Genomic DNA, 234,853 nt, shown 5'->3' with positions numbered 1-234,853 from the left:
ATGGCTGCAGCTGTGTATGTGCTTCACAGTAGGAGCTATTTGTTGCTTTTGAGCCTGATCACACACCTTCTTATCTCTTATACAATCGTGGGCTTCCCCTTAATATCTCTGCAAAGATCTCTATGTATTTGCTTTGTGTGCAAATACAGCACTCTTATGTTGAACTAAATTGGAGATAGCTTGAATTCGGTAAGCAGTGCACTCATTCCCGAGAAGAAGGCAAAAAAAAAAACCCAGGTGCTGCCGCAAAAAATATCAGCATAAATAACACAGAACACTGCACAGACCTTTATCAAGACGTCACAAAGGCTAAAGGTCCTCTGTGCAGGACCAAAATGTTAACTCCCATGAGTGCTCCATGTTCTTTATGCTAATATATATCTATATATCTACAGTGAAATCTCAATTTTACATCCCCTGGTTTTAAGTTTTCCCTCATTTTACATTGTTATTTTATGGTCCCACCCATATATTATGCGTCATACATTTCCCCGATTTTAAATTTTCCTGGATTTACACCATTTATTTCTGGTCACTTGAAAAACGGGGCGTTTGCAACCGCAAGTTGTGTTGGATCAATGCTGCAACACCATGCGTCAATTCTATCTCTTACCTTATTTTTGTCGCATGCGTTTTGTCGCTGCGCGTCGGATCGTGACAAAATCGTTTGTGGAGTCCTACCCTTAGGAACATGAATTACATTCCAGGTCTGGCTTAATGGACAAGGAAAGTTAAACTAAAGAAGTAGCTAGAAATGTGGTACATTATGTTTTGGCCTTCTGTACCAGCCCAAGGCAACCATAGCCCTTTAGCAGTATCTGTGTCTCCAAAGATGCCCCAGTAGCTCCCCATCTTCTTTTCTGCTGATTCACTGCACATGCTCTGTGCTGCTGTCACTTATTGAGCTTAGGGACCCACTCACAATATACAGTACACATAGAATAGAAATATCACAGTATAAGGCTGATTAGTAATTAATACAGATAATTACTACATGGCAGCACAGAAACCAGTGCAACTAGCATCAGAATTTAATAATCAGCCCTGTAGCATCAGCTTATATTACAGACCAACCTCATTTTCTGCTTGTAGATTTTTGATGACCCCTAAACTTAGCTTCTCAACAGCTGCTTAGAGCCCACTGAGCAGTGTCACAGACACTTTCCAAGATGGTGACCCCCTGTGACAAGTTTGAAGTCCTGGATCATTGCTGCTATTGACAAGCTGAAACTTTAGGCTGGTGCAATAAGTTCAGTATATAAAACATAGCATTTTTATCCCTTTTCATTTTTTTGGGTTTAGTTCTCCTTTAAGGTAATTGAATGCCATTTGGGGTTGCCGAGGATGATGGGCCGAGAGTCTTTTCCAGCAGAATCATCAATATCTGTGATTTTCTCAAAAATAAGGTCCTGGAGTTCTACAGGTTCAGGAGTCATTATGTGGCGGATGATAAGACAATGGGGCAAAATTAGCCTGGATTTACAACCCTTTTCCAATGTTTTTTCCTTAATCAAAATACAATACAAAATAACTCACAGTAAGCGGTGGGACTACTAGTTCTACTTCTGCAGCAGAAGACGAGGCTATTGATTTGTTTTCAAGTGCAATTGATGGAGGTAGCTATGATAAAGACATCAAAATCCAGTAGAATAATGTGTCCCCCTTACTAACTGATAATGGAATTTGAGAAATTTTGTTTCAATTTAATATCCATCCTTATTATGTACATGGCCCCACTCGCTTTCCTATGTAACTAAAGCTGACCATACATTGAACAGTATTCTAGGGTGTGAGCAGTGAATAACGAGGAGACAGGGCCTGTAAGACCTTTGGGTTTATTGGTTGTTTTTGCATGTATCCTTGTATGTTAAATTGATGCACCTATTTATTATTCAACGCTGTAATACATGTTATAAAAATGTGTTAATCATAACCCTGTATATAGTGTTGCCACCTCACCCCTTAAACTGAACACATATGGAATCCACAGCCTACATGGCTAATTAGCAATTCATTTAGATCAGGTGTGTGAAACTCAGATACACATTGGGCCAAAATTTAAAAAATGCTCCAAGTTGAGCGCCGGACAGGTTCAGTGTTTATTGAAAACAAATTGAAATGACCTTATTGTATATATTGAACCTGGAACTAACACAGCTCAGAAGTTATTTCCTATAAATCAACATAACTCTTAATGCAGTGTTACACAGAGTAATTTAAACTTTACAGTTTTAAAGAATTTCCTGGAGGAACCTTTAAGAGGGCTTAATAAAGCACTATTAATGTAATACAAGTCAGTAACAGAAAAAATATTCGCAATGCGAAAAGTTATGCCTCTGTGCGAACAAATTTGCCTTTGAGCGAATTTAATATAGCTTTTGCCAACCCAGAAACTGTTTAGCGACCAAGTTCATCTATGTCTGGGGTCAGGCTATGAGCTTTCAGGGAGAGGGGTAACGTTAGCTCCACAGATAAGCTGCTGATACACAGAACAGGGACTCGCATGCCTTTGATTGACGTTGCGTCGCACTAGCAGTGCATTGTGGGACTTGCAGTTCTAATAGTGTGGACTTCTTGTTCTGCTTGTCACAAGCAGCTTGTGTATCAGCAGCTTACACTGTGAGGCAAAATACCGGCGGGCCAGATCTAGTAATAATTATAAATTATCATGCAGACCAAAAATAATCCCTTTGTGGGCCGGTCCTGGCCCTTGGGCCTTGAGTTTGACACGTGATTTAGATGCATAATGCATGTCGGCACATAAATCCGTTCAGTCTGCAGCATGCATCTGAATGAATTGCTAATTAGCCATGCTGGCTGTGGATTCCATATGTGTTCAGTTTTAAAGGGGTGAGGTGGCAACCCTAGCTGTAAACTATAACCCCCAGTAACATCCATCAGCCAGTTTGCTATGAATTGCAGTTTCACACCAGCAGGAGGCAGCAGGCTGGACAGATCTAATGTAAAGTAAAATATCGTATGATGATTAGCCGTTTACGATTTGTACTTTTACCTGGGCTGTTTCTTTCCAGTGCCGGGCTGGACCGGCAGGACACTGGGAATAAAAAACCAATGACCCAGGTCCCCTCCCATGATGAAGAATTGTGCCTGATGTGAGGCTGAATGGGAATGCTTAGTTATATTTCCATAAGGAGCACGCTAAGCAGCCGTGTCATCATACAATGCAATGATCAGCTTGTCCACTGGATGATACACTTGCACAAAGAATATTCCCCGGCAGATTCAAGAGCACTGAAATCCAATGTGAAATCTAAATTTATATTTCCATGTTAGGACATTGTCATAAGCAAAGTATACATGCTCTCAGCTGATCTGTGGCACATTTATTTACAAACAAACAATATAAATAAATATATATATATATATATTCACCAGGTATAGGCTGTCACATTCTCATCAGTGCTCCGTATTGTTCTTGTGCACTCACACAGTTGTAGTACAGTTGGTCCATGAACCTGCTGAGCTGTTAACATTAAAATGCAAATATGCACCTATATTAAACACGAGCCATATAACTAATGATAATATAGTGAATAAAGTACCCCCTTTTGTAAAATATGTAGTGAATAAAGTACCCCCTCTTGTAAAACATAAGGATATTGTAAGTTACCGAGGAGTTTCATGACCATTTGTTTTTATAGAGGTCACAAGTTTCAGTGAGTCATGTGACAGAAATTACATCAGAACTCACAGTTTATAACTGATGACATCAGAACTCACCGTTTATCCTATATAATAAAGTTGAAGTGTCTCTGCGTCCAGTCCCTGTGTCCGTGGGATTGCGCTACTGCGCATGTGCCCCACGGACCGTCTCTGACGGCCTATGTTCTAGCGCCCGTTAATTTAATGGGCTTAATGTCTAGTAAGGATATAATTTACAAGATAATCGTAGCTTATGTGTATTATAAGGATATTATAAGTTACTGAAGTGTTCCATGACCATTTAAAAGCACGAGGCCGAAGGTCATGGAACTCCGAGGTGACTTCTAATATCCTCATATTTTCCAACAAGGGGTACTTTATTATAACACACACGTTTCAGTGAGTCATGTGACAGAAATTACATCAGAACTCACCGTTTATAACTGATGACATCAGAACTCACCGTTTATCCTATATAATAAAGTTGAAGTGTCTCTGCGTCCAGTCCCTGTGTCCGTGGGATTGCGCTACTGCGCATGTGCCCCACGGACCGTCTCTGACGGCCTATGTTCTAGCGCCCGTTAATTTAACGGGCTTAATGTCTAGTAAGGATATAATTTACAAGATAATCGTAGCTTATGTGTATTATAAGGATATTATAAGTTACTGAAGTGTTCCATCACCATTTAAAAGCACGAGGCCGAAGGTCATGGAACTCCGAGGTGACTTCTAATATCCTCATATTTTCCAACAAGGGGTACTTTATTATAACACACACGTTTCAGTGAGTCATGTGACAGAAATTACATCAGAACTCACCGTTTATAACTGATGACATCAGAACTCACCGTTTATAGGGATATAATTGACAAGATAATCATAGCTTTTGTGTATTATATAGTGAATAAAGTATCCCCTGTTGTAAAATATAAGGATATTGTAAGTTACCAAGGAGTTTCATGACCATATAAAAACACGAGGCCGAAGGCCGAGTGTTTTTATACAGGTCATGGAACTCCGAGGTAAGTTCTAATATCCTCATATTTTACTACTTGGGGTACTTTATTTATTATAATACACACATTTTAATGAGTCATGTGACTGAAATGACATCAGAACTCACTGTTTATAACTGATGACATCAGAACTCACCATTTATAAGGATATAATTTACAAGATATTCATGGCTTTTGTGTATTATAAGGATATTATAAGTTACTGAAGTGTTCCATGACCATATAAAAGCACAAGACCTAAGGTCATGGAACTCCGAGGTGACTTCTAATATCTTCATATTTTCCAACAAGGGGTACTTTATTTATTATAATACACAAGTTTCAGTGAGTCATGTGACAGAAATGACATCAGAACTCACAGTTTATAACTGATGACATCAGAACTCACCATTTATAAGGATATCATTTACAAGATAATCGTAGCTTTTGTGTATTATAAGGATATTATAAGTTACTGAAGTGTTCCATGACCATATAAAAGCACAAGACCGAAGGTCATGGAACTCCGAGGTGACTTCTAATGTCCTCATTTTTTCCAACAAGGGGTACTTTAGTATAATAAACAAGTTTCAGTGAGTCATGTGACAGAAATGACATCACTAAGCTCTGATTATAACTGATGACATCACTAAACACCATTTATAAGGATATAATTTACAGGATATTCATGGCTCTTGTAAATTATACCATTATAGTCTAGTTATTTCCATTTGTATTGAATATGCAGAGAAATAATGAACTCACACTGCGTGTATAATGAGTCGCCTGCAAGTCTTATGGTTAGCTATGGGACCTGGGGTTTTCAGGATAACTGATCTTTCCGTAATGTGGATCTTCATACCTTAAATCTACTAGAAATGTATGTAAACATTAAATAAACCCAATAGGCTGGTTTTGTTTCCTATAAGGATTGGATCAAGTACAAACCACTGTTTTATTATTAAAGAGAAAAAGGAAATAGTTTTTTTTTTTTTAAAAAAAATTGGATTATGTGGATAAAGTGGAGTCTATGGGAGACAAACTTTCTGTAATTCAGAGCTTTCTGTATAACGGGTTTCCGGGAAATAGGGCATTTGAAAAGTTGATTAGAATTAGCCAATCTATAACATACTAAAAGGTAACATAAAGGTGAACCACCCCTTTAAATAGCTTTTAGTTCTCTCATAAGGCTGATGGTACTTTGACTGTTGCTCAAGTGAGCAGATGGACCTGTCCAAGGAACTGTTGGTTTGCTTTACTGCACTGCTGTGCTCAGCCGAATGACTTCTGTCTGGCATGCCAGGGAACAAGATGATGCACAGTATAAACAAGCCCATGTAGTTATAATTATAGGTACTGTATACTTATATATCTTATTATTAACAAGACTTATAAAAAAGTCCAGTATTTCTGTGCTTCCACGGTGCTGTATATTAATGCAGAGTACATCACATCCCACTCACTGGCAGCTGCCAGATACGAGGTGAGATAAGTTAAGCACCGCATTCTAAAGAAGCAGAAAATGTTCCCTAAGTACAGTGGCAGCATTTTACTAGCGATATAAAAGTAATACTTGTCAAATATGATTTATAACATGGTTGCCTGATCTAAAAATAAGAGAGGCAAGTGCTCACACATAAAGGGAAAGTATCGCTGCAAAGCTCTCTTTTTTGGGCATTTTCCTTGCAAAGTTCTGTAGTGCCAGCCCATTGTGAGCAAATGCCCTTCTCCACCACTATTACCCCATACTGGAAATCCCTTTGTGGCTGCCAAATACACGTTTGATGCTTTTACAGTATAATCTCTGTGACAATATTCATATCTAAATGCACCATGCACCTTCTGAGCTATTAACATTAATACAAATATGCGTTTATATTAGGGATGCACCGAATCCAGGATTCGGTTCGGTATTCAGCCAGGATTCAGCCTTTTTCAGCAGGATTCGGATTCAGCCGAATCCTTCTGCCTGGCCGAACCGAATCAGAACCTTAATTTACATTTGCAAATTATGGCGGGAGAGAAATCGCTTGACTTTTTGTCACAAAACAAGTAAAAATGTTTTCCCCTTCCCACCCCTAATTTACATATGCAAATTAGGGTTCGGATTCGGTTTGGTATTCCGCTGAATCCTTTGCCAAGGATTCGGCCGAATCCAAAATAGTGGATTCGATGCATCCCTAGTTTATATTGAGGTGTTTTCCCTATTAAAGAGTTGTTCAACTTTGAGTTTACTTTTAGTATGAAGTAGAGAGTGATATTCTGAGACAATTTGCAATTGGTTTTTTTTTATTATATGAGGTTTTTGAGTTATTTGGCTTTTTATTCAGCAGCTCTGCAGTATGCATATTACAAAATCTTTTTGCTAGGGACCAAATTACCCCAGCAGCCATGCATTGATTGGAATAAGAGACTGGAATATGAATAGCAAAGAATAGAATAGAAAGATGAGTAATAAAAAGTAGCAATAAAAATAAATGTGTAGCCTTACAAAGCCTTTGTTTTGAGATGAAGACCAATTGAAAAGTTGATTAGAATGGGCCATTCTATGACTTATTAAAAGTTAAAGTAAAGGTGAACCACCCCTTTAATAACATTGACATGAAGCAACATTTTTTCTGGCCAGGGAGGTAAAATTCCAGGCAGGTGGCAAGAGATGCTTCTATGTAACTCCTGCCCTGATCAAGACTTTCCTGCCTTGTGTATCCTGAATGATGTGGATGCCAGGGGATGCCATACCCATATACTGCATAGAGCTGCAAGCGCCAGGCCTAACTCAGAGCTGGCAGGGTGTATAGTGTGCAAATAACATGAAACTTTGCAACCATATTTTTCATTTGTACATTGCCACTCCTTAGCATATGGGCCCTCCTCAATTTCTAACATTGTTATACTTAGCAGTATGGCTTTAATATAGATATAGGCCAGCACACAGCTGCTTCTAAGACCCAACACTGCCTATTTGTGTGGCTGCTTGGCACACAACACTCTCCTGGTCTGCTGCCTTCAGATTAACTTTCACTGCAACAAACGATAAATTCAGGGTTTTTTTTTTTTTTTTTTTTACACAAAGAAGAACTGAAGCATTATATATTTCATTGTCCAGTTGTGATAGCGGGACAGGGAACTAACAAGCCGTCCTTCACCACAGCACAAAAATGTCAAGGTTTGGAAATCTCTGTGTAAATAACGGTTCATTGTCACTGGCAGCTCTGATGCAACAAGCTCTGTCTTCTAGTAGTAAAACCCTTAAAGCGAACATGATGTACCTACACAAATGACTGCACAATTGATCCGACTGCTCTTCTGAGTACCTTTGCAATTGACATTATTTTTTTCCAGACATTTCCAAGATGTATATCACAAGAGCCCCCTGCTGTCTGTCGAGGCAGAAGCTTCAGTTACAGATGTAGGAAGTGTCTCCTGACGTTTCTCTACTCCAGTCTATTGCTTGATGACATAGCTGTGATAGAGCTGAGCAGAAAACTGTCAGGAGATGCTTCCTACATCTGACCTTTACCTGGACAGAACAGCAGGGGGCACTCATGATAAACATTTAGGATATTAGGTAATTATATTATATATAGCTAATGTTGGATTGTATGATGGTATGATTCTTGTAAATTGCAAAAGTGCTCAGAAGAGCAATCTTAGCAATTTTACATGAGGTTGTGCCATAGCTATGGTGCTGTTTTTCTACATATATGCAAATGTCACCTATAGAAACGTATAAGCAATTATATTTGAATAGTCATCACAAAAATGATGGTTGCTATGGATTACTGCACTGGGGACTTTAAGCACATAAGTGGGCTGTAATTCTTGAGGAAAACAACAAGTATTGTTGTTGAATTGTTTTTCTTGCTCTTGATGCCTAAAAGAAGCTTTAATTAACTAACAGCAATGGTAGCATAGGCATCTCACTCATGCGATATCAACACAGGCAGTGCTGGAAGGTCCAAATGGAGATTTGTTCAGAAAGTACACAGAGGCCTAAACAATAAATAGTGACTGTTTATGGTATCTTTTAGCAGCCCCTCTGGCATTTACTAGAATCCAGACAGGGGTGTAACTATAGAGGAACCAGGCCCTGTGGCTGCAGGGAGGACCAGGAGCAGGCCTGGACTGGGAGTCAAAATAGGCCCTGTCATTCCAAGTACACAGAGGCCCAAACTGCCTCCTACCAGCCCAAACAGCCTCCTACCAGCCCACTATATGGTAACTTTTATGGAGCCGTACAGCAGCCCCTCTGGCATTTGCCAGAACCCACAGATTGCCAGTCCGGGCCTGACCAGGAGGTACTCATACCACCCAACATTTTGGAAATAAAAAGAGGGACAAAAAAGTTGGTGCATGTAGCAGTGCAAATTTTTGACCAAGCCCATTTTTGTGACCACATCCCCTAATTATCATGTTCATTTTAAAAAATTTGGCAGGTTATGAAACTTTGAACATATTTCTGTGTTTTGTTTTTTTTTTAGTTATTACAGTTTTACTAATGAAGGTGAATTGCACTTTAAGCTGTGAGTCTAACTTTTCCCAAGGGACCTGTTATCTTATATTGTTACAATTACTTATTTGCTTATCTCAAAATTGTTACAAAAGTATCTTATCTGCAGCTGTGGCTTTTCTGGGCTCTCTGCCAAAGGCCAATTAAGTTAGAAACATTGTTTCTTTTTCTGTCTGTTCAGTGTTGTAGAGAAAAACGGGACTTTCCAGTTCAAATGAGGGACTGCCGGTTGAGCTGTCAAAAGAGGAACTGTCCCTCTAAAAATGGGACAGTTGGGAGGTATGGGTACTGGGGTTCCCATGATGCCCTAATTTATGAGCACTTTCAACATATATTGGTAAAACAGGTCAACCTCTAGGGGTCCTAAAATGTATTTGCTAATTTTCATCTAGTTACACCACTGAATCCACAGATTCTAGTGAACTGCCCGTTTACACTTTGATAAACTTCCAAATGAGCCTATTGTTAAAGGGCATTACCACCTAAAATGCCCATTCCATAGGTGTGGGCTAAAAGTGCTCGCACTCCAGATGGAGTAAAGCCCCCTCCCTACCATGAGGACATGCGTGTGATGCAGATTCTAGGGCACTTGCTCATTATGCGCATGCGTGTGCCCCAACATGACTGACCATACTGCAAACCTTTTTGGTATGGGGGACCAGAGCACTCTGTAGGAGGCTTTTCTTTTCTTAAATACTGTTGTTGTGGAGTGTGGGAAACAATTTTTAGGCAATTGGCACCCAATAATAAATTAGATATTGATCAATTACTGATCAACCACTAACGCAGTGGTTCCCAAACCGTGGGGCTGTCCCACCTTGGGGGTTCAGCCTTGTGAAAAGGTCCACCGCCAATCAGGGTGAGATTTATAGGTGAGAGCATGGCCGAGGGTGATTTTTATGTTTAGGAAAGCTAATTAAAGACATTTCTGCACAGATCCCTTTATGGTATCCCAGGGCCATTGCCATGTATAATACCCTAGAACACATCTCAGGACAAATATATAGCCATCTTTATGTGTATTAAGCAAATCGCTTCTTCTTTGGTCGACTAATCTCCCTGAACTGCCTTCCCCTCCACTCGGATCGATTTGGGTTTTCAAAGTTTCCTTGTTTACATTCTAGCTGGCGGGAAGGCAGTACGAGGAGCAGGGTCTGACTGGGGGGCCCAGGGCCCACCGGGACTAATATCCAGGGCCCCCTCTGATCCCCTGCCCCCCTACTATGACGCGCCGAGTGCGCATGGATGAAGGCGCCGCTCGGCCGCGGCACTCCGAAATCCATAGGTGCCTCGCGCATGCGAAATGGTGCGGTGCCTGAAAAAACTTATATCCCCCCAGAATCTGATTGGGAGAGGGGACTGGCCCAACGGGGGCCCATTTAGGGTCGGGCCCACTGGGTTTTTTCCCGGTGTCCCACTGGGCCAGTCCGACACTGACTGGGAGATTAGTCGCCCGAAGTAGAAGCAATTTGTTGCTGGGCGACTAATCTCCCGAAATAGCAGCGTGTCTCTGCCCTTAATAAGGAAAAACCATAAAAATATAGGATGGCCAGTTTTTTTTTCCAGAAAAGGTAACTTTAGCAACCCTAGTCACTCTCACTTCCTGTCACTGTAAAGTTGCTGTGAATAAAATTGTGAGGAAAGAATGGGGATACGACACTGGGCACAGCTTTAGGATATAACAGGTGGACAAACAGGAACATTTTGGTTGCCCATGGTACTGAGTTTACAAATGGGCGGGGATATGAGTCTAGCGGTGATTCCAGGCCTAGCAGACGGGTACGTATTTTTGGGATTAGTGGGTGGGGCCAAGTCTGGGAGTGCCATTTAGTGGGCGGGACATGTAAACCCTTGGAGAAGCATACGCTGCGCGTTGATGCGAAAATGGGCGTGACACGCAGAGGGCGGGGACGTGAAGCTGGGCGTGGCAAAGTGGTGGGTGTGGAGGTGAGCCACTGTGTATGTGTGAGATTTGTGTGCTGCGAGAGAGAGCTGTGTGCACGGAGAGAAGTCAGAGGCAGCGATCATGGACAGCGGCGATCAAGGTGAGAACTTGTACAGCTGCCTAAGGCGTTTTCCCAGCTCGCTGCTGCTTGTCAGTACAACTCGCTATCTGCGTGACTTGTGTGGTATTTATGTACCTACCATTCTCCTCTGGGGCGGGGGGGGACTACCCCTGGGGTATAAACCATTTGTTTAGGGCTGACAGACAGTAGCACCCCCTCTCTTTTAGTTTGTTCTCGTTCAATTGCATTTGCTGCCATAATAAATGCGCAGAAGTTAAGGCTTAACTAACAGTAATTTGGGTAAATACCGTGTCTGGTCTCCCCCCCCCCCACATGTGGTTTGTTTGTGTGAGTGGGGTTAGGGTAGGGCAGAGAGGGAGCTGCCCCTGTGTATCACTACATACATGTCCATTGGGGGTCCCAGTTGTCCTGGGCTATTTATTGGTAATTCCAACACTGAAGCCAAAAGCAGGAGATGCACTTGGTCACTTTTTATTCATTGTGTAGGACCATCATCTCCCAGCCTGGGACAGAGGCTAATTCACCGCCTGCGAGACAATGGCATATCCCTCCGCTGCTGTCAGAATAAATCGCAGGTTCTGCTTGCCCTTTCCTACTTATCTGACTTCATTCTCAGGACCAATTCTTGTCCCTCTCTAGAATGTGTGCAGTACATACATAGCTGACTCTGTTGTGTGTGTGTGATTGTTATTGGAAAATAGATTGTAAGCTCCACCAGACACTCATCTAACAGTCCCGGTGCTGTGCAAGATGTGGTGCCCTAGAAAGAGTGTAGAGCAGCAATGCTTTTCTTATGAAATACCAACACCCATCAAACTGTGTTCTTATGGAGAGTTTGTACACGGTTCTGGTAATTCTTGTTCTTTGAGGAGGAATGCAGTTTCTTTCAAACAGGATGTAGTTTAAAGGGGTTGCTCAACGCCTTTAAGTTAACTTTTAGTATGTTACAGAATGGCCAATTCTAAGCAACTTTTCAATTAGTCTTCATTATTTATTGTTTATAGTATTTGAATTATTAGCCTTCTTCTTCTATTAGCCTGCTGTTTGAGACAATCTATGCAGTATATGGGTATGGCATCCACATCATTCAGGATACACAAGGCAGGAGAGTCCTGATCAGGACAGGTGTTACATAGAAGCGTCTCTTGACACCTCCCTGGCCAGAAAAAATGTTGCTTCATGTCAATGTTATTAAAGGGTTGGTTCACCTTTAATTTAACTTGTAATAAGTTATAGAATGGCCCATTCTAATCAATTTTCATTTGGTCTTCATTATTTATAGTTTTTAGAAATAACGCCTTGCCTTCATCTACTGTAACTCTTTCCAGCTTTCAAATGGGGGTCACTGACCCCTTCTGTAGGGCTAAACATCTATTGTTATTGCTACTTTTTATTACTCATCTTTCTATTCAAACCCTCTCCTATTCATATTCCAGTCTCATATTTAAAACATGGTTGCTAGGGTAATTTGTACCCTAGCAACCAGATTGCTGAAATTTCTAACTGGAGAGCTGCTGAATAAAAAGCTAAAAATAATAAACCATGAAAAACAATTGCGAATTGTCTCAGAATATCACTCTCTAAATCATTCAGTTAACTGAAAAGGGAGCAACCCATTTAAGACACTTTTAGGTAACTTGTTGTTTAACCCATCGTGTCCTGGTTCACAATGTGTTACATAAATCGTCAGCATATCTGGGGGATGCAGCAGGTGGCTCACATCTACATTTGTGTACTCGTTTAAGGTAGGATTACAGTTTAAAGTAGTGAAATCATGGCTTCCACTTTGTTGTGATCGGAAATGTCAATTTTGCAGATTATCAGGGTGCACTCCTTTCTAGATCTGAATACATGCTCAGTGTGTGGGCTGTGCTTGTGCCATCCTGCTAGAAATAAGCATTCTGCACTCCAAAAGAATTTAAAAACAAGAAAAATCTGTAGACCGTGGAATTGGGGTGTATATATATATATATATATATATATATATATATATATATATATATATATATATATATATATACGAACCAAACAGATCCGCACTCCGTCAGTAAAAATAATGCAATGACCCGGGTGCTGCTCCAAAGGGAAAATTGTACAAAAACGTGAGATAGGATATAGCACTCCTGGGATTTATTGATAAAGGCTTCAGACAGTAGCCGAAACGTTGATTCATTTTATAAGCATGGAATAAAACTTAAAATTTTTTAAAATAAATCCCAGGAGTGCTATATCCTATCTCACGTTTTTATATATATATATATATATAAATTCGGTTTGGTATTCGGTCATTTTCAGCAGGATTCGGATTCAGCCGAATCCTTGTGCCTGGCCAAATCGAATCCGAATCCTTAAAATCATGAAATCATGTGACTTTTCGTCACAAAACAAGGAAGGATTTTTTGTGGCTCTCTTTTTTCCCTCCCCCTCACTGATTTGCATATGCAGATTAGGGTTTGGATTCGGTTTGGTATTCAGCCGAATCTTTCACATAGGATTTTTGAGTTCGGCCGAATCCAAAAAAGTGGATTCGGTGCATCCCTAATATGTATGTATGTGTGTGTGTGTATGTATGTATATGTATGTGTATGTGTGTGTGTGTGTGTGTGTGTGTGTGTGTGTGTATATATATATATATATATATATATATATAATATCAAAACAGGGGGGTTGTGGGAGCACTCTAAAGGCTTTAAAGTATATATATATATATATAAGTATAAGAACCGCCATTCTGGGTTTACCTTGATGTGGTATGGTGGCTTATCAATTTTATGATCATAACTTTGTAACAAAATAACCCCTGTTTTGGGTACATATGCAATAGCATTTATTATACTTATATATATACTTTAAAGCCTTTAGAGTGCTCCCACAACCCCCCTGTTTTGATATTATATATATATATATATATATATATATATATATATATATATATATATATATATATATATATATATATATATATATATATATATATATATATATATATATACATATATATATACACACACACACATATATATTATATATAATGAATGATGTAATAATAAAGATTGTTCTTGTTTTTAAATTAAAAAAAAAAATTGAATTGCATACTTATTTGTAGTTGGTCTAGTATCCCCTTGATCCTGGGTTTTTTTTTCCTGCACCCTAGTGCTTATTCATTAAGGCAAATTATCCCTCAGTCTTTTTTGTAAATTGGCTTCTTGTGCCACCCTGCTCTTACATCACACAATGAATGCCAGTCATTTGTTATTGTTCCATCTCTCAGCACATTGTTCTGATGCTGTTTGCTTGCCTTTTTCATTAATGGATTCATGTTTCCATTGTGTATGCAATGTAAGCTGCAACTGACAGATTATTTCAGCAGTGGCCAAATACACCGTTCTACTGAGTACTGGAAGATTTTAGAAGACGACCGTCCCAGTACCTCGAAATCAGATTTTGTGAGCTAAAGTGGACTTTAGCTGCCTGATAAAGCTGGTCGTTGTAGTCCATGGCACCAAAAAGGCTTCATATTTGCTATCCCTGCAACTAGGTTTTCTGGATCTGTCAATCTGTCAAGTTTTGGATACAAATTGGAGCAAATAGTCTCCCAAAAAGAACTTTCCCTTGCTCAGAGTCCTGCTGGTACACCTTGAAACATGGCTAGAAGCTAAATGTTCATGCTCAGATACAGTGCTGGGAAACTGATTACATTTGTTTTATCTGTGTGCCTGTTACAACTTAATTGTTAGTCTTGGACATTTATTAGATTGGGGAAGCCTTGGGAATAAAGCAGAACTCTATATGCTGTAAAGTCAGTTACTCTAATATCTTGTGTAACCTGTAGCCCTCCACATGCAGTTGTACTACAACTCCCAGTGTAATTCAGTAATAATTCATTATCTGTACAGCCAGACTTTGCTAGTTCATTATTCTGTTTCCGTAAATAAATGCTAACCTTGACAATGTTTCCCCTTGCAATTATAGCAGATTTTCCATGTTATAGTTCAATGTGGATCTTGGCAGATGGAGTATAAACTCTCCCCAGTGAAATAACTCAACTTGATGAAGAAAACACCAGTCATCGTGCCAGTTCCCTTCAAGTTTCAGATAAAACATGTTTCTTACATGGCACTTCATGCAACAAACTGATTATGCCCGCTAGAAATTTGGCTACCTTAATGATATTGTGATTTCACAATCACAAAGTATTCTGGTATTTATATTCTAATAGTGTACTGGATGTCACGTCAGAATACCAGAGAGATATCTGGTTGAAAAGTCTGATGAGAGAGAGCTGCCGGGGCTGTTGGTTAAGGCAAGTGGATGGGTGAAGTTAGTGCTTCACTGGGTTAGCAGGTGAGAATAGGGCTAGGTTAGTGTGCAAGGCTTGCCAGGAGAGTGGTGGATGGGAGAGCTTGCAGAGAAGTGATTTTGCCCTGGTTATTGGATGAGGAGAGGTATTGTCTGGGTGAAAGACCTTGCACAAAAGGTGCGGAGAGTGTAGTCTGAACAATTCCAGGGCTAGGAGTATGGGCAATGAAACCAGAGTTTTAGAGGACGGGGAGAATGTGGAGAGAGTTTGACTACATATGTGACAGAGGGAGTAGTTTACTCTCCAAAACCTTGTTTGCGTTTAGTATGGCACAAAAAAGCTAACACGGCAGGTGAGTACTGGGACCCCTTTATCTACATCAGTGATCCCCAACCAGTAGCTCGTAAGCAACATGTTGCTCTCAAACCCCTTGGATGTTGCTCCCAATGGCCTCAAAGCAGGAGCTTATTTTTGAATTCCAGGCTCGAAGGCAAGTTTTGGTTGTATAAAAACCAGGTGCACTGCCAAACAGAGCCTCAATGTAGGTTGACAATCCACAAAGGGGCTACTAAATGGCCAATCACAGCACTTATTTGGCACCCCAGGAATATTTTTCATGCTTGTGTTGCTCCCCAATTCCTTTTACTTCTGAATGTTGCTCACGGGTTTAAAAGTTGGGGATCCCTGATCCACATGAACTACATTGATTGATGTGGCCCTACATCAGGGAGTCGCACCACCAGAAGTTAAAGCAATTTGTAGACATGGGGTGTGCTCTCAATTACAGTCTTGTTGCATGTATATGGATAAGTAACTATTGCACAAGGACATAGCAAATTGGTGGGTAGGGAAATAGCTAGTTGTGGAAGGAACTTGTCCAGAGTGGACAAGGGTGTGGGAAATTAAACTAGTCGATTAGTGGGAAGAAAGGACTTGCCAGGTTAGTGGTAGAATGGAGCGGTGAGGAGGGTACATGCCCAGGTTATTAAACGGGAACTATGGCAAAAATGAACATTTGATACAAGCTTCACCATACTGAAATAAGAAACTTTCTACATACAATCAATTAAAAATCCTGTACCCTTTCTGAAATAATCAAGTTTATCTTCACTATCCCCAATAACATCTGTTTCTCTTTATTCTTTCTTCTCGCAGGAGTTGGGAGTCTTCTTTTCATAGACAATTAGATCCAATAGATCTTATGGGGGGTTCCCTTTTCTAGCAAATTTATTAGTGCTCACTCAAACGACTGATTCCAGTACAAACAGAATAACTGACTTTGGCACAAATCCTGCATGTAGAGAGACAGGATGTCTGGTGATTTTAATAGAGTGAGTGCTAATACATCTTCTAGGCAAAAGATGTATTGGATCAGATTCCCAACTCCTGCAGGAGGAGAGGCAGATGCTGAGAGGGGGATAATATAGAGTAACTTGATTATTTCAGAAATGTTTCAAAATGTTTAATTTAGAAAATATCCTATTTCAGTATGAGAACGCTTATATTAAAGTTTTATTTCTGCAATTGTTCCCCCTTTAAGGGGATAGAGTGCTTGCCTAGGTAAGTTGTGGATAGTAGATATTGCCCAGAGGAGATGGAAACTGCATTCGGGGAGAGGGGATCATGGTACCGGGGACTCAAGTTGGTTGTGTGATGCTTGTCAAGATGTGGTGCTGTGTGTGTTTGTGTGCGTGCATACATTGCCTTGGTTACTAAGTAATGAGGAGTACTAGGGGAAGTGAGATGAGTAGTGGATGTGCTACTCAGGCAAAACTAAGGGGTAGATTTATCAAGGGTCGATTTGAAAATTCGCAATTCTAATGTTCGAGTTTTTGTATGATCAAAACTGTCAAATTGACTGGGGAGTTATTAAGATTTGATTCAAGTTTTTCAAAATATTGAGATTTTCGAGATTTAACAGACATACTGGCCCTTTAAGAACTCAAATTCGACTATTTGCCCCCTAAAATCTGCCCATTGCTATTTAAGTCAATGGGAGACATCCAGGGATGAATTTGGAGTTGTTTGCAGCCTTCCTGACATTCAAGGTTTTTTTGTAGAAAAAAAAAAACAAATCGCGTTTTTAAATTTCAAATCGAATTTGATTGGAGTTTTCGAGCCAATCCTATTCACCAGAGTTTCAAAAATCACATTTTTATAATAAGTTTCGATTGGTCGGATTTCGAGTTCATGGGAGTTTAAAAAACAAAACAAAAAAAAACTCACATGAATTTGAAATTCAACCCTTGATAAATGTGCCTCTAACTGTGTGTGTTTCGGGCCTATAGGCTTTGTTTCAGGGGCTGATATGAGAGATTGTCCTGCCAGGGACTGGTTATTCAGTTTGAGTGACTTACTCTTTGATATGGATGAATGTATGCATAGAGAGCTGTGTTTTGCACTTTAGGGGGCAACTAGAGTTACACATGGGTGCATGCTTTGCTGGGGTTTTTTATTTAAGAAATCAAAGCTAATGTAGGAGGGCACAGCTTAGGTTTGAGTCAGTGCAGCTTGAAGTGGTTGCATGAGTAACAATATGGAGATTGCCTGCATGCTGATCATGTGAGTCAGCAGACGTGTACTAAGGAGAGCTGATAAGGCTGGCTGGGTGTGGAAGCCAGAAGGGTGTTTGCCTTCTGCCAACTGCAAAGTATGTGAGCCGTTTTTGGCTTCTTTGCAGACTGTTCATTTCACCCACCTAGTTCTTTTTTTCAGACTTGAGCATGAGTTTGTGGGTGCTTCTGCCTCAACGGCCTGTTTATAATAAGGCTCTTTTTTTTTAAATAAAAGCAGCTATTGATGGCACTAAAGGGTTAAAGCTACACAGGTTAACCCATTGTTTGTACGGTACATAATGCAAGAACAATAAGTACAGCTGTAAGTATGGAGCCTGCAAGCACCATCCTAGCCCAACAGCTTGCGTAAATCCAGACCCTGCTCTGGACAGGGATGGGAAAATTTGACTACAGGTATGGGACCTGTTATCCAGAATGCTCGGGACCTGGGGTTTTCCGGATTACGGATCTTTCCGTAATTTGGGTCTTCATGCCTTAAATCTACTAGAAATTAATTTAAACATTAAATAACCCCAGTAGGCTGGTTTTGCTTCCAATAAGGATTAATAATATCTTAGTTGGGATCAAGTACAAGCTACTGTTTTATTATTACAGAGAAAAAGGAAATCATTTTTAAAAATTTGGATTATTTGGATAAAATGGAGTCTATGGGAGACAGCCATTCAGTAATTCGGAGCTTTCTGGATATTGGGTTTCTGGATAAGGGATTGTTTTTTTGGTGTGACATCCACACAAATTCTTTTGTACTGGTTTTACAGTTCTATTTATTGTTCTACAAATGCTCTAAGGGAAAATGGAGTACGTAAACAGTTTCTGGTGATAGTTCTGGGCCCAGAGGAAGCAGTTGTGCTTTCTGTGTATGTCAGAGAATACGGGTATCTGTATACCCTGAATTAAACTCTTTGCCACTGCCCTCAGAGCTAAATTAGACAAAGCCCTCAGGCAGCAGCAGTGTAGTAAATTCGTCTTATGCTCCAGTATACTGCATTGTGTACTGAGAATCTGTGCTATAAAACTAAAGAAGTTGTGTTTTTTTACCAGAAAGGAAGTCGGTCACATCAGTACCAGGAAGTAGACTTCCTCACACGTGTGCACCAAGTGATAACATTTGTCCCCAAAACCATACCAATTGACATAATATTACACATTGTTTTTAGCTATTAGTAAGCACTTTAATACTTATTAAAGATCTTTCTTGTGGTTCCCAACCTGTTGGTTGCAGACAGTGGGTGTTCAGCTGGGCTTTTATAGGAAGGTTTCTACAACAAAAAGGAACCAAATAAGCTATTAATGCAGGTCTTGACCTTGTGCTTATATAGGTGTTTGCTTGCCGATTCTGTGTAGCAGCTTTACTTGTATTCCTTGTGTTTGGGCAAAGTAAGGTGCTTAGACGTTACACTACTCAACCCCTCTAGACTTCCACCACCCTCCCTCCACACTGCCCAGTCTCTCCTATGCTCCTTCACCCCTGTCACTGATGAGGAAGTCTCAAAGCTTCTGGCCTCTTCTCACCTTACCACCTGCCCGCTTGATCCAATTCCCTCAAAACTTCTCCGCAATACCAATTCTTGTCTAATCAAAGCCTTAACTCACCTATTTAATCTTTCGCTCTCAACTGGACTGTTTCCTTCTCAACTAAAACATGCTCTTGTCACCCCCATTCTGTAAAAACCCTCTCTTGATCCCTCCAATCTTGACAACCTCCGACCTATCTCTCTGCTACCTTTCATCTCTAAACTACTTGAGCGCCTAGTCTACAACCGACTTACCTCATTCCTCTCTGACAATAACCTGCTGGACCCCCTACAATCTGGTTTTAAGCCACAACACTCCACGGAAACTGCCCTGACTCGACTAACTAATGACCTTTTAACCGCTAAAGCCAACAATCATTTCTCACTACTAATACTGCTTGACCTCTCAGCCGCATTTGACACTGTAGATCACCCTCTCCTCCTCCAGTCCCTCCAGTCGCTTGGCCTTCGTGACACAGCCCTGTCCTGGTTCTCTTCTTACATCACCAATCGTTCCTTCAGTGTCTCCTACAATGGAGTATCATCTTCTCCCCTACCTCTTTCTGTTGGAGTTCCTCAAGGCTCTGTCCTGGGACCATTACTATTCTCCCTCTATACTTCCTCCCTTGGCAAATTAATAAATTCATATGGTTTCCACTACCACCTCTATGCTGACAATACTCAGATCTATCTCTCATCTCCTGATCTCAACCCAGAACTCCTAACTCGCGTCTCCTCCGGCCTGTCCGCTATCTCTACCTGGATGTCGCAACGCTACCTTAAATTAAACCTCTCTAAAACTGAAATGGTTCTCTTTCCTCCAACTAACACCAGTAGCATCCCCGAAGTATCCATCATAGTTAACATTACATTATAACGTTACATTAATGGCATCAGTTATGTTGAGTCCGTCATTTACGTGTCACCTTTAAATCTGACCAACCTGTTTAGCAAGTTTGGGCACTGCATTATACAGGATACTTTGTTAATCTGATAAATACAATTAGGAATGAAAGGGTGGAGAGACATTGTTGCTAATTACAGAATGTGTATTTCTTTCCTTTTCTTGTTGCACAGCTTATAAAAGGGAACCTGGAGATGGTCTGTGACAAAAATAATGAAGAAATACCCTTGGGCAATAGTAAATGGCATAATCACTATGCACACAAAGTAAAATATGATGTAATAATTGCAAAAGACATTTTTATACTTTCTTTTTAATTGTTATTGTCAGCTAACATCGATACGCATGTCTGGGCTGCAGATTGTCTCTTTGCTTTATTGCTTATTACATGGGGGAGGTTCTTTTTCAGTAAAAATGTCTGGTACGGTCTGGTACACTATTGTTGGCAGTGCATAAGAGAAGTCACTGGTGCATAGTAAAGCTAAGTTAACTCCTGTATAAGCCATGGCCGAAAAATTAAAGAGATTCTGTCATGATTTTTGTGATGTAGTTTTTATTTTTAAATTACACTGTTTACACTGCAAATAATTCACTTTACCATATACAATTTCATTCCTGAACCAGCAAGTTTATTTTTTAGTTGTCATATTGATGTGTATGCAGCCATCTCAGGTCATTTTACCTGACCCTGTGCTTTCAGAAAGAGCCAGCACTTTTAGGATGGAACTGCTTTCTGGCAGGCTGTTTCTCCTCTTCAATGTAACTGAATGTGTCACAGTGAGACCTGGATTTTACTATTGAGTGCTGTTCTAAGATCTACCAGGCAGCTGTTATCTTGTGTTAGGAGGGGGGTGATATCACTGCAGTAAAGAGTGACTGAAGTTTATCAGAGCACAAGTCACATGACTAGAGATAGCTGGGGAACAGACAATATGTCTAACCTCATGTCAGATTTCAAAATTAAATATAAACTGCTCATTTGAAAATCAGATTTCAGTGCAGAATTCTCCTGGAGCAGCACTATTAACTGATGCTTTTTTTCCCCATGACAGTATCCCTTTAAAAATTAGTAAGAAGGGAATACAAAGTTTTCCCTTGATAAGCGAAGAATGTAAGCAAAGCAGGGCTTTTATTATATTTATTTTATCCTTAAAATAGTGAGGTCTGCCCATTCCTGTGCAATCCTAATAGTGTAAAGATATGTACATAGATGCATAGTCCTCTTCTGTTAGGTTGTCCAGTAGCTGTATGGTTTTTCACAGGACAGCCCCGCTTTTGAAAGCTCAGCCCCCAGTCCCAGATTATTACTGAAATGTCCCCAGTTTCTCTTTGATCTTTGGCACTGATCAGCCCGAAAATGATACAATGTTTCTAAAATGTAATTAAATAAGAGGCTTTTGGTAGAGATCCAAGAATACTTGGCAGCTGCACTTAGACAATCTAAGAAGCATAAATACAATTATAACTATTTAAGATAAGCATGTCTCTTGGGAGAACTGATACTTACAGCTTAAAGGGTAAGTCACCTTCATTAGCAAAACTGTAATAACACATAAAACCTGATCCTAAAACCCCCAAAAATGTGTTTAAACTTTCCATAACCTGCCAAATGGATCTGGTGTTTAGGGGCTGTGGCCATTAAGTGGGCATGGTCGATAATTTCCACCACTCTACGGGCGGCAAATATTTTGGTCCCCCTTTCTATTTTTGAAATTTTGGGCGGTATGGTATCTGACTGATTGGACAGGTAACATGCCACTTGCATCTGATACCGCTGGTGCATGAAGATTTCAACCTAAAACTTGGGATCTTCTGGAGTGCTACAAAATCTGGTAGCCAGGTTTTCTGAAGGCCTCATAACCCTAGTAACTGTATCAGAATGTCAAATCACAATAGACCAAATTTTATTACCTCTGCCTGTATTGTACTCAAAATTCATTTTAAGGTGAATGGCCCCTTTAAACTGGAGCACAGAGACTGAAATTCCTTTGTGCAGCACCGAGAGAGAATGGGGTTGGGTTGCTGTCTTCATATTTCAATGTGCTGACATCAAGCTGCTTGCCCCAGGATACACAAGGCAAGGAGCTGCATTCATGTACCTACCTGTCTTCTACAACAGGATTTGTTAAACTTTTGTATAACAAATATGATAGATCCACAGATAAACACTGTAATGCTGTCTGGAGCAGTCACTGTATCTAAGTATTTCACCTACAATTCTGTCTGGAGCAGGCAGTATACATGAATACAGTATGAGTATTTCACCTACAATGCTGTCTGAAGCAGGCAGTATATATGAGTATTTCACATGCAATGCTGTCTGGAGCAGGCAATATACATGAGTATTTCACCTACAATGCTATCTGGAGCAGGCAGTATATATGAGTATATTACCTGCAATGCTGTCTGGAGCAGGCAGTATATATGAGTATTTCACCTGCAATGTTGTCTGGAGCAGGCAGTATACATGAATACAGTATGAATATTTCACCTACAATGCTGTCTGGAGCAGGCAGTATACATGAGTATTTCACATGCAATGCTGTCTGGAGCAGGCAATATACATCATACCTCCCAACTGTCCCTTTTTCGGAGGGACAGTCCCTCTTTTGACAGCTCAACCTGCAGTCCCTCATTTGTACTGGATTTGTCCCTCTTTTCTCTGCACTGAACAGCCAGAAAAAGAAACAAAGTTTCTCACTTAATTGGCTTTTAGCAGAGAGCCCAGAACAGTAACAGGTGTAAATAAGATACTTTGTAACAATTTTGAGACACAAAAACACAGTTTAGATAAGGAAAAATATTTTCAAACTTTCATAACCTGCCAAATTTTGTAAAATAAACATGGTAATTAGGGGGTGTGGCCACATAAAGGGGTGTGGTCAAAAAATTGCTGCGCTACATGCGGGAAAAAAAAATTTGTCCCTCTTTTTACTTCCAAAATGTTGGGAGGTATGATACATGAGTATTTCACATACAATGCTGTCTGGAGCAGGCAGTATATATGAGCATATTACGTGCAATGCTGTCTGGAGCAGGGAATGTGCATCAGTTTATCAGATGTGATGCTGCCTGGGACAAGCAAAGTACACATGGCTGTTTTCCCTGTGGGTCTGTCTGCAGCAGGCAATTTACACATGGGCCCTATACCTTTCCTGTAGAACAAGTTGCAACTGCAAGATCAGACTGAAGGTCATGTGATTGACTGGCTTTAGCATTACAAGGGAAATTCTAAAGTGTTGGCTGGAAGCCCCCAGTTAGGGAATTGACTACGTTGTGGCCCTATTACATGTATATAGTACACCACACTAGCATTGCCTTTACTTGTGTATCATATGCAAAATAGGTCTAATAAAACCTATGTTAACGGCTTAATGGGGTGGTTCACCTTGGTTAACTTTTAGTATGTTACAGAATGGCTAATTCTAAGCAACTCTCATTTTTTGTTTTTTAGTTATTAGCCTTCTTCTTCTGAATTTATAGTTATTGCTATTTTTTTTTAACTCATCTTTCTACTCAGGCCTCTCCTATTCATATTCCAGTCTTTTACTGAAACCAGCGCATAGTTGCTAGGGTAATTTGGCCCCTAACAACCAGATTGCTGAAATTGCGAACTGGAGAGCAGCTGAATAAAAAGCGAAATAACTCAAAAAACACACATAATAAAAAATTAAAACCAATTTCAAATTGTCTCAGAAATCACTCTCTACATCATACTAAAAGTCAATTTAAAGGCGTACAACAGCTTTAAAGGGCACATGTACTAAAGGAATACAAAGGGCTAAATATTGTTGAAATTCACCATGTATATTATTTTGCAATGCGACGTATTTTTCCACCCACTGCAATCATGTCCCAAATTTTGTGCTTGATACCACAGGTGCAGAGAGCAGCTATAGGCACAAATCTCAGGTAGTGTTCTGTATGTACTGCCTGGTTAAAGGAGATCTAAAGCCTAGAAATGAATATGGCTAGAAATGCCATATTTTATATAATGAACTTATTGCACCATCCTAAAGTTTTAGCTTCTCAATAGCAGCAATGATCCAGGACTTCAAACTTGTCACAGGGGGTCACCATCTTGGAAAGTGTCTGTGACACTCACATGCTCAGTGGGCTCTGAGCAGCTGTTGAGAAGCTAAGCTTATGGGTTGTCGTTAATTATCAAGCAGAAAATGAGGTTGACCTGTAATATACGCTGATGCTACAGGGCTGATTATTAAATTTGGATGCTAATTGCACTGGTTTCTGTGCTTCCATGTAGTAATTATCTGTATTAATTACTAATGAGCCTTATATTGTGACACTTATATTCTATGTGTACTGTATATTGTGAGTGGGTCCCTAAGCTCAGTAAGTGACAGCAGCACAGAGCATGTGCAGTGAATCAGCAGAAAAGAAGATGGGGAGCTACTGGGGCATCTTTGGAGACACAGATCTTTACTGCTAAAGGGCTGTGGTTGCCTTGGGCTGGTACAGAAGCCCAAAACATAATGTACAACATTTTTAGCTACTTCTTTATTTAAGCTTCAGTTCTTCTTTAAGGCATTTGTTCAGTATATGGCTTCCAAAAAAAGGGGCAAATACATTGTGTAAAGCTGCATCCAATTTGATGCCGAATTTGAAGTAAGAATCTCCCTCCCATCAATGTGCCCTGTCATTTATCAATTTCAATGCTGTGTACTTGAATAAAAAATAAATAAAAGGGACAAATTTCAGCCAAAAATCAATATTCCAAATAGGCTGGGCAGTTTTGTTTCTGTCAAATGCAGCCTCATTATTTTTCAGTTCCTAAATCCAAAATTAACGTATTTAATGCTAAAAAAAAAGGTTTGACTCCTGTGTTAGGCATGATGTCTGTGCCCTGTAATTTTGACTGTTACAGGTTGTTTTTCCGGTTGCTTTCCCATGGACTGCGAGTATTAATTTAGTTTCAGGTCTCAGATGCCCCGAGGGCACATTAACTGGATGGAAGTGCAGTGACAAATCTCATTGTTGAAAAGGAGGGAGGATGGCACAGGGCAGCTTATCTGGCTGACGCTCTCTTTTTGTGCAAGGCTAGAATTCTCCCTTCTACCGTACACTAAAGAAAACCGTTTCTGTGTTGGCACCCACTGCCTTGTGACATATTTGTATATAATACAGTAGGGCTTAAAGGGATTCTGTCATGATTTTTATGATGTCATTTTTATTTCTAAATTACACTGTTTACACTGCAAAAAATTCACTCCGCCATATAAAATTTCATTCCTAAACCAGCAAGTCAGTGTAATGGTGTTTAGGCTCCATCTCAGGTCATTGTGCCTGGTCATGTGCTTTCAGGAAGAGCCAGCACTTTAGGATGGAACTGCTTTCTGGCAGGCTGTTGTTTCTCCTACTCAATGTAACTGAATGTGTCTCAGTGGGACCTGAATTTTACTACTTAGATCTACTAGGCAGCTGTTATCTTTTGTTAGGAGGGGGTGATATCACTCCAACTTGTGTTAGGGAGCTGCTATCTGGTTATCTTCCCATTGTTCTGTTTTTGGGCTGCTTGGGAGGGGGAAAGGGTGATATCACTCTAACTTGCAGTAAAGAGTGACTGAAGTTTATCAGAGCAGAAGTAACATGGCTTGGGGCAGCTGGGAAACTTTACAGTATGTCTAACCCCATGTCAGATTTCAAGATTAAATATAAAAAAATCTTTATGCTCTTTTGAGAAATTCATTTCAGCACAGAATTCTGCTATTAACTGATGTTTTGAATTTTTTTTCCATGACTGTATCCTTTTAGATTTAGCAGAGCAGCCAGACATTCCCACTGGGATCTAATGGTGTCTGGGAGCAGAGGAAAATTGGTGCCAACAGAATGCCTCGGAGTAGTTTGTTCTTTTTGGGGTTTTTATAGAAGAGGTGCACTGGCCTGCGGTTAAAAGATTAGAGATTTTGCTCAATGGGTGGTGTTTTTAAACTTCCCTTTAGGTATCTACACATTTCGTTATTAATGTGGTTTGAACTGGGGGTTGCATGGAAATGGCTGCAGAGTCATTGGTTGTTGTGAACTGAATTTTCCAGCAGACAGGTACTTGTGTATACAAGTATGGGACCTTTTATCCGGAAACCCATTATCCATAAATCTTGAAATTATGGAAAGTCCGTCTTCCATAGATTATAAGCAAATAATCCAAATTTAAAAAAAATATTTCATTCTCTGTAATGATAAACCAGTAACTAAGATATAATGAATAGTGATGGGTGAATTTGTCCTGTGAAATTCGATAAACGGTGAAAAATTTGCAAAACACAAATTTTGTCGACTGCGGCAATTCTGACAATCAGGTCAACTTTGACGCTGGCGTTAAAAGTCAATGGGCAAAAATTGTTGATGCTGACGAATTTTCGTTTGCAAATTTTCGAGCCAGTTTCGCAAATTTATTCGCCAGCAGCGAAACGTGGAAATTTGCCACCATCACTAATAATGAATCCTTATTAGAAGCAAAACCGGTTGCAATTGTTTTTTCTTTTTTTTTAAATGTTTAAATGATTTTCTAATAGACTAAAGGTAATCTAAATTATGGAAAGATCCATTATCTGGTAAAACACCAGGTTCTGAGCATTCTGGATAACAGGTCTCATACCTGTATAAGAGCCTTGTGTAGTCATAGCAGGAACCTCAAGGCAAATAAGCAGGAACCTCCAGACAGATGAATGTCTCATCTAACATTGTGTTTCATAAGCTGGATGTACATGGGAAGTCAGGTTGCCATTTGGGCCACCCACATGCTAGGGCAAATAGGGCTGATCCGATTAATGGCCCCTTGCTAATGACTGGATCATTTTGCTGGCCTATGGAGATAATTTAAGAGAGGACCACTTCTGTTCACTATAGCCGTCAACATTGGACCCGAGTAGCATGCAAATCACCAGTACACTAACAAATCCAGGCACATATTTTTTAAAAAAAACTTCAAATAAGATTCCTTTAATTCCTTCAGTTTGTTATTACATTTAACATTTGTTATTACATTACATTTGCCACGTGGTGGTAAGGGCAATACAATAGGATTAGTGTTTGTTATCATTTGCCAAACATTAAAGGAATGCAAGCGATTTCCTCTTTATTCTCATATGAAGGAAATGAAGCTCTGCGGGGATCCTGTCAATTGGGTTGATCCATTTCTTATCTTTGTCCCTGCTGAGCAGAATCTCTCTGGGTTTAATTACAGGCGGCTGTTAGAATTGATACAATAGTTGTTAATATTCCAGAGAGGAATATTTATCAAGGTTCAAATTTGAATTCATGTGACTTTTTTTAAACTCTAATAAATTCGATTTACCTCGAAATTCGATTGGGGGGTTATTTATTAGATCAAATATCTAAAAGAATTTCACCAACCCGAAAACTTTAATCCAATTCAGTTAGATCAAACTCGAAAAAATGAGCTACTAACATCTTTAAAATGGTCACTGGATCTCTCCCATTGACTTGTACATGAATTCGGTAGATTTCAGGTGGCGAATAGTCGAATTTGAATTCTTAAAGGGCCAGAGTTTGATCAGAGTTTGGATAATTTACTAGTTGAATTTGGCAGTTTTGACAATAGAGAAAATTAGCATTCTCAATTCGATATGCCCCTGAATATTGCAAAATTGTAACAGTTCAGAATCTGCACTTGAATTACAGAGTTCACAGACTGAAACAGGGACAGGGACATTCAATTTTAGACTTAGATTTTGGAAAAATGGTAAAAAAAACCCCAAAAAACTGGAAATAAACTGGAAAAAGTCTTTATTTCTGGAGAACAATCTGAAAACAACTGAACTGAAAAAAGTGTTTGGAAAGTGAGCAACCTCTTTAAAGGAGAACTAAACCTGCCTTTCAGCAAAAGTCCCCACTGGCCCCCCTCCCTAACTCCCCCTGCAAAGTGTTACAGCAGATTACGTGTCCCCTGTAGGAATAATGACCTGCACCTGCAGAAGAGCGCAGCGGAGCACACGGGGGCCATCTTTGTTGCTTCGATAATCTTTGTGAAACGAACGGCTTATCGGCATATCATGTTGCTGTATTCAATTTTATTATGACATTGATATTCTGAGACAATTTGCTATTGGTTTTCAATTTGTGTTTTTTTTCAGTTATTTAGCTTTTTTGTTCAGCACCTCTCCAGTTTAGAATTTCAGCAGTTGCTAGGGTTTACCTTAGCAACCTAACAGAGGTTGAATGAGAGACTAGCATATGACTAGAAGAGGGACTGAATATAAAGATAAGAAATAAAAAGTAACCCGTAGATTCAGAGTGCAGTAGCTTTTTGGCTGCCGGTGTCCGTGACCCCCATTTCAAAGATGTAACAGGGGAAGGAAAAGAATGAAATAAAAAAAACTATTAAAAAAAAAATGAAGACCAACTGCAAAGTGAGTTGTTTGCAGAAGCTGTTGCCTTTGTTCTTCTTTGTGTCTGTTGCAGAGGAATGCTCAGCGCATACCAGGCACTCCCATACAGCTCCTACTCCTAGGCCTGGCTGCGGGGGCTGCTCAGCTGCCCAAATCACTTTGCCCAGAAGGATTTGAAATTGTGGGTATTGGGTGGTGTAGATATTTTAGCTGAACAGGTGCTGGAGAGCTGTAGGTTGAAGTATGACTACATTACAGACAATGTGGGCTTAGTGAGGACACTTGTTATTGCTCAGATCTGTCAGTAAAAGGGACAGAGGGGCTGAGCGTTGCTTAGGTGACCTGGGTCTTTCTTAAAGAAAACTATACCCCCAAACAATGTAGGTCTCTATAAAAAGATATTGCATAAAACAGCTCATGTGTAAAACCCTGCTTCATGTAAACAAACCATTTACATAATAATATACTTTTCTAGTAGTATGTGCCATTGGGTAATCATAAATAGAAAATTGCCATTTTAAAAATTAAGGGCCGCCCCCTGGGATCGTACGATTCACTGTGCCCACAAACAAACCAACAAACCATACATGTTAGGTCACATGAGCCAATTAACAGACAGAGTTCTGTCTTTTGCTTCCACACTTCTTACTGTTACAGTTAGAGCTGCAGTATTTCTGGTCAGGTGATTTCTGAGGCAGCACACAGACCATCATTAAATGGTAGTTCAAGGCAAGAGATGTAAAAGGGCAATATTTACGTAAATATATATTCCAGTTTCCTAAGATTCTTTAATATTCTTTTATATGATGTAAACTATCTGTTGCTTAAGTGTTCATTTTGGGGGTATAGTTTTACTTGTATAGGACTCTTGGCCTGCAGCCTTGTAGTGATGTGAGTGTCTTAGCCCAATTCCCACGGGACCCGCAGTCGGGCGGGTTCGGGCCGGCCCAGCCCCACCATACCACTTGCGGTGCGTGTCGTGGGCAGGTTGAGCTCTTCTTCCGGCTCTTGCTTCCACCGTGACCTTACACTGCCTCCTTCTGGCTTTATAGTCACGCGCCTGCCCCTTTTGTGACATCATCAGTTGAGCGGATCTATAAATAGAGGGGAGAAGGCGGATGCGGGCGGGTTCAGGTCCCGAACTGCACTACAGCCTTGCACAGTGACTTGTAATACTTATCATTCACATTCATTTGCATTTTTACAATATTAGAATATTACTCAAACCAGAATATTTGTAAAATAGAAAAGCACACAAATCTATGTATGTGTTAAAATCTGATTTTCTAAAACTAAAATGATTTAATTTTATTAAAAAAAACAGGCAAAAAATTGCTCTTTATAGCAGCAACTGCAATTATTTTTCAACTTTTAGAACTATTGACTTTTCTAATTGACTGAACGATCCCCTCAGTTTCTTTCTATATTGGGCCTTTTCCGTTCCCTACTCCAGGCTGTAACATGATTTGATAGGGTAATAGCCCAAATTAGCCAAACTCTGTGTATTGTGTATGTAATGCTAGGGGCTCCGGGGCACAGCAGATAAATAAGAAGCACGAGACCCGGGGTCAGCTGTTCCATGGGATGTGGCCGCAGATATCCAGGGAGGAAATGAGTGTAATTGAATTTAAGAGGAAAAATAGATCAGTCAGTTCTCAGTTTTGCGTTTAGGTGTGGAGAAATGTCCCTTGCACTCTGCTGCAGAATGGTGGGTTTATTAAAGATACATTTAACATACAGATCTCATGTCTTGTGCCAGCCTCTGGGTTTAGCATTTTGAAGGGTAAGGCATTATAGACATTTGGAGACTCTCATAAGCAGTGGTGTTATTCTTTTTACTTATTTTTTTATTTTTTATTTTTTTGATCATAGATTTACAAATGGGTGTGGCCCTCCAGAGTGCCTTGTAATGGGTTGACAGTAGTGAGGCTGGTTTTGCTTCCAATAAAGATTAATTATATATTTGTTTGGATCAAGTGCAAGCTACTGTTTTATTACTACGGAGAAAAAAGAAATAATTGTTTGAGTAAAATGGAGTGTGAGAGATGGTCTTCCCTTAATTTTGATCTTTCTGGATAATAATCCCATACCTGTATGTTAAAAATCCTAATCATAGCCTGCTTTATAAAAGTGCATTATATCAAGTGTAATTTGTGTATTATTCTGTAATAGTGATGTGCAGGACGGCCCCATACCCGCGGGTCGGGCAGATTCTTAAGGGCCGACCTTAAAGGACATATAAAGCCTACATTTCCCTACCATGAAAATAAGTTGGGTATATCTTCCCCACCCAAGCCACGTCATTTGCACTGCATATACCCCTCCATTTGCCAGCACCATCACATTTTCCTAAAACAAATAGCGGCTTTCGCCCGGCAGCCATTTTTCCCCTCTGACACATCATCAGTAACATTGACATCTGCAAGCAGGACATGTATGCTGGAAAGTTTATGCAATGCAGAATGCAGGTTTACACAGGCAAAACATACTTTGATAAAAAAAAATTATGCTGAGGTTGAGTACTGTAATGGTTAAACTGAGCTCAGGACAGGTGGTTAGGAGAAAACAATAGGATCAGACAGCTATAGTTTCTATGCAAACCAGCAATGCTATCTCTTCATTGGCTGTTAGATTGGAGGGTGTGTTTAGTAATCTGAGCTGAGAAGAACTGAGCATACTAATGAGTCAACAGAGTAAGCAAATTCCTGAGGAAGGGGGCAGAATGGGTTAGAGGAGGGGAAGGATTTCTAAGTGATTAAGGGGATGCTGCAACCTTACAGTTAATCTTTTAACAACCAGAGTGGCAGTTGTCTAAAGATTTCAAAGAGGCTGTTCACTGTTTACATTTTTGTGGGGATGGTTTACATGTCCTTTAATGCACCGTTTGCTGTCGGACGGTTTGGGGTTTAGCTCTTCTGCCTGCTCTACCTGCCTGCGACTGTAGCTTATGGTTTTATAGGCGTGTTTGTGCCCCACTCCTTTTGTTACATCATCGGTGGTATGGGTCAGTGCGGTTCTATAAATGGAGGGGTGAAGCCAGGTGCTGGCAGGTTCGGGTCGAGTGTGGGTTGAGTTTTTCTCTATCCGCACATCACTATTGTGTAAAATAAGGTTCTTGTTTTATTTCCTTCCTCAAATTTTTTAGAAATTGCAGTAAAAACTAGATTATGTTTTATTTTGATAGTACAGGTATAGGACCTGTTATCCCAAATGCTCATGGGACATGGGATTTTCCGGATAATGGATCTTTCAATAATTTGGATCTCCATACCTTAAAGGGGACCTGTCACCCTAAGAAATAATTTCAAATTCTTTTCTATCATGTTTCATGTTAGTTGAGCAAAATAAACTTTACTTCACTGTATTTATTATTTAAATTTTGTTTCTTTCTGTTTTTGAATTATACAATCACAGCAAGCAGGCAGCTGCCATTTTGTGGACATGGTTATTAAGGGAAATTGTTTATCCCCCCAAAATCTTGTGTATGAACCTGAATGAGGGACCTAATGTCCATGTGCAGTGCCGTACACAATTATAGAGCCTGAGGAGGGAAGGGGTAATATTTGATTGACAGCTTAGCTATTTAAACACCTTTAGAACAGGTATGGATGTTTTAATGAAAAAAATTTTTGGGGTTCCATATTTAATTTGGAAAGGACTTTCATTATGCAGTTTTTTATGTGTAGGTGACAGGTCCACTTTAAGTCTACTAGAAAATCATGTAAACATTAAATAAACCCAATAGGCTGGTGTTGCTTCCAATGAGGATTAATTATATCTCAGTTGGGATCAAGTACAAGGTTTTATTATTACAGAGAATGGAAATGGAATGGGAATTTGGATAAAATGTGAGGCAGTCTTTCAGTAATTCAGAGCATTCTGAATAGTGGGTTTCTGTATAAAGGATCCAATACCTGTACAAATAAAGAGGCTAGGCAAGCCTAACACAGAGTCGTTATTGTTAAAGTGAATATATGGGCAGAGATAATAGGAGCACTACAGGAACACAATGATATCAATCTATACCCAAAAGCATCCAGTGGCATTTCTGTTTCTGAGATGCCATTGGGGAAGCAGTATTCTAAAGGAATACAAGACTGTGTATTATCATTATATACAAAGTAATTATTTTGACCTGTCAGATGACTTATTTGACTGTTAGACCTTGCAGAGGAATTGCTTGGGAATACCAGGGGCATCTGTATACTTAAACTTCTCTAGCTTGTGAAGCAACATGGATGCATAGGTCAGTCACATGAAGGATTATGCAGCTCATCAGGCTTACAAAGCTCCTGGAGAGAGAAAACGTGTGATGAACCAGTAAGAGCATTTACAGCTGGTAAATAGGCTAGAGCTAGACAGTGATGCCAATAGAGAAATGCCTCAAACTCTCCCTACAACTTGCCATTGACCAGTGTACCAGTGGTGATCGGCAGTTCCAATGATCCCACTGAGAGGGGGCACAGGTAGGGATGCCAATGTTATTAAAGGACTGGTTTGCCTTTAAGATAACTTTTAGTGTGCTATACAATGGCTAATTCTAAGCAACTTTTCAATAGGTTTCAATCATTTTTAAATTATTTGCCTTCTTATTCTGACTCTTATTTATTCCAGCTTTTTTTAAAATGGGAGTCACTGACCCCATCTAAAAAAGCAGTGCTCTGTAAGGCTATTTACTCATTTGTCTATTCAGGGCCTCTCCTATTCCAGTCTCTTATTCAAATCAAGGCATGGTTGCTAGGGTAATTTGGACTGTAGCAACCAGATTGCTGAAATTGCAAACTGAGGAGCTGCTGAATAAAAAGCGAAATAACTCAAAAAACACAAATAATAAATGGAAACCAATTGCAGATATCACTCTCCACATCACACTACAAGTTAATTTAAAGGTGAACAACGGCTTTAATATCGAAATGAAATTAAAAATATGGAAAAGCTGGTATTTCTGGGCATTTCTCCACTGGTGGAAAAAGCTTCCTGGTCTGATATTCTGTTCTGTCCTATGAGTTTAGTGGGTAATCCATTGTAACCAATAGCATATTTTCTTTGAAACCACAGTAATGGGCACCTACTAGGGATGGGGAAATTTGACCCGTTTAGATTCGCCATCGACGCGTGACGCCATTCAAGTTTCCGCGGCGAAACAGGCAAAAAATTAGCCCATCCCTAATACCTACTGATTGGTGGCTATGGTTTACTAGAACTCTGGAAAAGGCTATGCCCCATTTATAATGCTACACGCTTGTGGCATTAAACCATAAAAGTGGTTGTTAGAATTGATACAATAGTTGCTAATACTCCAGAGATGAGAAATGTATCAACTCAATGTTGCAAAATTATAACAGTTCAGAGTCTGCACCTGAATTACTGAGCTGCCAGACTCAAACACCAGAGCAACTTAAACATCACTTCCTGTTTGAGACGAACATTCAACTTTAATCTTAGATTTTTGAAAAACTGTAAAAAAATAAAAAAAAGGAAAGCAATTGAAAAAAAGTCTTGAAAAATCTGAAAACAATTGAACTGAAAAAAGTAAACAAACCCTTTAATAGTATTAGAATCGTTTTAACCTGATTCTAATAGGTAACACTGAGTGGAGCCCTACATGTACATAGCCAACTATGCTATGTGTCATTTCATATAAGCACAGGCCAAATTATATTGAAATCATGTGTGACAAAGATATCTTATTGGGCACACTGGGTCTATGCTACATCAGCCCTAGAGTCCAGCAGGCAGTTTTATAAATAAGAAACTAAATCGGTGCTGTTGTAGCTTGTTCTTTAGCATACTGCCCAGTGTTGCTTTTCTAATGTGTCTGCATTTGCTTGAGATTTAACTCCATGACCTCCTAGAGGAATTATGGATATAGAAGGCAAGACCTGTGCCAGGTCTACAGAGCAGCCAGTGCCATTGATTAAAGTATGAAACAGCAGACGTGCAGAATGAATAACCCATGGTAGCTTGTATCCCAGACATTTACAGTCATCAATTTTTGTTAATTCAATAGACTGTCTGCCCTTATTATATGATATACCTTCCACAGGTCATTGGGGCCCATACTGTGAGTTTGAAGCCTCATTATATAATATATATCATCATATATAATATATTATAATAATAATTTAATATATATCACATATATATTATAATATAGTTATGTGGAATGTGTAGGTAGCCTAATCCATTTATTACTTTGATGCCCCTCTCTTTAGAATTTTCTCTGTTAGACTCCATATTTAGCTTGCTGCCACAGTGACCTTCAGTTTCTGCAGGTTACCTGCAAAAAAAGTGGGCAACCTGCGCAATGAGGGGAGGATTTTCAGGTGCGGATATAGATGCAGGTCATGAGTCTGGTTGCGGGTCTCCTCTAAATTTCTTATCTTATATACTATTGTCCATATTTTACTCCTTTTAAAGTTTTACAAAACTTGTTTCTGTCCCCACCCACTTTTGATGATGTCACGTCCGATTTGCAGCAACATCACTTCCTGTTTGATGGTGGTCGGCGGGTTGTGGGTCAGGTTGTGGATTAGGCAGTTGCTGGTCCGGGTTGGGTAGCGGATCAAAGTGGGTAAATATGTGGGTTACGTTTAGGGTCGCGGGCTGCAGGTTCAGGTCGAGTCTGGGTCTGCGCAGGACTCTAAATCATAGCTTTCAGCTAGAGTTTCTCTTGACCTGCACCTGGCGCTAACCTGCCCCCTCCCAACTTAGCCTGCTCCGTCCCCTCTATTTATAGACCTGCACTGCCCTACGGTAATGTTACAAAATGGGCGTGGCAGGTGCAGGGTATGGAAGCCGGTAGTGTGAGGTTGTGGGTGGGGAGAGTGGAAGGGAGTGCTCAACCCGAACCCGCTGGCGACCCTAAAATTGTTTGAGGTAGTCGGCCTGAGCCTGCGGTACAGTGGGTTTTGGACCAGCCCGCACATCACTACTGTTAACCCCTCATATTTTGGGCTCTGCCCCCATGTCTCCATTCCCCCAATTTCTAGCAATTTTCCAGTTTCAGACAAATTGTGGGCAAAAAAATATAGCAATAGTCACTATTTAGTGGGCTGGTGGGGCAGTTTTGCCTCATTGTACTTGGAATGCCAAGGCCTAATTTGAATCCCAGACCTGTGTAACACATCAGGGTACCTGTGAGATTCCAAATACAGGGGCGTCAGTGTTTCCAAATCCTGCAGCCATCTGACATTCAGTCTCAGTCCAATCTTCTGTGCCTTACGTACAAATGCACCCAAACATACTGGTGAAGACTCTGAGTATTATGGCCTTGCTTCATACCGCTGTGTTAGTGGATTAACTGGGGAAATAACATCTTATGTTGTGCATGTATTATTCATGAGACAGGGAGCCTAATAAAATCATCCTCTCATTTCCACTTGGTGCTCTTAATGCATCGTATCCTAAACCGCCTCTCTCTCTTCAATTATTAATAAGGGGCCTTCTCTTTTCCTCTGTGGAAGACCATTCAGCAGTTTCCTCATTTTTATATGTCCACGAGTATGGCCCCAACGCTGTACTTAACCATCACTGAGAAGAGATGCACCAAGCCGCTGCACTGCATTTAGCCAACATTCTAAAGCTTTAATGTACTGTACAGGGAACCATAACTAGGAAAAGGGAATATTTTATTTATAGGAATCGCTTAGCATGCCCTCATTTCCTTTTTGTTAGACAGTAAAGTGTGACGGCCGGGTGTATTATGTACATAGAACTTTCCGTTTCTACGTTTGGTGTTGAGTAGAAGCTGCCACATTGCTGGTGACGCCGATGGCAAAGACTTCGCACATGAATCCCTGGTAGTTGTCATTGTTGCCTGGATAATATTATTTCACATGTTTCAATTCAATAATGTTCCCAAAATGATTTAATTCACACAGCTATACTGTTTCATCTTGCTTTGAGGGAAATAAATGGAATATATGTCCAACTTACAAAGTATACTCTGTACAACTCCACTTGTATATTCAGCCCAGAGCATTCCTTTTTTTTTTGTATTTGCATATTTGTCTTCAGCCATGTAAGCAGTGGCTGACATAGACAATATAACATGAGATAAGAAATATAGATGAGACCAGCAACCTGCAGATCTGCATCTATACCCGCACCCAAAAATCCTACCCTCATCCTGCAGTGTACCTGTGTTTTTTGTGGGTAATCCACAGGTACCCGACCCACTGCAGGAATGGTAACTTCCATTTCTACTCATTTGTGTAGTGCCACAGCAGAATGTTATAGAATGGTTGCAACTGTTTAAATCCCCAGATTCTAAAAAGGAAAATATTCCAGACATGATTAGACACACACTTTTATACATGAAATGGAACAAATATGTCAGACAAGTCATATCACGAAAGCGCAGGAATTTCTGGCCAAGCTATAAATAGAGCCTGCTTTGTGCAATACAGGTTCTTAGGTAGGTACAGGTCTCCGTATACATGGAATATAACGGCACATGTGTGCACCTTGTGTTAGGCATGATCCCTCTACCAGTCCCCTGGTGTCCGTGTGTACTCATTGAACTTGCCAATCAAAGAGCCCAGTGTGTATGACTGATCCAGTTTGCAGGGTTATCCGGAGATTGGGGCACGTGATACCCTTGTGCTGCTAGTGCTGTTGCAGCTTATGTTCTATCATCACTGAGAGCCCCAAGGTAATATTTTATTTTACAGTCAAGGTGAGAAAACTCCATGTAATCTTATTCTGACTGGGAGGCTGTTATATAGGAAGTAGTCTGTGTAAGGGAAATTGCTTCCCCAGTTAATATACATGCATGTCTTCTCACCCACACAGATTGTTAAATGGGTGGCTCCTTTAAGTTAGCTTTTAGTATGTTTTTTTGGCTAAACTTTTCAATTGGTCTTCACTTTTCCTCCCTTTTAACTCTTTCTAGCATTCAAATGGGGGCCACTGACCCATTTAAAAATAAAATGCTCTGTAAGGCTACACATTTATAGTTATTGCTACTTTTTTTTTACTCCTCTTTCTATTAAGGCCCTCTCCAATTCATATTCCAGTTTCTTATTCAAACTAATGCATGGATGCCAGAGTAATATGGACCCTAGCAACCAGATTGTTGAAATTGCAAACTGGAGAGCTGCTAAATAACTAAGAAAACAGAAATAGTAATACTTTCAAACCAATTGCAATTTGTCTTAGAATATCACTCTCAACGTCATACTGAAAGTCAATTTAAAGGCGAACAACCTCTTTAAGGAGATCTCCACCCAAATATATATATATTTTTTTTGCACAGTACATCATTTTCTGTGGTTTTAAATATAATTGCATTTAAAAGCCTTATTTGTTTATCCAGGGAGCCAGGGACTTTATTTAAGAGGTATCATCTTGGATTTTTTTTATTTATGGCACACCAGACCTTTTGTGAATGGTATTTTCTTCTCTTTATAACCATAAATACATATCTCTGTTGTTGGGTTCTGTACTTTTCTATATCATGCCTTTGTCAGCTGATTTACACATCCCTGTGCCTCAAGCAATAATGCAATGATTAAGTGATAATGCCTATTTCTTCAATTCTTGCAATAAGCCAATGTAGTGATGAAACAACATACAAGTCTGCCCCTGGCTGCCCTTATGTGAGGTCAGAATACTTGTGTTACCCTTGGCTCGGGTGCTCCAGGTGCTTTTGCCTAGAGCCCACCCACCTTTCAAATCATTCAGGCAATATCTGTTAGTTAACATTATTTCTCGCCCCTGCAACATCAGGGGCCCAAGTTTAAAGGGGTTATTCACCTTTGAGTTAACTTTTAGTATGATGTAGAGAGTGATATTCTGAGACAATTTGCAACTGGTTTTAATTTTTTATTGTATTTGTAGTTTAGTTTTTGAGTTATTTAGCTTTTTATTCAGCAGCTCTCCAGTTTGCAGTTTCAGCAATCGGGTCCAAATTACCCTAGAAACCATGCACTGATTTCAGTAAGAGACTGGAATATGAATAGGAGAGGCCTGAATAGAAGGATGAGTAATAAAAAGTAACAATAACAATAAATGTGTAGCCTTACAGAACCGTTGTTTTTAGATGGGGTCAGTGACCCCCATTTGACAGCTGGAAAGAGTCAGAAGAAGAAGGCAAATAAAAAAAAAACTAGAAAAAGAAAAAATGAAGACCATTTAGGACGAGAGTACCTGGCCAAACATGTTGGGCATTTCTACTGATCTGTGTCTGTGTCTTACAACCAGCGACCATCCAGAAGTTGTTGAACTATACCAAGTAGTTACATACTTAAATCGGGTTGAAAAAAGACCAAAGTCCAAATCAAGTTCAACCCCTCCAAATGAAACGCAGCACCCATACATACACACACACTGACCCCTCCATACCTCACATAAATTCTTTATACACATATTTATATTATCAATATAGTTTACATACAGCAATAGTGCTGGCTGCCCACACAATGCAACAGTTGCGCCAAAATCGTTTACAGATGTAACAGGATATTTCTTAATATTGTAAGTCCCTTTATACATGTTTCTGTGGTGCCAGTAAATACTAGTCAGTCCCCTGTTTATAAATAGTGTAGTGTGACAGCTGAGCAGCCCATGATGTGTATGCCGAGTGCTGGCACAATGGAGCACAGAGATGCTGAGTGCTGGGCAGCACCGTGTAGCACAATGGGAGGATTATGTAGTCAGGGCAGGGGGCCCAGCATAACTGTGAAATTAACATTTGCTGCTCTGCTGATGCTGACAGTAAAAAAAAAAAATTAAATTCCCCCTACCTTGGGGGGGGGGGTGGGGGCGGAGGGGTTGTGCGACAATAGAGAAATATATCATGTATAAAACTGTTGTTTGACACGAAACCAAAGTACACACAATATAACACCAGTTCAGCAGGCTGTCTGATGAAACCTCATTTCCATTAGGGTCAGGGCATACAGGCAAATTCGGAGAGATTAGTTGCCCGGCGACAAATCTCCTCTTCTTCGGGGCGACTAATCTCCCCCAATTGCCTTCCCGCTGGCAATTTACATGTTAGCCGACGGGAAGGCAGGGGAGGCAGTTGGGGGAGATTAGTCGCCCCGAAGAACAGGAGATTTGTCGCTGGGTGACTAATGTCCCCGAATCTGCCTGTGTGCCTTGATCCTTAAAGGAACAGTAACACCAAAAACTGAAAGTGGTTTAAAGTGATAAAAATATAATGCAGTGTTGCCCTGCACTGGTAAAACTGCTTTGTTTGCTTAAGAGTTTAAAGGGCATGTAAAGGCAAAAAAACAAAATGCCATTTTTACTTTCTTTAATGAAAAAGAAAACTATCTCCAATATACTTTAATTAAAAAATGTGTACTGTTTTTATAAGAAACCTGACTGTATGCAGTGAAATTCTCCCTTCATTTACTGCTTACTTATGAGCAGCAGGGGGAGCCCTCGCCCTACTTCCCAGCCATGATTTATTTGTTTCCATGTAGAGCAGTCGGCGACTGTGTAGAGATTTGTATTGGGCTTTATTTTTGCCTTTACATCCTGTTTACTGTTTCCAACTCCAGCTGCAGGAACAAAGATCATGGGGCCAGATTTAAACAGATAAACTGGGATTCAATTTGGAGGATAGCCACTGGTTCTGCAGAGTTGAAGAAAGTTTGTATTAAACAATACAAAAACTATGAAATCCACATTAGACATGACAATACAGGACCCAGTGCAGTCTGCATATTCTGATTATTAATCAGTCTTGCTGTATCGGCTTCTGGCAGATATTATTTGACTTGTGCTGTTTTAATATTTTATGACAATCCCTAAGCAGCCCAGACCACACTGAGCATGTGCACAGTCTTGGTCTTGCAAAGATGTTTAACAAAGTTACAAGATGGTTGACCCCCTGTGATCAACTTTAAAGCATAAATCATTTGTTTGGTTAGGCTTGTGGTGGAGTAAGTTCATGTTTATGTTTAGTATACAGAATACAGCATTTCTAGCCTTATTCTATTTTAGACTTAACTTCCCCTTTAAGCACACAGGCAGATTCAGGGAAATTTTGTGACTAATCGACTTTTCTGCGGGGCGACAATCTCCCTGGACTGCCTTTCCCCTGCCTGCCGCCTGCTATAATGACAAAACGCCAGCTCCAATGCACTCGCTGTGCTTCGATTTCCGAAGTTGCCCGAAGTTTCCTCGTGAGGCAACTTCGGAAATCAATGTGCCGTTCGTGCATTAGCGCTGGTGTTTTGTCATTATAGCAGGCAACTAAATCTCCCCGAATCTGCCCATGTGCTTGAAACCCTTAGAAACACTACTATTGTTTAAATAAATAAGCTGCTGTGTAGAAATGGGGGCAGCCATTCAAAGGAGAAAAGGCTCAGGTTACACAGAAGATAGCAGATAAGCTCTATATAACATAATGGTGTTATCTGTTATCCACTATATAACCTGTGCCATAAAGCCTTTTTTTTTTTTTAGTTTACACCATTGCTATACAACAGCTTGTTTATATGAACTATAGTAATGTTTCTGAAGCAAACAAAGCAGCTCCTTTAAAGGGGACCCGTCACTCAAACAAAATTATTCCAAATCCTATTTTATCATGTTAGTCAAGCAAAATGAACTTTAATTGGACTGTATAAATTATCTGAATATTGTTTCCTTCAGTCTGGGAATTCATAATTATAGTAACCAGGAAGGAGCCATTTTGTGGACACTGTTATTAAGGAAAGCCTTGTATCATCTCAGAATCTTGTTTGTGCACCAGGAGACAGGGACCCAATGTCCATCCCCATGCGCTGGTTACACAATTAAATTGTTAAAAGAGCTGGGGGAATGTGGAGAGAGCAGATGACATCTAGGAAGTGCTGAATGGAAAGTGAAAGTAATTGTTTGCCCCGCCTCTATGCCTAGGCATAGAGGCGGGGTAGGCAATATTTGATTGACAGCTGATATATTTAAAAGAGTTTACAACAGCTATGAATGCTTTAATAAAAAAAAGAAATTGGCTTTCATGTTTAATTTAAAAAGGACTTTTATTATACAGATTTTTATGTCCGGGTGACGGGTCCACTTTAAGCAGCTTATGCCAGTGGCTCTGTGTTTGAATAGCTGTACTTGGCCTTTACGTCTCAACTTGTCATTTGATTGCTCAATGCTTCCATGTGGGACAAGGTTACATCACGCAGGGCTGTGGCTAGGAAGGGCCCACAGGCTAAATAAACAAAGTTAGCTCCCAGGGAAACGTGTTCTTCAGACTTAGATCCTGGAGCTGAGACTGCCCAGATCCTGCTTCCTAATCACACGTGTACCTACTGCCCCTCCTATCCCTCCTGCCTTCAGGCCTATACACATTTGCTCCTGTAATATGTCATTACCATTTCAACTCAGTGCTGCCCAGAATATATAAAATACATCTAGCAAAATTGTTTGATTTATAAATTGATTGATATATAAATTATTACTAGAAAAATGTATATACTGCACAAAGATTCTTCTGTATAAGCAAAGATGTGCCTAATCTGAAGAACAGGTGCTTTCATACTGGTTGGCCTGACTAGTATAGGTATGGGACCTATTATCCAGAATGTTCAGGACCTGGGGTTTCTGGATAACAGATATTTCTGTAATTTGGATCTTCATACCTTAAGTCTACTAGAAAATCATGTAAACATTAAATAAACCCAAATAGGCTGGTTTTGCTTCCAATAAGGATTAATTATATCTTAGTTTGGATCAAGTACAAGCTACTGTTTTATTATTACAGAAAAAAAGAAATAATATTTAAAAGTTGGGATTATTTGGATAAAATATAGTCTATGGGAGTCTACGCGGCCTTCCCATAATTCGGAGCTTTCTGAATAATGGGTTTCTGAATAACAGATCCCATACCTGTAATTTGATTATATCACAACCACAGCAATTTTCCCTAATTCAGAGACAAAATTTATTACAGGTATGGGACCTGTTATCCAGAATGCTCTTTCTGGATAACAGGTTTCTGGATAACTGATCCCATACCTGTACTATATATTGCAAATCTCATCCAGTTAATGCCCCTGGTCTTCATCTCGTGATTTAGCCATTAGGGGTGCATTTATCACAGAATTGGCCTACAAATACGATTATACAGCTGTATGGATCTGTTGTGGCTTCAGAAAAATGCATGTGGGATATATGGCTGCATAGTTTTATTTGTATTACAAATAAAACTATACAGCCATATGTCTGACGATGTACAGCCATACTGTATATCCCACTATACAGCCATATATCCCACTATACAGCCATATATCCCACTATACAGCCATATATCCCACTATACAGCCATATATCCCACTATACAGCCATATACCCCACTATACAGCCATATACCCCACAATACAGCCATATATCCCACTATACAGCCATATATCCCACTATACAGCCATACATCCTATTATACAGCCATATATCCCACTATACAGCCATATATCCCACTATACAGCCATATATCCCACTATACAGCCATATATCCCACTATACAGCCATATACCCCACTATACAGCCATATACCCCACTATACAGCCATATACCCCACTATACAGCCATATACCCCACTATACAGCCATATACCCCACTATACAGCCATTATATCCCATTATACAGCCATAATCCAATACCCAACCCCACTATAGCCAACTACCAAGCCATCCTTATACCCACACCTTATACAGCCCATAATCACCCCACAATAACAGCCATATACCCCACTTATACAGCCATATATCCCACCCATACACGCCATATATCCCACCATACAAGACCATATATCCCATTATATACAGCGCATATATCCCACCTAAACAGCCATATACCCCCCCCCCCCCCACAATACAGCCATATACCCCACAAGTACCAGCGCAAGGTCACCCCGACGTGATACAGGCCTACACCCCACTATACAGCCATCATACCCCACTATACCAGCCAATATACCCCACTATTACAGCCAATATACCCCACTAATACAGCCATTATATACCCCACAATACAGCCATATACCCCACATACAGTCATATTCCTACTGTACAGCCATATATCCCACATATCAGCCAATATCCCACTATACAGCCATCCCATTATACAGCCATATATCCCACCATACAGCACATAATATCCCACCTATCACAGCCCATATATCCCACTATTACAGCCCATCATATCCCACTATACACCATATACCCCACTATCAGCCATATACGTATACAGCCATAACCCCACTATACAGCCCATATACCCCACTATTACAGCCATACACCCCACGTATACAGCCATATACCCCACTATTACAGCCATATACCCCACTAACAAGCCATATACCCCACTATACAGCATTATACCCCACTATACAGCCATTATACCCCAGCTATCGCCGATATACCCCAGCAATTACGAGCCATATACCCCACAATACAGTCTATTATCCTTACTGTACAGCCATATATCCCACTTATACAGCCAGTAGTATCCCACTACAGCCATACATCCCATTAATACAGCCATATATCCCACTATACAGCCATATATCCCACTATAACAGCATATATCCCACTATACAGCATATATCCCACTATTACAGCCATATTACCCCACTATACAGCCATATACCCACTATACAGCCATATACCCCACTTATACACCATATACCCATATACAGCCAATATACCCCACTTATAAGCCATTACCCCACTTATACAGCATAATACCCCACTATTACAGCCATATACCCCACTTATTACCCATACACCCCACTATACAGCCATATATCCCATTATACAGCCATACATCCCACTATAACAGCAATATACCCCACTATACAGCCATTTAACCCACCATACAGCCATATTATCCCACCATACACCATATACCCCACTATACAGCCATATTATCCCATTATACAGCCATATATCCCACTATACAGCCATAATCCCACTATACAGCCATGACATCCCATTATAACACCATATATCCACTAGTACAGCCATACACCCCACGTATACAGCCTATACCCACTATACAGCCATATACCCCACTATACAGCCATATACCCACTTATCAGCCATATACCCCACTATACAGCCAATATACCCACCTATCAGCCATATACCCACATACACCATTACCCCACAATACAGTCATATATCCTACTACAGCCATATATCCCACTATACAGCCATATATCCCACTATACAGCCATACCATCCCATATATTACAGCCATATTCCCCACTATACAGCCTATATCCCACTAACAGCATTATCCCACTATTACAGCCATATATCCACTATACAACCATATACCCACTAACAGCCATATACCCCACTATAAGCCATATACCCCACTATACAGCCATATACCCCCAACTATACAGCCACCCCCACTTACAGCCATATACCCCACTATACAGCCATATACCCCACTATACAGCCATACACCCCACTATACAGCCATACATCCCATTATACAGCCATACATCCCACTATACAGCAATATACCCCACTATACAGCCATATACCCCACCATACAGCCATATATCCCACCATACAGCCATATACCCCACTATACAGCCATATATCCCATTATACAGCCATATATCCCATTATACAGCCATATATCCCATTATACAGCCATATATCCCACTATACAGCCATATACCCCACTGTACAGCCATATACCCCACTGTACAGCCATATATCCCACCGTAGAGCCATATATCCCACCTTACAGCCATATATCTCATCGTACAGCCATATATCTCATCCTACAGCCATATATCCCACCATACAGCCATATATCCCACCATACAGCCATATACCCCACTATACAGCCATATATCCCATTATACAGCCATATATCCCATTATACAGCCATATATCCCACTATACAGCCATATACCCCACAATACAGCCATATATCCCACCGTAGAGCCATATATCCCACCTTACAGCCATATATCTCATCGTACAACCATATATCCCACTATACAGCCATATACCCCACAATACAGCCATATACCCCACTGTACAGCCATATAGCCCACCGTAGAGCCATATATCCCACCTTACAGCCATATATCTCATCGTACAACCATATATCCCACTATACTGCCATATATCCCACTATACAGCCATATATCCCACTATACAGCCATATATCCCACTATACAGCCATATATCCCACTATACAGCCATATACCCCACTATACAGCCATATACCCCACTATACAGCCATATACCCCACTATACAGCCATATACCCTACTATACAGCCATACATCCCATTATACAGCCATACATCCCATTATACAGCCATACATCCCACTATACAGCCATATACCCCACAATACAGCCATATACCTCACTGTACAGCCATATATCCCACCTTACAGCCATATATCCCACCATACAGCCATATATCCCACCATACAGCCATATATCCCACCATACAGCCATATATCCCACCATACAGCCATATATCCCACCATACAGCCATATATCCCACCATACAGCCATATATCCCACCATACAGCCATATATCCCACCATACAGCCATATACCCCACTATACAGCCTTATATCCCACTATACAGCCATATATCCCACTCATGAAGATAAAGGTACTAGGGGTTGCATGCTCTTCTCCAATGGAATTGCAGTCTGCCCCCTGCTGAATCTTTCTGGGTATTAGACAAGGCTGGTTGCTCAGTGGTGGTTGTTCAGCAAATATACAATTTAAAAGTTTAGACTCTGTATACCATTTTATACCAGCCCACAGACCTGCCACTGTGCTGAGGTATGACTACTACCTGCTGCCAGAAAGGTTACACTTGCCATTGATGCCTATGCTTGGCTGGAAACAATATAAACACCTTAAAGCAGTTGTTCAACTTCACGCGTTTTTCAGTTCAGTTGTTTTCAGATAGTTTACCAGAAATAAAGACTTTTCCCATTTACTATTTTTCACCGTTTTTCTAATATTGAAGTGGTTGTTTAATTTTTCACCTTCTAAAACAGCTCTGGGAGGGGGGGGGGTCGTCGACTCTTTAACTGTTCTTAATTGATACATTTAATTGATTTATCTTTGTCTCTGCTGAGCAGAATCCCTGAGCAAAGGCAGCTGTTGATATAATAGTTGCTAATATTCCAAAGATACTGCTGAGAAATGTATCAACTAATTGTATCAACTAAATGTGTTGACTAATTGTATCAACTAAATGTAGCAAATTGTAACAGTTCAGATGTTTCGGGATCACTGAGTTGCCCGACATCAGAGACAGGAACTTTAAACTTAAATTTTGGGACAACGGTGAATAATAAAAGATGGAAAGCATTTGATAAAAGTCTTTGTTTATGGTGAAGAATCTGAACAACTGAACTGACAGAAGTGTTTGGAAGGTGAACAACCATTTGGGTGCTTGTGGCCTGACACCCACTGTGTCTTCTCTCTTTGTTCTTAGTTATAAATCCATAATATATCATAAACCCCCTTTTTATGGGTATATCTAGCACAGCAGTGCCCCCAAGTGGATTAGAAAAGTGGGTCATAAAACAATGCCAGCGACATAACCCTGCCATGTATGTTCTGCAGTCCTGGAAGATTATTCCCAAGGCTCTTAGATCTGCAGGCCAGGATGCATTAAGTAATGGATTGATTGAAAAAAAAAAAGCACTTTGCTGAGGGGCATCCGGTGCCTTTCCCAGCTATAAATGGCATTACACGGCTCTGTTATTTAGATGCAAAGGTCTCACATAAAAGAGAAGCAGCTCAGTGTAGTAGCTTATCCAGTGTAGTAGCTTCTCCAGTAAGCAGGAGCCATGGCGGGGACAGATGCAGCAATGCCCACTAATCTGTTTGTGCCCTAGAAGCTTAAGCTGCTGCTTTTGCTCATGAAATCAGATGAAAGGGGGTTTTGCAATTAGATAGAAATCCTTACTGAACTGGACCAACACACCAGGCAGCTTGGAGTGCATAAGATTCTGTGTGTCTTTCCACATAGGCTGGAAACAATAGCCTGTTCTCTGGAGATTAGTGAAGCAGAAAGCCATGGAAGGTGAGGCTTGTCTCTGGGAGAAGGAAGCCGTGTTTAGTTAATTCTCACCTCTCCGCAAAGTCACTCATTAAACAAATGTCTGCTGCACGCATGTGAACTTCCAGGGATCTGCAGGGAAGCAGGGCAATGTCTCACTGCTGCGGTGGATAAACAGCACCGACCGACTGCGCAAGGGGCCAACAACAGCCCATGTTAGTGTTTCATGTGCTTAGATAAAATGAACCATTAAGACATTTCTTCTGGAATGGATTCAGGCGACACTGATTTTCAGGAGGACTACAAGTCGCCTTTTAATTTTGACACTGGAGTTAACACAAATTATCTGTATTTGTCTCCCCGGCCAAACGCCACTCCTCCAGATTCCCCTACACTACTGAGAGCGGGTAAGGTGCATCTGTGTGTGTGTGACTCATCTGTGTGTGTGACTCAGCCTTCTGGCTTTTGTGTCTTCAGGCACATTTTAGGCGTGGTGTTCCTATCTTGATAAATAGAGGTATTATGGTGAAAGGGGCTGGGCCCTAAACCTGCAATGCATCTTGGGTTACTGAATAACTACCCCCACTGCTACTGTAGGCACAATTTCTCCTTACTATACCTGCTATCCCACAGTCTCTTCCCAGAGACTCTTATCCCACTGTTACTATAGGCATCATCTCTCCTTACTATACCTGCTGTCCCACAGTCACACTCCCTTCCCAGAGACTATTATCCCACTGTTACTATAGGCACCATCTCTCCCTACTATACCTGCTATCCCACAGTCACACTCCCTTCCCAGAGACTATTATCCACTGTTACTATAGGCACCATCTCTCCCTACTATACCTGCTATCCCACAGCCAGAGTCCCTTCCCAGAGACTATTATCCCACTGTTACTATAGGCACTATCTCTCCCTACTATACCTGCTATCCCACAGCCACACTCCCTTCCCAGAGACTATTATCCCACTGTTACTATAGGCACCATCTCTCCCTACTATACCTGCTATCCCACAGTCACAGTCCCTTCCCAGAGGCTATTATCCACTGTTACTATAGGCACCATCTCTCCCTACTATACCTGCTGTCCCACAGTCACACTCCCTTCACAGAGACTATTATCCCACTGTTACTATAGGCATCATCTCTCCCTACTATACCTGCTATCCCACAGTCACAGTCCCTTCCCAGAGGCTATTATCCCACTGTTACTATAGGCACCAGCTCTCCCTACTATACCTGCTATCCCACAGTCACACTCTCTTCCCATAGACTATTATCCCACTGTTACTATAGGCACCATCTCTCCCTACTATACCTGCTATCCCACAGTCACACTCCCTTCCCAGAGACTATTATCCCACTGTTACTATAGGCACCATCTCTCCCTACTATACCTGCTATCCCACAGTCACACTCCCTTCCCAGAGACTATTATCCACTGTTATTATAGGCACCATCTCTCCCTACAATACCTGCTGTCCCACAGTCACACTCCCTTCCCAGAGACTATTATCCCACTGTTACTATAGGCACCATCTCTCCCTACTATACCTGCTATCCCACAGTCACACTCCCTTCCAGAGACTATTTATCCCACTGTTACTATAGGCACCATCTTCTCCCTACTATACCTGCTATCCCACAGTCACACTCCCTTCCCAGAGACTATTATCCACTGTTACTATAGGCACCATCTCTCCCTCTACCTGCTATCCTCACAGCCACAGTCCCTTCCCAGAGACTATTATCCCACTGTTACTATAGGCACCATCTCTCCCTACTATACCTGCTATCCCACAGTCACACTCCTACTACTGGTATAAGCACCATCTCTCTGTCGATAAAATTGGTTAATTACAGTTTACTTTTTCAGTAATGTTTCACCATGCTAGTTAATAGATAATCAGTGGCACTGTGTGATCATTAGCAGATAGGCTTGCCACCTGGCCAGTATTTTACCGGCCTAGCCAGTAAAAATTATGGTTGATCCCAATGTTATTAATAGGGAAAAAAGATAAATATATAGGAAGGCCGGTATTTTTTTCCAGAAAGGTGGCAACCCTATTAGAGGAGACACTTCTAGAACGGTTTATCTTGGCCTTAGTGGTTCTGACAGCACAATAAATGATATCCAGTCAAAGCCTACATTTGTTATATCCATTACATGTGCAAATATAAGTATATTTGCTTGCTGCCAAAAATATCAATTTTTTTGTTTGCTTACATAGATGTTTAAAGCAATGGCAAATAATAGAATTAAAAGGAAAGCAGATTGTACTTATGAGCGGAATTACTGTTCTTTTAATACTTGTAGTACTGTAAAATGCACAGCATGGGTTATTCTGCAAAGTGATCCATATTTATTTGTACTGTATTGATGAATATGAATAGTAGCTGTTTGGGTTGTATCTAAGATTGCACAGTTACAATAGAGGATCTAGGCCAGATTGCAATAACTTTGGAAGGCTCTGATAAAGGGCAAATTGGCTCGAAAACATGTAGTATCGAATAAAGGATAATTTGCACCAGAGAACTGCGTCTACCTGGTCTGTTCCACCTAACACGTAAATATTGACTATATCGTACCTTGGACGGGGTACAGGAGCAGAACCTTCAGGATTAAAACTATTTTGGGATAAGGATACCACAACCAGTGAGAATAAAAGGACTTTACACTGTAGGAAAGACATAGCAGTCAGTGAAATTGCTGCATGGATTTATTTACAGTGTAAAGGGAGCTTAATGTGCATTAATATTACATTATGGGTTTTTGTGTGTCTGTGCCAAGCATATTTTAGGCCTAGAATTTGTGTTTGTGAAACATGAAACGCTTTAGGCTACCTCCTTGAGTACCAAATAAACTTTTTGAAATGTTTTACACGTCTGCTGGGAAGACTGCTCTTTAAGTGTCTGCTCTACAATATTAAAGATTCAGCTGTGCCTGGGTCAGTGCATTTGTAGTCTAGTACAGCAGTTTGTAGTCTATAGGGCGTTCGCAGAGAGAACACTGGGAAATGCAGACAGAGTAACAAATTAAATCTCATCTTCTACTTGTGACCTATCACCCTGAGCATTTATATGGACACAGCAGTGAAATAGCTCTTGGATGTGAATATATAATGCAAATATCTTGTCAGCATGTCTAGGGAGAGAGTTATTAAGCCCTGTGCGAGCGCCGCACTTGATGCCATTTATATTCCTCGGTGAAAGCCGCCAGAATGTGAACACAGAGGATTCTACTCTGCTCAGTGCATTCATTATAAGATCACTGCCCAGGGTAATTTATATTTGCATTATAATACCGCAAGCAGCAGCCTAATTTATCGTTTCCTCTTTGCTCTTTATTTACGGTTCAGGAGACTCGGCCTCCACTATTGCTCATATCTATTCATTTGCAGTAAAATGCGATGTAGCCTGCAAAGCCTGTAGCTTTTTGATTGTCTGAGCAGGGCTCTCAAGTGCTTACAAGAAAGGACATCTGTAAAAGAAAAGCCTGTGTGTTTGTGCCATGCATTGGCTAAGTCACCAGACGAGCTTTACTTGCTTTTGCTACCGTCATGAATCAGGCTGTAACAGCCCATGAGCCCTATAACCCCCACAGGGTCCAGTCAGTTGCTGTCAGATCAGGGTATTCTGTTTGATATGTGAAAAGCCCAAATTAGATACACTATATTGCCCAAATAATATCAACCCGCCAAGTATAATCATATATGCAGTTCCTGATGCATTTGGACCTCCCTTTGCTGTTATTGAAGCCTTCATTCTGCAGGGATGGCTTTCACAGGTAGGAACATATAGTTTTTACGAATTCGCCTGAAGTTGCCTCGCAAAGAAACGTCATAAAAATGAAGCACCACATATGTTTTCCTATCGCCGATTTACTTTATTGGCAGGAATGCATTTGCAAGTGATAAGCCACCCGCGGTTGAGGATATTTATCACAAACAACTAATCTTTCATAGCCCTTACACCACTCTAGCTGCCACTGGGCATTGTACATGGTGATGTTGAGTTTGTTTGCCTCTGATCACCCATTAACTCCAGGCTTCCTATGAATAGATCTTCTGCTGACATTGAACAGCATGGTTTGGAACTCATAAGTGAGGTTCCAAGTCAGGATGCGACTTTAGGCGGAGTATCCAAATACATTTGGCCACATAGCGTATACATCTGGGGTTATTGTTGATTGGTCCCATTAACTGGCCAGTAACTGCCATTTCCTTGGCCCATGTAATCATCAGCTGAAAGGATTTACCACCATGTTGGGTAAGAATCAGAAATCGATATCTGATATTGAGCACAACACAATCACAATATTTCCTTGTATAGCGCATGCAAGGTTTATTTGGGCCTAATGGCCCAGTATGACCAACATCTGTCTGTGTTGGTAGTAAACAATGTAGAATAGACTAGCAAGACTAGAGAGGTAGAAAGTTGGTAAATTGAGCGATGTTTTGGTAAGAATTGGTGAAATTAACGGATTAGAATATGTGATACAGAAAGAGGAGATTGTATGTTATAAATATAAGATATGGAATAAGGAGAATTCACTGCTATGGTTAGAATGTTCTGTATTAAAGGAGAGTGCATGGCATGAGATAGAATGGTTAGAATGTTCTGTATTGAAGAAGGAGAGTGCATGGCATGAGATAGAATGGATAGAATGTTCTGTATTGAAGAAGGAGAGTGCATGGCATGAGATAGAATGGATAGAATGTTCTGTATTGAAGAAGGAGAGTGCATGGCATGAGATAGAATGGTTAGAATGTTCTGTATTGAAGAAGGAGAGTGCATGGCATGAGAGAATGGTTAGAATGTTCTGTATTGAAGAAAGAGAGTGCATGGCATGAGATAGAATGGTTAGAATGTTCTGTATTGAAGAAGGAGAGTGCATGGCATGAGAGAATGGTTAGAATGTTCTGTATTGAAGAAAGAGAGTGCATGGCATGAGATAGAATGGTTAGAATGTTCAGTATAGATGGAGGAGAGCGCATGGTATGAGAGAATGGTTAGAATGTTCAGTATAGAAGGAAAAGAGAGCATTGCATGAGATAGAATTGTTAGAATGTTCAGTATAGAGGGAGGAGAGTGCATGGCATGAGAGAATGGTTAGAATGTTCTGTATAGAGGGAGGAGAGTGCATGGCATGAGATAGAATGGTTAGAATGTATGGGTTTATTGCACAAAGCAATGAGAGTGTAAAGCTTTCTGGAAAGTGACATGTTTGTGTGTTGGGGGTTATTTTGTCATCTAATGTACTCCACACTAACAAACCAATACCCCGTGGTTAAATGGCCAAATGACAAATCTACTGTACATTCAAAAAGTTTATTGGGTCTACATTCTGTATTTCTTACATTATTAACCTTGTTTATCTGATTTGTTTTCATTTTTATTGCAACTTGAAAAGGCATAAGTCTGTCATATTTATCACTTGTCAATCATCTTTGCTTGTGTAGAATAAAGAGATGATGGACTTTGTCATATGTTTTATTAATAGGTTTTTTTGTACCAATTAGTATTTATTTCATATATTTACTTTAGAGCTGCCCCTTTGGGCATTTTAAATGATATGTAGTACCGCTTCAATACTGCCTGCCCTCTGTCTCTTGTTCTTCAAACCAGTTTTACTGTTGTTTTTACCCCTCTGTTAGATTTGCTGAAAGCAGAATCTGTTCCGGAAGGAGAAGATGTAGCTGCACCAGAAGCAGAAGTATTATCCGAGGAGGAGCAAGAAAAACTCAGAAAAGAGCTTGAAAGGGTACTGAATATGATTCATGGTTAAGGTAGCAATACATGGCCAGATCCGCTTCTTTGGTGTTGTTCGTTGTCTCTGGGGCCAATTTGGCCAACCACATGCTGTGCCAAATCGGGCTGATCCAATCGTTGGCCCTAGAGCCAATAATGAGATAATCCATTGGGGCCTAGGGATATTTTCAAACCTGCTTCATTCACTTGGGTTATGGACTAAACATTCTATAACAAACAAGGGAAAAGGATAAGGGATTTTGTAGTAGCAGTATGCACAAAATGTCGCAATGTCTTAAATATATTGATAATGGGTTGAGTGCAGCGGACCTCTTGTATTAGACTAAACATTCTGGGTATCTCTGTGGGAAGGAGCCCTGGTGATTCCTGGTGTTAAAGGAGAAGGAAAGCTACTGAAGCAGGTTATTGCCAATAGATTAGCCACAATAGTGCAAGCTATATGACAATTATTCTGTGTAGAAAATTTACCATACCTGAGTAAGCAGCTCTAGAAGCTCTCTCTGTTTGTTTAGGATAGCAGCTGCCATATTAGCTTAGTGTGGCATCACTTCCTGCCTGAGTATTTCCCTGCTCACTCATAGCTGTGGTCTCAGATTACAGCAGGGAGGGGGGAAAGAGGAGCAAACTGAGCATGCTCAAGCCCTGCCCTGGAGATTTAAGATGAAGGCAGGAAGTCTGATACAGAAGCCCATGTGTACACAATAGAAGGAAATAAATGCTGTGTTTCTTTTGACAGAGAACTCAGAGCAGCACTACTTTGAGGGTTTACTGGTGTATTTATATAGACCTTTCTGATAAAGCTTACTTAATTTTAGCCTTTCCTTCTCCTTTAACCCCTAATAGTGGTAGTTCAGTAGAAACACAACTCTTACTGCCTCTTTAACATACCTCTCCCTCTGTTTCTCAAATCTCTTTCATCTCAGGTAGAAGAGGAAATACAGACCCTGAGCCAAGTGTTGGCAGCAAAGGAGAAGCACCTTGCGGATATCAAAAGGAAACTTGGAGTCACTCCCCTGTCTGAACTGAAACAGAACATTTCCAAAGGGCTACATGATGTTACCTCCACCACTGTGTACGTTGTCCTGTAGCCACAACTCCTCATGTCTCCCTCATCTGTACCCATTGAACGTAATATTTTGGCGTCAGTGGCTGGTGAAGTTTTCTAATAGAAAACAAATAAATAGGAGCACCTACCATCACAGAGAGAAGCATAAGGTGGATGGGAACCGTTATATAACAGCTCCCAGGTTGAGCTGGATGTCAGAGTTGAATCTGACCATCCGTTGTGTGAAGCTCTATAATATTTCAGCGGAAGCAGGCAGTGCCATTAAGACTTTTATTGGTTATCTACCCACTCAGGTTAGACACATCACTGCCTCCCACCAGCAGCATATCGTACTCCCAACCAATCATTCTTCCATATCAGTAAAGTACTGCTTTTGCAGGTATCGGGGGTTGAGTCTGACCGATCGGTTTATAAGCGAGAATATGTAGTGCTACTAGGAGGTCTCTGGATAGTCTATCCACTTAGATACACCGTTGCCTCCCAACACCAGCATATAGCCCTCCCAACCATTCATTTCAACAAGTTCCTACGCCCTGGCTACTGAAACTAAAAGAAGAGAGAGGTTGCCTGACGCACGTTTCGCTCAGTATACCCAATCTTTATCAAAGGTGGTGGGAGGCAGCGATGTGTCTAACCTGAGTGGGTAGATAACTGATAAACTTCCTAATGGCACTGCCTGCTACCGCTGAAATATTCTAGCGCTTCGCACAATGGATGGTCAGATTCAGTTCTGGGAGCTTTTATATAATGGTCCCCATACACTGTTCCTTTAATGCTACTCCCTACATGAGTTTATATTCTAATTTCTTTGGACATACCGATTTTAATCAGTTTTAATAAAAGTTACGTTTTAATTCGTTATAGAGAACAAGTGATAAACCAGGTGGGAAGGTGCAATTTCTTTTTTTCTCCAATCTATTGTATCTCTATATGAAGTTTTCTAATCCATCAATGCAGGGTTACACTAAAGTTTTAATGAATATCTTATAGACATTTGGGTTAATTGTGAATCAAAATTGTGAATTCAGGATTACACTAATGTTTTAATTGATATCTTCGTAGAGATTTGGGTTAATTGTGAATTTAAAATTGTGAATTCCGTAATGGTTTTCTCCATTGCTTTTTCCTTCATGGGAATTCTGTCTCCTTACAGATACAAGAGGACATCAGAAACTCTGTCCCATGCTGGGCAGAAGGCCTCTGCTGCCTTTTCCTCTGTTGGCTCTGTCATAACAAACAAGCTACAGGATGTAAAGTAAGTATCTGAGTTTATATATTTTTTAGCTGCAGGTGCCTCTGTGTGCTATCTTTTGTAAACTTAAAGGGATGCTGTCATGGGAAACAATGTTTTTTTCAAAATGCATCAGTTAATAGCGCTGATCCAGCAGAATTATGAACTGAAATCCGTTTCTCAAAAGAGCAAAAAGATTTTTTAATATTTAATTTTGAAATCTGACATGGGACTAGACATTGTCTGTTTCCCAGCTGCCCCAGTCACGTGACTTGTGCTCTGATAAACTTCAGTCACTCTTTACTGCTGTTCTGCAAGTTAGAGTGATATCACCCTTCCCCCCCCCCAGCAGCCTAACAACAAAACAATGGGAAGGTACCCAGATAGCAGCTCCCTAACACAAGATAACAGCTGCCTGGTAGATCTAAGAACAGCACTCAATAGTAAAATCCAAGTCCCATGGCGACACATTCAGTTACACTGAGTAGGAGAAACAATAGCCTGCCAGAAAGCAATCCCATCCTAAAGTGCTGGCTCTTTCTGAAAGCACATGACCAGACAAAATGACCTGAGATGCACCTACACACCAATATTACAACTAACAAAAATACACTTGCTGGTTCAGGAATGAAATTTTATATTGTAAAGTGAATTAATTGCAGTGTATACAGTGTAATTTAGAAATAAAAACTACATCATGAAAATCATGACAGAATTCCTTTTAAATATCAGGTTAATAACATGTGGAACTGCTGCTGTATGAATGCACAAATGCCAATGAGAAACCATGTTTATTTGCCCTTTAATCTGAAAAGCAAGGTGATGTTCCTAATGCAAAACATACTGTATATAACGCTATTTCCCTTGCCTCAGAATAGCCTGGCTACTATCACACTGAGCAGACATGGTCGATCCAGGCACCATTCCAATGGCCAAGACAATCTGACATATTTTATGAGCTGAGCGTGTTCCATAAGGCCTGGTGTTTGTTATAGTTTATAATCACAGATCTGAGCTTCATGTTCACATTGATGCACCCTGCGTATGATAAAAGGCAGATTATTCACAGTCCTGCGCACCAGAATCATTACTTTCTGTTTGAAACATTCTTTGCTGTTTTATAAGGTGCAAAGAAATGTTTCTGGATATTTGAGATGACATTTCTCTCTTTAAACTGTCAGTTTTGTTTGTATTAATCTCCTTGACTTTTAGATTATATGGGTTGTAAATAGCTCTGTGGTTGGGGCCATACACAGGAGGATACTTGGCCCTTCCAGACTGAGCTGGCAGCATATTGCAATGGCCTTTTCAACAGCCTACCCAACCCATATGTGGCTGAACATTGGGCAGATATCTGTTGGGCATGTTTGTGAAGATTCTCATTCATCCAGGCAGGTCATGGTATATCTGTAGAAATATGTCAAATCAACTAAACTTGGTTTTTTTACTTGAAGACGTTTCACTGGCTTGGACAGTTGGATGACTGGTGAAAAAACACAGCAAGTCCAGTTGATTTTACTTATTTCTACAGATATATCTGTTGGGCAGGTTAGAAAATTCTGTCAGATGAGTAACACATGGGGACGTTGTCCAATAACCAGCACCATCTCAGCACCCCAATGTCTCCTGGTTGTAAAGCATCTGCCTGCTGAGATTCCACGTACAAAGTCATGTACCCCGAACTATAATGGCTACTCCCACTGTTTATTCAAAGGAAATGGTATAGCTTTTAAGGTGAATGTCTCTTTTTATTGAACCCCTTTGCTTCAGGTTTCTCCTTCATTGTCATTTGCATCTTTTATATTTCTGGAACGGCAACAGTAACCATCAGCTGTACATGTGTTCTAGATTTCCCTTTACTAACTCTGTCTTTTTTTCTCTTAATGCTGCCCGTTAGTATACGCTCTATACAGCATTCAATTAGCATGCCTGCCATGAGGTAATGTATGCTCTCTGGATGGTTAGCTACAAGCGTGCATGTTTGGTTATTGTCACTAGAAGCATGTCTCATATATTATATAACATTTACAAGTGCCCCAAGCTGAACTATAGCACTCATTATCCACTGAACTATAGCACCCAGTCTCCACTGAACTATAGCACCCAGTCTCCACTGAATTATAGCACCCAGTCTCCACTGAACTGTAGCACCCAGTCTCCACTGAACTGTAGCACCCAGTCTCCACTGAACTGTAGCACCCAGTCTCCACTGAACTGTAGCACCCAGTCTCCACTGAAACTGTAGCACCCAGTCTCCACTGAACTGTAGCACCCAGTCTCCACTGAACTGTAGCACCCAGTCTCCACTGAACTGTAGCACCCAGTCTCCACTGAACTGTAGCACCCAGTCTCCACTGAACTGTAGCACCCAGTCTCCACTGAACTATAGCACCCAGTCTCCACTGAACTATAGCACCCAGTCTCCACTGAACTATAGCACCCAGTCTCCACTGAACTATAGCACCCAGTCTCCACTGAACTATAGCACCCAGTCTCCACTGAACTATAGCACCCAGTCTCCACTGAACTATAGCACCCATTCTTCACTGAACTATAGCACCCAGTCTCCCTAGCACTCAGTCTCCACTGAACTATAGCACCCAGTCTCCACTGAACTATAGCACCCATTCTTTACTGAACTATAGCACCCAGTCTCCCTAGCACTCAGTCTCCACTGAACTATAGCACCCAGTCTCCACTGAACCATAGCACCCATTCTTTACTGAACTATAGCACCCAGTCTCCCTAGCACTCAGTCTCCACTGAACTATAGCACCCATTCTCCACTGGCCAGGCTTAGGGTTACAGTGGATTTGAAATGGATTTACCTATGTGACCAGTGCACTATTACATCCCTATACAATCCCTCATCTCTTTTTCTATTCTAGTAAAGACTTACAGGTAGAAATGCCAAACCCACCTGCTTCCACTTCCATTGAACTGCAACTCCCAAGATCCTCAGCCATGAGCCAGGCATGCTTTAGAACACTGTCCCATCTACCAACAGATAGATTCCACGGACAGTCTCCCTGAATAGGATTAATGGGATTATTACAAGCAACCAATCACAGTAAAAATCCTTGGGAAATCATGAGTTAAAGAGTAGGGGCTGCCCATCTGTAGCATGTCCCCACCCCCACTCAGGGAATTCCTCTTCACTAGAGCAAGTGATTGAGGGGACCATTATACAGTATCGGGTGACTATGGCAGTATAGCTTGTTTCAGGTACATAGAACATTATTACTGCATGTGAGCAGACGCTCCCATATAGCTTGACTGATTAGGTATTCTTTACAGGTAATATTAAAAACCCAATCTTTTAAGATCATGCTGCTGTTACAGACTAAGCATATATACGTACTCTGCTGAGATATACAGTTTACATATATTCATGGAAGCTGCCAAATTTATTGTGGTTCTGGTATCCGCCATAGACAAATAGAACAGGCATCTTGCACTGATTTATTATTAAGATTGAATATATATTTATCTAGTATTAGTCGTGTCAGTGCAGTCACTGTGAACATGGGAGTGATGGCTAGTTACACTAAACTTGAAATATAATAAGACTCATCTGATGATGAGTAAGGTAAAGTAATATAATCAATGGTCTGTGCACGCAATGCTGACATTCTGCATGAGTTGCTATTGTCTTTAAAGGGAAACTAGTGCAAAAATGAAAATTTAATATAAGCTTCGTCATACTGAAATAATAAACTTTCTAAATACAGTCAATTAAAAACTCTGTACCGTTTCTGAATTAATCAAGTTTATCTTCACCTTGCAGGAGTTGGGATTCTGAATTTCAAAAGTATTTTCCACTTCGAAATTCGACCCTTGATAAATCTGCCCCTAAATATTAATTTTTGCAATAGTTCCCCTTTAACAGTGAAATACAAAGTCAAGTCTAGAAATCCAACTGGTCCTCTGCAAAAGAATGATTGTGACTCCCTGGGACTTGCACAACCAAATATTGATGGTTAAGACCCATTACAGTGTAATAGTATGGATAAAAAGGGTGGGCCGCCATCCATTATGTATTGCTTTAGATAATTGTCCAAATTCATTGTTTTGTTTTTTTTAAATAAATATTTTGTAACTTTATTTTTTTTTTTAACAATTTTGCTTTCCTAGACTCGTAAGTCTGGTTGCCATCTCTAGAAATTGTTACAATTGAATATAATAGTTGCTGGTGCACACAGAGAAATGGCAGCAATATGTTAGAGTTTGTCTTTGAGCATGCTCTGTAGGGCTGAAACTGCTGCAGCTGAGAAATGCTCAGAGAACCTAATAATGCTGTATATTAAATAAAAGTTATTTATGGTTTCTTGTCATTTTCTTTAGAAACTCGCCCACCTTCAAATCTTTCGAAGAGAAAGTTGAAAATCTAAAGGTAAAAAAATAAACTTTATGTGTGTGTGAATATTGGAAAGTATTATTGCAAGGTATGTTGACCCTGTGAGGATTAAGCAAAGCTTTCAGTAAGGCTAGGGCCACATAATATGGATCTTGTCCTGTGGAGAAACACAAGCCGAGTATTATTATTATTAACATTTATTTATATAGCGCCATCACAGTATGTGTACGAGTATCTGCTCCCCCATTTCTCCTCTTCTGCTGCACTGTCTGCACCCAGAAACATCACTTCCGCTCAAGTGCAGGCAGACATAGCGGATTTCATTGTGAAATACCAAATGTTTTGGTGCCAAAATTATTATTAACATGTATTTTTAGAGCACAAACATATTGTGCGGAGCTGTAAAAAAAATATATATTAAAATATATAAATAAGTCAGATTTTTGTTTTTAAACAGCTGACTGTTGAATATCTGCTGATGGTTGCTAAGGGTTACTAGACCATTTTGTTCCCTTAATGTTCTGCACCTTCTCTTCCAGCATGCTTAAAGGTGGCCATAGACGTAGAGATCCGCTCGTTTGCCGACTTTCAGCCAGATATAGATCGGGGAAGCCCATTGGATGGCCCCACACACGTGCCAGTAAGCTGCAGTCTGTTGGCAGCTTTTATTGGCCCATGTATGGGGGCCTTTACTTTTGACTAGAATAGATCTGCACTTCTCGGCTTTAATGTGAATTGGGCTGAGAACTGGCACAAACTTAGGTTTTGCCCTAATTATTTTTGTAACCAAGTTTAAACGGGTAATTTAGCCTGTGCAAAAGAGCTTACAATTTAAAGGGGCAGGGAATGAGACACAAGGTGTGCCAGTGGGCAAGATCAGAAATAAACAGATGAGAGATTTAGCATATGGTATTGCATTTGGTAGCTGAACAGAGTATTTATTCTCTAAATAAGTGTGTTTTATCATATCTACCTGCACCTGAGTAGAGGTAATGTTTCTGGGATTAGGCAGCGCAACAGAAGGGGAGCAAATTCTCTGCCTGTGTTTCTTTGCAAGATGAGATCTGTATGGTGCGGCCCTAGCCTTAAGGTGGCCATCCACTATTGGATCCACTCGTTTGGCAAGGTAGCCAAACGAACGGATCTTAACCCGATATGCCCACTAACGATATCGGGTGAATCCAAACGAACGGTCAGATTACAATGCTGGGCGCCGACGGGTCGTAGGACTGCATCAACTAGCCGATTTGGTCTTGGATCGCAGAAAAAAAATCAAACTTGCCCGATTGATATCTGGCTGATTTTTGGCCTGATATCGATTGGGAGGACCCGCCGGGAGCCCCCACACACGGGCAAATAAACTGCCGAATTGGTCTAAAGGACCTTTAGACGTCCGTAATGGGGACTACAAATTTATAGGACACAGACCTGCTTATCTTGCGCTCAGATTTACTCCTTTCCATCAGTCAATATAAAGGTCATAATATAAAGGTCATAATCTCACTTAGGGGCAGATTTATCAAGGGTGGAATTCTTTGTTGGTCAAACTGTCATTCGACAAAAAAAATTTGATTTTCAAGATTTATCATACACTGGCCCTTTAAGAACTCGAATTCGACAATTCGCCGCATAAAACCTGCCGAATTGCCGTTTAAGTCAATGGGAGAGGTCCAAGGATAAATTTGGAGTTGTTTGCAGCCTTCCTGACATTCCTGACAATCGAGTTTTTTTTAAATTCAAATTCAATTTGAATTCGATTGAAGTTTTAGGGTCGATCTAATTCATCCGAGTTGTAAAAATTCGATTTTTTTAATACATTTCGATTGGTTGAAGTTTCGAATTAATGGGAGTTTTTAAAAACTCACATGAATTCGAAATTCGACCTTTGATAAATGTGTCCCTTAGTGTTCTATCCTTAATTTGGCTTCCTGGGTGGGGGTGGAGCAGTGTTGTGGGGTCAACTTGAAGGTCAGTCACAGTGAGAATTGAGGAGAATAGCCAATTGCTCTCCTAGTTATACCTAAAATCTCTTGAAGGTCAGTCAGGTAAGATTTGGGGTGAATATGTATATGCTTTGCATGGCCTTATGATTTACACCTCAGTGTTGCTTTAATCAGAGATAATTCCCCCTTAGGGCAGAGGCACATGCTGCTATTTCGGGAGATTAGTCGCTCATCGACAAATTGCTTCTTCTTTGGGCGACTAATCTCCCCGAACTGCCGTCCTGTCGGCTAGACTGTAAATCATGATGAAACTTCAGACGACTTTGGAAAGCCACGCGAAACGCTTACGGTGTTACTTGATGTTAGATAAAGTTTCTTCTTTGATTTTACATTGCGTCCTGGAGTTCCTGGAGTTTCGTGTCCAAAGTGGAATGACGAAGTAAATATTTTGGAAAGCCAAAGCGATCCGAGTGCCATCCAGCCGGCGATTTACATTCTAGCCGGCAGGAAGGCAGTTAGGGGAGATTAGTCGCCCAAAGAAGAAGCGACTAATCTCCCAAAATAGCAGCGTGCGTCTCTCCCCTTAGTGAATGCCAGTAGCTTGTCCTCAATTTTGCTAATTTTCTTTCTTTTTTTTTTCCAGTCAAAAGTTGGTGGAAACAGACAATCTGCAGGGGATTTTGAAGAAGTCTTAAACTCCGCAGCCAATTGCAGTGCCACAGAGCCCCTGACAGAGAACGATCTGGAGACCCAATAAAAGCCGATGCCAAAATGCTGCAAGAAAACCTTAAAACACATTTCTGGCATCCACGTTTCCCAACAGATCTTTCCCTTTTCTCCAAGTTACCTGTTTCATCTACTGTATGGATGTTCAGCCTTCTCCCTTGATTCTTGCTTCAGTACAACTCCCAGCATGCTCAACATTTGAGCATGCTGGGAGTCGTAGTTCATTAACAGCTGGAGAGTTGTAGGACTCTTCGTTTCTTTTAGCTGTTAACCCATTCAGCACTAAAGGAGTTTAAGATCATATATTGTCACTTTTTATTGTTGGAAAAGGGACTTTTTATGCTTCATTTCCTGTACGTTGTTCCTTGTAACTGCCAAGAGTTTCCTTACACTGGAAGCACAATTTTCTCTGTTACACTAAAGAAAGCAAATAAATTTGTGCGCTAAATCTCGCATCTTTCTTCGCTTTCGTTTCTTCAGCTGATTTCTGCTGGCACAGACACATGTTCTCACCCCATGCTGAAGCATTTGCCTCCAGTGTGATTTATATCTCAGGGGAATGTGGCAAAATGAGCAAAAATCCCCCTGCATAGACTCACATGGGAAATGGTCTGTACCCAGGGTGCACTTGCGGATTAAAACAATTTCCATGTTAGTCTATGCAAGGGAATTTCTAGACGTTTTGCCTTCTTCTTCTTCTGACTCTTTCCAGCTTTCAAATGGGGGTCACTGACCTTCATATAAAAAAAACCCCCAAATGCTTTGTAAGACTAAAAATGTTTTATTATTGATACTTTTTATTACTCAACTCTTACTCAAATCAATGCATGGTTGCTAGGGTAATTTGGACCCTAGCAACTAGATCACTGAACTTGCAAACTGGAGAGCTGCTGGATAATAATAACTGAATAAACTAAAATAAATTCAAATAAAAAATGAAAACCAATTGCAAATTGTCTGAGAATATCACTCTCTACATCATACTAAAGGTTAAATTAAAGGTGAACAACCCCTTTAAAGCAAGTTAGATGCTGCTTTGGGGCATTTCTTTCTTTTCACCTTGTTTCATGATCCCCATTTAACATTTCCCTGATGTCTATTTTGAAGGGTAACTCTTAAAGCTATGAATTTCCACTAAACTATAGTAGGAATTTACTTCACACGGAGAATGGCTGTTTATACAGAGGTCAACAAGCCAGGGCCTCCCTGCCCACAGGCTCCATCAACATTTTTGTATTCAGTCAGACATTCCAGTACTCTCATATTTTGTATTTCGGTCAACTGTCTCACTGCTTAAACGAATAATGAATACTGGTCGATATCTTTATTTAATGGCTGCTACAGTTGGGTGTATTTGTATAGCAATGACCGTTCCCAAGTAAGTGTATGCATTTCCTATTTCCTATAAATACATCTGAGTATTTACTGGCTATCCTCAAGCATCATTCTCATTTTCTAAATGAATCAGCAGATGTACAAAGGCTTAATCTCCCAGTCTAATCTGCCTGTGCTCCCGGTGAATGGTGCTGTGAGGAAAGAGGAAAATGGGTCATTGCCAAGATTATTTTAATGTGTTTTCAGTGATCAGTGTCAAAAATGAAATGCTCTTAGTTACAGCCCGGGTGCTGTTTTACGTGGAAAGATATCGGTTGACTGTATATTTAGTAGGATTGACCGTTTAAAGGGTCTGTTCACCTTTGAATTAACTTTTACGGGCAAATTTAGTAAGCCGTGAAAATTCGCCAGCGACGGCTCCGCAGGCAGCGTAGCACTTCGCAGGTGAAAATTTGCTTAGACAACGCTAATACACTAATATGCGAAGTTGCGTGTTCCGGGCGCCAAACGCTGGCGAAGTTGCGCTATCGTTAATTCGGCAAGCAGAGCAAAGTTGCTCTAGCGTTGGATAATTTGCATACGACGGGAAGTTAAAGTTAAATGGACGTATATGTTGCAGCAAATACATTACACTACACAAGCCCAGGAATCCTCAATAAAATAAAATAGAATTGTTATATTGCCCTACACATGAGTGTATAGTTTATGTGCCATATGTTAGGAAATTTAGGGGGGAAGCCAGTTACCCCCAAAAAAAATTTACCCTCTTTTGCAGCCTATCACCCTGATAAAAGGAAAAGACACCACCGTTTTTTGGGACTTTTTCAACTAAATTTTTAGGAACTTCTATCTTATGTATTGCACTTCGGCTGGTCTGAGGTGGCAAAGGCAAGTCTGGCGTAAAATCTGCATCATAGTGAATTTGCGTAGTTACTTCCATTCACCAGAGTACAAATTCGCCTGGCGATTGAGTGCGAATGAGCGCCAGCATCTGTCTCTTTCGCTAAGTTACGCCTGCGTCCATTAGTAAATCGGTGAAGTACCAAAATGACGTTTGAATTGAATTTTCGCCAGCGTTAGTCACTTCGCCCTTTAGTGAATTTGCCCCTTAATATGATTTAGAGAGTGATATTCTAAAACAATTTGTAAATGGTTTTTATTATTTGTATTTTTTATTAGTTATTTAACTTTATATTCAGCAGCTCTCCGGTTTGCAATTTCAGCAATCTGTTTGCTAAGGTCCAAATTACACGAGCAACCATGCATTGATTTGAATAAGAGACTGGAATATGAAAAGGAGAGGGTCTGAATAGAAAGATGAGTAATAAAAATGCATGTATAGCCTTACAGAGCATTTGTTTTTAGATGGAGTCAGTGACCCCCCCACCCATTTCAAAGCTGGAAAGAGTCAGAAGAAAAAGGCATGTAATTAAAAAAGCATGTAAATATGTAAAACCAACAAAGATTGTGTTGTTGGACTATAACTGGAGATCACGGAATTGGCTCGAATCGTGCAGCCAATGCCACTGCCCCTAAAGTGACATTCATCTGCCCCTACATCGCTGACTATATTATATATATATATATATATATATATATATATATATATATATATATATATATATATATATATATATATATATATATATATGACTATATTAACAGGGACATATACCCCTCCATTTAACTTAATTGCAAATTGCTCAGAATACTCTTTTACACTTCTGCAGTTTACCTGAATTATCTTTTTCTTTCCAGTTTCAGATTAGCTGTTGCTCACAGGAGTGTCCATCTCAGCGGGATTGGGAGTAGAAAGGCAAAAACTTAATTTACTACTGATACAGGAAGCATTTCCCGACGCTTCTCTGCTCAGTTCTAAATAACGGCTAATATGATGACATCTAGTTCTGAATAGCACTTTGAGCAATGTGACATTGTTATATGTTGGGTATTTAAATGCAAGATGGACTTGTTTCACTGATCCACCTGGAGAAGCAAAGGCTTTTCCAAAATCAGAACTGGGGTCACCCAGTTTCTGATTTTCATACTCATTGTTCCTGCATCTAAAACACCCAAACAATATGCAAAAATAAGGCTCCTGTACATTTTCTTATTCACAGCTTCCATTTTGGCACTTTCCCCGATCCCTTGTGCTACCTGTTCTGGTTCCTGACTGGCCTAAGAATATACAGTAAAGGGCAACTCATACAAATGAATAACAGATAATTCCCAAGGGCTTTACATTTCATGCAGTTGAATATTTCGTATCATTCTCTCTTTCTCTCTGTCTCTGCATTTGTACAGCACACACCCCATGTTTGACTATAATTTTGTATTTGGAAGTGGGTTTAAGGAAAAGGTTTATAAGAAAATATACTTGTTTGCCTTTACTACACTGTGCTCGGTTACTTGCTCTGTTAAAACTGCTTTCTTTTCAGGTTATTTTTTTTCTTATTGTGCCATATTGCATGTGAATTCTGAATAAAATCCTGTAGTTCCAAGCCTGATCTCTGTGTCTGAAAGTGGAAAAGAATCCAGGAATCCGTGTAACGGTGCTTAGGCTTTGTACACACTGCTGTTTTCCGTATGTCTCGGCTCTGGTTGTGCTCCCACGTGTATTCAGATACAAAGCCTGTGTGTTTGTGAGTTAGTGGCCCGGGGCATCCCCTGAGTGGGTGAGTATCCGCTTATAATGGTGTCAATGACATATATCTAAGGTAAAAATAACCTGACGTGGGTTTGTTGCTTGTGCTGATTCATCACAGGGGGGTTCTGTGTATAAGAAGCAATGCTGATCCTTTATAAACACTGTTGGGGGTGAGATCTATTTTTTTCAACAGTGAAATATTAAACCCTGCCCACTACATGTAGGAGCTTAATTCCTCCAAAAACCAGGGATTTACTCTCTACTGCCTTGATAGCAGGGGCAATAAAACAAGATTTCTCTGCAATTGTCCTCCTGGCGCAGCTTGAAATACTCACTTTGATTGTAGAACCTTTCCAGGCCCCCCGGTCATCTGCTCCGCTGTACTCAAACCACTGATTCCAGTGTATTGTATGCTCAGTGTGTCCTTTTGTACATTAATGTAGAGGGGTATATTCAGTGTATGCTCAGCTCACATTACACAAAGGTCTGGGGGGGGGATACATTACATACTGTATGTTCCACTCAATTGAGAGAGATCTGCAGGGGGATACATATTGTTCTACTACCACTGGGTGAGACCTGCTTGGGTAGGTACATAGGATAAAAAATCAGACTGGTTTCACCAATTCCCTATTGTAATGTGCTATTCACACACAGCCTTTATTTTCATTGGACCATGCAATTCCAAGACCACAGAACTGGCCACACTCCCTTTTTAGTTAATATAAAGGTGCCTCGGTTATGCAGTAGGGCAATGAGCAACAAATCAAGCCATTTCTATGTATAAAGGCAAAGTGCACTCGTCCTCATCCTCAATCTTGCTTTCTAGAAAGATTTGTAAACATTGCCATCTACTGGTTAAATCGTAATTAAATTAACAATCTGGCCATTTTGACATACAAATGCCGCAGAACCCACATTTTACTTTTTTAGGGGATAAGCAAAAAAAGTGTAAAACCTTGGTAAATGTAAAATCAGAGAGATATGTTAACGCAGTGTATTATTCAAGTACTGAAAGGATATAAGCACAGTAGTCTGTAGATACAATATTTAGTGTGTTAATAACAAGGGTTAAACATTGCAGTGTTAATGTTACACTAAGTGCAAGACTCTCTGTCACATACACAACCTAAAGCAATAAGTGATTGGTGCAGGACTGTATAAGGGGCAGACTCATTGGAATTGACCATTTACAGACAGAACTATGGCAAAATATACATCTGATTAATATTTTAATCCTCTCAATTTCACTAATAACATTCACAGAAGACACACCGCCATTTTTTGAAACATCAGGACAAAATTGTGGTGTAAAATGAGGGAAAACTGCCTTTTATATGGGTGGAACCACAAAAAAATGGTTTCAAATGCGGGAAAACGTAAAATCCGTGTATGTAAAATTTAAGTTTCACTGTATCTACTTTATCTGTTACACTGCTTTTAAGTCCAATATTCCTCCAGTTAATCATTTAGGCATCTATCTACATTAAGACCATACACCAGATTTAATTAATTTGACATCACATCACAAGATCTTGGGACCTTTCAACTGAAGTGTCCATTGTTGCACTGCCTGCCCAAATTCCACTTTGTGATCTAATTTTCTTTAACATTTGGAGCGGATTTATGTCCCAGAATCTACTTATGGACCATTATCGAGGTCTGATCCACATAAACCATAAAATGGGGCAAGGGTGCTTAAAGTGGTTGTTCACCTTTGAGTTTTAGCATGTCCTGAAGAAAGATATTCTGAGACAATTAGCATTTGGTTTTAATTTTTTATTATTTGTGGTTTTTGAGTTATTTAGCTTTTTATTCAGCTCCTCTGCAGTTTGCAATTTCAGCAGTCTGGTTGCTAGGGTCCAAATTACCCTAGCAACCATGTACTGATTTGAATAATAGAATAGGAGAGGGACTGAGTAGAAAGATAGCAATAATTATAAATGTGTAGCCTTACAGAGCATTTGTTTTTAGATGGGGTCAGTGAAGAAATTAACGAATATTGCAACACTGCCTGGAATTCCATTTTCTTGAATGTTATTTCTCACCTTTAAATTAATTAACTTTCAGTATGATGTAGAGAATGATGTAGAGAATGATATTATGAGACAATTTGCAACTGGTTTTCATTTTTTATTATTTGTGGTTTTTCGAGTTATTTATCTTTGTATTCAGCAGCTCTTCAGTTTGCAATGTCAGTAATCTGGTTGCTAGGGTCCAAAGCCTACCCTAGCAACCATGCATTGATTTAAATAAGAGACAGGAATATGAATAGGAGAGGCCTGAATAGAAAGATGAGTAACAAAAAGTAGCCATAACAATACATTTGTAGCCTTACAGAGCATTTGTTGTTTAGATGGGTTCAGTGACCCCCATTTGAAAGCTGGAAAGAGTCAGAAGGAAAAGGCAAATAATTAAAAAAATTTAAAAAAAATTGAAAAGTTGCTTAGAATTGGCCAGAGTCAAAATAAGAAGAGAAATAATACACTAATAATGCAGCTGCTGACAAGGATAAAAGGAATCGGTTACACAGCAAGCGAACCTGATCACTGTACAAGAAATGACACCGCTAGAGCAGCAGATGGCGCTCGCTACATTCACTGGCAGCGCTCTCACCTCTCTATGATACGCAGAGGTCACGTGGTCGCCAGTGGAACGCAGAAGACATGGCGGCGCCCTGCAGGAGACATGCAGCGAAGTGGATATGTATGTTCCGGTCGTCGTTTTGGGGGTTTCCCCGTCCTATAGCAACTGTGGTGTCCGAGGAGCATGGCAACTGCGTAACTGCTGCCGATATCAAGGTGGAAGGGAAAACCAGAAATGTGCAAACAGCAGAGACGGGGGACAAGGTGAGTGGAGGTGATGGAATGGGGCTGGACCTGGAGGCGGAGAGATGTTTGACAGGAGGTTTGCGGCTTTGCTGTAATACAGAGACGGTGTGAGAATGATATGGATTGTGCTGAGGAGCCCCTGTAGCAAATGCAAATTCTGGTGGGAATAAGAAATCATAATGTCTGGTTTACTATAAAGGAGTTGTTCACATTTGAATTAACCTTTAGTACGATGTAGAGAATGATATTCTGAGACAAATTTTAGTTGGTTTGCATTTTTTATTATTTGTGGGTATTTAGCTTTTTATTCAGCTGCTGTCAAGTTTGCAATTTTAGCGATATGGTGGCTAGGGCCTGAATTCACCTAGCAACCATGCATTGATTTGAATAAGAGACTGGAATATAGAAGGGAGAGGACCTAGATAGACGGAGGAGCAACACAAATAAATTTGCAGCCTTACAGAGCACTTTTTTTTTTTTTTTTTAGACGGGGTCCCCCTCCATTTGAAAGCTGGAAAGGGTCAGAAGAAGAAGGCAAATAATTTAAAAAAAAAGAGAGAGAGAGAGAGATGAAGAGCATTTGAAAAGTTGCTTATAATTAGTCATTCAATAGCATACAAACAAGTAACTTAAATGTGAAATGTCCCTTTAAGATTTATTCTTGGTATGCAAATTTAGCTTTATAAAGGCGTGTTTTTCGCATTCTCAGCTCTACTATGTGCCAGCTAAACTGCTATCTAGTTGCCAGGGGAACCATCCCTAGCAACCAGGCAGCAGTTGGCATGACAGTCTGTAAGATGTCCTGCTGTACTTAAAGGAGGAACAATCCCCTTATTACAATAAACCCTACCCCACATAGACCCACCCCCCCAGCCTAGCTGTTACCCCGGGCAAATGCCCCTAACTTTTTACTTACCCCTCGGTGCTGATTCAGGGATCGGACTTCACGGCAGCCATCTTCCGGGTCTTTGTGTCTTCTTACGGCTCTTCATCAATTTCGCCACATGTGCAGTTGTCGCAAACCGGGAATTTGCTCCAACTGTACCTGAACCACTTTGATGGTCTCGTTCTCAGATTACCGAAGACCTGGAAGATGGCTGCCATGAACTCCGATCCCTGAATTTGCACCGAGGGGTAAGTAAAAAGTTAGGGGTATTTGCCCGGGGTAGCATTTAGGCTGGGAGGGAGGACGGGGGACTATGGGGGATTTTTTAATAAGGGGTTTGTTTCTCATTTAAGACACTGGATTGAAATTCTTTGACTTTCTGCTTGCTGGGCTCACTGTCACTATCCTTTAAATCACATTTTCAGATCTGTCAGGGAGAAACAACGCAGTGACATTATTCCATAGCAAAAGTGAATATATCCCCCTTAGGAAATAAGGTGGTTCAATAAGCGAGAGCAGCACCAGAGGTATCCATCAGATTTTTGTTTTCAAACCGCTGACTGTTGAATATCTGCTCGTTGGTTGCTATGGGTTACTAGACCATTTATTACTTTGCACCTTCTCTTCAGCATGCTTTACTTTGGACTAGAATAGCTCCCCTCTTAATGAATCTGCACTGCTGGGCTTGAATGTGAATTGGGCACATACTTATGTTCTGCCCTAATTATTTTTGTAGCTAAACGTGTTAAACGTGTGATTCAGCATTGTTTCCATATATCTCTAACCTTATTATGACCTGGGGGGGGGAGGTGTTGGCTGTTGAAGTGAAACAAAAAAAAAACCCCATGGTGTAACACATCAGCACCCCATTTTTGTTTCAGCGTTGTTATATATTGTCACTGCTTCTTATTATTGTTATTATTATTAACATGTATTTTAAGAGCGCCATCATATAGCACAGTGATGTAAAATAAATGGGTTTATTCAAAGAAACCACATGAATTACATACATAGAACATACTGAGTTACATACATAATGATTGAAGTACAAAAGGTGAGGAAGGCCCTGTGCAAAAGAGCTTACAATTTAAAAGGGGAAGGGAATGATATACAAGGAGTGAGCAATATCAGAAATAAACAGGTGAGAGATGTAGCATATGGTATTATATTTGGTAGCTAAACAGAGTGAGGGTAGGCGTCTCTAAATAAGTGTGTTTTAAGAGATCTTCTGAAAGCAGAAAAGTCAGGAGAAAGTTGGACAGAGGGAGAAAATTCCAGAGGAGCAGGGGCAGGAATTCCCGAGGAGCAGGTCATTAGAGCGACATAATACACGGTTGGGTGAGTATCTAGAGATGAGTTCAATCAACAAACACCCTGTACTAGATAAGAACAATATTTCTCAGTGTAATAGAACTGTACCACCTCTCCTTCCAACCCCCCCCCCAGTTCCACCCTTGTTAGAGATTTGTACCCTGTCTTTACCCAAGTACCGCTGTTTCCTTTAGTTTTTTTTTTTTTTGCAAACATGATCTTTTGTTCACTCTTCTACAAAGCTGTGTGCAGACAATTCCCTGTCCTCAATACATGTTGTTCTATGTGCTGGCCTCAAGCTTTGTATCCTAGTGCACAGTTAAGATGGCTCCTGTAGCAGAGCACCTCAATATTCTACCCAGTAAGGGCAATGAGACACGAGAAGATTATTTGCTGTGACAAATCTTCTCTTCTGTGGGTGGCCGAATGCCTTCCCACTGGTGATAAAGTGAATCTCTTGAGGCAACTTTAGACAAGTTCTCTGTGTATGTTTTACCACCGGCCATTCACCTGATTGCAGATGGGAAAATATTTGGAGCAGAAGAGGAGATTTGTTGCTGATAACTAATCTCCTCATGTCATTGCCCTAATAGATAGTAGATAATATATACATTAGCTTTTCTCCAATCCATATGCACCATACCAGATGAAAGTGAATCTGAGAAAATCTGAAATAGGGGCTGGTCTAGAACTGAACTAAGCTCTCTTAGAACCCAGGGGTGTATGCCATCAGGCCCTGGAGCCTACTTTACAATCATTTTTATTAAAGCTTTATGGATCATATCCTGAGTCAGCCACTGACTAGATTTGCTCTTTTCAAATTGTGCCCTGTTTAAAACAAGAAATAACATAAACCATAGATTTCCCAATAGGCAAAATGTATGTTAAGCACGATCCCTATTCATTGTATAAATGTTGAAAAAGGGGAGTTACTTTAAAAGAGAAGTAAACCCTTAAAACAGATATCTGTAGAAATGCCTTATTTTACATGCCGAACTTACTGCACCAGCCTAAAGTTTAAAATCTCTTTTAACAGTAATGATTAAGGTCTTCAAAGTTGTGCACAGGGGGTCACCATTTTGGATTTTGTAAGGAGTGCCTGTGACACTACACATGCTCGGTGGGCTCTAGGCAGCTGTTAGGAAGCTAAGCCTAGGGGTTGTTGCAAATCATCAAGCAGAAAATAAGGTTCATCTTTCCTATAAACAGATGCTACATGGCTAATATTTCATTCTGATGCAAATTACTAATTAATATGAATTAATTACCAATTGAATTTTGCCCTTTATATTCTTTATAAACAGTATATAGTGAGACACTCCCTAAGATCAGGTTACTGTCAAAATGTATTGGTCTGAGTTCTTTAGATACATTCAACTCAGACGTGCAATACACGCACAATTCAAAGGGGTAGCTTTAAAGGCTACAGGAGCAAGCACACGACACCACAAATAAAAGAAACCCTCTCACGCTTCTATGCCCAATTGATACTCGCTGGGGACTCCCTGCTGGGAAAACTCCTTCACAAATGGCAAATGATATTCCTGATCTAGATTCTGAATCTTGGAAGGAGGTGCTCAATAAATCTTTTGCAGTAAAAGCTGCTGAATTGTGTGCTCCATCCTACTTCTATTTTGCATATTACATTGGTCAGACTGGTGTGGCCTAATCAGGAGAGAGAGCAGCAACAGATGGTGGAATTTCGTTAGAACAAACCTACCTTGTTCTTGGAAGGAGGTCCTAGACTCAATATTTGACTATATAACTACATCCAGAGACAGGATGATACAATACCAATTACTCCATAGAGCATACCTCACCCCAAATGTGTTGAATGTATAGATGACTCCACGCTGCCACCAAAATAGTCAAATTTGACTAATAGGGAGTTATTCAAATTCTATTCAAGTTTTTTTTTCAAGATTTATCATACTTTTAAGAACTCGAATTTGACTATTCACCACCTAAAACCTGTTTTTGGGTCGATTCCAGTCATCTGAGTTTTACAAAATTAGATTTTTTTTACGATAAATTTGATTGGTCGAATTTATGGGAGTTTTGGGGAGTTTTTAAGAACTCGCATGAATCCCAAAATTTCGACCTTCGATAAATGTGCCTCTAACTATCGAGGTACGACCCAATGGGTCTTCCCTCCCCCCTCGGCAGAGGAAGATACAAACAAAGGAACAGTGCACAGTTTACGTTTGGTTCAAATGTTATTTATTTAATTAAAAATTCACTTACCATAAAGGAAAAGGGCAACGTAGAACAACTAGACAGGTTGTGTACAACTTCTTTGTAAAATGTGGATAAATACTAATATACTCTCGTTCAATACCAACTAGAATCTATGTACTCTGAAAATGTTGACTTCCCTTAAAAATATTTCTGTGTACTATACTCTAATAAAGACTTGTTAAAAAAAAAAAAAAAGTATTGGTCTGTAAATGGAGCCTGTCTCTTCTATTCATATTCCAGTCTCTTATTCAAATCAATACATGGTTAATTTGGTCCCTAGCAATCAGATTGGCTATTTTGTGGCAGACATTTGACTATATATCCAGTCCAGTAAGGACCACCTCACAGTGTTTGATGCAGTCCACTTCTGACAGATCTTACAGGCCCCTTATGATCCGATAGGTGCCCCGGGGGCCAAACAATTATATCAGCCTAATTTGGACTACTTTGTGAATCAGGTAAAGAGCAAACAGAATTGAAGCGTCTATTTAAAACCGAGTCTTGGTGTAAAGTTGCATCATTAGCTTCTTTGTAAATGTCTAGTTTGTGGATATTCTCCTTTTTAACCACATGGGGGAGCCACATGGTAACAAGTGAGACTGTGTAAGGCGTCACAGCCAGATATTATGATGAGTTTGAATTGTTTAATCACATAGCAGGAATGTCCGCCAATTTTTCTTTCTTCTTTTCAATGTGCTCGATGAACCTTTAGTAAGTATTACTTCTATATAGAAGGGGGGGTCTTTGCATATTACTACTTTGCCTCCATATACAGTTGTAGTTGCATGTGTTAATGCACACCATTTACCTGATTGCCAGAAGCAGCATTAGGGCTGGTTTACTTTTAAGCAAAATTTTAGTATGTTATAGAATGACTACTTCTAAGCACCTGGCCTTATTTTTTTTATTTTTTATAGTTATTCTAAGCAACTTTTCAATTGGCCTTCATTTTTTTAGTTTTTTATCGTTTTTGAATTATTAGCCTTCTTCCTCTGACTCTTTCCAGCTCTCAAAAGGGTCACTGACCCCATCTAAAAAACTAATACTCTGTAAGTGTACTGCGCATTGGCGCAAACTATAAAATTTGCAAATGGTCTTCCATTGTCGGAAGTGGTCGCTAAACAGTTTCCAGGTTTGCAAAAGCTAAATTAAATTTGCACAAAATTTGTTCGCGCAAAGGCATAACTTTTCACATTGCGAATAGTTTGTTCGTTACCGACTTTTATTACATTCCCCTGTTTATCTGATGAGAAGCGAATAAAAGCAGAAACCGAGGTCTATAAGCAGCAATTGCCAATGTCAGCTGTGAGCTAGGATTCTGGGAGCTTACGTTGGCCGCAGTTCTGCCGTTTTATTAGTTGTATGTGTGTAAATGTTGACTTTGGATCGTATTTATATTGTTGGAGTCAGGCTTCAAACAACTACGGCAAATCTTCCCCTTTAAGCTCCCTTTTATGCTTCCCTTTTATCCATGATCTGTTACTCCATGAATTGAGCGTGCTAGTGTGTCTCTGGTAAAGCTGTGTACTTTCCTAATCCCCGTTGCCTTCTGAGCAATATTATTTCTGTATTGTATCCATAAAGCATAAATAATGTTCTGCGGAGCAGCAAAGGGAAATTGGCAATATAAACATTGTGACATGTTTCAGGGAAAGTGTCTGGAAAGTGCCTTTTGTGCAACTCGCTGGAGCCAGCTCTATTGTTTGCGGTCATGCTTCACCGAGAAGGCACTTTAGGCTGTTGTGTTGGGAAACAGTGGACTCGTTTAAGGGGTGTTAAAAGAAATCTACTAAAAACTATTGCTGTAAAATGAGAACCTGTGACTCGCTGAGAGTTACACCTCCTGAAATCATGGTCTGGCCAGTCAGGGGGGTTTCTATTAACTGTTTAACTGGGTATAATAATAACACACAGTGTAACATATAAAAACACCATCTAGGTGCCATGTACTGACTGTAAGATTCTTCTCTGTATGATATACAAATACGTATATACGCTTTTAGGGAACTTTCACCCTTCCACCAACCACTCCAACCAGTGAGCTTATTCAGGAGAACTAAACCCTAAAAATGAATATGGCTAAAAATGTCATATTTTAAATTCTTAATTTATTGCACCAGCCTAAAGTTTCAGCTTGTCAATAGCAGCAATGATCCAGGACTTCAAACTTGTCACAGGGGGTCACCATCTTGGAAAGTGTCTATGACACTCACATGCTCAGTGGGCTTTGAGCAGCTGTTGAGAAGCTAAGCTTAGGGCTCGTCACTAATTATCCAGCAGAAAATGAGGTTTGTCTGTAATATAAGCTGATGCTACAGGGCTGATTATTAAATTCTGATGCTAGTTGCACTGGTTTATTTGCTGCCATGTACTAATTACCTGTATTAATTACTAATCAGCCTTATATTGTGACATTTATATGTACTGTATGTTGTTCCCTAAGCTCAGTAAGTGACAGCAGCACAGAGCATTTGCAGTGAATCAACGGAAAAGAAGATGGGGAGCTACTGGGGCATCATTGGAGACACAGATCATTACTGCTAAAGGGCTGTGGTTGCCTTGGGCTGGTACAGAAGCTAAAAACATAATGTACAACATTTCTAGCTACTTTTTTAGTTAAGCTTTAGTTCTCCTTTAAGAGAGATATAATTGAAGGATGATAATCAAGTATTCAAGTTTGTTAAAGGAGACATCAACATTATTCAATATATTAATGACTGAAGATTAAGATCTGAAGACCCTTTTAAAGAGCAGATGAGACTACAGCCGAATAGAGTTGATGGTGATGACGTAGGAATGGTAGGCAGTCTTTGCCGCATTGGATCAACTATGAGGAACAAAGGATCCAGCTGTTGAGGGATATGACACAGGTTGGCACTTAGTGGAAGGAGATGAAAGACCTGGAAAAGATCTTTAAAGATGTGTTTAAACAAAGGGGAGACGTGTCCAGGCTGTTATGGAGTTTTCTTTTTTTTTTTTAAAAGGTAAGTTTTATTGTTTTAAACACGTAAAACAAGACATAACAACACATCTCGTATGCATTACATGAAATCAGACATGAATTACCAGTCGATAGAGTATTGTAACAGTAAGAACCCTGTATTGGGGTCAATTGGACACTCTCAGAAGTATTCTTTATGAATTATTTTTGAGCCACCATTTGCTCCAAACTAAATTGATAAGTTGCTTAATTGTCTTATGTAGGGGTACACCTAGGTTACCCTAATTCAGGGATCGGATCGATATCACACCACGGCCCCCAGACCTTGTCAAATTTGGTGGGTGAACCTCTAATTTCATATGTAAGTTTGAAAAGTGGGACAGCATTGTTGACCAACTGCTTCCATACTCTGAGGGAGGGTGGAGAACTACCCATCCAGTGCATTGCCACTGTTTTCTTTGCATAGAATAATAGGATACGTGACCGTAGCCTGGCATGTTTGGAAGGGATTATAGCTTCTACAACCCCCAGGAGACAGATAGCTGGTGTTATTACCCTTGGGAAATCTAAATTATCTGCCAGGTAAGTTACAACTTGGGACCAGAAGGTAAAAATTTGTGGACATTCCCATATCAGATGGAAAAAGTCAGCTGCTGGTTATGGAGTTTTCTTTTACTAGTCATGATGTCGTTTTTTAATTTTATTTTAAAGGTAATTTTTTGTAACAATACAAGCAATAAACCATTGTATTTAAAGTTATATAACATTTTTATATATATATATATATATATATATATATATATATATATATATATATATATATATATATATATATATATATATATATATATATATGAGAAAAATGTTATATAACTTTAAATACAATATATATATATATATCAGGTAATATAGTTTTATGTATGCAACGCCTCATACCCCATCCTCAGTATCCCTTGGCTCTGCTCCCGGCCCTGACTCCCACCAGGGACTCCATATTCTTTCACATTTAGTTGTGCTGCCTCTGGCTTCATAGGTAAGTTTAATTTTGGATATTGTCTGGTTGATTAGGTTAATTCAGGAGTCTCTTGTGTGTTATGATGTATTTTATATTTTTATATTAGAGCCAGTGCTGCACTGTGAAACTTCTTTCTGGCAGCCTGTTGTTTCTCCTACTCAATGTAACTGAATGCGTCTGAGTGGGACCTGGATTTTACTATTGAGTGCTTTTATTATTGAGTGGTTCCCATTGTTCTGCCGATGGGCAGCTTGGGAGGAAAGAGAGGGGGTGATATCACTCCAACTTGCAGTATAGCAGTAAAGAGTGACTGAAGTTTATCAGAGCACAAGTCACATGACTGGGGCCAACTGGGAAACTACAATATGTCTAGCCCCATGTCAGATTTCAAAGTTAAATCAATTTGCACTTTTGATAAACGGATTTCAGTGCAGAATTCTGCTGGAGCAGCACTGAAAATTTCCTATGACTGTATCCCTTTAAAGGAAAAATGCTGGTCTGTATCAACCTGCAGCTTGTAGCTACTTTACATTGGAACAGATAAACAATGGTTTCTTTAGGGGTTACGATGACCCTTCAACCAGTGTGGCATTCCTTCTGTTAGGGTGATGGCACATGGGGTGATTTGTCATCCACAGCAAATTGCCCGAAATTACCTTTTCCATCCATATAATCTACACGCTATGACACTATTTCAGTTCATACGGATGGCGACTCCATTTCGGCTGCTTCGTCATATTGCTTGTCAGCTTAAAAAGGGGATTAAACCATATAAACAATCATATCTGCAATTTTTTTTTAGCATGATGATCTCTCAAGTAAGAGCAGCCCGGTGGTTTTAATCAGTACTGCTAGCCTCTAGAAGAATGTTGGCTTCTGTCTGATACAAGCTTAAGGAAAAAAAATACTGATCGACCAAAATGTCTTGCAACACTGTTGGCAACGAATGAGTGCAAACACTCAGTTTTTCCTCTGTTGCTGTGCTCACTGTTCTTTAGAGAGGAGCTACATTTCATATTACTAATGAGCCCTGTGGAACAGGTATTTTTATGGGCTATGGTGACATGTCATCTGATATCGGGGCATGAGAAGCTTTGTCTCCAGTCTCCATGGTAATAGAGTTGTCCTTGTCCTGGCTCCGCTGCGTTCCACTGGAGACGTTGCTATGAAAAGACAAGAAGCAGGTCCCACTTATGGATCTTCAGCCCTGATAAGTGTCACCAAGGATATAATATGGATTAATGTGGCTGCCGTCTGTTCTTATTCTGCTTCTACAGCTCTAGCTTATAAAGATAGTTGGAGTGTGTCAGACCTTTGTGTGGAATTGTTAAACTGTTACTTGTGGCCTTAGGGCTCCATTAGCAAGAATCATTCTTTATTTCATAATACGTTGGAAGCAATTCTTCTGGGCTCTCTCTTTCTTGCTGTCATTTTATACCCTGTCATCCCAATATACCTATTAAGCTCTGTATTCAGTGACGGCTCCTTTTTCTTCAGAATTTGCAATATAGATATAATCTGTGCGAAACTCGCCAATTACATATAATTACCTTGTCAAAATTTGAAATATTGTTTGTTTGAGCTGGCACAAAACTGGACCAAAAAAAAAGTGGTGCAGATAAAAAAAAGTGTTTAAAGAAAAAGCATAAAACAGAAAGTAGCCTTGCACGTTTCATGCCAAAAGGGCACTTAATCATAGTCTACGGTAAGTAAATTTCGAAATACCACAGTATTTAAAGGTAAAATAACCAATCATGCCTAACAGTTGACTGAGACCTAGAATAAGTACAATTAAATATAACTCAAAGTCCAACACTTTTTCAGAAAACATATATTTAATTTGAAAATTTAAAATATTGTCAAACTGACAATTTCCAAAACCTTTTTTTTTTAGGCTGGAGGTCTTAAGGTCTGTGCACCTATTTTTGGAATTTTTGTACTATATTTGTACAAAATTTGAAATGTTTGAGTGAACTCACCCCCTTTCTTGATCCTCTCAATGTAGGGAAGAGAGATATGGGAAGGTGCATAAGACAGCTGCCTATAAACCTCAAGCAACTTATAAAAAGGTGTTCAGTGTCGAGTGCAGTGAAAAAATGGGGTGAATTTACCCAAAAGGACAGGGGGTCCAGGCGCTGAAGCCCCAGACCTTCAGCTCAAGGAGGGCAAATATTGTAAATAGATAATGAAGGGCTGGCACATACCAGACCACACTCCGTAGATTGATGTAGTAAAAAAGTATTTATTTAAGCAAAAAACATCACAGCAAAGCCTAACACGTTTTGTGCCTTAGGAGCACTTAGTCATAGGCTCTGACTAAGTTCCCCTAAGGCATGAAACGCTTTACATATATATACTTTGTGACGTATAGGAAAGGAACATACTCTGTTTGGTGCCTTTTCGGGTCATAACTTATAAGGTATTATAGCTTCAGGCTAGCACAGGCTGCTACGGGCAAAAGCAACGTGGTACAGTGGGCAGGGGGCAGAAGGAATATGATGCTTCTGGTAAAGGAACAAAATAAAGATTGATTTTTGTTGAAGTTTAGTGCACAAAGGAAGGGTGTCCAGAAGAGACATTTAGGAAATTGGTTTGATACAGCAGGTGAGGCCAGGAAGGCTAGGTTGCTCGCAGTGAGGGAAGCCAGACTGTGGTGGCATCCAAGAAGTTTTCCAGAACAATATTCTATATTGACCTCCTTCCTTTCTGGACCTTAGCTGGTACAAATGAAATATTACCTATGCAGGAATACTGGATGGGCTCTGACATTGTACATTTATTTCTTTTTCTAGGGGCACTTTAAGGGCACGGAATCATTTGCCTCGTTGCTGCGCCGCTCCCCGCTGGTACAGATGGGTCCTTCCAAAGATAAAATAGCCATCGGAAAAATTTTCCCTCACTCTGCACTGGCAAAAAGGAAAAATCGCCGGCGCTAATACTCGTGAGGCAACTTCAGGCGACTTCAGAAAACGAATCGCCGCGTGTGATTAGCGCTGACGATTTTTCATTTTTGCCAGTGCAGAGTGAGGGAAGGCGTTTGGGGAGATTGGTCACCGCAAAGACGAGGTGATTAGTCGCCAGGCGACTAAATCTCCCTGAAACGCTCAGTGTGACCTTACCATAAATTTTAGAAAAGCTGAAAGAATGTCTTTAGAAAATAGAAAACAATGAAAAATTATTGTCACATACTATTTAGAAATGTATGTTTTATAAAGGTGTGATGTCCCTTTAATTGCAATTAATAAAAAAAAAAAAAAAAGATACACAGTGACTAGGGGCCTTCTTGAAACAGGTTAATGGGGTTGTTCATGTTTGAGTTAACTTTTAGTGTTCTAAAACAATTTATTGGTTTTCAAATTTTATTTGTGTTATTTAGCTTTTTATTCAGCAGCTCTCCAGTTTGCAATTTGAGAAATCTGGTGGCCAAATTAGTTGCATAAACACAAATGGAAAAACACCGCTCAAACTCAAATCCTACAGGCAAAGTCTGGAAGTAAATTACCAGGTGCAGTCCACATGATTTAAATACTAAGTTTGATTTTACATACTTTATTTAATTCAGAACAAGGATATGTTTCTTTAATCAAATTTTTCTAATTTTAATTGTTTTCTTTTTTTTTTTTTTTTGCCTCGTGATGTACAGCTTATTCAAAATCTTGGCTAATTCTTTTTTGGTGAATTTAGTTCTTTTGTTCACACTTTTTGTTCATATGGATTGCTGATTTTTAATTTCACTTTTTTCTGTTGCTATGGGATTTGTGTATTGGATACTTATCTTTATGCCTATGATGAAGGGTGAAAGCACCCGAAACATGTCAGGCCCATAATGCCATGCGTGTATTTAAATGTTTGATGTATAGACATGAACTTATAAATGATTGGTTTGTGGTCCTCTGTTTTCCTTGTTTCTATCGTCCTAATTATCCTGTAAACCATGTATTGATTTGAATGAGAGACTGAAATATGAATAGGAGAGGCCCTGAATAGAAAGACGAGTAATAAATCGTAGCAATAACAATATATTGAATACATTTGAAAGCTGGAAATTGAAGCAATTAATTAAAAAAATAACACTAAGACCAATTGAAAAGTTGCTTAATATTGGCCATTCTATAACATATTAAAAGTAAACTTAAAGGTGAACCACCTCTTTAATAACACCAATCTATATATTTCTCTGTTGAGAAATGGCCGTTGGAGCTTTACATAAATGAGTGTTTCTCATAAAGCTGACGTGGAATATTTCCTGCTGGTGTTTATATTCTAAATCTTGGAAAAGTAGTCTGCACAACGATTATCTCTCCTGTAGAGACTTGGTGCATTTTCCTCAGTTGCCACTTTCCACTGATACCACGACAGCCTTTGTATGTAGAACAGCACCAGACTGTGAAACTTTAGTGTTTAAAAAGCCTTTATTTCAACTTTGGGCATCACCGCAACGTTTCTGGCTGCATGGCCTGAAACGTTGCGGTGATGCCCAAAGTTGAAATAAAGGCTTTTTAAACACTAAAGTTTCACAGTCTGGTGCTGTTCTACATACAAAGGTGTTTATATTCAAGAAATGAGCCTCTGTACAAGTTGAGAACATGGACATGACCCATATTGCTGGGCTTCCTTATTTTTTGGGTCTCCCTTGTAAAACAAACAAAAAAAACTTTAATAGATAACTGCTCTTTGGAAAGAAATAATTTTGGCATAGGGGTCCAGCTCACAGCCGTCGAGCTGTTTGCACAATCACTTGGCTTTCTACTCGGTGCTCAGAGATGTCAGTATAAACTCATTGGAACCACAGTCATCTCTCGCACGCTCCTCTGTCAGGTTTTCCTCTCACGCAAGCAGTCAGGCAATTGTGTACTGAGAGGCGTTTCTCTTTGTTTGTGTATCACATGTGCTCCCAGTGACACTCACAGCAAGAACTCAATGACACACTGGGTGTCTAGTCCCCTGAGCTTTAACGTCTGATATACCTCTCCATTGACGTACATTGAATTTACAGCACGTAAAACAATCCAACCGCATGATAGTGTAAAATCGCTTGCTTGTTTGTTATTGCTCAATTACATGATTTGACTACGTGTAATCAGTAACTTGATTAAGGTAGGGAATCTGAATTTTTTTTTTTTTGGGTGAATCTGAAAAATTTTTTGGTTTCCTTGTTCGTGCGATGAAATTAGAATTTGGTTCAGCCAGCCACTTGGATTCTGCTGAAAAAGGACAAATCCTGGTCAAACTCCGAACCAAATCGTGGATTGTGTGCATCCCTAGTTTAGGGATTCTTAATAGAATAAAGTGTAGATTGGGGCAGGGGGAAATGCAGCATCTCAGTGGGGTGTGTGGGATGGATATCAGTGATATTGCCCCTCTCTTTGGCATGGAATCTGGGTTGGAAGGCCTGTATTGGAGTATGACCTGGGGAATCCACTTTGGCAACAAGATCTGGTAAAGGTGTAGTATAGGTGTGTGACTGTAGGAAATATATATGTCTGGTTGCACTTTGCACACTCTCTCATAGACGGCAGCTGCTGCACGACGAGCACTGACTGTCATGTGGTGCTTTTGTGCCGTGTTCCATTTTGAGGCCAAGACAAAGAGAAACTGGTTATGCAGCAGTCAGCAGGCTAATCTCCGCAGGTATACTTGTCTGGATGTGCTTGACATATTTATTCTCCAAATTAATTTCCTTGGACAACCTGCTGACAGTTTGCCGAAAAGCGTTTTGTCTTAATTTGATCCTGCCAGTAAATTGCGTGATGTCCCTCCGTGCAAAAGTCATTTCATCACTATTTTTTTTTATTCTGTTGTAAGAGTCAATGATGTATTTAGAAATGTGTCTTTGTTTCAGTGATAGCAGTATCAGCAGGGGCACAGGGTAAATGGTGCATTATGGATTCCATGCTGTGTTTGCTTCTCTCCTTATCTGAAAGGAACCAAAAGTATTGGCACTGTAGTCTTGTAGCCTCGTTGTGGTGAAAAGCCCTATGCCCTGGTTTAATTGCAAGCTCAGGCGTCTATAATGTATAGGCATCTTCCAGGACAGGAGGCTTCCAGCATAGAGAGTGTCTGTATTGCTCAGGCGTGTAACATAGAACAAGGAATCCTGCACCGCATTAGATCCGGCATTTACAAGTTTTGCTTATACTGTTATTTCCTGCTATTTCTGGATTAAGCCTCGTCTCCTTAGCCTCCTACCCTTAAAGCTGGGTACCTATTAAATAGACCTGATTCGTGGCTTTAAATAAAAAGTAATATCACAGGGGTCCCCAACATTTTGTACCTGTGAACCATATTCAAATCTAAAAAGTGTTGAAGAACACGCATGCAAAATGTCATTTCAAGGGCTCTATCTGGCAGCCCCTATGTGGACTCCAAATTAGGAATTCAAAAATAATCACCTGCTTTGAGGCCATTGGGAGCAACATCCAAGGGTTTGGTGAGTAACATGTTGCTTGCGGGCCGTTGGTTGGAGATCACTGTAATATTGGATCTATGTATATCAAAGGTGGTACAGGTATGGGATTCGTTATCCAGAAAGCCATTATCCAGAAAGCTCCGAATTACAGAAAGGTCATCTCCCATAGTCTTTTATTTTATCCAAATAATCCATTTTTTTTCCAAATGATTTTCTTTTTCTCTGTAATAATAAAACCGTTACTTGTACATGATTCAAGCTAAGATAAATATAAACTCAGATATAATTAATCCTTATTGAAATCAGAACCAGCCTATTGGGTTTATTTAATGTTTTACATGATTTTGTAGTAGTATAAATATCCAAATAACAGAAAGATCCATTATCCGGAAAGCCCCAGGTCCCAAGCATTCTGGATAACCGGTCCCATACCTGTACTTTTTTATACTTCCACTTCCAGCAACTTTCTTATACCAGTTGTCTTTTATATCTTTTTGTGATCATTTGTAGCTTATGTCCTAGATGTGCAACATCACCTGGTTCTCCTCGCTCCTGCAGGTTAAAGGAGAGCTAAACCCTAAAAATGAATGTGGCTAAAAATGCCCTTTTTTATGTCCTAAACTTATCGCACCAGCCTAAAGTTTCAGCTTGTCAATAGCAGCAATGATCCAGGACTTCAAACTTGTCACTGGGGGTCGCCATCTTGGAAAGTGTCTGTGACACTCACATGCTCAGTGGGCTCTGAGCAGCTGTTGAGAAGCTAAGCTTAGGGGTCGTCACTAATTATCAAGCAAAAAAAATGAGGTTCCCCTGTAATATAAGCTGATGCTACAGGGCTGATTATTAAATTCTGATGCTAGTTGCATTGTTTCTGTGCTGCCATATAGTAATTATCCATATTAATTACTAATCAGCCTTATATTGTGACATTTCTATTCTATGTGTACTGTATATTGTGAGTGGGTCCCTAAGCTCAGTAAGTGACAGCAGCACAGGGCATGTGCAGTGAATCAGCAGAAAATAAGATGGGGAGCTACTGGGGCATCTTTGGAGACACAGGTCTTTACTGCTAAAGGGCTGTGGTTGCCTTGGGCTGGTACAGAAGCACAAAACATAATGTACAACATTTCTAGCTACTTCTTTATTTAAGCTTTAGTTCTCCTTTAAGGGACCTGGAGTTTTCCGCATAAGGGATCTTTCTGTAATTTAGATCTCCATACATTCATTAAATTAAACATTTCTTAAACCCAATAGGATTGTTTTGCCTCCAATAAGGATTAATGATACCTTAGTTTGGATCAAGTACAAGGTAATGTTTCATGTTACAGAGAAAAATGGAAATCATTTTTAAAAATCTGAATTATTGGATTAAAATGGAGTCTATGGGAGACAACCTTCCCGTAATTCGGAGCTTTCTGGATAAAGGGTTTCCGGATAATGGATCCCATACCTGTATTTGGATGAGGAATTCTTATGTAGAATTTCTTGCAATCCAGAAACCACTTGTTATTGATAAAAAAGTGACACGCATATGACTATCTACAAGCAGGGAAAATAAGTATTGAACACTTCAATGGTTTTCTCATTAAATATATTTTAATGGGGCTATTGACATGGAATTTACACCAAGGGGCAGATTTATCAAGGGTTGAATTGAAAATTCGAATTTTCAAATCTTTTTTTTTTTTTGTCAAATTCTACTAGGGAGTTATTCAAATTCGATTCGAGTTTTTTTCAAAAATTCTAATTCGATTTTTGAGATTTATCATACTCTGGCCCTTTAAAGGAGAAGGAAATGTTAAAACTATGTAAGCCTTATCAGAAAGGTCCATTTAAATATACCAGTAAATCCCCAAAGTAATGTTGCTCTGAGTCCCCTGTCAAAAGAAACACTGCATTTCTTTCCTTCTATTGAGTACACATGGGCTTCTGTATCAGACTTCCTGCCTTCAGCTTAAACCTCATTGCCCTGGGCAAGAGCATGCTCAGTTTGCTCCTCTCCCCCCTCCCCTCCCCTCCCTTCTCTACTGTAATCTGAGCCCAGAGCAGGGAGAGACTCAGGCAGGAAGTGATATCACACCACATTAATACTGCAGCTCCTATCCTAAACAAACAGAGAGTTTCTAGAGCTTTGTATGGTAAAGCATTCTACAGAATAAATATAGCATTCTAGCTTGCACTATTGCAGCTCATCTATTGGCAATAAAATGCCTCCGTAGCTTTCCTTCTCCTTTAAGAATTCAATTTCGACAATTCGTCACCTAAAACCTGCCGAATTGCTGTTAAAGTCCATGGGAGAGGTCCAGGGATCAATTTGGAGCTGTTTGCAGCCTTCCTGACATTCAAGTTTTTTGAATCGAGCTTGATCGAATTAGATTGGAATTCGATTAGAATTTTCGGGTTGTTTCAATTCGTCCGAGTTGGTAAAATTCTATTTTAATAATAAGTTTCGATTGGTCGAATTTATGGGAGTTTCGAAATTCCACCCTTGATAAATGTGCCTCCAGATGTCGGTAAGAACCCAAATAATCCACACATACAAAGAAATCAAAACAAATACTGTATGTATTATTTGCTCCATGTGCCAGATGACAAAGCATAGACTCAAGTCATTGCCCTGAGCAAAGTCATCCGTTTCCAAGAGGCACCTTTTGTGTGCCAGGTCCAAAAACACTCCGCTGCTCTACTTCCTACCTCTTTAAGGGTCTCTTTGTTTCTTATATTTGTGTACAATGGAGGGGTTTTGCATTGCACCTCCCAGGAGCCTACAAAGGGTGGTTTCAGATATAAGGCAGCATGGACACATGAAAGTCTGCCATGAATTCGGCCACAGACTGATCTCTGATGCTTCATTGTAGTGTAGGAAAATAGACTTGCTGGATTGGCCTATTTTGCCCTCATCTCTGTGTCTCCGTGTGTATCTGGTATTCACTGCTGAAAATCACTGCACCTTTGTGTAAACAGTACAGAGAAAGTGGCACAAGTTTTCTTTCAGTTTCTCGTTTTGTATAATTCCATCTCCTTCCATCCAACACAAACAATATCCATGGTGCCACAGTGTCTGTCACCCTTCCTCAGCTCTCCCATCACATCTTATTCAAGGATATATATTAGCTTGTACTTGATCCCAACTAAGATATAATTAATCCTTATTGGAAGCAAAACCAGCCTGTTGGGTTTATTTAATGTATACATGATTTTCTAGTAGACTTAAGGTGTGTGTGTGTGTATATATATATATATATATATATATATGTATGTATATGTGTGTGTGTGTGTGTGTATATATATATATAGACAAATACAAGATTCCTCTGCACTCAACCCATTATCAATATATTTAAGACAGAGACATTTTGTGCATACTGCTACTGAAAATGCCTTACCCTTTAAACAACCCTTTTAAAGGGTAAGGCATTTTTCAGTAGCAGTATGCACAAAATGTCTCTATCTTAAATATATTGATAATGGGTTGAGTGCAGAGGAATCTTGTATTTGTCTATATGTATTTTGTGGTCACACCCTCATTGCACCCCCGCCTAATGATTTTAAAAACTAGTGGTGAGCACAACTTTCCCTTGTGTTATATATATATATAAATACCAGTTTTGCTGTATAGCGATGGCATATAACCCTTTCTGCACATGGCACATTTATTTATGACACTATAGTTGGTTGGCTTTTATGGAGTAATATCTCATTTTAATGTAAATCAAGAAAAGAAAATGAAAGGGACTTATCCCCACACTACAATAGCCTGAAAATTATGAAAATTGTATGAAAACAAATAAGTAACCAAAAATAAATAAAAATCAATTTTTATTCACCACCATGCCATATTGAGAACAGTGAAGTTAAAACCATTTAAAATAATAAGCAGCGCTGCATATGGAAATGAAGGGATCCCTTCTATCAGGACAAAAAACCCAAAGCTGGTTATGTTAACCAACAAAGGGGAAAAAAAGGGTTAGCATGCTATCAAAAATTGTTTAGTAACAAAATTATGAAGAAATTCAGAGCAAGATGGTACATGTACGTTTTGCAATGCAATGGTTCAGTGAAATTCAATTAAATCAGTCCATCTTGATCCTAAAAAGAAAAAATTCCAATGTTCTAAGAGTACAGCATGTGAATATTCCCCTACTTGATTTTATTCAAACGGATTGGCAAGAAAGCAGGGGTTAAGACCCCTAAGTCTCTGATGTTGGAGGGTCAACAATTGAAGGGCTCCAATCCTAGGATTAATGCTTAATGGACGTGCTGGGGCTTCAATAGGCCAGGGTAAAGGGTTGGCTCGCCTCCGGAAAGTAATGGCGATTATCCGTCAGAGTAAAATTTCACCATATATATTGCCCAAATATTTCCCAATGTTCGCAAGGTCCACCGCCTCTTGTGACGGTTCTGTAGCCCTCATAAATAATGAAAATATACAGACCGTCTGGCGGGTTGTGCTCACGAATGTGGCCGTATTTCCTTGGGGCGTCTGTGTGTAGATAAAGTCCTTAGCCTCTCCCAGTCACGCCAAAATGCAGTCCAAGAAGGGACCCCCTGCGTCCAGTGCAGCGCCGAACCTCGACAGCTGTTTCGCCACAACGCGTGGCTTTGCTTTTTATTTATTTTTGGTTACTTATTTGTTTTCATACAATTTTCATAATTTTCAGGCTTTTGTAGTGTGGGGATAAGTCCCTTTCATTTTCTTTTCTTGATTTATATGCTGTTTATTTAGTGGACACCCCAACACTACAAGCCTGTTATTATCTGACTAAGCCTTACCTGAGTTGTTTTTCATATGATCTCATTTTAATGCTTACAACCAAAAAAATCTCTCTTGCTCTGTGAGACTACAAATATAATAAATGATCCAAAAAGCACATAAATAAAAAAGCAAGCTCAATTCCATACGGATACATACCATTGTATTGTACCATGGTATTGATTTAAAGGTTCACCTTAAAATTAACTTGTAGTATGTTTCCCAGCAAGTTTTCAATTGGTCTTCATTTTTTCTTTTTCTAGATTTTGAATTATTTGCCTTCTGATTCTTTCCAGCTTTCAAAAGGGGGTCACTGACCCCATCTAAAAACAAATGCTTTGTAAGGCTACACATTTATAGTTATTGCTACTTTTTGTTAATCATCTTTCGATTCATATTTCAGTCTCTAATGCAAATCAATGCATGGTTGCTAGGGTAATTTGGACCCTAGCAACCAGATTGCTGAAATTGCAAACTGGAGAGCTGCTGAATAAAAAGCGAAATAACTCAAAAACCACAAATAATATAAAACAAAAACCAATTGAAAATTGTCTCAGAATATCACTCACATCATACTAAACGTTAATTTAAAGGTGAACAACCCTTAAAACATTTTTGGTAATTTAAATGTTATTTTAGATTTCCTTTTATGTGATACGAGTACCTGTATTCTCATGCAGATCTTCTGTAATGCTTTTGGCTGGTGATGGGTGAATTTGTCCTGTTTCGATTCGCCGAAAAAAACGTGAATTTACCGCGAAACTGCGAAAATTATTTTGACGCGTGTCAAGTTTGACACCAGCAACAATTTTTTTTATACGCATGCCTATTTTGTCCAAATGCATTAAAGTCAATGGGTACATAGAAGGATCACCGGCACACACAGGAGTTTGGTTAAGCAGGGCAAGCCCTTGCAATTTTATTAATGCTTAACCAAACTCCTGTGTGCCGGTGATCCTTCTATGTACCTTTGCTGGGCGGTTGCCGATTCCCCTACCACTGAGCACCAGGAAGCTCTGCTTGGGTTTGGAGGTGTTCGGTTTCTCCAAATTGGCTTAAAGTCAATGGGTGTCTGAATAATTTTGACATGCAACAATTTTTATGCGTGTGACTATGTTGACGCACGCCCAAATTTTTCACCTGATGATTTTTGCCGCAGTTTTGTGAATTTATTCACTGGCTGTGAAACACAGAAATTCCCCACGAATTCGCGAATGTCCATTTAAATACGCCCATCACCGCTTCTGGCCACTAATGACCTTTTTTTCTTATTTTTTTTGGAGGGTGCAAATCCGCTCTGCAGGAGTAATAATATTTCACCCATAAGGGTTTCGTCTAATATTTGAATTTTGAAACGAACTGGATAATATTCCTTGTCAATTATTCTTTATCCTTGCTATTCTCAGTGCAGCCCCCAGAGGGCGCAACACACACACATACACCGTTTGTTCATGAAATAACCCTGGTATATGCCTGTACTAGAGAGAAAAGAGATTTTGTGAATCCCATATTCCCAGCTGAGAACTGATGTTGGAAGGGATATTAGGGGGGAGCGGTACCTACCTGAGTGTTAGGGTTGCCTCTCTTGTTAGCAGGGGGGCTGCTTTGATCAGAACATTGAAGGATGGATCTCCTGCTGAGATTCGACCTCCTAACTCGCTGGGTTTCTTTGTTTAAAGGAATCAACAAAGGAAATAATCTATGTTCTTTTGGGTTCCTGCTCACTACAGCAGAGAAGGCTGGCAACTCTGTTCCCCCGGGGACAGTTAAGTGTTGCTAGTAATAGGATTATTGCAATGTGTAGCAGCAGCAGCATCAACCCACTAAGTATGTACAGAAAAAAACATTGCATATAGTGTGCAGGTAGTCATAATGTTCTTCTCTCTTATGTTTATAAATAAAAGGCCTGTATTTACTTATATATGGCTCCTATACTGGTATTTCAAACCAGCACTTCAACTTCCTTATATTGTACTGCTCAGTGTTGAGATTGTTTTCCATTTATATCAGTCCTTGCCCCAGTAGAGGCTCCCCCCCCCCATGGAACCCAAGAGTTCAATCCTCTATTGGCCTTCTATGTGCCTGTTCTAAATGGCAGCTGCAGAGATCTATTTCAGACCCGTTTAATATTGTTTATAAAAAGGGCAATATCAGCAGTGACCCTGGCAAAATAATCCTGAGTGGCAATACAGGTATGGTGGGATCCGGTAACCGGAAACCCACTATCCAGAAAGCCACGAATTACGGAAAGGCCATCTCCCATAGACTCCATTTTATGCAGATAATGAAAATTTTAAAAAATGATTTCCTTTTTCTCTGTGGTAATGCAACGACACCTTTTACTTGATCCAAACTAAGATATAATTAATGGTTATTGGAAGCAAAACCAGCCTGTTGGGTTTATGAAATGTTTACATGGTTTTCTAGTAGACTTAAGGTATGAAGATCTATATTACAGAAAGGTCCCTGAGCATTCTGGATTAAAAGCCCCATACCTGTATTACATTGTGCCAATGCTAGCACAGTAGGGGGCAACAGAGATTTCAGTGTTAACTAGTGATGCCGAATCCAGGATTCTGTTCGGGATTCAGCCTTTTTCAGCAGGATTCAGATTCGGCCGAATCCTTCTGCCTGGCTGAACCCTTCTGCCTGGCCTAACCGAATCCTAATTTGCGTATGCAAATTAGGGATGGGAGGCAGGTCCGGACTGAGAATTAAATTTAGGCCCTGGCATTTCAGGTACACAGAGGCCCAATCAGCCCCTACCAGCCCACTAAATAGTGACTTTCTATGGGACCTTATAGCAGCCCCTCTGGCATTTGCCAGAATCCACAGATTGCCAGTCCGGGCCTGGCAGGAGGGAAATCGCATGACTTTGTCACAAAACAAGGAAGTAAAAAATGTTTTCCCCTTCCCACCCCTAATTTGCGTATGCAAATTAGGATTTGATTCGGTAGTCGCCGAATCTTTCGCGATGGAGGGATATTAACAAACAAAATTGAATGCCATACAGTGTTATACTTTTACATAGGGTTACAAATAAAGGGTAGGCCTACGCACATGGGTTTTCCCGGCCAACTTTAATCTTCAGAGTCATTCTTTAATTTCTTGACATCTTTATCCCAAGTTGATCAGTTTATGAAGATGGACACGTAGTTACACAGAAGCTTAGTTATCAGTGGGGGGGGGCACTACCCCATGCCCTTATATTAGAGATGCACCAAATCCAGGATTCGGTTCGAGATTCGGCCTTTTTCAGCAGGTTTCGGATTCGGACTAATCCTTCTGCCCTGCCGAACCGAATCCAAATCCTAATTTGCATGTGTAAATTAGGGACGGGGAGGTAAATCGCGTGACTTTTTGTCACAAAACAAGAAAGTAGAAAATGTTGTAACCATTTCCACCCCTAATTTGTATATGCAAATTAAGGTTCGGTATTCGGCCAAATCTTTCATGAAGGATTTGGGGGTTTGGCCGAAACCAAAATAGTGGATTCGGTGCATCCCTACATTATATACTTGCCAGTTCCCCAGCAAAACCTTTGCCACGCAGTGAAACCATGGGGCATTATCCTTGCAAATGACCCTGCTGTTTGGCCATGTTTAAGTTAAAGTGCCATTGTATTTAATTTGCTAAAATAAAGCAAGTGTATTTGTAAGAGCAGTGTCCTGGGGCAGCTAATCCAGCGCCGGGCCTCTCTCACCTGCCGATCCGTCGGAGTCATGGGATTAAGCATATGACTTTTCATAGACTTCCCATGTTTTATACAGTAAATATAGCTCATTGTCTGAAATAAGATGGGAACCCTTTAATGCTTCACTTGCAAACACAACATTCCGATGGCCGGGGCCGAAGTGTAGGTGACGATGACAATGGGGCCGATCTGCATTTCGCTTTGCTTTTGTTTGTGTAGGCGACCGCCAATAAGCTCTTTACACTGACTTTAAGCTTTGGGGCCAAGCTGCTCTTTGGTGTGGGGTGTACCACCGGGAACGAGGGAGAGCAGAGATGCATTCTTCCGCCCTCACTTGCAGGGCTCCCGTGCCCCCTGTGAGCATGAAACAGTGACGGAGTACAAAAGCTGTATACACTGAGCAAACAGAGCCCCAAGGCTCCAGTACACTGACTCATTCTTCCCTGTGTGAGAACTGAGGGGGACTCTATTCACTTGCTTTGTCCTGGTGTCTGTCAACAGCGCTGTTTGAGGCGAAACCCATTGTGCCGGTCAGTGTTTCTTATTGACCTGAGTCTGTCCCTGCTATGTTCCCAGGGTTGAAGTTGGGAGCAGGGGAATGTCAGCGAGGAGAGGGCCAGGGAAGTGGCTATAGGCTAAATGCTTTATTTCGTGAGCAGTCATCTGAGCTGTGCCGTGTGGAAGCTGCCATGTGAGCTTCTGCCGACAGGTCCTTTTATTGTCGTTGGCTTTTAGAGGGATCACTAGAAAGGTGTTTCTCTTTCCCAGCCCTCTAAGCACAGATCTGAGCAGAGTTAGGGACCATTCAAGTAACTGCAGCCTTGGGATTCCTAGAATTGATCCAGGGCTAGTGCCTTTTTTAGCTGTGACTGGCCCATGGGCCAAGTGGTTGGATTGTTTGGCCCGCGCATTTGTATGGTGAACCATTACATTCACCATTTTAGGGCAACAGTTGCAAAAGAATTGTCTTTTTAGGGGACAATCATAGATCTGGGCCAAAAAGAAACATGCCAACTCCCAATGCCCTGGGGCTTTATACTTTATTTTACTGAATTCAATGTATTTTTAGAGTTACGGCAGCTCCATTATACAGCCACTACTTTACTCTGAGCTCTGGAAGTCCAGTTGCTCCCATAGAGTAGGAGTTGCCCTAGCTCCCAAAATACAGTGATTTTGGTGCCATAATGTCCTGTGGGTGGCAAGTCTTATCAGTTAAAACATAGAAATGTCAAAACATACTAAAGGATATCCATGTTCAAAAAAAGATGACTAACCAGAGATAGAATTATAAATCAGGCACACCATGATTCAACTCATCGTGTACTACATAAAACTTGGGTAAATCTGTTCTGTTTACTTGATGTTCTGCCACCAAGATGAGCCTACACCAGACCTGTAGCTTGGGTTACTAACAGGCTGATATTAGAGTAATGCCTGTGAATAACTGGAATAGGAACCAAACACTAAGTCTATCTGTCTATCGTGCAATGAAAAAGGCTTGTGTTATAAGCATTGTTTTGTTTTCTGTTGCTTTCAGGAAAATGTTTTGCTATTTCTTTAGTTAAACAGGGCAAATAGGGAAATTTAAGTTACTCCATGTTTAGGGGGTTATTTATGAAAGGTCGAGCTTGTGAGGTTTTTTCTACCTCAAACAAACTCACAAAAAACACTTGAATGTTTGCTTAGTTATGAAAAAATCAGATTGTAAAAATCTCAATTGAATACAATAAGAAAAAAAACTCAAATACCTCGAATTTATCAAGTTTTCGATCGAAAACCTGCATGAAACACCCGAAAACCATGAAGACAAAAAAATCTTCAAATGGTGACCTCTGTCATTGACTTTTACATGAATTCAACAGGTTTTAGGAGTATTTTCAGATTCTAACTTTTAGCAGCTTCAGAGCATGATGCATTTTTTTTCTGAAACTACCCTCAAAAAACGCAAATTTTTTAAGTAAACACATCTCGACCTTTTCAAATAACCCCTTAGTCTATGCGAGGTTGATAATTATATTAACCAGTACACAACGCCCTCCCTTCACCCTTTACTGTGTCTGATTTGTTAGCAGAAGTCGGTGATAAAGGGGGATTTATCTGTGCAATGGGAATCTTAACTATCTTGCAAGAACCAAACATTGAGTAGATTTGTACTTGAAAATGGTAGGGAAGTTTTAGTAAGTGTATATTGCTAAATGGCTTAAAGAATGCAATGAGTGATCATCATTTTTAACCTTTTGAACCACTTTAATAATAATAGCAGAAATAAATGACTTGTAAAACAAGTACTAATTTTGGTTGATGTAGAGGTACCATCGTAGGTATTCAGTGTGAGTGTCTGTGCTGTCCCACGTGTGTAATTGGGCTTGCAGATAAAGTGTATATATATTTGTCAGTCTGTAAGCATCATCTCGGGAGAGCGCAATTAAAAGGCAATCCCAGCTGTGAACAAGGCAAGGTTAATTGGAAGCCCATTTTAGAGGCTTAATTGAGCCTTGGCAAATTACCAAGGTCAGGAAAGGCAGATGAAGGGGAGAATTCCAGACTTGCCCTTGTCTGCCACATTCAGTGCTTCATGCTTGTATCTACCTGTTTGTAGGAAGCTGTCTAGACCTAACAATAAGAAGGGGCACATTTTCCCATTCAGCAGTGGCTTACAAGAAGGCCAGAAAGCAAGTATTCCTTATTGATTTACTTCTGCTGTCGCTTAACTCTTGCCGAGATGACCAAGGATTGTGTGGGAACGTTGCCCTTGCTATCTACTTGCTTTAGATTTCCCTTCCAAAATAAAAGCAAGCTAATTCCTTACCCAATTAATTTTCTGTAGTCATGGCAAACTCAGCACAACTCCAAATATGTCACATACATACATGTTACACAGCATTCCAGATGAACATTGAACAGTTATGCACTATTTCACAGAGGTGGAGTAAATTAAAACCAGAGTGAGGGAGAACAATTGCATAGATATTGCAAAAAATATATAGTCGCATAGACCTTGCTCTAGAGAATTGATTAATGCCACTGCTATTTGTAAGATTTGGAGTACCATTATGAATCTTGCAAAATTCGGCAGTTGGGGTAAGCATTTTGTCGCTATAAGAGGATAAGGAAAACCTAATTCGTAGGGGCAGTAATGTAAAAGCTGAAAACTCTATTGTTATCTTGCCCTTGCAAGGCCAAGTTGGAAAGGGGCATGTGGAAGAGAAAGGTAAGATGGCGGCACTTCTTTAGAAAGTGGTTGTTTTGGAATGCTTCGGGTGGTGAGCTTGGATCGGGGGTGTACTAAATCCAGGGTTATCTTTGGGATTTGTTAGAATCCCACTTTCGCAAGAATCTGGTGTCGGCCAGGTTGATAGTCTTCCTTTGAATTCATTAGAAACATGTAGCATTAAAGGACACGGAAAGTCTAAAATAGAATAAGGCTAGAAATGCTGTATTTAGTATACTAAACATAAGCATGAACTTATTGCACCACAAAGCCTAATCAAACAAATGATTTATGCTTTCAAAGTTGGCCACAGGGGGCTGTCATCTTGTAACATTGTTAAACATCTTTGCCTGACCCTGACCCTGCACATGCTCAGTGTGGTCTGGGCTGCTTAGGGATCATCTTAAACAAAGCTGCTTGAATTGAGCATGGTTGGTAAGTAAGGCGGGAGCTCCCCCTGCTGTTCATAAGTATGATTTTTTCCCTGCTCAGCAGTTAGGGACCGTCTGACAATTCCTATCCACAGCAGTAAATGATGGGAGAATTTCACTGCACACAGTTAGGTTTCTTATAAAAACGGTACACATTTTTAAATTAAAGTATATTGGAGATAGGTTTCTTTTTCATTAAAGAAAGTAAAAATGGGATTTTGTTTTTTTGCCTTTCCTTGTCCTTTAAAGCACTGGACAGTGATTCTTTCTTGTTCATATGTCTTGCAGTTTTGCACCGATATGGACAGACAGATTAGATTACCTTGGTGTTTCTCTAGATTTTTGATGTAGAATTCAATCTTTCATTTAAACCATGTATTAAGTGCTTCACAGTTTTGGGTACATTTTAAGACTCTACTCCATTGTCTCAGTATGGGTTATGTTATGTAGAGCACAATGATACCGGTGTTGCTTCTTCTGTATAAAGGTCAGTACTGTTGTGGCTGTGTGTTGTAGAACACACAAAAAAGAAGAGCAGAGGAGCTGGTGTACCATTTAGATCAATGGTCTAGAGTGGCGTCCCCAACCTTTTCTACCCGTGAGTCACATTAAAATATAAACAAAGTTGGGGAGCAACACAGGCATGCAAAAACTTCTTGGGGTGCCAAATAAGGTCTGTAATTGGTGGCCCCTATGTGGATTGGCAGACTATAGGAGGCTCTACTTGACAGTACACCTGGTTTTTATGCAACCAAAACTAGTTTCCAAACCTGGAATTCAAAATTAAGCACCTGTTTTGAGGCCACTGGGAGCAACATCCTAGGGGTTGGTGAGCAACATGTTGCTCGCAGGCTACTGGTTGGGGATCACTGCTCTAGAGTCTAGACTAGACACAAAGTGATGATGCCACAACACTGGCCCATTAAAAATTAGCTGCCAACCATCCAGATTAAAATCTGTTGCAGTGTAAATTGATCTTTATTAATCTGCTGCTTTGCACCCAGCCCACCCTTCCCCATGGTTGGGAAAATATAATTTACAGGAATGTCCTTTTGTTTGATTAGCTCTGCACAGAGTATGGAATAGTTGGCAGTGCCCAAGAAGCAGTCTCCATGCTGTGGCATGTTTGGTTTTGCCACTAATAGAAAGAGACCTGCTACTGTATAGTTGTCCCACCTGGTAACCATTACAGCCATGTTTGTTCTGTAATTTAATTTACTGGTCCGCCTCAGTACTGATCTGTAGAGTGTATGGGACATCTGGGTATTTGAACAACCATATAAACACAAGGGCTAATCATTAGTCTTGATTGTAAGCTAACAGTACATATAATTACGCCTGTAAAAACCAAACAGACTCCTTTCCTGAAAAATCTCTAACCGCCTATTTGTTCATTAGGCCGGACACTTCAGCTGTGTGGATACATAACCCCTGTATTTAGGAATCTGGGTGCATCTGGAAAATATGTTCTTCCTGTACATCTCTAATTCAGGGCCACTTAAAGAAATTGGTGGTTTAGGGCAGAAGCAGATGTTGGTTCAGGCAAATGGGAAATTAGTGGCACCTCCTGCTTATTATTCGGAGGCATGTGCACTGTAGTGAGGGACCTGAGACAATTGGGGCACTTATCTATGCTGCATGCTTTAGATCCCATATGCCACATGTTAGACACCCCCAAGTGATTGTATTGACTTACCTGACATCCCGGACCAGTGCTCCTATCAGCAGAAAACTGCACCAGCCCGGGGTTCTTCCAGCAACACCACGGAGCGATCCTCTTCCTGCTTCTTCTTTCTTGCCTGCGCAGTAGAGCGAAAAAGCCGAACTTTAACCAAAAAGCCAACTATTTTGTTGTACTGCGCATGTGTCTTACCCAGGAAATTTGAAGAAAGAAAAATCAGGAAGAGGATCGCTCCATGGTGCTCGCTGCAAGAACCCGGGCCGGTGCAGTTTTCTCCTGATAGGAGCAGCGGCCCCGGGATGTCAGGTAAGTAAATACAATCACCTCGGGGTGCCTAACTTTTGGCAACCCCAAGTGCAAAATGACTTTCCTTCGCCTTTAACTGTATTCATTGAGCTTTGTGAAACTATTCATTGGCTCCTCTCTTTCCCTCCAGGTCCTTAACAAGCTTGCACTGTATCCTTTGGATGGGCATTTCATGAACAAACAGATGTTGGCCTCCCAGCACTCTAGGAAATACAGAGGACTGCAGATATAAATGTAAAATACAGAGGACTGCAGATATAATTGTAAAATACAGAGGACTGCAGATATAAATGTAAAAACAACTTTTATTGGAACAAAATAAAATCTAGACCTCTCCAGAGGCCTTATGTGATTCGTGCTCAGCAAGCACATAGTCATGGGCCCCTTTGGCTGGCTACTCCATTTACTCTAAACCCATGCTCCATTTATGGACGGTTGATATGAATTGAAACATTACTTACATATTGTTTAGATTATCCCTATCCTTATCAAGAAGCAGATTCATATCCTCTGCTTGTTTAATTTACAGAATACATAGTCTTCCACTGCACAAAACTCTTAACTCTAGGCTAAACGAGATTTTGTGGGGTCCCATTACTGATCTAAAGCAGAAGTGATGGGGCCTACGGCTTTTCGAATGGTTGAACAGCTGCCAGTTGAGCAGATAAGGCACCACAGATTATACATTTGCTCATGCGAGCCCCAGATTTTCCTCTAGGATTTAATCCTTTTTATATAATGGGCCCCTTGAACACGAGGTATAAAAAATGACGGGTTCTCTATATACAGAAATTTGCACATCACTGAACACCTGCAAAATCCAAAGAAATGGTGGATTATTTCCAACGCCCCAAATTATCTTTGTATGTTCAGGGGGTGTTTTAGTAAAGGGCCAGATAGGTGCCTTCTAGCTTCCTGCGGCTCAACCTTTTTTTCTCCTGACATTGCTCTTCTGATTCAGCACAATGTATCTTAAATCCCCCGTATGACCATGTATCAAAATAGCCCTGGAATGTCCGGAAATTAGTGACAACCCCACAGTAATGACAAGACCATTATTGCATTTAAAGGGGTGGTTCACCTTTAGGTTAACTTTTAGTACATAGTAGAATGGCCAGTTCTAAGAAACTTTTCAACTGGTCTTCATTTTTTCTTTTTTTATAGTTTTTGAATTACTTTCCAGCTTTCAAACTGAATCACTGTCCCCATCTAAAGAAACAAATGCTCTGCATAGCTACAAATGTATTGTTTTTGCTACTTTTTGTTACTCATCAGGACCTCTCCTATCCACATTCTCTTATTCAAATCAAATGAAATTGCAAAATGGAGAGCGGCTGAATAAAAAGCTAAATAACTCAAAAACTACAAAAAAAATTAGCAAATTGTCTTAGGATATCACTCTGCATGATACCAAAAGTAAACTCGAAGGTGAACAACCCCATTAATGCTTCTGAATCATGCAGTACACAGTTCATGGCAGTAGAGGACAGTGTTCTCCAGGCTCGCTGTTTAATTTTAGTAATACAGACTGATTGGATACTGAACGTTCTACAAGCTGAACTGCTCTGAGGGATATGATGAAGATTATATGGCAACACATAAATACATTCAGATCTGCATCACAATGTGGAACAGTTTATTTGCAAACAAAATCTGGGCATAATAACATACAGGCGTGCTGAGAGCTACTGTGCTGCTTAATCCAGGGGTACGTAACGGACACACGAGAATCCGTGAATACATGGCGACATTGTTGCAAACATTTCCCAAACAATAACTATTAAAAGAAGTGTCTATGGTACTCGGGGCACCTTTGTTTTGCTTACTCACATACAAATTCTGTTAGCAGGGGGGTGTACCCTAGTGAAAACACACCGTGCTGCAGCTCAGAGAGAGGTAGTGTGTGTGTTTTGTTTGCATGTGTTGTGACTGTGTGTAACCTGCCTGCAGCTATAAGGGATTTGTAAGTGAGAGATTGGCACTGATAGACACACTTTGGTTTGGGCTGGGCCTTAAATAGGTGCTTGTCATGAAGAGGAATGACAGATCAGTAATGTGCATGCGAACTGCGCTACCTGCCTCTCTCCCAAACACTCACACCTGGGCCTGCTCACACTCAAGCCCCTGTTGGATCAATCAGTCCTTTCCCCAATTGTGTGTCTCCTGGCACGCTCCGCCTGTGTGTGCGGCACATGGACCTCACAGCATGAAAAGTGTGACGTGTGCAGTGTTACATTTAACTGACGGGCAGAAAGCCTTTAACAAACATCCCTTTAATATCCAATTCCACTTTGGGAGATTGCTTGGAAGCTTGCGCTCGCTCTCTCCTGAGACTGTCTGTTTTGCACTGGGAACCTGATCTGTATATTTGTGTTTATTAAAAATGGTGGGAGCTGCCATAGTAGATTTGAAGCCGTAACCTTAGCGGGCCACTGTCGGTAACAATAAGGGACTCGTGCTATTAACTAAGCAGGCCTAGACTAGAATTATTAGACCACTGGTCAAGCCTAGGCGAAGAGCCCTGCCAGCAAGTAAAAGAGGGACCTAATGGGGGGGATCCCCTTGCACAGATGATCACCTCCAATATCTCCCCCAAGCATGCCTCAATTATGCTAAACCTATTCCATGATCCAAATAAACCCTTCACCAAAGCCCCCTGACTGCAGAAATAAAACGCTGACCTTTGTTGCCCATGTTTTTAAAATTTCTAAATTATGTCTAAGGGAAAACAGCCTTTCCATATTAAAGATGTTTTTGGATAACAGGTTTGTGGATAACAGATCTGTTGTCCAATGTTCACTTGTGCAAGGGGCTCTACTAGTGGTAGGAATGCCAAATAAAGTAGAATGCACTTCACTTTGAAAAGAGAATGGCTAGTAATGGCCATGTCTGCAACTTGACCACACCCCGTTACCTTGTCTATGGAGGGGCTTTTTTAATACAAATGGGTGGTATGCTTTTGTTAAATATGGGTATTAAATCTTTTATCCGGAAAACCATTGTCTAGAAACCCCCAAAATGTGGAGGTACAGGCATGGGATCCGTTATCCAGATCTGCCAAATTATGGAAAGACTATCTCCCATAGACTCCATTTTATCCAAATAATCCTAATTTTTAAAAATGATTTCCTTTTTCTCTGTAATAATAAAACAGTAGCTGGTACTTGATCCAAACTAAGATATAATTAATCCTTATTGGAAGCAAAACCAGCCTATTGGGTTTAATAATGTTTTCATGGTTTTCTAGTAGACTTAAGGTATGAAGATCCAAATTACAGAAAGATCTGTTATCTGGAAAAACTTAGGTCCCGAGCATTCTGGATTACAAATCCCATACCTGTATCATTTTTCATAGTCATATTTAAGCAAACTTTAACTGTAACCACATGATGTGTACTTGATGATAACCAAACTACAGGACTCCATGTTGGTGGCAAACTATCCTACTGCTGTTTTTTAAAGGTGAACCCCTCCTTTAAATGTTTTTTGTAGCTCTTAAATGTGCTAAAATCCCATATCCGGCAAACTTCAGCGTGCCAGATAATAGGCCCCATACCTGTAGTACATAAGGAATGCTTATTTTTAAATGCAGACTCTAAATACGTTTGGGATATTTCTACTTAGCGGCCTCTGTATGTTAAACAGCATGTGGTCCCTGCTGAGAAGTCCCATAGAGAAATGGTTGCACCCCCGCTCTGCTCACAGGCCCATCTACTTGTTGCTCGTGTTGTCAGCGTGTAGCAGTTTGCATGCGGCATGCAGTTGGCATGAGGGAAATAACCACAAAATCAATAAAGAGAAGCCCTAAACAATGTGACAGTGGCCTGTTAAGCTGAAGCAGCTGCCATGTGCTGTCTAAAATTGTGAGAGCACCTTCTTGTCAAGTTCTCATGGTGGGGTGTAAGGTCAGGCCAGGATTAGTACGGGGAGCCGGCTTTCTCCATACTGACAGCTGCACCAGTGACTTCAGTCTCAGCGCTTGTGAGTAATGCTAACAGACCGGGGGAAAGTCATCTGCATTTGCATGTTTGACAAATTCCTCATTTAAGATGGGCTAAAGTCGACTGCTGGGCACTCTCTGGGAAATATCGTTGTTGGTAGAACCAGCTTTCATCTTGAGAGAATTTCCAGCTCTGTGATATGACTTCAAATCCAGAAGGATGAAGAAGAGTCCTTGAAATTTAGAATAGAAGGTTCCATTAAAGGAGAACTAAAGCTTAATTAAAGAAGTAGCTAGAAATAATGTACATTGTTTTTTGGGCTTCTGTACCAGCCAGCCCAAGGCAACTACAGCCCTTTAGCAGTAAAGATTTGGGTCTCCAAAGATGCCCCAGTAGCTCCCCATCTTCTTTTTGTAAGGTGCCCCCAGTGATTACAATTGCTGACCTTGTCCACTGGGCTGATGCTCCTCTAACGACTAAAAGGCCAGGTCCCCATTTCCAGGCACTTCCAGTAGCCCTTTGACTGTCCAAGACCATGTGCATGTGCAGTATAGAAACATTTGCGAAGCAGCTTTTGGGCAGCTATACTGAGCATGAGCACAGCCTTGGATACCTGAAAGAGCCATTGAGAAGCAGCCAAAGATGGCTGTTCAGAGAATTCCCTGGACAGTGCATTTTTTTTCAGCAAAGAGGTGTATTGGCTTGTGGGCTTGTGACAAATATGACACAACCCCCCCCCCAGTAGCCCAAACCTGGTGGCTGCCCACACTGCCCAGGTAAAACCCAGTTCATGCAGCAAACAAATCTATCTACTTCACCAGTAGAATAACTCACCGAATTGAACAGGTGGCACAGGTGCTCCTGCCCCAGGCCCTCAGCCCAAGGGAGCAGACAATCCGTATGTAGGTAAACACAAAATTAATAGGTCACACATAGATCAGACTGATGATAAGTAAAAATATGAAAATTTTATTTATATAAACATCTCATGCCTGATGCGTTTCGTGTCACTGGGACACTTAGTCATAGGCCAATGCACTTGGTGGAAAATGGTATAGTGTTGGGTAAGAAAAAGGCACCGATGTGTGGGAAATAGTGGGTGTTGGTACCAAAGGCTGTTTTTATGCTAATTTGTGCACTCGGCAGAGTATTAAATGAGCCGCAGGTTGTTTGCCTTCCTCCCTTGGAGAGGCCATTAATGCATGCTTGTGCTCATATAGCTGCTCGTTATTCATCCAATGGAAGGATTTATTAGGTTTCATAGCTGGTGGGACATTAGCATTCTAACTGCAGGTACTTAAAGGGGCATTAACACTTTATTTTTCTGGATCAAGAAGGAGTTGCACCTGGATGGCATGGGGCTGAATGAACAGTTAGGCCATTGTTTCTGGTAACATGAGAAGGCTCTGGTGGAAATAAACAGCTCTCTAGAAGTAATTGATAGCCTGGCTCACTGATTTGCATTGTCCATGAAGGAAAAGCTGGAGGCTGCTGCTTACATTGCATTTCAGGCACGTGGAATGTTATTGTTTGGGCAACAGATTATTAAACTCTGCGACCCAGAAATGCGCCCCTTGCTGATCCCCACTTATACAGTGACAGTTTTTTCCTGCAATAGGGAATTTCAGTAAATATGAGTGACATAACAAATACTAAACCAACGGATTGATTTCTAGAACTCCATTTGTGTATTTGTAACCCCATGATGGGAAAGCATAGCTATTGTGCTTTTATATGTATTTAAATTGCTTTCAACACCTTGTGGAACGGTTTGTAAGTTTTGGTTATTCTAACTTGACTTAAACCTTGGGTTCCTCTAATAAAACCCTGGCAGATAGTGTGTCTTCTCCCTTGTCTCTAATTCTCCTTCTAATTGCCTTTGTGATTAACGCTGATCTTTTATCTTTTGTGTCAGGCTCCAGGCAAATGGAAGTGGGTTAAGTTTGGGTTGGATTTGAGTCCTGTCTTTTCCAGCCAGCTTTGTAAGATCACACTATGATCCAGCAGGATCTGATGTATAGGCTGGACACTTTATATAAGCACTCACACAAGTGTAACACATACACCTACTGGGCTATTTATTAAAGGTCAAGTTGTGTTTTTCCGAAAAAAACTACACCAGCTAAAACCTGTCGAGGTTATATAGAAGTCAATGGCAGAGGTTCTTTTAACCATTTGCAGAAGTTTTTAGCCTTCGTGATTTACGGGGTTTGTCTCGGTGGTTTGCTCTTGCAAACTCGGTAAGTTTGAGCTATTTGAGTTTTTTCTGCCGATAACTTGATCAATTCCAGTAATTTCATTTTTGAATTGCATTGCGTTTTTTACATTCGCGGTTTTTCATAAATAAGCAAACATTCGAGTTGTGAGTTTATTTGAGGTAGAAAAAAAGTCACAAACCTCACAAACTCTACCTTTGATAAATAACCCGCCTAATGTAGTGACTGTGACACTTGTGGTTACAAGACAGAGACTTTTCCTGCAGTTAGGGGCAAATAGCAGCAATGGCTTTCCTGGTATCACTAAACATATTAAGCCTGCCTGTGATGTTGGTGTGCCAAGCTTCCCGAGACTCTTGCTATGCCAGGAGCATTTTCCCACCAGTAGATTAAAGGCCCCCATACACGGGCCGATAAAAGCTGCAGACAGACCGAGTCGGCAGCTTATTGGCCCGTGTGTGGGGCCATCCGACAGGCTTCCCCGATCGATATCTGGCCAAAAGTTGGCAAGATCTCGATCAGGCAGGTTAAAAAATACTGTCGGATTTGAAAGCTGAAAAGAGTCAGAAGAAAAAGGAAAATAATTATAAACCTATAAATAATGATGACCAATTGAACAGTTGCTTACAATTGGCCATTCTTAAGATATAGGGCACCTTTTAAACCACTCCATGCATATATTCATGAATGGACTTAAATTAAACTCCATCTTTCTTGTTTCTCTTTTTAAATATATTCCCCGTCTAAATGATAAGCTATGATGAGCAGGCCCATCTTTTCATTCAATGAGGTCTGTATTTCTGTGTATTGCTGCACACTGAACACCATTGGAGCAGGATTAAACAATGCATCTGGTGAATACAATGTGGCAGATGCTTCACCTGTTGGTTGCTGCCTAAATATATAACCTCAAATAAGAAGTGTATAGGCCAAAGTCTTGCTGCAGCCCCTGCCAACAGCCATAGAGTAGTCAGCCCTGTTGTAGGCCATCCTGTGTTCTCACATAGGTTTATATTGGTCTATCTGGGAATACAAACAATGTCTGCATCATTAATTATATGGCATGTTGCTCTTGAGGGATATATTTATCTTGCCTGCTTTCCTAACATTATTCTCTTGCTGCTTATGACTTCTGGCTACAGTGGGCACTTGGAAAATACAATAGAAATCGGAAAATCTCGAGGAAGTGCTTGCTGGAGAATGCACATTTTAATCCATTCATGGTACGTTAGACAGGATGAATCAATGTGAGGGGTGGAACAATACCTATAAGGTTTATGGATGTTCCCTTTGTGCAGTTGCACAAACAAATGACTTTGCCTGCTCACTTCAGAAATCACAGATACTACGATTAAATACCCACTGAGATTCTGACATGGTATGGGCCAGCCATCTGAGGGCTATGAGGCTGCACCAAGAAAAATCATCAAGAACCATAAAATAAAACAAACGGCAGCTATTCATTTTGGGTAGGTCCTACTGAAATTCTGTGCACTTAAAGGGGTTGTTCAGCTTCAAACAACTATTTCTGATAGATCACCAGAAATGACACCAATTGCTTTCTATGTGTGGCCGTTTTTCTAATATTGAAGTGTGAAGTGTAATTTTTCACCTTCTCAAGCAGCTGTGGGAGGGGGGGTCGCCGACCCTGTAAACTTTCTAAATTGATACATTTCTTATCTTTGTTCCTGCTGAGCAGAATCTCTGGGTTTCATTACAGGCAGCTGCTAGAATTGATAAAAAGTCTTTATTTCTGGGGCATAATCTAAAAACAACAGAACAATTTTATCCAAATAATCAAAATTTGTATTATTTCCTTTTTCTCTGTAATAATGAAACAGCACCTTGTACTTGATCCAAACTAAGATATAATTAATCTTCATTGGAAGCAAAACTACCCTGTTGTTTTATTTAATGTTTAAATTATTTTCTAGTAGACGTAACATATGAAGATCCAAATTATGGAAAGGCCCAGGTCCCAAGCATTTTGGATAACAGGTCCCATACCTGTACCAGATGCAAATCCGATCTGAGGGCAGAGCTGGCTGTGACATACTCGAGACTTTGGTTCAAACTGCTTCTCCATATCCGGGGGCCCAGCTTGCCTGGTGTATAATGTCTTGCCCACAGGCATTGCCACTAACCTGTTCTGTAGTTTCAGGTTAGGGGATAGGACAAGCTATTCTTGGCCATACAGCTTGTAAAGAAAATTTAAATGGGAAATAAGGATTTGGATCACAGTAGGCCAGTTTGCGTAGTTGGGGTACTGGGAGCTGCAATGGTTAAACACAATTAGCATACATTCAGTGCTACATACATTTGCTAGTTAGTTCCATGAGATACGGATCAGTTGGCTCTCTGGTAGTTTGGATGCCCATAATCCAGTGAGGGCGTTTTAGTAGCAGAGTCTATCTGTTCTTTAATTAAATACCGACTTAAATGTATTATCAGAAGTATTATATTTAAATTCTACCTACCTATTGGATGGGACCTATAATGGAAACGTTAAGTCAGATTGTGTCCTTATGGTATTTGTCTCCAGCCAATAGTCCCTATTACACCCTAATAACTGTGCATGGAGATCATTCCTGACTCTGCCGTTTTTAGGCTAAATCTGACCACCGCCTCCCAGTCACTTGTGATCCTTAAGTGAATCTCAAGTGGGATAAGAAAGTAAGAAGGTAGTAAATAGGGCAGCGGGATGGGATCAAAGGCAGCTATTGTAAGGGTTTAGTTTGGTCCTGACTCCCCTAAGCTTTTTTTGGCGCCATAAACAAACAGCCCTGGCTAGCGTTGCTTTCACTGCTTTGATGTGGATTGGAAGGCTTGAGTGAGAATGCAGAGAATTGGTTACTGCCCCGCTGGTCTGTCTCTCTGTTTCTTCCAGGCCCACGTATCATTTGTATTGCTCAGATTCTATTCTTTGCAGTAACAGAAAATTAAAAGCCTAGAATCAATTTCTGCTCAAGATGGAAGCACCTCAAGGAAAGTTGACTTTGTTGATTTCAGTGTATCTGTTTTGCCATGTAGGGTTGGGGGTTGCAGGTTTCAGATCTTTGATCGTGTCCCTGACCTGAAGCCATATATAATTGTTCAAGGATTGACTGAGCTTTGCCAATCACAACGCTTCCTCCTGCCTTCCCCTAATTTCAGAGTTGCAGTTGTTCCTCCCCTCCCAGTCTTTCAGGAAGGTAGTGCTCACCTGTGGTACTTCAGTCTCCAATAAGCCCCTGCTGGTAATTCCCACTGTGCTACTGTATAGTTATGCTCAACAAATTTACATTTCCAGGGCCTTCTAACCCTGCTATGTTTGACTTTATGTCCTGGATCAAAGATGCTGTGTCACAAACCCCTGAATCTGTTAAATCTGTTTGTTTCTCCTACCGTAGATAATTCTGTGTGTGAAACCCTTGTTGAAGAAGATATTCTTTGGAAGACTCACCAAAAGAAGGAGCACCTTTTAAAATTTCTGATATGAGGAAGGGGAATGTTCTGACCCTACTTTATTACACTAATAATCTGGGGCTCCTGCTTGAAGCAATTAGAAATGCTGTTGGAGGAAAAATCAGGTTCTGGAAAACTAGAAAACGTTTTTTCAAAATTCTCACTAGAAAGATTTTATTTCCGGTAGAAGAACATATTAAGAGGAAAAATTAAAGCAGAATGGGAAAAATTTAGAAAGGAAGCTTTCTGGTTTGTGTCCCATTTGATCCCAATGACTGCAAGAGCTGGGATACTTTACCTAAAGTTGGTTCCCCAGTCTCACAAACAGGTGCCCAATGCTGCTCTACAGCTGATAAAAAAAGTCCTATGGATGGGAAGGCAGAGGTTGCTTTAAGGAAAATCTTTTATAGCTGCAGGATTCAAACCAGCTCATGTGGCAGCATCTGTTGCAAGGTCTTTAAGCATATGGTTTAATCCGCTTTAAAAAGGGACGAAATGCATAATGTTGTATTCTATCTTAATAAAATCATTGATGATATACTTGTTACTGGTATTGTATGGAAGAAGTGTGGTTGGTATAGAAGTGGGTTGTTTTTTATTGGACAGTGATTTTCCTACCTACGGGGATGGACCATCTCATTAATCAATCTCCTGCCTTTGGGGCTAAAGGAAAGGGATTTACCGTGTCTACAAATCCTATCATTTTCACGTATGAAAAATGCAGTGGAATATTTATCATTCGTTCTCAGCCATTTGTTGAATTATTTTCTCAACCATTAAAAACATCCAAAAAACTGCCTTTGAGAATTGCGTAAGGTTTCCATGGATGTTAATGATAAAGCAACTTGAGCATTCTCAAGTCAGCGGGGTGATGGGAAAAATAAACCAAATATATCCACTGAAACAAACAATGACCTAAACAAGCAGCCGGCCTAGAGGGTCTCATGTAGCCACTCTGTACTGCAGTCGGGTCACCGGGTCCATTCAGAGGTTGGTTTATTGTTGTGCTAAGCTTGTGGATGAGACTTATTGTAGTGCTTCAATTGCAATGGATTCTTTGTCTAAAGGTGCCCATACACAGCTAGATCTGCTAGTTTGGTGAAGTGGCCTAGGGCCAACAATTGGATCATCCCTTGGGGCCTACAGAGACAAGCTGGACAAGGACCATGTCCATGAGGGGAAGAGGCAAAAAGTGGGGCACATTCAGATTGAAAATGGAATCTTTGAGCCCAAACTAGCGAAAACGAAATGGGGAAATCAGTACATATAGGGGAGCTCTATGCATTAGCCATGCAGTAGGCCTGTGGCCATTAGCGTAGAGACAGCATTTTACCTCCATTTATACAAAAACAAGATGTAGCAACAAGCACCAGACGTTACACAAAGGCAAATACCTGCCTTGTGAATAGGCCCTTAGGGATTAAAAAATAAATAAGAGTTGGCGTGATGTTTTACAGGTATTTAAGGATTACCATTAAGGATCAAATAGTTTTGGAATCTCATGTAGCTGAGGAGTGGGAAACCCCAGAGGAGGGGCAAGTATCAGTACTAGAATTTTATGCTTGGGAGGGGAACGACAACCACTTTAATGAGTCAGGCTGTTAAGCCTCATTGATCCCCATCACCTGTTTGTTTCATCCAGCAGATCATGTTATTTCCCAGTTCCCAGGGAAGAAAAAAAAACCAGTAAGCCCTTCAGTGCAAGGATTCCACAAGCGGCTGAATTATCTGTCAGTATAATATATTATTTCTAGTTAAATATAATATATGAGAAAATATCATAGCAGTGCTTTAGTACATACATATATATGTGATTAGCAGGGAAATGGGGTGACTCTTTGGATAAACTTTGGGCGTATAGAATTCTGGGGGAAAGGCAGCATTTCACACTGGGCTGTGTTTGGAAGTTGCAGGTGATATTTTCCTTTACTAGTCCTGTGTTAAAGCTATGGGCATAACTCATGAATATACTGTAACTTATGGATGCAGCTAAGGTAGGTGGCAACTTGCCTGGTGTACAAAGTGTAGATAAATAGGGGGCGGCATGCTGCTCATACACAAACATGCATCCTCAATACAGCTCTGAGCACAGACACTGCCTGGCCTGCCCCCTGCACTAACACCCCCATATCTGCCACAATGTCAACCTGTATGCACAAAATGGAGCAATCCAACAATGTTTCATACATGTTTCATACATGTCAGGTTTGAATACAGCTCAGAAGCCTGCATAGAGGGTCATTGAACACGTATGTGTATGCGCACCTGTTAATTTTGGGATCATCATCATTAAGAAATAAACAGAGAAGTGTGAAAGATATATACTGGACAATTACAATTCAAGATTATTTATACTCACGGCATCAACCTTTCTCAAGACAATTACATCATCATCCCTAGACCTTAAAAAGCCTGTGTACTACTCTGCTCACCACCGCTTCTTAAAGGAAAACTATACCCCCTAAACAATGTAGGTCTCTATAAAAATATAATGCATGATGTTTGGGTAATCTTGAATAGAAAATTGTCATTTTAAAAAATAAGGGGCGCCCCCTGGGATCTTACGATTCACGGTGCACGCCAACAAACCAAACAAACTAGTGATGTGCAGGTTCGGGCCAACCTCGGACTCCTCTTCACGGTTGGCGGACGGGTGCGGGTTGAGCTCTTCTCCTGCTCCTGCCACGTTGCAGTGCCGGCTTCCGACTTATGGGTTCTTCTTTAATAGACGCTCTGCCTGCTCGCTCTACCCCTGTTGTGATGTCATTGGTGGAGCGGCACGGATCTACAAAAGGAAGCCAGTAGGCAGGTGGAGGGACGGCGGGGTTTTAGCGGGTGTTGGTTGGGAAAAACCCGATCTGCACATCAATAAAGTAAACCATACATGTTAGGTCACATGAGCCAATTAACAGACAGAGTTGTGTCTTTTGCTTCCACACTTCTTCCTGTTACAGTTAGAGTTGTAGTATTTCTGGTCAGGTGATCTCTGAGACAGCTCACAGACCATCACAAAACGGTGGTTCAAGGTAAGAGATGTAAAAAGTAGGTATGCACCAAATCCACTATTTTGGATTCGGCAGAATCCCCGAATCTTTTGCGAAAAGATTCGGCCGAATACCGAACCAAATCCTAATTTGCATATGCAAATTAGGGATGGGAAGCAGAAATTTTTTTTACTTCCTTGTTTTGTGACAAAAAGTCACGAATTTCCCTCCCCGCCCCTAATTTGCTTATGTAAATTAGGATTCGGTTCGGCCAGGCAGAAGGATTCGGCCGAATCCTGCTGAAAAAGGCCGAATCCCGAATCCTTGATTTGGTGCATCCCTAGTAAAAAGGCAATATAAGATATTTACTTAAGATTGGTAAGATTATTTGATATGCCACTTAATTTGACATAAACGATCTGTTGCTCAAGTATTCATTTTGGGGGTATAGTTTTCCTTTAAATTGATTGTACTTAGCCATATAGGCAATTGGTGAATTTATAATTCATGATATTGTACTTTATGATATGGGAGATAATGATTATTACCTGTTGATCTATCATTGTAATGTATTTATCATATGGCTAAGCACTGTGATGATAATCGGCTTGAGAAAGGTTGGGATTTCAACCGGAATGTTAAAGGAACAGTTCAGTGTAAAAATAAAAACTGGGTAAATTAGATAGGCTGTGCAAAATAAAAAATGTTTCTAATATAGTTAGTTCATACCTTCAGTCTACTAGAAAATCATATAAACATTAAATAAACCCAATAGGCTGGTTTTGCTTCCAATAAGGATTAATTATATCTTAGTTGGGATCAAGTACAAGGAACTGCTTTATTATTACAGAGAAAAAGGAAATCAGTTTTAAAAATGTGGATTATTTCGATAAAATGGCGTCTATGGGAGATGGCCATTCCGTAATTTGAAGCTTTCTTTATAACTGGTTTCCAGATAACGGATCCCTTACATTTGTAGCCTACTTCTTTAGTTAGGCTTTAGAGACCCTGACGAGAATATAAATAACCAGACAGATACTAAATGCCATATAAGCTAAATAACATTAAAATCATTGAAAAATATTTGATGAATGCGTCTACATTTTTATTTTTCATTATATAATAATATTTCTTGGTGGTCTTTCTCTTTAACAGTTTTTTTCTTTTCCTATAATCTTTTCCTATAAACTTGTTTTCATATCAAAAAGGTCTTTAGTTTCCTCACACTTAAATGAGGGGAAAATAGCTTTATTTTTAGCAAGACACTTACAGGAAAATTGCCGAGCAGAAGCAAATGCATGCAAGCTACAGGCAGAAGTTATAAATGGTAAAGTGCAAATTGCCGTGAGTGCTAAAGTATCAACCCAGGCTTGTCATGTAGGAGCTATATTATACGTATCATAATGTACACGCCAAGCCTAACTCTGGGTTTGTGTCCACCTCTGCTCTGTAGTGATCCTTTGGATTCACCTCCCAAAGAGAAAGCACATGTATCATATCCACCGCAGCTTTACTGCTTTTAGCTGTCTTGTTAAAGGGGTTGTTCACCTTCAATGTACAAATCTTATGAAACCACTAACAATGCTCTCAATGTGTTAGAAAAACCATTTTCCATAACAAAAAGTAAAAATGCCATTTTAAAAGCTAATTTCTATACCTATTAACTGAGTCCTTCTCCTGTCTCTCAGACCAGTTTTGAAGTGATGGGAGTGGCCTATTTTGAACCTGACACACCAAGAACTTCCTATATGATGACATCATCATGCCCAGGCTTTGCCCTTACTTGTTTCCTATTGGATGTTGATACTGCCCTCCTCCTAGTAATTTATTGGGTGCTTGTGAACTGTAACCAGTCACATCATTTGAATGGTCATTGGTTGATTACTCAATTGTAATGGCAGAGGTTAACAGACGCAGCAGATAAACAAACCTGCTTTGTAACAAACAATCACACAGCCATGCAGACAAATACTGCAGAAAAGGAAGGAGCAACATTGTTCTCCCAATTCTGGCCCTCTCCTTCTGCCTCAACTAAAACTGAATGGAGTGCCAAAGGGGGGCAACCTTTTCTGGGAATAAATACTGGCTTTTCTATATTTTTATCTTTTAATACTTTTGGCATTAAGCATAATGTCAGTTATTTACAAAATTGCAACAAAACCAGCACTGACTTGCTTAGAAACGTATCTAGCAGGGACAGTAGGGCTGCCACCTCACCCTTTTAATACCAAACACATATGAAATCCACAGCCTGCATGGCTAATTATCAACTCATTTAGATGCTGCAGACTGAACTGATTTCTGTGCAGCCATGTATCATGCATCTAAATTAATTGCTAATTAGCCATGCAGGCTGTGGATTTCATATGTGTTTGGTTTTAAAAGTGTGAGGTGGAAACCCTAAGTGATTTTGTGCGCTCTCCCGGGGGGGGGGCAGTAATTTACCTAGGAAAACGATACCTTTTTTAAGTGTTTAAGTGTTCCACTTGTGGAACAAGATTTAGAGCTCTAAATACCAAAAAATTAAAAAGTTATATTTTTCATGATATAGGGATCTATACCAGAAAAATATTTTACTTTATGCACAAAAATTCAACTCATTTGGAAAGCCTCAAGCTCATACAAATAGTCAGCTGCTGAATAATGATTTTTTATGAGGTAAATACACAAAATAATACATGCCCCCCCCCCAAATAATATATTTCTGGAAAGTACAAGTGTCATCTCCCATAGTATCCATTTTAAAAATGATTTCTTTTTTCCTCTGTAATAATAAAATAGTCGCTTGTACTTGAGCCCAACTAAGATATAATTAATCCTTATTGGAAGCAAAACCAGCCTATTGGGTTTATTTAATGTTTACATGATTTTCTAGTAGACTTAAGGTATGAAGATCCAAATTATGGAAAGATCCATTAACCGTAAAACTCCAGGTCCCAAGCACCTCGATCCCCCCCATCTGCACAGTTGAAGTCTCTGCAGCACACAGCCCACACTCCCCCTCCCTCTCACAAACTTGTAACAGTTTCTCTTCAGTACCTGAATGCTGCTCAAATTCCCCAGCACAGGAAGCAGTGGCAGATTGACAGCAGACATAGCCAATAGGAGTTAAGTTAGCTGCCAGTACAATGTGTGATGTCATATAAGGAAGAGGAAGTGAACACTGTAGTGTTTTTGGGGGTCAGTGACCCCCTCCCAGCACAGGGTCTGTGTGGAACTGAAGGATTAGTACAGGGACACTTCTGAGGTGAATATCTCTTGAACTGTACTTTTTCTGTTAACTATTTCTATGGAAAAGTTTGTTCTATTCATGTGAACTGTTAGATTTGTCATTTTGTTACAAAGGTGAACAACCCCTTTAAACATCCCCAGTGCTCTCACTTGTCGCGTTGCAAATGATCTTTCCTGGGGAAGCAGGATCAGGATTGCCTTTCAGAGATAATTAAATCTCTTCATTAGCTTCACCCTGGCTTTTCTAAATCCGTCGCCTGAATGTTTTCTCAGCTTTTATTTTCCAGTCTTCTAAAACAGAATGAAATGTGCACAAACTGACCTCAGTAATGTCGGCCCTCCTTTTGTATGTGGTGCACGGTTCCTTGGGTAATTGGGACCCTAGCAACCAGATTGCTGAAACTGGAGAACTGCTGCATAAAAAGCTAAATAACTCAAAACCTGCAAATAATAAAATATGAAAACCAATCGCAAATTGTCTCAGAATATCACTCTCTATATCATACTAAAAGTTAAATAACCCCTTTAAGCTGGCCATACACTATGAGATGAGCTTGTATGGTGAGGTTGCTAAACAAGCTAATCTTTCCCCCTGACATGTCTACCAAAAGGTGGACGATAGTGGGCTAATCCACTCGCTCAGCTTTACGGCCAATCAATTGCATTACAATGAAGGGCATACCAGCCGACGGGATGAGGACCAAATCAACTACTCAGTGCAGTCCTTGATTGGGTGGGAAAATCAAACTTGCCAGATCAAGATCTGTCTGATTTTTGACCAGATTTCAGTCTGGGAGGCCTGTCTGAGGGCCCCATACTCTGGCAGATAAGTTGCCAAATCAGTCTTGAGCTGGCCATAGTCTCAAAGATCCGATCCTCGATTCGTATTATTTTCGGACCGTGTGTGGAGAGTCCCGACATTTTTTGTCCCACGGAGATCGGTCGTTTGGTCAATCGGACAGGTTAAAAGATTTCTGTCGGCTGCCGATAATTTCTCTGCATGTATTGCCGATCATACGATTTTCAGTGGGAGACTGTCACTAGCTTTTGTACCATTCTTTTACTACTTTATTTGATCGGAATGGTTAGTGGCAGGCCAGGAGATGGGGAAGTCCGATCGTTCGAGGATTCCAACAATCGGATCTTTGCATCTATGGCCAGCTTTAAGGACCCAAATCGGCATCTTAAATCTGCCCATGTATTCCTCTGCTGATCAGGGAATGTGGATGGTGAAGCTGTGAACACTAACGACTGGTCTTTGTGGATTGGTGCGCTGCTGCCATGGTGAGCTGAACCAGCATCAGGCTTTCCATTGGAAGTTGTAAGTCATCAGCTGATGGGAAATCAATCTGATTTAGATGATCCCTTAGAACAACATTGTGGAGGGTCCATATACACAAAGAACACTCGGCCAGTTCAGTTAAGGCTACATTTTCTATTTTGCAGCCACTTTAAAAACCCATCAAACAATATCCTACATCAGGGGTGCCCAAAAATTAGATTGGGATCTACCAGTAGACCTTTAGCTGGTGATCAGTAGATCGCAAGACACTGTCTAAACCACCCTCCTGTTTCATGCTTTTCATTCAAAATTTTTTTTTGTTAAGGTTACATAAGAAATAGTTGTTTGTTAAATATAACAATATACATTTTCTGTAAATTTCTTCATTAATCAACATTTACGCAATATTTACCATGGAGCAGAATGCTAACCACGCTTTTATGGATGTAGATCATATTGGGACAACATCTCTAAAAGTAAAGTATGAGCACTCCTGCCCTATGTCAAGTCTGTCCAGCTGGAGGCCCTCCTAAAGATTGTCCCTAGTAACAGCCCTATGCTTGGGACTCATGGCCCAAACTGACCAATTTGATCAAATACGTTGGAAAATCTATTTGACCAATATTTTTAAATGTCCGGTGTGGGCTCTTCTGATTTATGTGATTGTTTCAGGACTGCCAGGAAACTGGATCAAGACCTGTATGTGCCAAAATTTGGCTACCTGAATGTGCGGAACATGTTGGTCAGTGACACGTGTACATAGCAGGAGAGTTATGCCATTGTCCACATAAAGTCTATAGGAATAGTACTGTGTAATGCCACTTTGATACCGGTATGGGACCTGTTATCCAGAATGCTTGGGACTTGGGGTTTTTCAGATAACTGACCTTTCAGTAATTTGGATCTTCATACCTTAGGGTAAGGTCACACTGGGAGATTGTCACCTGGCGTCTAATCGCCTCTTCTTTGGGGCGACTAATCTCCCTGAATTGCTTCCCCCTGTCTTCCAGGAATGATAGAAAGGACTTAAAAGACAAATGCGCGCATTGATAAAGTTTTAAATTTCAAATCATGTGGAACAATAAAGAAGCGACGGTCTGGAGCGACGTCATCACTCTTGGAGGAAGCCTATGAGGCGAAACGCGTCAGCGGTGACGGAACATTGCAGAAGTGCGGGGACTTGCGCAGTGAGGTCCGGAAGACGCCGAGACACTTACATTGCTGCCGCAGAGATCCTCAGTGTTTTTAAAAAGGCACTTATATGGAGAATTGTTTGTGAGTGTGTTTTTTTAATTATTTATTAAAAATTTTATTAGCACTTCTGCACATACCGCTCATTATTGCCCTCAAGGAAAAAAGAATACTGGAAGCTGGTCCGCCCCTAATTTTGAGATACGCTGAAATAACTCTTGGGTTTGTGAGTATAAAACTCCACCGCAATACCTACCTTTTTATCACCATTGAAATAAATATTTAATTCTCACCCTCTTATTAGTGGACACTAAAAGGTGAAAAGTTCTTTCATCACGATAATTTAGAAATGCTTTTCAGGCACTGAAGGCGTGCGCCCAAATTGGAGAACGCTGCACTTTATTTTTCTCTCCTTTTTTTCTGTTTTCTTCCCCAAAAAATCCTCTGTTGAGGAATACAGCAGTCCCTCTTTTTGGAATTGGACTATGCAATAATTGAATTGAGAAGAGTTGTACATAGGATGTTGCCAATTAGCAGCATAAACTGAGCAATTCTACTTGCGTATAACGTGCAGCAAACGCACAGCTTATATCGTCCTGGGCACGGCAGGTATCTAAGCGGTCACAATAAAGCCGGCTGATGGTGGCCAATTTAAAGCCACAGCAAAGAGCAGTCATTGTATGGCTGTATATGGATCTCTCATTCTCATCATCTCCCAAGGTGGCTCCAGACTTTCCCACAGTATTGTATTGCGGCTACAAACACACGCAGCCAGCCAGCCTAGGTGATAATTCACTCCAACTTAAACCACTTTTGCTTTTTTTCAAACAAGGTATTATCTGCATCTGAAATAGCGGCTGAAATTCTACCGCCTCTCCTGAGAAAAAGACAAGGGAGGTTTATTGTATTGCACAAAGGCTTCTTGAGATGTATTGACAGTGCAAGCAATCTCCTTTGCTCTCGAGGGTGGAAGGGATTGTTAGCAGAGTTTTCTCACAGAAAAATAAAACGGGGGCAATGTGTCGCACAGGAACTTCAGCTTGGCGACACTCACAGGCCATCAAAACAGTCGGGCATCTCACAATAAACACTGGCCTTTACAGTCGAGCTGACGAGAACTCTAAAGTGAAAAATAAGACGGCTCTGAAGCCCAGTAAAAAGTACCTTCTCGTATGGTCATTAATATCAGTGACTCCTCATGCAGCACTACACAAAATAGCATATGATGTAAGCACGGTGTAAAATGTACAACCTAAAAACAGATGAATAAGACATGTAAAATGTAGGAGTCTATTAGGGATCCGTTTTCATTCTGATATGCTTTGTAACCACATTCCCTAAGCCTATAACAAACACAGACTCAACGATGGCTTCTGTAGCTAAAGAACATTTGACTAATATAATGTGCCTTATTCAAACTGCCATAAAGCAACATTCACATACAGGTATCAGAACCATTATCCGGAAGGCTCTGAATTACGGAAAGGCCGTCTCCCATAGCCTCCATTTTACCCAAGTACACATTTTTCTCTGTAATAGTAAAACAGTACCTTGTACTGGATTCAGAATAAGATGTAATTAATCCTTATTGTGAGCAAAACCATCCTGTTCGGTTTATTAAAGTTGACATGATTTTCTAGTAGACTACGGGTAAGGTCACACTGGGAGATTCGGGCATATTTAGTCGCTACTATAATATTGTAAGCTTGCCTTAGGTTTTGTTAGCTTTTTAACCATGTCATTATTATAGTAGACTGTAAGTCCTTCCCAAATCTTGGATACAAAACGGTAGTGATGTGCAGGCCAGCCCGATACCCGCGGGTCGGTCAGGTTCAGGCCGACCTCGCAACCCTCTTTGCGGATGGCCTCCTTCATATGCCAGCTTCCGGCTTCATAGCCTTGCGCCTGCTCGCCCTGCCCCTTTTGTGATGTCATCAGCGGGGCAGCGCGGGTCTATAAAGGGAAGTCTGAAGTCGGGATCAGGCGGGCACGGGTGGAGGGAGGGGTCCTGACCCGCACATCACTATTCTCCAGCATGTTTTGTTATTATCCAAACTTCACCTCTCTGGGTCCAGTTTAGTTGGCCGTACTCTTGCCTCCAACTCGCAGGCTTTTACTGATAAGACATTAGCAGGGGTGGGCTTGATAAGAGTGACAGCAAATGTGTGAGTAGAATTATGGAGTAACAAAACATCAGCAACTATGAACAGAGAGTAGCGAGAATTTTTCATGGTAGTTGGGCTGGACTGGCAATCTGTAGATTCTGCAAAATGCCAGAGGAGCTGCAGAAAGATGCCATAGACTCTAGTGACTATTTATTGGGCTGTTGGGGGTCCAGAGCCAATTTTGAATCTCAAATCAGACCTGTACTGGTGTTACCACTATACCTAAAAGCACTACTATGGTATATGATTGTGAACAAACCATAACGGAACCCCAGTCTTTCAGATGAAATCCATACCAGTTGTTTATGTTTGCGGCTATTAAATTTTCTGACATTTAACATAGTCCCATCTTGTTTTTATAGTCGATAATCTAGACTAGGGAAACTTAAACTGGACTTCTCAAGCTTTGAGACTAGTCTTGCTTGTGACTAGTCTTCCATTTAGATCTATTATTGTTTTTTGACAATTTACAAAACCCCTGCATATTCTTGTATGCATGATCTATATGTTTTTACTGGCAAGCGAGAGGAACTTTTACTGGAAATTGTAATCTTATCCTATAATATCATGGCTTCCGTTTTGCTAATATGCCTGCTTCCGAAATAGTGGCGCCACTTAACGTAAATTTGCATCTCCTTATTGGTGACAATGACAATCTGTATCCTAAAAGAAATCCATATATCTATATTTCAATGGAACACATTCAGTCTTCTGGCATATTCCTTTTCTCTAAGTACATATCTATATCATTCCTCCATAACCTTATTAACATGTCTGCTCCTTTCTGTTGCCTAATACTGATTACTTAGGTCCCGCGGCTTCTCGCTTCATACAACTGTCACATGAATCAGATTCAAAATATGGAGTGGATGTAATATGCCATTTAAGAACATAATTCCTGTAACTGATTTCTCTCCTCATTTTTTATTATTTGTGGTTTTTAAGTTATGTCGCTTTTTATTCAGCAGCTCTCCCGTTTTCAATTTCAGCAGTCTGATTGCCAGGGTCCAATTACCCTAGCAACCATGCATTGATTTGAGGGCCTGAATAGAAAGATGAGTAATAAAAACAATAACAATACATTTATTTCTAGCTTTACAGAGCATTTATTTTTAGATGGGGTCAGTGACCAGGATTTGAAAGCTGGAAAGGCAAATGATTAAAAAACTATAAAAACAATAAATAATGAAGACCAAAATTAGAATTGGCTATTTTAAAACATACTAAAAGTAACTTAAAGGTGAACCTCCCCTTTAAGTTCCAAACAACCCAATCTCAGCTTTGTACAGTATTTTGTGGCGCTTCCATTCCTCTAGGACACATTTGTGCGTGTTGTGATATTTAATAAATATCGTTCTCTGCTCCCTGTGTCAGAAAAACATTTATCTCTTGTCGGTCTCCATAGGGTTATGAGAAAAAGCGTCTCCCACTTTAAAGTTTCTTTAAATATAGGCCAGGCTGAGTTGTTTTAGGGATTATTGCTCTGGTGCCGGAGTATAATCATGGATTTATGTGTGATTACTCTGCCTAAAGCAACCTATCATTTACGCTTGCTTCTGAACTCTGGCTGATGGGAACCTGTGAGAGCAGCGTGTATGTTTCCGCTCAGCACGGGCTTTGCCAATTGATCTCCTAGCCACAAAGACTTGCCCTCCGGGGGATCAGTCATAACGTACAACATTTATGCTCCATTCTACCTGCAGCCTTTTATCCCCAAAGTTCAGAGGATCCCTTTATACACAGGTGCAACAGAGGCTGCTGAACAATCCCTTTAATACTCTAGATTAAATGTGATTAAAATACCTGGAAGTTTGTGTTGAACTCATGCGAAGCAGCAGATGGATCTTGTGATATCATGGTATTGTGATATTGTTCTTCTCATTAGGAGCAAGCTTCCCTGGGGGCACACACAAATAATAATCACCAGGGTTTTGGAAGGTAAGTGATGGGACAGGATTAAAAAACAAAAAAACACAGGATCAGGCCTGACCTCGTTATTTTATTTTGTAAGGTCAAAGGCCTCAAACAGCTGGCCGGATCAGGAATGGCATGGCACGTGCTTGCACTAATTGCAGAAAGCATCGACTGCCAGGATCTAGTTATACCGATTGAACAGGTTCCACTTTTAATTAGGAATGCACCGAATCCAGGATTCAGATTTTTTTCAGCAGGATTCGGCTAAATCCTTCTGCCCGGCCGAACCGAATCCAGATCCTATTTTGCATATGCAAATTAGGGGCAGGGAAGGAAATCACGTGACTTTTTGTCACAAAACAAGGAAGTAAATATGTTTTCCCCTTCCCACTCCTAATTTGCATATGCAAATTAGGATTCAGTTCGATATTTGGGTGAATCTTTTGTGAATGGATTAGGGGATTCGGCCGAATCCAAAAGATTTGGTGAATCTCTACTTTTAATACAGGTATTATGCCAAATACCGATATCCAGAAAGCTCTAAGTGAAGCAAAGGCCACCTCCCATAGAGTCCATTTTAAGCAAATAATTAAAAAAGATTTCCTTTTTGCCCACTATTATTATTATTATGGATGACGGTTATTAATGGGAATATTCAGGGGCGGAATTATAGAGGAAGCAGATCCTGCGGCTGCAAGGGCGGCCCAGGAGGTATAGGGGCCCCATGGGGCCCTAATTCATATACAGTTTCAATAAGTATTGGTAAAACAAGTCAGCCTCTAAGCATTTTGTGAGCCTGAAAAATAATTTGCTGTAGGGCCGGTAATATCTAATTATACCACTGGGAATATTGAGTAGGCCGGGCTCATGGTTCCTTATGTGTTTAGAGATAAAATGTGTATTCATCATGTCACGGAGCACTTTAGTGAAAATAGTTATTTTACGGTTTAGTGGAAAATGGTATATGTTATAATTAATATTTCAAAGCCCATCAAAGTTTTTTTTTTTAAAAAATTGTATGATGCAATACTATGTCTGGTATAGGATGAGAGGAGGAGGACTGGGCCTTTTTAATGAACTATTATCTTTACTCCCTGACTCACTAATGACTGAATTCTTTCTACCATAAATGAAGAAATCTAAAGCTTCTTTCTTCTGAAGGCGTTGGTTTACTGTCTTACTGCAGAGCGGCGAGGTGGATTATGTGCTTATTGTAGTGTTTGCAAAGTGTATGTTCTCTTGTTATGTAATAGGCTGGGCTCTGTGTAACCAACTTTGCCCACTGATATGCTAAGTGGAAACTATTTGCAGTTTTAGTCAAATATTGTCCTCCCCGTGGATTATTATCTTACCTGCTTGTAGGGTTGAAAAAATGTAATATAAGGTTATAGTCGTATATATAATATTTTAAAGGATATTTTCTTTTTAACTGCTTTGTGTATGGGTATGGCCACCTTTCGATTTGTATGTGGATATGGCCCTGTAGAATACAATGGTATTTTATCTGTTATCGACTAGGTGACCTGTGCCGTTTCTCCTTTTTCCCAGTTTGAATGGCTGCTCCCATGACTACTCAGCAGCTTGTTTGTATAAACTATAGTAGTCTTTCTGAAGCAAACACAGAACTTTTACCAGTGCAGAGCAGTAGTACATTATATTTTAATTACTTTGATAGCATTTTATGTATTGGTTTTACTGTTCCTTTTACATATGGAGATGCAAATTATAGAAAGATCCAAATTATGGAAAGACCTCTTATACAGAAAACCCCAGGTCCTGAGTATTCCAGATAGCATGTCCCATACCTGTATATTATTCTGCATCTTCAATACAATACATTCTACATTTGATTCCTAAAACAAAACTATTTTAAATATAAAATTACAACAGTTCAGATGAACTCTTTTTTTGTTTACCTTTTGTGAACTAGAAATACTGAGTTTCAGTGGATAAACACTTGAACCCCCTATGCATCACTGCCGAGAGCCTTATTTATAAGAAAAAAAAAACAAAGATCAAAAGTTGACATTATATATATTTTTGATGTCTAAATGTGTGTTTTCCCTGACATAAACCTTATAAGTGCTGTAGAACGCCAGGGGGTTGGATAATCCTTTAATGCGCACCCTATTGCGTGTGATTCCCATCTTGTGGATCAAAGGGCTTTGATCAGCCACAGTTAAAATGCAACTACTGGCGGGGGGGAACGTAAAACGTTGCACAAAAACTGTTGGTGAGGGAGTTTCTCATTTAATGGTCATTTATTTAGCATTTTCATTTCACGAGGGAGTAGTAGAGAACTATTCAAACCATTGATATTTAACCACATCCAATCTTCCCATTTGGGCCGTATAAAAATATCCTGCAGACTATACAGTTAATTTTGGTACCAATCCCTCCCTTATGCTCTGTATAAGTGGAATGCAAAGACTGCAGCCTCTTGGGATGCTGGGAAAACAGTGATTGTTGAGGAATAGACAGCAGGGCTAAAGGGTCTTCTGTGGGAAAGTCTGAGAGGCAGAAACCTTGGGAGGGGAGCCATGGGGTTGTGCAAAGTAAAGGAAGGCCTGAAAAAATAGAATTTGGTTAGATCATGGGGCTGGAAGGGAGAGTGGGTGTCTGAAGCTGGGAATGCATTGTGCAGTTAAGCCAATGAAATTAAAAAAAAAAAAGATCCTCCACTATCTGTCTATAATGTCCTCTAATATACTTACAAATCATGTCCCCTCACAAGCACCTTTTCTTCTCCAAAGAAAACAGCCCAAATGTGACAGTCTACCTTCATAATTTAAGTCTTCCATCCCCTTAACCAATTTAGTTGCACTTAGTCTCTGCACTCTCTCCAGCTCATTTATATCCCTCTTAAGGACCGGAGCCCAAAACTGCACTGCATACTCCACATGAGGCCTTACCAGGGACCTATAAAGAGACAAAATGATGTGTTCACATCTCTTTATTTGCTTAAGCAGCCACAAAGTGACACTGCCTAGAGTTACACAACCTGTTATCCATAAAAATCCCCAAATCCTTCTCAATTAAACATACCCCCAGCATATTTGCATTTAGTTTATACTAAAGCCATATTTATATATAGGCAAGGCCCATTCCTAAGGTGGCAACTTTGGTGGGGAGCAGCCCTCGGATGGCTACTTACATTTTATATTAAATTTTTTTCCCCAGAAAAAAAAAAAAATCTCCCAGCAGTCCCGGAGACTTGCTTCCTAAATCCAGAGGCGCAGCTGGGGGCAATGAAGGGTACCTGTCCCTTCAGAGCATGTCAGGGGGGGAAGTGATGTCACATTCAACAGGGCATGATGTCACATATATGCAGTTCACTTGCACAGTGTCTAGCTGGCAGTAGACTGAAATACAGCACTGGTGTATACCTAGCTTTTATATTATTTCTGCCAAAGTGCATAACCTGCATTTATCAACATTGAACCTCATTTTCCAGTTTCCTGGCCAGTTTTCTAATCTAGTCAAATCCCTTTGCAAAGTGGCAGCATCTTGCATGGAACTTATAGTTCTGCACAATTTTGTATCCTCAGCAAAAATAGAGAGATTAATTACAATTACCCACCTCCAGGTCATTAATAAACAAGTTAAAACCAAAGAACCAAGTACAGAGTCAGTGGTGTAACTAGATGTTACTGGACCCTACAGCAAATTAATTTTAGGTCCCCAAAATATCCAGAGATTGCCCTGTTTTACCATTAAAAGTTGAAATTGCTCATTATTTGGGTCTCATGGGGCCCTCTATGCCTCCTGGGCCCCCCCCCTGCAGCCGCAGGGTCTGCTTCCTCAGTAGTTACACCCCTGTACAGAGTCCTGTGGTACTGTGTCTTCTCTGCCAGATTATATTGAGAATGGTGAGCAGAGTAATAGCTATGGAGATGTTTCTTAACCAGTTTAAGCAGCCACTGTACCCTAACATTACTGGACTGTGCTTAGTGCAGATGACTACTAGTGCGGGCAAAGTCATATGTTCTATCTCTGGATAGCTCAGAGATTAGCACTCTTTTTTTTTTTTAACTCAATAATGCAGTTTTTCTATCATTCTGTCACTAGCTTCTCTATGTGAGATGATAAGGAAGGTTTCAGCAAGCCAGCCTGAGGGTAATACAGGGACAGTAGAAAAAAAAACCCATTTCAATGTACCTGTGTATCTATTAAAAATAGCCAAGGCAAGAATTTAAAGGAGAATTAAAAATACACATTGGCCCAGGATACTTTAGCTGAGCACTGCCATCTTTTTTCTGACCTCCTTTTCCATGAAAAAATGATATAATGAGTATTAAAGTATAACCCTATTATAATAAGTATACTTACTATTAAGTATCAGCTTGCAGTTCTGTATATGGTGCTCTGTTATATGGAGTGCAGCTGCTTGATGTTCCATACTAGGAATCTACCATTTCAAGCAACACTTCTATATCAGTCGCTCATTGTTTATATAAAAATACAGTGTGTGAGCCGGTGCTTATAACTAGCCTGGAATGCTCTGACAGTTGCAGGTTATGACAGAAGGGCTGGATGTTTCCGGTGTCTCTAAAATAAATTGATCGTGTCTATATGTTGTTGTTTTCAGAAAATACCAAAAGGGCGTGAGAGTTCGCCTGAGATTGGCTGACCTGGAGCTCACTTCAAGGTTTTTGGGAGCAACTACTGACACCACCTTGCTGGAGGCGGACGCGGTGCTGCTGGGTCTGCAGGAGAGTCGGGAGACCAAGTGATGATGATGATGAAGGAAGCAGGGAACTATCTGCATTCCCCGTGTTTACTTCTGCAGCCACTGACGGGATGAATTTCAGGAAAGGTTATTCTTGTGGCACAAGAGTTCATCAAAACATTCAGCCGATTGATAGGACTTTATGGAACAATCTCATTGTCTGCTATAACAGCTCCAGGGTTTCTATGATTTGCAGGGGCAGAGTAGGAGCTGGAATTCATTATTCCCTTTTTGTCTTACTATCCTTTGTGCCTCTCTTATCTCCATGACTGATATGACAAATTAAAAAAAACAAAAAACGTTGCTTCCATTTTCTTTTTGCTTCCATGAGATTCTGCACTTAATTTATCTTAAGGAGGAACTCCCACCAAATAATTAAAAAATAGCATTTTGCTGAATTAATGCAATTCTTTTCACATTCTAACCGTGTAGCTCCAAATTACGGAAAGACCATGTCCCATAGATTCTATTTTATAACAAATAATCCCAAATTTGAAAAAATAATAAACTAATAAAACAGTAGCTTGTACTTGATCCCAACTAAGATATAATTAATCCTTATTGGAAGCAAAAGCAGCCTATTGGGTTTATTTAATGGTTACTTGATTTTCTAGTAGACCTAAGGTACGAAGATCCAAATTCCGGAAAGATCCGGTAACTGGAAAACCCCAGGTCCCGAGCATTCTGGATAACAGATCCCCTGCCTGTATATGGAATTGTTATTGATCTCCACCTTCTGACTCTTGAAACAATGTCAGTTTCCCAGAATACCTTGCATATTTATATACTTCAGAGCTGACGTTTTACTACAATAACACTTGCAAATAACTTTAAAGGGATACTGTCATGGGAAAAAAATTTTTTTTCAAAACGCATCAGTTAATAGTGCTGCTCCAGCAGAATTCTGCACTAAAATCCATTTCTCAAAAGAGCAAACAGATTTTTTTATATTCAATTTTGAAATCTGACATGGGGCTAGACATATTGTCAATTTCCCAGCTGCCCCAAGTCATGTGACTTGTGCTCTGATAAACTTCAATAACTCTTTACTGCTGTACTGCAAGTTGGATCACCCCCCTCCCTTCCCCCCCCCAGCAGCCAAACAATAGAACAATGGGAAGGTAACCAGATAGCAGCTCCCTAAAGGTGGCCATACACGGCCCGATAAAAGCTGCCGACAGACCGTGTTGGCAGCTTATTGGCCCGTGTATGGGGCCCCCCGACGGGCTTCACCGATCGAGATCTGGCCGAAAGTCGGCCAGATCTCGATCGGATGGGACAGAAAATCCCGTCTGATCGCGGCCGCATCTATTCGTTGATGTGGTCCCGCGATCCGCCCGCACGTTAAGGCATCGGTAGGATCCGATCGTTGGGCCACGATCGGATCAGCCCGATATCGCCCACCTCAAGGTGGGCATATCGAAGGGAGATCCGCTTGTTTGGCGACATTGCCAAACGAGCGGATCTATCAGTGTATGGGCACCTTAACACAAGATAACAGCTGCCTGGTAGATCTAAGAACAACACTCAATAGTAAAAACCCATGTCCCACTGAGACATATTCAGTTACATTGAGAAGGAAAAACAGCAGCCTGCCAGAAAGCATTTCTCTCCTAAAGTGCAGGCGCAAGTCACATGACCAGGGGCAGCTGGGAAATTGACAAAATGTCTAGCCCCATGTCAGATTTCAAAATTGAATATAAAAAAATCTGTTTGCTCTTTTGAGAAATGGATTTCAGTGCAGAATTTTGCTGGAGTAGCACTAACTGATGCGTTTTAAAAAAAATATGTTTTCTGATAACAGGATCCCTTTAAGGAACTTTCCAATATTCGTTGTTTAAAAATTAGAAATGGTTTTAGATAAACATGTCTTTTGTGCATAATTCAGTTTCAGATTTTGGCGTGTGTATGTGTATTTTATCAATCCCGGTTTGTTCTCAGTATTCCAACTACAGTAGTGTACAGGTATGGGAGCTGTTATCCAGAAATCTCCAAATTATGAAAAGTCCATCTCCCATAGACTCCATTTTAATAAAATAATGCATATTTTTAAAAAATGATATCCTTTTTTTTTGTAGAAAAAAAAAACAGTATCTTGCACTTGATCCCAACTAAGATGGAGTATCATTTAATTCCTATTGGAGGCAAAACAATCGTTTTGGATTTAATGAAAGTCCAAATGATTTTTTTAGTAGACTTAAAATATACAAATAATGGAAAGACCCCTTACCTGGAAAACCCCAGTTCCCAAGCATTCTGGATAACAGATCCCATTACCTGTACTAGAAGTCAACAACTGATCATTGTTAGATTCAAAACAGACACTGATATTTTGGATACATTGGAACCATGTTGGCCCAATATAAAACTCTATAGTTTGTTGCATCTTACAGAAGCCCCACTGGATCTTACAGAAGCCCCACTGGATCTTACAGAAGCCGCACTGGACCTAACAGAAGCCCCACTGGCATATGCCAGACTGTTGTGATTGCCATTTCGTCCTGTCTATGTATTACATTATATTTAAACAAATGATCAGCTGCACATACCTGTGTGTTACACTCGCAGGGGAATTTGGAAGACACAGGGCCTGTAACATCTGGAACTTTGCTGCTAGAGGAAGAGACGTCTGTTTTAGAGAATGACCCAGACAGAGATCAATGGGAAAGGTAATTAGGAATTTCCAGGTGGATTGCATTCAAGGCGATTTTTAATAAGCTCAGTTAAACCTTATAGCCCACTAAGGGGCAAAACTGCCTCAGGCAAAGGTTCATTTACAGGCTCCTCGTGCATTAAGGGCAAACAAACATATGTGTCTGTTATCAGCATGAGGCTTTGCAGAAAAGGAATGGCTGATGTTATCCTGGGCACAATAAGCTGTTATTATTATTAGTCATATTCTTAATATAACACAGACATAAACCTCAGCACTCTGCAGGGATTATACATTCACACCAGTCCCTGCCAAATTTAGTTTACAGTCTAAGGTCCCTCTCACATAATACACACGGGTCAATTTATATCAATTTTTGTACTGTAGCATCTCCACTTACTATAGAGGCTTAACATTTTATAGGAAAGCATAAACAAAAAGGTCCACAGGTAAAGGATATTTTATCCAGAAAGCTCCAAATTATAGAAAGGCCATCTTCCATAGGGGTATATTTATCAAAGAGTGAAGTTAAGTGAAGATTATCGAAGAGTGAAGATTTCCACAGTCTGCAGAGTGAAATACCGCCCCTCTCCATTCATTTCTATGGGATTTTTAAAGGCGTATTTATGAAAGGATGATAGTGAAAGTTCACCATTTGATAAATATGCCTTTAAAAATCCCATAGAAATGTATGGAGAGGGGCGGTATTTCACTCTGCAGACTGTGGAGATCTCTAACTAAATATACCGCATAGACTCCATTATAATCAAATAACATTTCTAAAAATGATTTCCTTTTTCTCTGTAATAATAAAACAGTAGCTTGTACTTGATTCCAACTAAGATAAAATGAATCTGAATTGGAAGTAAAACCAGCCTATTGGGTCTAATGTTTAAATGGGTTTAATGATTTTTAGTTTTTAGGGGGAGAACTCAGATTTTTTGTGGAAACAAAACACTCGATTTTTAGAGATTATACCCCAAAGCTGCTGAAATTCCGAAAATACACCGTCTCATGTAGAAGTCAATAGCAGATGTCTCTGAAGTTGTCTCTTGCCATTGCGACCTACGCTGGATAATCTGAAAATGGCTGGGTTTTCATCTGATAATCTGAAAAAGTCGGGGCGTTAATCGTTAGAATTGACAGTCGATTTTGTTGCTCCAATTTTTTTTTCAAGAAACAATATTGATAAATTAGTCGGCCTTGTTTTCATTAAAAAAATTAGATTAATTTGAGTTTCAGTAAATAAGCCCCTTAAAGTATGGTTATCCAAATTATGGAAAGATCCTTTATCTAGAAAAACCCCAGGTCCCGAGCATTCTGGATAACCGGTCTTAAACCTGTATTAGATGGGGTCAACAAACAATTGAATCTTAAAATAAATTGGCCATCCTGTATCTGACCTTGGGACTTGTATGGACCCACAGGCTGTGGACCACATCCATAGCCCAATGTGGGCATCAGATGATGGGATTTTCCTGCTTGCCCACGTGATAGCTAAATGAACCCTGATCAGATATCAGTTAGGGTTTCTGGCCCATACACAGGCCAACAAAATAGTACAGTTAAAAATCCAAAAACCGACATTAATAGTGTAATTAAATTACACTATTGCCCAATTAATTAAAACTTAAATTGAAATAATTTTGTATTATGCCACATGTCTCTTTTGTCTCTGCTTTCCAGTGGTATCAGTGGCAGTGTTCATGTCTGACAGGCAGGACAAATTGCCATCTGAACACAGCAATGCTTCCTGCCTGCCAGCAGCAGACACCGACCAATAGCGGCGCTCCTTACAAAGCACATAACGGAAGATAAGGAAATCCAAAAAACCCGCGCTGTCATTGCTTCCTAATGCATTCATAAATGGCATATATTACAGATATAGGACCTGTTATCCAGAATTCTCAGGGCCTGGGGCTTTCTGGAAAAGGGATCTTTCTGTTTGGATCTTCATACCTTAAAGGGGGTTGTTCACCTTTGAGTTAACTTTTAGTATGATGTAGAGAGTGATATTCTGAGACAATTTGCAATTGGTTTTTAGTTTTGAGTTATTTCGCTTTTCAGCAGCTCTCCCGTTTGCAAGTTCAGTAATTTGGTTGCTAAGGTCCACATTATCCTAGCAACCATGCATCGATTTGAATAGGAGAGGCCTGGATAAAAAGATGAGTAATAAAATGTAGCAATAACTATACATTTCTCGCCTTAAAGAGCATTTGTTTTTAGAGGGGGTCAGTGACCCCCATTTGAAAGTCAGAGGTAGAAGCCAAATAATTAAAAAACTATAAAAAAGAAAAAATTAAGGCAAATTGAAAGGATGCTTAGAATTGGCCATTCTATATCATACTAAAAGTTACTTTAAAGGTGAACCACCCCTTTAAGGCAACTAAAAATTTAAACATTATGTAAACCAAATTGAATTGTTTTCCCTCGGATTAATTTTATTTTCTTTGGGATCAATTAGAAGGTACAGATATAGTATGCGTTTCCCATAGACTCCATTTTAATCAGATAATTCACATTTTTAAAAATGATTTCCCTTTTTCTCTGTAATAATAAAAACATTTTTTTTCCTTTAACAGTTATTTAGCTTTTTATTCAGCAGCTCTTCAATTTGCATTTTAAGCAATCTGGTAGCTAGGGTCCAAATTACCCTAGCAACCATACATTGATTTGAATAAGAGACTGGAATATGAACAGGAGAGGCCTGAATAGAAGGATCAGTAATAAAAAGTAACAATAGAAATACATTTGTAGTTTTACAGAGCATTTGTTTTTTAGAAGGGGACAGCGACGCCCATTTGAAAGCTGCAAAGAGTCAGAAGAAAAAGGCAAATAACTATAAAACTATAAAAAATAAATAATTGAAAAGTTGCTTAGAATTGGCCATTCAATAACATAATAAATGTGAACCACCCCTTTAAGGTATGGAGATCCAAATAACGGAAAGATCTCTTATCTGGAAACCTCCAGGTCCCAAGCATTTCGGATGCCTGTACGGTCTTCTTATAGTGAAAAATTTTATTATTTGGATAACAGGTCCCATCCTGTATTAAATTAACATAATTCACTCGTTTAGTGTGATCCTTGGTATGACCCAGTAATCAGGACTTTAACCGACCTGCTGCAAAATGGGCCTTCTGCTTAGAGGTATTTCCATAAAAGGTAACATAGCAACCGGTCGGCAGTTAGCTGATAAAATGGCAGCTGGGATAGTGAATAGGTCTCCCTAACGGCATGATCTGGTTATCCACTGCGATTAGCTGCCTAAAGTCTGTGCTTACGGGTGTCTGGAAAATAAATCGGTGCTTTGTTTTAAAGGAAAACTATATCCCCAAAATACTTAAGCAACAGATAGTTTATATCAAATTAAGTTGCATATTAAAGAATCTTACCAAACTGGAATATACAGTGGTGTGAAAAACTATTTGCCCCCTTCCTGATTTCTTATTCTTTTGCATGTTTGTCACACAAAATGTTTCTGATCATCAAACACATTTAACTATTAGTCAAAGATAACACAAGTAAACACAAAATGCAGTTTTTAAATGAGGGTTTTTATTATTTAGGGAGAAAAGAAATCCAAACCTGTGTGAAAAAGTAATTGCCCCCTGAACCTAATAACTAGTTGGGCCACCCTTAGCAGCAATAACTGCAATCAAGCGTTTGCGATAACTTGCAACGAGTCAATAGGATTCAGGTCAGGACTTTGACTAGGCCACTCCAAAGTCTTCATTTTGTTTTTCTTCAGCCATTCAGAGGTGGATTTGCTGGTGTGTTTTGGGTCATTGTCCTGCTGCAGCACCCAAGATCGCTTCAGCTTGAGTTGACGAACAGATGGCCGGACATTCTCCTTCAGGATTTTTTGGTAGACAGTAGAATTCATGGTTCCATCTATCACAGCAAGTCTTCCAGGTCCTGAAGCAGCAAAACAACCCCAGACCATCACACTACCACCACCATATTTTACTGTTGGTATGATGTTCTTTTTCTGAAATGCTGTGTTACTTTTACGCCAGATGTAACGGGACGCGCACCTTCCAAAAAGTTCAACTTTTGTCTCGTCGGTCCACAAGGTATTTTCCCAAAAGTCTTGGCAATCATTGAGATGTTTTTTAGCAAAATTGAGACGAGCCTTAATGTTCTTTTTGCTTAAAAGTGGTTTGCGCCTTGGAAATCTGCCATGCAGGCCGTTTTGCCCAGTCTCTTTCTTATGGTGGAGTCGTGAACACTGACCTTAATTGAGGCAAGTGAGACCTGCAGTTCTTTAGATGTTGTCCTGGGGTCTTTTGTGGCCTCTCAGATGAGTTGTCTCTGCGCTCTTGGGGTAATTTTGGTCGGCCGGCCACTCCTGGGAAGGTTCACCACTGTTCCATGTTTTTGCCATTTGTGGATAATGGCTCTCACTGTGGTTCGCTGGAGTCCCAAAGCTTTAGAAATGGCTTTATAACCTTTGAAATTGAACTCAGGTGTGATAAACCACAGTTAAGTTATTTTTTAACAAGGGGGGCAATCACTTTTTCACACAGGCCCATGTAGATTTGGAGTTTTTTTTCTCCCTTAATAACGTAAACCTTCATTTAAAAACTGCATTTTGTGTTCAATTATGTTATCTTTGACTAATAGTTAACGGTTTTTGATGAGCAGAAACATTTAAGTGTGACAAACATGCAAAAGAATAAGAAATCAGGAAGGGGGCAAATAGTTTTTCACACCACTGTATATTAAAGTAAATCTTGCCCTTTTACATCTCTTGCCTTGAACTACCATTTCATGATGGTCTGTGTGCTGCCTCAGAGATCACCTGACCAGAAATACTACAACACTAACTGTAACGGGAAGACGTGTGGAAGCAAAAGACAGAACTCTGTCTGTTAATTGGGGCATGTGACCTAACATGTATGGTATGTGTGCACTATGAATCGTATGATCCCAGGGGGCGGCCCTTGTTTTTTAAAATGGCAATTTTCTATTTATGATTACCCAATGGCACATTATACTAGAAAAATATATTATTATGAAAATGGTTTATTTACATGATGCAAGGTTTTACACATGAGCTGTTTTATGCAATATCTTTTTATAGAGACCTACATTGTTTAAGGGGTATAATTTTCCTTTAACCACTTCTCTCCCCTCCTGCAAAAAAGGGGGCCAGAAAGCAGGTTGTGTTTGCCGGTGCTCCTCCTTGCCCTACAGACCTTGGACTAATCAGTATGGCAGCACAAGCTAAACTTTCATTTCCAGACTTTGGAGAATAGAGAGGGGAAGAAATGTCCCCCTACTCCAATTAGTGTTGCAACTTGTACAGATCAGTGTCTGGTTAAACGGAGATCCCTACTGAAGTGGCGGGTGTTGAATTTATTAAAGAGGTGGTGGGAGCAGAGGAGGGGGTTCCTTTTAGAACAAGCTGGATTCTTTCAGCTGAGCTGCAGTGTGCAAGAATCTTGTGTGAAAAGCAACTGGCACAATACTTGAGCTGTAACCTCCTCACCCCTGACGGCATGGGAAAGTGCACTGCTCAGCTGTTAGTTGTACAAAGGCCGCGCTAGTCATGAGAAATGTTGATAAAATTCAAAGCTGAGAGTTCCCTTTTAGGCACATGTCATATTGCCTGTCATCTGACTTAATTGGGCAAATTAGACTTGCCTCTCGCTAATAATGCCCCTGGACTAGTAGAACTACAAGCCACTAACTCTCTATTCTTATACTCGGCCGTTCTTCTAAAGGAAAGGCAATATTAATAAGTAGAGTATTTAATTCCCATAATATACAACCATTTTTCTTATTTTGGGTACAGAGCTTGTCTATCGTAGTATTGATATGTGTGCAACAGAGCAGCCATATTGTTTGCTTTGATAGATAGGGCAAAAACAACAGCGGGAACTTGGGAAGAATTTATTTGCCTTTTTGATGCATTGAGGTTGATGCCCACAATCAATGGAAGAGGGAAGATCTGGTTTAAAGGGATACTGACATGGGAAAACATGTTTTTTTTCAAAACACATCAGTTAATAGTGCTACTCCAGCAGAATTCTGTACTGAAATCCATTTTTCAAAAGAGCAAACAGATTTTTTTATATTCAATTTTGAAATCTGACATGGGGCTAGACATATTGTCAGTTTCCCAGCTGCCCCCAGTCATGTGACTTTTGCTCTGATAAACTTCAGTCACTCTTTACTTCTGTACTGGAGTGATATCACCCCCTCTCCCCCCCCCCAGCAGCCTAAAGGTGGCCATAGACTTAAAGATCCGCTCGTTTGGCGACATCGCCAAACGAGCGGATCTTTCCCCGATATGCCACTAAACTGCGTGGCTATATCGGGGGTAATTCGAGCGTTCGGCCGTATGGCCGAACGATCGAATTACCATGCGCCAAGCGGCTCCGACGGGTCGGTTGGGTAAAAATCCAACCTTCCCGATCGATATCGTGGCCAGATATCGATCGGGATGACCCGTCGGAAGCCCCCATACACGGGCAGATAAGCTGTCAAATCGGTCCAAACGACCGATATCGGCAGCTTTATCTGCCCGTGTATGGCCACCTTAACAACAGAACAATTGGCAGGTAACCAGATAGCAGCTCCCTAACACAAGATAACTCCCTGGAAGATCTAAAAACAATAGTAAATAGTAAAAGCCAAGTCCCACTGATTCAGTTACATTAAGTAGGAGAAATAACAGCCTGCCAGAAAGTAACTCCATCCTAAAGTGCAGGAACAAGTCACATGACTGGGGCAGCTGGGAAACTGACAATATGTCTAGCCCCATGTCAAATTTCAAAATTGAATATAAAAAAAATCTGTTTGCTCTTTTGAGAATTTGATTTCAGTGCTGAATTCTGCTTGAGCAGCACTATTAACTGATGCGTTTTGAAAAAAACATGTTGTCCCATGACAGTGTCCCTTTAATGACAGTGCTGAACATACATAACCTTGCATAGACTTGTCCTAGCGATGTCCAACCTACAGCTGTTAAACTAGATCTCCCAGTCCCCAGTGACAGCTGAAGACTCCTATTATAAATATATAAATATATATATGGACATATCTTAGCAGCGCCTTGGAGGCTGATCCAGTGAGTTCCGTTCATGAGAAATAGCGACAGGTGCCACTTTCTTTAATGTTCGGACACGTTGCAGCCAATGTCCCTCTCAGTTCACCCACTGTGGCAAATTCACCATGTGTGGCCCTAGCCCAAATTATTTCTAGTCTGACCTTGTGAAACTTGAAATTGCAGGTGCTGGGGTCTTTTTTTTCTCCCAAAAAATGCCTCTTGAACCCTGGTCTGTTAACATGGGCTGAATAAACTTTTTGTGCTGCCTTACATTGTTATAGTGCACAAAGGAGAGAGAGAGAAAGAGAAATCAGTTCTATAGTTGCCTAAAATCAACAATCCTGCAGTATAGGAAAAAAGTCATTGAAATTGGCAGAACACGGCACAGGTATGGGATCTGTTATCCAGAAACCTGTTATCCTGAAAGCTCTGAATTACAGAAAGGCCGTCTCACATAGACTCCATTTCCAAAATTTTTTTTTCTCTGTAATAATAAAACAGTAACTTGTACTTGATGCAAGCTAAGATATAATTAATCCTTATTGGAAGCAGAACAATCCAGTTGGGTTTATTTAATGTTTACATGTTTTCTAGTAAACTTGAGGTATGAAACTAAATTATGGAGCGATCCATTATCCGGAAAACCCCCAGGTCCTGAGCATTCTGGATAAATGGCCCCTAATATGGGCCAACAGGTACTGCCCTTGTACTCATGGACCAGCACTTCTGTATGGGACACTTACACTGGCCAGATCAGTCATCATGGGACCTGTTATCCAGAATTCTCAGGACCTGGGGTTTTACACATAAAGGATCTTTCTGTAAATTCTATCTTCATACCTCCTTAAGTCTACTAGAAAATCATGTAAACATTAAATAAACCCAATAGGCTGGTTTTGCTTCCAATAAGGATTAATTAAATCTTGGATCAATACAAGCTACTGTTTTATTATTACAGAAAAAAAGGAAATCATTTTTAAAATTTGGATAAAATGAAGCCTATGGTACATGACCTTGCTGTTATTCACACTTATCCACTGAGTAAGGGAGCTTGAGGCTCCGGAAACATTTGGCTTTATTCCACACAATAACAATTTGGAGGTACCGTAGTTACACCATTTGCAACAAGCATCGCCTCTTCACTTTAATTGTCGTTACTGTTGGAATATCACGTCGGGTCCCATGATTTGAAGGAACGCTGGGCTGTAAGCTGACAACCTGTATCAAGTATTGTGAGCGTATGTGAACCTTCTCATATTGCTGTAATTTGGAGCATTCTGGATTACGGTTTTCCGGATAACAGATCTCATACCTGTACTAAGTTAGCAGGATCCTCATCCAGGGGGGCAACCTGAACCCCCGATTGTGGGCCCTGGTTACGCTTTAAGAGCTGAGGCACACGCTCAGATTCGGGAAGATTAGACGCCCGCCAACAAATCTCTTCTTCGGAGCGACTAATCTCCCCGAACTGCCTTCCCGCCGGTGAATTACATTCTAGCCAGTGGGAAGGCAGTTTGGAGCTTATGTTATTATAAGGGCACAGACTAATCTCGCTGAACTGCCTTCCCGCTGGCAACAATGTAAATCGCCGATGGGATGGCGCTTCGTTTTCCAAAGTCACCTGAAGTTTCCTCATGAGGCAACTTCAGAAACGAAGCGTCCTGAGTGCCATCCCGCCGGCGATTTACATTGTTGCCGGTGGGATGGCAGTTTGGGGAGATTAGTCATCCCGAAGAAGAGGAGATTTGTCGCCGGGCGACTAATCTCCCCAAATCTGAGCGTGTCTCTGCCCTTATAATAACATAAGCTTTAAGTAAGTTCCCACAAGGCATTTGTACATTCAAAACTAAAGCCATCTATGATCAGTTACTGACCTTAATGGCACTTGGGGGTAGATTTATCAACAGAGTGAAAATAGAGTTCATCACGGTTCACCAGAGGGGAAACTCCCCAGCGCTCTCTTTAGTTATATGAAGTCTGCTCTGTTCTCACCCTTTGATATATATGCTGGTAAATTCCTATACAGCTGAAAAGAAAGACGTGACATTGCCCTGTGGGGAGCTCTATATTCACTGCCTGATAAATGGCCCTCGGAGAAGGAGGAGGAGGAGGTGAGGGCACTTTATCTGTAGTTACACAATGTCAGATTAGTGCTAAACAAGAATATGAAACGTATGATGATTTTAATTCTCTTCACGTGATTAATTATGATTTTCAGGCAGAGAGCAGAAAGAATTTTACAGGGAAAAAACAAGCCTTGTAATTTATTGTGGTATGTGAAAATAGCAATTTTTTTTTATTATTTGTTTGCTTTTTCTTCATTGAGATCACGGGGCCAGGCCTCTGGGCTATTTGGGTAGGCTTTGCCTCCTTTTCAACACTTCATGTACTGCTTTACCCATTAACTTCCAAAGCTTACGAGAAAAAAATGAAAAGATAATTGATTTAAGACAATCGCTTCTCGTTATGTGTTCACCGCTCGTTAAATTTATGTGCTGTCGGCTGCAGAGATTTATTATATATTATCATGGGATACAGTGTATGTATTTTACATATTTAATCTGGCTAATGCCTTTGTTTTTATTCAGTTACACCACAAGGTGCTGAACGAATGCTTTTCACACTTCCCTTGCAGGTCCAACCTTTGGATAGGGCCCTTTTAAAGGAGACATATTGGGCCAGATTTAGTTCATTGAGAAAAAGTTATCTCATGGTTTATCACGTGAAAAGTCATTAATGAGATTCAAGGAGAAAAAACTTTTCTCCAAATTCAGTTCCCATAGACTTCTATAGAGTTGTCACATGACACCTCACGTGCATAGCGTGCTCACGACATGCACACGCACTCATGTACGGCTAGGGCTGTGGAGGGGGCAATGGGGCCATCCGGGTTGCCTGGGTCGCCCCCAGCCGGCCCGGCCCTGCTCAGCATAGTGCACTGTAGAATATGAAGAAGAAGAATTAACTAGCTGGACCTGATTGGGAACTGAACCCTGCCTTTGTCACTGCAGGATTGTGATTGGCTTTCCCCCTCCCACTTTGCTTTACTTTTGAGACACAGACAGGGACCAAAGGAGATGTATAGGGAGCTCCAATAGAGGGGTATTTTTTAAAGTTAATAGTCATTTATAGCCCAGAGTGAAACTAGTACCATATGTTATTTATTATTGCCTACATAATGGAATAAGGTTTCAGGTCAAACACAAGAATTACATTGTTTGCTAATGATAGACTTCCCTTCAGTAGATATGTCCTATCTCTAGTTTTGTTAGCCACTCATGCTGTGCAAACTGGCTGCTTATTTCTCTCTGAACATATCCCCCAGGATCTACTAAATTTGGCTTGACAAAAATACCCAGGGACTCCAGTGTAGTGAAAGGAAAGCAGTCATTGCCCAGCACTTCTTCCATTCTTCTTCCTCTTGATGCCACCTTCACTTCTCCATGTTCTACCCCAAAAACTATTTTGTATTATGAAGGTTAGCAACCTTTTCTGGAAAAAAATACCGGCCTTCCTATATATTTTTCTTTTTTCCCTATTAATAACATGGGGATCAACCATCATTTTTACCCACCAGGCCGGTAAAATAACTGCCAGGTGGCAACCTGCGGATGGTTCAATCAGGGTGAGGTGGGAGGGAAGCCAGATTTTTCTAGCATCTACCTGACACATTTGGGTGAGGAATAAAAGGAACACCTGGTCTTTAGAAAGAGCCTGTGAGATCTCATACACTAAGGAAATTACACTATGAGAACACCTGCTATTAAATAGCCTTTCTTTGTACAAATGACCTACTATCTGCGTTAACTTTAAATAGTATAGGGCACTTTACAATCTAGCGGATACTTTATCTCTAACCTACAACGGAGTATTTCATAATAAGCTGAGCTTAAAATAGCCTTTCATTTTTCTGCACTATAATATACATCTGTTTAGTATAAGATAGTAACTACTATAATTGTATGGCCTATATGGAACTTATAAATACTTACAACATTCACTACAACACTACAGAAAAATAAGCCCATGTTTCGCAATCCGTTTAGAAAGCCCTTGTCCCATTACGGGGGAAACAGCCGGAATTCGCTTCTGTAATAAGAAATTAACTGCACTTGATAGTAACTAAGCCATGTTATGGTGAGTATCTTAGTATTTAAATGTTTTATTTATTAGCCAGATTATTGTTCGTGGTTTCACAAGGCCAAAAACGGAACAGAAAGTTGAGACCCAAACAAACTTTAGAAAAACCGAACTCTTCGGGTCAAAACCAAACAGGTGGCAACCCTAGTTTATGGATATAACGGGTTCCTGCAATGCCAGGGGTGTTCCCTAGTGATGGGTCTGGGCTTACCTTATTGGTGGCAGGTGTATAGTAGAATGATAACATCATTAGAACCTTTAGGCAGGCTGGGAAATTCCTTGGGGGCACATGAAACCTAAGGGCGTTTAAGATGGACAGCCCTAACAATGGAACAATGCAACTGAAATGGCTACAAGAAAATACAAGGGATATGTAATCTGTTGTCTACATTAGATTTTTTACAAATGACTAGCCATCTTCAGCCATTAGAGATCCTGATCTCTGATGGTTTTGATGATGATGATCATTTTAAAGAATTTTTATTGCCAGTGCCTGTGAGCGACAGCCGAAGCCACGTAGAGTGTGCCCCATCTCACAGGCCTGGCATTTACGCTCCAAGGGAAAGGCTGCCTGCTCTTTATTCAGTACAATTATCAAAGAAAACCTGCTATTACATGTCAGTGAAGCACGGTGTGGCTTTGTTCTTTTTTTTGTGCTTTCCTTGCATGAGGTTTAATAATCACCTTGCAATGGCCTTTAATCCAGCTAATGTGCTCATTGCAAACCTATTAGTTGTAGTCCAGCGCTGTTGCTGCACACATGTGAAAAGACTGGCAGGAGAGCTGGTAAATACATATCAAACGGGACATGTGGAGAGCGTTACACCACATTATTACCAGCTCTCATCTGAACATCTGACGGCCTTTTAATAATTTATCGTAGGCAAATGGTGGAAGTGGAAGCAACATTCAGATGCCACATCACATTATTGGTAATTGCTGGTCTGTGCTCAAAGGGCTGGTGCAGACGGGCAGACTTAGAGCAATTATATGGCTGTGAGGAGGCTGTTGTGTTTCTCTTCCCAGGCCTCCCTTGCTCCAGCTCCCAGGGTCCTCCTCCTATGTTAGGGATGAATAGGCAGCTGATCGGCGGGGCAGGCTCCATATGGTGCGGAGAAGCACAACAGCTCTGAAGTGCAATGGTTACGTCTTCAGCCCTCTTCCCACACTTATTATAAAGTCATGGCTGGGAAAAGGAGTCAGAAGGTTGATACAGCTTTAAAATAAATCGGATTCCTTAAACTGAAATTGTGCTTTTGTACTAATGTAGTTCTGGTGGCTGGCACGTGCTGTAACAGGCGTTATTAAATCATTTAACATGGTAGTAATTTAGGGTGAAACACTTCCATCGGGTTTTTGGTCTAAATTATACCTGCTTGTTAGTTGATCCAGAAACCCAATCTGAAGTCTCAAATTTGTCTCAGGGGGAAATTTCTTGCTGAATTCCAAGATGGCAATCGAACCAGTCCTTGGATCGACTTTGTGCTAAAAGATCATTTCAGTAACCCCTTCTAGGCAACCTTTTGTCAAAGTGATGAGGGATCCCCCTTTCCTGTAATCTGAATGGATGCCCCCAATTCTGCTGGAAGGACCCACTGTTAAATAAAGCATCATAGTTGGTTTTTGGTCCCTAATTTACAGATCATCATATCTCCCCTAAAGTGCCTCTTCTCCAGTACAAGTGTGGGACCTGTTATCCAGAATGCTCAGGACCTGGGGTTTTCCAGATAAAGGATCTTTTCATAATTTGGATAACCATCCTAAAATTTTTAAACTTTAATTAAAAATAGGGTTTTTTTTCCAGGTGCTCCAGTTTCCTTCCACACGTGATAGAATATGGACCTTAGAGTGTAAGCTCCACTGAGGCAGGGACTAATGTGTATAATATACTGTAGGACTGTTGAAAGCGGGAAACCGATAAAACGTGGGAGCAAAAATGCAGGCATACCAGAGCTGGACCATGAAGATGCAACGTTATTTTTGGGAATACGTACAATCCAGGTATGTAAAAGCTGGGGTGCTACTGTATAATCTCTGTAAAGTGCTGAGGAATATGTCAGTGCTATATAATAATAATCAGGTTCGGACTGGGCCAGCGGGACACCGGGAACAATAGAGCCTGGCTGAATACAGAGACTCGTTTCTCAGATGATCATATTTACTTGGACATCTTGCTTGTGGGAACTTGATCTGCGCTGTGCTGAATGGGCACATACCGTGGCGGAATCACCAAGTTGCTGAAACCTGGAGGGGCACTTGCACTTTTCATGCTTGTTGTCATGTGAAAGTTGAGATTCTCAGGAAACTTCTCACTGACTATGTTACGGGAAGTGGTGACTAGCCAGGGTTGTACTGGGCCAGCCGAATGCCAGGAAAAAAACCCGGTAGACCCCTCTGGCCCAGACCCGATTCCCACAGCAACTCCCTAACCTCCCAGCTACCCCCAAAAAAATAAGTAAGTATGCGCTGCTGGGGTGGAGGGGGGTTGAGTTTGGGGAGGGGAGCCCCAGGGGGCTGTATGGGCCCCTGATGTGGCAGCTCCGGTGGGCTCACAGTCCAATACTGTGACTAGAGATTTAGGACATTTTTAGTGCTGCAGAGCTCCCTAAGTATAGTGATGGTGCCCCACTGGCCCAATCCGATCCTGTCCATACCCAAGTCTGATCTGAGATTCAACATAAGTACAGAGAGCCCCAAAACACCCCAGACAGTCCCAATAAATAATGACTGTCTATGGCTTCTTACAGCAGATTTTCAGAATCTACAGGATGTCGCTCTGGGCCTGGCCGTACCGTTAAAGCGAGAGAGGGCATGTAATGGTAAAATGTATATGCTGACAAGAGTATATATATATATATATATATATATATATATATATATATATATATATATATATATAAACATATATATATATATATATATAAACATATATATATATATATATATATATATATATATATATATATATATATATAAACATATATCAAACAATATAACAAACAAGGGAAAGTTGTGCTCATCACTAATTTTTAAAACCATTAGGCGGGGGTGCAATGAGGCTGTGACCACAAAATACATATAGACAAAGACAAGAGTCCTCTGCACTCAACTCATTATCAATATATTTAAGAAAGAGACATTTTGTGCATACTGCTACTGAAAAATGCTTTACCCTTTAAACAAAACAGGGATTGTTTGTCCATATATTGCAATATATTTAAGCTGGCCAACTACGTCACAGTCATCCCATATCTGGCCAGTCCTATGCTCAATTTTCGAAATTCTCCCAACCCCCGCCTAATGGTGTTTTTGGAAGAGATCATATCTTTTCAGGGGGTTATATATTGAGAGTGCTGGAGTGCTGGGGCTACCTTGTTTAGTAAATTAAGCCTTGCCCACGTGCACCCAATAAGAAAGGTGAGAAGCGGCATTTCAGCTTGTTTGTTTAAAAATGTTATATATATATATATATTATTTACAGTCTACACACACATCCAAAGATATTCTTGGTTGTCCAACTACTTCTTGCCAAGGGGAGCTGAAGCAGATGCAGAATAATATTGTGAAAAACTGATCTAGAATCCCTGTCATTCTGCCAGTAAATTGCATTGGATTATTTAAGTCTGTATATCAGTGCTTCTGTTAAAGCTGTTTTAATTTACCAGTGTAACAAGACTATGAAAGCTAACGAAAAGCTCTGGTCCAGTTTTTAAAGAAAGCTCAAGCTGGTTTCTGGCTAAATTGAGCAGGGCAGTATAACCAAAAACACATTCAAATGTATGTTTCTATTCATCCTTTCTCCTTTCCCTGATAAAATCCCTCTTTAGACATTTTAGCTGACCCTAAATCAATTTGCTCGCAAGGGGACAGGTCAAGAGGGAGCTCAACTTTCAGATGAAGTAGCCAGAGATCAGACAACTTGCCCTTTAATTTGCTTTTGACTTCCTTTCAAGTGTTTCTGTTAAAGAAAAGCCCCAGTTTGGCGAGAGCATGGTTAATAATATCCCCTTATTATCTTTAATCCTAGTGAAAAGGGAAGGGGCTACTCTGCTCCATCAGTAAATGTTAAGAGGGTCAGTGTGGGGGGGGGGACTCAAGCTTTGAGGGATTTCATTAAAAACACATCAATAACTGCTCTAATTTGTATACAAGCTGTGACAATGTTCCACATAAAACCAATGGGTAAACCTATGGGCATATATGTTATATATTATTTGTATTTGCATGTATAAAACTGGAAAGGTCTGTTGCACTGGCATGTTAGCCAAGGATGAAATTGGAATATAAATGCTTATAATTTTGTCTAAATAGATGCCTTTTACATTAGCAGCCTGCAGGAACATTTGTAGTACTCCTATTTTGGAGGGTTTGGGACAAACTAACACCACATTTTAAGGATGTTTTGTGAAGGTTTGCTATTTCTTGAAACCACTGAATATACTTATTTTATTATTGCACAAGGATGCTTGCTTTATCGTCTTATAAGGAAATAATATTCTTTCTAGCAATATTATCAAACACAAGGTGAAATGCTCTAAATAGGCCTGATTGGTATTAATACTGGCTGGTATAAATGAGAATTATGCAAGTGCTTAGTTTCAAGTTAGCCCCACTGCATAGCAAGTCTGGCAGGGTTGTGTTCCAAGACTCATAACCTGTAAAATAATCCATATGTCTATTTTACTTCCAGGTATTATGCTTGTCGGATCTTTGTCTCCCTCAGGGGGTTATCACATTCCAACAGTAGATAAGCAGGACTAGATACCATTTGGAGTTCATAGTGCTATGATGCCAGGGCTAAACCTAATACATTATACCATTAGGAGTTCATGTTATAATGTAAATATACCTATGGGTTGCTCCCTTGATGCCAGGCAGACCCGGACTGGCAATCTGTGAGTGAGGGGCTGCTGTAAGGTCCCATAGAAAGTCATTATTTAGTGGGCTGGTGGGGGTTGTTTGGGCCTCTGTGAGCTGATTGGGCCTCTGTGTACCTAAAATGCCAGGGCCTATTTTAATTCTCAGTCCGGACCTGATGCCAGGGTTAAACTCAGTACAGGTATTGGACGTGTTATCCAGAATGCTCGGGGCCTGAGGTTTTTTGTATAACAGAACCGAAATTTGGATCTTCATACCTTTTAAGCCTACTATAAAAGCATGTAAACATTAAATAATAACAATAGGCTGGTTTTGCTTCCAATAAGGATCAATTATATCTTAGTTTGGATCAAGTACAAGCTACGGTTTTATTATTACATTGAGAAAGGGAATATTTTTTTTAAAATTCGGATTATTTGGATAAAATGGCGTCTATGGGAGACAGTCTTTCAGTAATTTGGAACTTTCTGCATAACATCTTTCTGGATAACGCATCCCATATCTATACAATATATACCACTACAGTATATATACTTCAGTATGTCAGGAAAAACACCTTTAACTTCAAAATATAGACTAAAAATGGGGTAGGTAGTCATTTGCAGTGAGGCAGAACTAGGGGGCGCCAGAGCAAAAATGTTGGTAACATGAATTGTGGACTGGCTTGCACACATCTATTGAAACTAAGCATCGGTCTGGGACACCACTGGGCTCCCTGCCCCAATATTACTGGGAGATTGCAACCACTATGCTGTAGTGTTTAGTTTATGGACCTTGTCTGAAAAGAGGAGGATGGGAGTTGAGGCCAATAGTAACAAGGGGCACAAAACTGGCTCCCTAACTTTTTATATTTATATATAAATATATATATAGAGAGAGAGAGAGAGAGAGAGAGAGAGAGAGAGAGATTCCAATAATAGACGCACTCCGGGATTCCCAAATGCAGTGAAGAGTAAAGAAGAATTTATTGTCAAGTTTCGGTCTCGTTTTGGACCTTTCTTTTAATTGAGTACGGAACCCCCCTTCTAATACCACAGGGGTGGCAGCTGTTGGTGTGAAGTATGGTATTTCTGTCTGTGGATTTCCTAAACAGGGTACTTGCTTGGCGATTGTCCATCCTTATAATTTTAAGATCAAGGAAATCTACTGACAAGCTGTCAAAAGTGGTTTTAAATCTGACGGGAGAAAGTAAATTATTGGGAGCCCCAATCCACTCCTCTAGGCTGGCTGTGTCATCCTCCCAGATGTAATTCCTATAGAACCAAATGTCACCCCTATCCATAGCCAACTGCTTATAGTCAAACTTGAACATATTGGCATAGCTTGGAGCGACATTCGATCCCATCTCGGTAACCGGTTGAAAGTAAAAATAACCATTGAAAGAGAAGAATTTTGTCAGTACAACGGTGAGAAAGTCTGCTGGAATGGTATCAAAGTGCTGTGAGAGTAGCGTTCTCCTGGTCGCCTCAACCCCCAAGTCATGTGAATGGCACTTTATATGTACTATACACTGTATTTCATGCAATGATCACACAAGGAGTTTTGGTGCCATCTTATGTATTTAAACCAGAGGGAAGTACTTTTCTGTTTACAATGTCTTGAGAAATGTCCAAAACGGAACCAAAACGTTGAGAATAAATTCTTCCTTAAAGTGGCCATAGATGCAAAGATCCACTCGTTTGGCAACATCGCCAAACGAGCGGATCTTTCCTCGATATGCCATTAACAAGCATGGCTATATCGGGGGTAATCTGATTGTTCGGCCGTATGGCCGAACGATTCGATTGCGATGTGCCATGAGCTCCGGCTAGGGTTGCCATCTGGCCGGTAAAAATAATGGTTTATCCCAATGTTATTAATATGGAAAAAAAGATAAATATATCTGAAGGCCCGTATTTTTTTCCAGAAAAGGTGGCAACCCTAGCTCCGGCGGGATCGGTCGGGTCAAAATCAATCCTGACCGATTGACCAAACGACCGATCTCCGCCGGACGAAAGATGACGGCACACGCCACACACGATCCAAAAATCGTACGAATCCTCGATTGGTACGATAGGATCTGTGTGTCTATGGCCACCATTACTCTTCACCACATTTGAAATCAGAGTGATGGCATTCACAGGAATTTCTCAAAAAGCAGATGATAATGAAGCAAAAAAAGTGGTTTATTTATCCAATGTTTTGGCCCCTCACAGGAGCCTTTCCTTTCCTGTGAGTGCCATCACTCTGTTCTCTCTAATTTTGTTGCTTGAGCACCCAGGTATTTGTATATTTTGGATATGTGCAACCTTTCCACATGACTATATATACAGTATATATATATATATATATTTTTTTAATAAAAGGAACTGAATCATACTGAATAACCTGCAATAAAAAGCAAAACAGTTTGTGGTTTTAGATAAAGCTGCTTTTTGCTTAACAATATCTGTATTTTGGATCTAATTTCTGCCCACTTGCACTCTATGAACAGAATAACATGTCATAAGTAACCTTTCCATATTCAAGGCATTTCAGTGGGGCACAAACAATTAATTGTCAGGTGCATAGGCCTGAAAGCACAGAGCAATTTTCAGATTAGTGCTAATTGCAGGGTGGGCTGACACATCAACCAGGGGGACAGTGTATTACAGCGCTGCCAGTAACTGTGCCCTTTAATAGTGTTCAGTAAGGGAGGGCTGTGGCTGTCTGTCTCCAGGCCGCTGGCAGTTTGACTGTAACCTAATGTAATGGAGCTGGCAGGGTGGAATCAATTACTGGCCAATGAAGATTTTCCCACAGGTCGAGGCTTGGGAAAAAAAGGACGTTCCTGCTGCCTAGACAGCTGGCACGGACTGTCCACTGGGAAAATCGCCTGTAAAAGGAGAAAACAAGGGGACAGCTCACAGTGATAAAGTAGTGGCAGGCTATAAATTTTGAAGAAGGAATTGGCAGAAAGTTGCACGTTTTGAGCCGTTGTTTTTGTGTCTCCCTGCTTCCTGCACCGCACCAGCTTTGTGGGGAAGAAAGGAAGCGAGTGACATTTTCAATAGAAATCTAAGCCTGGGTCATCCAGTTTAGTGTTACATTTCTATTGAGCTAGAACAGTCGCTTGCCATTGGCTGAGAAAGATTGCACTGGGAATTGTGGCCCCTGTATGGGAATTTCCAGGGTCAGTTGACATTTTAACCCCTTCAAGCGTCATGCAATGTTTTTACATTATTTTCCCTCTGGAAGAGATGGCACTGAGCCCACCCCTTTCTACTTTATATATATTATTATACAGTGTAATATGGTTAGTCATTAAAAATGTACATTATTGATGTCCAATGTGACATTTCAGTCTATTCTGGCTAAAGGCACATGACGGAGGGTAGCAGCAAGTTTACTGATTACTATATTATGTTCCCTTCAGGTTAGGGTTTCATACATCATGTACTGCTATTGCCCTCCTCACCTCTAACTCCAGCCCTACCCCAAGGCTGAGAACACACTAAGTTAATTGTGTTTCATTTTTCAGTCTCAGCTAAGAAATAATTGTTCTGCCTGGGAATGAAGAAAAGCTTGATTAGCGGACAAATATTTATGTTAATCCCTTGAGAAGCAGATAGGGGTACAAATAATGATTAGTTGCAGAGCAAGTGCTGTGGCTCTAGCCTTACAGGGAAAATAGTTACTATTTACAGTATATGTGGGAATTTACATTCACTATGACGCAGTTAAATATCCTCCTCAGACCCTGATGAAACAGTTGCCTGTGGTAGGTTGGATGCCCTCAGAAAATGTGGGTATTGGGTGGCCTGTGGGCACTAAAATGCCGCTATGGGTTATGTGTTAATTAACTCCTTTCCCAACGTAAACCTGCTCATGGATAATGAGAATGAGAATGTCCCTTTATGAAGCAGGATTGGCAGTAGGAAAACAGATCATATTGTGGCTAAATTTGGCCATACACTTTAAGATATAGCCATAAGAGGGGATGGTTACCTGATTTGGCCTACTATCTCTTCTTAATTGGGACCAAGGTAGATCAACTGGGAGACAATCTCATAAATGTGCCAAGTGGTCCTCAAATCATGGGGTTTCTAACCAGCCCAATAAATATCTTTGATTTTCAAGAGTCATACACAGGCCAATAAGCTGCTTACTCAGTCTTAGGTGAGGTTGGCAGCTTCTAATGACCACTTTAAACATGGTGCAGGGAATTGAGGGTTAGTGAGATGGGTGCACTTCTGCTATGATACATTTCTAATGCAGCCCTTAAGCATGTTTGTCATTCAGATGTGCAAGGTAGAGGGCACCAACAGGCACAATATGCAGCAGGGCCCTGTATCTACCCACAGGCACATCTACTTGGCTTTTGGTGTGCTATATTCTTATACATACACTGCATAACAACCCTAGTGTTAGCTGATTTCATTCTGATCGGTGTCTTCAGATCACCAAAATGAGGTTTAGTTACTTCCACAGATAACTATTGTGAGAAGATTAGGGAAGAGATGAGGTAATAACTGAATTTTTATTAAATGGAGTGGTGGTCAGTGGCGTAACTATAGCAGACTCCACAATTGCAGGGGGCAGACTATAGGGTCTGCTTCCTCTATAGCTTTAAATAAATCCTTACCCAAAAGAAATCCCCCCTCTCCAGCCACACTGCTAGCAGCAAGGAGCTAGGGACGCGAGTGAGAGAAAGAGTGGGCGAATGAGCAGACATAGGTAGGGCATAAGGGTTACAGTGTGTGCCATGAACATTATTTTGCAGGGGGTCCAGCATGGTCTATGTACTGTATGCCGCTGGTGATGGTCAAAGATTAAAAATAATTTTTCAAAATGAAGTCAATAATAAAGGTTACACGTAGTAATGAGCAAAATTTGTCACCCGGTTTTGCTGCAAAAATACCCATTAACTTCAATGTATTGTTTACTGAAATAGTCGCCACAAAAGAAGTTGCAGGAGATTGAAAAATCGGTGGAAAATAGGACAGATTTGCCCATCACCAGAAAGAAGCAATAGGAATAATTTACTGCTGAAATATCATCAATTTAAACCTTTATGTGCTACATATTATTCTGCAATGCACCAAGGCTGGTTCTTTCAGTTATACAGCGGCCATGCTCATTATCTGTAGTAAAGGAAATCATGACAACCCCACCTAAAGAATACGTGGATTTATCTGTAGGTTAACAACCTCGAGTAAGGTAAGCAATATAGCAGTTTCCATTCCTTTTTAACAAATTGTTCTTTTGGTTCAAAGTTTATTTGCTGTCTTTTCAAAAGTAAGTATAAATATATATAAAGTTTTTCTTAATCCAGAAACAAACAAGCATAAAATTAGAACAAGAACCTATAAAACCCAACAGGATTATAAAATAAGATTATGACGCACCTATTCGCTCCTCTAATATCTCTATGGCAGCAGAACTCCTGCCCACTGTATTGTGGTCTCTGCTTTCATGGGCTTTGTGGGTTTATGTGCAAAGATCGTTTTGTGTTAAAAGAGATAAATGCACATTAACTTCCATTCAAGTCAGGAGGAGTTGCCTTTCGCGAGTGCCACCAAACGCTAATGGACTTTAGAGCATAAGCTCCTTTGTTCTGCTGTCACTGAGACGTTGTTGGCTAACTGGGGAAGGGAGGATGAAATCTCAGAACAGGCTGCCAGACTGACAGTCTTTAGTCTGAACAGAGCTCTTGGCAGCCATGAACATTCTCCCTTTGTGCCACCACTGACTCAGGTATAAGGAGCACCATGCAATTATAGTTGGCCAAGTTTCTCCAGGAAGGGATTGCTGATTACTGTACCTTTGTTTTATTTAAAGCAGTGCATATTCATAAGTGTAGAAATGGTGATGTCCAGCCTGAGACACCCATTGTGATATATATATATATATATATATAATACATGCATTAAAATAAAATGTAATAAATACATGAGCCTGTTATAATTGTATTCTGAGCACTGGTATTCTGTAAACCTGAAAATATTAGGGAACATGCAGTTCCCTGTTCCTAGTATTTGCTTGTCTGTCTTGTGATTGATGGAGTGAACAGATTTCCTCCACAAACTTAAACTACCCCATGGGGAATCCAATGCCTGTTTATTGGGTCATGTTGACAATGTCTGATGTCTGTCTTCATTTTAAGATGCAATTAAGCTGGTCCTTCTTGTTTTGGCAATGAAGAATTTTGCAGCATTATTATAAAAAGGGCCATTTTATGGCAAGTCTGCTCTACAAAAACAGCTGGTTTCAGAGTTCCACCGTGAAATAATTTAGTTTTAAGAATTTCAGAATGGTGTGCCAGTGGCTGGCTTATGGGCAGGTGGCAGGACTGAACAAGATTGGGCCTACTGGGTTTTTTCCCCGTAAACTAATCCACAGCGATGTTACTGTTGTCAGTTTGCTCTACTCTTGCCATCTTACCCTACTATCCCAGGGCCCAGGGTATTTGCCTTTGTTAGTGATCTCTGACAGCTCTTGCCTTCTCCCATACTCCAGAAATGCACTGTTGCACTATAACTGAATAAGTATTCTTCTTTTCTATATAAATGACAATGACATATACAAGTACATGTAAATACTGTTTCTGCACTATGGATTTGAGTCTGAAAATGGACCATTGTAACTGGAGACTTGGTCTGGAGGGGCCACTTCTGCTACCCCTAGTTAAAATGATGAAAATAGTTGCTTCCCATTATAGTAGAGTTCTACTATTTATTCAGTAAAACAATATACAGCACCAAGTGGTTATCAAGGCTAGAATGGTCCCCCAAAGTGCAGAGAAGATTATTTTTCTATGTAGAATTACCCAGCATTACATTTCTTACAGGGAAGAATAGTATTTTACCTTAAAAACAACAAAAAACACACTGTCTAGGGCAGGACATGGAAGATCTGTTGCTTGCCTGCAAACGTGTGAAATGAGGGAATTTATGGATGGAAATGGAGCACAGAAATGCCTGAAGGCTGAAGAGTGAGCAGCAGGTTGCCTATAATCACAGCTTTACCCTGCAACATTGCCATTGTGCTTGATATCTCATAGGGCCCGGTGCCTGCTAAAGAAATCCCAGCCAGGCTGTTGCCTCAGGCGAGCAGCACAATTATACACTGCCACCAGCAGGAATTAAATAGAGCTGTGATTCTGTCATTGCCATTACTGCACTAACCCTTTCCCAGCAGAACCGGAATACTTTTGCTTTACTGATATTTAGCCAGATACCTGGACTGCATCGACATGGAGGGGCCTAGTCTTCGATAAATGGAATGACTTAAATTGCGTTCTTCCTCATTAAAAAATGCATTGCCTGGATCAGATTATATCAATCTTGTGCCCAGTGTATTAAAAATTGCTTCAGAAATTACGATATGGGGAACTCTATTGTATCAACACTTTTGTGCCAACAAGAAAACGCTAAACTTTCTGAGCTGAAATTGTATTTCCACTTAATAAATTCTTGCAAATATTCTTTTTTTTTTAAGCATTACAGGAAAGATGTTGAGGTCCTATATTGGACCTTAGTAAATGGGCCCCTGATTATGTTTAGTTTATTGTTCTATCTGAATTACCTCTGGCTGTGCCTATAAAGCTATATCGTTCTCCATACACATGACTTTACCATCAATCACCTTTCTATAATCAGGAGGCACAATCCATTACAAAGTTGTTTACTCCATAACGTCATGCCACCTCACAACTTTGTCTGACTTATCGATAAATATTGCCATTCACATCTTGTACCTTGAGCCACCATTTTCTAATGCTCTTTGCATCACGCATCAGGAAATAATGAATGAAATGGTTCTGAGAGTAACAGGAAGAAATGTGGGTGTAAAAGCCCCAACTGTGTCCATTGATTGGTTGGTGTAACCTAGCATGTATGTGTGTTCATTGTTTGTGTGTGAGCACAGTGCCTCATACAAGTCAGAGGGATGGATTTAAAAATGGCCGTGTTTCATTATGGGATAACCAATAGCATTTATTGATCAGCTGTTTGATAAAACACACCCATTAGCTTGCTATGCGCTATTAGACTTGGACAAACTATATTCCTGTCATTAAATTGCCTAATAAGCATTTTGCGTTTACAGTAGGCAATGCTTATGTTTAAGGGATATTAGCCCTGGCCATCGTGAAAAGCTGCACTGATTTAATGTACAAGATTTCAGTCCTTGAGATAAAATGTCATTATTTAGGTACACCATTGATTATTTGTATTATCTGAATTGACCTAGGTGTCCCAGCATCCCTGGGGTCCCAGAAGTGGGAGCAAATAAATAAAAATGCAAAGGACATATTATATCATGTATTTCATGTAACCAGCGTCAGAGAGGGAGGCCCCAGTCGTGAGGTACTTCATTGATGCTGCAATCCCACCTCCCATTTATTTTGTATTTTTTGTATCACTGCAGTTGGGATGGGAGGTCAGGGGGAGCTCGGTTGATTTCAGGTATGTCTGGGTTGGCAGAGTTTTTTCCTGCTCCCCAGTCCAATCCTACATTTAACAACTGTCAGACTGGCCTACAAAAGTAACAGATTCATGCCTGGATTTGTGACGAGGCCACAAAGGCTTGGGCCTAGGCAGCAAAAATTTAGGTGAGGCTTGCATCCTACGGAGCACTGTAGACTCAAAGTTCCCCATGCTCCAGTGCTTGAGAACATGCTTGTGCGGAGGAGGGGCTGCGCACGGCCAGCTTTCTGCGCTAGGACCATGCGGCCTGGGGGTGTGTGTGCGTGTGAACGACCAGTGCTGGTACCGACGTCGCTCTCTGAAATCCGTCCCTGAACAGAGCTTCTACCAATGGACCTGGCCCTAGCCAAGGAAAATATCTGTTAGCCCTTTCATATTTCTATCACAGTTCTATATAATGCCTATAGCATTTAATGCTATCTATTGTAGTATTAGTGGGCCCTAGATATCATGTTCTTTGGTGAACAACTGTTACAAATTTTTAAGTATGGGATCTGTTATCCGGAAACCCATTATCCAGAAAGCTCAGAATTAAGGGAAAGTCATCTCCCATAGACTGCATTTTAATCAAATAATTCAAAATGTTAAAACATATTACATTTTTCTCTGTAATACAAAAACAGTACCTTGTACTTGATCCCAACGTATTGAAGGCAAAACAATACAATTAATGTTTTAATGTTGTTTTTTTTGTAGACAAGTTATGGAGATTCAAATTATGGAAAGAAATTCCTAGGTCTCCAGCATTCTGGATAACAGGTTCCATACCTGTATATAACATCAGGAATGTACAACCTGCAGCCATCCAGCTGTTGTTAAACTACAGCCCACAGAAACCCCAACAGGCTGTTTAGGCTTATAGTTCAACAATAGCTACAGGTTTGCAGCCTGGATATCCTTAACTGATGTCATTTTTTCCCCCAAGTATTTTGCACTGTTTTGAAATGTGTTCGGAAAGAGGCAAAATTATTTTTGCCATTACCTGAATGTGAGACATCAAAAAAGGCTGAGCAACTGGACATTTTCCATTACAGGCAAATTGTCCAGCAGGATTCAAAGAGCTTGTCACCATGGGAGCTGTCTGAGGGATAATACAATATGTATTACTGCTAATGGGTCTCTGGGGATATTAACCCTTTGGGTGCTAGACTGATATAGTACAGGCCTCCTAAATATTGCCAGCAGGTTAAATAAGGACCAGTGTGTAAATAATAACCATCTCCGAAAATATGCTTTTAGATTATAGTTATTTGTTTTATGTAGTTTATCCTGTTGTAGTCGCTAGCACAGATCAATCAGTGAATTCCTGAATGTACTACAAATTAGGATCCCATTATCCAGAAAGCTCAGAATTATGGCTGTTTCCTATAGATTCCATTTTATACAAATAATCAAAAATTTTAAAAATGATTTCCCTTTTCTCTGTAGTAATAATATAGTACCTTGTACTTGATCCAAACTAAGATATAATGAATCCTATTAGAAGCAAAACCAGTCTACATGGTCATTATTTTCTAGTAGATTTCAGGTATGAAGATCCAAATTATAGAAAGATCTGTTATCAGGAAAAACCCAGGTCCCGAACATTCTGGATAACAGGTCCCATACCTGTATATATATATATATATATATAGGAGGGACCGAAACGTCGGATTGTGATGTGAAAAATAAAAGCTATTATTTTGAAATGAAAATGAGAGTGCGGATCCTCTATTACCTATACTTTAAACATTGATCAAGCACCTCGAACTAACCATTGTCAGAGGTGCGGGCACTCCAGAAAAAGTTTATATATATATATATATATATATATATATATATAAACTTTTCTGGAGTGCCCGCACCTCTGACGTTGGTTGGTTGGAGGTGCTTGATCAATGTTTAAGGTATAAAGAAATAGAGGATCCGCACTCTCCTTTTCGTTTCAAAGTATAACAACTTTTATTTCTCACATCACAATCCGACGTTTCGGTCCCTCCTGGGGACCTTTCTCAAGGATGTGTGTGTGTACTGGCCAGGCACCCTAGGCAACTTGGCCGGTTGCAGTGTGTCAAAAACAACACGCACATGCGAGTCAAAAGGATGCCCGTGAGACTGAGAAGGTACGTGCCTGGTGCCCCCCAGCTTTTTGCCCTAGGCACGTGCCTACTCTGCCTATCCCTATTTCCTGGCCCTGCAGTGAAGAACAAACTTAAACTATACAGTTCACTGGGTTCTGGTTAAAAATTGTGAATCGAAAAATATACCAAACTCAAAGGTCTTAACACCAAAAAAAAAAAGTGTTTATAACGTCAATTAAAAACACTTTGTTTTTTTATGCTACAACCTGCGAGTGCTGAAATAATAGTTTTTATAAATTACTGAGATCATGGCAATAGAAGAACATTTAAAGGGGTGGTTCAACTTTTAGTATGTTATAAAATGGCCTATTCTGAGCAACTTTCAAATTGCTCTTCATTATTTGTTTTTTTTATATTTTTAAATTATTTTTAAAAAATTATTTGCATTCTTCTGTTTGCAGCTTTCAAATCGGTGTTACCGACTCCATCTAAAAATCAAATGATATGCAATGCTACAGAGGTATTGTTATTGCTTTTTATCACTCATCTTTCTATTTAGGCCTCTCCAATTCAGTCTCTTATTGAAATCAATGCTTGGTTGATAGGGAATGTTGGACCCAAGCAACCAAATTACTGAAATTGTAAACTGGAGAGCTGCTGAATAAAAAGCTAAATGACTCAAAATCAACAAATAAAAAATGAAAACCAATTGCAAATTGTCTCTGAATATCACTCTTTACATCAAACTAAAAGTTAATTTAAAGGTGAACAACCCCTTTAACTACAGACAGCTGATTTTCCAACCTGAATCTTTTATAAGATGTCCCCCTGAGCATTATAGCTCTTCTGGCCCTACGCTATTAGAGGTCTTATAGGCAGCGCTGGATTTACATAGCTGGCGCCCGTAGGCCTACTGCCTTTCATCGCCCCTGTCCCTTCCCCTTTATTCATGCAAATTTTCATCATCTGGACCAGAGCAATGGGGATTGGAGCAGGGGAAATTTAAAAAACGATTATATCACCTGTGCATCCCCAGTGTTTCTGAACCAATGTGGGTGTGGTGGGGCCCCATGCCGCCCCCTAAAATCCTGCCGCCCTAGGCCTGGGCCTTGGTGGCCTCTTCATAAATCCGGGCCTGCTTATAGGCATTTTTTCTAGGGATTCAGTTCGGGATTCAACCTTTTTCAGCAGGATTAGGATACGGCCAAATACTTCCGCCCGGCTGAACTGGGGGTTCGGCCGAATCCAAAATAGTTGATTCGGTGGATCCCTAATTCTTTTAAATCTGCTTACAAACACATGCTGAGCATAGAAAAAATATTGCATTTATATACTTTTTTAAACTCAGCTAATTGTAGTTTTATTGTTCTAAATGCAACCCCAGGGTTGGATTGGGGGGCCCGGGGCCCACCGGGGTTACTGCTCCAGGGCCCCCCTCCGGCCCACAGCTGTGTCGGCGCATGGCGCTGTGTTTGTGCACATGCGCGGCACCAAGTACGCACGTACTAAGAAAGGTTGTGGCATTAAGAAGCGGATATGGGTGCCGATATGGGTGCAGATATGAGCTGGCAGAGCCCACAAGGGCAGGGGGCTCACTGGGTTTTTTCCCGGTGTCCGACCCTGTGCAACCCTCTATTCTATTGATTTCTGAACATTTTGATTTTTGGAACAAATTTTAGTAATAAATCTGAGAGAACAGGGTCTGCTCCCATTAGCATCTGTTCTCCCAGCCTGGCTGCCCTCCCCTCAGGGATCCCTTCAGACAATGGTGCAGCAGCAGCTACAGGATCCTGTGTGTGGAGAGGGTGGGATAGGTCACGTGAGTGTTATTTGCTGCACACAGACCCCCCAACAACTGGGCGCTTGACACTGTAAATGAATCCAGAGAGGTTGTGTGAGGGGAGCCTGTCAGAGTGACAGTGTGAATGTGGATCACACACAGCCGGGGACAGAGGAGACTGTCGGCGGGTGGGAGAGCGCGGGCTGCTGTGCTGCTCACACGGAGATTGAGTTACAGCTGAATTAGATCAGAGCTGTGGGAAAAGGCACCTCCTAAACATACACGCACTGTCACCCAGGGAAACAAGGGGGAGGGGTCAGCTGCACAGACCAGTCCAGTAACTAACCTCATTCTAGTGCCTGCCAAGCTGATGAACCACAACTCCCAGAATCCCTAGCTAGCTTTCAAATACAGTATTAATATATGCTATGTACTACAATTTACCCTTGCTATCCCATACTGAATACTGTCAAGGTTGAAACTGAGCACCTTTGTAAAATCTGAGCCTACCTCCCAACATTTGAAAAATAGAAAGAGGGACAAAAAGATTTACGTAGCGTGGTGCTACTGAAGGTGAATTGCCCTTTAAACTGTAAGAATCAGTTCTTCCAAGAGACTTGCTTATCTTAAATTGTTACAATTGTATCTTTGGTTATCTTATCTGCCAAAAGCCTGTTATTTGATTACATTTTAGAAACATATACTGTATGTATCTTTTTCTGGCTGTTCAGTGCAGGAGATCAAAGAGAAATGGGGGACATTTCAGTAACAATCTGGGACTGGGGGCTGAGATGTCAAAATCGGGACTGTCCAGTGAAAAATGCGACCGTCTCAGGGTAGAACGCCTTGGACGACTTTCAATGCGATACTGTCCATTCCGACGAGATGAGACTAATCGCAGGCATCATGTCGGATGCACCAAATCTAAGGTAAGTAATAGGAATGTCGGATGTTGTCGCTGCGTGCATTCGACAAGAAACAACTGTCAGATGAAGATGCAACATGCAGCGTTCCAATACAGTTGTGTTGTGTCAAATGCGCGCAGCAACAAAATCCGACATTTACCTATTACTTACCTTAGATTCGGCGCATCCGACATGACGCCTGCGATTAGTCTCAGTGTGTCGGAATGGACAGTATAGCATTGAAAGTCGCCTGTGGAGTTCTACCTTAAAGGTCAGCCCTTAGGCACAGGCGTTTTTCATTGGATCAGCGTGCTGCGACAAAATGCAGGAGACAAGTCAGATGTAGTCGCAGGCATCAAAATATAATGGGACTCAATTAAAAGTCGCAGGTGAAAACTACATTACATCTGACACAACACAAAATGACTGTCGGATGTATGCGCAGAAAGCAGCGTCTTCATCTGACAGTCTAACCGTGTAGTTTTTATCTGCGACTTTTCGTTCAGTCCAATTATATTTTGACGCCTGTAACTGCTTTCGACTTGTGGCCTGTGTTTTGTCGTCGTGCTCCAATCTGATGAAAACTGCCTGTGGAGTTAAGCCCTACAGTATGTGTTTTATTCCAGTCATTTTAAAACCAGACCCACATAAAAGCCATGTCTGGACTGAGAGTCAAACTAGGCCCTGGCATTTCAGGTATCAGGCCCAAACAGTCCCACAAGGGCCGGTTTGGTGTCAGAATGGAATACCCATGGACTTGCAGGGTCAGGGACATATATTTTCTACAAATAATTGTGCCATTTTGGCTAAATTTGACTCCTAGAGGAGGGAAGTTTAGGTCTCAACTTGGATTCCTCTAGGTACTCCGTTTCTCCCCACACTCCAAAAGCATACAGGCAGGTTCAGTAGCATAACTACTGGGGTTGCGATCACACCCCGGCTAGGGTTACCACCCGGCCGGTAAAATACCTGCCAAGGCCGGGGCCGGTATTACAAATTTACCGGCAATGTAGCGGCCGGTAAATTTGTAATACCATTAAAAGGAGCCCTCGGCCTGCCCCCAATCGCCCCCAATCCCCTGGAACTTACCTTATCTTTTACTTCTTCTAGCGACGGTGGTGCGGCCCGCCCCTTTTGACGTCACAACCCGCCCCTTTGTGACCCCGCCCCCCGCGGTAATACATTTTAAAAAAGGTGGCAACCCTAACTCCGGCGTGCACCCCATTGGAGCCCACTGGAACTATGAATTTGAAGGGGGGTCCCAATCACAACTAGCTACAATTGGCCCTAGTGTGTGTGTGTAAATGTGATGGGGACCTTAGACTGTAAGTTCCACTGAGACAAGGAATGAGGTGAATGACGTACACGTACAGTATAATCTCTGTGAAGCACTGTGGAATATATTAAATAAAGCATAAAACTTGTGTTAAACAAGTGATGTGCAAGCGAGGTCCCTTCACAGATGGACAACCCCCAGCACTCCCTGACAGACAATTTATCTTTATGTGCCTCATGGTAATGACAGAAATGGTTATGTCATGTAGGAAAATTTAATTTTACATGTGGATGTGTAGCACACTGGGAAAATATCATTAATAAATGTCAGGATAGGATAAAATGTGTCAGTAACAGTGTAAATCAGAATGTTGGGGCCTTGGGTTTCAGCCAGTCCACTGGTGGTTGTCCTGCAGCATGCTCATAGTATAATGGACTACTTTTTCACTTACAATTTATTTCCCCAGGGCTGGCCAACTGGAAGCCCCAGGGTCAGATGTGGCCTCCCAAGGTGCTATTTTGGCCCCCAGCATGCCATTGGGCACCTCAGACATCTTTGTATGACATAAATGTGCAAATATAAACTGGCCCACAAACATGTATAACTTACCCTTTAGCATGGCAGCAGTGACCTTACCCAACTTTCAGGTAAACAAATGTAAAGGACTGCACAAAACTCAAACATAGCTGATCCGGTTACTATGGAAACACACAAGACTTGTTTTAAGATAGGGCTGAGATGACATTTGCCCTGGGCCTCCCTGAAGTAAAACTTTGCATAAAGCACAAAAGAAATATATGTTATAGCAACTGATTGGTTTATGCATTAGGTATGTCCAAACTGAGGTCATCCAGGTGGAGCCACAACCTTCCTACATTACCCAGAGAGGCTGCTGGGAGTTGTAGTGTAGTCACAAGTTGCGAGGGTGCAGTGTAGCCGCAGTTTGGTGCAGAAGGAAAAAAAAAGATCTCACAAAGAATGAAAAGAAAGAGCATTCACTTGGCTTCTGTGTGGATTGTCCCTGCAGGAGGGATTAGCCAGTTTCAGGAGACAGAAGGGTTAGAATTTGTTTGTTTTCCTGGCTCTGAAAGCCGCAGTGATAAAGCCCTATATCAGGTGCATAGCATTTTGTGGTGCAATAAGACCCTGGCGCCTTCACTGGATTCTTTTTTCCACTCAGAAAATGAAAAGTTATGAAGAAAGTCCCACAAGAGGAATAAACTGTATTTGTGGCCCTCCAGCTCTTGTGAAACTAAAGCTCTATACATAACTTACTGTAATACTATTGGGAGTTATAAAATATTAAACACTGTTAAAGTGTATATGCCCAGTTTGGCCCACCGGCTGAAATGTATAGTTAGGGTTCCCACCTTTTCTGGAAAAAACATACCAGCCTTCCTATATATTTATCTTTTTTCCCTATCAATAACATTTGGATCAACCATCCTTTTTACTGGCCGAGCCATTAAAATACCGGCCAGATGGCAACACTATGTATAGTGGTGCCCTGTACACACTTCAGATGTGCAAGCGATTCCTTGCAGATTTCCAGCAGACTGCATTAGCAAACAATTCAATAAAAACCTCAATGAAAAATGGCAATTATGGAACACTGGCATATGCTGCACTGTCAGAAGGGCACAGAGAGGGTCAGCTTTGATCCATCCTGTGTCTGTCCCAGCACTGAACCCCCCCCCCCACTTAGTTTGTGCTTTTTTTTACCAAGAAGTTTTCTTTCAAAGGGGCTCACATTAGTCTGGGCGCTTATTACTAATCCCCTCTGTATCCTGCCATAAAGCCAGCCCTGGGAGAGGCTCAGAGAATGGACTTCAGTTGGATCATAGCCACATTCTAAATACAGTACCAGTCCCTCATCTATTCAGTCATATCTTGTACTGTCTGAGTAGGTCACGGGCAGGTACTGTGTTGGCATAATGCTACAATCTGCCCCACACCCATCCTGCATTGTGTCAACAGACGTGCTTTATATTACATTAGGTGTGTGTATAGCTCCTGTGGAGTTCACTACAACTTTAAGGAACAGTAACACCAAAAAAGAAAACTGTTGTAAAGTTACTAAAATAGAATGTACTGTTGCCCTGTATTGGTAAGAGTTATGTATTTGCTTTAGAAAGCTTACAATAGTTTATATAAACAAGCTGCTGTGTAGCCATGGGGGCAGCCATTTAAGCTGAAAAATGAGAAAAGGCACAGGATACTTAGCAGTACAGTTAAGCACTGTAATAGAATACAATGGTATTCCACAGTGAGTATTTGTTATCTGCTATGTAATCTGAGCTTTACACCCTACACAGCTGCTTGTTTATTTATAATAGTAGTGTTTCTGAAGCAAACACACCAATTGTACCATTGTAGGGCAACAGTAAATTACATTTTAATTACTTTAATGCACTTTAATTTTTTGGTGTTACTGTTACTTTAAAGGGGTTGTTCACCTTTGAGTTAACTTTTCCTATGAAGTTATAGTCTGAGACAATTTGCAATTGGTTTTCATTATTTAGTATTTGTAGTTTTTGAGTTATTTAACTTTTTATTCGGCAGCTCTTCCATCTGCAATTTCAGCAATCTGGTACACACACACCCCCCCACCTCTCTCTCTTCTGGGTCAAAGCATCTCCACTTGACCTTTAAAATATTGCATCGATATATTGTGTTGGGGAACATCCATGGGCAGTTTGTCAGAACGGTACTTGCTCTTTTTTGTATTTATGTGCCACAGTGCATCAAACGTCTCTATTCATACCCCATGAAAAGGTTTTGCCCATACAGGGAACTAGACCTGTCCTGTTGACAAGAATAGAGTGGCTCTTTTCTCTATCAAGGGCAGGACCTCTTTACAACACTGTGACTGAGGGCCAGCGTGTACAAAGATAGCAAAGTACCATCAAGGAATGATACTGGGTGCAGCTCCTTCAGCAGCGTGACAGCTGTCAGCACAGCGAATGAATATCAAGAAGGAACAGAACACACAAAGGCCCTTGATTAGAACATGAAGGAGCCCGAGCATCAAGGGGATTAGTGTGTGTGCGTCACATAGCAGAAAAGAGCCTGAAGAGCGGTGTAGTGGAATTTGCAGGAGCTGCACATAGTGAGAGATTCAAGTTTTGTGTTGGACAATGTCACAGTATGATTTCCATCCATGTACTTGTAGTGATAATGTAGTCATAATCAGAAAATACAACATGAATATTGCCAACTGAAAAAGATATGGAAAGGTTTAAATATAATCATATTGAACTGTTTTTCAATGTCATAGGTCAACAAGGTCCCCTAATCATTGTCTGTGGCAAAACCACCTTTTTTTGCCTGGTTTGGCAGTACATGGAACCTTGCTATTTGAGTGAATCTTATTACATACTGTATAGGGACAGATTCAATTCAGTGAGAAAAAGTTATCTCATGGTTTATCATGTGAAAACTCATGTATGAGATTCAATTCGAGGGGAAAAACGTTTCTCCAAATTCAGTTGCACTTTTTTCCCATAGACTCAGTGTCGGACTGGCCCACAGGGATACCAGGAAAAGTCCAGGTGGGCCCAGGTGTGAGCGGGCCCTCCTGCTTCTAAACATTTGGCATATTTCATGGCCATTACCTATTTCTATGAGAACAAAGAGACTAAATAGACTAAATAACAGATTATAGCATGTAAAGAAAAGAGACTAGGAGAATAGAGGTTTAGTGAGGAGAGGAATTATAATAGTACTGAGAGTGGGCCCCTGATCTAAGGTCTTTTGGTGGGCCCCTGGTCTAAGGTTTCTGGGTACACTTGCGTGTACAATAAAGTTTAAAACATACATAGCTAAAGGTTAGATGTAGAACACACAGCAGAAAACTTAGATGTTCAGTGTGTACAATAAATAATAATACATAGCCGAAATGTAAATGTAAAATGTCTAGAAAAACTTGGCAAGATGAAAAATGTAGTCAACTATGTAGTCAAATGGTAGCTGTGCAATTCTTAGCCAATATGTGATCAATGTCTAGGCAAAACTTAGAGTTACAATATGTAGCCAAATGGTAGATGTGTAATGTGTTGTCTAAATCGCACAGCATATATATATATATCTACGGTATATATATATATATATATATATATATATATATATATATATATATATATATATATATATATATATATATATATATATATATATATATATATATATATATATATATATATATATATATATATCTATCTATATCTACGGTATATATATATATGTGAGACTATCAGAGGCTACAGATTTATTAAACATGAAACAAATGTCAGAGGCAAATATAGAGTGTCAGACACAAGGCAATCAAGGCACAGCTTAACCTTAGCATCACTGTGGAAAAGCTTGGTAGGTTTAAAATCCACCTTTAGGTTATCAGCTAGTTGTCCAGATCCCCTGCAATGGAATTGTTCAGGTAGTAGAATACACTGAGGCATATTTATTAAAGATTTAATTGTGTTTTTCGGATGAATTTTCACTAAAAGGCCAATTCACAGCGACATTGCCAATCTACTAAAAGATGAGCAAAACACTTCGCTAGCGAATTAACATGTTCACTGCATTACGAACCATCATAAATCCGCTAATTTATCAAAGTGTGAAGATGTCAATTTGTTACCCTTTCATTTCGCCAGGTTCTGACTGGCCGAAATTAATACAAAGAAGCTACATCCTCAACATTAGTATGTCAGTGACATCATATCCTGTATCATAAGCAATCGTCAAAACACTGGCCTTTTTTTTTTATATTTTAAGTGGGATTATGTTTACAAGTTGTATCTGTTAAAATATATAACATTTGAAGCTCATGCCACATTTGTTTTAGGGTGGGCTCATGGCCTAGGACAATAGAGGATCTCTATTGGCTTCATTTTGCTTCTTTGGACATTTTTTAATAAGAAGTGGCCTCTTCCAATAATCTCACCAACATCACTAATAAATGCATACCTATGACCTTTATATACCCACTGACAGGGGTGCTTCGCCAATGAGGCGAGTTGAGGCTCAGGCAGCAGCGCCCCACTAGGTACCAGGAGCAGCAAAAATGCTGCTCCTGGTACTTTAAGAGCGAATTTCCGGGAGAGGGGGGGAAGCTGCCTCAGGCAGCGGAGGGGCCAGGATCGCCCTTGCCCACTGAATTTAAATTAACATAAGTGTAAGCACAGTAGTTAACTAAGTTTCGCAGAAAAGTCATTATGAAATGTTTGTGCCAACTAATCATCGACATCGTTCTTTTGCCGAGATATAATTGCAAATTTTGATGAATACGCGTATTTTTTACAAAATAACATCTGATGTAGTTGAATGAAGTATGATGGAGACTTCTGAAGTGAAAATTCGTAAGTAAATGTGCCCCTAAGCCTGAACATCCTTCAATAATGTGGTCCCGGCCTTCACCATCCACCTGGGTCAAAACATGGAGGCCAAAGAGGTGCTTGCTCCGATGGACTGTATATATATATATATATTTACTTAGCTAAACTTGCATTATTTTAGTCTGAGGGACCCAAGCTGCTCTGCAAAGGCTTGTGTATGGCTGGCTTCCCAACCTTCCCCTCATATTTTCTGCACGTATGTGAAGCAGCAGTTTCCATAACACCAGTCAGTCAAGGACCACAGTCTGGCAGGTGGTGGAACATTTTATTTAACCTTAGAAACTTGGCAAGATTTTTTTTACCTACCTACCAATTATTTACCTACCATAGGAATGCTTATTTCAAATTTTACCTTTACATTATACATAGATGGGACCATGTGTAGATTATCTTTAGTAACCTCTTTAGATCAGATTCCCTTTTTCCACAGCATGGATGATTAAAGGAACAGTAACGTCAAAAAAACAAAAGTGTTTTAAAGTAATAAAAATATAATGCAGTGTTGCCCTGCACTGGTAAAACTTCTGTGTTTGCTTCAGAAACACTACTATTGTTTATGTAAATAAGCTGCTGTGTAGCAATGGGGGCAGCCATTCAAAGGAGAAAAGGCTCAAAGCAGATAGCAGTTAAGCTCTGTAGAACATAAAGGTGTTATCTGCTATCCACTATTTATACACAGCAGCTTGTTTATATGAACTATAGTAATGTTTCTGAAGCACACAGATCAGTTTTATCAGTGCAGGGCAACAGTGTTTACTTCTAAACAGTTTCAAAGGCGCTCAATCAAAATATTTTGGCCAGCCCGATACATGAGTCAATCGATATCCAAGTCTTCTGCCAATATCGGTTGCCTTGTTTCCCACCATACATGCAGTGAATAACGTACGAAAATTTGTTTCATTCTATATAATCTGTGCGTCTATGGCCACCTTTATGAATAGCCCAATCAATAGTCAATGTAGGGCCACGTCTACGAAACAAACGCTCCCAACATATCATTAGTCAAACCCTCTCACATTTATTTTCCATCCAGATGAACTGTGAAGTTTAAATCAACAAGTACAAGATCAGGCAGCAGAAGTCTTGGAGGCATTGAACATTGGAAAAATAAACCTAATGAATATATATCACAATTATTATCTGATATATATTGTTTTCCAGTGTATTAGTAGAAAGTTGTGCTGTTCAGCCGAATCTAATGGTGTACACAGTAATGATTACAGCACTTCCATAATAATGCAGGCACGAGACATCTAGAATTAAGTAATGCAGAGTTTACTGATTGTCACCAGGCACTTACTAAGAAACTGTAACGTTATACTTTAATAAACAATAAAAAAAAATCAATTCTAAACAAAGTTATACAGATTTCAGCTGAAAGCTTCTAAGGACATCTTCCACAGACAAGTGCTGGTTACACTGCATCAAGTAAACATGGCCCTGTGTCCGATTCATGGCCCTTACAAAAGCCAACATTGACAACTGGAATAGCAGAGGTTTTCATATTTATATATTATTTGAGGAATGTTAAACATTATTGGTGGTAGTGGTAGGTGGAAGCCCAAACAGATGTGGATGTGAAAGTAACAGACATCCAGGTTGAAAACATTGTTGCCAGTATACTGTATATATCCTGTTCCTCATGTTAAAGTACAGTAAGTTTTGCAGTCTCTAAAGTCTCCTGTCATGACCAGTAATTCTCTATCTGAAAGACACGTTTACTTGAAAGCTAATGACATATGTGTTTTCACCCACAATTTTTTTTAAAAGAACAAACACAGCAAAGACTCCCACGTATTGCCTCAAATCCCCATGTTATGGGCATTGTGCCCATATGTGCCTTGGGATTATGTATACCTGGAACATGGACTGATTCATGACTATTGGAACATAATGCAAATTTAATTACAACTTGGGTTGAGATATCTCATCAACGCTGCAACCTCAAGTATTACATTGGAAATATAAAAAAAGAGAAAATACATATCACTACATTTATATGAACAAACACTAATTTTGCAAGAAAAATTCTGACTAAAGGAAAGTGCCCAGAAAAGCGTGCCCCTTAGTGCTCATTCAGCAAACGCTTATTCCCCTGGTCTGGCTGCAGTCTCCAAAATAGAGACTTGCAACAATTCTGCAAAAGAGGAAGGCAGTGAGCAAAAAATGGGGGTGCAGTGCTCCTTTTTTTGCACTTTACACACACTGCTCATAAATGATCCACATAATATGTAGCATTTTTAGCCAAATCACCTGTGGAGGTTTAGTTCTCCTTTAATTAAGTTATTTTTCTATAGTTCAGGGAGATTGTCGTCCAGAAGAAGAGGCGATTAGTCACCAGGCGACAAAATCTCCCCGAATCTCCTCGTGTGAACTAACCCTTAGGAGGAGAAAACGTTTACAAAACAGCACTGCCTCTAGAATTGTAACCTGCAGCAATGAACCAAGATTAGTGCAGGGCAAATGTCCAGATACCAAAAACATGGTGAGGACTTCGAAAGTGTTACACACTAACATTAAAGTTAACATTACATTTAAGCCACCGTACCTATGTCGAGGTAAAACCTTGCCCCCATCAACATTAACTTACTCCAGGTCATCAGGGAGACAATAAGCCAAACGTGGTATTTTTACATCCGTATAACACCAAATGTTTCAGAGACTATATGGTCTTTAAATAACCTGACCGGATCATTATCTCCCAATTTATTCAGGTTTAGGATCCGTTATCCGGAAACCCATTATCCAGAAAGCTCTTAATTACAGAAAGGCCGTCTCCCATAGACTCCATTATAATGAAATAATCCAAGTTTTAAAAAATGATTTCCTTTTTCTCTGTAATAATAAAACAGTACCTTGTACTTTATCTAAACTAAGATATAATTAATCCTTATAGGAAGCAAAACCAGCCTATTGGGTTTGTTTAATGTTTATATCGTTTTTTAGTAGACAAGGTATGGAGATCCAAATTATGAAAACCGGAGAACATTAACCGGAAAACTCCAGGTCCCGAGAATTCTGGATAACAGGTCCCATACCTGTATATTTTATAATGCCAATTACCAATTGTTTTAAAATATATCATAATAAATTTCTTTATGAACTGCTTCTTTAAATTCTAGGCAGTTTCATCATTTTCAAGACCTTTCTTTGTTTCAACCAATTTTTCAGTAAATATTTGTGTGAAATCCTGCATATACTGTATACTGATCTTGACAATCTCTTAATAATATAAAATGAATATGGTATACGCTCACTTTTTTTACATCCTTCTAGTTGATCCATTACTACTATTTTGTGCTATTACTGAACCCTCATTTTTGATTGTCTCATTAGGCCTTTAATTATTCAGGTGAAGACAATTCCCAGGTTGAGAACTTTTTATGACCCCCGCCCCCCCATATCCTTTCAATCTGTAATTGTTGCTCTGTCTCCTCTGAGAAACTGCAGGTTCCTCTAAGCAGCTGTTTGAAAATGTGAAAATGAACATAATTAACTCACAGAAAGCAGGGAAAAGCATAAAACCTTTCCAGCTAGCTTATTTAGCTGCCAGAAATGGGCTGAATTTATATGCATCAATGAGGTGAAGGCTTGGAAGTCCAAGATGAATCTTTACTTGAAAACTGGTCAAATCTGCAAAACAGTACCTACTCTGACTAAAAGGACAGTTCCCCTGCTATAGTATGGTGTTACATAACTGTGATATAAAGGTTTATCAGAACAAAACAACAACCTGGGCAAAACCATATGAAATATAGTTGGAGAGAACATGGTAAAGCATTGGAGAAAAGAGCAACTTTCTAACTATGTAGCAAGGGTGAATATTCTTATTCTTGCATAAGGCACAGAAGATAAAATACGAGTGGTAGTAAAAGTGGCTGAATATCCCAATTCCCAGGTAATGTCCAGTTGCCAGAAACCAAGTAAAGTGGCTTAAAATATCATCAGCACAGAAATCTAATACAGCTAGCAAATACAAACATGAGAGAAGATGACAGGGTGGGGGGCTTCCACATGGTCCCCTGCCTCAGCCACAACCCCTCTCCACCCCCCCCCCACAGCAGGTCATAAGCTGGCCATAGATGTAAATATTTTCAAAAGAGCTTTTCGTTATCGTGAGACCACAATTATCTCGAAACGACCGTTTAAATGTACGATTTGTCCACCAACTAAAAACCAACTATTGCCAGGAAAACAGAGGGGAGCTGCCTGCTTGGCCCTGCAAACATAGATAGATTGCACTGGGACCGATAACATATTTTTAACCTGGCCGATCAATTTTCTGACAGATGTCGGACGAAAAATCTCAAGATCGTTTGATTCCCACTAACCTCACGATAATTTGACAAATTGGTCGGATTGCACTGAAATCGATCGTTCACCAACGAAAGATCTTTGGGTCTATATGGGGACCTATAGAGTAGCTCAGGTAGCGTGGGGGATCGAGTCTAGGCCAGCGGAGCCAATGAGGGACAGATTTTTTTCCAGCGCAATTTTGGGCCATACTTTTACCTCCGTGAGAACCCTCAGTGGCGTAACTACCGGGGGAGCAGGGCCGCAACTGGGCCCGGGGCCGCACCCCCACAGGGCCCCCCCGGCAGATTGCACTCTCTGCAGCGGCTGGAGTCGGCTGCAGCCGCAAAGAAAACGCTCACGGGCGAGGGGGGGGCCCGGCTGCACATAGTTCCGTTATTGGGAAGCCTGCAGCTACTGCATGGTTCGGGGATGGTGATAGCTCCAGTGTTCAACAAAATTGCTCAAAATTTGGAGCATGAGGCAGGAGGAATTCAGAGGTGGAGAGCACAGCTTTGCAGAACTGCAAGGAGCGCATGCATGTGGTCGTAAGTGACCCTTTAAGACATCTAAAACAAATAGGGCAATAGAGCCTTGTTTACTATTACTAGATGACTCCAAAATGTCAAACCTATGTATCGTGCACCTATGGGTACTTTTAGGCTAGTGTCAATGCTTCTATTACTTTTGGTATTACTAAGTAATAAGTACAGGGCTTTATTTAAAGTGAAGCCCATAGCTTGCACCTATTGTACTATACATGATAACTTGTAAAAGGCACATTTCTGCTAAAAATTGATGCATTCTTTCAAAAATACTATTTTACACCATACTATGGTATACAAAGTGCTCATCAAGTTTAGGTTTGGGCTCATGTACCCTAGCCCTTTAACTTCAGCAGTCATATTGGATAAATGTAGGTCACTTTTTACTATACTGTCTAAATAGAGGTTTTGGTTGGGAAGATTTCGGAGCAGCCTTCAAAGCCTTGTGGGAATTTCTTAACTATGCAGTAAATGTATGGAGGCATAATGATAATTCTATGTTAGAGGAATTTCTCACTACACAGTTATATCAAAAGTTAGGTGTGACATTAGGTGAAGCAGACCTGATGTGCAGTGTCAAAATGTGTAGGTGAAATCCTTATATGTCTTCTGATACTGAAGTATGAAAAATGTCCCAAGACCAACATGTTCAGCCTTGTCATAATCTCTACCAAAAGAGCCAGAGGAAGGCAACCCCACCCTACAGTTCCATATCAAGCAACATAGTACATTCCCGTACGGTTATTTAATAATCATAACTATATATTTACTTTCATAGTAAATAAGCCCTCTTCTATATTATTTAGAATTTTTCTAGAAGTGTATTTTCTTGTTTTGTCTTCTTGATCCAGTAAAGTCCTTTGCGTTAAAGCTTTTTAGCTTCCTGATATAAGCACTTCAGTGATTCCATTCCTGGTGATCAAAGGTGTAACGGGTACCCCCAGCCATATGCGATTTTGTCTTGCCGCATCAACATTGGTGATGGCGCTGTATGTCTTCCTTTTAGCTATCATGCCCTGGAATACATCTGTCTCGATCTCTGTGTGTATTCCATGGGCCAACTATTTCCTTTTCGTTTGTAAAAGAGAATTTTGACATCCCTTTCTGCTTTGTCCGATGCTGTTTTTTTCCCACCAGTTCCTATTGCTTTATAGAATTTTCTGGAAGGACAAATGTTAAAGGGGTTGTTCAACTTTAAAAATTAACTTTTAGTGTGATGTAGAGAGTGATATTCTGACACATTTTGCAATTAGTTTTCATTTTTTATTATTTGCATTTTCTTTATTATTTGTGATTTATTTATACAGCAGCTATCCAGTTTGCAATTTCAGCAATCTGGTTGCTTGGGCCCAAATTATCCTAGAAAGAATGTGCTTATTTGAATAAGAGACTGGAATATGAATAGGAGAGGGCTTCAATAGAAAGATTATAATAAAGTAATAAAAAGTAACAATAACAATACATTTGTAGCTTTTAAGGTGGCCATAGATGCAAAGATCCTATCCTCGATTCGTACGATTTTCGCACCTTGTGTGAAGGTCCCGACATTTTTCGTCCGGGGGAGATTGGTCGTTTGTTCGATCGGACAGGTTTGATTTTGTCCTGACCTTCCCTCCGGAGCCCATTGCACTCTCATCTTAATCCGATCATTCGGCCATAGGGCCGAACGTTCAGATATAGCCATGACCGTTAGTGGCATATCGGGGGAAAGATTGGCGATGTCCCCAAACGAGCGGATCTTTGCGTCTATGGCCACCTTTACAGAACATGTTATAGATGAGGTCAGTAATCCCTATTTGTAAGCTGGAAAGAGTCAGAAGACGATGGCAAATAAATCAAAAACTATAAAATAAATAAATAATGAAGTCCAATTGAAAAGTTGTTAAGAATTGACCATTCTGTAACAAACTAAAAGTTAGATAAACCACCCCATTAATAGTTGTTTGAACTAAGGGTCGAGTTCTTGTGGTGGTATTGCTTTGGGGAGTGTGCGGGGGGAACGTGGTTATTGGTTTCCCTATGACGTTCCCAACTCATGCCAGCCAAATTCATAAAATAAGAAAATAAATTTACAGATTTATTTTGCACCAATGTTATTAGCTGGATCCCCCTTCTTTTGCTGTTGTGGTATCTTATTACCCACTGTCTTTGGCTTTTGTATAACAAATAATGCTTGGGACTTTCCTAATGTACAAAGGTTTAAGTTTTTTTCCCCTTTAAGCTATTATTTTAGCAAATCAACCACCAGGCTTCCCTGCAGTCTGGTTCAATGGAGAATATATAATGTTACAGTGCTGCTGCTTCCGAGTCCCTTAGCAAGCAGAAAAACGATCCTTGTGAAATGGAACCATGTTGTGTTTTTTGTTTGGTCAATACGGCATGCAGGAGCTTTTGCAGTCTGTCTATCAATTCTGACAAGCCGATGACATCAAGGAGCTAGGAGCATCCCACAGCTGCCTTGTCTGCCACAGATCAGATATCCTGACGTCTCCTTGAGGAAACGTGGGGTTAAAAAAGACACAGCTTATCAAACCTCAAATCTTGTCTAAATATTGACTGTGTGTAAGGCTTGTGTGTGGCATGGGCCTTTAAAACCTCTTTGTACAAAGAACGTGTAGAAAGGCCCAAGTGTGCGTACATTTGTTGGCTGTGCGCACTTTGTGCAATAACTGCCACCTGTTTAGTGATGCAGAATGCCCGCCAGTTCCCAGCAGTTGGAAAATGACTGCTGGAAACGTGAGTGATATCTCTTTTCCCATGGAAAGTGACAACACTCTTTGTGTGTGAGATAAGAGCGAAGGATTCACAGCATTGCACCCGGCTATTTATATCTTCTCTTTAGGATTTCCTGGGAACATTTTTATGAAAGACATGGTTTATGGTATGGAATGTGCTTCTCTCTGAGTTTAGCACAATTTTCTTCAGCAGAGGCTCTGTGAAAACTAGAGGTCAGAGCTCGCACTAATTTAGTGTGTTGCAAGCAGGGATAGTTATATTAATTGTTCTTTGCCAAGATTTCCTTTACTAGAATACACCGTCTCACATGGTAGGTTCTGCCAAACAGTTAATCTGCAGCTGCTGTTTAACTATAATCCCGATCATCCTTAATGAGGCAATTGTGGGTATGTAGATGCTATATTTGTGTATTTGGTTTTTTTTGTTTGTTTTATTGCACTTGTTTATCTGTGGTAAATTGGTTTCACCAGAATATTATCCGGTAAATACAGGGCTCCCTACCCTATTCATCTATGACATCCTTAGCATCTAACCTTCCTGATGGTCCCTCTGAGGGGACCACCCAACAGATAACTTGCCAAAAATTGGCCAGATGTCAATCTGCAGGTTTGATTTGCCTGTCAATTCAAGGGGATCTTCAATCCCTGGTCCTCGCTGTGATGGTTTGTATTCCCACCATTGTAATCTAATCATTTGGCCCTAGGGTCAATGACTGGATTTGCCCAATATCGCCCACCTTAGGTTGGCATATTGGGGGAAAGATCCCTCTCCAGACGAGTGGATTTTATAGTATGGCCACCTTAAGTGCAACAGTGTCACTGTAAATTCAGTTTAAAAACAACAATAGCAGTATGGCCCCATTGCAAATTAACCCATAAAACTCCTTAATAAGCAAAGGTTGCATACAATATTAAAAAACATATACAGACCAATATAAGAAGTGAAAAAGACCCTGATTATTAGTACTCATGATCTAGATTGGGACTCTACGCTGGAGATCCTTGATTTAGAAGGAGAAGGAAACAAGACAGATGGGAATGGGTTGGGAAAAGTCGGATAAAGAGTTATGAAGAATAAGTTAATGAGGGACAGCTGGTTGTTGGTTACAGTTCCTCATTGCAAGAGGAAAGGCAACCATACACAGGCAGATCTTTTCTCCAACTGTCTGAAGAGATTGCTGAAAGGTTGAATAGCTGGTGAAATACCCAAGGGAACATAGAAGTCATTCCAAAGAAGCAGTGAAGTTCTTGAGAGATCTTGAAGGTGTGACTGTTAGGAGATAATGAAGAAATTGTGAAGCAGTAGAATAACAGTAAGGTATAACCGAAAGTAAATAAAATGGGAATGTAATGATAATCGGTTAATATCCAGTATATCAGAAAGAACACAATAAGTAGAGGCGGAAGTTGCAATAAGTCTAGATTATTTATTTGAAGACACACCACAAACAGCAATATGTAGGCTATATACAGCCTTAGCTATTGAATGTCAGCTGTAAGTAACAAACACAATTTTACATATTTCGATCACCTTTAATATTAGCCAAAAAATACACTACTGTTAGCTTTGCAAATAGTTTTTGCTATTACTGTTATTTTATTACTACAATTCTTGTCTTATTATTAGTATAGTGGCTGAAATAGGTATCTGTTACCACTGATTCAAATCACATACATCTGTTGCTCATGGCGTTTAAGGTGGCCATACACGATAAGATCCTCTCGTTTGGCAAGGTCACCAAACAAGCGGATCTTAACTTGATATTCCCACCAAAGGCAGGGCAATATTGGGTTAATCAGATCATTTAGCCCAAAGCATATGGGCACGGATGGGATGAGGTAGAAAAGGAAGAGAGGAAGAAAAATCAAACCTGTCCGATCCATATCTGCCCTATTTTTGACGTGATACAGATCAGGGAGACCAATGCATACATGGGCAGATAAGCTGCTGAATTGGCTAAAGGACCAATATCACAGCTTTAATCTGTCCGTGTATGGCCACCCTTATGTGCTTTATGTCAAATTTGAGAATGTGATGTGCACTCTGCATAGAGTCAGTAAAACAAACAAAAATATTCACTTATAACTCTTCTAACTTGGCTAATCTCACTTTACACTGGGGAGCTATAACCATTTGATTACATACACTGAGTATGTCCTGGGGAAGGCGGTAGGATTGATGCTGCATAAAGCAGTAGCAGACACAGTTTAATATATTTTTATTTCGGGGTTCAAATCCTTCAATTTCCACCAGCGACCGGATCATAGTTGGCAGTTAGTACCTATGGTCCTTGGCCCCATAAATTTAGGGCAGTGGCCAACGGAGAGGTTTGTTGCCCATGATAAAAATGCACGATGGTGGGCGAAAAATCTCTCAAAAATGTGTCTCCATTGGAAATGACTGAAATCGCCTGTGGTAAAACCAACACATTGCTTTGTTCTTCCGAAGTTGCCTCTCGCGACGTGACAAATCTCTCCATCGGCCACAGCCCTTAGTCTTTAAAATGCCTTAAGCTGGCCATAGACGCAAAGATCTGATTGTACAAATCGAGATGGGAAAGATGATCGTGCGATGATTCATACGATCGGATCTTTGCGTCTATGACCAGCTTTAAGCAGGAAGGAATTGTACAGAATTTCTGTGGGTTTGCCGTCAGACAAATAAAACATACTAAAGTGTAAGTTGATGTCCGTATGTACTAATTGATGGGGCTTGATCCTGTCAGTCAAGTCATCAACATAACAGCATGGTAGCAGTCAGTGATTGTTCTATAAATTTGCTCCCAGCGGTTTGTGTGAGACACTCTGCTCCCCTGTGGAACCTGCTTACTTCTATAAGAGATATCATATCATATCTTCAGGGAACATTGCATCTCTTTTTTCATTGTCAGTTAAATTCTAGTGAATTGTCATTCTTGAGTTTCTCATGGCTGTTTGGTGATGGTACAAGATAAAGTTGTTTAGTTCAGATATGGTTTGTAGCTTCCTATATGAAGATCACATTCTCCAGTGTAACCAGAACTGGATACTATAATCACTGAGCCTCTCAGGCACAAAGCACCCGATGCACAGACTCTACATACAATGAAGTCCACAGCTGAGATGGGTGTCTGGCGCCATATTCCCTGCAGAACGAAGGAAGGATCAGCAATGCCATTGTCATGTTTCTATGAGATGACCTGTCAAAATATCACAGATATTATACATCGCAATGTTTACTAACACACACAACTCTCCCAACAGCCTTGTACTACATAGCATTGTATAGGCTTGGTACATATTTTATGATCTTGGCCTTTTAGCTGCTGTATTCTATAGATGGCAATACAGAGGATTCTGGGATATGTAGCTCACATGTGTTTGTCACTCCTACTCTGTTCTACGGCAGGAGAACAGATTTAATACGATTTAATGCATTTCAACATTTCAAGAGGAAAAAGTGTTAATATATAATATTAAAGTTAGTAAAATAGTACATTAATTTAACATGCCAGTGGCATAGCAGTTAGCGTTGCTACCAGGAAGAACGTGGGTCCTAGACTAGATTCCTGCCAGGACACAATCTACAAGAAGTTTGCATCATGCTTCTATTGGTTTATTCCTATATTCCAACAGCATATATGCAGATTTAATGTCTGCTGATAAAAATGATCATAGTGTGTGACTTTGATTGGGTATTCGATTCAGGGTCGGATTGGGCTGGCCCAGACCTGCTCATCGAGGCTGCCAGAGCCTTCTATCCTTCCTGACCTCCACCCCGCCATATGAGGAAATAACGTCTGTCTGGTTCAAAACCGCATAGGTGGCAATTCTATTGACAGTACACTTGTAACTTGGTGTTTGCAAAACTTATGTCCAGGCCAGGAATTATAAAATAATTTCCCACCATTTACAATTGCAGTAATAACAGCAAAGGTGTACACTGGATTTTATTGGTGACTCAAGCAGCTCTGTAATAATTCACCATTTACCACGTCCCGCACAAGGCCTACACATAGGGGGTTTATCTCAATATTTTTTGCTACAAACTCCGGTCAAATCCGCTGTGGGTTTTCGCGTTTGTTTATTATTAAATTTTTCCAAAAAATTGCTTTGCGGGAAATAATAATAATCAGATTTTCAAGATTTTTCCTTTTTTTTTTCATCCGATTCTCGCATTTTTTTCGGAATTTTCACCCGAAAACTCCAAAAACTTTGGGGTATTGCACGAAACCCAGCGCACTTCTCCCATTGACTTATATGCAACCTCGACAGGTCTGAGATGCCAGATTTTCAGATTTGGACTTTTCCATCCTCTGTGTTTAATAAATTCCAAAAAATTGTGATTTTTTTTAAAAGTCCGATTTTATAAAAAAAATCACACATTTTTCATGATTTTTGCATTTGGAGTTTAGTAAATAACCCCCATAAGTCAACTGAATTTGCACTAAATTAACCTTCTCCATTTTTTGCTAAATCTCCCGAATTGCATAAGCAGAGGTATTGGTTCAGATTTGCATCTGGCTGACTTTGATAAATATCCCCTAAGGTGTCTAGACAACACATCAAATAAATTGTTTAGATCATTAATCATCTCCCTTTCATTCCTTTCAAATCTGTTAAATATGAACAACTAGCATATACACAGCCGTACATCATCATTAACGTTGTCAGCTTCAAATTATTTTCTTTATTTCATCTAAGTAGCGACACATATGTACCACATGGATTTGAAACGGTTGCTTCCCGATCATATTTACACATTGCTTCTTTAGATCTGGCTTCTCATATGACTGATGTCTGCCTAGGAACTATGGGAAGGACCTCTGACATTTAATTAGAAGGAGCTTTCTGATGGGGGTGGCACTGTGAAATGGCGCCATTTGCATCGGAAGAGCTTGCAGTCTAGACTTTGGCTGATCTGATGAATGCATGAAATAAAAAAATTAATTAAATTGGTTAATTTGTAACATTGGTATTCGTTTTCATGGCAGAGGGAACAAGACAATCTTGAAAATACAATTAAATGTAGCCATTTTAATGGCATGAAGTGACTTCCCAAATCTTTAATATATAACAAATTGTGGCCATAGACACAGATCCAGTATCAAATACACCTAAACGAGACCAAATACATCCCTAACTACAGTATTGCTTTCATGTCATTTCAGGTAGGGGACCTGTTATCTAGAATGCTTGGGACCTGGGGTTTTCTGGATAGTCCTTTTATATTTTGGGTCTCCATACCTTAAACCAGGGATCCCCAACCTTTTGAAACCGTGAGCAACATTCAGAAGTAAAAGGAGTTGAGGAGCAACGCTAGCATGAAAAATGTTCTTGGGTGCCAAATAAGTGCTGTGATTGGTAGCCCCTATTTGGATTGTCAACCTAAATTGAGGCTCTGTTTGGCAGTGCACCTGGTTTTTATGAAACCAAAACTTGCCTCCAAGCCTGGAATTCAAAATTAAGCAGCTGCTTTGAGGCCACTGGGAGCAACATCCGAGGGGTTGGAGAGCAACATGTTACTCACGAGCTACTGGTTGGGGATCACTGCCTTAAACCTACTAAAAAAGTATTTAAATATTAAATAAACCCAATAGGATTGTATTGCCTCCAATAAGGATTAAATATATCTTAGTTTGGATCAAGTACAAGGTAGTGTTTTATTATTACAGAGGAAAAGTAAATCAATTTAAAAAAAAAATTATTTGATTTGAAGACCATATAATAGGTGGAATTGACAGTGAGTGATATATCCGTAGCATATAAACAATATTCCAATACAGTAAGAAGTAATCTACAAAATTAGAGTGAATTTTAGTTTAGGTCCCTCTGGCTTCATATGCCAGTTTAATTAGGGGGATAGTGTTGTGAACCAATTGTTTCCAGGTCTGGGTCGTTGGGGGTCGTTATTTAACATTTTTTAAGGTATTTTAATACAGAACGGCCATTTACGTTTTTGAGGGGACCAGAACAAAATTGATGTGTAATATCCAGGAAAAGGTCAAATCAGGGAAATATATTATGCATAATATATAGGTGGGACCTTCTAAATAACAATGTAAAATGAGGGGAAAATTTAAAATCAGGGGATGTAAAATTGAGCAGCTATTTAGTAACTAAAGGTGGTTAAGGTCCCCATATGTTGGTATAAGAATTGCTGTAGTGTCCCAATCGGATGTAAATAATTATTTTTATTGCAACTGAAATACATGTGATCACACATTACTTACCAATACTTAGGGGCATATTTATCAAGGGTCGGATTCGAATTCAAAAAGACCTATAGGTCAGTTTTCAATAGAGACAGTACATGATAAGTTTCAATATTCGAATTTCCGAATTTTTTTCAAATTTGAATTGAATTTGGACTATTCCCTAGTTGAGGTACACAAAAATAGCTCGACTTTTGATAAGATGCCCCTTAAAGATTTCCTTAGCCACGGTAGATAAAAATACTTGTAGAATAAAACTGGATGGGAACACAATGACCATATCATATAAAATCTAATTGTTCATATCATATAAAATCAATTGTTTCCACATAAACTGTACTGATAAGGAAACTCACCTGAAGCCTGGACCAATGTTACCTCTGTGTGCTGAAAATAGCCTACTGGTTACAAGGCAGCAGCTTTACATGGTGGATACTTGATGATACTGAGTTTCATTTGGTTTCTGCTTCTAATAGGTGTCCTGTTGTATAGTCCTGTACATTCAGCTATATACTCGAGAAATTAAAAATATTTTTATAAAAGCCCAGGTAGATAAAGGCAAACCTATAAATAAAGTATGAATTGCTTTAAGAGCAGAAACAGACTTAAGCTAGACATACAGCCGCTTATCGTACAAATAAGTAGAATATGAAGCTCTAAGATTGTTTGCAGCATACCCTATGCAAACACCAATTTTATTTTTAAAGATCTTTCATTTTTAAAGTTCTTCATTGGTCACTTACCCCTCACACACTGAATTGTTTGATTGCCAATTTGACCAAAACCACTTATTTACAGCCATTTTTATACCAGAGGGCCAAAACTGAACTTTTGCACTGAACAGAAAAAACTAGGATGCATATTTATCTGAAACTAGCGCTCACCACAGTAGTGAAATTTCACTACTCGTTATTCATTTCTATGGAATTTTTGGAAGCCTGTTTATTAATGGGTAAAAATGAGAGTTCACTATTTGTTAAAAAAATGCCTTTTATAATCCAATATAAATGAATAGCAAGTGGAGGAACTTCACTCTGGCAGACTATGGCGAGCTCTAGTTTCAGCCTTTCATACGAATGGAAAATATAAACAAATAAATGATAAATCTGTCCTGTTGTCACTTCAATCTTTTGGGAGAAAAAATGTGCGCAAATTGTTGGTCCCCATTTGCCATTGGCATTTTATTTAAAGATACGGAGGGCTGTTTGGGCTCAGAAAAGTATCAGAACACATATTAATTGACACATGAGTCTGTATTGCTAAATGTGTCAATTTAACTACATACCTGACAGTCCAAACGTGTCAACAAACCTTTAGAATCCTCCAGTGAAAATGTATTTAATTTTTAATTAATCACTGGACAACAACCAACTGCAATCATAGGGGGATCTGTGGCTTACAACATCTGTAGGGCTGCAGGTTTCCCATAACTTCTTTTGGGTGATGTCACTTGGGTGAGTGTCAGCTGCAACGCTCCAAGTGAACCTAGTTGGCTGTATCCTTACATGCTCATCATCACTGATAAACCTGGATCAAACTTACAGAATCCATTGACAAATGGTCTACTGTGGGATCAGTGATAATCTTCCTGCTTCGCCCTGTGAGTGAAATAATAAGAATTCCACTATATAAAATCAGTTCCATATTGTCTTTGCCCAGTGTAACATTAACCCCCTTCTACTACATGAGTGTTTATATATGTTTTAGTGCTTTGTCATACAACAATGCCCGTTGACCTTCTTCCCTTTTCAACCACCTTTACCTCTATTAACAACAGAAGAAGCACTGATGCATGCAAATAATCCTCATTACCATGGAGCAGAGGGCACGACAATCAAATCCCTTGCAAAACAAGGATTTAAATATCCCATGCATGCTTTACAAATCCAAATCTATAATCAGCTCCGTACACCAGAGGAAAATGACTCGCTGTTGTGTGTTTGGCAAGCATCCAGCACACATAGGTTTAGAATGTTGTTATAGATTAGTATACATTTATACGTTTTCCCATTAAAATCCATATATTGGTGGCCTTCCAAATCACAAATATCAAATATTTTGGGATTTAGCAGAACCCTGAATCCTTTGTAATAGATTTGGCCAAATACCAAACTGAATCCTAATTTCAATATGCAAATCAGGATTGGGAAGAGAAAAAGAACCCAAGCGTGACAAAAAGTCTCGTTATTTTAAAGTGATACTGACACTAAAAAACTATTTTTTAAAATAAGAATGTACATTAAAAGTTACCTATATGTCATGTTGATCGTTTTTTGCTGAGAGGTTTGTTTTTGTAAGTAATTGTTAGTTGAAGTTTCTAAACCTTGCTGTTTTGCCAACCTGACTGTCCCATCTCAGCCTGTCAGTTAGAGTTTCTAATGCTAACGGACTCCTGCTGCACAAATATGGCAGCCTCCTCATACAGGAATACAGCAAATACCTCATTAATTTGGCCAGGCACAAGGATTTGGCTGAATCCTGCTGAAAAAGGCAGAATACCGAACCAAACCCTGGATTCGGTGCATCCCGAGTTACGTTGCTATACTTTAAAGGTGAAAACCTACACATCTACAAAGTTTCAACTTTGCAACTTGCCCTGCTCAAATCCTTGTGCACCCTGAGGCGAAACTCTTTGTACTCCTATAATGGGTGAGAGGTGGACACCACCTCTTAGACTGCACTTCATAAGATGAAAGATGGGGAGCATTTGGGGGTGCAAAGTGCTGGGGTTTCTGCCTTTATTCGATTAAGTACAGGTATAGGATCCGTTACCCTGAAACCCGTTATCCAGAAAACTCCAATTTACACGATGGCTATCTCCCATAGACTCCCTTTTAATTAAATAATTCAACATTTTTAAAATGTTTTTTTTTTCTATGTATTAATAAAACAGTACCTTATACTTAATGCTAACTAATATATTGTTGATCCTTATTGGAGGCAAAACAATCCTATTGCATTTAATTCATGTTTAAATAAGTTTTTAGAAGGCTTAAGGTATAGCGATCCAAATTACAGAAAGACCCCCAAGGTTCCGAGCATTCTGCATAACAGGTCCCATACCTGTGCCAGTATGGTTTTGCACAAATATAGTGCACCAAATTTCCACCTAAAGCATTAATGAGCCAGTTCATTTATTAATTAGCAGTCGTCTGGTTTGCTTCTGGCATCCAAGTTTGTCAAAAACATGTAATTTTATACAAATTATTATAATTATTATATTATTTTTTCAAAAGTTTTTTTCAAGAACATAAAATATATAAACAGTATGCTGAAACATATATATATATACTGTATGTATATATACATATATACTGTACATTTACAGGTATCTGGAAACCTCTTATCCAGAAAGCTCAGAATTACAGGACATCTCCTATACAGTCCATTTTAAGATAGTAATTCTAATTTTTTAACAATGATTTCCTTTTTCTCTGCAATAATAAAATAGTACTGGATCCTAAATAAGCTGCTTGCATTTTATTTGATATTTAAATGTTCTTTATGAGACAGGTAAAGTATGTTGATCCAGATTACAGAAAAATCCCTTTTTAGAAAAACTGCAGGTCCCAAGCATTCTGGAAAATAGACCCCATACCTGTATGATAAAAAAAACGAATTGAAAAGGATTTATTTCTGGTGGGAAGTGTTACAGATGCATATGCCTTGGGAACTGCAATGCTATTTCAGCTACATGAAGAAAAATGACAAACAGAAACCCAAGAAAGGTTTCAAAGAATAAAAATTATTCTTGTAATAAAAAGCCCTCTGCCTGGTCTGCTAATAAGTCTAAAGCTTAGAGTGTGGGCCACCACCAGTTTAACCTTGGGAGGCTGCAGGCTGTCCATCCTTGATTCGTTGATGCCTGCATGTAATCTGACATGTCTAAATGTGCCATTACCATGCTCTATTCATCACACTCCCCCAGGAATAATAAGCCCACGGAGTGAGGAAAGAAGTCAGTAAAGGTTAAGGGTAGACAGGTCTGAGACAAGGACATCTCCCCATCAGGAATCTGTCAGGGCTCTTCTGACATTCTCACTTGTAGTCCTCTCATTGTCATGGTATTTTTGTATCCCACAGGAACATGCACAGGAACAATTACCTCCCCTTGTCACAGAAACCTATGTCAGAGCTGATTCTTCATTTCGCGTGTCTGTGCTTCAACATGTCATAAGATATTCAACTTTAGACTGGCGGCTTTTGCAACGTGTTTGTTTAATAAGTTCATGATGCAGAGCGAGAGGCTTTAATGTGGTGCTCTTCAGTCTGAAATTGCTCCCATCAAGATAAAGGCTAATTCAATTCTTCTTCTTTAAAAAAATCTTCGTCAAACATTAAGATTGGACTGCCTTTGGGACCTTTCATATAAACTAGCCAATATCACTGTATTCTGCAAAAATAAAACCTTCTTCCTTATTTTAGCCATAAAATAGGGAAGGAAAATAACTCAATAATTAGCTATTTTATAACATGTACATCAATTTGCCCTCTAGTCTTTGTAGATTTGCTCTGCTTCTGGGGCCATTTTCCAACCAACGATGTACATTGATATATAATATAATTTCCATTAATACAAAACCCTTTTGACTGGGATCCCCAGCCCTGCTCTTATGAAGATGGCCAAGATAACTTAGAAATGACTAAGATCTGAGAAATGGGGGTCACATATGCTGTCACCTATTCAGGAAGGGGTTCCAGTGGATGATTTTTTATACTATTTGTGCTTACCGAATTTGCCTTTAGGAATGATTGGCATTTGTCTTTAGCCGTTTCTGAAGAAGATATTAGGGCTCATTTATTAAACACTACTACAGTTGTGTTCAAACAACTTATGTTAAAGATATTAAACAAATCAGCGCCATTCCTGCAAGATATATATATATATATATATATATATATACATACATGATGTATATCAAATTGCAGGGACAGGGCCATCCACTTAGAGGTCCCACTCCCCTATTAAGACCCTACTAAGCTTGCATGCAAATACCAGCCTACATATAGTAACATACATAGTGATATGGGTGATTACGTTGAAAAAAAAAATGACATACCATCATGTTCAATCTGCCTCTCAAATGTCTACTCAGTTTATGGCTGATTCAAAGGAATTATAAAAACCCATCAAAGCTGTTTTAGAAACGTAACAGTCATGTTAACTGGTTCCTGATGAAACTGACTCTTGTTTCTGTGAATTTGATAGGGACCCTAGATTGCCAGCTCCCTGGTGCAGAAATAATGTATAATCTCTGCATAACTATCCTGGCACAATATGAATAAATTATAATAAATAAAACAAGGGGAAAATGTACTTTCTGCTCTAAAATCCTAACTGGATCAAAATTGGGAAAATCCAGTATTCAATTTTTAATATACTGGATCCTAACTGGATCAAAATTGGGAACATCAAAATTGTGAAAATCCAGTATTCAATTTTCATTATCCCTAACTAATCTGCAGTGTGCTTCTTGTCTAGCAAAACAATATTTTTGCATATTAATTGAAAGCCATGATCAGTATGACTGCAGCAGGTAGACAAAATCTATTCTGTAACAAAACCCATATCAATCATTAAGAAATGATCAAATGAAAAACTTTGATTAACTACAATGGGTTATTACTAATGTGGAGTTTCCACTAGAGCAGGGATCCCCAACCTTTTGAACCCATGAGCAACATTCAGAAGTAAAAGGAGTTGGGGAGCAACACAAGCATGAAAAATGTTCTTGGGCTGCCAAATAAGGGCTGTGATTGGCCATTTGGTAGCCCCATTTAGATAGTCAACCTACATTGAGACTCTGTTTGGCAGTACACCTTGTTTTCATACAACCAAAACTTGCCTCCAAGTCTGTAATTCAAAAATAAGCACCTGCTTTGAGGCCACTGGGAGCAACATCCAAGGGGTTGGAGAGCAACATGTTGCTCACGAGCTACTGGTTGGGGATCACTGCACTAGAGTATCCAACAATAAATGAACCTGTTTCTGCATTGTAGGATTGATCAGTATAATCCTCAAAATCATGGACACAATTTATTGCAAGATTGCTAAAACTATAGGAGTAATTGACAAAACCGTTGTTTATCCTGGAAAAATATCCCACAGCAATAAATAAGCAACTAGATAAGATTGACCAACATCAGGAAGGCTAGGGTTGTACCATTACAGGGTTTAGATTTCACCCGAATCACAGCATCTTTTGCTGAATCCAGTCAGAGGTATATAGGTATTGGGATTTATAAAGCAGTAGCGCAACTAGAGGGGTGCGGGCCCTGGCGCGCAACGTGTAGCCGGGCCCCCGCCCCCCTCCGTATAGCCGCAATTAGTAAAAAACTCAGTGGCGCGCAATCTACTATCTATAATTTATACCATTATTTTATACCATATCAGACCTTGCTTAAACCTCTAAAGTAAATGGGGCAAATTCAGACAGCAGAGAAATTCTGGCAAAAAAAGAAAAATCAGCAGTGCTCAAGTGTGATCAAAATGTGTTTTTTTTTTATAAAGATGCTATTGTGGCCCGGTGCTTTAATGATGCAGTGGTTGTTGAAAGGAACTCTTTGAACAGCCACAAGTGATGCCTTTAATTGCTTCAACTTGCAAATAGAGTCTAAAAAGGAAATATGAGCTGGACTTGCAAACAGAATCTGACACAGACTGGGGGCAGAAGTTAAAACACTTTGATAAAGCGGAGTGGAACAGAAGCCGGCTAGCCTTGAAAAATGGATGTATTAATTCTTGTCAAGTTGGTCATTTCACCAAGTTTCCTGAAAGCAGTCCATCTTGTGGTGTCTAAACCTTCCACCTGGTAGTGACTCCTGCATAATGTCTTGGGCTCAGTACAAATACTACTACTAAAAACATATGATATGATAACTATGTATAAATATATAAGGTGGTCATATAATAATCTCTCTAATGCTTTTTTGCCACTAGGTCCTTCCATCTGACACAAATGACTTAAATGGTTGAACTCTTGTCTTTTTTCAATCCAACTTACTATACAGTATGTGCAGATAGATTTGGGCACCTCTGCTCTTTTGAGAGACCTACCTACAAATGATGCTAATGATATCCATAAAATTATTTGCAAGTCTCCAACGTCCTGGGTTCTTATTCAATTTTCCCTATGGGTGCCACATTTTGTGCATGCCATCCCCTGCAGGGTTAGGAGGGAAAACACTCTGTGTTCTCATAGGCCTCACACAAGTTGTCTGCTTAACCCAAAAAGGAAAGGTCTCCCGACCTGAGCATTGGTTTCAATCATAGAGCTAGTCCTTCCCTGCCATTAGCTTTCAAAGGAGAGAGATAACCTCCTAGACCACAGCATTGGTTCCATGAGACTAATCTTCCCCTTTGCTCCAAAAAGGACATCATATAATTTATTTTGCAAGCATTTTTCCATTTAGAAATTACATTTGTAAACCTTTCTACTTTAGATTCCCAGTTCTCCATTCAATGCTTGTCTGTTGTTTTGCATTTCTTTGACAGGACAAAAGTTCACTATATGACATAGTTCATCGAGAATATAAAATTGTACAACTTTCCATCTTGTTCTGTCTTGCCTGATACCAGCTCACCCCAGATCTGAAGATATTTCATTTTACAGGGTATTACATTTAACCGACAGGCCTGAAAGGGCTTACATTTTCATTCCCTTTGTTAAGATTTGCACCAGGGTGGACCTGGAGGAAACAAAAAATGTGAGACACCATTGCTGCTTGATATTTAAAATCCTGACATGTTTCAAGTGAATTTGTCGCTTTTTATTGATTGACATATTGGAAGCAAGACCAGCCTATTGGGTTTATTAAATGTTTACATGATTTTCTAGTAGACTTAGGATATGAAGATCCAGATTACAGAAAGATCCATTATGTGGAAAACCCCAGGCCCAGAGCATACTGAGTACAGGTCCCATACCTGTATAGGCAAAGTAGTATGAATGTAGATATGGACTCCAATGGAAAGTCTTACTATTTTAGAAATGTTTTTTTGTTATAGGATCCCTTGTCCGGAAATCCCATATCCAGAAAGCTCCGAATTATGGAATGGCTGTCTCCCATAGACTCCATTTTATCCAAATAATCCAAATTTTAAAAATGATTTCCTTTTTCTCTGTAATAATAAAACAGTAGCTTGTAGTATCAGAATTAAGTGATTCTTCGTGGTTGCTCGGAAGGTTCCATCAGGTTTACAGAGAAAGGCAGCTAACTGAAATCACTGGAATATTCTGTACAGCCTGCAGCAAAATGAGTGTGCTGATTCCTGAAATTACATGTCTGTAAATAAAGAAAGTATTTTTAGGTTGGAATTGGACAGTTCACTGATGTTGTGCATTAGATCAAATAATATGCAGGATAACATTCTATGCTTATTTTGGGAGACACAGTATGGAAACCATTATTGTGCGTGAACTAACTCCTATAAATGTTATTCCAAAACATAGCAGTCTGTAATAATTATATCCCCCAAAACTAAAACTGTACACTAGTGTAATAATGTTATGTTAAATTATGAATGTATTTGTTTTTTCAAACTAGTCTTGCGCTTATTGAGAAATCCGCCTTATTCAGGAAAGCATCTTGTTCACATTAAGTATGTATGAAGCAGCAGTTTAACTTCAAGACCTGGAAACAATTAAACACGTTGCTTCTGGTCTGTGCCCTGGAGGACGTGGTCTCTTTGTTCCTTAGACACCAACTGAGATACACCGGTTTCCACGTCATTTATTTCCTGTAAACTCTGGTCCTTCTAGTCTAACCCAATGGGACCCCTTATTAGACCACACAAATTGTTTGGAGTTCTCAGACAGGGAGGAATGGGAAAGCCCATTAGATAAGGGAAGGGGGAGATGAAAACAATTTTATCACATGAAGGAATGGAAAGTAAAAAGCACAATTAGGAGCAATCAATATGTATCAGGAAACAGGAAGAGAAGATATGGACTGTGTAGACTAGAGAAAGCCAATTGAAACTACATCTCAGATCCTTAAACATTCAACCTTTTAAATAAACAGTAATTTAGTGCCTAATTGCAAAAGCATTTGCGGGAGTATAGAATATAGTTTTATTAGGAAAAAATCAGTCCAAAGGGAACCTAGGGGCACTTGTGGTATTCATCTCTATAATGTTCTACTGAATCTTTAAGAAACTTACAAGAGAAGGCCACATTACAGTTAAACTAAGTTTATATGGGTAGTCTGAATGAAGTGTGGAACCATCTTACCAAACTATAGGTAAGGATAACATTAAACTTAGACATAAGCACATACCCACCTATGAAGCACAGGGGTAGTTTGAAATCTATTGCATGTTCCCTGGTTGGTTATGAATGGGTATCCTACCCACAGTCTGGCCTCACGGTGCTTAAATTGGGTTTCTAGAGTAGTATGGAGACCTGGTGGATAGTCATACACAAAAGTCCAACAAACATCCTTTTAAGTAATGACAAAGGGGTTTGGCAAGGATAATAATGTAAGTGTAAAACACAATCATCTAAATGAAAATTTTACATATACATGGTCCACCCAAGTATTTTTTTGGAGGGGGGGGACACTCCAGACTGCACTTACGGGGTAATTTCCTAAAATCTGAATTTATCTAATTTCTTTATTAAACACAACTCAACCAAACTCACATTCCCGAATTTTACCTTATTTATCAATAAAATAACTCAAAAATGTTAGGTTGGGAAAAAACTCGATAAAATAGAGCAAAAACTTGAATCATACGAATTTTTTTGACTTTACTCCTGAATCTCTCGATTTTTTGGGGTTATTGCCCGAAAACACAAAATTTCCAATTCAAATTGGGATAGGGACATCTCCCAAAGACTTAAACATGACCTTGACAGGTTTAAGATGCCGGGGTTTTCGTATACAGCTTTTTGCAGCACCAGGGTATAATAAATCTTGAAAAATATGGGGATTTTTTTCCATGAAAAATCCGAGTTTTTATCCCAAAAAGCCTAACCAGAAGAATTCGAGTTTTAGAAAAAAAAACCTTAATGTTGTGGCCAAGAAGCTCCTTCCATATAATTGGATAGTGACACTAAACTAAATACATCATACCAGTTATCTGCAACCCAACATAAGCTTTTCAGAGAAACTGTAGGACATGAATTTTTTCAGTAGAAGGAATATGATGCATACTGCAATGCCATTTTGGGAAAAATCCGATTGCCCAAATGAAAGAGCAGTTGCCAGCTATTTATGAATGCACTACAGTATATGCTGGAATATTTTTAATTCACAGATAATCCTTGTGCAGGCCGAGATTTTGAACACGCTTATTTCTCCTTCAAAAAGTATGAAGCAGAGCAAATGATATAATCTAAACCAATGAAAGATAAACAAGCAAAGATGAAGACTTTGTTGTGGGCACATAAAAAGGCATGTAGGCATTAGTTTGTCTTGAAAGTCTATCCCCAAGTTTGTAAATGATTTGCTTGTTTTGCATACGTTTGGTCTTAAGCTTTGGTTTTTCTCCTTAGGGATAGACCAGTGCTTGTTTTGCTTTGGCCTTTCTCACTTCATAGGTCAAAGTATACCCAAGGCTATAAAATGGCGTTTCCTTTTCGGACTTGACTGAATGTTAGCTGTCACTTTCTAGCAGAACTTTTGGGAGGTCTAATAGAGATCAGAAGGCATGAGCTCTTGGGCAAATCTACTTTTAAGTCATATAATAGACTACTCTGATATCCAAGCTCTAAGCTCTACCGGTTGTGGTTTCTTCTTACTAAGAGCTACATTTTTTAGAAGGAAAAAAAAACAGGACCAGTTGAACATATTCCAGTTTTGCATTTGATCAGGGCCAAACTAAGCACAGTGTTACCAATACAGTTGCATGTGGGTCTAGAAGATTTATGGGATCTATAGATGGTATCATTTAGTCTGTGAATGAAGAAGGTGGACTTGAGCAACTGTTTGGAACAGTGCCCACTAAGGTCTACCATTTGTTAGAATAATTCTTTGGCCTTTTTCTCATGTCATAATAATGTAAATTCCTTTAGGCTGTATCACACATGGCACTTATTTGCAATCTGTTGCCCTATGTCTGTTCAACATCAGCATTACTGCCTCCCTCCTGTCTGTGTGCAGAAAGGGGAGGATTTTAGCCTGAAAATGCTATTTTGATTTTGTTTGACCAAAGGTTTTCTCCAAAGCATATTTAGAGATGAGGGCATCTCCCATAGAGTCCATTTTAAGCATAAAATTCAGTGTTTTAAAATTATTTTCTTTTACTCTGTAATACAAAAGCAGTACCTTGTACACGATCCTAACTAAAGTGCATCAATTCATAGGGGTGGCAAACCCTTGCAATTGGGTTTATTTAATGTTTTAGTGCTGTGTAGAAAACACAGGGGTTATTTAATAAAACTTGAATTTATCTGGTCGGGCTTTTTGTGACAAAAACTTAAATTTTTCATGGAAGAAAAACCTTTACATTTTTCTAGATTTATTATACCCGATTCTGCAAAAAGCCGATATCCAAAATCCTCCAGCTCAGACCTGACGAGGTCTTGTATAAGTCAATAAGAGAGGCACCTATCTCAATTTGACGTTTTTGTGGTCTGCGCTGTATTTAGCTTGAAAATCTGACTTTTTTGGGGAAAAAAGCCAGAAAATAGGTACGGTTTAGATTTTTTCTCCGATCCAATAAAATCTATTTTTTTTAAATTAATAAGCTAAAATAGGGCATGGGAGTTAAGTCGTGATTTTTTTAAAATGAAATATGAGATAAATTCTGATTTTAGTAAATACCCCCCTAAATGTATAGTGGAGAGGTCCCAAGCATTGTAGATACTACAAACTACAGCTTTATTACCCAAATTTTGTGGGGAACTGCCTGGATCCATCTCTCTAACAATTAAGCCATACTTTTCTCATTGGTGTATACCACTGCTACTTATCACCACCCTACTGAGCATATTCCATAACCCCCTTGACATCATACTATCTATTGCATTAGTTTGTAATCATGTTGTGGTTTGCTCCAGCACCAAGGATGGTGGTCTTCCAATTTTTTGGAGAGTGCAGAATATCTGTGAAATGTCCTTCTGAAGAACTCCAGAGAGCATCAAGGGCCAACAGTTGCCTGTCATTAACTAAACTGCTGACAAGGTTTGACTTGTCCAGCCTTGAGAGTTCAATAGAACTGAGGGTGTTGACAATTTTCCACTTTACATACACAGCAGCCTTGTGTAGCTTAAAGGGATACTGTCATGGGAAAAAAAAATTTTTTCAAATTGAATCAGTTAATAGTGCTGCTCCAGCAGAATTCTGCACTGAAATCCATTTCTCAAAAGAGCAAACAGATTTTTTTATATTCAATTTTGAAATCTGACATGGGGCTAGACATTTTGTCAATTTCCCAGCTGCCCCTGGTCATGTGACTTGTGCCTGCACGTTAGGAGAGAAATGCTTTCTGGCAGGCTGCTGTTTTTCCTTCTCAATGTAACTGAATGTGTCTCAGTGGGACATGGGTTTTTACTATTGAGTGTTGTTCTTAGATGTACCAGGCAGCTGTTATCTTGTGTAAGGGAGCTGTTATCTGGTTACCTTCCCATTGTTCTTTTGTTTGGCTGCTGGGGGAGAAAAGGGAGGGGGGTGATATCACTCCAACTTGCAGTACAGCAGTAAAGAGTGATTGAAGTTTATCAGAGCACTAGTCACATGACTTGGGGCAGCTGGGAAATTGACAAAATGTCTAGCCCCATGTCAGATTTCAAAATTGAATATAAAAAAATCTGTTTGCTCTTTTGAGAAATGGATTTCAGTGCAGAATTCTGCTGGAGCAACACTATTAACTGATTCATTTTGAAGAAAATGTTTTTTCCCATGACAGTATCCCTTTAAGTTACAATCCCCTACACCAACTCTCTACTTTAAAATTGGGTAAACTGTCTAATCAATGCAAGTAACTGAGCTGAACTGAATATGCCTTAATTTAATGCAATTATTTAAACCCGTCTAACTGGACTTGATGATATGCTAACCTTACCTTAAAGGGATTGGTCACCTTAGAGTTAACTTTTAATATGATGTATATAGTAGTATTCTGAGACAATTTGCAATTTGTTTTCATGTTTTATTAATTGTGGTTTTTGTTATTTACGGTAGCTTTTCATGCAGCAGCTCTCCAGTTTGCAATTTCGCCAATTTTTTTGCTAGGGCCCGAATTACCCTAGCAACCATGCATTGATTTGATTAAGAGAGTGGAATATGTATTTTAGAGGGCGTGAATAGAAAGATGAGCAATAAAAAGTAGCAATAACAAAACATGTGTAGCTTTACAGAGCATTTGTTTTTAGATGGGGTCAGCGACCCCCATTTTAAAGCTAGAAATAGTCAGAAGAAGGCAGCAAATAATTAAAAAACTATAAAAAAAATAAAGATTAAAGACCAATTGGAAAGTTACTTATTCAGCAGTGCAACATGGCGCTCTTCAAACCCACTACATTACTCTGCTTGTATTCAATAGGTAAGGAAAGGGGCAGATTTGGGGAGCAAACTGTTGCAATTTGGGTAGAGGGGTCACTCCAGAAATACTATCATCTGAGTCTTCCATTCGCCTTTAACTGTATATCATCAATGGTGTTCCATAGCATTTGAATTTCTTGAGATCCAGGCAGACCCTTAAAAAAGAAAATCAAAGAACTAATTAATGAAATCAAAGGTGAGTGTGATAGGGAACTTGGATTGTAAGCTCCACTGGGGCAGGGAATGTCAATAAGTATATTATATTGGTACACTATAAATCAAGCATAGTTGTTCCTTGTATTACAGATATGTTTGGCAGTCACGCATACAATGTCTGGGATGTGTATGAAAGAAACCTTCTGTGTCAGCCAGTATATGAATGTCTGTATGTGATACAAATAATAACAGAGTTTAACGGTGCTTGACAAAAGATTAACTAGACAGGTGGATAGATGGACAGACAGATGCAGAGCATTGACCATCTTGCTCTTGTGCAGAATGCAAGCTAACATCTTTCAGGGCAGACACACGCCTCCCAGCCAGCCAGCAGCTCTAACTAATTAGCACACGTGATGGGAATAGGAACCACAGCAGCAAACAATGGTAGCGTGGGAACCCAGTGTAAACTGCAATTACAGAAACCCCCTTGCAGAAAATAAACAAATAAATAAGACTGTCTATCTGGGAGAGGACTGGCAGCATGAGAAAATAGCCTGTGCTGGAATGTAGATTTTCCCTTATTCATCCAAGCACAAGCAGTTCCTTTTATCCTTACATTCAAGTGCCCCTGAATCCCACTTCTTTTCCGTTTGCTGAAGCACAGAGACTCAGCGGAGGGTGGTGGGACGTGTTTTGGGAATCTTAGCACTTGCCAGGTCATCAGGGAGGTCAGTTTACTTTTGTTGAGGAGACAGGGGTAAAGAGGAAAAAAAAGGGGCAATGAAATATCCTGCCTGCGACAGCTTACAAGCACATGTCCCATGCTGTCAGCTCCATAGGCCGCCACTAATATTTGCAGCTTGTTGTCTCGTTGCCAAGCTGAACGGTTGGTGGGCATTACGTGTGTGAAAAGATTTATCCTCTTCCTTCCAAGCTGCCATTTGTGACTGCGCATAATAGGCCTATTGTGAGAGAGGTTTCCTTGTCGCTTGCTCAGCACCTCACCAGAGACATTTCGGTGTAGGTAAAGCAGCACAAATTAGACATTGTGCTCGTCAATGGCTCTACAGATCTTGCACTCTCCTTTTAAATACTCAATCTCACTTTATTCTTTAAAGAAGGAGGTTAAATGAGCAGGAATGAGTAATTCACTGATTCCATGTTGCTGAATATTATTAATAACACATTTATAAAATACCAACATATTCTGCAGCATTGTACAATAAATAGATGTATACATTACATATACAAGAAAACATATATAAAGAAGGTAGAGGTAAAGAAGGCCCCAATAGAGTTTCCCAGGGTTGGACTGAGTGGGACACTGGGAAAAAACTTGGTAGGCCCCAGCCAACCCAGACCCACTCCTTGGAACTACTCCCCTGATACGTGCACAAGGAGAAGGTAAAAGGTGTGCAGGCAGGTAGGACAGTGCATGTGAGAGGCAGGTTGGCATTAGGTTTAACTTCTGGTGGAGCTTGACTGGGGTGGGGGGACCCTGAGGTGGCAGCCCCTGTGGGCCCTTGGATTCCCCAGTCCAACAATGGAACTGAATATACTCATTTTCTGCCCCAGTGGAGCTTACAATCTAATGTCCCTGTCACATACACTACACACGCACTACTGTCGGTTTTATCAAGAGACAGTTAAAGCGATACTGGCACATTCCTATAAAAATCATAGGAACGTGTCAGTATAAAGTATGTGCTGCACCAGGAATATTTTCCCTCAAAGCCGCCCCCCAGCCCCGCGCACCTGCACTGACCTGACCCTCCGACACTGTTGGATGACCTTCAGTGCAGTTTCAGTGACGCTGGGCTAGAGCAAAGTGATCCTTCCATAGGCTAATTATGAATCAAAACAGGACTTCAGCCTATGTAAGTATTGCTCCGCCCCCAGCCCAGCGTCACGGAAGCGACACAGAAGATCCGTTACTAGTGTGAGCGGTCGGCTGCGCAAAGGTGCGCAGGGCTGGGGGGCGGCTTTGAGGCAAAATATTCCGGGTGTAGCACATACTTCATATTGACAAGTTCCTATGACTTTTATAGTTACGTGTCTCTGTCGCTTTAACCTGCCTCTATGTTTTTGGAGTGCAGGAGAAAACCAAAGTACCTGGAGGAAAGTCACTAAATTACTGGTAGAGCATACAAACTCCTTGCAGGTCTGCTGGCTGGAGTTGAACCTAGGACCCCAGTGCTGCAATGCACTCTGTGCAAAATAAAAGCTTAAATATGGGGCCAAATAGGATACTGGCCGCTTGCCTGGCCCTATCTAAAGTAGTAAATAGATGTCTGCAGAGGGAGCCCAGAATCCAGCTGCCTGAGGATGATGTGGGGATTGTCAGAATAATGATGGGAAGTCACAGTTGACAATGATCACTGTTATAGGCTGCACTGTGTTTATCACTGCCATCATGTTAAGTTGGCCCAGTGAGAGCTTAGAGCCCCTAATGATAAGTGACAGCTCAGCATTCCCCCTCTGACAAGTGAATGGCACTAGATAATGTTCCCACTAGTGATGTGGGGGTTGACTAAACCTGGACCTGACCCGACCCTAACCCAGCCCAGCAGCGCCTGCACCCGCCTTTAACCCGGTGTGTGCCTTCATTTATATACCAGCGCCCGACCCAACGTCATGGAAGGGAGTGTGGCACGTCTGGCACGCGTGTATAAAAGAGTGCTCACAGAGGCTGAAGAGGTGCAGTTGAAGGTTACAGGCGGGGTGGACGTAGACTAAAGTGGACATGTGCAAGTCGACCCGAAACTGCCCAACCAGCCCCGCGAGCTGGCCCGCACATCCCTAGTTCCCACCAAGGTTTGTCTTTGTACACTAATACAAGGCACATACAGTATAATATTGAAGGCACACATATGTTAGTACATGCTTGGACCCACACACACTGCTTGCCTGGCTTCTGTAACATTGCAGACAAAAGCAGAACCTGCAGCCTATTTATGAAGATTGATAATGCAAAATCTCTTGTCTAGGTTTCAGCTGAAGCACCTTTACATGTGTAATTGATTTCTAATGCTACTGGTTACAATCAGCAGCCAGATTGTCCCTTTACAGCTGCGGAACACTAAATTATATTTCACATTTTAACCCTTAGGGCTATGGCTCGCAGGGAGTTGTCTCTGCCAGTGTATTTCAGCTGGTGGAGAAGTTCCCGGACTGCCCCTGCTGCATTCTTCTGACTTAATTGGGAATCAACTTGTATCACATCCCTTCACATTATACATAAAAGCAAAATGTACATCTATTCCATAAGGCTTAAAGGGAGTCTTTAAGCTTCTTAGTGCCAGTCTGGAGACCTGTAAAAACATAGACAGAAAGATATACGAACCTACTGAAAGTATGTTTGCACAGATATTTCTGTTAGAATTACTGCTAGCATGAAAACCACCTACACAGCATTAGCCAGGGTGGCTGTAACTGCACACCTGTTCTGGCCTCCCTCATGTGTTGAAAGGATGGAATGTCCTATATCTAGCTAATGACTTCTCCGTGGCTCATACAGGTCCCATTAATTGCAATATGTGCTCAGTGAAGAATACAGCAATAGCCCTAGAAATCCTAAAATATTATGTTTGGAACTGTACTTGTACAGTTTTCACCAAAGGGAAAGCTTCTTTCTTAGAGATTAACTCTTTTTCATATGAACGTCCAACTGTTTAAAGGAGGCATATCATATCAATGACAAGCATTTGCCATTGCATTATATAGGCCACTATGAACAATAAGCAAGTGCATTTATATGTTGGCTTTTGTGCTGCTCAATCAAAGTGTTCTCAAAATTTTTTCAAGGCAGCCATTCCACTCGCTACTTTTCCAGGCTGTTCACAAGAGCTGGAGGCATTTAGCACTGTAGGATGCCAACCAATCTCCATCTTGTTGGTGGGCAACAAACAGCCTAACACACCTGGAATCCGTTAGGAGATGCTCATTTGTAACAGGAACCAGAGAGTGTCCAATATACGTGACATATCTCACTAAGTATGTTTGATGACTTGTGCTGTTTAGATGCCACGTAACAGACATAACTTCACCTTAGTGCAAATGACGTACCCTCATCAGTGCAAATCTACTGACATTTCATTATAAATAAAGATGCATAGTGCTTGTGTACTGGAACCTTTTTCTATGTTGTTTTTGTTGGGAGAGAGTTGCTTGTCTGGCCTCCGTGGGATAAAAACTGCAATTTTGGTGGCGAATGGGGATGTTGGTTTTATATACACTACCTAAAAAGAACTTCACAACCTCACTCAATTGCTCCACGGAACCTGTCCCGTTTTGGTACCCCACATCTGAAAGACTACAGCAGGGATGAGCCATACACGAGACCTAGGGGCAAATTCCCTAAGTGGCGAAAATGTGCCAGCGACGGCTTCGCACCCATCGCCACACTTCGCCAGGCGTAAATTCGCTAGGACAACGGCAATTCACTAAAGAGCGAAGTTGCGTCCAGGGCGCAGAATGCTGGTGAACTTTCGGTAGCGTTACTTCGACAATCAAAGCGAAGATTCACTAGCGTTGCCTAATTTGCATAGGGCGGGAAATGATAAAGTTACATGGACGTATATGTTGTAGCAAATACATTACACAAGTCCAGGTAACCTTAATAAATAAAATAGAGTTGATATAATGGCCTACACATGAGCCCACTGTATAGTTTATGTGCCATATGTTAGAAAATGGAGGGGGGGGCCCGGTTACCCAAAAAAAATTACGGACCTTTGCAGGCACACTGAAAAAAGGAAAAGACACCAGTTTTTTTTGGAACTTTTGCACTAAAAATTGAGGAAGTCCTATGCACTCCATTGCACTTTGCCTGGTCTGAGCTGGCGAAGGCAAGTATGGCGAATGAGGTAACGTTCATTAAAATCACATCTTAGTGAATTTGCGTACTTACGTCTGTTCACCTGAGTGAAAATTCGCCTGCGCCGTTAGTCACTTCGCCCTTTAGGGAATCTGCCCCAAAGTCTTAATATCAGACTGGCTGGCTTCTCAGTGATGATCAGACCCAGAGGCTGCTTTAAATGTCTCCATGGGTCCCCAGTTAAGTTGGGCACGCAAAACAATGTCAGGACAAAACATGCCTGTGCACACTTCTTAGTGAATTCTAGTTGAGTATCACTATTGCCTACCAGGATATCACTGCACTTTGGGACAAACATGGATGATTTCCTTGGACATTATAATGTAAATCACAATTTCCACTAAGTGTCAGTAAGGGACTGTTGGACACAAACAGAACAATTGGCATTTCTATGCTGAATAGCATATCCCTGGATATATTCATGTGTGCTATATAAGTATGTGATGTGTGCCTGCATCTGCGCTAGTGCTGAGTTTGCATACCAATTGCCTGTTTGTGTGTGTGTGCCACCTGCATGTTCAATAGTGTTTGTGAGTCTGTGACTACTTACTCTACTTGTTCTCTCTCTGCCCTTTTTTAGTTTTAGGAAAGTGAAGAACACGTCTCATTCTGATATGTATGGAAAAGGACAGTATTTTGCAGAGTGCATGACACATGGCAACTCTTCGAAGCAGGATTGAAGGAAGTTGAAGATCATGGTGGTTTAAAAACATCACTTTTTATAAAAAGTGCCTTGCAATATTTGTAAAAGTGAAATTTTAGATATCTTTAAAGTGGTGGTTCACCTTTAAGTTAACTTTTAGTATCTTATAATTCTAAGTTACTTTTCAATTCGCCTTCATTTTTTTTTTTTTATATAGTTTTTCAGTTATTTGCCACCTTCTGGCTCTTTCTAGCTTTCAAATGGGGGTAACTGAACCCATCCAAAAAAACAATACTCTGTAAGGCTACACGTTTGTTATTGCTACTTTTTATACTGATCTTTCTATTCAGGCCCTCTCCTATTCATATTCCTGTTCCTTATTCAAATCAATTCCTGGCTGCTAGGTTATTTGGGCCCTAGAAACCAGATTGCTGAAAATGCAAACTGGAGAGCCGCTGAACAAAAACCTAACTCAAAACACCACAAATAGTAAAAAATTAAAACCAATTGCAAATTGTCTCGGGAAAAAATTCTTAACATCATACAAAAATTTAATCATAGTGCGAAAAAACCCTTTTAGTTATACTTTTTTTTAACAATTATTTTTATTAGGTTTTGCTCTTTTTTGCTCTGATTATAAACCAGTCCAGACACTGGCATTTTATCACTACTAGAGTCATTAAATGACAGACCTCACTGTCTCATTTATATACAGGAAAAAAAATGCTTCCTTACAGTGGATGTATCCAGGCTGAGAAAAGTTGAGATTGAGCACAGTCTATCCCAAAAGATTGCTTGGGATATCCCAGAGTTAGATTTTCTAAACCACATTGTTGTGTGTTAATGCGAATGAAGGCTAATGATAAATGGGATACTTATCCTAACAGTTCAACATATTTGAAATAATTGAATCAAATTAACCCCAGCTTAAATCTATCTGGGATATCCCAAGGAATCGTTTTGTATAGACCATTCTTCATCTGTAGTTGCCATTTCGGTGGAGTTTGCTAAAGGTCACTGTTTTGTTCCACACATGGCAGCCCGGCAAGTCTTGTTTCTAGGACATATAGTATATCATTTCTGCACTGGGACATTCGAGTCCTGCGAGTAGGACATTCCTTCATCCTTGTAACTATGGGCAGCAGCTGCCACTTGCCATAACACTGTGCACAGAGTGTGTCACACTGTTGCCTTGCATTGCAGGTAGAACACTCTCCAATGGACTCAACTCTTTATCTGTAATTTTGGTCGACGGTCCCGTTTGCTAGCGAATTGGCGCCTGTTAGTGAATTTGCGCCCTTTGGTGAATCTGCCCCTTTGTGTTCTGTGTATCTCTTATTGCGCTCACCTGGTTCCTCTGATCCAGGGGTGCCCAAAAGGTTGATCGGGATCTACCAATAGACCTTTAGCTGATGAGCAGTAGATCTCAAGACACTGTCAACAAAAAGCTCGTCTAAATCTGCCTCCTGTTTCATTCAGATTTTTATTATGTTAAGGTTACATAATAAACAGTTGTTTGTTAAATATAGCAATATACATTTTCTTATGAATCAATATTTAAAGTGATACTGACACTAAAAAACTACTCTTCAAAATATAAACGTACATTAAAAGTTGCCTATAGGTTATGTTGATTGTTTTCAGCTGATAGGGCTGCTTTTGTAAGTAATTGTTATTTGAAGTTTCTAAACCTGGCTGTCTCTTCTCAACCTGTCAGTTATGGCTTCTAATGCCAATGGACTGCTGCTGCACAATATGGCAGTACTCTCATAGAGGAAACATGGGAATCAGATGGGTAATATAAAAGCTTAATTTCTGGTGTCAGTATCTCTTTAAGTAATATTTCCCATGGAACAGAATGCTGACAATATTTTATGGATGTAGATCATAACGGGACATTATTACTAAAAGTAGGACTCACGTTAGTAAAGTATGGGCACTCCTGCTCTGATCATTTGTATGAAAGAGACAATGAGTACTTAGCAAATACTACTTCTATCTCATGCTGATTGGCTTCCAGCTGTTCTGCCACCTGCAGCTCCTGGCACTTTCCCAGCTGAGGGCAGCGTCAGGCTGGTGTAGTTAAAAGTGGTAAATGTTTATAATTCAAATCACATCTACAGTCTGAATTCTTTGCTAGTTACTAGATCTGCTTCCCGAGGATTGAATTCACTGGGAAATTTCATTTCTATGTCTGGACGGAAAGTCTACTTGATGGGACTGCTGGGCAACCTGTGAGTGTGGAATGTAAAGATCTGGTACAATTCACTCATTTGAAATAGTGCAATGGGGTGCTTAGATCAAGTCATTTATTACACATGCTGCAATTCCAAGTGCTCCCCTGCCTATGTCATATCCCAGGCAAATGTTTAGTTCAGACCAAATGCATGTTGGCTAATGTAGTTTCATTTTTAAATTGGGGACAAGTGCTCAGGTTAAAGAAAGGCTAGAGTAACCTGCATGCACACACCACTATCTAATGTATCTAGGGAGGCACCAACTCTAGGATTCGGCCTTTTTCAGCAGGATTTGGATTCAGCGGAATCCTTCTGCCTGGCTGAACCAAATTTGCATATGCAAATTAGGGGCAGGGAGGGAAATCAAAACACAAAACAAGGGAGAAAAAAATGTTTTCCCCTTCCCACCCCTAATTTGCATATGCAAGTTTGGATTAGGCAGAATCTTTCGTGGAGGATTTGGCCAAATCCAAAATAGTGGATTTGGCACATCCCTAAATGTATCAATGTCCCCTTGGGCCCTAGTGGAAAATATGGTTGAGCACCAGCTCCCTAACACCGGTATTTCACTGAGAGAGAGGCGGGTGCCTGGTAATTGGATCCCAACTGTTCAGAAAAAAATGCTGACCTAAGAATATACAGTATATATATGGTCTTTCCTATTAATAACATTGGCTTCAAGTAACATTTTTACCTGTCATGTGGCAATCCTACTGGCAATGCTTGGCAGATGGGGTGAGATTAACAAGAATATAAATCGTATGTTTCGTTTCAGAACCCCTCTCACTATATAAACCTGTATCTTTAATTTCTTGCATGTAGCATTGTGAATAAGCCCCTTGTAAGGATTTCCCTTGGTCCATTTATATGTGTGACGCTAAGCCTGGGTGCAACTGGAACTCCCCACATCAGCAGCAGGGGTACAGGGGGATCACTGTAATCTATAGATGAATGCAGGGATCATGCCAAGATCTAGCTGAGCACAATATACAAGCTATGCATTTAGCTTTCCTGCCCAAGAGGTTCTGCAGCAGCTGCAAGAAATATCCAAATCTGCGGCAGAACTACAAGTGCCGAGCAAACAGGCTGCACATGGGAATGGTACACTGTACAATGTCACACAAATAAAAACATACGAGTCGGAATTGAGTGGATATAAATTGCCGCAGCTTTTATTATCATATCACAAATAGTCAGAACAATTCTTTCATTATTATAACTAGATAAGCCAATCCCTAGCTGGCCTAGAATTAGATTTCATTCAATGCTGCCTACCAAAAATGTGGTTAAAGTGATGCAGAATGTATTTATATTCCTGCCTTACACTCCAGGCCCGGTACACATTAACACATCAATACTTAATATCCTCCAGCTGCGACAATATATAAATATATAGTGAATAAAGTACCCCCTCTTGTAAAATATAAGGATATTATTAGTTACCGAGGAGTTTCATGACCATATAAAAACACGAGGCCGAAGGCCGAGTGTTTTTATACAGGTCATGGAACTCCGAGGTAACTTCTAATATCCTCATATTTTACAACTGGGGGTACTTTATTTATTATAATACACAAAATTTAGTGAGTCATGTGACAGAAATGACATCACTACTCACCGTTTATAACTGATGACATCACTACTCGCCGTTTATAAGGATATAATTTACAGGATATTCATGGCTTTTGTGTATTATATATATATATATATTCTTTTTTCCCTCATAATCATAAACAAACATTTCATTGCTCAACATTTACTAAAAGCAGAACATAAATGTTGGGCGGGTTACAAATGTTGACATCGTGCTGAAGTGACCTCCAAGGCAGCTCTACACGGAATGAACAGGTAAGCCTGCAACCGCCCTGCTTTTATACCCGCAGGAAGCCCCACACGTGATCAAGGTAACCGCCAATCAGCCCACACTGAAACGAACTCTAAACCGTCAAAACCGGTAACCGTTACTGGACATTAACCCTGTGTGCGCCAGCAACCCTCCCATGGGCTGATTATTAAACTTTAAACAACGTTGAGGGTAACATTCCCGTTCCTACACACGGTCGCCATTAGCAGCAGCACAAGAGTACAAGCCGGCCTTCTGCAAGCACCGCACAAACTAAAAGCCCACATTTATTTCTCTCCTCCGTATCCCAGACTGGAGCCAGCCCCCAGCCAAGTGCCAGTCTCCCCTGAACTCCCCGGGGAAGCCTCAGTAGCCAGGACACAGAGCCCAGACTCCTTCCTCCGCCCCTCCTGACCCGGCCTTGGGTTACATGACAAACTCATACAGAGAAGCCACAGGCCACCCCGACCAATCACAATCCGGATCACACAACGCCGGCCGCAGGCTGTCACCGCCCGAGCCAGCGACTTTCCCACGGCCCCGCGCGTGTGCTAACAGGCGGCACTGCAGACTCCGGCTTGGCCCGGCGCCCAGCCAATCAGCGCAGCGCCTTAGGAGAAAACGGGCGGGGCCATACCCTCATGCACCCACGTCAATCACTTCTGAACCGCTTTAGAAACTGGGAAAGCGAGAGCAGATTCAGAGGCGCCGCTGTCGTGTGTGACGTCACGGAATGGGAGGAGTCTGGCTGGCTACAAGGAGGCGATTGTGTTCCAGGAGCAGGCGCCAGGCGAACCGTGGGAAAGGGATGGTTTAGCTTTTAACCAGAGGCAGCGGCAGAGTTTGGAGCACAGTGTCAGCAGCCAGTCACGGACACACATCAGGAACACTCACTGACACACGGCACAGCCATGAAGCGGGGACACGACTACAGCTCCTCGGACAGCGAGTTGGACGAGAACATCGAGGTGGAGAAGGAGAGCGCGGATGAGAATGGGTAATGCCCGCCATGCCACTACTTTGCCTGGAACTACCAGTCCCTTCGGGGCATTGCTAAAGGCTCTCCAGCCGCAGGCTCTAAGTGGCCATTTTTAGATATTTGTAGTTCAGCAAGAGCCGGGGAGTTGTGATCCCTGTCAGTGTTCATTAGACAAAGATGTGGGGCCCTGGGGCAGTGTGCCAGTCCTGCGCTTAGCTTGGACTAGTTCCACACTGAGTCTCTAACAGCAGCTTTTTATGTATTTATTGCAGGAATCTGAGTTCCACCGCTGGATCCATTTCCCCATCCACTTCTTCCCAAATCCTGGCCAGGAAGAGACGCAGAGGGGTAAGTGTGTTACTTGGCATTAGCATGCCCAACCTGTATCCCCAACCTGTATCCCCAGCATCTCCAGCCTGTATCCCCAACCTGTATCCCCAGTATCTCCAACCTGTATCCCCAGCATCTCCAGCCTGTATCCCCAACCTGTATCCCCAGCACACCCAACCTGTATCCCCAGTATCTCCAACCTGTATCCCCAGCATGCCCAACCTGTATCCCCAGCACACCCAACCTGTATCCCTGCTGCAGTACTAGGGGATACTGAAGCTTTAGTTCTGGCAGGATACAGGTTCGGAACTGATTGAGCTGCAGGAATGTGTTTGCCTTGCTTGTCTCTAACCCGTGAACCCCTCCTTTCCTCATTAGATTATTGAGAAGCGCCGCAGGGACAGGATTAATAACAGTCTAACCGAACTGAGGAGACTGGTGCCCAGCGCCTTTGAGAAACAGGTAATTCAAGCCTTCTGCCTTTTATTCTATAGAATGGCCTAGCAATTAATGCCTGGCATAGTGTTACATTTCCAACCAGAAGGGCTCACTCAGCGACACTTTAACCTGATGAATATTCAATATTTCAGGAGCCATGCTCTTCGTCTATATATCCGCCTGACTGATCTCTATACCATATAATCTAAAATTCATTTTTTGCAGGGATCAGCTAAGCTGGAGAAAGCAGAGATTTTGCAGATGACAGTGGATCACCTTAAGATGCTTCACACTGCAGGAGGCAAAGGTGAGAGGGGTCAGTTTATTCCACAGGCTTGTGTGTGTGTATATATACATATATATATATTGAGATATAGAAAGGTACAGGAATTCAGCCTTTTGCATGGGGGTGCTACTCACTGTGCCCTATGCTAGAGGATTTAGTACAAATACAGCAAGGATATTAAAGGCAAAGTTGAAATTGGATTACATTTTTCTAATTATGTGCTTGCCCCATTGGTGACCCCGGGAGCCAAAAAAAAAAAAAATGCAGACTATGAGGCTACATTTTTATTCTTTCTTTTCTTTGTATTTGTTCTGCTAATTATCTTCCATTCTCACATTTACAAACAAGTGCCCGGTTGCTATGGCAAGTAACCCTTAACAACTGAATAGTTAATATTTCAAACCAAATAGCAGAAAAGAAATAATGAAATGCTTAAAACCCCACCAAAATAGAAAAAAAATGTGAAAATCCGTTATATACAGTGAAGTGTCTCTTTGAAATGGGCTGGCAAACTGTTTAGACTGTTGACTTTATTGGATTTAGCTTGGCTATCTCAGGGCATTGTGCAGCTCTTCAGCTGTCACTGAACTACATGCATTTGGGATGCTGAGAGTTGTAGTTCAGGCATAGCTGGAGATCCAGAGAGAACATGTGGATTAAAGACCTCGCTATCTCCAGACCCTAAATCCCCAGTTAACATGTTTTAAGCATGACTGTACAATTACTCAGAAGGCTTGATGTGCATATTTAACTCTATATAGAGTATGTGTCTAGAGAGATGACTATTCACAGCATGTAAATTAAGATGCAGCATTCTCCAGTCTTTATCCCTCCAGCATTTGCTGCCCTTTATCCCAGCTGACATTTTTAGGGGCATACTGGGGGGACTATTGCTTTGGAGTTTTACCTAATGAAATCATAATAATTGGCATTTTGTTCGTTCTAGGCTACTTTGATGCTCATGCACTTGCCATGGACTACCGCAGCTTAGGATTCAGGGAATGTCTGGCAGAAGTAGCCCGGTATCTGAGCATAATAGAAGGAATGGACACGGCAGACCCACTGCGAGTGCGGCTTGTGTCTCACCTCAATAACTATGCCTCTCAGAGAGAAGCCGCCAACACAGCCCATAGCAGCATCGGACACATTCCCTGGGGCGGAACCTTTGCTCACCATCCCCATCTTTCTCACCCGCTGCTCCTGGCACAGACTGCCCATACAAACAGCACATCCTCCTCCACAGAAGCTCATCACCACAATAGACTTCCTGGGTCCCCACATGCTGAATCCTCCTCCCTGAGAGTTCCCCCTAATGGGAATATTGCATCAGTGCTTCCAGTGGTTGCCTCTTCAAAACTATCTCCTCCGCTGCTCTCCTCCATGGCTTCTCTCTCCGCATTCCCCTTCTCTTTTGGATCTTTCCATCTATTGTCACCCAACTCTCTCAGCCCTACGACACCCACTCCATCAGGCAAGCCCTACAGGCCTTGGGGCACAGAAATCGGAGCCTTCTAAGTGAGAACTGATAAGCTTTTTTTCGTGAAAGGAAAAAGCAGGATTGGGTGAGGGGGGGTTGTAACGTCCAGCTGTGCTGGCCTTTTATTAATGACTTTTACATTGTATTTGCCAACCAGTGTGATCCAATGGTACCATTGCAAATTATTATTTGTCTTTTTTTTTTTTTTTTAAACATAACATTTTTTTAGTAGTCTCCAAAAAAAAAAAAATCTGGTACATTAGCAGTGTAACACAGAACTGTTAAATAGATCTGCTCTAAATGTTTAACTTGCTTTGTAAAGTAATAATTCTACTTCCTCTTCAACATTTAACTGATATTCTAGTTTTTTTTCCTATCTCAGATCGGTTACGTTTCCCAACAATGACATTTATTTAAAAACCGTACTCTAAAATATCCTTCTGGTTTGCTAATATTTTGAGCATTGAGATGTTCTTAAAGCTATAGCTTACTTATATTAAACTGTTTTTTTTTTTTTGTTTTATATTTCCAAGCGTTGACAAATCAGATTTATCCGCTCTATACAAGAATCAATAGCAATGCCTTCAGTAAACCTGTGAATGGAAGGGGGAGTGCCGAATAGTGGGCTACAAACATCCAGAGGGTTAAACATGACACTGAGTGCACATAGAGTGGTACAGTAGAAGCCTATAGCACATGTATTTTGCACATGAACCTGGACTATACAACATTTCAACAGATTTTTTATTGTCTAATGTATTTTATTACCTGGTGCACTAGAACTTTATTTAACAAGTAGACTAATTTAAATCAGAATCCACTACATGCCTGTATATAATACACTTTGTGCTTGGATGGGACATCAACCGAAAAGATGGACTCTGCTGTACTGAGTTTAATCACTGTTAATCTGGTCAGTTTTTGACTAAATAAAAAGAGTCAAGTGTGTTATTTTAAACAAAAATGTATTGTTTTTCATTTTTCTGGGCCAACCATTCAAAACTAACCTTGATCTTAGAAAAAAAGCACATATCTGGAGCTAATGTTCACTGTGTTGCATTCATATACTGGTTAAAAAGCGGCTTTACAAATCGCTGTGGTCAGTGTCATATGTGGTTTATCTTTGTCAGTGGAAAAGCATCACTATTGCTCAGTGTCTGTTCTGCATTGACATAACTAGCATCCTCCTCCTGTCAGTTCTTACACACACGGCTGGCACTGTATATGTACTGACAGGCAATGTCAGGACCAGCTGGGACTCAAACCTTGTATTTGCAGTTGCTGGACTTGCACTTACCTTGTGAGCTCTTGGGGCTGGTCTTGATCTGTTTTCATATGTTCCTGACTCTGCCTCTTCCCAGTCTGTTTCCTCCCATCTCATTACCCTCATGTGTTTCCCATTTTCATTTATGTCCCCTTTATAAGCCCAGCCCTGACCTTTGCTCGGCACTTGGTCATTGCGTATATCCCTGCAAGACTTGCCGTCCATGTTCCAACTTCCTTGTTCCTGTGTCCTGATCCCTACCTTCATGGATTTCCTGGTATTGACCTTGGCCTGTTCTGACTACGATTTCTGCTTGCCGTTTCTTGCCGCTCCTGACCCATGTTCCTTCCTACTGCTGTGGATTCCCCAGTTCTGACCTTGGCCTTTTTCTGACTACGATTCCTGTTTTCCTCATCACTGCCTGTATTCTTGTTTGCCCCTGTTCTGTAAGTTTAAACGTTGCTTTCCTAATGGCTTCAAGACTCTGTCCTGCCATCTACGGGTATACCCCAGGCTTCCCACCGTACCTATTGCCTCCTGAATACCTCTCTGCAGTGTTAGAGGCAGAGCAGACACAGAGCATTTGTGGCATTTCTACACTGGTGCTTTGGAGAGATTACTCACCATTCGCATGAATCCCTGCCCCCCATGTATCTTACACTGTACCTCCTTAAAACAGCTGCTTTTGAAGGCCAACTCACAAAAAAACAAATTTAGCTGTGGTTGAGGACATTCATGTAGTAGGTGAAGCTGACCCCTTTTTACTTTTGAGTGGGTGGTATTATGGCTCTTGAGGGAGCTTTGCTGCCACTGCTCCAGTAAACACCTATTAGATCTCAGCAGAACGTGAAACTCTGGCCCACATATACTGTCTAATCACACGTTTCTGCACTTGTACTAACTACACTGGCTCTTGCACATGTTTACTACACTTTCACATGTTTTGTTTCCATGCACTTCAATGAACTCTGCCAAATCAGTGAGGTGTAAAGTTTTGGTGTTTACTCTGCTCTTTGCACTTCTATAGTAGTAAGTAGCTTTTACATTTACACTGAAGAGCAACCTCTGCATTATTTCAGACCAAAGGCATGCACTCAAGGTTTTCACACCTGTGTCCACAATTCAATGTAGAGTGCCCCTGGAGCTTTAGAAACAAGAGGTTTAATTTCAGCAATTTTATGGCTAATTTGCTGCACAGGGGAATGTGGCTTACATGAGGTATGGAGACAGGGGGTGAGACACTGCCATGTGGTATGTAATGAATTAATTTATCTATGTTTCTAAAATCATCACCACTAGCTTCGTTACAAGACTACACAGAATGGCTTAAGCAATAAGGCAACTCCAGTTAATAGCTACAAAGCAGTTTTGGTGAGAAGGGCATATCTGCCAGCTTTGCCACCTACTGTGCTTTTCATTTAGTTTCCCATAATATACAGCAAACGCTAGTTCTAAAAACATTTATATATTTTCCTGCAATTCGTTAACCATCACAGTACAAGTATGGGACCTTTTTATCCAGAATGCTCGGGACCTGGGCTTTCCGGATAAGGGGACTTTCAGTAATTTGAATTTACATACTTAAAGTCTACTAAAAAACTGTTTTATGTTAAATAAACCAAATAGGATTGTTTTGACTCCGATAAAGATGAACTATATCTTAACTGGGAAAAAGGAAATCAGCTTTAAAGATTTTGAATTATTTCATTAAAATGAGTTATATGCAGAAGCGTCACTAGAGGGGGCGGGCCCTGGTGCGTGACGCACAGCCGGGCCCCGCCCCCCTCTGAACGGCCGCATTTATCAGCGGTGCGCGGTCTGCGGGGGGGGCCTTAGGGGGTGCGGGCCCTGGCCCGCTCGCACCCCCCTGCTCCCCCGGTAGTTCCACCACTGGTTATATGGGAGATGGCATTCCTGTAGAGCTTTCTGGATAACGGGTTTCCAGAAAATGGATCCCAACCCCTGCAATTTTCCTGCAAATTAATAAAGTCTAAACGACATATTAAAGTTTAGCTGTATAATTTCCTTTCTTTCTATTCTATTCAAATAATCTTCCATTGGATGCAAATGAGCACAGTGAGACTCTTTCTAATTGCACTGAATGGCATCGCTCATGCACATAAATGCTGGATATTACTAGGGGGGGGCAACACGGGGCTGATTAGCTCTTTCACGCCTAGTAGTTTTAGGAATGAATTGAATCCAACAAGGGATAATATCTGCATGATTTACACTGGCTGCAGTCCTAGAGTATTGCATTTTATTTTGGAACTATAGCAAGTCGGCTTCACTAGCTATTATATATATCCACACACAATTAAAGTGACTGACACATTATTAGGGAGTGCTAAAGCAGTCAGCCTTAAGCAATACCTGTGACCTTTCTCATGCCCCATTTGGAAAAAGGTCAGCTTTTTAACATCTTCGTGCCTTCCGACATTCACAAGTAAAGGGGGAGATTTTCTGATTTTTGAATGGCTATTTGCATGTATGTGTGACCTAAATATATTAAGGACAGGCTGAAAAGTGAAATAGGAAGGATCAAAAGGAAATGAAGTAATATAATCTACCGAAAATAACTGAAATCAAGCCCTAAAATCACTATACAATTAGATCCCAGGGTGGTGAATAAAGTAACAGATACAGCGGTCCTATTTCACAAGGATTAACTATCTTTCAGGGCATTTTTTCCCAGTAGAAGCTGTCTCTGTAGTAACCACAGATGCCAGTGGTGCCCCCTGCTGATTGGGACCAGTCAAGGCAGGTTATGTCCTTCATTATCCTACTGTCAATCTGAGTGAGGCCTGTATTGGCATGATGAGAGTGGCAACTACACACAGGATCATGTTCCTGTCACTTGGTTGATGAAAACAAAATAAAAGTGCAGATTCTGAATTCATATTTTTCATTTGTCTACACAAATGAGGAAACAGTTATTGAAGGTTGCCTGCTTAATAGTCCCAATTCTAGTAATACAACTAATGATGGCTGCATGGTTCACACACAGTGGCGTAACTACCGGGGGTGCAATTGGGCCAGGGCCTGCACCCCCGCAGGGCCCCCGGCAGTCACGCGCCCACTGCAGCGGCTGCAGCGCCACACAGAAGAGGGTGGGGCCCGGCTGCGCGGCCCGCACCAGAGCCCCCCCAACCTAGTTCCGTCTCTGTTCACACATGAGGAAATTCAAAAGAGACTAGAACATGTTAAGATAAACAAAGGTCTGGGGCCAGATGGTATTCATCCCAGGGTACTTAGCGAGCTTAGCTCTGTGATTGCCAAACCTCTTTACTTAATTTTTCAGGATTCAATGAGATCTGGCATAGTGCAGAGAGACTGGCGAATTGCTAATGTGGTGCCTCTATTCAAAAAAGGATCCCGTTCTCAGCCTCAAAATTATAGGCCAGTTAGTCTGACGTCAGTAGTAGGAAAGCTTTTTGAAGGGTTATTAAAGGATAAGATACTGGACTTTATATCAAATCATAATACTATGAGTGTGTGCCAGCATGGTTTTATGCGTAATAGATCTTGCCAGACTAACTTAATATCTTTTTATGAGAAGGTAAGCAGGGACCTTGATTCTGAGATGGCAGTGGATGTGATTTACTTTACTTACTACTGCTTTAGACTTTGCTAAAGCATTTGATACAGTGCCACACAAAAGGTTACTGGTTAAATTATAGAATGTTGGCCTGGAACATAGTATTTGTACCTGGATAGAGAACTGGCTAAAAGATAAACTATAAAGAGTGTTGGTAAATGGAACATTTTCTAATTGGACCAGTGTTGTTAGTGGAGTACCGCAGGGCTCTGTACTAGGTCCCTTGCTTTTCAACTTGTTTATTAATGACCTGGAGGTGGGCATTGAAAGTACTGTTTCTATTTTTGCAGATGATACTAAATTGTGCAGAACTATAGGTTCTATGCAGGATGCTGCCACTTTGCAGAGAGATTTGTTTAAGTTGGAAAACTGGGCAGCAAACTGGAAAATGAGGTTCAATGTTGATAAATGCAGGTTATGCACTTTGGCAAAAATAATATAAATGCAAGTTATACACTAAATGGCAATGTGTTGGGAGTTTCCTTAAATGAGGATCTAGGGGTCTTTGTAGATAACAAGTTGTCTAATTCTGGGCAGTGTCGTTCTGTGGCTACTAAAGCAAATAAAGTTCTGTCTTGCATAAAAAAAGGGCATTAACTCAAGGGATGAAAAAAAAAGGGCATTAACTCAAGCCTCTTTATAGGTCCCTGGTAAGGCCTCATCTGGAGTATGCAGTTCAGTTTTGGACTCCAGTCCAAATGAGCTGGAGAGTGTGCAGAAACGTGCAACTAAATTGTTTAGAGGGAGGGAAGACTTAAATAATGAGGGTAGACTAAAAAAAAATGTGTAAAAAAGGTGTTTGCAAGAGGTCATGATTACACTTTACAAGTATATTAGAGGAAATTATAGACAAATATCAGGGGACCTTTTTACCCATAAAGTGGATCACCGTACCAGAGGCCACCCCTTTAGACTAGAAGAAAAGAACTTTCATTTGAAGCAACGTAGGGGGTTCTTCACAGTCAGGACAGTGAGGTTGTGGAATGCACTGCCGGGTGATGTTGTGATGGCTGATTCACTTAATGCCTTTAAGAATGGTTTGGATGATTTTTTGGACAGACAGAATATCAAAGGCTATTGTGATACTAAGCTCTTTAGTTAGTATAGGTATGGGTATATAGAATTTGTGTGAAAGTAGGGAGGGGTGTGTATATGGATGCTGGGTTTTCATTTGGAGGAGTTGAACTTGATGGACTTTGTCTTTTTTCAACCCGATTTAACTATGTAACTATGTAACTTGGGTGCCCCGATCTTTTGATTGCCAAGTTCACTGCAGACAGATGAGGCAGTGGTGGGCCTATTTAGGGGACATAAATACCTGTATTGGATAAGAATCATTGTCATTATTCTCTTCAACTTGGGATATTTTGTGCAAAACCAATTGTGCTGTTTTATCGGCATTTCTGTGGTAATATAGTGAATAAAATACCCTCTATTGTAAAATATAAGGATATATAGTGAATAAAGTACCCCCTCTTGTAAAATATAAGGATATTATAAGTTACCGAGGAGTTTCATGACCATATAAAAACACGAGGCCGAAGGCCGAGTGTTTTTATACAGGTCATGGAACTCCGAGGTAACTTATAATATCCTCATATTTTACAACTGGGGGTACTTTATTTATTATAATACACAAATTTTAGTGAGTCATGTGACAGAAATTACATCACTACTCACCGTTTATAACTGATGACATCACTACTCACCGTTTATAAGGATATAATTTACAAGATATTCACAGCTTTTGTGTATTATTATAAGTTACGGAGGAGTTCCATGACCATATATAAGCACAAAATCGAAGACCGAGTGTTTTTATATACAGTAGGTTCCTAAAAAACCAGGACATGGGTTTGCAACTGAAGATGTATTTTTTATTAAAAAATGGGCCTGTTCCGATTGGCATTAAGTACCAAAAGTTATAGCTATATATTGCCTTTAGCACATTAACACAGAAGTGGTAAAAAAAAAGCATCAAGTACAGTTAAAGGGGTTGTTCACCTTTGGTATGATGTAGAGAGTGCTTTTCTGAGACAATTTGCAATTGGTTTTCATTTTTTATTATTTGCGGTTTTTGAGTTAATTAGTTTTTTATTCAGCAGCTCTGCAGTTTGCAATTTCAGCAATCTGGTAGGTAGGGCCCAAGTTACCCTAGCAACCATGCCTTGATTTAAAAAAGAGACTTGAATATGAATAGGAGAGGACCTGAATAGAAAGATGAGTAATAAAAAGTAGGAATAGCAAGTCCTTGGAAAGCTGGAAAGAATCAGAAGAAAAGGGCAAATAATTAAATAAAACTATAATAAATAAATAATAAAGACTAATATTTTTGCTTAGAATTGGCCATTCTATAAAATATAAAAGTTAACTGAAAGGTTAACTCAGCTTCCAAGCACAAACTTGAAGATACATCTAAATATGCTTATGTTTCTGCTTGTGCCACCTTTGTGCATTCCAGTGTTCCATAATGACTAAAAATAGAAGGAAATATGGGTCAAAACAACACTTTTCTTAAAGAGACCAATCTCACAACAAGCAACTGGGGATATCATTTTACCAGCATGACCTTTAGTTAATCTGTTGAGCTAGCTCTCTATCTGTCTTGTGCTATTTCTTGTGTAAAGGTTATCATTGGTTTTTAGCCCAGCAAACTCTTTGTATAGTGAGAGCAATGTCTGTCCCGCAGAGGGCAAGGCAGCCCTGCCAATGTTGCTGAGCATGAGGAGTCCCGGTTAGGTACTATGGTTTCACGTGAAGTTTCATCTCTTTAATCCTAAAGCAATCAGTATCTAGAGGCACCCATTGTCCCTTACATCTTACAATTGCTCCGGATATTAATTCAGAAAATAGAAAACAATTGAGCAATGTTAACTTGTGCACAGGATCCTGTAACTACTACAGGGGGGTGGTACATCTTGCGTTGTACATCGTTTGCTCACTACGTGCCTAACAACCCAAATTTGCCATTTTTACTCCCTACTCAGTGCACCTGCCTCATAGGATGTGGTCTTTCTACTATTTCTACTGTTTTATGCTCCCTTTCTGTGCTCAGTTTTCGCCAGTGCACCATGGGACGGGTGTATCAGTTGTACTGTAACAGTAGCCTATGAATAGCGAGTTTCCGCCACTTTGTGTACAATGCAGAAGCTTTTCTATGGCAGTTTACAGAATTCATTATTATTCGCAAGGTGTATAATGTAATACAATATTTGGCCTTTCACGGCGATGTGAAAGACCAACCAGTTCTAGGGCTATTTATGACTTTTATAGGACAGGTGAGGTTACACTCGCAACTGTTTCCGGAAATTATACTATTTGGCTTGTTCATAAGAAGACCATTGTTATGAAATTAGTTTTGTATTTTTTTTCCATTCAATCTCTATTTTGTATCCGTTTTCTATGGTAATTAAATTAGAAATGCTGGGCATATTTATTGTTCTAGGAAGTCAAAAACATCCGCCAGCTACTGATTCCGCAGGCTGCTGCTGTCAGTTGATGTTCTAATGAGTTTACATGGTGAAAATTGTTTTATATGCTTGGAAACAATGGTACCTACCTGTTGGCTTAAACAGAATTTCCATTTCTTCTGCATGATGCTTCTTTGAGGCCTCCTGGCTTTTTTTTTTTTAAAAGATAGGATATTAGCCCTTTTTGGGCACCCAGAACTCAACTGACGTTGTGTGAATTCTGACACTATGATTGGGTTTCCATTCACACTTCTACTGCAGCTCTGGTTCAATGGTGATGGAAGCACTTGTAGATAGAAAGAGCACAATGGTAAACGGACATAAGTCAAGATGGTGAGAGTAACAGTTTATAGCTGTCTCACTGCAAACAGATTTTGGGACCTCTTGCCTCCCGTAAAACATATGGAAGACCATCCATTCCTTTCCTGTGACATCATTTTCATCTTTGCATAAATTGTGGCACAATCGCAACTCAAAAATGGATATATTTACCCTCCGCTCAGTTTTACATTGAAATAATTAAGAACTGTCATGCAGGTTTGTATGCATTATTTCCACTTTTTTTCTTATATGTATGCTCAATCAAATGAACTTTGAGGTTACTGTTAAAAATAACTGACGCATATGGCATAAGGAAATATTAACCACGCAGAAAACAATGTTCTCGCACAAAATAGATGACTACCTGTCTCTTTAGGCTCTTTGAATAGCCCCATGTTCATCTTGTTCCTTCTGTATGGAGGAAATCATCAACAACAAGAGGATATCCTGTACTAGTATTCAATGGCCTTTACATTAAAGGGACTTCCCTTCTTGTGGGAATGTTTTGTAATCTGGAGCAAACTATAGAGCTCAGAAATGATTTCATGAAGCTAGACTTTGAAACTTTATAAACACGTCTGCCCCATTGTACACAAGTGAAAGGCCATTGTTGTAGCCGGGAACACATCGTTAACGGGGCATTCATTCTTTAAATGAAAAGCGAGAAAAAAAAACACATTTCCCCTCTACTTTTTTTCATTTAGAGTTTTGATATGCTGCTTCTAAAGTTTCAGGCAAAATTGGAGCTCTAAGGTTTCTCTGTGACGTAACTGTAATACAATCAGGTAATAGTAAGGAGTTAGCAAACACACAGTCGGAAGCTGAGCTCTTCCCTAAGCTCATCCTGCTGCAAAGTGATCAATAACCTGCTCACTTGAGATGAACTTCTGGTGATCCCCCCATGTGAGCAACCCACTGATCATTTTGTTTCCGCACCAGAGACAGGAGAACTGTGACCTTGGGAAAATGCTACTTTAAGGCGAACGGGATGCAGGCTCTTCCAGTTTTCACATTCAAGTTGACATCATGCTTAGTGTTATAATTAGAAGCTCTTATCTGAAAATCTACTGTTTAAAAATTTGTTAAGGAGCTCCCACTTCTTCCAGAGAGCATTCTAAATACAGATTCAGAAAATGGCACCAGAAATGCAAGTGGTCCATTTTAGTCTAAAAATAAATAAGCATTTTCGAAACATAGAATCTATCTATCTAAGTTATTGCTTTAAGACTTTTCCATCAGACTGAGCAGTTTATTACCCCATCTGGCCCTGGTGATGTGTATAGACTGTGCAGGAGCAATGGTCGACCTGTCTTTGCCCCATGCTTGCAGCAGAATTATCTGGCATAACCCCTGGCAGCATTTTAATGTTCTTGGGCTCATTAGAATATGTATCTGGAACCAGGCCCGGACTGGCAATCTGTGGGTTTTGGCAAATGTCAGAGGGGCTGCTATAAGGTCCCATAGAAAGTCAGTATTTAGTGGGCTGGTGGGGGCTGTTTGGGCCTCTGTGTACCTGAAATGCCAGGGCCTATTTTAATTCTCAGTCCGGACCTGTCTGGAACCATAAAACTATAGGGGATATGCATTTTATTTTAGAATGTACAATTGGATTGTTTGACACTTCAAAGTAAATTCCATCAAATAGCATCAGGTACATTTATCATATAAGTTAAGGCACTTAAATCATAAGTTAAGGCACTTAAATCATATTTAAGACATCTTAAATATGTCACTTTAGAACCTTTAGAAAAAAGCTTTGCTTTGAGGCCATATTGAAATGGAATTTTCATCAGAGACTTTTTTATGGTCCATTCATAGTCACTTTGACTTTATCTCCAGCATCCATGCACCCTAGACCTGGTGGAAGCATCAATATTTGCATCAATAGGTGCAAGATTCAAGTCGAAATGCTAAGCGCAACTTGCTCATAAGCACATAAAATGCGGCTTCAGTCAAGCTGCAATTATGGGAAAAACACTCCATCATAAGTAAAAAAACACATGACTTGGGGCAGCTGGGAAATTGACAATATGTCTAGCCCCATGTCAGATTTCAAAATTGAATATAAAAAAATCTGTTTGCTCTTTTGAGAAATGGATTTCAGTGCAGAATTCTGCTGGAGCAGCACTATTAACTGATGCATTTTGAAATTTTTTTTTCCCCATGACAGTATCCCTTTAAGTTCTTAAATAACCCCCTATAGTCTCACTACAGATTCAGCTTCTAGAGTGCTCATATTTGTTTTTTTTATAAAGTCTTGATAGATTTTCACCTGGGCAGTAACCCGTGGAAATGAATCAGATGTTTGCTTTTATTAATTTACCTGCAGCTGTCTGAAGCATGCTAATCACTGATTGGTTGCTATGAGTTCCTACCCAGGTGCAAATTTGCCCAGTGTTTATAAATGAGTCCTATTGTCTTTTTAATTCCATTACAAAGAGCCAGTGAGGTGTGTTGTCTAGTGGTTAGTGGGTATGTGATGATAGGGCACATTCACATACCTTGGTGTGATTTTGAGAACAATCACCATGTTTTTCTCACACTGCACCATTACGGGCACAATCTGGGTGCTGAATCAGACACACTTGCCCTGTGTCTGACTCAGCTGTGCTACAACTGCTTCTTATTTGCCAAATGGGTGGAACTGAATGTGCACTTTGTCGCAAACTGGACATTGAATATTTTAGCAGTTGTCTGGCGTCAGTTCCATTGTTTGGCATGAGAATGATGTCTGCTCCCAATTCTTTAGGTGCTAGTGTGCTGCGTCTAGTGATGCAAAGTGCTGAGGGAACCAGGAGCTACCGCCAGGTCAGTAGATGATCTTTTTCTCAGCCTGTGTTTATACGCAGGCCAAGTAGCAGTTACATGTGACTGGAGCCTTTCGGGGTATAACCAGCTGCAATGACCATTATTGGCACTCAGTTGGAACATACTCAAATTATGCCATGGAACATGTGTAATATGAGGGCTAGTGGCTCTAATCAGTGGACAGTACCTAGTATAGTACAGCATAAATAAAATGAGAATTTTTGCCATTATCAGAGCTATTTATACTGATATAAAATATGATATGATTGCAGTTTTTTTGTCTAATAATAAATAATAATAAAGCGCTAAAGTGATTTGGTCTTTGTCTAATAAGATCAGATCAGGCTTTGATTATGCCATTATAGTGGCTGTGTGAGTCTGAGATGTTTATATATGGGAAATTCAGCGGAAAAGATATTATGTACAATGTGACAGTAACAAATAACAGAAATGAGCCACAAAGGATTGTATTAGCATGGTACAGAAAGTGTCTGCAAGCAGTTATTGTCTGGGCAGTGCATTCATAGGCAAGAGTGCTGTGAAAAGCCAATATTTCCCATTGTTAGATTCTGGAGAAGACCTGTGGGATTAGTCTGTCCTCACAGATACAAATTACACAAATCATAAAGGAGACTAACATGCTCTTTAAGAACCTATTAACCTTTATGCATAGGCTTGAACAGTGCCGGGCAGCTTTATTTCCTAGTGGCATTAGTGTGTGCATAATACGCTGCTTTGTATGAAATGATTTGTATGAGTCTTGTTAGGCTTGTTTTGCTTTTCATATTTCTCTTTCGCACATCCTTTAAATAAGGATTGAGAATGGGTGATCTTTATTTTGCATTGATTTTCATTGAAAGTATGCAGTTTAGGGCACTGTGGAACTCATTTATAATCAGTGGGCAAATTTGCTCCTGGGCAGTAACCCATGGCAACCAATCAGATGATTGCTTTCACTGCTCAACCTGCAGCTGGCTGAAAAAAGCTAATCACTGATTGGTTGCTAAGGGTTACTGCCCATGTGCAAATTTGCCCACTGTTAATAAATGAGCCCCAGTGAGTAACAAACTGTAGAAACAAGCCTTGTGTTTGCGCATTTACAGTTAGGTCCGTAAATATTTGGACAGAGACAACTTTTTTTCTAATTTTGGTTCTGTACATTACCACAATGAATTTTAAATGAAACAACTCAGATGCAGTTGAACTGCAGACTTTCAGCTTTAATTCTGTGGGTCAATATTTATGGACCTAACCGTATTAATGCCATTAGCTGCACTCTTTCCATTGTCAGTAATCCCTGGGAAAATTGGAAGCTGTATGTTCACTTAACTGGAATTTTTACAATAAGAAGCCTGCACACTAAAGCCTGTAGACATTGTGTAAAATTCACAGGGAAGTGATGTACCAGAATCTAGGTGAGAAAGGAACGGGCACTTGCTTCCAAAGTGCAGGGTGCCAATTGTCATTTTCTGATGCAAATCACAATGTTAATTTTTCCACAAAGCAGTGTTTATACTTAGAATTCCAAAATTTTTATGGCACTGCACTGATCCCAACCCAATTACACATGGTGTATCAAAGCAAACTCAATTGTGCAAGTTTGGAGTGGGTATAGACATTGTTAGGGTGGTAGCAGATCCAGGGCTTTGACTTGCATTCAATTCATTAGAAGAGGCAGGAGGCTATGGCATTCATCATGGTTCAAGGAGCATGTTTGGACTCATGGTATCAATATGCACAATATTTCTGACCATTGTAGCATCATTGCATTTGCACCTGCAGTTGTAAATGATGCCCAGAAGCATTGCCCAAAAACGAACCAATATTTAGCATCCAACGGAAAATCCTGTGTATATGGTACCTATCTCTACCAGACTGATGATAATGCTAATATTCAGCTACTTGTAAGTTCCAGTAGCTGAAAGTTAACATTAACAGTGCAATTGTGACCACTGACCATGCTAAAATGGATGCAAATGTTTTGCATATTGAAGCCATTCATTAATAAACTGCTCCTTGCTCTTAAAGGAGAATTCAACCCCTTTGGCGCTAAAATCCCTCCTCAATCCCCAATGTTTCCCCCCCTCCCTCCTCCCCCACAACCTACCTTCCCCCCTGGGCAAATGCCCCTAACTTGTTACTGATCCCTCCATGCAGTTCCTCTCCTGTTGAGTTCACAGCAGCCATGTTCGCCCGTGCGCTCTTCTTCCTGTATTCATCGGCATTTGGTGGCGCATGTGCAGTAGAGGGATTTACCGGTAAGGATCTACTGCGGATGCGCCCGAAAATCATGAAGTTTTCGATTTCTTTTTTTGGAAACTTTGTGACTTTTGGCGCATGCGCAGTAGATCCTTACCTATAAATCCCTCTACTGCGCATGTGCCACCAAATGCCGGTAAATACAGGAAGAAGAGAACACGGGCGAACATGGCTGCTGTGAACTCAACAGGAGAGAAACTGCACGGAAGGGTCAGTAACGAGTTAGGGGCATTTGCCGAGGGGGAGGAGGAGGGAGGCGGGAGGGAGGGATTTTAGCGCCGAAGGGTTTGAATTCTCCTTTAAGGATATTTAGTTCGAGCATTTGTCCTACGTCTTGATGGAGATGATCATTTTCCAAAAAGACTTAAGCTGGCCATAGACGTGCAGATATAACTGCAATATCAGACGACTGATCGGACGTCCCAATCTCTCGATTTGCCACTAACCTTTCAGATTAAATAAAGTAGTAAAAGAACAGATCAGAAGATGTATTGCCCTGACAGCAATCACACCAAAGTTATGTCCAACAAAAGCTGGTGACAGTCTCCCACTGATTTTGGCAGATCAGCAATACATGCAGAGATATTATCGGTAGCCAACAGAAATTTTCTAACCTGTCCGATCGACTGAACGACCAATCGCCATTGCACGAAAAATGTCGGGACACTCCACTCACAGTCCGAAAATCGTACGAAACAAAGATTCATGTACGTATGTTGCTTTATATTTAAAGTAACAACAACACCAAAAAATGAAAGTGTTTGAAGGTAATTAACATATAATATTCTGCTAGCACGTACTGGTACAACTGGTATATTTACTTCAGAAACACTATTATAGTTTGTATAAACAAGCTGCTGTGTAGCCATGGGGGCATCCATTGAAGCTGGAAAAAAGGAGAAAATGCACAGGATACATGGTACATATCAGATTAGCCCTGTCCAATACAATGGTGTTATATCTGTTATCTGATAGGTAACCTGTACCATTTATCCTTTTTTCCAGCTTAAATGGCTGGCCCCATGGCTACACAGCAGCTTGTTTATGCAAACTATAGTAGTCTTTCTGAAGCAAACACACAGTTTTTACTATTGCACAGAAACAGTACATTATATTTTAATTACTTTGATATACTTTCAATTTTTGCTGTTACTGTTCCTTTAACTCAGAGAGCACCAGACTGCTGGAAGTATAAATGAAAGTGCAAACCTTTTGCTGGATAATATGCATTATATAATTTAAATGACAATCAAATATATAATGATGTGTGTAAAGAAAAAAAACCAAGAGAACAAGAATTTGTTTGGCGCTGACTATCACCCAGCGACTGAATTGTGTGCAGAAGCGAGGTGGGAGGGGGAGTAGAAGAGAGAAGAATAGGTAAGTCTTCACAGCGTTACAATGACATGGGCTACAGCCAAGGGTGTGACTATTGAGAACAATTAGTCAGGGGGACAAAGACCTCTTCCGTTCCCATATTGCTCATAGCATGTTAATCTCTTCCTTAAAGGGATACTGTCATGGGAAAAAATTTTTTTTTCAAAATTAATCAGTTAATAGTGCTGCTCCAGCAGAATTCTGCACTGAAATCCATTTCTCAAAAGAGCAAACAGATTTTTTTATATTCAATTTTGAAATCTGACATGGGGATAGACATTTTGTCAATTTCCCAGCTGCCCCATGTCATGTTACTTGTGCTCTGATAAACTTCAATCACTCTTTACTGCTGTACTGCAAGTTGGAGTGATTATCACCCCTCCCTTTCCCCCCCCCACCAGCCAAATAAAAGAACAATGGGAAGGTAACCAGATAGCAGCTCCCTAACACAAGATAACAACTGCCTGGTAGATCTAAGAACAACACTCAATAGTAAAAACCCATGTCTCACTGAGACACATTCAGTTACATTGAGAAGGAAAAACAGCAGCCTGCCAGAAAGCATTTCTCTCCTGAAGTGCAGGCTCAAGTCACATGACATGGGGCAGCTGGGAAATTGACAAAATGTCTAGCCCCATGTCAGATTTCAAAATTGAATATAAAAAAATCTGTTTGCTCTTTTGAGAAATGGATTTCAGTGCAGAATTCTGCTGGAGCAGCACTATTAACTGATTCATTTTGAAAAAAAATGTTTTTCCCATGACAGTATCCCTTTAAAGGAAGGTCACTACTACAGCACCAGCCATTCACTGCATCTTTTCTCATCAATGTCTCCTCAATATTTGTGCTGCAGGCTAAACTTCTAGCATTAGACTTTCATTATTTGACTTTTAAGAACTGCTCCTATCAGGTTGCAGGGTCAATGATGGAGAGGCTCATGAGATCCGCATTATGGCTCTCTGTGGATAAAGGTGGCTGAGATCCTATATGGGAGCTGGATCAGGAGTCCAGCTGGCATACACATACTAAAAATTGTAAGAAATAAGGTTTTGTACATTTTTGGCTATGTGTGTGGTCAATAATTTACAAGCTCATACAATGCTCATACAATGGATGACATAGTTATTTAATGGTTTGCTCACTCTGTCTCTTTATAGGTATATTTGTTCAGCCATTACCCCTTGTGCATAGTAAGGCCAGGGTCAAATGATGAATTTTCTCTTCTGGTTTAGATATGCCACGATCCACTGCCTTCTGCGCATGGTTGATTTCAATATTAAAACAGGGTCAGACTGGGCCAGCGGGACACCGGCCCACTCCATGGAACTGTGATCACACCCTTGCCATCCCTGATCGTGGGTGCAAGAAGAAGGTAAAAGTCATGCTGGTAGGTAGGTGGGTGCATGTGAGAGACAAGTTGGCATTAACTTCCAGAGAAGCTTGGCTGTGGTGGGCAGGCTTGGGACTGGGGTGGGGGGACCCTGAGGTGGGCCCTGAGATGGCAACCCCGGTGGGACCCAGATATCCCAGTCTGACACTACATGAAAATGTATGTCTGCATATGCAATAATAAGGCTAATGCTGTGTCAGTGCAGTTGAAGACACAGGCAGAAGAAGCATTTGTTGTGTGCAAACACCTGATTGGTCACCATGGGCTAATATTGTGCTGTTAACATTGCATTAGTGATGTGTGGGTCGGCCCAAAACCTGCGGGACCCCCAGGCTTACCCGAGGGTAAGGCAGGTTCAGGTCCGACTTCTGCACAATGTCTTTGGGCCTTCTGCCCCACTTCCGCCTCTATGTGCGACTTTTTATATACTCATGCAGGCCTGCCACCTTTTGTGACATCACAGCGGGACGTGGGTATATAAAGAGGGGAGAGTGCTGGGTTAGGGTTGGGTGCGTGTGGAGGAGCAGATAGTTTAAGGTGTGGGGCGAGGTTTTCTCGACCCGCACATCACTATTATGCATCCCTCTCCTAAAACCAGCTGGAAAGAAACCACCAGGGTTGGATTTTGTAAAGGGCATATGGGGCAATTTAATTCATGACTTCTGAGCCTCCATAATGAAAGAGGGTTGGTAAAGTAAAAAATAAATGCATATATTTAATTGTAACATGATTTCCCCCCTCGGATTAAGTCCCCAAGCTCTGTTGCACTAAACAATGACCCAGATTGAGACCTCTGTTAATTATGTTGGGTGAGACCATAGCAATAAATCAGCAATTAGATACTTAGGTAATCAGCCTAGTGTATCTGGCAGCCTGTTGTGGCTTATTGCAACTATACTAAGGGTAAGGGTACACTGGGAGCATGTTTTGCTTCTCTTCTCTTGTGTTTTGTAAGCTGGTGGCGAGAAGCAGATCTGCTCCATATAGGGTTGCCACCTGGCCGGTAAAGATGATGGTTGATCCCAATGGTAGTAATAGGGAAAAAACATAAAAATATAAAAGGCCGGAATTCTTTTCCAGAAAAGGTGGCAACCCTAGATCCATACGGTTCTGAGAAAAAAAGGTTTATCATGTGAAAAATCATGGAGGACATTCACTTTGAGATGCAATTCATTCCAGAAAAATGTATCTCGTCTATGGGGAAAAAACTGGAACTGAATTAGGAGAAAAGTTTTTTCTCTTTGAATTGAATCTTGTCCATGAGTTTCACATGATAATCTACTTTTTCTCACTGAATTGAATCTGTACCAAAAAATATTGCCAGGGACAAGCTTTACTGGACCAGCAGGTGGCACTGTTGTTTCAAATCCATTATATTATTTTACAAACAGCAAATATTTCTAAAACTAGAAAGAGCAGAACTAGGTTACTGATTAACTTAGAGTGATTCTCAGACTAAAGTCACAATAAACATGCCCTATTTATAAGAAAATATTGAATAGGTCATATTGCACAGGGAACCTTTGAATCTGCATTCATATCAGCAAATGTGACTGCCATAACAGGGAGAGCTCAGTAAAGCACTACTTTATTTTAACGAGATATTAGCTAAAAGGTTATAATCATTTCAGGAATTACATCTCTTATTGCAAGGTCCTGTTTAATGTTGGGACTAAACAAGACATGGGATTTTGTTCTGGATTCATGTGGAGCTGTCAAATTGCATCTTAGAGCTCTTATAAGCCAGACTACTCCGTTGTCATGATGTGTCCCACCAGCTCATTGTGACATCAATGCCGCTGCAGCACCAATGTGCTACATGAGCCTATTGATCCTAAATCCTTTAATTGTTAGTATAGTGGATAATAGTAATATTAATATCAACCTTGTAGTGTATATGTGATGTCCTCTGAAGCAAATCAGTTTGCAGTTATTCTGACAAATATTAAAATATACATCTCTGAACTGCCATGAAATATACAGAATTATAAAAAGACAGCCAGTATGAATACAGAAGTAGAACTGTTATCCAGAATACTCAGGACCTGGGGTTTTTCCGGATAAGGGGACTTTCCATAATTTCAATCTCCATACCTTAAAGGGAAAAAAATGTCATGGGAAAAAATGTTTTTTCCCTCCAAAACACATCAGTTAATAGTGCTGCTCCAGAAGACTTTTGCACTAAAATCCGTTTCTCAAAAGAACAAACAGATTTTCTTATATTTAATTTTTAAATCTGACATGGGGCTAGACATATTGTCAGTTTCCCAGCTCCCCCAGTCATGTGACATGGGCAACAATAAACTTCAGTCACTCTTTACTGCTGTACTGCAAGTTGTAGTGATATCACCCCCTCCCTTTCCCCCCCCAGCAGCCTAACAACAGAACTATGGGAAGGTAACCAGATAGCAGCTCCCTAACACAAGATAACAGCTGCCTGATAGATCTAAGAACAACACTCAATAGTAAAATCCAGGTCCCACTGCAACACATTCAGTTACATTGAGTAGGAGAAACAACAGCCTGTCGTCAGAAAGCAGTTCCATCCTAAAGTGCTGGCTCTTTCTGAAAGCACATGACCAGGCAAAATGACCTGAGATAGCGCCTACACACCAATATTACAACCAGAAATAAAATACACTTGCTGGTTCAGGAATGACATTTTATATGGTAGAGTGAATTATTTGCAGTGTAAACAGTGTAATTTAGAAATAAAAACGACATCATATAAATCATGACAGAATCCCTTTAAGTCTACTAAAAAATCATTTAAATCTTAATTAAATCCAATATGACTTTTTTGCCTCCAATAAGGATTAATTATATCTTAATTGGATCAAGTACAAGGTACTGTTTTATTATTACAGAGAAAAAGGGAATCATTTTTAAAAATGTGAATTATTTGCTTAAAATAGAGTCTACAGGAGACGGCCTTCCCATAATTCAGAGCTTTCCAGATAATGGATCCTATGCCTGTATTTAAAGGTAGAATAATATCCCCTATCAAAGCACACTATGATTAAAATTTGGGGCAATAACTGATTCTTTCTGCTGCATTATAACTGCTCGGTTTGAGTCTCAAGAACACCAAAGCCCTCCTGCACGTGACAGGTAAAACGAATGGGCGCACATGTGCATTTATCATGTATTTATGTATATTTTGCTTTTTATAGTTCCACTAGGTTTGGAGCACTTTGAAGAGGTTCCCGTTACGGCCCAGGAATAAATACAAGGCAGAAGATGAATGAGGCACAGAAGTGGATAAACACATGGAACAGGAATGCTGCATCTCCCCAACCTTAACATCTAATTAGGAGCAAGGAAAACACCACTAAACACATGTGTCTGCCTGATAACCAGTCACCCTCAAATAAACAATCAAATGAATCATTTTATGGTCAAATTTATTATCAAAACCAACAGAGTCACATGTAGGCACGCCACAGTCTGGCAGGTATTAATCACATCATTTGCCTTTTATAAATACATGACCTGTAAACACAGTGGCGTAACTAGATATTACTGAGCCCCACAGAAAATTACTTTTCAGGCCCTCAAAATGTGTTGACGTGTTTTACCAATATATATTGAAATTGTATATGAATTAGGGTCTCATGGGACCTCTATACCTCTGGGGCCCCCCTGCAGCTGCAGGGTCTGCTTCCTCTATAGTTACACCCCTGCCTAAACAACTGTATTTGCGGTGGGCAAAACTGAGAAACTTCCCTGTGAAAGAAACTCAGCTTCTCCTGCTGCAAGATATATTACTCACTGTACACATTTCTCTTTTTAGGGCACATTTATATGATAGGCGATGCTGTGACTGATGCATGGACTGTATGTGATAGGGAAACCTGTGACAGGCTGTATATAACAGGAGTCTGAATCATTTAAAACTGTCAGTGGGATTCTGAGAGTTGTAGTTTAACAACAACTAGAGGTTCACAGGATGACATTTCTGAATAACAAGCGTATTTGCCTTAGATTGGGCTAATTCAAGGTATTCCTCGTCTACTCTTGAAATAGTCACATTGACACCAGTTTTCTATACCACAATAATTATTATGTGCCTACATTATAATAAAATGAAATCTCAGGTGTACATTATAATTTTGTGTATGTATCTGAACCATTACAAAAACAAAAAAAGCAGAGATTAAATAAAGTTATTCCTTGAATTTATAGCCGAATAATACTGGTTATAGACTGCCACCTAGTGGACACGTTAACAAAAGCCAATGTAAAATCTCATTCTGCAGATCCATTCTTTGTTTCTGAACTCGGTCCTGTAATAGCAAAGCATAATAGATCACATATTGACCCTTCCCAATCGAGCGCCTGTTTTAAAGTGCAACCTCATTTGTGCTTCAATATTGTGACATTTTGAGTAATTTAATGTTCTACTATTTTGCCAAGATGAGTTCAATTTATGAGTGAGATTTTGGGTAAATCTAGATGTTCACTGAGGCAACGGACCACTTTCTGCCAGAATTGTAGGATTTCTGGGCACTCCCAGAGAATATGAATGTAGTCTGCTAATGTCTGGTGACATCTTGGGCAAGCTGAGGACTTGTTAGGGAAGACCCTATATAGTCTTGCAGGGCAGTAGTAGTAGAAGTGTACGATTTTGATACTAATCAGTCTCTCTTGTTGAGATGAGGTAGTGGCATTTTCAGTGGCTTCTTCCCAAATATCCTCTGAGATAGTGGGTAGAGCTCTTTGCCACTTACGACGGGCCAATTGGACAAGAGAGACCTTGACCTCCATCAGGTTTTTATATAAGGATGATACCAACTTCTGTGAACTTTTGTTAAGTATGTTGCCAACATGCTTGTTTACTCTCCCCCATGTCCTATTCGCAGCAATGTTTGTTTGTGTTAGTGAAGACGACATTATTCTGCTCACTCTGGTTATGCTGAGAGAATTGCCCCATTTATTATAGGGGTAAATGAAAAAGGAATACATGATGATGCAGTAGCTTTAGCATAAGCAGTGTGTGCTTGGAATTACTGTGACCCTGGAGCTGTGTGTAGGTAAGATTTGTATTTTGCAAAGCATCATTGGATAGTCGGCAACGAGACAAAGAAGTGTGTTTGAATGAGGAGCTATGCTTAGAGTAAAACACCTTTCCAATCTGAAAGACATAGATTAGTCACATCTGCCATGTTTCTTATTCTGTGTAAATGAAATAAACAGAAATTGTGAGCATTTGTCCTCCCACACTGAGTAGTTCTCCATCATTTTCTGCTGAGTCTCTATGCTGCTGTCAGTTACTGAGCTTAGGGACCCACTCACAATATACTATATATATAGAAGATAAAAGTCACAATACTAGACTGATAAGTAATTTATTCAGATTCTCAGTATACGGCAGCTCAAAGACTAGAATTATTTGTATCAGAATTTATAACAGATGAACCTCACGTTTTGCTTGATGATTTGCAACCACCCCTAAGCTTAGATTCTCAACAGCTGCACAGAGCCCACTGACTGAGCATGTGCATGTCACTGACACTCCTAACAAAATCCAAGATGGTGAGCTTATTTGATGACTTTGAAGGATGTATCTTTTATTGTTATAGATATGCTGGACCTTAGGCTGGTGAATTAAGTTCAGTATTTAAGATATGGCATATTTAGCTATTTTTTGTTTTTAGGTTTAAGTTGTTCTTTAAACCCCCAGTAACAATGTGTATTATGTGTGACTGAGTGGTGGAACCATGTTCACTTACTCTGCACTAATGATGCTCCCCCTCCCTGACCTGTTCTGATGTGGACAACTAAGCAGAGTGGCAGTGAGGCTTGAAACTCCGCTGACCACTGTTTGCCATGCTTTGTAGTTTTTTTTAACAACGTCTAAAAACATTAAACCCCTAGCAACAAAGTGGGACTGGCAGGGATTAAAAGCAAATAATGAGATACGGCAGTGGGGGTGGCAGGGACAGGGGGTTATGGTGGAGGGTTTGCGAAGATGCTGGTGGTTGTTGCGAGCAGGTTGACGGACTCCGAAAGTACTATCCCTATTCCTAATGGGTATCCCTGTTGTTACAAATTCATTTTGTTATGCTTATATCTAGAAAAAAATGTCAATTGCAAAAGTACGTATAAAAGCATTTCTGCATTCATTTGTTTTAACTGTTTATTTTTTACACTAGCTAGATAACTCCCACGGGGTCTTTTCCAAAGGGATATGGAGTGCCTCCTAGAATAAGCTTCTCCTATATTCAATAGTACATTAAAAACAATGAGCTGGGACTATGAGATAGATGTAAACACCCCCTCCCCTTGCTGTGTCTCTATGGGTCTCTTGGGTTTTTGTTGATTATCTGATTTGTGCCTTTTCCATTGATACACAATTCTTAAAAAAATAATCCTAAATCATTTATAAACTATAAATACTAGACCACATGTCAGTGTTTAGGCTTAGAGACAGCGAGAAGGAAAGAACATTAAATTATTTTCTTTACATCGAAAAAGGATGCGGAAATCTTGCAATTAAAATAGACCGAAGACATTACATATAATGGGACTCAGGAAGAAGGTAGAAATAAGATCACTTGGAGGTTCATAAAGGACCAGGGCCAGATGCTCTTCACGGTACTTGGGGAGTTTAATCAAGACGCAGTCAGACCAATTGGTTAATTCTTCAGGGACACTCTGATGTCTGGCACCGTGCAGAGAGACTGGCAAATTGCACATGTGGTGCCACATAACAAGTGTTATTAAGAGATAATGTTCAACAGTATATAACGCACAACAATCATTTCTTTTTCTTAGAGATCAGATGTGCTGCGTTATTTTTTATAAGCGCGAGATCATGCCAAACAAAGCTAAAAGCATCTTATGAAGAAATGTTTTTGTTTCTATGTCACTGTGTAGCCAAGTATAATCTTATTCATTGGAGCAAGGTGCTGTGTGACACTAGGTCACCAGAAAATGCACAGTGTGTAGATGACAGGTGGTATCACAATCATGGATGGTTGTTTCAGCTTGACATAAGTGGCCTTCTTCATGCCAAACCGTTCTTTTCTGCCCAAAATATGTACATTGCTGTCCTCAAAGAAATGTCCCTTTTCCTCTAGATGTAGATAAACCTGTACCAAGGAGTTAGCCCTTCTATGTTGGGACATTTTCTCATTGAGCAGTTGTTTAGACTTTTCTTCGTTGTTGGCTCTTTAGGAATACCAGTTTCTGTCTCAGCTTGTTGCTAGGTTTGGAAAATACAGGAATGTGATAAAAATCCTCCAACGTTTTTCTGATATTCAGCCCACATATGGGATAACTATGTAGGTGTTGGTCTGTTGTGCCTGCTTAACTTCATGATGGTACTCACCAGACCAATGCATAGAGGGGACACACATATTTTTATTTATTTGCAGAAGCAGCATTAAGTGACTTGCCTTTGAAAGCAATGCCAGAATATTGGGAATGTTGGCATTATTGTGATACAGTATATCTTCCCACCATAAACGGGATTTATGTTGGGGTAATCAGAGTTCTAAATCCAACCAGATTGGAAATGAAGGACACGGAATTTAGGCATCTCATGTGCACTTTGATAGCTTTTGAATACCAAGATTGGGCTTTTGTTAAAACGACAATAATGTTAAACAGGATCGCTCTTTGCCTTAAAGTGTCATGTACACCAGTTACTGGCAACCTGAGGCACTCGCTGACTACTGTTTAACCCTCACATTTGTCTGATCTCTGTCCTTTCATCCCATATTAATCTGCATTCATGTATTTTTTAACTTTTTTATTATTGCAGAGTCTAAAGGAAACATGGCCTGTGGTAGATAACAAACTCCCAGCATTGGCAACTTTACAAAATTAGACTTTTTAAGCAGCCATGTGTTCTGCCCGACTGAACCCAATGACATTGTTATACACTAGATGAGGTTGAAAAAAGATCTATCTCATCCAGAGGGTGAAGCCACTTTATTTGTCTCAGAGGGGTTGGACATTTATTCTCACTCCAAAAGGACAATCTGACCAGTCAATGGATCAGGCGTTAACTTCAGGAACCTTACATTTTTTCACTTACTATAAGGGCATCCAACCCTTTGTTGAAATTATCTTATTCAGGGTGAGAATCAGGTCTGGACTGAGATCTAAAATAGGCCCTGGTATTTCAGGTACACAGAGGACAAAACAGCTACCACCAACCCCATAAATAGTGACTGTCTATGGCAACTTACAGCAGCCCTTTGGCAGAATCCACAGATTGACAGTCCTTTGAGCACTTTTCCAGTATAGACAATCCCATCTTGGTCAGTCTTTTCTTCATAACTGAGAATATCTATACTCTTCATCAGCTTAGCTGCTCTACTTTGGATATTTTTCTATTGCATTGCATTGTTCACCTTTCAATTATCTTTTAGTAGGATGTAGAGAGTGATATTCTGACATGATTTGCAATTGGTTTTTATTTTTTATTTGAGGTTTTTGAGTTATTCAGCTTTTTATTCAGCAGCTCTCCCTTTTGCAATTTTAGTCCAAATCACCCTACAAATCATGTTTTGCGGAATATGACTATGAATAGGAGAAGGCCTGAATAGAAAAATGAGTAATACAAAGTAGCAATAACTATACATTTGTAGCCTTACATTTATTTTTGGCTGGGTCAATGAACCCCATTAGAAAGCTGGAAAGAGTCAGAAGAAGACAATTCAAAAACTATAAAAAAAGAAAAAATTAATACCAATTGAAAAGTTACTTCGAATTAGCCATTCTATAAAATAGTAAAAGTTACCTTAACGGTGACCCTTCCCCTTTTAAGTGCTGGAGAACATAACTGCACTGCATATTAGGTCTTAGCAGTGTTTTGTAACAGGGAAGAATAACCCTATCATTCCATTAGTCTATACTCCCTTTTACTACAGGACAGTACCAACCTAGTCTTTCCTGCTACTGATTAGCAAAGTCCTTCTCCGTCAAGGATTTGCCTAAATAAGTCTCAATCAGAGTATAAATATCCTGCATAAATCCCTAATCTGCCTATTCCCTTCCTATGCTCAAATTCACCCCAGTGCCTTTTTTACACAACTTGAATGTATTTTGCCAAAACTAAGTGGGAAATATTTGGCAAGTTGTTGCACCAGCGAATATGAAAGTTGTCATCACTATTCTGGCCATGCTTGTTATCAGGTACAAATATCTCCTACTTAATGACCCAGACATAAAAATTGACCTCCCAACTCCCATAGCAGAAGGAATTACAGAGAGACATGCTCATTTATTATCTTCTTAAATGCTACCTGGCAGCGGCTAACATATACTGTATCTCCAATACATATTTAGCTAGATCCATTCTGACTGATGGCAGCTGTCTCATACAGATTGCAGCCTTCACAGAGAAATCTCAGAGAGCCATGGAACTATGATGACTTTGCTGAATTCCATAACTGTTCCTGCAACAAGCTGTAAATCAAAGAAACATTCACTAAAGCCTGAGACTCTTTGCAGCTTTGGGATGCAGAGAGAGGCTCAATGAACCCAGCTTATGCTGACAGAACGTTGGAAGCATTGATTTTATGTGCTTAATATATTCTTATTCCCTGTAAAACAAATGTATACAACCTATGACTCTCCAGCTGATCCAGAAATACAAATCTCAGCATCTCACAAGAGCCTTTGGGTATTATGAGATGCATGTAATTCAGCACTACCCAAAATTGCACTGTACAAAGAGTGCTGTAAATAATAGATGAAAGCAAAAGGAAACTTTATCTCACTGATGTATGCATTGATAGTCAAAATTCTTAATCATGTACAGATACATGATTAACAAGGGAGACAGAGTTTGAATGACAGGGCCTAAGCCATTAATTGCCTTCCTTCCTGCTTATCCAAGTTTGGGGAATAAAGCATGTTTTCCATCAATCCCATGCACTGTGATAGGTGTGTGCTGGGTGCCCTTGTCATACTCTAACCATATCTTGCAAAGGGGACTGGGGTGGAACCCACAGTGTATGTCCATTGGTGCATGGATATTATGAATTATGAACTTCCACTTATTACATATGATTTAAACACACTGATAAATTCAGCGGTGTAGTATCATTAAAGGGCCTCATGGTAATTTACAGCAGGCTCTTCTGTATGCTAGTTGTGCCATTGCATCAAAATGTAAACAAATAAAAATGTAAACAAATAAAAATGTCACCATTCTCTAATTATTATCCTGAACCCCCTTGATATAGGTAGGTTTAAAACCTACAAATTGCACCAACACTCTGCCTAGGATGCCCACCAAGATAATGGTTGTCATACTGAATTTTAACACATTTTCTTTCTTCCCAGTGATAATAAAATCTTTTGGAGGGAAGATGATGCTGGTGTACAAAAGGTTCACAAGAGGGATATACTTGCATCGTAAATGATACAGACGGGACACAACTAAATGAATACATATAACATAGTAACATAATAAGTTAGGTTAAAAAAACACATCCATCGGACTAGTCCCTGGATGAACTTGTACAATGAGTTATCTTCCATAACCCTGTATTCCTTCACTTGCTAAAAAGCCATCCAACCCCTTCTTAAAGCTATCTAAAGGTGGCCATAGATGAACAGATAATATCGTACAAAACTAATTTTCATACGATATTCGGTGCGTGTATTGTGGGAAACGATCCATATCGGCAGAAGACTTGGATATTGGTCGGCTCGTCGATCGGGCTGGACGGAAAATTTTGATCGGGTGACTTTGAAGGCACCCAAACATCAGCCATTGTTGAATTGTCAGATGCAGGTAGAATTCTATTGTTTCTCCCTGTATATCTGACGATTCAGCTCTACACTTGTGTATTGAAATTAAAGATCTTTCTTGGAAAGATCTTTTCCAAAGAAAGATCATAATTGTTACGTCTATGGCCACCTTTACATATCAGCCTGCACAACTGATTAATAGAACATTAAGAGGCCCATTTATCAAAGGTTGAATTTCGAATGTGAATTTTTTCAATTCGAATATACTCACAATTTGACTGGGAGGTTATTTAAGAAAAAAGTTGAATGGCTAATGTTCGATCAAATGGTTCCAACCCGAATATTCGAATAAAGTTTTCTCCCGAAAAAAAAAACTCAGAAGGTTATTAACATCTCCAAATGGCCCAAAAGACCTTTGTTATTGACTTGTACATGAACTCGGCAGGTTTTAGGTGGCGAGTATTTGAATTAGGACTGTTTCCATGGTTTTTTACATTTGAATAGGGGGAATTTACATTCGAATAGGGGGATTTAAATTTGTATATGTGAATTTTGACACTCAAAAATTAGAATTTACTATTCAACCCTTGATAAATCTGCCCCTAAATGTATGACTGCAAACATTGGATTTTAGTGATATGTGGGTTTGCCCAAAACCTACAGGGTTGACCACTCGTTGGGCAGGTTCAGGTTGAATTTGGTTGACCATTGTAGGTCAGGTTTGGGTGCAGGTCAGACTGGGGAAGTACATTCCTGCACTGCTCCCAAAGATTCTGTCTTTGAACCAGAGGCGCACAGAAGTAGTGTACAGAGTGAGAAGGTGCAGGTACAGATTGTTTGCGGGTTCTACATTGGCAACATTTTTTGGGATAGGGTTGGGTTTGGGTTAAGGTTTTGTGGGTTAAGGTTGGGTGCAGATTGAGGTTTTTTTCTGACTTGCACATGAATATTCTTCTGGGGAGAAGATGTGCTTGTAGAATGGCATGGAAGACATATGTTGGAGGCCAATGCAGACATGTCTTGGGCTGCCTCTGAAATAAACGTACAAAGGACACAAAGTAATCTCTTTACTTTAGAAGAGAGATCTAACACAGAATCTAAAGACATGTGATGACAGACACAAATTCTCTGCCCTATGAGTATTCTCTTTTCTAGAAAATTTGCATTGTGTTGTGGGAATATCCTCTTCTCTAGTAATTGTTACTAGGCTGGTGGTGTTGGCCATACTGTAGTCTGGGAGTACCCTCTTTTGTAGAAAAAGACAACTCTTGTATAAGTTTGATTTGACTTGCGGTTAACTCCTTCTGCTGACAAATCACTATACCCAGTGGCTGATTAATGAGATTTGAGGTCCCTAGGCTACTCCACAAGCCCCGCTTCTAGGCTACTGGTGGGTCCATATGTCTGCAGATACAGACACATGCACTCACATTCTCTATATCGGACTCCCCAAGCTCTCTACACCTTGTACAATACAAATAAATATTCAAAAAGAAATAATAATTAAAAAAAGCTTTATGGGTCCCTGATCACACTGGGCCCATAGGCTAAAGACTAGGGGAGAGAGCACATTAATCTGCCCCTGACTATACCTGCAAAGCACTGCCATTTAATACTTTACAGCCACATCAATTCAGACCCAGGACTCTCTCTCTTGTGGTAGAACCCAGGGGTGCTTCGCCAATGAGGCGAGTTGAGGCTGTCGTCTCAGGCAGCAGCGCCCCACCAGGTACCAGGGGCAGCAAAAATGCTGCTCCTGGTACTTTAAGAGCGAATTTCCGGGGGAGGGGGGGCAGCAGCAACCGCTGCTGCCTCAGGCGTGGGAGGGACCAGGATCGCCCCTGGTAGAACCACTTGTAAGCACATATACTAAACCACTTCTGCTGCTACCAGCAGTTCTGTAACATGGAATAGACTAGTGTCAGCAGGTAACTCTGTGTTTCTGTTTGATACATTACGGATGCAGCCATCTTTTTTGTGTTTTTGTTTAACATGGTCACTTATTGTAAGTTGTCAGTTATTGTATACTGTGTGATTTATTAAGTGCAAGCAAGAGTGCAAAAAACGGGTTCAATCTGCCATGTTATTTGTTTGCTCTAAACTTTCAAAAAGGAAAGCACAGACTTGTCATTCCCTGATGAATACAGCACTGCCTGTGCTCAGAAGCCCTGTATTCATGAGCTGAGTGGGAGGAGGCACCCTAACTTTTACATTATTCTGATGAACGCTAGCATGCATGTGGTTCAGATGAACTGGTGGCTGCAGGCTGCAATGGAGCCCTATATTGTAAGGACAGGGTGGCCTTGTTCCCACTGGAGCTGCTCTCTGTACACAGTGCTAGATTTCTTACATCATCCAGGGTCTCTGTAAATGACCCTTATGGAGTGTCAAGGATTAATTCATGATCACAAATATATATGGAGCATATAGCTTTAATAACATGGTAAATGTGCTACAAACACTGATCAGTTTATTAGCTCTTAAATTCCACTTAAAGGGGTGGTTCACCTTCATGCTAACTGTTAATATGTTATAGAATGGCTAAGCAACTTTTCAATTGGTCTTCATTTTTGCTTTTTGATTTATTTGCCTTTTTCCTCTGACTCACTGACCTCATCTAAAAACAAATGCTCTGTAAGGCTACAAATGTATTGTTCTTGCTACTTTTCATTACTTATCTTTCTATTCAGGCCCTCTCCTATTCATATTCCAGTCTCTTATTCAAATCAATGCACGGTTGCTAGGATAATTTGTACCCTAGCAACCAGATTGTCAAAGACTGAAAACT

General features: G+C 40.3%; 3 protein-coding genes across 6 annotated transcripts; all 3 read left to right on the top strand.

The window, feature by feature from the left end:
• Positions 1-11,060: 11,060 nt before the first annotated feature.
• Positions 11,061-63,420, top strand: tpd52.L (tumor protein D52 L homeolog). Of its 4 annotated transcripts, none has more exons than XM_018266521.2 (7): positions 11,061-11,213; positions 53,530-53,636; positions 54,568-54,716; positions 55,864-55,965; positions 57,839-57,880; positions 60,286-60,334; positions 62,885-63,420. In XM_018266521.2, the coding sequence occupies exons 1-7, from the start codon at positions 11,195-11,197 to the stop codon at positions 62,996-62,998; spliced, it is 582 nt and encodes a 193-aa protein (XP_018122010.1). In that variant the 5' UTR covers positions 11,061-11,194; the 3' UTR covers positions 62,999-63,420.
• Positions 63,421-69,487: 6,067 nt separating this feature from the next.
• Positions 69,488-126,056, top strand: LOC121394503 (28S ribosomal protein S28, mitochondrial-like). The gene is made up of 3 exons (XM_041565668.1): positions 69,488-69,798; positions 80,964-81,100; positions 125,613-126,056. Exons 1-3 carry the CDS (start codon positions 69,616-69,618, stop codon positions 125,755-125,757), a joined length of 465 nt encoding a protein of 154 aa, XP_041421602.1. The 5' UTR covers positions 69,488-69,615; the 3' UTR covers positions 125,758-126,056.
• Positions 126,057-201,993: 75,937 nt separating this feature from the next.
• On the top strand, positions 201,994-205,823 carry hey1.L (hes related family bHLH transcription factor with YRPW motif 1 L homeolog). Its single transcript, XM_018268091.2, has 5 exons — positions 201,994-202,352; positions 202,607-202,682; positions 203,043-203,126; positions 203,328-203,409; positions 204,335-205,823. Exons 1-5 carry the CDS (start codon positions 202,267-202,269, stop codon positions 204,901-204,903), a joined length of 897 nt encoding a protein of 298 aa, XP_018123580.1. The 5' UTR covers positions 201,994-202,266; the 3' UTR covers positions 204,904-205,823.
• The last annotated feature ends 29,030 nt before the right edge of the window (positions 205,824-234,853 follow it).

This window comes from Xenopus laevis, chromosome 6L (genome assembly GCF_017654675.1).
Source record: "Xenopus laevis strain J_2021 chromosome 6L, Xenopus_laevis_v10.1, whole genome shotgun sequence".
Lineage (NCBI taxonomy): Eukaryota > Metazoa > Chordata > Amphibia > Anura > Pipidae > Xenopus > Xenopus laevis.
This window is presented reverse-complemented; position numbering and strand designations above follow the sequence as displayed.

Bases quoted from the DNA above. Each gene is read 5' to 3' on its own strand.
- hey1.L (XM_018268091.2), top strand. From the start codon at position 202,267: ATGAAGCGGGGACACGACTACAGCTCCTCGGACAGCGAGTTGGACGAG. The intron at 202,683-203,042 runs GTAAGTGTGTTA...TTTCCTCATTAG, and splicing joins CCAGGAAGAGACGCAGAGGG to ATTATTGAGAAGCGCCGCAG. The intron at 203,410-204,334 runs GTGAGAGGGGTC...TGTTCGTTCTAG, and splicing joins TCACACTGCAGGAGGCAAAG to GCTACTTTGATGCTCATGCA.
- LOC121394503 (XM_041565668.1), top strand. From the start codon at position 69,616: ATGGCGGCGCCCTGCAGGAGACATGCAGCGAAGTGGATATGTATGTTC. The intron at 69,799-80,963 runs GTGAGTGGAGGT...TTCTTTTTCTAG, and splicing joins CAGCAGAGACGGGGGACAAG to GGGCACTTTAAGGGCACGGA. The intron at 81,101-125,612 runs GCGCTAATACTC...TGTTGTTTTCAG, and splicing joins GCAAAAAGGAAAAATCGCCG to AAAATACCAAAAGGGCGTGA.
- tpd52.L (XM_018266520.2), top strand. From the start codon at position 48,137: ATGGATTCAGGCGACACTGATTTTCAGGAGGACTACAAGTCGCCTTTT. The intron at 48,276-53,529 runs GTAAGGTGCATC...CCCCTCTGTTAG, and splicing joins CCCTACACTACTGAGAGCGG to ATTTGCTGAAAGCAGAATCT. The intron at 53,637-54,567 runs GTACTGAATATG...CTTTCATCTCAG, and splicing joins TCAGAAAAGAGCTTGAAAGG to GTAGAAGAGGAAATACAGAC.